Genomic DNA, 231,708 nt, shown 5'->3' with positions numbered 1-231,708 from the left:
TTTTTTCATTGCGAACATAAACTTATGACTTGCTGCAAAGATCTGTTCACAATCACTGTTACTACACTTTAGTAGGTACAATATACAACTTGATTGTGAATTGAACAAATAATATTAAATAATAATTAAAATGATTTCTATAATATATTTTATTTATATTTGGTATTTCGTAAAGAATTTCAAATTGAAGATATCGTAACAGCATTTCACAAAGTCGCAATGTTTTTAAATTTATTCAGAGTTATTCGGATACGTTGGTGGAACAACGACCAGAGAGTAATCATATTGAGTGTAATATTTTTTTGAAGTAAACGCTCAAAATACTCTCTTAAACCCCGATCATGAAAATCTGGTAAAATATATTAACATTAAAATGTAAAAATTATCGTACTAATTATGTATGAGTATTATGTAATTAATCTCAGTTAAATATATCTCATACGACTTCGTAGACTTTTTTAAAAAGCTTTTAAGTTCACATTTATTTACGTAGTATGAATAAATTGTACAGATATCTGTCAGATCCGAATTTCCTATAATTCTATCAGACATGCTCTCATGAATAACGGAATAAATAACTGACTAGCCATATTGAGTGTAATAAATTTTTTTAATAGATGCCCGAGATATTCTCGTTAGCCCCTTAACAAGGCCGATCACGAAAATCTAGTAAAATATATTAACATTAAAAAAATAAAAATTTGGCAACAAGACCTTTTTTTATCACATTTGGTACCTTTTCGTTTTTTATCTAATATTTTTTGGTTTTTCCTACAATTTTGATAATCAAAAGAATCCTAATGGAATGAAAATCTATTACAGATTATTTTTGTACATTTTTTAACTTGTGCTTTTTAATCTTTTATAATAAAAATCTCAAAGGGATTTTCTGCTACTTTTTTTTTTTTTTTTTTTTTTTGATTTCCAGAAATGTTAAATCTAGAAATATAAAATCTGATATAAAGTATCCTAACACATCAATTTATTAACCTTAGATTCTAACCCTTTGACGACCACAGGCAAATATGTGACAATTAGTCAACCGATCTTGACAACTTTATTAGCGAAACGATACATAAGACTTAGAAGTTACCTAGGAGAAGAATTTCCTTATCCTAGCTATTATGAGGCAATAGATATCGATAATCAAAGAAAAAAATTAAATTGACTAAACCAAAAAGGTTTGCTCGTCAAAGGGCTAAGACGATCTAGCCATCTGTTTGTCTGTCCGTTTGTCCGTCTGTCTGTTGAAATCAATATAGGAACTACAAGAGCGAAGCTAGACAGTTGAAATTTTCCACATATTTTCTTTACTGACAAAGCTTCAGAAATGACAGTACAAAATCGAGATTTGTAAAAACCTACAACTTCATAGTTTATTTCTAAGGAAACAATCCTTATCGGCAATGATTTGATTATTGGTGTATGTGTATATAAGATTCAGCATGGTCGAATATAACACTCTAACCATTAGTGGTGATCTGGGTCCTTAACAAATTATAAGTAGATTAAGGTCCCCTCACGAAATGATGTTTAAAATGTTCCATTAATTTTACATTTGTAAGATATTTAAGCTATTTATATCTTGAGGCTTTTCCATTTAAAAACTTGAGAAAACTTATTTTACAAATATTTGATCAATTACAAATCTATAAAAGTAGTCGGTGGAGGGTATTTAAGATTCGACACTGCCGCATATAGCACTCTAACTTTTTAATCTCTTAATATAGGATTAAAACCACATCATCCTGATTGATTTAAAATCTTTAAAAGTAATCTTTGGTAATTTTTCATTTTATAGCAGACATTTTTAAAATCTGAACTTCATTCACTTTAATCAACAAAATTAAATTCCACATTGTTTCAACACTTGAAAAGAAAAATCTGCAATTTACAACAGTCATATTAGTTAAAACAATTTTGAACTACCATCTTTTTTAATATTTCATACTTTAACGTCTTAAGTTATAAACGGAAGTTGTACATTTGCACAATTTGTAGATAATGAGAATAAAAAGTAAAAATAAAAGGAACTTGTAAACATCTATTTCCGCTATGGCGGCAAAAATTAACACATCTTAAGAGGCAATAAACTTTAAGAAGAAAGGAAATATAAGAGAGATGAATAAAATTTAAAAGACATTTATAATTTTAATAATATTGATTTTCTAAATGAATTTGTTACACTTAGAAATATTGGACCTTAATATAAATATAAAGATGAACTAAACATATCAATTGTTTGTCTGTCTGTCTGTCTGTCAGTCTGTCAGTCTGTCAGTCTGTCAGTCTGTCAGTCTGTCAGTCTGTCAGTCTGTCAGTCTGTCTGTCTGTCTGTCTGTCTTTTTTCTTAAATTGGTCTATTTAGAAAAGTATACCCCTTACTTGATTTCAATTACTTATATAATGCATTAATCTCAATGTTTTTCAATCCTTTACATAAACCTACTCAACATCAGCAAATAAATTACATCTTAAGTTCTTACTGTAGGATATTCATCAAATTCCAATTTTACAATATTTTTTTTTGTAATGATTCTTAACAAATGTCTCTTTTTTAATTTAGAGATTTCCTAACATGAAAACTAAAGCAAGAAGAAAAACTAGTAAGAGTTCTATATTCGACTGTGCCGAATGTTATATACACTTCACCATGATGTGTTAAACAAAAACTGTCAGTAGGTATTGTATTACAAACAAATTAAAAAAAATACCAGTCATAAAACAAACAAGTAAGAGTGTTTTATTCGGCTAAACCGAATTTTATATACCCACCATCAAATCATTGTCATATAAATAAACTTATTTATTAATATTTTTATACCCTACACCACTTTAGTGGGTGAGGGTATATTGGGTTTGTACTGATGTTTGTAACATACAAAAATATTCGTCCTATACACACCTTAAATTATACCAATCGTCTTAGATTAAAATCGTTTTCTGAGTTGATTAAACTATGTCCGTCTGTCCGTCTGGTTGGCTGACGGTTCATGTAAACCTTGTGCGCAATGTACAGGTCGCAATTTTCAAGAAAATTGGATGAAATTTGGAACATACTCCTTTTTTGGACAAAGCCTATTGAAAATGGATAAAATCGGTCTAGCCCCCATGCAACCGTACCCCCCGAATAGGACCTTTGGGCTATAAGTTAAATGTTCTATTATGTCAAAAAAAACTTCAGCAAAACTTAGTTTTATAGAACATTTAAAAATATTCCGGAATAAAGTTAAAAAAACAAATCAAATGCTTTTTTTAAATAATTCTAATTTTTAACATTACTGATCGTTAAAGTAATTTTCTGATGGAGACATTGTATTGGGGCTAGGCTCAATTATAGACCGATCTCCGTAAAATTTTTTAGAACGATTTTGGTTCATACAAATTATATTCATGTCGAATTTCATTTCAGTGCTATTATTTTTAAGCCAGTAATGAGTGTTAAAGTAATTTTCTAAAGGGGATCTTATATGGGGAGTAGGACCAATTGTGGTTCTCTGTCAGCCATAATTTAGTCAAAAAACAGACTTATGTGAAATTTCATGGCATTAGCTTCATGAACAACGAATTTGAGAATGAGTACATTTGTATGGGGGCTATGCGAAATCGTTTACTGATTTTGCTCATTTTCAATACCAAACATTTCTAATTATTATGCAATAGAATCTTACGAAGTCGCAGAATATGAATATATATATATATATATATATATATATATATATATTATATATATATATATATATATATATATTATATATATATATATATATATATATATATATATATATATATATATATATATATATAATATATATATATATATGGGGTCTATGAAAAATATTTCGATATGTTACATATGGAATGACAATATCAATATATACCCGCCCCCCCTCTTTTGAAAATGTTCTCGCTCTCATTTTATATGTTCACACTTCCTCCGTACTCTACATCCTTAATGTTTCTAGGTTCAATATAAAGAAAATTAATAAAATGACTTTTTGAAGAACAAAAAAATACAAAAAATCCCCTTGATAGGTTCCCTCTTACTCCGTGTTATTGTTGTTTTCTGTTAAAAACTTGGAATAGTTAAAGGATCACATATAGTAATGCTTAAACCCATTGGAATGTGGAGTCATACTACTTTCAAAATTGACAGTTCATATACATATATAAATAACATTTTACTTATTAGAAAATCCATAATTTAACATTGATGTTTATTACTTTGTAAAATGATTCCTACGGCCTTTTCAATAAAAGCGCCTTTGAGGCTTCAATATTTTTCTGATTGGCGTTATCATCCAATTTAATTTCTTCTCTTGGGTCACACAAAACATTTGTAATAAATACAAAAAAATTCAAAATTACTGAGCTAAAGGTGAATGATACGAAATAATAAATTAAAATCATAATAAAAAAAATGTAAATAAAACCAAAATTCCCATAAAAATGCGTTATTCGTACTATCGAACAGAAAATATAGAGTAGACAATGCAACAATTTTGCCATTCGTATTATTGGACATTCGTAATAAAGAGTGTACGTACTATTGGACGTCCACTGTATCTCCGTTTATAAACTGATTATTCTGATTTTAAATACCGTTCTTCTCAAACGTCTCGCTGATATCTAAAGGCTTCAGAAAACAAATTTAAACACACATTCAGACAGACAGCAAGCTAAAATAGCTAAATCGACACCGCTATCTATAAGGATCCTGAATATATATTTATATTACAGAAATTACAAACAAAATGACAAACCTATATATACCTTTCATACAAATGTAAAGTGTATAATAACAAAATTCTTTGAATGACTTTCTAAATGAATAGGTTTTTTTAGACATTTGTTATCATAAAAATTGCAGTACGTTTCATTAACTAATGGATACATGTATGTTCGTATGAATTCATAGTATGAAAACAAACAAACTTTTGTAAGATACATGTATTTTACCAAATGAAATCATTTGTATTCAAATTTGTTTAAAGTTTGATTTAATTTTCAAATATTTAAACAATTTGTTTTTATTCAATAAAGATTATTGTTTCTACCACAATAAGACACAGACAAACAGACATTTCAAATAAACATTTTTATATCTTTCTTATCCCTATATTTAAATGGGCCCATTTAAAGTTTTCTGACTGTAATAATAAAATCTGTTTTTGTATGTATTTTTACAAGTTATAAAAATAATAATGAAGTTATTTTTTCAATAAAATAAAAAATAAAGTCCACAAACTGAACAAAAATCTTCCATGATGGCAATAAACGAACAAAGTTTTGTATTTCATTTCTTTGAAAGGTTTATTTTTTTCTTTCTCATTTTTGACACTTATACTTATTTACTGCCTATCCCTTACTGATGAAGAAAAGTTTAACTTGTTTAACAAGGTCCCCATAGACATGCAATAAAATGTATTTCCTTTCTTGTTTTTGTTACCCACCACCGTCTTTTTATAAAGGCATTTTTATTTAAATGCTTAAGAGAATTTTGCATAAGTGTTTTTATTTATTTTATACACTTCACATTCGTGAGAAGGCTATATATACATAAGTTTGTTATTCGGTTTGTAATAACTAATAATAATATATTCTGAATCCATACAGATAGCGGAGCCAATTAAGCTATGACGGCCTGTCTGTGTATATTTTGTAATCAATATTTGGAAGACCCCAGATATCTTTGGGAACCAAGTCTTCAATAATTCTGTTAAATACACCTTCAAGAAGTTTCTTATTTGAAACAAGCTAAATCGGTCCATAAATAACCGATGATATGAGAAAAAATGTGAGACAACTTCTGAAAATTTTTTAAAAAATTTATATTTTCATGGCATCAAAAAATCATTTTAAAGGGATATTTTGGTATATTTTCCTTCTTCAAAATGTTCTTTCTAAATTATATACTATAAGACTAAGTGTGAAGATAGTGGCCTCCGGTATGTTAGTGATTATTACGACTGTGGTGTTGTAGTTTGGTAGATCGAAGGTAATGGATTTGATTAAGAAGCGAACAACAGTAACATTAGACGCCTAGGTGTATGTACATCCTTTTTTCACACTAACTAACTAACTAACTAACTAACTAACTAACTAACTATCTAACTAACTAACTAACTAACTAACTAACTAACTAACTAACTAACTTACTAACTAACTAACTAACTAACTAACTAACTAACTAACCAACTAACTAACTAAATAACTTTGGTAAATTTTCCTTCTTTTTATACCCACCATCAAAAAAGATGGGGGGTATATTGTTTTTGTCATTCCATTTGTAACACATTGGAATATTCATCTAAGACCCATAAAAGTATATACATTCTGGGTCCTTATAAGACGATCTAGCCATGTCTGTCCGTCTGTCTGTTGAAAACACGATAGAGTCCAAACGGAAGCAGCTAGCGAGCTGAAATTTTGCACAGTTACTTATAGTTGTTTGGTATTGAAAATGGGCAATATCGGTCCACGATTTCACCTAGCCCACATATAAGGCCCCTTTTTAGAAAATGACATTATCGCCCATAACTGACTAACAAAAGCATCAATAGCGGTGTAATTCGACACAAACATGTTTTATGGTGACATAAATCTTTTCGTATAATTTTATAATTGACCCTACCCCCCTACAAAGTCCCCTTCAGAAAATGACTTTATCGCTCACAACTGGCTAAGAGAAGCATCAATAGCGGTGTAATTCGGCACAAACATGATTTATGAGGACATAAATCTCTCCGTAAAATTCTATAAGAATCGGTCCATAATTTACCCTACCCCCATATAAAGTCCCCTTCAGAAAATTACTTTATCGCCCATAACTGGCTAAGAGAAGCATCAATAGCAGTGAAATTCGGCACAAACATGTTTTACGGGAACAAAAATCTCTTCGTACAATTTTATAAGGATCGGTCCATAATTGACCCTACCTCCATATAAAGTCGTCTTCAAATATTACTTTATTACTCATAACTGGCTAAGCTATTGATAGCGGTGAAATTCAGCACAAACATGTTTTATGGGAACGTAATTCTGTTCGTAGAATTTTATAATTGACCCTACCCCCCATACAAAATCCCCTTCATAAAATTACTTTATCGCCCATAACTGGCTGTTCGTTGAATTCTGTAAGGATCGGTCCATAATTGACCCTACCCCCATATAAAGTCCCTTTTAGAAAATTACTTTATCGCTCATAACTGGCTAAGAGAAGCATCAATAGCAGTGAAATCCAACACAAACATGTATTATGGTGACAAAAATCTCTTCGTAGAATTTTATAAGGATTGGTCTATAATTGACCCTATCTCACCTATAAGGTCCCTTCAAGAAAACGACTTTAATGCTCATATCTACCTTAAGAAGCATATATATAACAATAATATTCGACATAAAAAAGTTTTATAGCAAAAGTTTTATATCAGTTTCTTAAATTTTATAATAATGGGTCCATTATTGTCTAACCCCCCAAATAAGGTCCCCTTTAGACAATGAATTCATCGCTCATTACTACAAAATTCTACATAAACAAATTTCGTGAGATCCAAAATCAAATTTTATAAGGATCGATCCTTATTGAAAGTGAGAATATCGGTTCACGTTTTCGCCTAGACCTATTATAAGGCCCCCTTCAGAAAATAACTTTATCGCTAAGAATTGTATCAATAGCGGTGAAATTCAACATAAACATGTTTAATGAGAACTTAAATCTCTTTTTTATAAGGATAGGCCAATTATTTGTGCTACCCTCCCATATAAGGTCCCCTTGACTTTAATGCTCATATCTGCTCATAAAAAAGTTTTATAGGAACTAAAATCATTTTCTTGTATTTAATGAGGATGGTCCATAATTGACCTTATCAAGATCCCCTTCTGAAAATGACTTTAAGACTTATTACTGACTCAAAAATGTGTGTACATTAGTAAAATTCTACATAAACATGAATGATTTGATGGTGGGTATATAAGATTATATAACTATATATAACACTCTTACTTGTTCGTTCTAAGAATGGTACATTTTAGTTTGAAATAATGGACCGGTGTTAACCATTTTCAATAGGCTTCGACAATAAAATATCATGTAATAAATTTCATTGAGTTATCCTTAAAATTGCGACCTGTAGTTTACTTACAAGGTTTACATTGACGTACGGATGGACAGACCGACGGATATAGCGAAATTGACTTAGACTCAGAAAGTCGATTGGTATATTTTAAGGTGGGTGTAGGACCAATATTATAGAGTGTTAAAAACATTAGTTCAATCCCAATATATCCTTCCGACTAACATGGTTCCTCATGATACCGTATTATACAATGCATCCTCAGTAGTAATAACTTGCGGACTATTGAATGTGTGATCCTCATGACTTTATCATTCTCTCGCTACTTCCATAGAAATGTTTAGAAAATCAGAAAAAACGGGCATGTTTAGGCTATATATGTTGGAAGTGTAAATCTAATTCTACCCAACCGAATATTTTACACTATCTACTTTACCTTTTCCCATTCTAAATGATTTTAATGACGAGTTTAGGAATTTCAATCATATAAATTCTTTACACATTGCTTTAATTTATATTAAGTTAAATAAATTGTGAAATAAATTACTTCAAATTATTTTAATGGGATTTACAAAAAAACGTAACATATACACAATTGTAGCATTAAAAAAATTGTTGAACTTCGTATAAACAAATTATTTAACGTGTTAAATAAAACACGTAACAATTTTAAATGTTAAAATAAAACAAAACAAGTTAGAGTGCTATATTCGGCTGTGCCGAATCTTAAATACCCTCCACCAGCTACTTTTATGTTATTACTTTTCTAATTGATCAAATATTTGTAGAAATGAGCTTTCTCACGGTTAAAGCGTTTTAATGGCCTGGACCTAGTTTGGGAGATATGATAAACTATTGACCGATCGGAAAAACATTTCACAATATTATTTCTCTGTATATGAGCAACACTTGTGCCAAACTTTATATGGATATCTTAATTTAGTAATGAGTTATGTGCGTTTAAGTGATTTTCGGTAGGGGACCTTGTATGGGAGCTATAACCAAATATGGACCAATCCAAAAAAGTCTTTTATATCTATATCTTAATTTAGTAATTAGTTATGAGCGTTTAAGTGATTTTCGGAAGGGGACCTTGTGACCAATTATGGACCGATCCAAAAAACTTTCATGGTAATATTTCTGTATATATGAGCAATACTTGTACCAAATTGTATATGAATACCTTAATTTAGTAATGAGTTATGTGCGTTTAAGTGATTTACACAGACAGATGGACAGACCGATTTTGCTCATTTTCAATACCAACTTAGGAAAATGGAGAACATTTTGGGAGAATTTAGTTAAATTATATTGCTTCGTTTCATCGTGAACGTGTTTTACACAGACAGACGGACATAGCTAAATCGACTCAGAATTTTATAAGGACCCAGAATATATATACTTTGTTGGATCTCAGATGAATATTTCTTGGTGTTACACACGGAATGACAAAGTTATATATACCCTCTATTACCACTGATGGTGGTGGAGTGTATAAAAAACACAACATAAAAAGATAGACCAACAAACTATTAAAATAAAATATACGAAATGAAAAAAAAGCGAACTTTGTCATTTAAACTCACTTTAAAAGTCAATTTCAGTTTAAAGCACAATTAAACTTACAAGTAAATTTATTACTCACATACAAGAATTTATAAAAATAAAAGTGGATGAATATACTATTGTTTATTTGTGACAAAAGTGTACTAACTCAAAATGGAGGTTTTATGAACTAAAAACGTATTAATACTCTCTATGTAGGTATCTGTGTGCATTAGATATAATTTTTTCAATCCTAACTATGATAAAAGTGACAGTTATTAAGAAACTAGTAAAATTACTTAAAATATTCAAAGACGTTTTTCTTGAAATATATTTTTGTTTTAGAACACTCTTAAAATAATTGAGATTTATGTACATATGTATGTATGTATGTGTATTTAATATAAATTGACTATCTTTTGCTGTTATCCCAGTAAAGTAAACACAGTCACGTACTTAGGTGTGTATGTATGTGTGTATGTATATTTGTATTTAAACCTCAACATCCTTTGAAAGGAAATAACAGGTTACAGACACAAGCACACAAAATAACGCTAACATATTAACATACATAGCAACAACCACAACACAAAACGCAACAGCTACAACATCAGCAGCAAAAGAAAAAATTCAAACCAAAATGGAAATGATTGTTATGGCGCTATATTTAGCGGAAATAGATGAAAACACCCGTTAGATAGGAATTCAGGGAAATGATAAAAGTTTGTTTTTTTTTTTTTCTTTCTTTATTTTTTGTTACCCTAAATAATTGTTTTATTTCATTATTATTTCTTTTGTTTGATTTGTTTTTTATTTCAGCATATTTTTTGAAATAAAATGTAATAAAAAACTAAATGATTTATTATATTTTTTTCGCTGAATAATAACTGCAATTGTATATTTACATTAGATGTATGAACAATTTGTTCATAACAAACTATAAAACCAAATGGAAACTATTCTCTGAAATTATTATTATTTACCAATTTTGTTCTATCTGTGTTATAAACAAAGTATAACTTTTATACTTTTGTTATAAATATGAATGTTTGTATGATTGTGTTAACAATAGAATGATTGGTCATCTCCCAGCAAGCATTTTTTTAATTTTTAATTATATTCGAGTCATTGCTGATTTTCTGATCATAAATGTTACATTCGTCGGGAAAAAATGGAAGCCTACCCGCGACTCTTTCAAAAGAGTGTTTTATGATCCCCAGTTCTAATCAATTTCAGCTCATTTATCTATTTCGAGTCATTTGTAAGTCGAAATAGTACTAATTTTACAGTAATATTCGAATCATATTTTAGTCATTTTGAGCCTTTTCTGAATCATTTTAGGATTATTACAAACAAATACAATAATACAGAGAACAGTTTCTGATCTTCCGACTGAACGAAATATAATTACAGAATAAATGTATAAACAATCATATTTTATGCATCTGGATGATCTATTTATGATTGCTGTACATTAATTGGTACTTTTTATACTTAGTTTAGTAGATGATCATAAACATAAAAAATTATTATAATTAAGCATAATAAAATTTCAATTTCCTTGAAAGAAAATCAAATTAAAAACATTACATAAATTCAAATACTTATACATTTAATTTTATAAATGAAATGAGAATTATATCTACTCTTTTTGAAACGTTTTTGAGTTAATTTTAAGTAAGTGTTACAAATACACAAGGAACAATTTTAGATCTTCCAACTGCTTGAATGAAATATGACCACAAATGAAATATAACCACAAAATAAAAACATCATTTTTTTAACATCAGGATGATCAATTTATGATTGCTATACATTTTGTTATTGTTTTTCAAATATTCAGTTTTCAATCAAAAATTACTCAGTTTATTGATTAATCATCCAACAGTCTTCCAAATGCTACACTGAAAATAATCCATGCTCAACTTTACGAAAAAAAAATTTCATAACTTCTATTTTCGTAATATTTACAAAAATTTCGTGTATAATACGAAATGTTATTTAATTTCTATTTTTACGAAAGTACGAAAACCTTTGGTAAAATTTTTTTCTTAAATTTTAGCGAAATTAAATATAATGATAATAATTATATTATGATTAAATAAAACCACAACATTTTTATAAAATTTAAAAAAAAGTATAATATTATTCTCGAATTATTTTCATTAAAAAAATTGAAAATTCGTGTGGAGAATAATTTTGAACTAAAATTAGAAAATTTATTTTAAAATGAACAAAAATGTTTGAATAAATTAATATTTCGTAAATTTTACCATATTTATTCAAAATTCCTTTTTTTTTCAATTTATGTAAATTAATTTTTTCAAGAATATTTTGCATTATACTAAAATATTTCGTAGAATTTCTTATATATTACGAAAGAATTTCGTGGTACGAAACAACGAACGATTCGTACAATGTACAACATTTTTCGTATATATTAGGCATGGATTTTTTCAGTGTATGTATATTCTGAGTCCTTATCAAATTATGAGACGATTTAGATATGATTGTGACTGTCTGTATACATTATGATCATGATTAAACAAAGCTTCCGTTATAATTCCAATACCTTCACAAAATTTTAAAATTTTCAGAATAGATGGTCAGCACTCTAACTTGTTTAAATTAGTTTAATTAAACCGTACACCCGTATAGGCAGGATGGTATTATACGTTTGTGCTGATGTTTGTAACTCCCAAAAATACAAATACACCTTAAAGTATACCAATTGACACTTTCTGTATAAATTTTTGTAGTTTTATAGACATTTTGAATTGATCGGGCTTTATTTGACCCTAGCCCCCACAGAAACTGCCCTTTATAAAATTCACCAATAAACACTAATAACACGATTAAAATATACATAAATAACTTTGAAGTAGACGTAAATTCCTCATGCAAAATTTATAAGGATAGACCCATATTTACCCCTACTATGAGCACTTTTGTAGAAAATCTCTTTTTTTATCAACAATAAGTAAAATATTCCGAAATTAAGTTTAAAAACTAATTAAATGTTTTTTATTTAAAAAATAATCCACATTTTTTAATTACTGACAGGTGTATGGTATCATATGATCGGCCATGCTCGACTTTACATTCTTACTTGTTTTTCTGTTTTAAACAAAATCAAAAATACCTAAAAATGGTATAAGTTTGCAAGTACAACCCGAGGGGTTGTATTTTCATGAAATGAACATAAAAATTCGTTGCTTTTACTTACTCCCCTTATAACGCCTCCTGAAAAGAGTTGTAAAGTGAAAAACTTGTAAAGTGAAAAACCAAATGACAAGTGTATTTTAGAAACAAAAAAATCCTATTTTTTGGCTTTTTATACCCTACACCACTATAGTGGGGAGGGTATTATACGTTTGTGCTGATGTTTGTAACATACAAAAATATTGGTCCAATACCCACCTTTAAGTATACCGATCGATTCAGAATCATTTTCTGAGTCGATTAAGACATGTCCGTCCGTCCGTCTGTCAGGCTGGCTGGCTGTCCATGTAAACCTTGTGCGCAAGGTACAGGCACAAGGGAATTTGATGAAATTTGGACCAAGCATGTTTTTTGACACAGGGACGAAGCCTATTGAAAATGGTTGAAATCGGTCCTTTATTTCACCTAGCTCCCATACAACCGTACCTCCCGATTTGAACTTTTTATGCCATAATAAAGTCAAATAAATATAAATGACACTGTAGATTTTCGTAAGGATCGGCCCTTATTTGACCCTAGTCCCCATACAAACCCCCTTCAAAAAAATGTCTTAAACGTCTAAAATTGACTTGTAACCATTTGTATCGCAATGATACTCAACAAAACTAACCATTATTTAAAAATATATCATTTTCCCAAATTTACCGTGGACCGGCCCATATTTAACCTATATAAAGCCTCATTTAAAAATTTTAGTTTTTTTATCAATAAATTGCTTAAATATTTTGGAATTATGGTAATATTCAACATAAAATTTTCTTTATAAAAAAATAAAAATTTTAAAAATATACTCATGGTGTAGGGTATTATACGGTCGGCCATGCCCGACTATACTTTCCTACTTGTTTTTAATAACAATTAAAAAATATGGGGGTATATTGTTTTTTTCATTTCGTTTGTAACACGTAGAAACCCATAAAAGTATTTACTATATATTCTGGGTCTTTATTAGATTCTGAGGCTATCTAGCCGTATATCTGTTGAAATCAAGATAGGGAGTACGCAAGAAGAGCTAGATGCATAAATTTCTCTATTGATGTTGATAAGGGGACCATACAAGTGGGCCCCCGGAAAACAGTTATAACTGGTTTTAAAATACTAATATAACGATGAAATTCTACATAAATAAGTCTTATGTAAACGTAAATATCTTAACCAAATTTTATGAGTATCGGTCCATAATTGACAATTGATGTATGTAAGGTCCCCTTCAGAAAATGTCATAAACAAAATCGGCTAAAATCTCTCTACAAACTTTTGTTAGGATTAGTCAATATTTGACCATTTCCCCTGTTTAAATCTCCCTTCAGAAAATGACTTTACCGCACATTACTGGCTTAAATATACGAGAATAGCGACATAAAAAGATTTTTTACTTTTTCAAATTTTGTTGGTGTGTGTTATCTGATTTCATGCGGAAGATTTTCTATTAGAGTTTGTATATCCTTCACCTTCGTGAAAAGGGTATATATAGGATTGTCATTCCGTTTGTAATACACAACTATACAGTGGAGGGAATTATACGTTTGTGCCGATGATTAAATTAAATTATTTTTTACAATTACTCAGAAAAAATATTTTTCAAATAAATTTTTTTACGTATTAATTAATAATTTTTCTCGTTATATTTTAAATTTAAAACCTAGGAAATATTGTATTAGTTCTATAACTAGTTCTAGAACACATGATTTTAGCCTGAACTCGTTCTACTTTGGTGTTGAGACCAATGATTTTTGTTCGAAATTGTCACTTTCGGAACTGGTTCTGAGAAAGCGTTATGGAGTCGACACTCGTTCTTCAGAACGCTTCTGGAACTAGTTCTTTAATCAATGATTTTTGTTTAAATTTGTCAACCTCGAAACTAGTTCCAGGAAAGCTATAGAGAACATATAAACAAATATTTCTTTTTTAGCGTTTTTGTTTGAAATTATTAAGATTAGTAGCAATTTTTAAAAACTGTTGAAGAATTTTTACTATTAAACTAATGTTATTTACAAAACTTACATTCATATAAATTTCTTACGTAAAATTTAATATAATTCTTCCGCACCTCTAATCTTTTAAATATTTTTTGTAAGAATATATGTTACAAGCAGCTAACTTTCCCTTCTATCGGTGCTATTCAATTAGGGATCTCTTAAATATATAGTAGTTCAGTTGAATGCAAAAATATACATTTGAACACGTTTTCTATTTCGATAAAAATAAGTTTATAAATTTAAATTTTTTGACATTTTTTTCAATTGATTCTAAGAAGTTGTTTCGGAACTAGTATGCGTTCCATTGAACAAGTGCAGTAGTAATGTATAACTAGTTTCAAAGAACTAGTTCCTTGAAAACTATTTAGAAGCATTTAAGAACCACAACAATATTCTAAAGAACGGGTTCCAGAAGTAATGGCGACACTATTAGTTCCAAGGCTGTTGTTTAAGAAGTGGTTCTGTTTTCACCCGTTCTAGAACTACTAGTTTTTAGAACAAGTTTTAAAATTTTTCCTGGGAATAAATATTAAATATGAAACATTCTCATATGCAAAAATAACTTTCGAAGAGTCGTGGGTAAGGTAAAATTTTCTCCCGAGGTATGTATCATTTATGATCAGAAATTAAGCGTATATATGATCATTTTAATAGCGCAGAAGAGTCATAAATGACTCGAATGTGATCAAAAATTTCAAAAAAATGCTAGCTGGGATATTGAAGCTAGAAACATGAAATTAAGAAAACTTCTAAAAAGGGATTTCTTTGGTACTTTAGTCATTAAAAAAGTAAAGGTGAATTTTCTGTAATATTGAACCTAGAAAGATGAAATTAAGACTGTAGGTCCAGACGTATGTGTCAAGCTATAAAAGGGGATTTTTTGGTACTTTTTTGTTCTTCACATACGAAATTAATCATATAGGGACTAAAGAATATGAAAACCTTTAAAAGGAGATTTTTTGTTTGGTAGTTTTTGGTTCTTCAAGAGGTACTTTTTGATTTTTTGTATAATAATGCACTTGTAGTCTGGAGTAAGTGATAATCTATAAAAGGGAATTTTTGGACTTTTTCGTTGTTCTTCTTTTTGTATAATATTGAACCAAGAAACATAAAATATAAATATTAAAGGGGGCATTTTTTATTGAAAGTTTTCTTTTAACACATCATGGCGTAGTGTATATAAGATTCGGCACAACCGAATATAAAATTCTTACCTATCTATCTATCTATCTATCTATCTATCTATCTATCTATCCATCTATCATCTATCTATCTATCTATCTATCTATCTATCTATCTATCTAACTAACTAACTAACTAACTAACTATCTATCTATCTATCTATCTATCTATCTATCTATCTATCTATCTATCTATCTATCTATCTATCTATCTATCTATCTATCTAACTAACTATCTATCTATCTATCTATCTATCTATCTATCTATCTATCTATCTATCTATCTATCTATATATATATATATCTATCTATCTATCTATCTATCTATCTATCTATCTATCTATCTATCTATCTATCTATCTATCTATCTATCTATCTATCTATCTATCTATTTATCTATCTATTTATCTATCTATCTATCTATCTATCTATCTATCTATCTATCTATCTAACTATCTATCTATCTATCTATCTATCTATCTATCTATCTATCTATCTATCTGAATGTGTGTTTGTATGTTTGAACGTTATAGACTACTAAACGGCTCAACCGATTTTCAAATCGTATTCCTGTATATTTGGAATATGTAATAAGCTACCTTTTATAAACTAAGTATATTTAAGATAATATAACAATTAAAGTCCTCAAATTTTGACGGAGGCACTTTAGTGTCAATATGATTATATGGAATAAAAAGTGGGCGGACTAGCGTTAGGGGGCGTGGCACCTCCCATATAAATCAAATACAAAAATTCGTTTCTCTTGGAAACTATTACAGTTAGAATCTTAAATTTTTGCACGAATAACTTTAACATCCATGTAAACATTTTGGGTAATGTTTACCTGGATGGGAAGCGGCACCTTCCATATTAGTTAAATACAAAAATTCGTTTATCTTGAGATAATATAATAGTTAGAGTCCTCAAATTTTGTCGGAGGCAATATGATTATATGGGATACATATTATCTTGATATAATAGGACCTGGTTCACACTATGAAACTTTTTTCGGAAAACTTTTGATTTTTGTGTGAACCAGGTCTTAGAGTCCTCAAATTTTGTCGGGCCACTTTAGTGTTAATATGATTATTTAGGTTAAAATGTGGGAGAAATTATAACAAATTTCGATTGGGGTAGCGGAGCACACCGGGTTTTAGCTAGTATATAGATAAATTTAAATATTCCACATTATTTTCTTCAACATATTGCAAACAAATTAAAGTAAACACAAATATTAACCTGGCAATTATTAATTTGAATAAAAAAAATATTTTGAAAATGATAATTAAATGATTTGGAATTAAAATTTATATTTTCCTTTGATTTTATTTAATTTATATACAATAATAATAGTGATAGGGTTTTTTTTTTAATAATGAAATACATAGATATTAAATTTGTGGTTTGTTTTTATTGTTTATAATTTTTATTTTTCTTTCCATTAATACTAAACTAAATACACATTTTTTATTTATAATTAAAATGAGAAATAAATCACATAAAGATCAGTTAAATAAATTCAATTTTGTTTGATGCAAATTTCTTTTTTGCTTTTTTTCACATTTTTAAATCTAAAACTAAATTCATTTCATACTACTAATATATATATACTTTTTGTTTTGTCTGGACTTAAAAAGCTAAAAATTAAATTTATAATAAAAATCAATAGTTAAAATTTGTTTTTAATTTAAATAAAAGAATTCTTTTGACTGATCTTTATGTCATATACTTTTCAAAAACTTAAGTTAACTATTAAAATAAAATTTATATATATATATATTTTTTATTTTTTATTTGTGTTATTTGCATATGTTAGACATTTGCTGATATTAAAAGTAATATTTGTGTTTTAGTTAAAAATATTCATACAATTTAATTCAAAATCAAAATGCTATAAAAAAAATATATTAAAGTTAAACTAAAATTCAAAACTATGTTAAAAAAATAATAATGTAACAACAAATTTTAAAATTATAAAAAAAAACTAACGCATTTTGGTTAAATAGAAATTAACCAACTAATATTTAAAAAAAAAGGAAAAATAATCAACTTTAATAATACAGTAGTGTGTACTTTATACAACGTAAGAACTGGTGTAAATGTTTGAAATCAAAAAACCAATTTGAAAATAAACTTCAAGTAACGAAAAAAGAAGTTTGAGTTTTGCGATGTTTTTGACTGTCTATGTGTGTGTGTGTATATAATGTGTAAAAAATTTAACGATTTCATATGTTTTGTTTTTATCATTTAGATTAACATATTTGTTTTATATTTGTTTCACTTGTCTAGTTTGTTTATATATTTTTAAATATAATTTTCGTTTATATGCGTTTTTTTTTCTTTAATTTTGTTGTATGGTTGTATATTTAATTTTTTGTTTATATTTTTTTTCTAACTGCATTTAAATTTTATATAATTTTCATGTTTTTTATGTATTGTTTGTGTTTGTATTATTATTTTTTTTTTAGTTTTATTTAAGATCATGGTTTGTTTTGTTGTGTTTTTTATGTAAATTTTGAATGTGTTGGTTGTGTTAAGAATGAAATATTTTGGTGTTTTTGGTTAAGGGTAATTAGTAGTTTGTTTTGTTTTCTTTTTAATATATATATAATAATTGGTTTGATTGGTTGGTTGATGGATTAGGTAGAGAGGTGTTAATTAGGATAATTTGGGAATGGAGATTTATCATGGAATATTTACAGGGACATATTGTTACGACGCCCATTAACTTTATTAACTAAATTGCAAATTTTTAAGGCTGGTCCAAGTTTGAGACCCATATATTTCATCATCATTTCGGAGGTTAACAATAACAAGGCTTTGCCATCAATTTCCTGAAAATAAATAAATATAAATAAATTACAAAATTTAAACTTCACAACTTGTATTAGTTCTACAATTAGTTCTAGAACACATGATTTTAGCCTAAACTCTTTCCAGTTTGGCGTTGAGACCAATGATTTTTGTTCAAAATTGTCACCTTTGGAACTATTTCGTAGGAAGCGTTATGTTGTCGACACTCGTTCTTTGGAACGCTTCTGGAACTAGTTCTTTAATCAATGATTTTTATTTGAATTTGTCAACCTCTCGGAACTAGTTCCAGGGAAGCTTTAGATAACGTATAAACAAATATTTCTTTTTTTAGCGAGTTTTTGTTTGGAAATATTAATATTAGGAGCAATTTTAAGAAATTATTGAGGAATTTTTACTATTGTATCAATGTTATTTATAAAACTTACATACATATACATATCTTACGTAAAATTTAATATAATTCTTTCGCACCTCTAATCTTTTAAAATATTTTTTGTAAGAATATACGTTACAAGCAGCAAACTTCTCTTCTGTCGGTACCATTCAATTAGGGGGAGCTCTTAAATATATTGTAGTTTAGTGGAATGCAAAAATATACATTTGAACGCGCTTTCTATTTCGATAAAAATAAGTTCAATTGTCAATTGATTTCAAGAAGTTGTTTCGCAACTAGTATGCGTTGCATTGAACTACTGCAGTAGCTAGTTCCTTGAGAACTATTTAGAAGTATTTAAGAACCACAACAATATTCTAAAGAACGAGTTCCAGAAGTAATGGCGACACTACTAGTTCCAAGGCTGTTGTTTAAGAATCTGAAATGGTTCTGTTTTCACTCGTTCTAGAACTAGTAGTTTTTAGAACAAGTTCTAAATTTTTTCATAATTATGAAAAATGTTTCTCTTTTAGTAAAAATTAAAAAATAAAATTGTTGTGAAAAAATTATTTTTGGAAAAGAATGCTTTTTCGAGAAGAATAATAATAACAATAAGCATTTGTAAAAAAAACATTTTGGTAAAAAACTTTTGGAAAGAGAAAGCCTTTTGGAAAATAAAGCTTTTTGGAAAAGAAAGCTTTTTGAAGTAGATTTTTCTAAAAAAATGCCTTTTGGAAACGAAAGCTTTTTGTAGAAAAAAGCTTATTTTTAAAAATGTTTTCTGGTAAAAATCTTTTTGAAAAGAAGCTTTTTAAGAAAAAAGCTTTTTGGAGAAGAATACTTTTTAGAAAAGAAAACTTTTTGAAGAGGAAAGATTTTTGAAGAAGACAGCTTTTTGGTAAAAAAAATAGTAAAAAAGAGCTTTTCAAATAATTTTAAAAATGCCTTTTTTGATTTTTTTTAAAACACGATTTTTTTGTAAAACAAACAAATTTTAAAGAAAACAATAAACAATTTTATAAAGAAAAATTACTTTTAAGAAAAAACTATAACTATAACTATAACTTTTAAAAGTTTCTCGCAAAAAATAACGAGCTTTTACGAAAATAGCTTTTGTGAATAAGAGGTTTTAAATAAATACGAGCTTCGTACTTTTTTATACAAAGTGTGATCTTTTTGTGCAAAAAAAGAACTTTTAAGAAAAAAAGCTTTTTAAATAAACATTTTAAAAAAGAAAAAATACCTTTAAGAAAAAACTATCTTTAAAAGTTTCTTGCAAACAAAATTCAAAAATAAATACGAGCTTTTTGCGAAAAATGCCTTTAAAAATTACTAATATCTGAATAAAGAGCTTTTAAATAAATACAAGCTTTTTGTATGAATTTTAAGAAAACCCGACCACGTAACTTTTTAGACAAAGTACGATCTTTTTGTGAAAAGTAAAGAATTTTTAAGAAAAATATTTTTAAATAAATATTTTTAAAAAGTAAAATTACCTTAAAGAGTTTCTTGTAAAAAAAAAAAAAACTAAAATAAATACGAACTTTTATTGAAAAAGCGCTTTAAGGAAAAATTAGTTAGAAAATATTATAAATTTAAAAAAAAATACTTTTAAGAAAAGACGATCTTAACAAGTTTTTTGTGAAAAGGAGCTATCTAAGAGCTTTAATTTTGAAAAACGTGCTTTAAGAAAAAACTATTGGTAAAAAACATTTTTGGAAGAGAAAGCTTTTTGGAGAAGAAATCTTTTAGGGCAGGAAAGATTTTTGGAGATAGCGGCTTTTTGGTAAAAAATAGTAAAAAAGAGCTTTTCAAATATTTTTTGAAAAGTTTCTTTTAAAAACTTTTCTTAAAATAACACGAGCTTTTTGCGAAAAATACCTTAAAAATTAGCCTTTTGTGAATAAGAGCGAGATCGTACTTTTTTAGACAAAGTACGATCTTTTTGTTAAAAAAAGAACTTTTAAATAAAGAACCCTTTTAAATAAAAAACAAAAAAAAACTATCTTAACGAGTTTCTAGTAAAAAATCTAAAAAAGAGCTTCAAGGAAAATTAGTTAATTAGTTAAAAAATATAAATTTTTAAAAAGAAAAATAAATGAAAAAACTATTCTAACGATGATTTTGTAAAAAGGACCTATCTATGATAAATACGAGCTTTTTTGAAAAACGAGCTTAAAAAATAGATTTCGCCTTTTAAGTAAATACAACATATTGTAAAAATATCATTTAATATTGATTTTTAATAAAAACAAGCTTTTTGTAAAAAAATCCTTTTTAGTTTAGTTAATGCAAGCTTTTTGGGGAAAATAGCTTTAAAAAACAAGCATGATATGAAATATTATATTTTACGAAAAAGAAAACAAGCCTTTTGGGAAAAAGTAAAAGGAGCTTTTTAAGGAAAACCATATTTTTCTGAAAAAATCATGTACAAGCTTTTTGTGGAAAAACACAGCTTTAAAAATATTTTTTTGGAAAAAACAAGCTTTTTGTGAAAAACGTTTTTTTTCGTAAAAAAATAAAAATAAAATAAAAAAGGAAATAATTTTGAAAAAAATATTCTACGATAACTTACATGTTTCCTGAAGAGATCACCGTGTACAGCTAACGAACTATCATTACTTTCTATAAATTGTATAACTTCTTCAATAGACCAGTCCCCGGGATGGGATCGCAATGGCGGCAATGCCGCTGACGTCCCCACCACACCACCCACCGCACCATTTGCTGCATTCACTACATGCTGTATGGGTATAGTAACTGTGGAGGGGCCATATGTTGATGATGTGGAAGGTATAACAGCTGTGGCAGCAGCAGCTGTTGATGATGCCGATTGTGAAGCACAAAACGGCGTTGATACTGATGTAGGTAACGAAGCAGTTGATGACAATGTGGAAGGAGATTTATATGTTGTTGAGGCGGCAGCAGCAGTTGCTGCCGTTATATTAGACTGTTCTGGATGCACTTCAGCAACCAGAGGTGCTAAATATTTAAAATTCGAGTTTGAGGTAAGAGTAGAATGTTTTTGTTCATCAGAATGAGAATTTACAACCATAGTTGTGGTTGATGTTGTGCCTGTTACAGTGGAAATATTGTTGCCAATATTACCACTTAAATGATGTATACGTATTTGTCTTAAAGCCTGTACCGGTGAAGCGGTCTGAAAAACAACAATATAAAATAGTAGAATAAAACAAGTTTAAATTTCTGTTTTAAGAATCTTACCTGTATGCCATTTGTATTGTTAATATTTGGTTCAGTTTTAATGTGAACATTTGATAATATATTATTGTTGTTGATGCTATTGCTGGTAGTGCCATTCGATGTTGACATAATTGCTGTACCACTTACTGGGGTACTATTGTTGTTGTTAATACTACTACTACTACTTGTAATAATTGTATGATTTGCTTGATGTTGATGTTGCTGCTGCTGTTGTTGTTGCTGTTTAAGCGTTGACACACCAGTGTGTTGCGACTGCTGATTAATCGCATTGTTTAGATTAGCTTTTGTTGTCGATAGAGAAGATGTTAATGATGATGACGAAGACGACGATGAGAGTGATGATGAAGTTGTGGAGACCGTAGGTGTTGTTGTAGATGTTGCTTGTGTACTATTACTTGTATTGCCAAAATTATCCACACTTGTATTGGCTGTGGTCGTTGATGTCGCCACTTCTTGTTTAATGTTGATTTTCTCAGCACTAGCTGGTGTTTTACTACGTTTTTCTGGTACCGCTGCTGACGAACAATCCCCAGTTTGTGCCAATTGCCTTTTCTTAGTATTTGCACATTTTTCACAGTCCTCTGTATCAGGTGAAAGTGAAATTAGATTTGGACATGCCCTGCATGTTGTACATAATGTTTCAATAAATTGTGCCAAACTTTCATCATCTTTCATGCGTAATGGTGACGGTATTTTAACCTTTTGTAAGGAAAAGAAAAGTTAATTTAGTTTTTTTTTTAGGGAAATTCTTGTTTTTCAAATGAGATTAGTTAACAAAGGTGTAGGGGATTAACTTGACTGTTTTTAATCCATATTTCTTTATATGCAAATTAGTTTTGCCTAATGTTTTAATGTTTTGTTCCTAATTCTTACCTCTTATTAGGAAAAGTTAGTTTAGCTAGTACAATTGTTGTTGTTTTGTAGGAAATTATAAATTTACATGAACAGAACCAATTCATATTTTAAATGAAAAAATAAAAAGTATTTAGGAACCTCTATTAGTTCCTGGATTTAGTGCTAGAGATGATGTATATAGAGTCGACATTGGTTTTGGAAAAAACCTTTACTTGCTGATATTTTTTTTAAAATAGTCGTTCTTGTATCTAATTATATTTGCAAAAACGTATTAAGATTCTTGGATTTAAAAAAAAAATTGTTCTTGAACCAGTTCAAATGTTTGCCGAATATTACATTTTATTTGCCCATAAACAATGAGAATTTATTATATTAATTAAAGATCGTTATTTTAATTTACTCTGAAAAATTTATTTGTTTACACATATTCTAATTTGATTAATCATAAAAAAGATGATTCATATTAATGAGCAATCTTTTAAATGATACACAAACAGAATCTGTATTGATAGAAATTTTATCATAATTTGTGAAGTTAAAACTAAAATATGCAACTACATACAATAAAAAAATCTTAATGGCAAAATGATAATCAATTTCAAGATATTTGTATGGGGACTATTTAGGCCTGTAACTTGATCGAAAAAACATCAAGATTATATATAGGCATACGACCAATATTTTTATGTTACAAAGACAATAAAAAAGTCAACAATAAATTTAAAAACAAAATTATTAATTTTTAGTTATACCTCTCTTTACTACATTTACAACTTACCGTAAAATTTTTCCCAGCCGCTGTAACAATATGCACATCACCGTCCAGAGCAAACAATAGTTTCGATAGTTGTTGTGTATCCGTACTCGCTGCTAATACCTCTTGTAGGCATAATTTCGATAAGGTCTGATGTGTGGGACCCGTAACCATCGATGGAAGCTTTGAGCTATTGATGAACGGACCACCTTTACAATTGGTATGAAAGTGAGCTGTGACGGGTGTGGCTGGGACCATGGCATCGGTTTCTTGGACCAGAGCATAACGTTGACGTGGACTACGATGTTTACTCGAACTGGAATCCATGCGTGATTTATGACCGGGCGGTTGCATTGGATGGCAACTACGGGCACACCAACCAACTGGGAATATATCCCGAGATTTGTAGCTGCACCAATAGTCGAACGCTCCACGCCACCCATCGAATGTCACATGGATTTGGTCGTCTTTAATCGCATCAACTGTTGCACAGCAAATCAATTGAGGATTCTTTTTGTCGACCGCCTCGAGCTTTTGGCCCACCTGAAAGAGATTTTCCGGTGGATCGGCTGGTTCTGGTTGGAAAATCTCTTCCGGTGCTACCATGGCATTGTTTAAAATTTTACAGAGGTAACCGGGCCAGCTGGAGGCATTCATGCGAAAGCCAAGTGGTGGTTGCAACATGCCGCCGTTCTTTTCACAATGACCAATGGCATGAATCTCATTCGAGTCAACTAAACGCCAAAAATCATTTTGACTGTCGCTGCCATCAAGGCGCAGACGTAAACGTGAGCCAAGAACACCCACCACAGTGGCAATACATGTGGAGGTAACGTTACGCGGATCTAAAGCTTCCAATTTCATACCAATCTTAAAATCATTCATGGGAGGATTTAAAGCTTGTTTAAAACAATCAGCCGGAGCAGCTTCGCTACCAGTTTCCTTAAAAATTTTTTATAAAATAGTTTCATTTTTAATATTAAATATATATGAATAAATACCTCTAAATAAGCATCCCAATCGAAAACATGAAAACTTTCATATTGAAATGGTCCTGTGGGTGTACAGGAACCACCACCTCCCATATTCTTCCCTACATTGGCGCCATCCGTACGTGTACCATTATTGAGGGAACGGGTAGAGCCATTCTTCTTCTGATGCTTATTCATACACATCAACGAACAGAATTCCTTATTGGGAGCTCCCTCGCGTATAACATTGTCACACTGAGCACAGGCTCCTTTGCTGTAAGCCTTACGGAATTCCGCTATACAGGTTTCCGAGCAAAATTCTTTTTTACCATTTTGGGTGGGCAACACGTATTGCAACGGTTGTTTACATTCGCCACACCAGGTGCAGGTGGCCCGCTTAGCTGGACGACCCCGAGATCTTTGATTCGCTGACTGGCCGGTGGATGTGGGAGTGGTAGCCACTGCTGAGGAAGAGACACCATTACTACCACTGCTGCTGTTGGTGCCACTACTGCTAGTGGAGTCTCGTCCACCGCCGGACATTATAAATTACTTTAAACGATATTATATTGAATAATTCGTATGCAAAACAAACACGAAATTATACTTCAAATTAATTTTAACACTAAAAGTTCTAGATCTAGAACTTTACAAATCTTGTTTTCGAATGTAAACAAATGTGGTTTTTGTGTTCAAATGCACAAATAAATTATATTTTATTACAATTTTTAATTGTAATTATAATTTCATATAAATTTTCTTTTTTTTATTTTGTTTTATTTATTCACTATTATTATTTTTTCTTTTAGAAAATTTCACAAATTTTTCTGGTCACCGCAAACGTTCTTTTCTTCAATTCGTTTTCGTTGAAATGTCAATTTTTTCTTTACGCGTTATTTTTGTTGGTGTATTTTTGTCATCTCTTTCGCTCTTATGTTTGTGTTAAGAGAAATGCTTCAATAAATTGCTGTTTTTGCATTTTGCTTTTTTTCCAGTCACGTAATTATATTCACGACGTTTTTTCACCGTATTTCTTTTATATAGCGTGATTAATTGTAAATTTTTCTAAAATGACATACACTTTGTTTAATTTTTTGAAATTAAATTATTTTATTATAATATTTTAATTGATTTTTGTAAAATTTCGTGAGCATTTTCAATATGCAGCAACACAATTTTCACGCCATTTTACTTTTTTCTTCACTTATATTTCTAGGGTTGTATTCGGTGTGGTTATAGCAGCGCTTTAGGAGTAACATCTACAGAAAATCAATGTAGCGATTTTAAAGAACATATAAACATCTAACATAAACCAATATTTAATTTATATTTCTTATATTAAAAAATAATAATATAAAAGTATAACATAATTTTCACTGACATTTTAAAATAATAAGCCAAATCAAAATAATTTAACAAAATTTCCTTATAGAGTTTTCTGCTGAAAGAGAAGAGTTAACAAAACGATGATTTTATATAAGAGTTGTATTTTTTAGTAAACTGTTATTATTTGTTCAGCTACGCATCGTGAGATGGCGCCGTAACCCGTCTTTAAATACTGTAATGCGCAGTAAAGTAAATAAAAAATTTTGTAATAAACATTTCTTAATCAGTAACACAGGTCAACGAAATCAAAATTCGGAAAAACTTTAAAAATCGGATGAAGAATCCTAATTTGATATCTTACCTTTAACACCAACAACTTTCTTGGAATTCCACGTGGTTTCCCTAGTTTCTTTAAACTAATCGGGATTGCAAAAGAATCCAATCATTTTCAGAATTGACCTTTAAAGCAGGAAAAAACGAATTTTTATACGAAGTTCACACGAAGTATTGAATTCCTTAATTTGGCTTCTGAATAACAATACTAATTTTGAGTTAACATTATTATTACTAAAAGCCGTGATACACGGTTGTCAGATCTTACAACGTTGTCAGTAAAATGTTCAGAAAATGTTTAATAATCGTCTGAACTTACAAATTTTTCTTTTGCAACGTTGTCAGAAAAAACATTACCGAAAATATTGCAAGACAAAATTTGTAAGTTGACAGTGTTATTAGACATTTTCTGCACAATTTACTGCCAACGTTGTAAGATCTAACAACCGTGTATACATCATAATAGTTCTATTCATGATACCAAATGAACTTCAGTTGAGTTGGCAGTTGTTAAAATTTATTTACAGATCGCAACTAGCAAATACCAGTTAAAAAATTGGTTGCAGAAATATTTTTTAAAGCAATTGTGTGAAATTTAATAAAAAATATAATATTTAATATTATTGACTCAATAAATCTGTGTTATTTTTATTGGGGCCTTGTCATATTTAATGGGTCTGATTATCTTGTTCATGTTTACAAACACTTCACAGATTAAATGGGCATGATTTTCAGAGCTCTTTTAAAAACAAAGTCTTTTTTTAAATAATTTAATATTATTTTTCACAAATTATTTTAATTGTAAATTGTTATTAAATCCGACCTTTAAATATGGTTAATATAATTAAAGTAAATATGGTTAATATAAATAAAAGTAATACACTTTTATCAGATCTTAAAACGTTGACAGAAAATATCGATATTGCAGAACATTTTCTGCCAACTTTTCAACTTTTTGACTTTTTGCATTTAGTTAAAAGTCGATGTTTCGACTTTTTTCATTTAATTAAAAGTCGATTTTTCGACATTTAATATTTTATAAATAGTCGACTTTCCGACTTTTTTCGACTTTTTCTGACTTTTCGACTTTTTCCGACTTTTTTTTCGACTTTTCCGACTTATTGACTTTTTCCGACTATTTTCGACTTTTTCCAAAGCCAGAAGCGTAAATTTATAATGTTGCCATTTAACATTATATTATTATTATTTATTATTATTAATAAAAAAATTTTATTTATATTTTTGCTATTTGTTGCAATTTTTTGAGTTTTTTTCGACTTCTTTCTATTTTCGACTTTTTTTGACTATTTCCGATTTTTTCCGATTTTTTGCGACTTCTTTCGACTTTTTCCGTCTTTTTGACTTTTTTCGACTTTTTACGACTTTTCGACTTTTTTTTTACAAAGTCGACTTTTTTCGTAGACGATAGTCGAGTTATCTACTTTTTTGGAACAAAATAGTTGACTTCGACTTTTTTCGACAAAAAGTCGATTGTTCGAATTCGAAAGTCGATTTATAGAACCCTAATTTAAATTATTCAGTTTACAATTTATTTGAATCAGGCAACTTGAAAGTGGAATATTCTAATATTTCAGCCCATTCAGACCAAACGAAATTAAATAATCTGTTGATTTCGATCGCAATACAGTCAAAATTAATTTCCCATACATTTTGTTAATTTGAAATTTTGCTTAATTTCATTAAAATAACTTGAAACTACAATGAACCACCCTGTCTTAGTATAAAAAGTACCTATTTTTACAACCACTTACAAAGAAAAAAATAACAAATATGTCAAAACTATATAAAATCCAATAAAATTTAATTGAAATTTAAAAACTATAATTAAAATAGTAGTCATAAAAAAGTAAATTTTAAGTTGACAAGCCAATTCCGTCAAAGTATAAAAACAGCGGTTAGAACAGGTAAAATTTCATTTATAATTTCGAGCCCAAATTACTTAACTTTAATTTTAAATTGGCCTGGTATAATTATAGGTTCTGGAGTTGGTGGTGCCATCTATATTTAGGTAGTTCATATAACAAGGTGTCAAATAAAATTGTTTAAAATATATCAACATACTATTGTACAATAAAAGATAGATGGCCCTATATTGCAACAGGGTTGGTAATGCGATTATTGGTAAACTGTATATAGTGTTGTCAAAAATATTTTGACTCATGTGTTCCCCATGACAGAAAATTTTAAATCATGTCTTCAATCATAGGCTGGAAGTTTCCAAAAATCCCCTTTTTAAATTAAAATTCCAAAAAAGCATATTCATCATGTCTCAGCGAGACATATCTCACAATATCCTTCAGATGAAGGTGTTAAATTAAATTAATAAAAAGTGTACAAGCAAAAAGATAAGTGTACATTTAATTTTTAAATTAATCATAGATGGCGCAGTATAACATATTGCTTATTTGCTGCGTTAACACACAAACGTATGTTATTATCAATACTAGAAAAAATTTACAATGCAATTTTGTAGCCGCAGCAAGTTTTGCTGCGTTCATCACGCAAACATGTGCATTCGGGAGATTTTTGCTGCGATACCCCGCCTCTAAGTTATGGAATCAGGCAAGTTTTGCTGCGTTCATGTTAAAATTTTGATTTTTTTTAAATAAAGCATTTAATTTGTTTTATTGTGGAATATTTTTACTTATTGTTGACAAAAAAGAGAGATTTTCTACAAGAGGGCTCATAGGGGAGAAGGGGTAAATATGGGCCTATCCTTATAAATTTTGGTAGATGAAATTTACGTCTACTACAAAGTCATTTATGTAGATTTTAATCGTTTTATAAGTAATTATAAGTTAATTTTGACCTTCAAGTCATTTTCTGAAGGGGAGTCTGTATGGGGGCTAGGGTCAAATGAGGCCCGATCACTATAAAAATTAGTATTGTCAATTATTGTTCTATAAAACTATTTTTTGCTGATTTTCGTTGACATTATAAAACATTTAACTTATGAGCCTAAAGGCCCGATTCGGGGGGTACGGTTGTATGGGGGCTAGGAGAAATAATGGACCGATCTGAACCATTTTCAATAGCGATCGTCCTTTAACCAAAATGTGCCAAATTTCATCAAATTAAATTGAAAATTGCGACCTGTAGCGAGCGCACAAGGTTTACATGGACACACAGACAGACAGACGGACATAGCTAAATCGACTCAGAAAGTGAGGCGATTGGTATACTTTAAGGTGGGTCTAGGACCAATATTTTTGGGTGTTACAAACTTCAGCATAAACGCATAATACCCTCCCCACTATAGTGGTGTAGGGTATAAAAATTGTGTATTTTTTGTTTTTGTGTGTGTTTTTTTAATTTTTGAATAGGAATTAACCGAAAATTTTAAAAAAATAAATAATCAAAAAATTTTTTATTTTCTGATCTTTTTTCTTTTTTAAAGGAATTCAAAGTTTTAAGGACATACAAATATATAAAAATATATTTACTGAACAGTTTTAGTAAATATGGGTATCAAATGAAAGAGAAGACAAACTTTGGAATCAAATATATTTTCTTTAGGACAATTATATCCTTTGAAATCTCTTCCTTTTATATCCTTTGGAATTTCCATTATATATTTTTTTGCTTATATCTCCGTCATAAATGGACGGATTTTGCTTAAATATGAAACTTCCCGAAAGCATGTCTGAAAGAATTGTTGACGATTTGGATCCCGAAGATATAGGGTCTTTAGAGAATTGATTCAGATTTAAATGGAATGACAAACTTATATATACCTGCCCTTCTCACGTAGGTGATCAGAAAATATGCGCATATATGATCACTTTTATCGTGCAGAAGAATCATAAATGAATCGAAATTGATGAAACATTTAAAAAAATGGAAGCTGCGATGTTTGGTATAACATCTAAAATCATTGGAAATGTATATTACGCTTCTTTTTCAAATTCTTGATTAGCTTTTTCTAACAAGGCCCTCTTTATACCATACACCACTTTCGTGGGCAGGATATATTGGGTTGGTGCTGATATCAATAATATTGGGTCTATACCCACCTTAAAGTATACCAATCGGAGAATCATTTTCCGATTCGATTTAGCTATGCCAGTCCGTCCGTGTTAAAATTGTAATCAAACTACAGGTCGAAATTTTGAAGATAATATAATGAAATTTAGCACATGATCTTCTATTATCCCAGGGGTGAAGCCTGTTGAAAATGGTTAAGATCGGTTCATTATTTCACTTAGCCCCATTCAACTGAACTCCCAAATAGAGCTTGTAAACCTTGTAATTAAGCTACAGGTTGCAACTTTACAGATAAGTTAATAATATTTGGCACATGATCTTCTGTTGTCCGAGGGATGAATCCTATTGAAAATGGGTAATATCGGTGCATTATTTCACCTATCCCCCATACAACTGAACCCCCAAATAGAGCTTGTAAACCTTGTAATTAAGCTACTGGTCGCAATTTTGGAGATAATTTAAGAAAATTTGGCACACGATGGTACCGGTACTGGAGACTAAGTTTACTGAAAACTTAGTCGGTCCATTATTTCACCAAGGCCCAATACAACTGCATCCCTAAATAGGGCTTGTAAACCTTGTAATTAAAGTACAGGTTGCAATTTTGGAGATAATTTAATGAAATTTAACACATGATATTCTATGGTACCGGAGACGAAGCGAAAAGGGCTTCTTTAAAATTTGACAATGTCCACAATTCTATTCAACAATAAATGATTTATGTATATCTGAGGCAAGGTACAAATTAACTTGAATATGAAAACTAAATCACATTTTACTTTGTAACAGGTGTATGGTATTATATGGTCAACCTTGCCCGACTATAACTTCTTACATGTTTCTTCATAAGAAAATAATTATAATCAGTATGGCCATAAAATATTTGTTCGACAAAAGTGGTTTCAGATCAGAAGACATTGTTTTATAATAATTATAATAAATCTAATACCAAAAGATATTGTATTACAATTATAACCTCTTTTATGTAATGTTTATATAAAATATTTTGTTATAAATTATCAACAATTACTTTAAAATTATTTAAAAATTCAATTATACAAAACTGACATTCCTTTTCTCTCATAAATGTCAACATTCATTCATATATTTTATCATTTTTTTCCTTAATAAATTATGTATTAAAAAAAGGATACTTCTAATAACAACAAACACAAGTATCCTGTTTAATAACTTATTTCCACTTAACTCTTACTATCTGACAAAACTTTATCTTTATTTACGTCAAATTGCATGCAATCTTCTATAAGTTATGGATTAAAACTCTGTTTGCTGCCTTAAGCACAGCTACTGCGATAATTCAGTTTAGATAGTTTTTGTAACTTTTCTTTTACTTCGTTAAACTAATAAATATTCACTTTTCATTCATAAAAAAATGTTTTGGTAAAATATTTATAAAGTATGTTGATATTAAGTTTCCATTTAGTTTATATGTAGGAACTAAACTGTAAGATGTAAATAATAAAGGATACCACATTATTAAGCAAATCGAATAGAATGTGTTAACAATTTAATGCTTATTTAAAGAATACTAGCATGCATCTAATGTGAAATGAAATGAGGTTATTGTGATCTAAATTTAGATGGTTTCTTAAAGGAAATATCAATTTATAAAAAATTTTGTTTTTAAATAATAATTTTACATACTCTCAAAAAAAAAAATAAATAAATAACCCAGGAAATTTGAGAACTTGTTCTAAAAACTACTAGTTATAGAACGAGTGAAAACAGAACCACTTTAGATTCTTAAACAACAGCCTTGGAACTAGTAGTGTCGCCATTACTTCTGGAACCCGTTCTTTAGAATATTGTTGTGGTTCTTAAATACTTCTAAATAGTTGTTAAGGAACTAGTTCTTTGAAACTTGTTATACATTGCTACTACACTAGTTCAATTCCTCAACAGTTTCTCAAAATTGCTCCTAATCTTAATAATTTGAAACAAAAACGCAAAAAAAAAAGAAATATTTGTTTATACGTTCTCTACAGCTTCCCTAGAACTAGTTCCGAGGTTGACAAATTCAAACAAAAATCAGTGATTAAAGAACTAGTTCCAGAAGCGTTCCAAAGAACGAGTGTCGACTCCATAACGCTTCCTTAGAACCAGTTCCGAAGGTGACAATTTCGAACAAAAATCATTGGTCTTAACGCCAAACTAAAAGCAGTTCAGGCTAAAATCATGTGTTCTAGAACTAGTTGTAGAACTAATACAATGTTTCGTGGGAAATAAGAAATTATAGTAGGATATGGCCGAGCATAAGATATTGAAATCTAGACCCGATACTTACGATTACATGTTTTACAGTCTTATTTTTGGGATATTGAATGATATTAAAGTTATTGTTAATTGTTGTTCCCAATATTTGTAATATCAACATGAAGTTATTAGAAGATGGTTCACTCTGGGTAACCACAACTAAAATTTTCTTAAGGACATTAACTGATGAAGAAATTAAACCAGTCTCCTTTAGTATAATCCATGATCGCAAATTGAAATGGAAGAAGTTTGAATTCGGTTGAAATACTTGATTGATAAGAGGAGTGAAAATCACAGCCGAGAGGATCTTATTTTACCTTTTGTTAGTGGTGGTAAGAAACACAAATATAAAACGGGGTAACACTAACGATAGCAAGGACACAAAACTTCGTCGGAATGAAAAAAATCAAGTTTAGTAAGATGAGGTTATTGAAAGGCTGGCATTAGCAGTCATTGATCGGATAAAGATCGAAGGTCCCAACCACGCGCCAAACCATTACGCGCTTTTCATAACTACTTCGCTCATTATATCCTACATCACTTTAGTGGGGAGGGTATATTGGGTTTGTGCTGATGTTTGTAACATACAAACATATTCGTCCTATACCCACCTTCAAGTATACCAATCGGCTTGGAATCATTTTCTGAGTCGATTAAGTTATGTCCGACCGTCCGTCTGCTGGCTGGCAGTCCATGTATACCTTGTGCGCAAGGTACAGGCCGCAATTTTTAAGACAATTGGATGAAATTTGGTACACACGCTTCTTTTGGCTCATTGGAAATGGTGAAAATTCTACATAGAAAAAGACTTAACTCCCCCTACCAACATTTTTAAGGATAGGTCCATATTTTATCCTACTACCCTTTGAGCCCTCTTGTAAAAAATATCTTTTTTTGCCAAAAAAGTAAAAATATTCCGAAATAAAGTTAAATAATAAAAAAACAAACTAAATACTTTATTTTTTAAATAATACCCATTTTTAACATACATACTGACTGGTGTAGGATATCATATGGTCGGATACGCCCGACTTTTCATTCATACTTGTTTTATATTATTCAAATTGATAAATACGCATTAAATAAATAATATAAAATTTCAAAATCAGCTGACATTTTCGTGCGCCGCTTGTGACGCTCATAAAAGTATAAAAGAGGTCCACTTTAAGCATTCTAAGTGTCAAGGCAATCTACGCTTTTATGCTTGAAACTCTCAGCATACAAATACATTGATTCGACTTTTCTGACAGACACAGGAACTGTATCTAAAAGATTATGTTACTAATGATAAGATGATATTAAATATCATATGTCGTTTCTTTAGTAGTGTTTTTCCAATTTAAAGGCTCGATACCTAACCTTTCCCAGAAGATTAACATTTTTCGAAAACCAAAGACCAATGCTTTTTTAAACTGCTTTAAATATTAAATTAGATTCAGAATTTTTCCATCGTGTTAGGCCGACTTAATAAATTTTATAAACAAAAATGGCAAGTTTCAAATTTTTGGACACGATATCTAGAAAATTTCATTGATTGAAATTTAGATTCGGATCCAAAGCAGCTAACGCATTAAAATTTTATTGTCTGTCTTATCTAATATATCAGTCAAAAAGTAATTAACTATATGGTCAATTGATATTACTTGTAATGTGTAATTGCTCAATAGCCAATTGCAATTACTTGTATTGTAATTGAATTTTACCAATTACAATTACTTGTCATTGTAGTTTAGGCATTATTAATTATAAATTACATTGCAAGTAATTGTAATTGGAAATTAAATTTCAAGAAATTGTAATTGGAATTGGAAAAAACCCTTAATTACAATAACAAGTTATTGTAATTGCACAACTACAATTAAACATGTAATTGTTATTGAAAATATATACATTATTCTCCAATCCTGCTAGTAGTAGAGTTAGTTAATAGCATAGTTCATAAAGTAGTCAACTAATTAATCATTAGAATAAAATAATACAGAATCTAGTCAATAGTAAATGTTAATATGTAGTATATAAATAAGAAGTTTTATACTAGCTATACCCAGTGTGCTTCGCTACCCTCATCGTAATGGAATAAAATAAATATCATTATTGTAAATGTATATATATCAGCAATATCAAAAATTCCCCTTTTAGAGAACTCTTTAAGTTTGATTTTATGATTCTAGTCTCAATATTACAGAAAATTAAAAAAAAAGTTAAAGAACGAAAAAGTACCAGACAGTGCCTTTTTATATATTTTCATTAAATCAGGATGACGCATGTTTAATTTTCAACCAGCAACCAAAAAAATCGCAATAATAATCGAACATAAAAGTACCAAAGTATCCTTTTTCAATTTTCGTTCAATCAGGATACTGCGTGTTGTACCAGATGAAGAATGAAAAAGTACTAAAAAATATCACTTGGTACCGGAGTTTCAAATAACACCTCATTAGCATATTCAGTGTTTCTAAATCTAAAAAATTTATCTAAATTGGATCATTGTGTTTGAATAAAAACAAATTTCCCGTTTTTACCCCTTTTGGTACTTTTCTCATCTATCCATTAACGAAATAAAAATTATATTCCAAAATGTTGCAACATTGTAGTGGGAGACCGTTATTATGTATTTATATGTATAAGATAATAAACCAAAATCAATGTTTTATGAAAAAAGTACCAAAAATAGGTACAATTTTCATCCCTTAAACATCCGAATAACCAAAAAGTACTAAATTTATATTTTTATTTTTTTTTTGTCAAGTTATGAAGGAGTAAAAAATATTGTTTGAATGTTTACTGGTTTAAAAGATACATGGGGTGCAAAAAAGTACCAAAATACAGTTTTTACCCGTTTATTCCCTAAAGGGGCCGAAATTGAAAAAAGTACCAGACAACTGTCCGCTTATTTTTGAAATGAACGACTATAAGCTTTAAACTATTTTTGTATCTTTTCTAGTTTAGAAGATATGAGGTTACCGAATTCACCCGTTTTTACTCTTTTTTACCCTCTAAACATTCGAATTTCCAAAAATCCCGTCTTAGTGGATCTATTTGTTGGGAGATCAACCCCCTGTCCAAATTTCAGCTCTTTAGCTTTAACCTTTTAGGCTGTGCGATGATGAATCAGTCAGTAACGTTAGAATTTTATATATATAGATAATACAATAATGTGGGATGATTGTAATACATACTCATAGTAGTTTTTTGTTAAGTAAGTTTTACTAACTAACATATTACAGCAAAAACTTTTATTACGAAGTAAGTTGTTAAAAATGATAAAATTAACTTACACAACAGTATTTTGAGTAATTATTTAGTTAAACAAGGCGATGATGTAATTAGTTACCACGCTAGCTTATAAATAGGTAGTTTAATAAGTACTTAACACAATTAATTTGTTCTGCTTTAGCTTCACGTCTAATGTTTCACTTTTCACCCAAAAATACTACTCTATAGGCTAAACGTACATAAGTATTTAAATATACAATATTGTGGTCAATAGAAGTAATTAAGGAAGTAAGTAGTCGCAAACGTAAGAACATATCTGGATTACCACGATTAATAGCCTTCTAAGGACCCTAACCGAGAAAGGACTTAGACCTGTCTGCTATGCATACTATGTCATAATACTTTTAAATGTAAATGATCCAAATTACTTGTGTGGAAGAGCAAGAAGATACCAGTGACAGACAAAGTTAAGTACTTAGGTGTAATCTTTGACCGGAAATTAAATTGGAGATACCACATAGAGGATAAGATCAATCGGCGCTAGGCGATATGTGGGAGAACTATAGACATGAAAAGGGGTCTTAGTCGTACTATGATAAATTGGCTTAAAAAAGTGTAGACCAATTCTAGCTTATGCTTCAGTAATATGGTGGACTGCTTTAGACAAAAAGTGCAATATCAAACTATTACAGGGAGTTCAGCGTACATACTAATTGGATATAAGTGGTGCCATGTGTACTACTTCAACCAAGGCTTTGGATACGTTGCTAGATATTCCACCCATTGAAACATAAATAAGATATGAGGCGGCGCTTACAGCCGAACGGCTCTTTACTTTAGGTGAACTGTACAAAAGCGATTATAGGTCACTTCATCAATGTATACTGGACACATTGGAAGGTTATACACAATCAACGGATGTATCTGATCGAATAACAGACACAGAATATGTCGTAAACTTTGAAACGCTGATCCCAGATAGAATGTCTGATCAAGCGAAACATTATAACAAATACCATTTGAAATCTGGCTCTAAATTGGGGGATAAAATGGAGCTGGGCTTCTATATTGAAAATCCAGAAACAGAAATATACCACCGTTTACCAAATCAAAACACTACCTTCCAGGCAGTACGGAATGCGTAAATTGGATTATAATAAATATGGCGATCATAAGTCCACTCGTGGGTAGTCGGTAACGAAAGGGCGAATGTAATAGCTTTAAAGGGGAAGGAAGCTCGAGGCAGTTAACCTGACAAACGCAAAACCATTTGATGCAAGAAAAGATAAATAAGAAATATGGATGAGAGAATAAGGCCTATTGGAATAATGAAACAGTGAGTAGTACCACGGTGATCCTATATTATGAGTGGTCACACAGGATTACAAGCACATCTATGAAAATTTGGATGTACGGATTCAGATGTATGTAGAGCATGTGGAGAGGAATGTGAAACTATGGAGCACTTTCTTTGCCACCGCCAGGCATTCGTCGAAGTAAGATACGAGTATCTTGGAAGTAATGTTTTTCTTGACTAACACTGATTGGAAGATTCTGAACATTGAAATATAATTCTTTTTTCATGAAAGGAGCGCACGACATGCCAGATAGTGGCATAGGTGCATTTTTTCAGATTTGATGTAGTATACATCATCCTATCAACCTAACCTAGCCTAACCTAAGTACATGTTATTCAAGTTTTTGCTGGGATACTGTACTTTTTAAAATAAATGCATTCTTTGTACATTTAAACTGCATTGTTTCAAAAGATATAAAAATATATCCCACTCATTAAACAAAAGAATAGATCATAAACAATTGATGTCCATTTAAATGACTCCATTAACCCTAACCACCTACTTGTTGGCATTAATTTAAAAAATGTCATATGATGTAAATAACCGACAGTTTTATTTAGATAAATAAATTACATATTTAGAACAAAATTACATATTAATAACTTTTCCAAATGATTAAACAAAATTATTAAAAAAAAACAACTTGTTTAATGAAAAATGTCACATGTTTAAAATTTTACTCATCCAACAATATGTATGATTACACCGTCCAACACCATTTCTCACACACCAACCAAACCCTATACATACGAAAGCACATAATTTATATGGTATAACTGCGTACTCAGTTTTTCATTTTCTGATCGTTCGTCCTTTTAAAAGGACTTTAAAATTTGAGGTGCATACAATTTTCAAAAATTTTTATAAACTATTTTAAGCCACCCTATTATTACAATATGGGTATCAAACTAAAGAGGATAATTGCAGTATTTTTATCTTGTATTTTGTTTTATTTTTTAAGAATAAAAAGATGTAAAAAATATCCTTATAAAAGTTTATCCTTTATTATCCTTGAAATTTTATACGAAATTGTTCAACAAAAAATATTCATAATAAAGACATTAGAATGGAGTAAAAAAGTCTGAAATTTGGTCTTCATAGCTCCATTTGTTTAATTTTTATAATATTTTTTAAATATCTCAATAAATTAATTAATAAAATTTTCCATTCTAAAAATTTCAAAGTCCTTTTTTGTTAAAATATTATGTAGAAAAATTAGAAATTTGTTATTGTGGAACCGAGTTTCTTTATCTCTATGATAAAAAGTTAAAAAAGTGGAAACTTTGAAGAATATGAAAAGATAACAATCGATTAAGGATATATTGCATTTTTTATCCTTTCATGTTAAAACTCCTTTCTTGGAAATTATATTTTCATTTTTAATTTAACACAATTATTCCGAACTCTATAGTTATTCTAAATTCTATATATCTTTTAAAAATATCTTTGACATCCCAATAATGTTATCAAAGTAGTTTATTATATAGTTTTTATTAAAAATACAACAGTGCGAAGGTATATCATGTGCAATTAGTAAACCATGATATACATAAATATTTAAACAAGTTAGGAAAGTAAAGCCGGACTTGGCCGAGCATATCATACCCTACACCAGTTGTAAATTTCTTTCAAATGTGATTTATTTTAGCAAATAAAATATTTATGTTGAATTTTATTTCAATTGCGACATACTGAAGAAAAACTAATTTTCTGAATGTGGGCTAGAGTCAAATAGAGATTAAAGGACTGCACAAGACAACAATAATGCGACAATTTGTTAAACAAATATCGTGTGCGCTATCATAAGCAGGCCTTTAATACGTATATTATAAAATTAAGAGAGAGATTTATGTCTACATATATAAACGGTTTTTTATGTAGCTTTTCATCGTGATATAAATGTTTATATTAATTATATTATATTTTACATTTATATTAATATTGCGCTTATCATATTATCCTGAAGTGAATTTTAGATTTCAGAACATGCATGTTTTAATCACTAAATCGTCATAATCATACGAAAATAAAATTTTATATATTTTAAGACATATTATCTCAACCACCGGTTATGTTTAATTGGTAAATATTTTGTCTGAAAACTGTCAATTTAACGTTAGGAAAAAAAATTAACAGACATTGGGATAATGGGGGTAGGTAATTGGTATAAATAATTAATTAAATTAAACAAAATATTCTCAACAAAAATTTTTTAATTTGAATACATCTTAACTTTTAATTTTTTTACAAAGAACTGATAAAGATAAAGACATGAAATTTGGGAGTCTGCAACTCCATATTTGTAAATATAACATATATTTTTTTTCTAAAAAAACTGACTATAGAAAATAAGGATATTAAAGGATTAAAATTTAAAAGGACATTTTTTTATTTTTTTTATTCTAACATTTTAAAACTATTTTATTTGTAAAAATTCTGTTATTCTCCTCTTTCAATCGAGACCTATATTGACCTACTAGACCAAACCAAATTTAAGCTAAGTATAATTATACTTACTCTTCCTTTTAAACTTTAAAGTCCTTTTAAAGGAAGAAACGATCAGAAAATAAAAAACCAAAAATGTAGTTTAACTATATCAAGTATGTAGTTTCCAACGTATAGGATCTTGCTCATGTGTGCAACAATTTTTCCCAATTTGTTGTACGGTGTTAGATATGACAATATACATATTTTTTTGTAATTTTAATTAAAAAATATACAGATTTTTAATAAGAATTGTTTACCTTTTTATGTATGTATGTGTGCATTAAAATACTTGACCGTTCAAAAAAAAAAAAACATATTGTTGTTTAATTTATATGTCACACATATGTACATATTTATATAAAAAATATTTTTATTAATATGCAAATTTATGATAAATTATAATTAAATACAGACACAATCATTTGCTTTAAGTTGAATTTGTATGTGTGTTTGAGGAGGACGAATTTCATTCATAAATTCAGGATTTTGATTATGAAACATTAGTTGAGGAGATTTTTGTTTATCAGCATTGTTGAGATACATTCTTATTGTTTGTATATAGAGACATATGCAGCAGGATACACTTTTATTGGCACACTGATTTTGGACTACATTTGTGTTTCAAAAAAATATTTTCTTCTATCTATATAAATAAGAGAGAAATGTTTGTTCCAAAGTATAACAAGTAGTCCAACTCTCACATATAGGAAATTACTCTCTCACATCTACGAGTGCCGTGTGAATTCGACTCTCTTGTAAGAAATTAAAACTTGTCAAAACCCTCAAATTCGAAAGTACGGTTGTGCACAAAAAAATCTGGAAATTTTTTAAAAAAATTTTATCTCACTTTTCATACAAAATTTTGTTTAATGTTCTTAAACTGAAAAAATTATTTTTTTTCTAATTATTGACATTTCATTTTTGTTGTTGTTGAATTTTAATTTTCAAACAGAGTTTCAATTTTTGGTATTGAAAATTCGAACAAATTTAAAATTGTAACTTTTTTATAAAACTCTGTGTGTTTGGAATGCACCAATACATATACAATTTTGTTACTAACACATATTTAGAGTTATGTACTTTTTAACTAACACATGTTTAGAGTTAGGTACTGCTGTCAAAGAGTCGGACTACTTGTTATACTTTGGTTTGTTCATAATCGATAAACTCAGGAACTAAAGCACCTAGTAAGACAAAATTTCAAGTATATGTTGCAGGCATCATGAGGCATCGTCGCATGGCCAATCAAGGGCCTGTGACGAGGACCTGACACCCTATGTTTGCTATTCGGTAGTGAGATTTTGGTTTGTATAAAACTTTAAAGTTTTTATGGGGGATAGGTCAGTTATCAATCGATCACCATTAAATTCTTTAGAAAGATTTCAGTTCACTATTATTTCCCACCCTTCTAATCACTTTTATTTCTCGCCCCAAATAGATTTTTTCAGTGAAAACACAAAATTCTTTTTTCTCAAAAACTATGCGAGACACAGCAAAAACAAACTAAATCAATCAACTAAACTAGATCAAAGAATTAGCTAAAAAGCTAATTCTGTGATCACATCTATATCCCACCAAAAATGGATTTTTTGAGTGGAAATATAAAAGTCCGTTTTTCTCGAAAACTATAAGAGATAGAACAAAAACAAGCTAATTCTGTGATCACTTCTATACCCCCAAAATGAATTTTTTGAGAGAAAACATAAAAATCCGTTTTTCTCGAAAACTATAAGAGATAGAGCAAAATCAAGCTAAATCTTTGATCACTTTTATTTCCCACAAAAAATAGATTTTTTGAATGAAAATATAAAAGTCAGTTTTTCTCAAAAACTATAAGAGATACAGCAAAAAGATCAATTCTATTTTCCACCAAAAATTGATTTTTTTGAGTGAAAACAAGTCCATTTTTTCGAAAACTATAACATTTACAGCAAAAACAAGCAAAATCTGTGATCACTTTTATTTCCCACCAAAAATAGAATTTTTGAGTGAAAACATAAAAGTCCGTTTTTCTCGAAAAATATAAGAGATAGGACAAAACTATAAGCCATACAACAAAAACAAGCGAAATCTGTGATCAATTTTATTTTCCGCCAAAAATGGTTTTTAAGTGTAAACATAAAAGTCCATTTTTCTCAAAAACTAACTTCTAACTACTTCTAACTACTAACTTATTTCTTTTAGCATGTATAAAACGCATTTTTCCGATTATTTACAATAGACTTGGTACTCATAGGATGCAAATCTAACCTCCGTCAGATTTTTTTTACACCCCAATACGGTGTTAGTTTCAACCTTATCGCAGACTATGGTTCATTTCACTTTGTGTTGAAAATATTTTTTTATATGAAAAATTAAGTTAAGTGAGGAGAAGAACAACTGTCAGTCAATAAAAATCTATAAAATAAATACCTTTGATGATCTATTAACTATTAATATTTTTTAATTCTCACGTAACCACTGTTTACCCAATATTTCGCTTTCATACCAAAATGATGTTTTTCAACATGTTGCAACATTGTGTAACAACATTTAACTTTAAAAAAAACATGTTCTATATCATACGCAACAGGATGTTTTACTTCTATGAGTGTATTACTGTATAGTGCGATGTAAATACATATGTATGTATGTGTGCGTTTCCTTTAACACATACAATCAAGAACGCATGCTCTACAACAAACATTTGCTATTCGTTTGTGAATTCTAAGTTTTTAAAGTGTTTTTCTTCTGTTAATGTTCTTGTTGTTGTTATTGTTATTGTTGCTGCTGTTCGCATTCACAACTTTTAGTTCTTGTTGCTCTGTTGTGTTTTTCTTTTTGTTTGTATTTTGTTGTTTTTGGTTAAACATTTTACTGATTTTGAATATAAAACGTAGTCGTCGAAACATTTCAACCTGAGTTATCTTTACGTTGTCAGCCTGTTGCGTTCGTTTAACAAATACCATTCCGGCAGGATCATAAAAATAGAAAAAATAAAAGTGACCAAAAATAATAAAAAAAAAGAAAAATTTGTTATATTTTACGCGCTAAGCTTGAATATATAAAAAAACTAAACTAATTTATTAATAACGTGACCTGTATAGTGTGCGTGTTAGTGTGTGAATTGAATGTTATTTTTAAAATATTTAAAAATATAACAGTCCTATAAACAAAAAATAACACAATTTGGATTTGTTGTGTTATTTTCAATTTTTGTAGGTGGTTATACTACTTAACACCTGTCTTAAGTTAATGAAATATTTTTTAGATCCTTCAGGAATTGAGGATAAAACAGAAACAACACGAACCTTCAAATTTTGTGGTAGTCCATTGTGTAATTCTTTTGAATTTGTGCGTGTAATTTAAAAAAAAACCTTATTTCCAAATAATCTGTTTGTTGTTTTCTAATATCATTCTGTAATTTTACTGGCAGGCAATTTGTATATTTTGCTTCGTTGATTTTAACAACAAACGTGTGTGCAATTTTTTACAAACAACGAGCGAATCGAAAAAACAGACAATAAGATTTTTTGTAATTTTTTTTGTTTGGCCTGTGAATTAACATTTTGATTTATAACCTGTTTAACAACAGTTCGTAACATTTCAAGTCCTTATTTTGGCATAAGTGTCAAAAAGAATAAATAAAACCACCTACTTGAAACATCCAGGCCACAATTGAATTGCAGCCGTTTTATTTTCAACGTTTATTGGATTAATTTATAACAGCAATTTATTTGTAAGTATCGTAATTAAGATCTTCCCCTAAAGTGTTTCTTTTTTTCTTTGATATTCATTGTTGTTTGCTAATACTTGTTGGAGCATTTAATTTGATTTTAAATAAATTGAGTTTGTATATTTATCTTTGAGAATATTTTATTAAATGAATGAACAAGTGCGATTTTGATTTGAAACTATTTTGTTAATTAAAACGAAAAATATATACAACGTGACTTTTTAGGATTTTGTTTTAATTAGAATAATAACTAAATTGTTTGAATGTATTTTAGTGTAATTAGTTGTGATTAATTAGGATTCTGATAATTAAAAAGATAATGTATTCATAAAATGAAACACTCTTCTTTAGTAATGAACCAAATAATAAAGTTATTTGTAATTATTCATAACGCAGGCCAACGAAAAGAATGTTTGTAATAACTTTTGAAACTTATTCGATTATTGTACCCTCCAGTGTCGTAATAGTTTGTCATTCCGTGTGTAACACCAATAAATATTTATAACAGACCTAAAACAAAATATATATACTCCGGGTGCTTATGAAATTCTGAGTCGATTAAGCTATGTCCGTCTGTCTTCCTGCCTAAATCTCACTCAGGTTGAAAGTAATTAAAGGAAAGTCTAACAAATTTAACCAAAATATTTACTATTGTTCTAAACAGTTTGGTAGTGAAAATCAGCAAAATCGATTCGCAACGTTAAAAGTTATGAATACAAGTTTTTGACTTCTTCAAAAAAAAAAATCAAGTTTTTTTCTAATTCTCGATTCTCAAAATTTATAAATTTTGTCACAATAAAATTTATCATAAATGTCTTTAAAGTACATATAAACCAACATATTAATTTTTTCAGGTATGGTCCATAATTGGTCATAGCATCCATCTAAAGTCGACTTTCGAAAATCACATAAGATATTAAAATAATATTCAGTACCCAGGAAAAATTGTATTAGTTCTACAACTAGTTCTAGAACACATGATTTTAACTCGTTCTACTTTAGCGTTGAGACCAATGATTTTTGTTCGAAATTGTCACCTTCGGAACTGGTTCTGAGGAAGCTTTATGGAGTCGAAACTCGTTCTTCAGAACGCTTCTGGAACTAGTTCATTAATCAATGATTTTTGTTTGAATTTGTCAACCTCGGAACTAGTTCCAGGGAAGCTATAGAGAACATATAAACAAATATTTCTTTTTTAGCGTTTTTGTTTGAAATTATTAATTTACATTCATATAAATTTCTTACGTAAAATTTAATATAATTCTTCCGCACCTCTAATCTTTTTAAATATTTTTTGTAAGAATATATGTTACAAGCAGCTAACTTTCCCTTTTATCGGTGCCATTCAATTAGGGATCTTTTTAATATATTGTAGTTCAGTTGAATGCAAAAATATACATTTGAACGCGTTTTCTATTTCGATAAAAATAGGTTTAAAAATTTTAATTTTTTTGACATTTTTTTCAATTGATTCCAAGAAGTTGTTTCGGAACTAGTATGCGTTCCATTGAACTAGTGTATAACTAGTTTCTTGAAAACTATTTAGAAGTATTTAAGAACCACAACAATATTCTAAATAACGGGTTCCAGCGACACTACTAGTTCCAAGGCTGTTGTTAAAGAATCTGAAGTGGTTCTGTTTTCACTCGTTCTAGAACTACTAGTTTTTAGAACAAGTTCTTAAATTTTTCCTGGGATGTTTTGTTTATTTTATGAAAATTTGTTTGTATTAGCCAATTATTGATCATATCTGCCATTCAAGTTCCGTAAATTTGTTATGGACTTGATAAAAATTAGCTCAAAATTAAAAGATAGCACCCTCATTGCGGACATAATTTATTAAATACGATGTAAGGTAGACAAAAAAGTTAGTAATGCTGTTACTACCTTTTTTTGTCTGAAAAATGTTTAACCCATTAATGCCCAAAGTAACGCAAATTAATTCGAATTTGGACTCGAAATGCACAGAAATGGAAAATGCAAAGTTAATTTTTTCTGATGGATAGGATAACTTTACATGTTCTTAACGACTAGAAATCGAATTTGAGTAATTTTTGCCTATAGGATTGTATTTTTGGGTAATTTTGTAAAGTGTCAACGTGATAAACCTTCAAAAAGTCATATATTTTGAGGAATGAATTCTTAGTATTTTAATAACTTATAAAAAAGTAATTAAAGTTTATTTTCTAATTGTTTATAAAAATATACCACGTCCATGGGGAGATTTTTAAAGAGGATAATAAAGGATATGTAACAGTGGGCAGTTCTCAGTAATTTTTGTCCCCCTCTACATACGTTATAAATAATGAACAACTTGCTTACTTTTTTTATGAAATATGCCCCAAAAATGGTTTTTCTATCAGATGATTTAATCGGAATATAATTGCAATTATCCTTCAAAAATTAAGCATGGGTTGAAAATTATGACCATTTTCTTTGATTATAAAGGAAATTGCAAGGATTTTTGAGCCAAGGATTTTTGGTAAATGTATGCAAAATGTATAATGTTTGTCAATATATCTGTTTCTGAATTGACTTTACATAAATTACAAAATTTCACGGATTCAAATTTTATACTTTTAAATTATTTTTTATTTTTTATGAAAAAATTATCTAATACGAGCTAAAAACTTAATAATTAACCAGTTTTTTTACGATTTTTTTGTAAAAAGATTTAACTTTATCTAAAATATTAAGGGACAAAAGTTCGTAGGTAATGTCCACTGTTACGTATACGTAACATGATTAATAATTAGTTGTATTCTATAAAACTATAATATCACTTCCTAATTACATCCAAAAAAAGAACGTAAGAATTACTTCATTAGAATGAGAATCTAGAGAATTTGGAATCAAATAAAAAGAACACCCTTCCTATGACAAGCATGTGTTAAAATCATCACTTCTTTGGGTCTTTTTCGGAACTTCCATGAAGTAAATTCTACTTCTTTTTCGCTTATTGGGAAGTTACTCGCTAGTTAGCGAGTTAAGTGGGAGGTCTTGTGGCCTATTATGATACTCTTCGAATTATTTAGAATAGCTCTTAAATGACCTATTTAAATTCAGAGTATGTACTATGTGATCCTTTTCCTGTCACATGACAGGATGGTGGATTTTGAAGAACACCACTTTTAGCCTTTTGATACGTTATACAGCGTGTATACAACTTTATTTTTAAAATATTGTAAGTCATTTGAAAGTCCATTATATTAGCTTTAAAACTAAGGCATAACATCTGCTATATATCTTCTGCGTCCTTTGAGATATCTTTATACCTGAAACTTTAAAACTAATGGTTTTTGGTATATTCATAGTTTTTATTAAAATATTTGTTCAATTTTCAATCGGTGTTCTAGGTTTGTATAGTAGTATGTCGTAATTTCTTTTTTGTTTCAAAAATTTTTATTTGAAAATTAATTATGACTTACAGCGATACAACATTGAATTGAACAATTGTATTTCTAAACAACTATCTTAATTTGGTGCAAAGTTTTATCCCGAAAGGAAGACATCCCTTTACCCGAAATCCTTCAATATTTACATATATTTTATGCTTTAACTCCAACTTTAGATCAAATGTTCAAATGTTTCAAATTTTACACATTATTAAAAAATAATAACAGCACAAGCTTAACAAAAGTGTTAAAAAAGACGTCTAACAATAAAATAAAATAAAAGAAAGCCTACTACCTGCCACTAACTAATTTTTAATTAAAAATTGCCTGATTATGTAATACTTTTTATCAAATCAACAAAAAAAAAACTGTCTGTTTTATATCAAAAATCGTCATCAAAAATTATTTTTATAAACCAATTACATATTGAATAATTTAATATACGTTTATTAGTGATTGAATGAAGGTAAATAAAGGTAAAAGAATTATATGAAAAGTGTCATATTAAATTATTATTGCGTATGAGTGATATGAGTAAATAACTAAATAAATTACTTATACGTAGTAGTGATTGATTAGTTTCATTTGATTTTTCTGCACAATAAGTGATAAAAATATTCATTCACATTTGCTCAAATGCTAAAAGCACAATATAATAATGTTCTTATTATAAGTTTTATATATATTTGAGTTTCTTTTTTTACGTAGATATTTAAACAATTTGTTGGTAGATGTAATCGCGCATAAAATAAATACCTATTAAATATATTTACATTTAATTAATTAATATATATGTTTTTTTTTCCTTTGAGAGGTGGAAGACAGACAATGTATCCTGTTTCCTAAAATAAGCTTCTTTAAATAATTATATAACGTTTGTTTATAAAGTATGTGTGTGTAAAGCAGTTTATTTAATTTTAATAACATTTTTTGGTTCGATTTTTTTAATATATAATAATTCATTTTAAATTTTCTACTTGTTATACTCTACACAACTATAATGATAAGGGTATTTTGTATTTGAGATGATATTTGTAACACCCTTATATATAGGTCCTACACCTTAAGCTTTACCAATCGCGTCACACAGAATAACTTTCTGATTCGAGTTAGCTAAGTCCGTCTGTTTGTGTGTCCATGTACTCTGTGAACACGCTACAAATCGCATATTACACGCATAGTCCATAGAGCTTTTGATCTCATTATTAGGGTATCATATGGTCGGCCATGTCCGAATATTTGTTTTATTTTTTAATAAGAGTTTTACACTTCAGGGAACTTGATCTAAGTATTTTAATTTTGATATAGGAAAATGATAATCTACATATTTTTGTTTATTATTTGTATTGTAAAATATAGATTAAAGTCAGCTGTGTATTTTTTTCGAACATGAAAACGTGTTTATATTTCCAGACACTTTGTTATGTGGAATAATCCAATTAAATAGAAGGAATATATTAAATAATACTCTCAAAGTAAATGTTTTTTTTTAATATTAAAATGAACATAACATGCAATGAAAATAAAGAACATTTTTATTAACGACTACGACTGGGGGATATTTTGAATATATATTAGATTTCAATAAAATTTCTTACAATCGAAGTAAAAGTGTTTTGTAGTTTAAGTTTTAAATTAATATTGAGGAACAGATTGAAAGAAATACACCCACTATGGGAGTTTTTGTTTACCTTTAACATTGAAAAAACATTAAGTAGTGCTATCTGTGTGATTATTAAGTCGAAGTGCTTTACGTGAACACCTGCCTAGACGGCCTTTTTTTACGGTGGTCGTTTTCAACTCCTTGGTAAGTAAGACTCACCTCTGTCTCTTTGTGTATCTTACATGCACTTTGCTCAAGTACTCGAAGTATCTAATCCCTTTAAGATATGAGCCCTAATCTAGTCACGGAAGGGTTATATGTCGCCCAGCCACATTACAGAGATGGCTCTGTTGATTAGGCAACAGCACCTAGGGAACGTAATTGGTCGTCCGAAACATTGATAACACTGGTCACAACAACCTCTGCCACCACACTTATCTTTCCAAAACTCAGTTAAGCACATCAAATAAATATCAACAACAAACATAAAATAAACTTCACTACCTAATCTTCGCTTTATCAGCTCAAATACAACATTTAATAAAACAATCATGCTCTGTAATTTGTACCGCTCCTTGAATCTAGGACTCGTAGTACCAGATTATGTGATGCTTTGGTTAGACCCTTTTTCGAATCATCCAAGGTCAAGTCAGGGATTAAAATATAAACATCAGTTAATAGACCCGGCAGACTAGAGGTACTGGTAGCATATCATTACCCATGGTTTGCAAATACACCAAGATGTAGGTCTTACATCAAGAAAACATTCGTCGGGGGATGTCTGTGTGTGTATGAATGTCGAGAGTTTTAACGTGAGCACTTGCCTTTACGGCCTTATCTCACGGTGGTCTTTTTCATCCACTGGGTAGACTTGAGAACGGTCTACCATCGCCCCCGTTGTTCTTCAATGAAGAACTCAGGTGGCAATTTTTGTACATTGGCTTTGACCGATCCATGCACAAGTACTTTGCTGAAGTACTCGAGCTATCTTATCTCTGACCATTGGATGGCCTCAGTTGATTCGGCAACACCACCTAGAGACGTAACCGGTGGACTGAAGTGCGGATCCATCAAATAAGCCATCGTTCTTAAGGACAGGGACACACTGTGGTAATTCTGATATTAACAGAGTATACTCTAAATATATCTGGACAAGAAAGGAAAATTCCATGGTATCATATGTATATGATACCTTTTTTCGAGCCAGGACATAGTCCTGCGGGCAACAGGCCACCCGTAGTAACAGATTATGTGGTGACTTGGTCTGACCTCTTTCAATCTATGCAAGGACTAACAGTAGACTATAACCAATTTTTTTAGTCCCGGTCAGACTAGAGGTATTGTCCACCTCTTTATAACCCGGGATTGCAATAACACTAAGGTGTATGTTTTAATCAGTTTTTAGAAGATCCCAGATATCTGCGAAATCCAAATCTTCAATAATTCTAACAGACATTTATTTGGGACGAACGCTATTGAAAATCAGCAAAATCGGTTAACAATATTAAACCTAGAACCAAGAAATTAAACATTAAGAGTCCTTAGTTTGTAATGTATATCAATTGGCTCAAAATTTATTTAGCTATGTCTGCCCGTCTGTGTGTCCATTTAAACCTTGTGTGCATGCTACAGATTGCAATCTGCAATATCAATTGGCTCAAAATTTATTTAGCTATGTCTGTCCGTCTGTGTGTCCATTTAAACATTGTGTACATGCTACAGATTGCAATCTGCAAGATAATTTGATAATTTTTGGCACAAACAATTATTTTGACAAAGTATTTTGAAGGAAATGAAGTTAGTTAGTCAGTAAGTTAGTTAGTTAGTTAGTTAGTTAGTTAGTTAGTTAGTTAGTTTGAAATGATGATGTATTCCCATTAAATCCGAAGAAATACACCTAGGCCTCTATCGGGCCTGTTGTGCGCTCCTTAACCAGTGCTACGGGTGGGAATGAACCCACCACCTCCGGTCTACCATACTAGAACACTTACCACTAACCTACCGGTGCCCTCCGGTAGTTTAGATAAGATCGAAAAATTGTCGAACAGAAAGCGCTGGAACTGCAGTGTGTAAAGAATACACAAGACATGTACAGACGTCAGCCATATACAAAAATTGCGATCAGAAAGAGTCGTCCCCAGCTCACCCTGTTGTTAAAAAGCCCACTGTTGGTTAGGCCCTCATCATAGATACTTGCTTAAAGCATTGGAACTTTATACCGATCTCACGAAGATTAAAGATAGAAAATCAAATATGTAGACCAAATTTTTATTGCTTTCACTGATTGTCTGTAAATTTGTTTATTGCAACTAAAACTATTTGCTCCATACAATTCTTAGATTTAGAAATTTAAAAAAAGTTTTGATCCTAGTAAATACCTAGAGTTTGAGAAATTTTTTACTTTCAGGTTATTTATCTTATATGAGTAGCAACAAAAAAACTATTAATACTAACTATTTAAATCTTTAGAACAACTTAAGAAAATTATAACTTCTTAATGCCTTATTCATAACAATTTATCAAAGGTTTATTAAACAAATTTTATATGAAAAATTGTTTTATAACGCTGTAATAAATTGTTATAAATAGGACCCTTAGAATATAACAAAATAAAGTTTAGAATGCATTTTATTTTACTATAATCTAACTAAGTATTTTTTTAAAAAAGAAGTAGAAATAAACTTAATTTTCCTATTAAAATGTGCTGGTTTTTATAACAAAAGAACTTTTGTTTATATTTTTAGTTGAAAATACAAACTTTTGTTGTGGTTGACCTAATTAGAAAAAAATCTTTTTTTTTTTTTCTTAAAATATTTTGGATGCTTTTGACAGTTGCCTTAACAATGCGCCACAATGATATTTATGAAAAGAAGAAAGTATCTTTATATTAATTGGAAATGTAGTTAAACTTTGTAAAATACATTTTAAGTATATTTAAGTTCGGTAGTGGTAATGAAAAAACTTGTTTGCTTTTAAGGAAGTAAAATTCAATTTAAAAATTTGTTCAAATTATATATGTACCAACAGGTTGTTTGTGAAGACTTCTTTGTTATAACACAAACAAGCAAGTTAATGTTATGCTCAACTAAAAATTTAAGTTGGTTCGAAAAAGCAGCCTTTCTGTATAAACTAAAAAACTAAAGTTTATATTTTCCTTTTTATTAATATAATTTACAAATTTTTGTTTTAAAATATAAATTGCATTTTAATTTATTATACTTTTTTAACTTTTTTTTTGCAAAGTTTTACTAATTATTTTTAAAATTCCTCAAAAAAGATGTATAATTTCCCTTTACACCTTATTCAGGTTTTATTTAGCTATTTATGTGAAATATTTTTTCTTTAATTGCACAAAAAAACTCATTAAGTTTGTTTTTAACTTTTTTCTGAATTGCTCAAAATAACTGAAACGTCAAAATAAGCTGAAAACTATTTAAGCGTAAAAGAAAAAGTTAAAACAAAACTTTTAACACAAGTTGTAAAATAACAGTTTTTTTCTTATATGAAATGTTAAAAAAAATAAAAAAAAATCATTAAAAATATTACAGCGTTAAATTCCAAATAGTCGTCCAAACACAAATGGTAATTAGTATAGGTAAAACTTTAAAACTTGTTGACGTTTGACATGGATGTAGTCGAGGAGTAAATATTCGTTTAAATTTTCAAAATGGATCATATAAATGTTTAAGAAACTGTAATATTGTGCTCAAAATAGTTAGGGCACCTAACTTTATGCAAAACACTTTAAATGGCAAACAATTTCGAAAATTTTGATATCGAGGGGACCAAATGCATACAAACAACGTCTTTTCATTAAAAACGATGGAGGTATATTGTCATTTGGTTTGTAATACTTCGAAATATTCGTCTAGGACCCCAAAAGCATATATGTATATTTTGGGTCCTAATTAGAATCTAAGACGATCTGGTGACGTCGGTCCATCTGTCTGTTGAAAACACGAAAGAGACCATACGAGAGAAGCTAGCCAGTGAAATGAGACTACAGTGATAGAGTACGATATAGAATAATTCTGTATCAGCCAAAATCACTCTATTAACTTTTGTAAGGATCGGTTCATAATTAACCCTACCCCCATATAAGGTCGACTTCAGAAATTTACTTTAACACTAACTTACTTGCTTAGAAATGAGAGTACAACGATAAAATTCGACATAAATTAGTTTTGTATGAGCCAAAATTCATCTACTAAATCACTACTGCCTTACTGTGCTTCTTACACGCCCGTGTCAACTTACATATATATTGAATTTCCGGGTTAGTATACGTGCACTTTGGTCAAGTACTTGAGCTATCTTATCACCGCATTTGTTCTTACTCGCGCTAGCAGGAACCTTATAATCCTTCATTTATCCTGTATCATATACATTTAATTCATTCCCAACGCTTGTGGGCATCTGTAGTCATCGCAAAAGCACCGCACTTATCCCGAATTACAATTAGACTTTATAGCTCAGCAACCTTTTAACCGCATGCTTTCTAGAAATATCACATTTTAAATCTCCAAAATCTGTTCATAAATAACGAGATATGAGCAAAAATCCGAGACAACCTTTGAAAAATTAGAAAAATATATATTTTACGTGCATGCTGAGACAGAAATTATAAAAAACAATAACAAAGCAAAGAAAGAATAAAATACGTTACAAACAGCTGTGAGCTGTTATTGGCTAGAAACATGTAGAGCGCGGGGTAAATGAGAATATATTTTTGAATTTTCTAAAATATTTACCCCTAAAGCAGAGTCAGAATTTAGAGAGAACCTATAAAAGGGGACTGTTTGATATTTTTCGTTCTTCAAAAGGTACTTTTTACTATAGGGGATGGGTATTATACGTTTGTGCTGATGTTTAAAGCACACAGATATTGCACCTATAGCCAATTTAAAGTATATCTAACGATTCAGAATAATTTTTTAAGTCGATTAAGGCATGTCCGTCCGTCTGGCTGGCTGTCCATGTAAACATTGTGCGCAAGGTAAAGGCCCCAATTTTCAAGATTATTTGATGAAATTTAGACCAAGCATATTTTTTGACACAGGGAGGAAGCCTATTGAAAATGTTTGAAATCGGTCCATTTTCAATAGGCTTCGTATCATACAACCGTCCGTCCCAATTTGGGCTTGTCATAATTACGTCAAATATACTATTTTCTCTCTAAATTGGCACAAATATATTTTATATAAGTATAAATAACACTGCAGATTTTCGTTATGATCGGCCCTTATTTGACCCTAGCCCCCCATACAAACCCCCTTCTAAAAAATGTCTTAAACGTCTAAAATTGTATCGCAATGAAACTTAAAAATATATCCTTAAAAATATATCCTTTTCCCAAATTTAATGAGGAACGGCCCATGCTTGACCTATACTCCTATATAAAGCCTCGTTTAGAAAATTTTGTTTTTTATCAAATAATTGCTTAAATACTTTGGAATTAAAGTAAAATTCAACATAAAAGATTCTTTAAGAAAAATAAAAATTTTAAAAATACACTCATGGTGTAGGGTATTATATGGTCGGCCATGCAGGACTATACTTTTCTACTTGTTTAATTTTCTATAATATTGAACCTAGAAACATAAAATTAATTTTGTGAGAACCTATAAAAGGGGACTTTTTAAAATAAATATTTGCAGATCGTTCATTATTTGCATAACCGATGATACTGATACAGCAATTTTTTAAATCTATAACCGATAACAATATAAACAAGTAAGAAAGTATAGTCGGGCGTGGCCGACCATATGATACTCTACACCAGTTATGAATATTAAATGTGATTTATTTTTCATAATAAAGCATTTATCTTCAATATTCCTTTGTTCCGATACCTTTAAGCAATTTATGGATGAGAAAACTAATTTTCTGAAAGAGACTTTATATTGGGGCTAGGGGCAAATATGAACCAAGACTTATAAAATTTTGTGAATATATTTATATTTACATAATATTTTATTGTGCTGAATTTCATCGCGATATTTGTGTTTATAAGTTAATTTGGGACATTCAAATAATATTCTGAAGGGGACTTTGTACGGGTGCTAAGGTTAAATGGGGCCCGATCTTTATGAAATTTAGCAGGGTCATCTAGACTTCTATAAAACTTAGTTGTGCCGTATTTTATCGATTTATCTGTATATTAAACATAATTATGAGCCAGAAGCTCTTTTCGGGGGGTTCTGTTCTATGGAGGCTAGGTAAAATAATGGATCGATTTCAACAATTTTTAATAGGCTCCGTCCTCCGTGCATGCCAAATTTCATCCAATTATCTTGAAAATTGCGACCTGTACCTTGTGCGCAAGGTTTACATGGACAGACAGCCAGACGGACGGACGAACGGACATAGCTTAATCGACTCAGAAAATGATTCTAAGCTTATTGGAATACTTTAAGGTGGGTCTAGGACGAATATTTTTGTATGTTACAAACATCAGCACAAATCCAATATACCCTTCCCACTAAAGTGGTGTAGGGTATAAAAACTGTAAATGGAATAAATAGTAATTTGATAACATTTTAAACAGTTTAAATTAAAAAGAACTTGAGCAATGATTTCTTAGAGAAAAAACTTCAAGAATAAGCTTTTCGCTTTACATCTCCTCAAAAATATACATACATAATTCGTCTTCCGGTTAAAATGTAAACTACTCATATTTATTTGCATTAGATAAATCCACAAATATTCTTTGTAAACTCAAAGAAAACTTCATATCTTAGTATTTAAATGTACAAATTCTTGAAATATATACGTTGAAAGGGAAAAAACATATTGTAACATATTTTTTAAAGATAAGAGAATAAAAACTTTTATGTAGATTTTATTTTTTTTGAATAGAAAAAAATCTTAAATAAATAACACCCTTTAAAAAAAATTGTTCTAAAGTACGTTATACTATTAAAACGGAAAATAATATTGTTTAGAAAATAAATAAGTATGTAAGTATTTGTTTAGCTAAATAAATAGTTTTGGCAAAGATATCTGCAAACATATGTATGTATTCATAAAATACTAAAATTATTTAGAAAAGGAATGTGAACTACATATGTACATACTCTTGGCAATAAGATGCTGGTAAATACCGATATATTGTTACACTGCTTGCATTACAAAAAAGAACCTTTAAATGATCTAAAAAATTTTATAATTTTAACAAAACAGGAAACTGCTGTAGCATATAATGTGATCATTGTGATGGTAATACTTTGTATATTTCTTATTTGTATTAAAACACCTTTTAATAAATTACTTTTGGCCATCGTAAATCTTTTACTATTTTTAATACAATTTTCTATATAATTTAACATTACTCATAAAAATGTAAATAAACATTTAAAAGTTTTTAGACTTTACTTAAACCCAAAATAAACATAAAATCTAAAAATAAACTTTTACAGTAATCGAAAAAAAAGAAACCCGTTAAGTATAAAACAACCTTCATATATGTTCTTTGCTGCTTCTGGTCCATATCCGTTCCGGAAGTCATGTTTCTGCAAAGAATTGAATATTTACTTAAATATATTTTTTTCTACTTACATACTTCTACATTAATATAAATATACTAACACATGTATGCTTTTCAATGTAAAGGAATAAGGAAATATTTTTTCTATTCTATGGAAAGAAAAAAAAAAATATGTCAAAATCTTTAAAAACATACACATATAAACCAATAATCATACAAGACATTTCCAGCTGTTTTCCTCTTTTTTTTGTAGCAGTTTGTATCATCCCTTTGCGAAAAACCTTGACAATGAATTCTTTGCATTTAGTAGTATGACATATTCAGATGACACTGTTTTGTCAAATAGGAAATGAAATCATTGTCATTATTATCAGTGTTAAATTAAATTATTGTTGTTAAAAGCATAAAGTATGAGTAGTTAAATAAAACACTTGTTTTAATGATTTCCAATGAGATACGAAAGGGTGTGTTTATTTTTTGGGCGGAATAGTTAGAGTCGTCTTGTTATTTTGCTTCTTTTTAGTATTAAGCAATTTGTGCATTCAAATTAAGTTAGAAACAAGTATTATTTTAGACCGTTAACCAACCACCCCCCTCCCCGGAGCATGTTTCCTTGATGATTGACCCGAATCTTGGCGTATTGTAATTTCGTTGTATGGAGGTCCTACCAGTACCTGTAGTTTGCCGAGACTATAAACTGGCGATGTTACTTCACATACCTTGGAATGAAATGACACGGGTTTCAACCAGAGAACAAAAGAGTATGGCAGTACGTATGGCCAGTTTCTCGCAGGACTTTCAAGATCCATGTATAGGCTGTGGTTTTAAATTTAAATTCACAAGATTGAGTTGCGATGAGTGATGAACGGTGAAGTCTATATTTTGGTATAAGTTCGAAACTATTGTTGTAGAGAACAGTTACCCCACAGACTGTGGGACAGGATGAATATAGGGATACAATGCTAGCCAGTATAACTAGAGTGAGAGTATCGGATGCTGTTCTCTATAAGAGTGTCGGTTGAAAGAGAAAGGTATCTTAAACAAGTTATGTCATTGAATTTTTTTCCTTCCTTGTCCAGGTATATTCAAAGAAAACTCTGTTCTCTGCCAGACTAACCACTGTCTGTTCTCTGTGAGTAAGAACAAAGTTTTCGGCTTATTTGATGGATTTGTACTTTGATCGACCGGTTATGTCTCTATGTGCTGTTGCTTACTCAACAGAGGTCATCCCGTCTGCGTGGTTGTAAACTGATGTAAAGTTTTTCCATCTTGGAATTTAAGCAATGTGGCAGCAATGATCGAAGATTAGATAGCTCAAGTACTTAAGCAAAATGTAGATATACTGGACGAAAATTAAATTTAACGGGACATCGGGCGGTGGAGAGTTGTCACAGAAGCTCAGTGGTTGAAAAAGACTACTGTATAATAGGCCCTTCGCCATTTATTCAGATGTACCTAATCTTTATACATAATTTGTAAGAATAAAACACATTATAACGTTGTTATTATTTCCAGTTGTCAAATGTTTTGTTTCTTGCCTCCGCATGTACAACAATTCAAATTTTTTGATAACATTTGTAGAGGTTGTCTTGGTTGTTATACCCTACGCTGCTATAGTGGAGAGGATATTGTCCGATGTTTGTTCCCCCCGGGGGCATGTTACCTTGGCGAAGACCTCCGCCTTGGTGTTATTGCATTCCCGGGGTATAAAGAGGGCCCAATACCTCCAATCTGACCGGGATTGAAAAATTGGTTGTCTCAGTCTACTGCTTGGCTTAGTCCTTGCATAGATTGCCAGAGGTCTGAATAGAGCACCGCATAATCTGGTACTACGGGTGGCCAGTTGCCCGCAGGACTATGTCCTGGCTGGTCAGTTGGTTGAGGTTCCTTCGGGATCCACGTAGTGGCTGTTGGTTGAACCCAAATTCGCGGGAAGAGAATAAGTGGCGGTTAAAAGACTGATGCATGATAATAGTCAATATTTCGGGATAAGGTTCGGTGCTGTTGCCGAAAATCAACAGATACCCCACAGAGGAGTGACTGTGGGACTAAGCGTTGGAAATGAGTTGGTATCAATTGTATATGATAAAGAATGAATGTAGAGGTATACGGGACTCGTCCACCCGTATACCTAAATGAATGTGTCGTATGTTTTTCTCTATGAATGTGTCGAATGAATGAGATGTGTGCTGGGTTGAATGATTATGAATGAAAGATATCATATGCAAGAGATACCGATTAAGTTTCCTTCCTTGTCCAGATATGTTCAGAGTTTACTCTGTTCATATTCGACTTGCCACAGCGTGTCACTGTGAGTAAGAACGATGTCTACGGCTTATTGATGGATCCTGCTTCGGTCCACCGGTTACGTCTCTAGGTGCTGTTGCCGACTCAACAGAGCCATAGTAGTGTGGTTGTCTTACAACGTGTCTACTTTGGCAAGAGATTAGATAGCTCGAGTACTCCAGCAAAGTACTTGCGCATGGTACCGGTCATAGCCAATGTGCAAAAATTGCCACCTGCGTCTTCATTGAAGACAAAGGGGCGATGGTAGACCGTTCTCAAGTCTACCCAGTGGATGAAAAAGACCACCGTGAGATTAGGCCGACACGGCAGGTGCTCACGTTAAAACTATCGACAGTCTGTCTGATGTTTGTAACATACAAAAATATTGGTTCTACGTCCACCTTAAAGTAGACCAATCAGCTAAGAATCCCTTTATGGAATACATTAAGCTATGTCTGTCTGTCCGTCAGAGTGTCTATGTGAACCATGTACGAATACTGCAGAATGCAATTTTTAAGATAATTTAATAAAATTTGGCACCCTTGACCAAAAGATATAGGTTATTAAAAATGATTAAAATCGGGTTTTTATTTCGCTTAGCCCCTATACGCTGTTCCTCCCAAACAGGGCTTTTGAGCTTTTGACTTTACTCGATAAATCTTAGTTTCATATCAAATGATAATGCCTATTTTAATTTGACCTTATTTGACCTAGATTCCATACAAAGTCCGCTTCAAAAAAATGACTTTAAGATGAAAATTCACTTTAAGATATGGAAATTCACATTGAAATTCTATATATATGGATAGGACCATATTTACCTTTGTCCACCTATAACCCCTTTTTTCGATTTTTTTTGTAAAAATTTTTAAAACATTAAAGAAAAATGTGTTGTTTTTTAGAGAAATAATACAAATTTTTAACATACCCACTGGTGTAGTGTCTTATAAAGTCGGCTATACCCGATTATACATTCTTCTTCACTTTTGTAGGATATCATATGGTCGGCCATGTTTGCATATACATTCATACTTGTTTTAAAATCTCACGTTTATTTAAATTTTCATACATTCAAAACACACGTTACGTATAAGTAATATTTTTAATTTAATAATACTCATGCGACATGATGTCTATAAAGTAATATATTCAAACGAAATATTTAGAGAGCTTTAATAAATTTTAAACAAACACGTGTTTATACAATAAGAAAATTTTTAGAAAAATCTATATACATTTTTGGTCAATATTTCGAAAAAATCGAACAAGTATATAAAAAATATTGATTTCTTATTTAAATACTCCTATTTATTCTGCCCCAATGTGAAGTCGTACTGTGTGTATATGTGTATAATGAAAAACTAAAAAAACTTGAATGTCTATCCTCTTAATAATTCTCTCTAAACAGAAAATTATAATGTTCTTATCACACAATATGGTTAACATTGCCAGCCTATCTATCTCTTACCCTACTTAACCAAAATTTTGTAATAAGTACTAAAGAAGCTAATTTTTCTTGTCCAAAAATATAGTTAAAATAAGCAATTAATATTAAACGTATAACTATTTAATAACGACGTCACTATATGATTGATGACTTTTTACAATTGACTGACAATAATTCCATACAATACGTTGTGACATTTATTTCAAATATATTTGAATTTCTATTTCTACAACATTGCATTGTACATCAAACAGTTGACAAACTGTCAAGTTTTTCGCTCATAAACAATAATAAATACACAACAATTATAACAAATAAACTAAAAACCATTTAAATTTATCGTCACTTGTCATCTAAGTACTTACTTTCACTACTCGTTCTATTCTACATACAACATTTAAGCTGTAAACTAAATGATGTGTAAAAAATTTTTCTTTTAAATGGTCAATTTATAAGTCCCTTTCACTTTAGTGTCTGGCAATTGAATAATATTTTAAATTCGTTTCATTTCAAATGTCAAATTACACACACCCACACACTTTAAAGATAAAAGAGTATTTTAAAATTGTTTTAAATTAATTAATTTTTGAAATAAAGACAAAAGTAATTTAAATTTTCGAAATATGACTAAATGTCTTTATTAAAGAATTACAATTGTGCGATTTAATAAAAATATTAATTTTAAAAGGTGAATACTCTAAAAATAGCTTGAGTTTAATAATAATATTTGGATTGGTTGAAAATGTTGATTAATAAATAAATGAACATTTTATGGTTGTTAAATTAAGTAGAAATTATTGTGTTTGTTTTTACAACTTTATTAAATGAACAGATGTTTTATGATTACTGCTCATTTATCAATATTAAAACGTCAAAGAGTTTAAAATTATACAATTAAAAACTGCTAGAATGTTGTACATAAAAAATAAATTTTCAAAATTAAATTATTATATTTTTCAATAAAAAGTATTTGTAATGACTATGACGTTAACTGCATAGATGTTATAAGGCCTTTTGTAAGAAAACCATATTGTCGATTTGAGTAATTCAAGAAAATGTTTTTAGTCACGTCTGAAAAAATTTGAAAGTTATGCCAAAGATAACTAAGCCTCCCTGATAAAAGATGGGGGATATTATGATTTTATCATAACATTATTAAGTGCTTGTAGTGAATGATTACAATTCACTAGAAGCATTGTTAATATAATAGAGAAATCAGATTATGGGCGGAACTTAAAAGAACTTATATCTTATGTATGTTGTTATTGTTTTCAGCTTTTGTGAAATAAGATACAGCAACAATGTACAACAATGAAGCAAATTGTTGTTTTTTCATAGTGTTTTATGTGTAAAATTTTGATAATACTATTTTTAAAAATTTAAAGAATTGAAGAAAAAATATTTTTTTTCAAATAAATATACTCGAAAATAAGGCCTTAAATCTGCCACTAAAATCACACAATATGCTAAATTATTAGAAAAATTAGAAAAAAAATATAACAGTTTTTAACCAGAAAACAGATATAACCGCTTGTTCTTATTGATCATTATACCCTACACCACTATAGTGGGGAGAGTATTATACGTTTGTGCTGATGTTTGTAACACACAAAAATATTGGTCCAATACCCAGCTTAATGTATACCGAGCGATTCAGAATCATTTTTTGAGTCGGTTAAGACATGTCCGTCTGTCCGTCTGACCGGCTGTCCATGTAAACCTTGTGCTCAAGGTACAGGACGGAATTTTCGACATAATTTGATAATGATAAGACCAAGCATGTTTTTTGGCACAGGGAGGAAGCCTATTGAAAATGGTTGAAATCGGTCCATTATTTCACCTAGCAACCGTTCCTCCCGATATGGACTTTTTATACCATAATTACGTCAAATATTCTATTATCTCTCTAATTGGCACAAATAAATTTTATATAAGTATAAATGACACTGAAGATTTTTGTAATGATTGGCCCTCATTTGACCCAAGCCCCAATACCCCCTGTATAAAGTCTTATTAAGAAAATTTCGTTTTTTTTTATCAATAAATTGCTTAAAATTCAACATAAAAGTTTCTTTATGAAAAATAAAAATTTTAAAAATATACTTATGGTGTAGGGTATTAATTGGTCGGCCATGCCCGACTATACTTTCCTACTTGTTTTTGGTATAAATTTTTTTTATTAGTAAATAATTTGTACTGTTTTTTAAGGAAACTAGCATTCTAACAGTTTTTATATAGTTACAGATTTTTTATAATTTTTTTTGTAATACATTTTTTTTTCTGTATTTAAAGTTCGGTATAATAGTTTTTTAATATTTGAAAATTTAAGAATAACAGTTTATTTTATATTAAACTTAAGTATAACAGTGTGTTCTTCTATACATTTTTTACAAAGATTAACTTTTTTATGGAAAAAAGTTTATATTTAATAATTTTCTATAAAAAAATTTGTGTACCCTACACCACTATAGTGGGGAGGGTAAATGCGTGTGTGCTGATGTTTATAATTATTGGCCCTATACTTTAAAGTATACCAATCGGCTAAGAATTACTTTCTGATTTGATTTAGCTATGTCCGTTCGTCCGTCCGTCTATCTGTCTGTCTGTGCCTCCATGTGCTCACATAAACAACTTTGTTGTAAAGGTACATTTTTTTACCAAAATTTTAAAGCATAGGCCCATTCAAAAAATACATTTACTCTTTTCACTTCCCCCCAGGGACATGTTACCTTGATGAAAGACCATCTTGATGTTATTACAACCCCGGAGAAATACCGGGACTTTAAACTGGTGATGTAAGTTCTCTATTTGTACATTTCTTGTAATGATTTCACATGGAGTCGAACGCCAGAACCACATAATTTGGTTGCAGTTAAAAAACTGGTGCTGTTGCCGACTTAACATCTCATCTGCGTGGTCGTAAGCGGTTTGATGTTTTTGCATTTCGGAAATTTAGCAACTGGGCAGCAATGGTCAGAGATTATATAGCTTAAGTACTTGAGCAAAGTCCACATATACTGGACCAGAAATTCCCTTTACGCAATTGGCCACCGCCTTGTAAGGAACAGTGGTTGAAAAAAAAACTACCGTAAAGCACTTCGACATTCATAAACTTCTTACTAAGGTGAAGGAAAATTTATTCTAACTGTTTCTATAATGATAAATTTTACTACAACAGTTTTTTGTATATCAGTTTTTTATGTAAAAAATGGTGTGAATTTTTTTTAATTAATAATATTCAGTGTTCAATAGAAAAATTAAAGTATAACAGAAACTTTCTTTCATATAACATTTTCATTATAACAGATTGCTCTATTTAAAATTTTTAGTTTAGAAATGCTTTCTATGCTTAACGAAACTCTTTAAATACTACACTTCCTCATATTCAAATTCTCACGTTTATTTAAATTTGCATACATACATGTCATACGTTACGTATAAGTAATATTTTGAATTTAATAATACTCATGCGACATGATGAATATATAGTACATTAAATGCAATATATTCATACTAAATATTTAGAAAGTTTTAATAAATTTTAAACAAACACGTGTTCTTGTTTTTTGTTTTTTTTTTGTTGTCAATATGATAAACGAGTACTTTAGTATTAATAAATTTGTAAAATTAAGTGTAAAAACTGAAATATTTAGTTATAAAATGTTATGGTCATGAAAAAGCAATAAAAAATTTAAGAAATTTATTGCTTTTTATTAAATTTTTATTGCATTTTTAAGATGTTAGACATATGTTTTTAAAGAAATGCATAAATATTAAGTCTGGATTATGCAAAGTTTTTGTACAAAATATTTTGTTTTTGATAAAAATAATATGTATTTTTTGTGCAATTTATTAGATTTTTGTTTAAATAAAATTCTCACGTTTAAAAAAAATATAGAATTTTATTAAAATTAATAACATTTTTCATTTGTTAAGAGTTTTCAATAAAATTCCTTAACCTTATAATGATGTTTCGAAATAAATAATGATGTTTTAATCTATATCTTTACCTAATGACTATTTTTTTTTCATTTGTAAATTTAGTTGCTATTAATAGTATATTTTCTAAATGCCTTAGTGTCATAACATTGTAGTCTTAATCTCTGTAAAAAATAATTACATTTAGACAATGAATGATAATAATATAATGATACAGTAATAAAAGAAAATTATGCCTTGTCATTAAATGCCTACTTAGACTTAAGCTTATTACTGTTTTTAAATTCCAGAATACATTATAGATATTAAGGTATCAATTTTTCCAAGATATGTAATCATTATATAGTTCTAGTTTAGTTTTCATCTATTAACGTTTGAAAATATGATATGTTAATTTTAATATGTGCTGTAGACTGTAATAAGTCTAGTGAACCATTCACCACTTTTTTTGGACAAATTTTTGAATACTCTAGGCATGTTGTAGATAGTACATTTTACTTAAAAACACCAATAGTAATTGTATACATTAAAACATTACTATTGATATAACATTAATATTTTGTCCTTGTCCTCGTTATTTTTTACCAAATTATTACCTTTTAAGTTCCTTTATTGAGTGTTAACATTAATAATATCATATAAAAGGTTTTGATTCTAAAACAAAGTCAATAGCTCACTCACCTAAAATAGAAATATAAATAAAATATAATTTTAGCTTTTAAACACCTAGATTCGTTAGCTACTATTTGATGTAATGTAATTTAATTTTCAGTTATTGATATTTTATTCAATTTAAGTGTTATAAATTTATTATTCAGTTCTCTTTTCGGTTTATTTTCTTATTCTAGATGTGTACATTTACTTCGATACTTTTATCTATTTTAACAACTAAAGCTACATACACATACATATAAATAGAGCGAGAATGTTGTTAGCTTGTTTCGACAACAAAACAAAACAAAACAAAACCTAGAATAGAATATTTTATAAATATTTAATACCAACACAACCAGTAGGAAACCACAATCCTAACAGCTTGTGGTTATAGGGAGAGGGATATCGTAAAAAAGTTAGTTAAATATCTAAAAGGAAGCTACTTAACAATTCTTAAAATCAAAGTATAAATGAAGTTTGTTTGTGTGTTGTTTTCATCAGAAGTCAATATTATTTTAACAAATTTCCGTTTAATCAAATTTAAGTTTACTTTTTCTATTAAAGGTGTAAAGATTTTATGAGTGTTGGTTTGTGTAGGTCAATAGGAATAGGAATTGTTTTGTGGTTAGTAACTAAAATGTAATTAAAAGAAATTTCCCTTATAACCACAAAATTGGATAATTAATATTCATATTTAAACTTTATTAAATATTAATTATGTAGCGTTACAAAAATATATATAAAATTCATGTAGGAAATTGATATTTTCCTGAATTATAGTATGTTAAATTCTAGGAAAACATCAAAATATTTCAAGCCTAAAATATAGATTAAATTTCTCACCAATTCAGCATAATATATAGTCAAACTAATGTCTAATCCGTATTTCGTATAAACACTACCCTACAGTCCAGATTAAATAATAGTGCAGACTAAATACAGGTCAGTAGATTAACATATAGCCCAGACTATAAACAGCTTTATAAAGCAGAATTTTAACAATTCTGTTCAGACTACAGACTACAGATAATAGTTTAGAAAGCTCTATGTCTAAACTATTTAAAAGCCTAAAGTCTAAACTTTAGACTACTTTACAGTACAGATTATATACATCTCTATAACCCAGACTATAGACTACTACTACTAATTTTAGTCTGTAGACTACTCAGAGCCCATACTATAGAATATACTTTAGTAGACTATACACAACTCTGTCCAATATGTCTACATAATTGTCAAGGCTATATACTTTAGAAAATATACTATTAGGCTATTATTCTATAGTCCAGACCGTGAACTATTTTATAATCTACACGACTCTAAAGTCCAGACTATAGACTACTCTATAGTCCATACTTTACACTACTCTATAGCTCAGACTATAACACAGTGACACAAAAAAAAAAAAAAATAACCATATATGGACACCACTATATGATAAAAGACCAAAAATAAGAAGTCTTCCAGTTTTGCCCATGCACTTTTTTAGTTATAGGCCCCCATTTTTTAAAAAAAGTGAGCATTTTCTCCGTCTCATATCATACAAACCGTTCGGAATTTTGATTTACTCTCTGAGAAAATGTTGTTGATCTTATCACAAAGAACCAAAATTGTAAACATATAAAGTAAAAACGTTATCTTCATGATCAGAATCTTCAAAAATTAAATTTGTTTTACATTATTTTCCTTTTTCAGACCTATAAGTACCAAACCGTTTAAAATTTAAGAAAACAGTTAACTACAAAAATGTACCAAAGATCTCAATAAACAACTTTCTAGAACATATGAACTTCTAAGGAATGATATTTAAGTCGAAAAGTGAAATGTTTCTCTATAGTCCAGACTATAGACTTCTGTTTAATCCAGACAATAGACATCTCTATAATCCAGACTAAATACTTCGCTATAGTCCAGACTATAGACTATAGACTTCTCTATAGTCCAGACTATAGACTTCTCTACAGTCCGGACTATAGACTTTTCTACAGTCCAGACCATAGACATCTCTATAGTCCAGATTATAGTTCAGACTATAGACTTCTCTACAGTCCAGACTATAGACTTCTCTATAGTCCAGATTATAGACTTCTCTATAGTACAAACTATAGACCTTCCTATAATCTAGACTACATACTTTTCTATAGTCCAGACTATAAACGTTTCTATAGTGCAGACTATAGACATCTCTATAGTTCAGACTATATACTTCTCTATAGTCCAGATTATTCTGTAGTCCAGACTGTAAACTACACTTCTATATAGTTTAGACTGTAGACTAGTTAAGACTAAAGACTGCAGGATAAATGGTGATCAATATTCCAGTCTGTAGGCTACAGAATCGGCTATAGGTTGGGCACAATGAAGATTGTTGTTTAATTCATACCATAGACTGCAGAGCCTTCCATACTATAAATAAATTGCTCGATACTCCAGACAGCGTGAACGTGTTTTACTTTTTTAAATACATTTTAAATTTCCCAAATTCAAAATCTTCTTTAGAATAAGATAAACATTCATCTTGAAATGTATATATTTTTTATATACGTACGTTTATCCATCAAAATTGTCTATAAATATTTGTTTAATAATAATGATAATAATCATAAAACGTGGAAATACACATTATAAGTATAATAAAAGTACCAGTATTATATTGGAAATAATCCTCCTAAGATTTCTATGTTTCTCCACACACATGTTCTTTTGAGATTTTATGTACAATTTTATTGTACAATGTTCTTGTACTGTATGTATTAGTAGTCTTGTGGTTGACACTTGAAAAATCCTGTTAATACGTTGGTAAATACTTGTAATGCTCGTTGGTTTCCATGAATACTTACAACATTATCACTGCATTCTATAGAAATATTGGACAAAAAAAATTGGACTAAAAAAAAGAAATAAACAGTTTTATAGACGGGGAATAGGTATGCGAACGTGAACATACTAATGTATTTATATACATATGTATGTATGAATGAAGGTCGCAGATGTTGAGCGGTAATAGATAAAAAAGAATTTATGAAAATATATACAATAATAGATTTTTAATAATATTTTTATGATAAACAAGCTTCTTTTGTATTTAGATTTTAAGGCAAAAGATCTAAAATGTGCGTGAGGTTTTTGTAAGTAGTATTTAAATATTTTACATCATTGATTGCAGACAAATTAATTTGATGTGAAATTACCAAAAGCACCCAAAATCAAATTATATTTATAGTTAACAATATTATAATAGGAAGTATTTCAAGTAATTTGTTAGTTAGTAAAGTATCACTTCTTATGTAGATTTAAATTAGATTTGGTTTTTTAAATATTTAAAAGTCTGGTACATTTTAAGCATATAGTTCTAAACGAAATACATTTTTATTGTAAATATATTTAATTTAAATTTTAAATACAGTTTCAAAAATGTATATCTATAGCAATACATTAAAGATCAAACAATTAAGGAATGTTATAAAGTACTAGAATGACTTGTTTTATAGATCTTTAATTGATCAGTTTTCAGAGTTTTAGGGTACAATATTGAAAATGACTCAAAAGTTCCAGTTAAAGGTTTCTTTTACACGTTTTTTGGTTAAATATTACATAAAAAACTAAATTCAAAATACACCTTTAAAAAAACGAAGAAGTATCAAATATCAAAAAATTCACCTCTTTAGGATTCTCTTTTACTATGCGCTCTTCATATTTAGCTTATGTTCATAAGTTTGATATTATGGAGACTTAAAAAGCACCAGTTAAAGAACCATTTCTGATTTTGGTAACAGCACAACGATAACAAGATCACACTACAGACTACTCTAAAGTCCAGACTAAAGTCAAGACTGTAGACTGTACTATAGACTACTCTAGAGTTTATAATATAATTTATCTATCTAGTCCAGACTATAGACTACTCTATAGACCTCCGTTTAGTCCAGACTATAGACTACAGAATATAGACTACTCTATAGTACAGACTATAGCCTACTCTATAGTCCAGGCTATAGACTACTCTTAAGTTCAGACTATAGACTAACCTATAGTCTAGACTATAAACTACTCCAAAGTCTATACTATAAACTACTCCATAGTCCAGACTCTAGACTACTCCATAGTCCATACTATAGACTACTCTATAGTCCATACTATAGACTACTCTATAGTCCAGACTATAGACTACTCATTAGTCCAGACTATAGACTACTCATTAGTCCAGACTATAGACTACTCTATAGTCCAGACTATAGACTAACCTATAGTCTAGACTATAAACTACTCCAAAGTCTATACTATAAACTACTCCATAGTCCAGACTGTAGACTACTCCATAGTCCAGACTATAGAATACTCTATAGTCCATACTATAGACTACTCTATAGTCCAGACTATAGACTACTCTATAGTCCATACTATAGACTACTCTATAGTCCATACTATAGACTACTCTATAGTCCATACTATAGACTACTCTATAGTCCAGACTATAGACTACTTATTAGTCTAGGCTATAGACTACTCTATAGTCCAGACTATATACTAATCTGTAGTCCAGAGAGCAGACTATAGAATACTCTATAGTCCAGACTATAGACTACTCTGAATGTGTCTAGACTGTGGACTACTCTATAGTTCAGACTATGGACTATAAACTGCTTAATAGCCCAAACTATAGACTACCCTATAGTGCATAACATAGACTACTATATAGTCCAGAATATAGACTACTTTGTACTTAGTAGTCCAGATTGTTTAATACCCTGCATTCTAGTCCACTATTCTATAGTCCAGACTATTGATTAAACTATTCTATAATCCAGACTATTGATTAATGCTTAGTCTACACTATATAGTACTGTCTAGCAAACAATAAATACCCTACTCAGTAGTCCATTCTACAGACTACTCTATAGCCAAAAATATAATCTACTATGTAGTATATTCCACCCTTTATATTGTCCAGATAATGGATAACTCTATAGTACTACTTTGCAAACTTTTTTATATTTCTTTCGAAGTAATTTTAGCTTTTAAAATTGGAAAACATATATCGATTTTCAAATGTATTAAATATCGTTTCTAATTCAAAACCCATATTCACCATGAGAGTACACACACGTACATATATTTTATCATATAAAATTAAAATAGTAAATGATATGCAAAAAAAAAGTATCCTTCAAAATTCATCATCATCGCATATTTGACATTTTTTTTGAATGAACCCAGCAGTAGCATTTATATCATTTCCGCATCACTTGTGGCTACGCAAACATGTTGTGACAGCAAAGTAAATGCAACAATTAAAATAAAACATACACAAACGAACTCTTTTTTGAGTTTGCTGTCATTCATGTGGCAAGCAGTAGTTGGACTCAAGAACAGTAGAGTTTATTTAAATAGAACTGAAATAAATATTTTTATTTACACAGGACAAATTACATACACACAATACATACATAGTTTTATATGCAGTTTTTGTTATATTTGTATAAATATTAAAAATATATTCAATGTTTATTTACGTTAATTTTTATAAGAGAAAATATACTCTTATTTTCTCATTTTATCCTTTTTCTAGCACCATGAAAGCCGCAACGTGGCTGTGTCCAGTCTTAACACTATTGTGTGCTACAAAACTCGTTTATACCGCACAGAGAGGAAGTTACGGTGGTTATCCATTGGATGACATGGATTCGCAATTGTTACAGGTATGTTGCATGTTACTTGCTTGTCATTTGTCAAAAATATATGTATACATATATATATATATCCTTCATACATGTTAATAAATGTGTAAATAATAAAAATAAAATGTAGAGTAAATGTGAAAAAAGAGTGAACAAATTTCATATGAATAAAATTGCGGTTTTTATGGGGAATTGCGTTTTGTTTGTCGTAAAATGTTTTTCCTTTCAAAGGTATTTAACGTTTTGAATTGCAAAGAATTAAATAAATATTATAAAATGAATCATTTGATGGACTATTTGTTTTTCAAAAAAAATATATATAAACTATGTATAGTTGTTTATTATTTTATGGTTTGTAAATCATGAATATTAACTTTACGTGCTTTTGTGAACTGTAGGTTTATAAAGAAATATGGAATTTTTTCTTTGGGGCTGGTATCGATTAAGTTTATTTTTTTTTTCTATCGGAAAAAGTTTTAAGTGACGAAAACTTTTCAATATTTTATTAAGTACATAACCATGACATTCTTACCATCAGTTCGGTTACAGTTTAATTATGTCGTTAAAACGTTCAAACGTCAGTTAAAGACTCTTCCATATATTGAACTATTACACCTTGGTACAGTTTTGAAAAAAGCTTTCACATATGGAAAAGTTGATATACATGTGAAAATAAATTCCACCTATAGAAATTTTGCGTACTTCGATTTATAAAATCAGCTTTATGTCCTTTTAAAAGGACTTCAAAGTAAAATATTTTTATTTATTGTGTGATGCTAACATTGGTGTCAAATGGAAGCTGGTAATTTGTAATTTTAATCCTGATGAATTTAAGTAAATCATATTATTTTGCAGCAGAGGCTCTCAGCTTCATTTGATATTAATATTAATACCAACATGTTTATATAAAATTGGAATTCCATCTTTTGAAAATGTAAATCATTTAGACTTTAAAGTCATTTTACAGGAGCATAAGAGCTGATTATGAAAAACTATGTACACAGAGTTAATACTAATTGTCTACAGTTTCCTTTTCATACAGATTTTTTCATGTATGAAAGTAACTGTTGCACGGTGTTATATGCATATCATGGCTATATAATTTTAGCATCCTTGATGTATTTACATTTTAATGTAGTCTCTCGAAATTAATAAATTATTTTTAAATAATGGATTCAATATTCCCTTAACACCAACGCAAAGGTACTCATCCTCCGATATTATTTTATTCAAAAATATCGGCACCACCACAAAATTTAGATAATTACAAAGAAATTATATATCCAACACGGGTCATCGATCCATAATTGGTCATAGCTCTCATATAAACTCACTTTTGAAAATATCTTAAATGCACATAACTAATTGAGAAATAAAGATATTTGGAATAATAGTCGATGTGTTGCCTAATGCTATCGGGATCAGTTCATAAAAAATTACTCATGAATATGTTAAAAATAAACCACCTTGTTAAATTTTTCCTGATCGATGCATAATTGGTCATAGTTCTCCTATAAGGTCCACTTTCGAAAATCACTTACATTTTAAAGCAGCCAAGCGTAGAAAGAGAAACTGTTATTGTTGTTTCGTTTGTAACACATCGAAATACTAGTCTAAAACCATAGTAGATATATATTGTTGGTGCGTTCATCTGTCTGTTGAAAACACAATACAGTCCAAACGTGAACAGATGTTTTAAATGATGTCAAAATGTCCAATATTGGTCCACGATTTCGCCTACACCCCATATAAGGTCCCTTTTAGAAAATGACTTTAATGCTCACAAATTTCTAAAAAAAAACATCTATAGCGGTAAGATCTTAAATGAACATCTCTTTGTAAAATTTTATAAATGACCCTACTCGCCATATAAGGTTCCCTTCAGAAAATTACTTTAAACGTCCTGAAAGAATCATCTATAGCGGTGGAATTCGAATTGAACATATTTTATAGGAATCTAAATATCATTGTCAAATTTTATAAGGATCGGTACTTATTTTTACTTACTTCCTATATAAGATCTCCTTCAGAAAAAGACTTTAACACTTAGTACCGGCTATGAAAATCAACATAAATAAGTTTTTAATAAGGCAAAATCTTTTTACAAGACATTTCTTAAATACGGGCGAGGCTGACCATATAATACCCTACACTTTTTGCAAAAATAAAATGTGAGTTAGTTGTCATAATAAAATAAATAAGTTGAATTGTACTTTGCCTCAGATATGAATACTTAAGCTGTTTATTGTTGAATAAAACTATGGACATTTAAGTGAAATTGATTGGGGGCTTTTCATAGGGGTTAGGGTCATATGAGGACCTATTATTATGGAATTCGTGAAGGTCATCAAGTCTAGTATTGAACTTGGTTTTGCAGCTTTTTTGTCGAGATACGTATATATTAAGCATAATTATGAACTTAAAAGCTCTATTTCGGTTGTTCAGTTGTATGGGGGCTAGGTTAAATAATGGACCGATGTAAACCATTTTCAATAGGCTTCGTCTATGGTATCATAGAAAATTATGTGCCAAATTTCATTGAATTATATTTAAAATTGCGACCTGTAGTTTGTTTACAAAGTTTACAAGCCCTATTCGGGGATACAGTTGTATGGGGGCTAGGTGAAATAATGGACCAATCTTAACAATTTTCAATAGGCTTCGTCCCTGAGACAATAGAATATTATGTACGAAATTTAGTTAAAGTATCTTCAAAATTGCGACCTGTGGTTTGATTAAAAGGTTTACATGGACGGACAGACAGACGGGCAAAGCTAAATTGACTCTGAAAAGTAATCTGAGCCGTTTGGTATACTTTAGGACCAATATTATTATGCGTTATAAACATCAGCACAAACCCAATATACCCTCCCCTCTAAAGTGGTGTAGGGTATAAAAATCGATTTATACATAATTTAACTCTAATAGAAATGTATTAAAAACAAAGAAGTTGTTTATAGCTTATTGGGGTTTAGTTTCAGAGACATAACACTATAGTACTTCTAATGTGTGGCAGTAAATTTTAGTATAATGCATCTTTTATCCTTTACCGAGATTAAATGCAAACTAAAGGTGAAATGTTTATATTAAAAATCTTGTTATTAAAGCAACATTCGCAAAAATACATTGTTGTAATGCAAATGTTGTGAAACAAATTATGTTTAGCAACATTATATTCATGTTATAAGGTTAAAGAGGAATTATATATTGTTTTGCAGCGTTAAAGGCAAAACATATTTTTGCAATGTACTAAAGTATGTAAAGCTTAACTTTGCCCTTAAATGTTCAGCTATTTTGTGACATAATCGTAACATTAGTTAGAATTAAAAACACATATTTTTTGTGGAAAAATAAACTGTAGATTAATCTGTTTTTGTGTTTCAAAACTCTTAAGCTATATAAAAACACAACATTTCTACTTTTTCCACAACCTGTTTAAATTTTGGCTTTCGGCTTTTGGTTTTATGTTTATGTTTGTAATACAAGATGTTTCCTAAAATTTGCTAAATATATTGAAATCATTTTTGCCTTGAATTATGACTTGTATATTTAAGGATAACGATTAATCCTAAATACATTGACATTTTTCGAAAGAAGAAATATGTCAATGGAAGCTTATTTTCTCTACACACCTTAAGTCAGTATTTAAGTCATGAATACAATTTTGTGTATTTAGGGTAAAAGTAAAATGTTAGGCTGCATCAAATTAAATACTCCCAGCAAAAACCTACAGAGAAATCTAATGAATTAAAAAACTTTTAACTACATATACATTGGCATTTTCTGTCGCTGTTTTAACATGTACTCCACTTTTTATCAAGTTTGCTTACAAATAAGTACTTAAATAAGAACTTATAAATATATATATGGAGCAATTATTACTTTTCTATAATATTAGTAGCTATAAGATCTATATTATATTGCAAATTGACAAACAAGACTCATGTCAATACTTACGCAACTGTAGCAGAGAGGGTATAATGTGTTTGTGCTGATGTTTGTAACACCCAAAAATATTGGTTCTGCACTCACCTTAAAATATTCCAGTCCACTTTCGGAGTCGATTAAGCTATGTATGATTGTCTGTCGGTCTGTCTGTGTAGGGCAAAACATGTCGGCTGTAACCAACAACATCTTCCTAGTTACTACTTAACTTAATTGCCAAGTGTCCTGTTTGTACCCTACACAACTATGATGGACAGGGTATTATACGTTTGTGCTGATCTTTGTAAAACCCAAACATATTGGTTTTCTACTCACCTGGAATTATATCAATCGCCTTAAGAATCACTTTCGAAGTCGGGTAAGCTATGTCCATCCGTCCGTCTGTCTGTATGTCTGTCCGTCTGTTTGTCTGTCTGTCTGTGTATCCATATAAGGCTTGTGGGTGCGCTACAGGTCGCAATTTTCAAGATAATTTGTTTGTCTGTCTCTCTGTCTGTCTGTCTGTCTGTCTGTCTGTCTGTCTGTCTGTCTGTCCGTCTGTCTGTCTATCTGTCCGTCTGTCTGTCTGTGTATCCATATAAGGCTTGTGGGTGCGCTACAGGTCACAATTTTCAATATAATTTAATGAAATTTGGCACATATTATTTTTACTTATTACGTCTTGTAGAATGTCACAAAAATCGGCCAAGCTCCCATACAAAGTCCTCTTCACATATTGACTTGAAAGTAAAAATTTATGGAATTTTGCTGTTTAACTTTTAAATAGACATATGATCAATCATGACCGACTATACATTTCACTATACTTGTTTATTAATGATTTAATAATATTTGTTCTTCGTCTTTTCATCATTATTAATGCGTAGGCAGTTATGTATAATTAATATTCATTTTAATTAAATTTCAATTATTATCAAATTATTCTTTTATATCTCTAGACAACTTAGTTAACTAACAAATTTTCTCATTTTAAAGTTTGCAACAAATTTAAATAATAAATAATTATTACAATTAAGGGTTTTATAATTTAATCCGATTAATACTAACAGGATATTATTTTGTATTTAAAACAATTTATTTCATAATATCATTTGTTATATACAAATCAGCATACGTTTTAAATTAATTAATAAAAACACTCACACATAACTTTATTGGCTAACAAATTAATGTACATATTTATTTGCAATTTAAAATACTGAAAGTAATTTGCATAAATTTAATAATTATTTATTATTTAAATATTATTTATTAGTTTAATTATTACTCAGAATTGTTTGTGTTATATAACAACATTTATTGGAAACTAATTAAGTTATATGTTTACTTGGAATTTATTTATGTATTAAATTATTTGTTATTGTTATTTCTTTAATTTTGTTTATATGTATTAGTTTCTTTTCTGTGGAATTTTAATGTTTATTCTTATATAAAGTGAATATTTTATATTTAAATGCGTAAAGATTAAAGTAAAATCCGCAGAGAATTGATTTAATTAGTGAAATTGATTTTGTGTCACATTGATTTTTACTGCGTATTTAAAAAATTCTTAATGCAATGTTCTAGGATAGTTTTTATATCCTCCTTCACCTTTATAAGTATAAGTTTGTCATTTCATCAGTCGATTTAGCTATATCCGCCCTCTTTAAAAATTATGTAAACTCCCTGCGAAATTTGTCCCGGATCGGTTTGTAATTGGTCATAGATCCCATAAAAGGTCCTTTTCAGAAAATTACTTAAATGTACATAATTAATTATTAAATAAACATATTGGAATAAAATTCGACTCAAATATGTTTTGTATATATGTACATAAATGACCTATTTTGACCTGCGGAGCTTTAGCTTAGAGGAGAGCGGTAGATACCGGAACTAACCTCTCTGTTTTAAACAAGCTACAAGAGAATCTTTTACGATACACTAAATCTTTTACTATATCTTCGACTATCTGACACCTGCACTATCCTTCAGGCAGAATCCTGGAACTAAATCTCAAAATTCTACTATACATACATAATTTAACAACTCTTAACTGTAATGTTATTAAGTCAAAATGTATTCTCAATTGTATTTAATTTTTGGCACAACTTACACAACATCACGTTGCATTGTTATGCATTCCATGATATGAAATATCTAATGAATGTGCAATCAAATGATCGACCCTTGCGCAAAAGGATATTCACACTCTGACAACCCGATCAAAATTGATAAATTAAGGGGTTTTGAGTGAGGTGGTCAAATATAACCACTTGTAGAATATCGAGACTGCTCTGACCCACTGACAACAAATAGGACTAGGACTCTCTTGTATCTTAGTAAGAACTCAATAAGGCTTCTAACCTTTCTCACCATTCTAAGAAATGGAAATTCTAAGGGTATCACAATGGGCTACAAGGCCTCCAAGTGTACTCGTATACTAGCAAGCAACCCACAAGAACTTACCTAATCTACTAACCTTGTTGTAAATGTCATCCAAATCGATTTGGTCACGTGTCACTAAATTGCCCATATACATATATTCTGGATCCTTACCGTATATCTATTTGTATACCCTTCACCTTAGTGAGAAGCGTATATATAAGTTTGTCATTCCGTTTGTAATTTCTATAATATAATTTTCCGACCCTATAAAGTATATATATTCTGGATCCTTATAGATAGCGGAGTCGATTAAGCCATGTCCGTCTGTCTGTCTGTTGAAATAAGTTTTTAGAGGTCCCCAGATATCGGCGAGATCTGAATCTTAAATAATTCAGTTAGACATGCTTTCGAGAAGATCGCTATTTAAAATCAGCAAAATCGGTCTATAAATAACGGAGATATGAGCAAAAATCCGAGACAACCTCTGAAAATTTCATCGAAATAGCCACATTTTTTTATGCTTTGTTAAAAAGGCAACAACAACACTGTGAATTGGATAAAGATGTACATGTGCGTATTTGTAGATGTATTTGGTTTTATTCAGCTGTGTATTTTTTTGTAATATGTTGGTAATACAGCTCATATTTGTTTGAGGGTGGTAATACAGTTTGACGGTGGTATTACAGTACAACGGCTAATATTTCTTTCTGCTACAGTTAATATTTGTTTGTGTGTATGTTATGTGTGACATGTGAGCAGAGATACAGAATAAATAAAACTGTTTTTTAAAACATACTTGGTGAAGGGTATATAAGATTCGGCACAGCCGAATATAGAAATATTACTTGTTTTTATTGAAACCATCTTTAGGATATTTAGGGCTTTATTATTATTACGAAATTTAACAATATATTGATAGCTAATTGTTACAAGTTTCCTTGTTAGATGAGATCTAGTACCGGAAATTCACTCTGGTATTAATATAGATATATTTATAGTAAAATTTTATAGTATTCTCCATAGTCGCATACATATCCAGCAAAAACTTTCATTACCATACATATCCAGAAAAACTTTCATTCTCATAAAACTATAAATACACAAGATATCGAAAAAACCCATTTGCACCATGTGATTGTCTGAAATATTTTTTTATTTTTTTATTGTTTTATTTTTTTTTTAAATCAAATCTGAGCTCACATTTCACTTTTATATTTCCAAAGAAAAGTTTTTGATTTTTAATAAAATGTCCTTAAAAGATGTTTGTTTTAATACTAATTTCTAACTTATTAATGTTTTCGATTGGTCTATTTATTGCTTGTTAACTTGAAAAAAATTTTAATAAAGAATAACTAAACATATTACTTTGAGTATTAACTTAGTAAACAAAAATAATGCTATTCAAACAAATTTAAGAAAAACTTTTATATTATATTGTTAAACTTTTAGTATAATTTTTGGCAAAAATATTGACATTTTATTATTAAGTGGAAATGTGTGAAAATATTTACATATCACAAATAAGTTGTTGTTTATCTAATTAAGAGGATGTAGTCTAAGAAGTTGAGAAATCCTAATTTAATTTATTCAATTTTTGAATAAATTGTATAATATTTGAAATGTCGGTCGGTATGTTGAAAGCATACAGTTAGACTGTATATCGGTTAACTATATAAACTAGCTTTTATATAAGTGACCTGAGATTTGTTAAAATAGAAATTGGTTTAATATGTTGTTAGGGCTATATAAGATTCGGCATAACCGAATATGTATTAAATTAGTATTTAGTCTTTAATCAAGCTAGTACAGGTGTTCAGGGTTTATTATTTTCGATAACAAAAGAATTATGTTTAGTCCTTTCAATATGAAACTATTCATTACCCATCTTATTACAGTTTATAAAGCATAAAATATAACTAATGGAAATTCTATGGAAACATAATAAAGTTTAATCAAACACAACCAATATTTATTAAAGAGAATTTTAAGTGAAAACTTAAATATTCAAAGGAAGTACCACCAAAAGAATAGCATTTATCACTACTTCAAAAGTAGCACTAAGTGAATTTGTTCACCTTCTGTGGAAATGATGTTTATTGACGCCCAAAGCTGCGAAAGGACGATATATTGGAAAGGATATATTGGGTTTTTATACCAAATGGCATAGAATCGTTTTTCTGAATCGATTAAGCTATGTCCGTCCATCCATCCATCTGGCATGTAAACTTTGCGCGCAAGGTATTTGCAAGATAATTGGATGAAATTTTGTACACACTTTTTTGACCCAAGGACGAAGCGTATTGAAAATAGTTAAAATCGGTCCATGGCCGACCATATAATACCCTACACCATGAGCATATTTTTAAAATTTTTATACCCTCCACCACCATAAGTGGTGATAGAAGGTATATATAAGTTTGTCGTTCCGTGTGTAACACCAAGAAATATTCATCTGAGACCCAAAAAAGTATATATATTCTGGGTCCTTGTGAAATTCTGAGTCGATTAAGCTATGACCGTCTGTCCGTCTGTCTGTCTGTCTGTCTGTGTAAAACACGCTCACGTTAAAACTAAACCATGGAGATCAACCAAATTCATCGAAAATATTTATTATTATCCTAAGCAGTTTGGTATTGAAAATGAGCAAAATCGGTTTACATCGGGAAAAGTTATGAATCAAAATTTGAAACAACCTCGAAAAAATAAGCATTTTTTACACATTCTGATGTAATTTTCTCGAAAACTATGCGAGCTAATTCCATAAAAATCACCATACATTCGTTTCTACGCAAGGGCTTCATCTCTGCGGAAAATCGCCAGGGTTGGTCCACAATTTCATATACCTCCCATACAAGAGTACATATTCCCGGAAAATTGGTTTTTTAATAACTTCCATCGCAATGTTGGTATCTTTACAAAATATCACAGAATAAAATTTTATATCAATAGAATTCATTCAGAGCAAAAATTTTCTGGATCGGTCCATAATTAGACATAGCTCCCATACAAGGTCCCCTCCCGAAAATCACTTAAAAGCACATAATTCATTACTAAATTAAGATATCAATATAAAATTTGGTACAAGTATTGCTCTTATATAAAGAAATATTATTATGAAATTTTTTCCGATCGGTCCATAATTGGTCATAGCTCCCATACAAGGTCCCCTCCCGAAAATCACTTAAACGCCCATAATTCATTACTAAATTAAGATATCGATATAAAATTTGGTACAGGTATTGCTCTCATATAAAGAAATATTGCTGTGAAAGTTTTTTTCCGATCGGTCGACAATTGGTCATAGCTCCCATACAAGGTACCCTACCGAAAATCACTTAAACGCACTTAACTCATTACTTAATTAAGATATCGATATAAAATTCGGTATAAGTATTACTCATATGAATATAAATATTACTGTGAAAGGTTTTTTCCATAAAATTAAAAGTTTTATTGGACTGATGGACTGACGGACATCGTATACGCGTATTTGTAAATGGAACCATTCATTATGTATATAGATGCTGAAAATATGTGTGATGTAGGTTATTAACATAATTTTCTTTGTACTTTTCCATAAAATTAAACAATACAAATACAAACTTGAAAAAAAGTTTTTCTCTCTCTAATGAAGTTAAACGACAAGTGTTATTATAAAGTCTGAACAAATAAATACCATTTATACTTATTTCATGCAGCTAAACTGACAATAAGCAACAGCAAAAAACTAATATCTAAGAAACAAAAAAAAAATAATAAAATCAAAAGAAAAGAAAATATAAATGAATGACTGACTATAAGTACCGAAGTATATAAAAGTAAATAAAAAGAAAAGCAAATGACACAGGTGTCAAAGTTTTCAATATGAAGCTTATAAAAAATTATGTATTTTGTTGTGACATTAACAGTACCATCAACAGCAACACCTAGTAGTAATAGCAGCAATGACAGTAGTACTTTTAGTAATATTAGCAACATTTTCAATAGAAAATTTACTACATATACATAATGTAGGTATGTAGATATGCATGTGTATGAATGTTTATGATTACTATATGCATAAACCCTTAGTTAAATGGAAAATTTTATAAACTTTTAATTTTATCAACTACTGGCATGTCAAACAATTTTATAAGAAAATTAAATTATTAAAAAATAAAATTGATGCTTACAAAATGAAAATAAAGTGAAATTAAATATCTTGTCAATTTGTTGCAAGGTTGACAGGAAATTAAAAAAAATAGAAACATAGTTTATTTAAAATTAGTAATTTAAAATTATGTCTTGTAAATATTTTGTTATGAAATAAATAGTTGTATTTCTTTAAATATAGTATTTTAAATTATTTAGTTAAAATAAAGTCATATTTTACAGTTGGTCATATTTTACTTTTTGTAAAGTCGAACGTCTTTGTATTCTTCAGGCTAGTTAGTTAGTTTGAAATCCGAAGAAATACACCTAGGCCTCTATCGGGCCTGTTGTGCGCTCCTTAACCAGTGCCACAATTGGGAATCGAACCCACCACCTCCGGTCTACCAGACTAGATCACACATTCTTCAGGCTAACTTACTCATTGAATATTATCCCTTGCAGAGCCTGTCACTGAAAGAATATATAGTCCTAGACTTCTAATTGTTTAATACTGCCTCCCTCCCTGATCATGTTTCTATGTCGAATATATCCTCGGACTTTTCTTGGAACGATTTGTTTGGGATCGAACCATAGCACCTGTACTACGAATGGCCAGTAGCCCGCAGTATTTTATCCTGGCTGGTCAGTTGGTTGGGGTTCCTTCGGAATTCATGTAGTGGCTTTGGATTAAATCCAAATTCGCTGTAAGGGTATGCTTGGTTAACAGATTGATACACGGCGATTGTGGTTTAAGGCCCAGGAATGTACTGGGTAAGACTTTAAATGATGAGAATATTTGTAGGGACAACGCATTCCTAATAGCATCAATCTAGTATTTTCACCTGATTTTGGTTCCCCTTTATTTGGTTCTAACTCCTTTGTCGGAGTTAGATTGAGCTTGACTTATGACGTAAATGGGGTGATAAGTCCAAAGAAGCTAACCCAGTGGCTGAAAAAGCCGTTTACATAGTAAAAAAATCGATAATGGGTTGTACTTATATAACCTCTTACTTTTCAAAGACTACTACTTACCGTGTGCATTACTTTAATGTACTAAAGAAATGACTTTCCTTTCCTTAATGTTATAGGGTAGTACTTTGTTCTGGTATTCGTCACAACTTACTCAACAACTTCTTTGTAAGCAAAATTGAAAGTACGTCTTCAACTTTCTATTTGTAAGTGAGCTTGGAAATATTTGCCTCCAATTTCAATACTGTGTTAAAATGCCGAGGAATACGTTGTCAGAGAAGGTTTGGTATTCGTTTATACGTACACATATATATTCATATATTGATGAGCTATATTTAGGATCAGTGTCTCTAATTTCCCGACAATTTCTGTTTCCGGTATGCTATCAAATATGTTTGGTATTTGATAATGTGCTCCGTTATTTTGAAACCGGTCGCTTGCGAGTACCGTCCTTTACAATGTTTCCAGAGTTTTGATGGACTTGCTTATGGTACACTTTTATTTGTTCAATTCACAATCAAGTTGTATATTGTACCTACTAAAGTTTAGTAACAGTGATTGTGAACAGATCTTTGCAGCAAGTCATAAGTTTATGTTCACAATGAAAAAAACAATCAAAACAAACAATGTCAAATGATAAAAAAATCAAATAATATTAAACTAATTAAGCGAGCAAAATAAACCAAATTAATTTCTTTTTATTTAAAAATCTATTATTTTCATTATTCCACATTTTAAACTAATAAATAAACAGTTTTTAATAAAACTTTATTTTTGTTTTGACAAACAGCTGTTTGTTTGTAATTTCTGTGTTACCACTTTATCGTTTTTTATGCCAAAATCGATTGAATTTTTTATTTATATGCTGAAATAAACAATTGACAACACTGAACTTTCTTACGACATTAGAAAAACATATGAAAAATTGTCGTAAGAGTTGTATAGAGCTTTTGCATAGAAAATACCAACAACATTGTTATGACTATTGTAGCAGCTGCTGACATACAACGCTACAACATCGATTGTGAATTGAACAATTGTATTTGTCGAAAGAAAACAACCAGATTATAGAAGTGTATAAGTGCCTTACGTGAACACCTGTCGGGTTGCCTTTATCGGGCGGTGGTACTTTTACAATTGCAGAGTAAGTTTATTACTTGACTTACCACAGCCCCGGTGTGGTTCTCTACAGTACTTTGCTTAAATAATCAAATCATTGGCCATTGCTGCATCATTGCATAACTTTCGAGATGAAGAAACAACACTTTGAATTGCAACTAAGCTGATTGTTATGCAGGTTATCGGATTGTCCATTGCAACATTGTTTTCCCGCAAGTTTGAATTTAATCCAGAGCTTCCTCATGCACCCCGTAAGGGCCTTTCCAATAAACGAGAGTATTCAAGGTCCGATGATACATTTAACAGTATCAGTTTTCACATACGTTGCTGTAACATCAATATGGACAAGATCGTCAAGGTAACAGCTTTAGGAGGGAAATATAGAAGTTTGGTCTATTGGCGATATTACAAAGAAAGTGTGTTTTTGATGGACCCCATTTTAAACGTATAGTTCTTCTTCAAAGTGTCCAACAACGATGTATTTTGTTGCATAAAAAAATATATATATTTAAGCAAATCTATTGTTAATTATGAATATAAGTATATTCGGGTTGGGGATAAATCTGACATAAAAATCGATTCTTAACATTACAAATAACAAAACAAGTTTTGCGCAGAATGCTGAATTAAAAATATAATTTAATAATTTTTTATACTTTAATTAAACCTTTAATATTTATAAATGAAATTATAAAAAAATAATAAACTTATTCAACAAATGGCCAAAGGTCCATTCACCGTTAAAATCTAATACTCCACCATTTTGTAATTTAATATTTTTCTCTAAAACTTATTTTTTTTTTTTTAAATTTCACAGTTTTTATTAAATATTTTTTCGCATTCATATTTCTCTCATTTTCTTTGCAGAATGACTACTTCCGTTCGAAACGTAACAAACCATCGTTGTCAATTGTAAATCCACTGGATGTTTTGAGGCAACGTTTGTTACTGGAAATAGCTCGTAGGCAAATGAAAGAGAATTCGAGACAGGTAAGTTTCACAAAAGAAATATTTTTCTTTGCCCAAATACTAATAATAAGAAAAAACAATGTACACATTTTAGTCTTATGTTTGCAATAAAATGTATAATGTTGGTTATTTTGTGGTAAAAAAAGGAAAATTATTTAAATATTGAGCATAAATGCAAAATACTAAGAAATCGCATCAAAAGAATAACTTTTTACAGCAATATTTTTTTTATAAAAAAAACAAAACTTGCCAAACACAGTATGTAGTTGAAATAAGTTATTTTAATGAAGAATTTTTAGCATTTCTTTTTTGTGTAAATTATATTTTTTGAACATTAAATGCTTTACACAGTTTCTTTAGGTATAAATATTTTTGATATAAGAATAAATTTATCTCGAGCTATAAGGTTAAAACTTTTACATTGGAATCTGGAAAATTAAAGAAAATTATTAAGTTGTTATGCTAGCATAATATAACTAGCATAACCTGGATGCTTCGCTTCCCTACCTTAAATTAAATGCATTCAAAATTTTGTTTAGGTAGTTTAGGTTAACCATTATAAAGAATCTAAAAGGTAGCATTTGAAGAATAGAAAAAGTACCAAATAGTCCCTACTTACAGAATATTATTCAGTCAAAAGCATGTATGTTAAAAATTAATGTTCCTAGATTGAATATTTTAGAAAATTAAAAAAGGACAATTTATGTGATATATATCACAGATAAAACTCAAACGATTCAAATCTGCATTCATTTGTTCCAGAAAATTGTGCTTTCAAAAAGGTACCAAACAATTTACTCGAATTTAGTTCTATATAGACCTTAGTTCTCGAATTCCAAAATAATATACTAATAGCTTATTTTGTGTGAGTAAATAAACACATTTTGAAATTTTATAAAAATTGGATCAATAAGTTTGAATAAAATTAAATTTCCCGATTTTTCCCTTCTTGGTACTTTTTTCCCCAGTGAAATATCAAGAATACTACAAAGCTAGTCCGTAATTTAATAGGAATAATTCAATAATTCAAATAAAAATAAAGTTTTCTTAATGTGCTAAAAAAAGTACTATAAATACACTTTTCTCCCTTTCACAACCAAAAAGGACTAAATTTTAAAAAAGTACGAAACAGGTGTTTCATAATTTTGGGAGATGTATCCAAAATATTTATAAAAACTTGATTATGTTAATTATTTCAAATGTTATAAAGGTTCAAAAAGGGTACCAAAATCACCTTTCTTACACATTTTACCCCTTAAAAGTACGAAATTAAAAAAGTGCCAGACACCCATCTGTTCATTTTAAGAGTAGATACAGGTGCATTTAAAATTTTTCTTATATCACTAATATTGTGTAAGAAACCCTGTTTTACCTGTAAATGTACAAATTTCCAAAAATCCCTCCTTAGTGGATCTACATAATCAAAAACACATCTACTGTCAAAATTTCATGATTCTAGGCTCAGCCATTTGAGCTGTGCGATGATGAATCAGTCAGTCAGTAACGCTACTTTTTTATTTATATAGATTATTTGAGTTGAATTAGTTGTATTCTACAATACTACAATTTCACATTCTAATAACTTCCAAAAAATAACATAAAAATTACTTCCTAGAATGACTTCAGATGTAATCAATTTTTATTTAAATAAAAAGAATATTCCTATGATAAGCCTGTGTTAAAATCATAACTTCTTAAAGTCTTTTTAGTACTTCCAAGAAGTTAATTCTACTTTTTTTTTCGCTTCTTTGGGAGTCCTTTTTTGTTGGGAATATTTACGAATAGCATTTTATAAGTAAGAGGACATACTATTAAAGTTTTTCATTAAGTTTTAACTTATTTTAAAAATCCACCTAATGTGATTTAGATTTTGCTAAATTTAAAATATTTTTCTTAAAAAATTAAAAATTCCAAACCTCAAAAAGTTTAAGGAAACCAAGGCGTATTTTTTTTTAACAAAACCTCTTCTTAAGATATATTTTTTTTTTTGAAAAATAACTTAGAAGTGGGTTAAAAAAATGTCACATAATTATATTACAATTTATACGGGAGACAGACAATCAGCTAAAATCTTATTACCACAAGTCTGTATAATTTAATATGTTAAAACGTTTTTAACTAAATATATTTAATACACCTTTCAAACACAAAGAGCAAATCCAGCCCAATAGTTTGCCAAGAAGTCAATGTATCCCTTACACAATTTCCCCAAATGTTTAAATATTTGGATGTCTAGAATTTATATAGATTTATATTTTTGGATAATTTATCACGTACGTAGAAACTATAACTATGGTTATGGTTACTTTAAGGACAACAAAAATTTAGCCATCACTTTTGCGTCTTCAAGTAATCGTGAGTGGATAAAATATTGTAATTATCCATTTAGAGTTTATAAATTACTCTTCTTTCCATTACTTTGTGGGTTACATTCATCACGAACTGTAGGTTTATAGTAACCAATACATATATATAAAATTTATACGCAATTTAAATTTTGTGCTCGATTACTCAATCGTATAATCTCTACAAATGACAATTTGTGTGAGACATGTAAACATATACAAATGTAAGAACATACTCATGTGTGTGTTTTCCATCCAACCCAGCAGTTTAAAAAGTAGTAGTATGATATTTTTAGGCATTAATTTCTGTGTGCTTCTTTATGGGAAAAACTTCTATTGTTGAGGTTTACTATCCCTTTCACTCCCCCTTTATTATATTTATAAAAGACCTCATCTAAACTGACTAGTCTATAAACTGATAATGATTAAATGTCTACTCGGTCTTTCCTTCTTCCGGTCCTTTGGGATCCTGGTGTTAGCTTTGTTTTAAGTCCAAATTCGCTGGCAGAGAATGTTGGTTAAAAGACTGATGCACCGTAATGTCAATAATCCCAGCTAGTATTTGGAAAATTGTTGGATGATTAATCAGTAAACTGAGTCATTTTTGACTCCTAGGAAGATCTAAAATTGTTCCTTATGTTATTGTTTTTGTTTTAATGAAATAGCTAAACTTACACTTAAAAATGACTCAAAAACGATTCAAAAATGAGTCGAAACTGAGTAGAAATGGGGCTCAGAAAAGACTGTTTTGGAAGAGTTAGCAAAACAATTTGTGTGGCCTAAAATAAGTTAATATAATTCTCATTTCGTTTATAAAATAAAATGTATAAGTACTTGAATTTTTGTGATTTTTATAAAGTCGATTTTCTGTCAATGAAATTGAAATTATATTATGCTTTAATTATAATCATTTTATATGTTTAATGGTCTTCTACAGAAGATAGTTGGGCGAATTAATGTTTAAAATATGATTTATTTGAAAAAAACAATACCAAAATGTATACCAATCATAAATAGAACATACAGGTGTTTGAAATATGATTGTTTAAAAATTTAGTTTGTAGTTAAATTTCCCGCAGTCGGAAGATCAAAAACTGTTTTCTGTTGTATTGCATTTGTCTATAACAAACATAAAAATTACTCAGGAAAGACTCAAAAATTACTATAATATGATTTGAAAATAACTCAAAAACGACCAGTTATTTGGCTCATTAATGACTCAAAAAAGATTTAAAAATGAGTCATAACTGATCAGAAGTGGGGCTCATAAATGACTCATTTAGAAGAGTCGCAGGTAGGGTACCATTTTCTCCCGACGAATGTATCATTTATGATCAGAAAATGAGCGCATATATGATCATTTTAATCGTGCAGAAGAGACATAAATGACTCGAATGTGATCAAAAATTTCAAAAAATGCTAGCTGGGAATTTAATATTAGTAAGGCGTTAGTAACTAGTTGGTGGTGATACAGGTGAAACATGCACTCACGTTTAGCAAGAATGAAATGTGCAACGCCGCTGCCATTGTCGGAGATTAGAAATCTCCAGTACTTGAGTAAACTACTTGTTCACAGGACATCTTATCTCGGTTAAATTTCCGCCAACTAATTACCCAAATGTTTACATCGATATCGATGATTTATTATAAAATTCATATGGGAGGTACAACGTCCATTGATCGTATATTATCGTTCCTGATGAATCAGTTGCTTTCGGTTAAGGTTCGATGTAATAGTCTAACTAGATTTACGTGTGGTTTCTAAATAAAGTATGAGTAGTTTGAGTTTAAATTTATTTTGTATTTTGTTTTTGTTACAATAACAAAACACAAGTAAAATTTTTGCTTAAACTAATCGCTCGTGATCTAGAAACAGCACATTAAGTTGCACATAATAGATAAGAAACACAGCTTAACACGATTTTCTTCTGGAGACCTTTTGAAATTTCTACTTTCTAGTCTAAGACATAATGAATACTATCGTAGGGTATAAATACTATATGGTTCAAGACAATCACCCAGAACTACAGGGATATATACAACAAACTTATCGAAAACAATATGTGTACTTTTCACTCAGTCTATGTATGTAAAAGTATAAAAACTCAAGGCATTTTACATAAATGTGTGTGTTTGTGTAGTGGTAGAAGTAAATATAAAAACAAATCCATTCCTGTTTACAGATATTTAGTAAACATATTTTCATCACTTATTTCTTGTTTGTTTTTCAACAAAAAATTTTCCTTCATAGTACCTAAAGCATGCTGGTGTTTTATTTTCTTCAAACAACACTCCTTTACTTAAAAATGCTCAGTCAACAGCGGCAGTCTTCCTTCGGTAAACACATTTAAAGAAATTCTTTTGCAAGATTTTTTTTTAAACATTTACTACATCAATTTGGTTGTTTGCATGAAGCAAGTGACACTAACAACTTTTTACAGTATTTTCCACAATTCAACCGCATAATGTTTTTCCACATACATAAACGTATTTGAATATACACACATATACATTTACTCATTAGGATGGTGGTTAATTGTATGATGGTTAAAGTGGCTTGGAAATTAAGAATAAAATTTTCACACTAAAATGTTTTTCAGAAAGTTATGGGAAAGTTTACATCTCTATTCTAGAACATTTTTAACGACAAATTAGAAATATTTGGGACAATTATCTATCTCCTCTAGTTTGTAACACAATATGATACATGGGGAAACCAAAATTTTCACAATTTTAAGGTGAAAGAATTTGTTGAGTCTAAATATTAAATGTAATCTCTCTTGACTTAGGCTATTATGGGTTGTGGACACAAATTTACTGTATTTTTATGTCCCCACAAAGTGCACACAAAAGCTGATTATACATATATAGGATGTTAAACAGAACGTATAAAAACTCGTGTATGTAGACAAATCTTGTTGCATACACAAATTGATTTGTCGTGGTAGTTAAATGTGTTAAAGGTTTTTTATAGGTCTGCTTAAGATTCCAACAAGAAACATATCGAATATTTACACAAATGTTTATCCAAGCCATAGTTGGGTTTATAGAAAGATGTATTCTGTTTCAAATCCAAAGAGATATACCTATTTTGCGCTCCTTTATCTCATAATCCAGTATGTCTTCGATTAAATCTAATCACCAGATTGGTATATATTAACCCATGTTGGCACCTTATTTATTCTAGTCCAGGTTACACTTTCCGTTATTGCAGAGACTTTTGCCTTTGATTAGATCTTTTGTTTCTAGGATTTCAATGTAGAACTCCATGCCTGTGTTTTTTCCCAGCCATCCGTGTAGAAGTGGAAAAAAACATTGCTTGGTTTAGTATCGAATCAATGGCGATATTTACATAATTTTCCAAAGATTCAATTTTAGGTGTATTTGGATTAATTAGTTATAGAACCCTTTACAACTGAAAAGATGCATTTTGTACAAATATTCCCAGCGCTTAGCCACACAGTAATCCGTATGTCGTTTCTATCTGCGATTTTGGGTTTAAACCACCTCGATAAGAAAAATTATCAGATCATTATAAGGAAAGGGTACATCAACTGGTGATTTGTCCCGGCAGTCTAGAGACATTGATAGCTCTTCTTTACTCGGGAATATGCAATAACACTTAGATGGGGGAAGATTACAAACAAGAATTTACCAATATAAACAAGTATTTACCAAATTCCTTTAAAAATAAGTATAATCCTTAATACGATGTCCTTCCGTCTATTTTTCTTCGTGCGAAGGGTATTTAAGTTAAAGTGCTTTAAGTGAGTACCTATCACACGGTGATCTTTTTTATCTTATTTGTGTATCCTACACGCAGGCTGCAATTTACATATATGGATGGTCCCGTCAATATACGTGCACTTTGCTCACTATGATAAGTTGAGCATGTTTTAGAGTAAACTCCAACGCACTCAACCATGCCCGAAAATTGCAGATAAATTAAAGGAACGGCAATGACAACCTTGCACCACGTCTTTCATCAGTCCCTTCTTGATAGACCATAGTCTAACACATCGTTATAGCAGCACTCTTATCCATAAAATCCAAAAATTACTCCATTCTCTCTATAGAATCAGATTAGACATCAGAAAACATCAGAAAACTCCACCTTGTATACCTCGTATATTATCAGCTCAAATCCTCTGTAATTTGTTCCGCATCTAGCATCAAGGAACGAACGAAATTTATCATGAAAGTTATATTTCTCCATGTATCAGTGTTTTAACCGCGAATTTGGGTTTAATCCACAGCAACGTGGATCCCGATGGAACCCAACCAAATGACCAGCCCAGACATAGTCCTGTGGACAACTGACCCGACCCGTAGTACCAGATATAGATGGCTTTTGAATACATGCAAGATCAAGTCAAAAATTGAATTGTAAACACCAGTTTATAGTCCCGACATACTAGAGGTATTGGTAGCACTTTTTTACCAAACTTTACTTTAAAAAATAATCATTTGTTTATAAATAACAACTTAAAGGATAATATAACCCATTAGACGCTTTTAAAGATTTCAATACACCATGATGTGTAACTGTGTAATTTCTGTATTCTAGCATAGCCGAGTATTGAACTCTTACTTTTTATACCCTACACCACCTTAGTGTGGAGGGTATATTGGGTTTGTGCTTTTTTTTGTAACGCACAATAATATTGGTCCTATATCCACCTTAAAGTATACCAATCGGCTCAGAATTATTTTTTGAGTCGATTTAGCTATGTCCAACCTTCTGTCTGTTCGTCCGTCTGTCCATTTAGTAAACCTTGTAATCAAACTACAATTGTAATAATGCAATTAAATTTGGTGCATAATCTTCTATTGTCTCAAGCCTGCTGAAAATGGTTAAGATCGGTTTATTATTTAGCCTAGCCCGCATACAACTAAACCCCGAAAAGGGCTTGTAAACGTTGTAATTAAACTTTAGGTCACAATTTTGGAGATAATTCAATTAAATTTGCCACTTTTACTATGGTACCTTAAGCTTATTGAAAATATTTATTATTATTAGTCTATTATTTCACCTAGCCCCTATACAACTGAACCCGCCGAGTAGGGATTTTAACTTCATAATTATGTTTAATATACTCGTATGTCGACAAAAAGCTGCAAAAACAAGTTGTATACTAGCCTTGATGACCCTGACTAAATCTATAACTATAGATCCTTATTTGACCTTAGCATCTATAAAAAGCTCTCTTCAAAAATGTCCACAATTTTATTCGACAATAAATGTCTTAAGTATATTTGATTCAAGGTACAATTCAACTTAAATGTTTTATTATCAAAACGAAATTACATTTTACTTCTTGTAATAGGTGTATAACACCCTACACCTTGATCGGTCTCGCCCGACTATAATTTCTTACTTTATTTTAACTAAATTTAATTTAAATAATGAAATGAACAAATTTATTATGTAATACATCAATCATTGAGAAAAAAATTGCAAATGATAAAACGACAAACGTCAACTACACTGAAAATAATCCATGCTCAACTTTACGAAAAAAATGTCGTAACTTCTATTTTCGTAATATTTACAAAAATTTCGAGTATAATACGAAATATTATTTAATAAAACCCTTTTCTATTTTTACGAAAGTACGAAAACCTTTCGTAATATTTTTGTTCTTAAATTTTAGCGAAATTAAACATAATGATAATTATTATATTATGATTAAATAAAACTACAACATTTTTATAAAATTTAACAAAAAGTATAATATTATTCTCGAATTATTTTCATAAAAAAATCGAAAATTCGTGTGGAGAATAATTTTGAACTAAAATTAGAAAATTTATTTAAAAATGAACAAAAATGTTTGAATAAATTAATATTTCGTAAATTTTACCATATTTATTCAAAATTCCCTTTTTTCAATTTATTTAAATTACTTTTTTCAATAATATTTTGCATTATACTAAAATATTTCGAACAATTTCGTAAATATTACGAAAGTATTTCGTGGTGCGAAACAACGAACGATTCGTACAATGTACGACATTTTTCGTATATATTAGGCATGGTTTTTTTCAGTGTATATGTTTAACAGTAGAGTGATTTTAAAATTTAAAACTGAATAAATATCAAATTTACGTGTCTGCTTTAATGTTTAATGTTTTTTTTAGAAAAAAAAACGTTCAAAGATTATACATACATTTAAATTTGTGTTGGCATACATTTTTAGGCCAAGAAAATGAAATGTAATTTTAAAAAAAATTAAATAAAATATGATTAATGATAATGTCGTTCTTAGTACAGCTTAAAGCGAGTTGATATAACATTGCTACCATTATAGATTAATTTACAACATATGTACGTTTCGTATTCATTGTAAAAGTCAAGTTAAATTTATGTTGTTGTTATATATTACTTTGTTTATAATTAAATTGGAAAATTATTTGTTAAAAAAATAGCAACACACAGAAACTCATGTGTTGTTTAAGCCTAAGAAAATGCTGGAGATATTACGTTATATGTTGTAGGGTACTAGATGTTGTTAAAAGATCTTGTACACACTTTTATATCTATTACTTAGACATTTATGTATGTAAATACTTTTGTATGTATTATTATTATTCAGTAGCAATTTAAATGTCTAATGATACAATCAATATTACAAACAAAGAAATTTTCAATAAACATTTTGTTTGATGAATACAAAGTATTCTTAAGAAATGAAAAAAAAAAACATATAACAAACAACTGAACTGTAGCTCTAAGAAATTATGCTCAATCAAGCACATTATATATGTGGTGTTTTTTTTCGTTTTTTCACATTGTTTTTCTTAAAGAATAAATTGAAATATTTAAAACTTTTTAATTTCCCTATTGGTACAAAACTTTTATTTCACTTAATTTCTTTCTAAACATTCTTTCAATTCTTTTCTCTTCACGCCAAAGGTGGAATTGAATCGAGCCATATTGAAAAACGTGGGCAAACGTATGGCCAACAAATACTCTTCACCACTGGTTGCAGCACTCTATGATGATGTACATGAATCACAGCAGCAGCAACAGCAAATGCAACATTTGCAACCTTATGACTACGAATTAATACCCACAACATTAATTTTTGATTATCTACAACAACAACAACAGCAGCAGCAACAACGACAACAACCTTGGTTGCCATACGAATCCAGTGCAACACCATTCGATAACAATTACATTAACAATGCTTTTACATCATCATTCTTAGATGCTGCAGATGAGACTGGTGAGGAGAATGGTGAACAGGACATGATGGTTTTTAATGGGGTATTGGGCAATAATGAAAAACATTCCTTGAAACATATAAAACAATCAAATGATGGGCATTCCTCCCCCGCAAATGAGCCACGTGAAACGTTAACATTTGAAAAATCAATCAACAGTAACAGCAACAGAAACGATGATACAAAACGTTTACAATTGATTAATAATCATCAACTTCATCATCATAAGAATGATTTGAATCTAGATCTTAATGATGCAAATCCAATATCGTCAAATCCAAATGCAAATGATTTTAAAAATGAAGTCAATGATAATAATGGTGATTATCAGATACAACGTTATTTGTATCATTTGCATAAAAATCAAAATCATTTAACGAGAAAGTAAATTTATTTGAGCAAACCTTCCATACCCTCAATACACCACAACAAACGCTTTTTAACTTACCCCACTACTCCCCAATCGGTATGTTTATTTTATTGATAAAGTAAAAAAATGTTAAATTCCTCTATAAATTTATATAAATACACAACATTATTGTTAAACTCTTAAAGACAATTATTACAAGAAAAAAATTGAAAAAACAAAAAAAGTATAAAAATACCTTAATTCTAACCATGTTATAAGGCTTAATAACGAATAAACGATTAAAACAATTTTTGAGTGTATTGTATTGCTTAATGTGTTAAGTAGTAATTGTACAACAAAATGACAAAATATTATAATAAAATAACATATAAATATTTATAACTAGGGAATATATGTTTAAAAAAAAAAAAAAAACAAAAATCAAAAATATAATTAATTGCATTAAACGAAGTCAATGGTGAATGTAACTAAATAAATACTTATTAATTATGTATATTAAAAAAAAACACTAAATCAAAATTTAAAAAGAAAATTTTTAAAATGTTTTCGAAAAAACAATTATACCAATTCACAATCGGTGTTGTACGGTTGTATTGTAGTATGTCGTAACTTTATTACTATTGATTTTCTTTTGTTTTAAAAAATTTTTATTTAAAAAAATTTTTATGACATACAACGCTACAACGATACGACTTAGATTGTGAATTGGGTAAATATTCATAAAATAAACAAACTTTTTTCTTAGTAAATTAAAAAAGGCAAATTCATTTAAAAGAAAATTTACTCATAAAAGCTGCAATCGAGTTCCATCATTAAAAAACTCTATGCAACAAATTAAGGGCCATGGTCTAGCGAAATGGATTTGAAAAATGCCCAGAAGTAGTGCAAAACTTTTGGTGTTTTAGGGGTTTTATCCGTCATTGAAAGTTGCGCCCAACCCTTTAACGCAAAAAACTAAACCACTGGATATGACTTTACACACTTTATTTAAATATCATTTTTGATTAAAAACTGAAATATTCTTTTCGAAAGATATCGCAGAATATTAAACTTTTTAGAATGACTTTACAAATACTTTTAGAATTCACTTTCAAAACATTTGTTTTGATGGGATATTTTTTGGGGGGATTTTAACCCTTACATGCACAAAACTAAACGGCTGGACTTTTTATGGATTTAACTTCACCACACACTTTATTTTGACGAATATCGTTCATTCTTAATAAGAAATGGAAAAAGTGTTTTTGAAGGATATCGCAGGATATTATACTTTTTTGGCATGTTGTGACATCATTTTCCAAAAAAAAAATAACGTATTTTTCATTGGAAATAACTATTTACTGTAGCTGTGAACTCAATTCTTTTTATCAGGTCGCATTTCTGAAATATTGCGATTTCAAAGGTTTTTTCCTCGGTTTTAAAAAGTGGCCCCTGTCCAGATTCAGACTTATTTAACTTAATATTGTTTTGTATAACTTTAATTTTTAATTTTAATTTAAAGACAGATATTTCTGGGATAAGTCTATGCCTTCTAGATACCAATATATAACGCCGCTCAAATCAAGTTATTTTGAAATTTGGAACGTTTTTTCTCCCAGTGTAATTTTTTTCAAATACGTGTCAAAAGTCCACAGAACTATGTATATCGGAAGAGTACTATTTTCAACTTTTGAGCCTTCGCACTGGTGCGGATCTACTTAAAATATGGGTGAAATAAGGATAATGACACTTGATATTTTATAATGATTCATCGGCTATGGCATGAGCTAATAATATTTTAATTTATAACGTTTGAAATTGGAAAATAATTCTAACTCATTTTTATTTTCAAGAAGGATCTTCTATTAAACAAATCTAATATAGACAAGTAAGAAATTATAGTCGGGCGAGGCCGACCATATAACACCCTACACCTTTGACGAAAATATAATAAGATTTAGTTGCCATAATAAAGCATTTAAGTTGAATTGTACCTTGCCTCAGATATACATATTTAAGCTCTTTATTGTTGAATAAAATTGTGGACATTTTAGTGGTTTTGATGGGGGCTTTTCATAGGGGCTAGGGTCATATGAGGACCTATTATTATTTTGGAATTCGTGAGAGTCATCAAGTCTTGTATAGAACTTGGTTTTTGCAGCTTTTTGTCGAGATAGGAGTATTTATATAATAATTGAATTATCTTTAAAATTGCGACCTGTAGTTAAATTACAAAGTTTACATGGAGGGACGGACATAGCTAAATCGACTCTGAAAATGATTCTGAGCCGATTGATATATTTTAAGGCACAAACCCAATATATCCTCCCCACTAAAGTGGTGTAGGATATAATAATAGGAACATTTGCCAATAATATTTATTATTCTTCACCACACTCTAGATTCTTCCTAGATTATTTTCATGATATAATAACTCATTAAATTGAGACCTTATGACGTCATTAAACCTAGCAAATTTTTATGACATTTACTTATTGACTCACAAACGTCTTGAAACATGATGATGCTAAACATCTGCCTAGATGTGATTAATTAGATATTTTACAGATAGATGTTTGACTATAGAAACTACCGAATAGTTTACTCAGACGTTGCCTAATACTCGTCAAGCCCTCAATTTTATCTTATATGGAAAATAATTTTCAGTATTATCTGGAACTCCAAACACCTGGGTTGGATTTAAAGAATAGCTTTGAATCTTATAGGAGATGCAGCTATTATTATTAATTCAATTGATTCAATTTGATAAATTCATTGAAAAAGTATTTTCTCACCTATATCTCTAGAGTGATTAGTAACATTTTATCTAGAGCACTTTTCTTCTTCACAAAATCTATGTTTCATCTTTTAAATGAAATTGCCTTTTTTATATTAATTTCTATAATTACCATAACTAAATCAATAGACACAAAATACAATTTTCCGCGGGCGGATTTAAAAAAACATACACACACACTTCTTAAATAAATATTAATTAAAAGAATGCGAGCTCTATCCCAAACCCATAACTTAATTTATTTTTCTTAAAGAGAAATTGACTCTTCGTGGGCAGCTGTTAATTATTAAGACAATTTATTTAATTTTTAATAATTTTTTTTTTTGTTTTACTAGATTTTAGTTTTAAAGCAAATTTTATTTTTTTTATAATTTACCAATAATTATTATGTATATTTTATAGAAATCGCAATGAATCATGTATTTGGTCACCACTTGGATAGAAAAAAATACTCATTATATTTTTAAGATTATAAAAAATCACAGGCCGTTTCTATATACTAGCCTAACTTAGCAAAAACTTTCATTAAAAAGTAAGGGATTTAAAATGCTAATTTAATTACTTCTTAGCACGTTAAATCATTATTTTGAAACGGTGATTTAAGTGGAGTTAAATATTTAGCACACTCGCTTACAAATAGGGTGTTAGGTAAGGACTTACTACAATCGCCTGCACAAATAAAGTTAAGTACTTACCACACTCACTTACATTTATAGAGTTAGGTAAGGACTTACTACGATCGCCTGTAATTGGGTGTTAATGTATTGGATTGTTTAGAATTTGTATTGGAAAATTTGTTTAGAATTTAAGAAAGGGACACGCTTATTCCGAAAAGAATTGCTCCTAAATTTGGTGTTATTACATTTTGGATTACTTTTAAAAAGTGTCCTGTATAGATGGCCTTCGACCGGCCGCAGGTTTTCAAACTCTGTTGAATTTCGAATACCGGCTTCGCTAAAATAAGACTTTTTTGGTAAATAGACTTTTTGAAATCCATGGACTTTCTGTCGCATTGTTCTTACACATTGTGACACTTTTGAAATTGTCACTATGTCCATGGACATTATGACTAAATTTTTTGCTTGTGCCAATATTCGAATGCACTATGTTAAGGCTAAAAAGTAAGTACTTATGTAACATGTTATTTGTAAGTCATTATTAAACTCCTTCTAAGTAATGCAGAGAATATGTAGTAGATATTTAAAAGTAAGTTATTTAGTAAGTCTTTACCGTGTCTTTGCTGGATAATGATCAAAAGTAGATTTTATTAAACAAAAAAGTTAAAATTTGTTTAATTAAAACATTAACAATTTCATTAGAACTAGTTTGAAAGTAAAAATTCGTCGTTCTAGAAATTGTTACAACACATATATTTATTTCAATTTTAACGATCTTTAAGTGTGATCATTATTCGTCATTAAGTGATCCTTATTCATTAGAACTAGTTTGAAAGTAAAAATTTGTCGTTATAGAACTTGTTACAACACATATATTTATTTAAATTTTAACGATCTTCAAGTGTGATCATTATTCGTCATTAAGTGATCCTTGTTCATTAGAACAAGTTTGAAACTAATAATTTGTCGTTCTAGAACTTGTTATAGATTATATTTATTTCCATTTTAACTACCATTAAGTGTGATCCTTATTCATTAGAACAAGTATGCAAGTAATAATTCGTCGTTCAGAACTCATTATAGAACATATTCATTTCCGTTTAAATGAACATTAAGTGTGATCGTTATTCATCATTAAGTGTGATTCAAATTCATTAGAACTAGTTTGAAAGTAATAATTCCTCGTTCTAGAACTTAAAGAACATATACATTTCATGATCATTAAGTGTGATCATTATGCTTAATATAATGAGTACCAACTCTGCTAGTAAACTGTAAAAGTAAAGCATACTCTTAGGAGTTAATCTAATGGTACAAGTAAAGTATATCTTCCAATTAAAATATTTTTTTCAAATTTTATTAAAATTTTTCTTAATATCTTAAAAATTGTATTATTTTATTTTCAGTTTAAAATACTTTATAAAATTAAATTTTTTTTACAAACAAAATATAACTTCTACAGTACAAAATAATAATGACTTAAAACGAAACTATTTTCATGTAAGTATATATATTTTATTACATATTTAAAAAGACAAAACTTATGAATTTATTTTTAAAATAAATTTCAATATATTTTATTTATGTTTTACAATTAAAAAACAATTTATTGTAAATTTATGAAAAACCAAAAAAAAAAAAAAAAACAAATTAAAGAAGAAAAAATGTTCCATATTATAAAGCTGTTGTTTGTAAATGTGCAGTTAAACAAAAAAAATTAAATAAAATTATATATACATAATACAAAATAAATGTTTGTTGAAATAACGAAAAAAGATGTATTAAAAATATTTATTATAAATAAATAAAACTTATTAAACATAAACAAACGTTAAAAGTAAAATAAACAAACAAAAATACGTAGAAAAACCTAAAATAAAACATTGCAAAAGTGTATTACTAAAAATATATTTGTTTTATTTTATTTTCCAGCTTAAAATATTTTATGTGAAGTTATTTAAAACAAAAAAAATATTTCTTTATCAATAAAAGTATTTATTTAACAAGTAAAATCTTTAAACTAAATATATAAAATGTAAATATTTTATTTAAACTGAGAAAAAATACCAAAAAATACAAGAATAATATGAAACTAATTTCAAAATTCTGTACTTTCACTAAAAGACAATTATAACAATTATAAACAGAAATACTTCATCAGTATATACAAAAAGAAAAACTATAATTATAAACATATTACATATATGTATTTATTATTGATTTCCAATTATTTATTTACTTATCAATGTAAAATATTTAAAACTAAAATTACTAAATAAAAATATTAAAAAAATAAACGCTATAAAGCTATAAAAAATATTACAAATACTTAGCAATTATGTATGTGTTGTTGTGGATTTACAAATAATAATGATATGTAAGTATAAGTGATATTTAATTGTAAATATTAATCATTCGCTATGGTGTTCCCTTACACATATGTATATCATAGACTAACTTAACGGGAGTTAGAATTCGGATTTTTTAAACTTTATATGAATTAATTATATAACGCTCAATTACTCAGGAACTAGCATAACTCGAAAATGACATTTGTCCTAGATTGTTTAGTAAAATATATTTTTTACTTGCTATACCCAGTGTTATTTGCTTCCCTAAAACCAATATAAACTAAAATCTCTTTACCTTTAATATTTACATTTAATGTATGTGTATGTATGATTCGTACATCCAGTCCTTCCAGTTTTTAATTGTTTATATGTATTTCAATGTTACCTCTAATACTTACTCAGAAAATTTCTTTATTTTATGGATGTTAAAAAGGACTCTAGTTGACTCTAGTCCACTTTCAGAAAATGAATTTTTCTTCAATATGTCGCAATTGAAATAAAATTCAACATAAATATTTTATTTGTTAAAATAAATCACATTTGAAAGAAATTCACAACTGGTGTAGGGTATAATATGCTCGGCCCAGTCCGGCTATACTTTCCTAACTTGTTTAAATATTTATGTATATCGTGGTTTACTAATTGCATATGGTATACCTTCGCCATGTTGTATTTTTTAATGATATAAAGAAAAGAGATATTTTTTAATGATATAAAGAAAGGACTTTAAAATTTTCAGAGGGGAAAATCGTATTAACTAATTTATTGAGATATTTAAAAAATATTATAAAAATTAATTTCAGACTTTCTAATGTCCTTATTATGAATATATTTTGTTAAACAATTTTGTATAAAATTTCAAGGATAATAAAGGATAAACTTTTATAAGGATATTTTTTACATATTTTTACTCTTAAAAAAAACAAAATACGAGATAAAAATACTGCAATTGTCCTCTTTAGTTTGATACCCATATTTTTATAATAGGGAGGCTAAAAATATTTTATAAAAATTTTTGAAAATTAAATGTACCTCAAATTTTAAAGTCCTTTAAAAAGGACAATCGATCAGAAAATGATACCATATAAATTATGTGATTTCGTATGTATATGGTTTGGTTCGTGTGTGAAAAATGGTGTTAGACGGTGTTATAAATAGAATATTTGAATATTTATCTAAAATTCCAAGGCCTTTTTTAAGGTCATAAAATATGAACTTTCTAAGCTTTCTAAGTGTGAAAGCTTTTTTCAAAATACAGGTTGTAATATTAAACAAGCCAACGATGACAATATTTCTTAATAATTTTCGCTCACCACTTTTTCACATTTTTAGCTTTTATTTTCTTTAATTGAAAACTTGCGTCCCTAATATCAAAACCTATAATTTTACAGAAGTTGCGAATAGTGGCCCCTCTTTTCCTCTACATGGTGATGGGAAAAACAATTTAAAAATTTTTGGGAAATATTCTAATAAATCCATGTCATTACGTTAAATATATTGGTTATATATTAGCTGTACTTTCGATTTTAATTTTGAGATTTTTGGAGAAAACATTTTTTTATTATTTAAAATTCAAGATAATAGTTAACAAACATCTAAAGTTTTACTAAAAGCGAATAATGTTAAACAATAAACTGTGAGGGTAAAACTAAAACTACGATATATTGGGAAATTTTCATGAAACCATTCTGGAATATTATTTTGTTTTCAATCAATTTTTGTACCTGGCAAAAATAAATAATAAAGTTCCATAAGATGAGATGATGAGAAAAAATCTTGCCGAATTCTAATTTTGAATTTGGAACTAATGGACACAACAGAATCAGATTAAAGGATTCGTAAAATATGACACCTCGGGTATGGTAAATTTTTCAAACAATTTCAATTCTTCGTTTGTGTTACGATCATTATACAATTTAGTCTAGAGGTTTATGTTTTTATAAAATTTGTTTATGCTTTTATCTATCGTTAAAGTAATTTTTTACAAAAAAACCTTATGTGGGGAATATGATTAATTATTGAACGATCATCATGCAATTATGTATAATGATTTATTATTTTTTTTAACGCGTTTGTGTTAATTTTGCCATACAGTTGTTTTAATATTTTAAGGATAATTTAAGCAATAGGATAGATACAATTCTGGAGCAAACATTATACAACTTGTTGCAAAGATTTATGTTGCTATAAAATACTTTCTTGTAGAATTTCATTATAGTGCAGTTATTTGTAAGCAAGTAATGGGCGTTAATGTTATTTTGTGAAAGGGAACTTATATACAGGTAAAGTTAATTATTCACGTAATATCATACAAAATTTTTACTGAAATATTTTGGTTCTCAAAAAACTCGTTTATGACGAAGTTTATCGACATATAGTTTAATTAAGTTTCATGAGCATTATTTTTTGGGGGACTCTATATGGGGGTACGTTCAATTATGAAACGATCCTCCTATGAAGGTAGAGTCAATTTTAATACCATATTAGAATTAAAATTTTCTGATCAATGAAGAATATTTTTTTTGGAAAACTTCATCTTCCTAATTCTGTTTTTGGTGGACGGACATAAATATATCGCCTTAGAATCTTACGAGTACCCATAATATATATCGTCAAATGACTATACCGCCAAACATTGCCAATTGTGTTGCTTTTTATCAATAAAATCGGAGTTTTTGACAATAGAGTTCTAAAAATTTGCAACAACATGTATTTTGATGCACTTGACCATTTTCAATCCAAAAGTGAATTATATTTCTTTTTTTTTTGTTTTTTTTTTACATTTCAGATGACGATATATTTAATTGCGTCTATGACCATATACTCCATCTTGTATATGGTAGATACACAAATTTAAAAAATGTGATTTTTTGCAATATTTTTGGAAGAATTTTTCTTTTTTTTTAATTTTTTGGTTATCTGAAAAATTTCTAAGAAGAGTTACATATAAATTTGTGTGTGGCTATTATGGTCAAAAAAAAAATCATTTTTCTTTTATATTTAAAAAATTTGGGAATTAAGGTATCTGAGATAACAAAATTTAAAATTTTGTTTTCAATTTTACATTGTCAATGTAAAAATTTACATAACTATACAAATTTTTTAAAAAGTTTTCATAAATAGAAATTTTATTTAAATTTTAGTCTTTGCAAAAAAATACTAACACAAAGCTTTTTTTCCATATTTTTATAAAAGGACTTCTATGAATTTCTTAGTTGCAAAAAAATTCTAACCCATTGATATACAAAACGTTGTCTATTTTACATGTAAAATTGTGGCAGCATAAATTAAATATTACGTATACGTCACATATGCATCTTTTTCAGAAAAACACGAGAACTAATTTAAACACATTTTAACTAAATTTTCGAAACGTAGTGAAAAACTAGGTATATGCTTATTTTCATATGTAACAGAAATGTCTACATCTGTCTCTTATATAACAGAAGTTTCTTTAAAAAATATTTGTAAAAATCGTAGAAAATTAATTGTATAGATTCGTTTTTTATAAATGTATATTAAAGTTGTTCTATATAAAACTTTCAATTTAAAAACCTATTTTTTGGACAATGTTATGTCTAACTGTACAGCATTATTATTAGCTGATTTTTACAACACATTCCAAAATCTTTAAGTCACATTTCTGTTAATTTCACATAATACATTTTAAAATAATTTTTGTATAACAGACTGTTTAATTAAATAATGTTTCATTAGATTTAATTATGTTTTAATTTAAAAAAATCTATTTTTATTGTGCCATGTATGTGTGTGTATTAAACATATTTTACATAGAAACTAAATGACCTTTTCTTAAATTAAATTTGTTTAATATTGCTTTTATTCATACTAGTCTATTTTGTTTATGACAGCTATAAAAACAATTTTTGTTTAAATTTCCATTATGACACCAATTCACTTGAGTATAGGAAATAGAAAATGTCCACAGGGAGTCATATGAGATAAAAAAGAATTCTATTCATCTCAGTGAACACACATCGCTTACATACCAATTAATTCCAGTTAGCAATGTGTGGAACTATTCACAATTGTGCCTTTTACTTTTTATATAATATTATATTACCATATCGCTCAGTTATAACAAAAACTTAATCCAAAATTCATATTTTTTGAACTGGGTACTAGGAAATATATGTCATATAAAAGTATTCCACATAGTTTGGCTATTTTCAAAATGTCATTATTTTCAGTGTACCAGGCATCATTTGTTGTAAACGTCAAACTTAAACCCTGTTTTCAGTATCGCATTGTATCGAAAATTGTATTTTCAAATAAATAGTTCTTTTTTAATTTTATGAAAATACAATTTTCGTTTGAGATACTCAATGCGATGAAGAATATTCAATGTGTTGATTAGTCATGAATGATTTTTTTCAAATTCTGACTGGGATTGTATGTATGTTAAAATTGCCATACAAAAGTCATCTGTAAAAATTCTGATTTATTGTGACATAAAACAATACCAACAACAAGTATGTATTACATATTCGCCTTTGCCGAATCTTATATACTTTTCACTATATATCCCCGTTCATGGACGGATTTTGCTAATTTCGCCTAATTCTCGAAAATAATTTAACGGTCTGAATGCCGCAGATTTATCCAAAACACAAATGGACGGACAGACATATAGAGGACCTGGCTCAATCGAAAAAGCTAAGCTCAAAATTTTCATTACCATGTAAAGAGTTAAAATTTAATTACACAATAGCATTTAAAGTTATTATTTTTACACTGTGACATCATTTGAAGGCAAGAAGGATACATCTTCAAAAGCTTCACAGGCAAGAGGGCTAATGAATTAGAAAGTATTTATATAACACATTATTACTAAGAACTTATTAGGCTACTTCTATGTAGTCCATTGTAGTAGTCATTAAAAGGTATGTTATTACGAAAGTAATTACAATTGAAAAACATTACCTAGTTTTTGCTGGGTATATTGTGAAAATTACAAACGGGATGACAAACATAAATGTACCCTTCACATGAAGGTGAAGGGTATAAAAATAATACGTTTTATTCACTCAAACATAAAATAGATGTGTGAATAACATAGAGACGTCTAAATCATTATTTGAATTGATATTTTATTTTTAATAAATTGAGCTTAGCAACAGAAAAAGTTAAACAATTCAACAAGTAGGAGTTTTATAAAGGTTTTTTTTCTATTTTCCATTGCTTTTGTTTTCCAACCATACAACCGTACGCCTCGAATAGTGCGTTTGAGCTCATAAGCTCTAGTTTACAGTATAGTCTGTAGTTTAGTCTAGTCTATTCTATTCTAGTGTAGTATAGTCAAGTCTATAGTATAGTATATAGTCTGGTCTATAGTCTAGTCTATAGTTTAGTCTATAGCCTAGTATAGCCTATAGACTAGTCTAGTCTATAGTCTAGTCTATAGTCTAGTATATAGTCTAGTATATAGTCTAGTCTATAGTCTAGTCTATAGTCTAGTCTATAGTCTAGTCTATAGTCTAGTCTATAGTCTAGTCTATAGTCTAGTCTATAGTCTAGTCTATAGTCTAGTCTATAGTCTAGTCTATAGTCTAGTCTACTGTCTAGTCTATAGTATAGTCTATTGTCTAGTCTACAGTATAGTCAATAGTCTAGTCTACTTTGAAAAGAAATACAATAAAATATTAAATAATTTTTGAAATTGCTGAAATACCAGGCATTTTTTAAAGTTGCAATTTTCAAGAATTTAAAAGAACATCAATCACTATATTATTTCCACATACTTACCCATTTCTCTAGATACATATATTAGCCACTTTAATATATTTCCATATTAAATTTTTTATATGTATGCTAAAAACATGCTACTAAGTAGCACTAATATTTATTACTAAATATATACTATAAATATGTATTTATGTATGTAGGTATGTTAAAATTTACCTCCTACTACAATACCTTATCTAAGACTAATTTCATTAAAGATTTCCATAAAGATTATCAGCAACGTTAAACTTGTATCTGTAAACGGAAGCATAATTAATTTGCCTACAGGAGTTAATTTAACAAACTAGAAATTAATATAAGGATACTACTAATATATTCTAAGAATATGATAAAAGGCAAACGAAAAAGACACAGATAAATTGACAGATATACATACATACATACACTCTACTTCCAATTAGTAAAAAACAATCATAAATAAAACAGAATTTTAAATAATCTTAATATTCATCTAAACAAATACACGTTTTTCAAATAATCCCACACATTTGATAGATAGATAGATATGTATGTGTGTATAACATGTAAACTATACAGCACTGTGGGATTTACTTAATATCACACAATAAAGCAACACCACGCAGTGTCCAGTGTTTGGGATTGAAGTCGGTTTCAAAATCTATAGAACCCACATATTTCAAATCGGTACGTTGTGGTTTACGATAAATGGGACATTCATATAATTTGGGATCTTTACCAGCGGTAGTATTTATGGCATAAATATATATCACTGGCATTTGTTCGTATAAAACTTTCATTTTCGATTCGATTAATTTTCCACTGCGACGATCCAATGAAGCACCTGGAATGCAAACAAGAAAGTGTAACAAAAAAACTTATTTAGTAATATTAAGTATATCCATTAATATAATAGTTATTTATAAATAAATATAGAAATATTCTTACACGACTAAGTACTATTACTTTCTCTAAGTAATAATTTCAAAAATAAGTCAAACGTTAATAATGTGAATCATTTGTTTTTAAGGTATTTGTCCTTAATTCATTGTTTTAACGAAACTAACCTCAAAACTCGTATTCATTCATTTTACTTTTCTTTAAAACAACAACTATAAAATACAATGATTTTTAATGGAACCTTTTAGAATAATGACCATTTAGAATTTTAATAGAAATAAAAAAAACACAATACAATATATAAAAGTATTAATCTCTTAGGATACATTTATTTAATACATTTGCAAATGATACTGGAAAAAATAAAAAAGAACAGCAATTAAAATCGACAGTTAAAAAAGCATCCAATACCCACGTACACTTGTTAAGAGTTTGATATAGAAAAAAATATGAAGCAAATTTTAAATCGTTATTTTTTTATTGCGGTATACATATGCGTGTACATTGTTAAAAGTTGAAAGCTTTAACTATGAAAAAAATCAAAAATTTGTCAACACTTATAAAAAAAACACTCTGATAAAAGTTTGGACCATTATGATATCCTTAAAGCGATTTTTTTTAGTATTTGAAAGGATGTCATCAAGAAAACTAAAGAATAGTTGCATTTGATTAGTGGGTGACATCCTTAAGACATGTAAAGTTAAAACTTTACTCTACACCACTATAGGATATTATTCGTTTGTGCTGATGTTTGTAACATACAAAAATATTGGTCCTACACCCAACTTAAGGTGTCCCATTCGACTAAGAATCACTTTTTGAGACGATTAAGATATGTCCGTCTGTCCGGCTGGCTGTTCCTTGTGTGCAAGGTACTGGTCACAATTTTCAAAATAATTTGTATTATTTAAAAAATACAATGGGAATGTTGCTTTCAAAGAGTATAAAACAATTTACCCAAGTTTGATCCTATAGTTCCCTTAGTACCCGAATTCTAAAATAATATACCAATAGCTTTTTTTGTGTGAGTAAATAAACTATTTTTAAAATATTATAAAGAAATGGCTTTATGATTTTGAATAAAATTAAATTTCCCGTTTTAGCAAATATGTTTTAAAATATTACAAAATTAGTACATAATAATACGTTAATAAATGTGCTAAAAAAGTACCAAAAATACAATATTTTCCCTTTTATACCCAAAAAGGATTGGATTTAAAAAAAGTACAAAACAGGTGTCTCATAATTTTGAAAAATGTGTCCAAAAAAAAAAAACATAAAATTTGTATTATATTTATTAGTTAAGTTATAAAAGACCCCAAAAAGGTACCAAAATCACATTTGATGCACATTTTCACTCCTTAAAAGTACGAATTTCAGAAAAATACCAGACACGCCTCTGCTCATTTTAAGAGTAGAAATAGATGCAATTTTCCTGTATTGCAAATATTATGTAAGATAATTAAGAAAACCGGTTTTCCCCTTTACCCCTAAATATACAAAATCCAAAAATCCTCCTCTTTAGTGGATCTACATATCCAAAAAGATATCTTCTATCAAATTTCATGATCCTAGGGTTAGCCGTTTGGGTTAGATAAATGACACTGCAGATTCTCGTAAAAGTACATTTATTAACCGATCGTTAAAATGGCCTGTAGCCTGGTAATAAACTAGTATGTGACCAAGTCTATTTTCTATAGATTATATTAACAATTTTTATATAGAATGTGCACTAATCAGTTTATTAAAAATTCCTTAGACTATTCTATTTACTAGTTTATAGAATAATCTATTGAATATCCTATGAACGACTGAACAATGAACTAATATCTGTGGATTATTCTAGTCTCTTGAGTAGTATATGGACAAAGTTTTCAAATAGTTTATGAAATATATTATAAACTAGCCTGTGGTTTTATGTATTAACTACTCTAAGGAGTAATCTATAAACTATTTTTTTTGCCTAGATTATGGTCTATATGAACATATGTAATTTTTCGAAACTACACGAGTTTTAATTTTTCTGTCGCCTATTTGTTTTTACCAGAGGAAAATTGTTTTGGAAAAAGAAAATCTGCTTTTGTTTATTTACATTCCTTAAAAGTCTTCATATCTAGAAACTCATATCAATTCGAACAAGTAAAAGTATTTCTAATCGACCATACCAAGTCTTATATACCCTCCCTCAAATCATTGCCGAAAAGAAATGCTTGTTACATGTTATATCGATATTAATATGAATATCTGGGTAATATTTAGAAAAGGGCCTTTAATGGAGACTTAACTATAAACCGCTCACCTCCAAACTAAAAGTATTAATTGAGTAATGAACGATAAAGTCAATTTCTGAGGGATTATTGACCGATCCTCATAAAATTTGTCAGAACGATTTTGGTTCGTATAAAACTTGTTTATGTTGTATTTCATCGCCTTACTCGTATTATTAAGCCCAAGGGGGATAGGGTCAAATGTAGACCTATTCTCACAAAAGTTGGTTGAAAGCTTTTGGCTCACATAAAACTTGTTATATCCAGTTTCATCACTTTCTGAATTCTGAGCCTGTTATGAATTTTAAAGTAATTTTGAAGGGGATTTTATAAGGACCAATCATCATAAGTTTTGGAAAAAAGATTTTGGCTTAAACAAAACTTGTTTTTTTTCAATTGCATCACTGTACTCGCATTTCTGAGCCAGTAATGAGCGTTAAGTTATTTTCAGAATATATTGGAGATAGGGTCAATTATGAACTGATCCTTATAATATTTAACTGATCCTAATTTCATCGCTATAATGGCATTTTAAAACAAGTTATGACTGTTAAAACTGTTTTCCATAAGCCTTTTTTATGGGGTCTATGGGAAATGGTGGAACGATTTTTTCCATATTCATTTCCAAACAAACCTTACATATATGTAAATAATATTTGTGTAAAATTTTAACTCTATATTTCTTTTCATTTGAACCCTACCTAGATCGTCTTAGAATTTAATAATGACTCAGAATATATATATACTTTTGTGGGTCAATGTCAATATTTCGATGTGTTACAAACGAAATGAGAAGATCAATATATTCCCCAAATGTTTCACGTTAGTTACAATAGACTTATGACTTTATTTTGAGCATTTCACCCTGGATTTTGATGAAGAATTTTTTTCAGACCAGTCTTATATTAATGTTATTCTGATTCGGAGAGTGTGTTACGTCTAGAAATGCCTTCCGACTGGTCAGCCAGTCTTTGTATTGAGATCGCATCGTCATCTATTTTTGAGATGATATTGCCTTAAGACTGATATAAGGCGTTAAAATTCACAGACCTTGTAAAAGCAAGGCCAGCCATATTTTCAACTGAGATGATGTTTTGCTTAAGGGTCAATTACATCTAGCATTGGCTTCACACTAGTCTAAGAAGTTGGCCTCTTAGACCTTGACCTGTGATTTGGCTTCAACAGCCTTTTATCAGATCTTATGAATTTTTTTTTGTCAGGATAGAAAGCTCATAGTGGCTTACCCATTCGACAGGTGGCGTTTCTTAGAGTACAAAATTGTACCAAGGTATAATTGTATCATCCAAATAGGACAATGTAAAAGATATATCTTAATCCGCTATAAATGGAATTAGAAAAAAGAACAAAAATATGTATGCTTCTTTATCAAAGAATCTCTATTAATTAATATAAAAAGCTTAACACGAACTTATGGCATTAAAAAATTTAAGCTCAGAATCTTCGCAGTTAACACATTTTTATTGAAAAACTATATAACCAAACTGTTAGTTTATTAATCAGTTAAATCCACCTTAACAAAAATTCTATAAAAACTTTATGTATACTTATATATACATATACATATGTGCGAGTTAATATGTAAAAATAAATATACATATTTATTTAGTTACATACATTCGAACTTACATTATCGTTTATTTTCTTGCGACATTACAGGTCTTTAATAAAACATACACACACATGCATACAAAACAAAAACATACATTAGAAATCACACTCTTTAATGTAGGTTCTTTGTGTGGGTGTCATTTTAATACATAAAAACATTTAGTATGGTTTTATAAACACACATACACATATAAGTGTCTATATTAGACTAGCATAAAGAAAAACCAATATAAATTTCTATAAATTCCTAACAGAAAACAAGTGTTTTAATATATTCTTAAAAGATAATCACAGTTTTTAAACTCGAACTTTTATCAGAGCTCTAAACGTATTTTCAAATTGTATGACATAACTCTTTGTACCAGTCTATGATATTTATATCGAATTATACATTTCATGTGTTTTTACATGAAATACACGGTTTTTATTTCTATTCATTTATTGATACACCTGTTGATAAATTTGAATATATTTAAGTAGTTTTGTATTATTTTCTCTTCTCGGCCAATGAGTTGAACATTTATTTTTATTTGCACTTTTTATACTCAGTAACATAAATATGGTCATATTCATTATATCCTACAACCTTATAGTGGAAATGGTATAATGCGTTTGTGCTGATGTTTGTAATACCCACAAATATTAGTCCTACAGCCACCTTAAATTATACCAATCGGCTCAAAGTCGATGTGCGTCAATCAATCTGTCCATGTAAAGCTTATATAAAACAGACTATTGTTACGACCTAAAGACAAAGGAAACCGATCTATTATTTCGCTTAACACCCATACAACAGTATCCTCTAAACAGAGGTTTTAAGCTTATAATTTTATTAAATTATTTAGTATCTCAGCAAAAATCAAGAAAATTTTGTTTTTAAAAAGTTTTGTATTGTTGTGATTTAATGTTTAATATAACACTAGACAACACTGAAAATGCCTTTTAAATTAAAATAGCCGATTCCTATATATTTCCACTAGTTGAGTTCCAAAACTGTTTCAAAAATTTCCGATTAGCTCCAGTTTTCGAGATATTGTTGTTTTTGTAAAAATTTTATTTAACACATTTTTTGATATTTTTTACTAAATTTCTTAGCACCGGACCAATATTTATAGAGTTATTTAACAATCTATGTAAAATTTATCATTAGAGTGTAATCATGCTGGCAGTTATTGGCTATTCTGCATCGATGTTTAAATTGTATTGCTTTATCCTTATAACTTTAATCTAAGGTAATCGAGTTTGATACCTTTTTACAATATAGTACCAAAACATAACAATAACAACATTTTTAAATAATAATTGGACATTCGCTAAAAATTTTGTACATTTTTCCAATTCACTGTCGGTATCGTATTGTTGTATCATCATATGATATTATTGTTTCGCAAACAATTTTTTTTTTATACAAAATAAAAGAATACCGAAAACTTATGACATACAACTTTACGGCGCCGATTGTGAATTGTATAATATTTTGAATTGATGAGTATGTAAAAATTACAAACAAAGGTGTATTTAATCAGAAATATTTCACTGCGTTTAACGAATTTCCTATTTGAACCGAATCTAGTTGTATTGCATTATAGGTGTATTGCAAGAACTGTTATCATGTTGTTAAAAAATGAAATATACTTGCAATATTTTTAAAAGCTAATTGAAAATTTTAAACTGGGCACCAATCGGCTTAGATTCGTTTTCTGTCCATGTAAACCTTGCGCGCAAGGTACAGGTTGCAATTTTCAAGATAATTGGATGCAATTTAGCATATACTCTTATTTGGTTGAAGGATGAAGCCTACACTTACCCACCGAATAGGACCTTTGGGCTTATAATTAAGTTTAATGTTCTATTATACCAACAAAAGACGAAAAAACATTGTTTTATAGAACTTTTAATGACATTATGATCGAGCCTCATTTTACCCTAGCCCCCATACAAACTCCCTCCACTAATTGACTTGAAGGTCAAAATTCACCTATAAACACTAACACTTTTAAATTCTACATAAATAACTTTGAAGTAGACGTGAATTTCTCTAACAACATTTGTAAGGATATGTCCATATTTTTCCCCACTCCCATTTGATCCCTCTTGTAAAATATCTCTTTTTTGCCAAAAATAAGTAAAAATATTCCGGAGTAAAGTTAAAAAACAAATTAAATGGTTTTTTAAATAATCCCCATTTTTAACATACTGACTGGTGTAGGGTATGGTCGGCTATGCCCGAATATACACTCATACTTGTTCAGTCTGTTTTCATGTAATGGCATGTGTATATGAAGTGGGCGTTAGCATGATATAGCCACCCCTTTTTTTGGTAGAACCCTTTCCCCCAGGGGTATATTACCTTGATGAAAGATCCTATCTTGGTGTGATTGTAATTCCGGAGAAAAGAGGTGCTACCAATACTTCTGTGGTTTAAACTGAAATTCGAGGGAAGAGTAACTGGCGGTTAGAAGACTGATGAACGATGCCGAATGACAACAGATACCCCACCGAGTGGTGACAGTGGGATTAAGCGTTGGAAATGGGTTGTTGTTAAATATATACGATACAGGATGAATTTAGGATAATACGGATCTCATTCGCCCGTATATTTAGAGAAAACTCTCTGCATTCTTGATTTATTACAGTGTGTTCTCTTTGAGTAAGACCAAAGTCTCGACTTATTTGATGGATTCGTGCTTCGATCTATCGGTAACGTCTTTGCAAGATTACAAACGGAGGTAAAGTTTCTGCATCTTGTAAGTGAAGCAACGGGACGGCAATGGTTAGAGATTAGATAGCTCAAGCACTTGAGTGCACGTATGCTGAACCGGAAATTTCATATAAATATGCCATCTGCGTGTAAGATACACCATGGGCTTTGGTGAGTTATCACAGAAGCTTACCCAGTGTTAGAAAAAGACCACCGTGAAAGATCAAGTTCATACTCATACACTTAATATATAGTCTATACTTCTTTACCCCGGGGGCATGTTACCTTGGCGAGACCTTCGCCTTGGTGTTATAGCAATCCCGGGGTATAAAGAGGTGGCCAATACCTCCAATCTGACTTGGACTAAAAAATTGGTTACAGTCTACTTCTTGGCTTATTCCTTGCATAAATTTGAAAGAGGCCAGACCAGAACACCTCATAATCTGAGTGCCTAGTTTCCCACAGGACTATGTCCTGGCTGGTCAGCTGGATGAGGTTCCTTCGGGATCCACGTAGTGGTTTAAACCCAAATACCCGGGGAGAGTAAGTGGCGGTTAAAAGACTGATGCATGATACAGTCAATATTTCGGGATATGTTCGGTGCTGTTGCCGAAAACAACCGATACCCCACAGAGGAGTGACCGTGGGACTAAGCGTTGGAAATTGTATATGGTACGGGATGAATGTGAGGTTCGGCTGGCCTTACTCCACCCTTCTACCTAATGAATGTGTCTTATGTTTTTTCTCTTATGAATGTGTCGTATAAATGAGATGTATTCTGGGTTGAATGATGATGGATGAATGGTTGCTTGTCCAGATATGTTCAGAGTATACTCTGTGTGTCACTATGAGTAAGAACAATGTCTATGGCTTATTGATTGTGCGTACTTCGGTCCACCGGTTACGTCTCTAGGTGCTGTTGCCGAATCAACAGAGGCCATCCAATGGTCAGAGATTAAATAGCTCGAGTACTCCAGCAAAGTACTTGTGCATGGACCGGTCAAAGCCAATGTACAAAAATTGCCACCTGAGTTCTTCATTGAAGATGGTAGACCGTCTACCCAGTGGATGAAAAAGACCACCGTGATACAAGGCCGTCAAGGCAGGTGCTCACGTTAAAACTCCCGACAGTCTATACTTCTAAAATAACTCTTTTGTCGTATCAAATTATAAAAAATTTGAATTGGAAACAAGAGAGCTAGTTTATTAGTTATACATTATATCATAGAGGTAGAAATCGAACCCACACACCCTCAACTAAAAGGCTAGAAAATTAGCAACTTGTCAACTCTCAAAAAAGATTTTTTCCTACAATTGATATGTAGCATGTTGCACAACTCTCATTACGGAACCATTTATACTTGTTGCTGCCTTAATGTGGTCAATTAATTCTTAGGAGACATTTAATAAATATTTCCCTTTAATAAAATATTCTACAAATAAAGAAATTTAAGCACAAATCAAAAGGTTCTAAATGTGTTTGAATTGTGTTTTTATTATACACACTGATTTTTCTCTCTTTCTTTCTTTTATTGTGCAAAAAAAGAGCAATGGCTGTTAATTAAGTTGGTAAATGTGTTTTAGATTATTATTTTCATAATAACCATTTCTTTAGCACATTGTGGTTTAATATGATTTTAACATAATTTTGCGGTTAATTACATTTTTGGTAAAAATATTATTTTATAAATTAATGCAAATTTAAAGCACAAAGGGTGAAAAAGTTAAAATTATTTAAATTATATAATTTATTTTGGTTTTATTACAAATAAAGAATTTCTTCGAATTTTTTACCCCTTAATAATTCATTTAAATGTGTATTTTATTGTTAAAGGAAACAAGGTCGTTTTTTTCAAATTAACATAACAGCTGTATTGTGCAATGACATTTATATAATAAAAGGAATATTTAAAATATATTTATTATATAAGTAATTAAACAAATTCGAATAAAAACACCAAAACCTGGCTGATATAAAACAGAGTTATTGTTAAGAATTTAAATCTTATAGCGAAAAGCAAACACCAGGATTGCAATATCATATTAAAATATTATTAATTATTTACTGCGAATATTTTAATTTTTTTGCATTTCATTTAAATTATAAATTTTCTTAAAATTTTTCATAATCAATTTAAATTGTAGACAATTTGTTTACAAAAAAAAGTAAATGCAAAACATTAAATTCTACAAAATAAATAATATAGTATAATGGTAAAGTATCTATAAAAGAACCTGTACTAATAAGATATGAAAAATGATAGCTTTAAGACCACAATAGAACAGTAGCAACTGGAAAAGCATCAATAATAAACTACATACATACATATATATGGTGGCAGTAAATAAGCAACAAAACATCAAACACTTTGGTAGTTTACATCATATTCATATGAACACATGTCAGCTAGCAAGAAGATGTATGAAGATAAAGAAACCAACAATTTTCTTTATAGATATTTTTTTCCAGAAAATAAGTTGTAAAATTTCACACATTTATAGTTGATACAATAACAACAATGAAAACATGTAAGAATGTATAGTCGGTCGTGGTCGATCATATGATAACCTATACAAGTGAGTAGTGTGAAAAAAATTTGATTTATTTTGAAAAAGAATCCATGCCTAATATATACGAAAAATGTCGTACATTGTACGAATCGTTCGTTGTTTCGCACCACGAAATTCTTTCGTAGTATATACGAATTAATTTACATAAATTAAAAAAAAAGGAATTTTTAATAAATATGTTAAAATTTACAAAATATTAATTTATTCAAACATTTTTGTACATTTTAAAATAAATTTTCTAATTTTAGTTCAAAATTATTCTCCACACGAATTTTAAATTTTTTTTTTATGAAAATAATTCGAGAAAAATATTATACTTTTTCTTAAATTTTATAAAAATGTTGTAGTTTTATTTAATCATAATATAATTTATATTATTATGTTTAATTTCGCTAAAATTTAAGAAAAAAATATTACGAAAGGTTTTCGTACTTTCGTAAAAATAGAAAAGGGTTTTATTAAGTAAATAATATTTCGTATCATAGATGAAATTTTTGTAAATATAACGAAAATAGAAGTTACGAAATTTTTTTTTCGTAAAGATGGGCATGGATTATTTTCAGTGTGGAAGTACTCAACACCCGTTTTACGCGGCAACGCTTTATAGGCTTCTGCCCAAAAAAAAGTTGAAATAGTTTATTTTCATTCAACAACTTTCAGCTTTTGATGCATCGGCAGCTGATCAGGGTTGTATTTTGTTTTGTAACTTGAAGCTTGTAAAGCGCAAAAAGTGAACGCGTTCTGCCCCATGGCATGTTTCCTTAATGACAGATCGTATCTTAGTGCATTGCAATCCGGGGGTATAGAGATGCTACCTCTAGTCTGCCGGGACTTTAAATTGGTGGTCTAAGCAGAGAACCACACAATCTGATACTACGGGTGGCCTGTTGCCCGCAGAACTATGTGCTGGCTGGGCAGTTGGTTGATGTTCCTTCGGGATCCACGTAGTGGCTATGGTTTAAACCCAAATTCGCGGGAAGAGTAAATGGCGGTTAATGGACCGATATAAGCTAAAGTCAATATTTCGGGATAAGTTCGGTGTTGTTGTCGAGGACAACAGATACCCCACAGAGAAGTGACTGTGGGTCTGTTCATTGAAAATGAGTTGGTGTCAATTGCATATGATACGGGATGGATGTAGAGGTATGCGGGACTCACCACACCCGTATACTTAAATGATTGTGTCGTTTGTTTTTCTTTTATGAGTGTGTCGGATAAATGAGAAGTATGCTGGGTTGAATAATTATGGATTACCACAGTGTGTCCCTGTGATAAAGAACAAAGTCTCGGCTTATTTGACGGATTCGTACTTTGGTCTACCGGATACGTCTCTAGGTGGTGTTGCCGACTTAACAGATGCCATCCCGTTTGCGTGGTTGTAAACGGAGGTGATATTTTACATTTCGGAAGTTAAGCAACGGGGCAGCAATGGGCAGAGATTAGATATCTCAAATACTTAAGAAAAGTGCTTGTACATAGACCACACCATCCATGTACATAAATTACGGCCTGCGTGTAAGATTCACAGGGTTGAGATTGGGCTACTTGCCAGGAACTCTCGTAAAGTCTTCGACTACATGCCTTAACGCGTGTTGTATACATCCACAAGAAGAAAAAAAATATATTTTATTTGAGTGATCCTCAGTCTCCTACTAGCGATTGAAATTAAAAATGACCTTAGTGTAATTATTGGAAAATAAAAAATATTTTAGATTTTTTCGAAATGGATCTTAAAAATTCTGTAATTTGTAGATGATTACGACAAAAATAATTTTAAAATTTTTGTAGAATATTTTTGATACACAATATGATTTTTAGTAGTTAGGAGAGAAATATTATTTTCACTTTTTTTATCGAAATGAGTGTCAAAATTGTCGTAATTTTTAGCTTATACAGAAAAATATTTAAAAAATTCTTTTGGCATTTGGTTTAGTCCATTTTAGAATGTTTTTCGATTTTTTAAAAATTATGGACTCATTATAATACAATAAAAGTCGTTTTGCGGAACTGAGGATATTTTCAAAAATATTGTTTTTTTAATTTTTCTCGTATTTAGTACATTAAAACGAATCGTTTTAGAGGTATTGCTTCCAAAAAAAAAAATGGTCCACGTTACACCCTAACGCACACATACGGATGGATGGATTCAACCCTAAATCGGTTTGAACACATAATATTAGAAAAAAATATCTGATTTCTATGAATGTTTTCCAAACTGGGCCATATATAGATATATGGTGAGTCCCTAATCCGAAAATACCTTCAGATAAAGTTATTTGTTTTATATTTTTAAAATATAACGTTTAAATATGAAACTTTAGTTTATTTTACCGTAGTTTTATTGATCTAATCGAACTTAGACTTATAGTTTAATTAATTTCATTGTTTAAGTTTATATGGATGAAATTACTCAAACATTTCCAAAAGTTGTCATTAGCCAATACTTTATGGTTGATGTTATGCGTTACAAAAAACATTATAAACTACCAATCAACTGCGATTGTGGGTAGGGTACAAAAACATGAAAAATGCATATACAAAGAAAATAACTATGTATGTTTATACCTTTATACAAAATAATGATTATAAATAAGTGCAAAAATAGGTTTTTTTATGCCGTTAAGAGAATGGTTTCATAATTCGACACCAGTTTTGTCTTGTTGATGGAAAAAAAATCAAAATATTGCAAATTCATCTTAAATAAAAAACTTTAGCATTTTTAAAGAAATGGAACAACAGTTGATAATAAATCACAAATCCCAAAAAAAAAATCGAAAAATTCCAAAAATAGAATATTTTTAATTTGTGGCTGTAGAAACTATGCCAAGGTAGGAATGAGTTATCGATAAGCTTTATAAAGTAATGAAGAACACATTAGGTCATCTAAAATGTGTTATTATAATTTGATAGCACTTATGTGATTTTAGAAAGTTGTATTTTATATAAAAACAGGTATAGTCAAACATGACCGACCGTATAAAAAACAAGTAACAGTGCTATATTCGGCTGTGCCGAATCTTATATACCCTTTACCATAGTGTATTTTAAACATCTTTTATAAATTTTAAATTTCTTCCCGACTACATTATTATTACATCAAAAGCTAAACTGGGGTCCTCTAAAAACTGATTTCAACAGACAGACAGACAGACAGACAGACGGACATGGCTTAAACGACTCCGCTATCTATAAGGATCCAGAATATATATACATTATAGGGTCGGAAAATTATATTATAGAAAACTGATTTCAACAGACAGACAGACAGACGGACATGGCTTAAACAACTCCGCTATCTATAAGGATACAGAATATATATACTTTATAGGGTCGGAAAATTATATTATAGAAATTACAAACGAAATGACAAACTTATATATACCATTCTCACGAAGATGAAGGGTATAATAAATCATTTTTCCCTAATTCAGAAATATTTTAGCAACTTGTTACCAAAAAATGTGATTTATTAAAAAAGAGGTTATATTGGGGCGAAGATAAATATGGTCCTATACTTATAAAGTTTGGTATAGCGATTGCAAACTGTAGTGTGAGCACAAGGTTGTATATGGACACTCAGACGGACGGATACGAATATAGCTAAATCCACTAAGAAATTAATTTGGATTGTTTGGGAGGATAGGAAATATATATTTGGGTGTTACAAACATCAGTACAAACGCATAATAACATCCACATTATAGCGGTGTAGGGTACACATACTTATATATTTTTTTAACGCACCTGGTCCGCTCGGTATCAACGTCTTTGAAAATGTTTTTCATTCAAAATATTTCATGCGAAAAGTATAAATTCGACATCTTCCTTTAATTAACTTAAATGAAATTTCGTGTCAAGTGACCCGAATTAAAAAAATCGATTTGCATGTAACATGCTCCAAGGAAAGATTGGAGATAAAGCTATATAAAATACTTGAAACTATTTTTTCTAGGACCAATAGATGAAAATTTACACTCATTTGAAAAAATCCCCTGTATGACCAAATAGGGTCATGTCATTAACTCGTTAGCTGAAAATTTTCTCTGGCCTATTGTCCAATACCATTAACATTGATTCCAGTTTCATCCAAATTGGCATTTTAAGCTGGTAAACTAAATATAAAATTTCCCAATACTTTGACCCCTTTTTATCAAACAAAGAAATTAGATCATTTTAAACATTTTTGTATAACCGAGGTGTCTCACTTTGCGGACTTTTACAGAACGAATTCAAAATTTTTGTTTAGAAGTTACACAATTATTACCCTCTTTTTTTTATTTCTACACCATTGTGGGCCGATATAGGAATTGATATTTAGAAAATATTAATGGGCAAATCTTTAATAATGATTGTGTTTTCAATCAAGGTTCAAAAACAAAGTTTCCTGCAAGTAGTTATTCGAAATCCTACCTTCCATCAAACCTCTAAGGAGGTTTCTCGTCCTTCTATCCATAGTAAAATTCCATAGTATATTTGCAGCTATACTCAACGTTTTGATAAACCTCGTTCGACCGTTATTTTTTTTTTTTTGTTAACTTTTCAAACTGCTCACTTTTAAGGAAATTTCTATTAACTAAGTAAAAATATGCATAACTTTTACTAAAACTATAAAACATACATACGGCTTCTTTGAAAATAGAAACTTCTAACGGAAATAGTTACAGTATTGTAAGAAACTTCAAAGGTAAAATTCTAACTAATAAGATACGTACATATGTATTTAAGTACTGCCTATTTTCAAGACCTTTATAATCCAAGCTTAGAAACAAACAAGATGAATCTTTTTAAAAATTCCTGATTTTCATTTCTGGCATTTCAAATCTTAAAGTTGTTTCCATTACTTTTATTCACACTATTTATCTATAGGTTATATACAAAAATATATTTGTTATTCATTCACTTACCTTCTAGAAACAATCCATGCACATAGACACCTTCAGTTGGATACTCTGTTATGTCCTCTTTATTATAGCGTGTTATTTGATTTTGCAATACTACAGAGTCAAGAGCCCAACCTTTGTGGGCTCGTGTTACTTCCTGCAGACACATGAGACAACAATGTCAGTGCCATAACAAATTCCCACAAATATTCATATATATACACACACACGTACGCAAACACGTATATTTATTCCAAAAAAGTAGTTATAAAGTAAAAAATAGTTATAGTAGGACCATCACAAATACACATGCATAAAAAAATAGTTGTGAAAGTATGGGAATTTATGTTGTTTTCGTTAGTTGTGGCGTCCATGTGTTCCATCCACAGAGATATAATTTCCCATCAGATAAGGAGTAGGCCAAAATAAAGAAACAAAGTAGAAAAAATATATAGAAAAATAAAATTGTTTAGTAAATAAAAGGGAATAAGAAATTGTTTTTATAATATACGAGCAAATTTTCACACGTTTATCAAATGTCCTTATACGCACATACATACGTAACAATGTTTAAAGATACAATGTATTTCTTTTTATTTATTTCTTTTTTTGTTGCGTCCAACCTACACAAATAAATTCCATTATGAAATACGTTATTTGTTACGAAATGAAGTGTCAAAGTACTAAATGTGTATGTGTTTTGTATTAAAAATAGTACGAGTGTAGCGTTTCAAATGGGGTTGTCAATTATTCGAGTTAATTTTTGATCAAATAAAATGTTCATGACTTTTACTTTAACACTTTAGTTAAATGTGTTGAAATTCTAAGAATATTTTTGTAACAATAATAGTGAGGTTAAATATAATGACTTCATCTAAATCGATTAAAGTCTTAGTAAGGCGAACAGGACGGAATTAATGAACATAGGATTCCATCGGGACTGGCATAGATTGGATTGTGACTTAAGTCGATGTATCTTGAACGTCTTCGGAAAAGAGGTCATATAGTTGGCGCTTTTTCTCTGTCACACCTCTAATTTATTCCCTAGTAGATAAATAGAATCCATTTTCTTCACGGGGTACTGATGGCGGGGTCTCCTTTGATCTCTCTCATGAGCTAAGAAGTGTTATGTGAAGAAAAGCTGATCAAACACCTGAACAGCTATCTATCCATCTATCTATCTATCTATCTATCTATCTATCTATCTATCTATCTATCTATCTATATCTATATATCTATCTATCTATCTATCTATCTATCTATCTATCTATCTATCTATATCTATCTATCTATCTATCTATCTATCTATCTATCTATTTATCTATCTACCTATCTATCTATCTATCTATCTATCTATCTATCTATCTATCTATCTATCTATCTATCTATCTATCTATCTATCTATCTATATATCTATATATCTATCTATCTATCTATCTATCTATCTATCTATCTATCTATCTATCTATCTATCTATCTATCTATCTATCTATCTATCTATCTATCTATCTATCTATCTATCTATCTATCTATCTATCTATCTATCTATCTATCTATCTACCTATCTATCTACCTATCTATCTATCTACCTATCTATCTATCTATCTATCTATCTATCTATCTATCTATCTATCTATCTATCTATCTATCTATCTATCTATCTATCTATCTATTTATCTATCTATCTATCTATCTATCTATCTATCTATCTATCTATCTATCTATCTATCTATCTATCTATCTATCTAACTATGACTGACGAAAAATATTTTTATATTACTCTGACCTCGACATCGAACATTTTAGGAAATGAACAACAAAAAAAATCAAAACTCTAAAATTTCCTGGCCATGCCTATTACAGTTACAGGACATTCTCAAAATTTCGGATTTGTACAATTGCAATTTGAAATTTTGCAATGGATAATTTGTTGCTTAAACTATAGTACATCTTTCAGCAAATGTATTTTATTCAAATATCTTATCTAGGCGTGATAAAAGTTACAATTCCAGGAAATAATATTCTACATATTCAAACTTTTAATTAAAACATATCCATGATCTATCATTAAATCTTAAATTCAAATAAAAGTTGTGACATTTAAATGTTAGAACAAACAAAACCACAAATACATAATAAATAAGAGAATAGACGAACTTATCAAAGTCTTAAATACTATTAACACACTTTTCTTTTGTTCAAAAGAAAACAAAATTATTTACTTTCTTTCAAACAACAATAATAAGTCCGTCGTCGTTCAGGTGTCGTCTGAATTTTGCAACTCAACTGTCTAACATTCTATTCATAATTATTTGGTTAAGTAAAAGTATGTTTGCATATAATGTTGGTGAATTTATTTATTTGACCTGACTTATTTGTGTGTTAAGCAAATGAAATGTTTATACAACATTTACGCCATTACAAAATATCTACACGTTTTGTTCGTTATTTGTGATTTATAACTTTTTATCATAGAGAAACTTATGAAGATGATTTATATTAGAAATACTTGATGTATTGTGTTTTTAAGGAATGTATTTATCTGAGTTTCCTTAACGATAAGATAAACTTTAATTAAAATAAATCAACTAGTATTTAATTTGTAAACGTAGTTTTGTCTTTTGTAATTAGTTTGTTTTTAAAATTGGTTTAACAAATATATTGCTTTTAAACTGGATTTTCTAAAATAATATTTAAAATTAAAATAAGGAAATCTATTTTAATTTTAATTATGGTGATGCTATACAACTTATGGAAAAATTCTACTCTTTTTAGTTATTCTTATTGTCAAAATTATTAATATTCTTAATTACCTGCAAGAATATTAACTAAATTAAATGATAAAATATACAATTTATTTAGAAAATCATTAAGTACGTTCATAACATAATTCAATGACTATTAAAATGTTAAAGAAAACATTTTCGACATTAAAAAAAACTTCAATCAAATACTTCATCTGTAAGTGACCACTAATCAAACGTATATATGATATTTAATTGGAAAATTATATAACTCATACGTTATGTTTTAATAGCATGGCTATTGTTTATGAAATTAACATATACAGCTGTATAGTGTTAATAGAACCAAAATGGGTATATATGATCACAGAAAATCTTTACCGAATATAGTTGATTATTTGAAAGCAAGTATTGGTATGAACTATTTTTAGCATTAGTACCACATGTTAAAAGAATAAATTAATGTTATTTATAAAATAGATATTAGAAAGTTTCGTCTTTAAATCTGGATGCTTGACAGATTCGCAACGTTTTTTCATACGAAGTATTGTAGATTGGAAATCTTGTTTAAACAACATTCTCAATTTCAAAATTTTTAAAATATAACATTTCAAATATGGACTACATACAGAGAAATCCCGGTATAACGAATCTCACTTCAACGAAAATCCGATATTTATACTCGATATATAGAAGTCGTTCATATTCCTAATTTTAGTTATTCTGCATATCTGTCTTATCGAACAAATGTCATACACTTAAATCTAAAAAGCCTAAATCCGTTAGATGTGAATAGATTAAATAATAACTTTATTTTGAATAAACTTTAAACCGGATACAATTATTTCGAGGGAGAAGAAGATATCCTAACATGCCACTATTATTCCAGGGTATTGATATTATCAACATAAGACTCATTTATCGATTCTCAAGTTCAGTTTTTTTAAGAGTTTAATTTTATCTTTTACATTAATAAACAATCCTGAAGAAAATGAAGCAATAATTGTCTTAATGCCACTAGTACTATTGCTAGAATAACAGACACTAGTACAAATTGGGTTAGAGTTTATATGGAAAAATACTAATACTAGCAGTAGTTGAATGGCGCCAATTGTAGACAAATTTTTGTTTGACATGTGTTGGAAAAAATTAATTTTTTAAATTATTAAAATATAATTTTGAAACATTTTGCATAAAAACGATATTTTCAAATATATCCCTTCAAATGAGAGAATAAATAGTGCATGCAAATTAAGGTCTAGTTGCAGATCATTCATCATTATGTAAGTACGTCTATTAAATATAAAAATTGCAATAAGTTGAATATTTGTTTTATTATACAGCAAATGTTTTTATAACGAAATGGAGATATGTAATTGAATGGAATTTTTGGACACAATAAAATCAGATAGAACCAGAATTTTTACAAACTTTCATATTGAATTGTTACGTAAATGTATGTGCAACATTTTTTAAAGCTTTTTTATCTTGAAACATAAAACCGAATAATAAAATTGTTGTGAAGTAAATTTCACTTAGAATTAAGCAGAAGGATCGTAAAAGAGCAAAACCACCAATTATGGCGACTTTTTATGAATATTAGAACTAGTATCAAACTGTTTCCAAAGAACCCAATTGGGTCCAAGTGTAGAACTAATGGTACTAGTAATTCTTCAAACACATTCAATGTTAATTTGAGCATTATGATGGTATAGAAAAGTTTACAGTTGGGAACTAGTACTGGTTATTTTGGTACTAGTTAAATACTAGATTGGTACAAGTTCCATTTCCTGCAGGGAAAATTTATTCACAAACAAAAATTTTATTTTATAAACGGTTTATATATTAGATTTTTGTTTAATAAACCTTTTACAAAATAAAAATGTTGTTTGTGAATAAGGGGGTAAATTTATATCTCACAAATAAAATTAAGTTAAGGAAATTAATTGGATAGAAAATAAAAATTAATCAGCAAATTTTTCTAACTGTCTGTAAGTTCAATATGGAAAAACGTATGCGTTTTTCTTAGTTTCGTTTTAATGAAAAGGCCTGACATTATATCATTCGTTATACTGGGATTTGCCTGTATCTTTTTATGATGAGTATTATGAAATACAAACATAATTCAATATTAATCATACGTACGTTGATTATGAATATGTACTTCAAACTTTTATACGTATGAGTACTATTAAACAGAAATAAAATTAAATATCAATCATACGTACTATTATTTTGAATATATCACGAAATAACACTGCAGTATCACGAAATAACATAACAGTTTAGCAAAAAAAATATTGCATACAATTAGGAGGTACCCTATTAAAATTCATCTGTCATATAAAGAAAATACTTTATTTATTCAAATTAAAATTTTTATATAAATAATTTAATAAAAATTTAACCTGATTTAATAAATATTATTGTGTAAACTATTATTTACACAAATAACGACAAATTTAAATAATAATTATTATTTATAAAAACCTATAAGTATATTAAACCATTTGAAAGCACTTTATGAGTTAAAAATAAAACCATATTTATATTTTAAATAAATCTTTTTTTAATTAAAGCATAACGTTTGTCATAAACAAACTACATGTCATTTTAATGAGATTTTAAAGACTTTTTTATTTACAGTAAATAAAATCAAAATGATTGAGCTTAAAATTACAAACTACAACATAAAAAATAATATCATTCACATAAATAATTATGTAATTCATTTACCAGGTTTGCACTCAATTTTAAAATATTCAAAAAAGACAAATATTACATACCTGACGCATAGCTGTTAAAAAACCTTGAGGATTAAAGAAACCTGTCATCCAAAATACCTTTAAAATAAAAAAATATGAAATATAATTAAATCTGCGAAATAGCTACGGTAAAAAAGATTAAAGATATCAAATAAGCGATGTGTCTCATTGCTAGATTTTCTTTTTACAACTGAAATTAAATATGCCAGCAGAGAAGGAAATTTATCAAAAAAAAAGAGGAACCACAAACTTGATGAACACTAAGTAATTAAGACTTTTTTGTGGTTGCAGTGCTCTTTTTAGTTTTTCTTTTGAAATGTTCAGTTCAAAAACATTTTCTTTTTATTAAGATTTTAATTTGTTCTATTTATATATGCATCTTACTTTTGGCCGGTCAGTTGAAATCCAAGTACGAAATTGTGCATTGCGTTCTAACAGTTCCGTATACCAGAATCCCAGTGTTGTTGATTCCCATGATATCTGCAAATGACATAATCAGTGGAGTATTAATAATAAGCTAAACATACATTTTTTTCACCATTAAATACTACATAGTATTTTGTCTATAATTTTAAACTAGAAAATGTTGAGTGATTTCTTTTACAATTCTTTTAAATTGCTGATTATAAATTATTTAAGATTTTAAAAATAATAAAGAAATATTGCATAGAAACCACTTTTCTAACAACTACGCAAGTAAGAAATGCACCCATACCAGCGGAGCAGAATGGATATGATTTTTAATTAAACATGTGATATCTTAATGATTAGCTTCATCACGAAAAAAATTGACATGGGCGTAGCTAAGAAGCATTTGAATTTAATTTTTAAAAGAGACCTTACAAATGCTCCCATAGCGTTGGGTGCCAAAAATTAGCTAACTTCAAAACTCGTTTCCCATTCCCAGAAGTGCAGTTCTAGTTCAGTTTTTGTTCAGTTCTAGTTAAGTTCTAGTTCAGTTCTAGTTCAGTTCTAGTTCAGTTCTAGTTCAGTTCTAGTTCAGTTCTAGTTCAGTTCTAGTTCAGTTCTAGTTCAGTTCTAGTTCAGTTCTAGTTCAGTTCTAGTTCAGTTCTAGTTCAGTTCTAGTTCAGTTCTAGTTCAGTTCTAGTTCAGTTCTAGTTCAGTTCTAGTTCAGTTCTAGTTCAGTTCTAGTTCAGTTCTAGTTCAGTTCTAGTTCTATGATTAATCAAATATAAGTTTACATACATAAAAATTAGACTTAAACACAATTCCAATATGCCCTGCAACCACATATAAGTATGTAAACAAAAATCCAAATACTATTCGACAATTAATTTTAATTTATCCATTTATAACCAACATACAAAACATTTACAAGCTTCCTTGCCATATTAAACCATTAAAGATCTATAAAGTAATATAAACGTTTAATAAAAATATACATTTCCTGTTAACTTTATATTTTTGTTGTTATTTAACCCTTACATCCCAGTTATATTAAAGTTGCCAGAAAAAAATGAGAAAACAATTTTGTGATAAATAAATTCAGCTTAAGGAAAGCGTTTAATGTACCAGTTAATAGAGGCAGAAAAAAAGTTTTTTACTATGATAAAAAGGATTTTAACCAATTTTTTTCATCGCCATTTTATTTTGCTTTGTCTATTTTACACGTATCAAATACCTTTTTTCCCCGTTCACGAACAAAAGATGTATGCACACTAAAAGCCAAATATATCCTTTTTTTGTATTGAAACTAAAATGTTTTGATTTTTTTTTCCTATTTTCTTAGGTTCTTTGTAGCCTAAAGCTTTTTGTTCCCTTTTTTGCGCTTAATAAAAAATCAAAAATGTTTTCTTTGATTTTGTTTCATTCCTCAAACATTAAAATATTCTAAAAATTTAAATTCTTTAAATTGTTGTTATTTTTATGCTGTTTTTTGGTATTGTGTGGGCTGTTTTCGTTATTGATTTGGGTCGTCCAAAAATTTAATCTCTATTATTTATGCATAATCTTGTTCGTTTTTCTTAGATTCGTCAAATTGAGTAGAAAATTTTGATAATTACATAGAGGCAGTTTAAAGACAAAATGTTTTTTCAAATGTTTTATTATAGTGCGAAGTTTTTAATGAAGACTTGTAGTGAAATTTTATTATATTTTTCTGTAAACAAAATAGTAAAGAAACTGTAACAATGAATGATAATTAATTTAAAAATGTAAAGAAATTGTTATCGGTTTAATAGAGATAAATGGAATAATGCAATAATTTTCCAATATTGTCTTTAATATAATAGAACATCATGTACCAAATTTAATTCCAATTTCTTCAAAGGTTGGAATGGACGGAATGACAGAAAAGCCAACAGAATGACGTAAAGAGCTTAATCGACTCAGAAAGCGATTTTCTAATGCTATATTGCTCTTTCATACATTATTAAGACCAAAAATGTTATGAAAATCATCCTTTAAATAACAAATTTATTTATATACATAATCTTAAAGTCATTTTAAACTAACTATTATAATCTTATTGATTTTCTTTAAATAATATTTATTAAAAAAAATTGCCTGCCCTTTATATATCATTTGTACACGGAGGAAAAAAACAGGTAGAAAAATCTATATAAATAAAAATCAATTGTCGTTTGTTGGTAATTGCATCAGTTGAGACGGCTAGACCGATTTGGACAATTTTTTTACTGAAATGTTCGTCATAGACCAACTTAGGTTTTTACGGAAATTGACCACGCTCACTTTTACGTCCACTTTTTTCAATTTATCTAAAATCGGAAAACGGCTGCACCGATATGGCTAATCTTTTATTTAAATGATCGTAGTAATCTAATTTAAGTTTTTTCTGAAAGAAAAATTTACCACGCCCACTTTTACGCCCAATTTTACGCCCACTTTTTTCGATTTATCTAAAATCGGAAAACGGCTGCACCGATTTGCAAAAATTTTTTAAAACATGTTCGTAGTAATCAAATTTTACTGAAAGAATAATTGACCACGCCCACTTTTTTCGATTTATCTAAAATCTGGGAACGTTTGGACGGATTTGTCTTTTTTTTAATGTTCTCAATAGTTTACAAAAGTTACTTACAGAAAGAAAAATTGTCCACGCCCACTGATACTCCCACTTATTCGCCCACTTTTATTAAATCGTCGGGTTGTCATTGCGTGTTTGCGGCATTAACCTTGAAAATCCATGCTTCTCGCATGGTCAATTGTATGTCGCCTGTTCCCGTGTCGGAACACTGTCAGCATTATTTATTTACGCGCCAGGCAACAAAACTAAAAATGTCGTGTATCATAAAGCATTGCAATGAAGGAAACTACGATATCACTGCAAAGCAACAGAAATAAGTATTTCTTTTTTTTAATTGGTTCCTGAACATCGATCTTTCAATCAAAATGTAAATATAACACCATATATTGTACATATTTTTCAAATCAAATGTAATTTAAACACACCTCAAACCTACATAGATAAAAATTATCATTTAAAAGTACGTTGTTTGTCTCTTTTTACTATTTTTTCATAATTCAAACAGCTTCTCATAAATTCACAAATCAAACACAAACATTTTTTCTAATATGGACAGGACAACGTCTGTCGGGTCAGCTAGTAACGAAATAAATACAAACCGTTGTCAAAAGTGAGCTCACTACGTTTGTTAATATTAAGACAACGCATGGTCCAGTTTTAGCAACGCATTGTTATCATTTCTAATACGCTTCATATCATGTCAACGCATCGCTGTGATTTCAACAGTGAATCGTTGTCATTTCGACAACGCAATGTTCAGTTTGACAACATATTTATTATTTTGTGTTTAATTGATAACTGTATGTATGGTGTATAATTTTGTTGTTGATTTGACATCTAACCGTACATACTTCAAAAACGAATGTTTTTGAAAAATTATATACACTTTGATGTCAATTTGATACCAAGCGTGTACAATTTTCTTTTTCCTCTGTGTACCCCCAAAAAATTTAATTTCTTTACAAAGAACAAGAAAAATCTTTCCAAAATTTTTATTTCATGTTCATATGTATGTATATTTGATGTTCCTTGTTTCAAACCTATTTCAGCTGTCTACTTACCACTACTCTTAACCAAATATACACACTATAATAGGGCAACATGTTAACATTATATTTAGCAACATTTATTGACAACATTACTTGTAGCATGAGGATACTTGTTACAATGTATATCAACAGGTTCTCATACGTCTGTGACCATTGTTTGTCATGTAAAATAAATACATACAAATCATTTGTTGTAACCTATAGGCTTTAAAATATTCATTAATCAAAAGTATGATAACAATGAATTTGCTTAAGGTTTTTTTTTATACCATAAATATTGTTATATTGAAAACATTTTTATTAAAGCTGTATTGTTGTGTGACAAAAAAAAAGATCAATAAATATTTTTAGTATGAATATAAAGACCAAGAAGTGTAAATCTAAAATGAAACATAACACGTGCAAATAAAGCATTTTTTTGACATTTCAGTTTATTTAAACGCTTTAAAATTGTATTTTAATAAATTTCTTTTAATTCATGAAAAATTTAATATTTTTAATGAATAGACCCTTTTAGGAACAATTCTTCCGATAGGTTAATATTAAAACTTTTTATGTTATGTTTTTATATATGAAAAGACAAAGAATAATCGCTTTTGAAAATAATTAAAAGTATATTGGTAAGACTATTGTCAGCATTAATGCATAATTATTCATAAGACTTTAGTAACGATGATGACAAAATAATAATATTAAATTTAAACTTCATTCGAAAAAATACTCAATTTATAATGTTTTATAATAAAACTAGCTATACCCAATGTACTTCGCTACTTTACATGATATGTTTCTCTCAGTGAAACCAACAGACTTATAATAAAGAAAAGTTAGTTTGTTTTTGTTTGTCGATTATCTTATCTGATATATGTACATACCCAGAAAAAACTTACATTGAAAAGTAACGAGTTAAAAATCCGCTTTTCACTACTTCTTCATTAGCATTTTAAGTCATTATTTTAACACGGTCATGTTATTGGAGGCAAGTACTTCTACGCTCGCTTACAAATAGGGAATCAAAGAAGTACTTACCACGCTCGCATACAAATAAGGACTTTAAGAAGTTATTATAAACAGGGATTTCATGAAGTCATTATAAATAGGGATTTCAAAAAATCATTATAAATAGTGACTTCAAGAAGTCATTACAAATAGGGACTGTAATAGCGTGGAACCAAAAATATGTTCTGTTTCTGATTAAACGAATGCACAAAAATCCCGAATTAATACGAATTTTTAACAACTCTTTAAACAATATTTTATTGTTATTTGTTCTATTTTATTTATTTTTCGAAATTTTGCAACAAATTTTGGATTTCAGAAAATTTGGGTTTTCTGTGATATGAAACACGATCCATCAATATTACATTCAATACATCGCAATACAGGAAATATCTTTATAAAAATTGAACTTGTTAGACTGCCCTTATAGTTAAAGGTTCCTTCATATTATTTTATCATATTCCTGTGTCAGCTGCATGGGAGTTAGGTAAAATTATGAATAGTTTTTAATGTCCTAACTCTAACTGGCGGGGCCCCACTGCGCTTTGAATAGACAGACGGACAAGGCTAAACTAAAATTTTCAATAATCCCGTTATCAAAGTTTATACAAAGTTTTCAACAATTCGTTGTCATGGTAAGCTCACTATTGACAACAATCCGTGAGCTTACCACGTTTGTTAACATTTAGATAACGGATGTGTATATATTTATAGTTCGACAAAGATTTGTAAAAATATTGACAACGTTGCTCTTTCAACATTACATTGAGGTACGTATGTACAATACTTTGACAACGGATGTTATTGAAAAATTATAAACATATTGGTGTCTATTTGTATGTATGTGTGTGTATATTTTTTCCCTTTGTGTGGAATCAATTATTGACTGATCCCCATAAAATTTGATAAAAAAATTTTTGGTTCTTACAAAACTTGTTATGTTAAATTTTATCGCTGTACTCAGAAATAAAAAATAAAGTAATTTTCTAAAGGGAAATTTATACGGGAATTAGTACATTAGTATATAGACTTTGGTTGAGTTTCGTTGCCGTAATTGTATTTTTAAGACAATAATGAGCATTAAAGTAATTTTCTGTAGGATGCCTTATACGATGTGTAAATGTATTGGGGATATGCGAAAACGTGAACCAATATTGCTTATTTCAATACCAAAGAAATCTTATCAATAGAGAATATTTATGTAAAATTTCTTAGTATCCTTTAAGTAATCCCTTTAAGTAAGCACCCCATGTATCATTTAAACATACAAACAATATTTTTGGCTTATTCATAACCTAACGAAAAAATAGAAATACGTATTTAGTACTTTTTGGATATTCGATCTCTTAAGGGGTGAAAAATGTACTTACTTTTGATACTTTTTGCATAAAAAGTGACTTTTTTGTACGTTTTTGTACTTTTTGTATAATATTGAACCTAGAAACATGAAATTAAGCATGTAAGGACCCATAAAAGGGCACATTTCGATAATTTTTCGTTCCTCAAAAAGTACTTTTTGAAATTTGTATAATATTGAACCTAGAAGCATGAAAAAATTATTTTTAGATTTTTTGCATAATATTGAACCTAGAAATGTGAAATTAAACATGTATTGCCCTTCATAAGATACTTTTTGAAATTTTTATAATATTAAACCTGAGAAGCCATAATATGGGACTTTTTGGTACTTTATCGTTCTTCAAAAGGTACTTTTTGATATATTAAACCTAGAAACATGAAATTAAACGTGTATGGCCCGGATTAAGTAAGAACCCATAAAAGGGGACTCTTTGGTACTTTTTTGTTCTTTAAAAGGTACTTATTTTAATTTCTTTAATATTAAACATAGAAACATGAAATTAAACATGTATGGCCGGGATAAAGTGAGAACTGCAAATGGAGAACATTTTAGTACTTTTCGTTCTTCAAAAGGTACGTTTTGAAATTTCTAAAATATTACGAGAGAACCCATAAAGGGTAATTTTTGGCACTTTATCGTTCTTCAAAAGGTATTTTTTGAAATTTCTATAATACTAAACCTAGAAACATGAAATTAAAGTGAGACCCAATAGGAGGGGACTTTTTGGTATTTTATCGTTCTTCAAAAGGTACGTTTTGAAATTTTTAAAATATCGGTAGTACAACATTTAGAAATAGAGAGGTTACCACAATTTTACAATGTCTATAAAACGGCTCAAAAAAATACCATTTGAAAAACGCAAAAGTACCAACACATCATACTTAATAGATTATCAGTAACTTGGGGCTGTACGTTCAATGTTTTAGAAAGCTTTAAAAGTACCAGTTGAAGTAACGAAATGTACCAAATCAATTATTTTAGAGGGATTTTTTTATGATTAATTGCAATTTATTTTATTTCGATAATTTTTTATTGTTTAATTGTGTTATAAACATGTTTCAAAATACATTTTTTACACGATTACTAATTCAAAAGAAATATTTTCAGGAAATATAGTTTTTCCTTGTTAACATTTTGAAATTTCAACTTTTCTTTAGATTTTGTGTTAACAAATCACTCAGTAGCGTCTATATATGTATATTTACGTATATATAAACTTATATAGACAGATATGTAATTAAATTAATTGCATTTACAGCATCAATTGTTTCCAAACAATTTATTATAACAAAAAGTAGTTCAACTATTAAACGCATAGAAATTATTCAAAATTATTTGAAATAAACCACATAAGCACTCCTCTTATAAAATTCCAATTAAACAGTAGGGTAAATCGAACAATATATTTTGACTAGAATTAATTTCTAATAGTAACAACAATCATTATTTTCTAAATCTGATTTTGCGAATGTGTGTGCACTATCCGTCTGTCCATCGGTTTATCTACTAAATATTCAAACTAAGCCCAAAATTCTGAATATAATTTAATCTAATAACCAAAAGATCAAAACCTCTTCATTCATAATCAAGTTTATCTCACTTTAAATAACTTTCCCCTAGCACCAGTCTAATATTTATAAAATCTAAATCTATTACTAACCCATATGCCTCGTAACTAACCAAATGTATTGTTTAAAAATTTTATAATTTTGCAATTATAAATTTTCGAAAATTATTAACAAAATACATACACATATTTGACATTGAAAACTACTACAAACTATTTTAATATCAAATAATTTTTACATAATCTGTGATAAAACTTTACAACAATAACACGAAACGACAATAATAGACATGTAATTATATGCATAAATTGATTTATTTTTTGTTGTTGTTCGTTGTCAAATGTCGTTGCTTATATTGGTATAAAAATGGAAAGCAAAAAACACACAATCCCACATTTTCGTTTGAATAAAAACTTTTACAAACATACGTACTATGCAATCACCACAACGAAAAAAAAATTAACTGAAAAATGACAGGAAATGTATTCTATATTTGCACTTGTATTGGAAATAACAATAAATGTGTAAAAAAATCATATTTACAAAATCTGCATTCCAAGCGTAATATTCAAATACAATGGCGTATTAAATTTAAAGGATTAAAATCATGTTTTGAATTAAGTTAAAGTATAAATATAAATGAGACTAAGAAAATTGGGAAAAAATAATTTACGAATGTTAATTATCGAAATCTAAAGTTACTTTGAATCACTTTCACTAAATGAAATTAAATTACAGGAAGAAAAAATATTAGATTTTTTACTCCACTACTAAACTATTGCCATTATGAATTATAACTTTTCGCAAAAGAAATCATTCCTTTAATTATATTCCCACTATTATAAAAATTGGCTTATAAGTACATATGTATGAGTGTGTTTTTTTATATTTTATAAATATTTTAAATGTGTTGAATATTATTATTCAATACCTAAGAATTATTTTTTATCTCTGCTGCAAACAGACAGGTGTATAAAGTGCATGTATTTATATGTTATATATAGATACAAAAGAACTACATCTGCACATTTATAGTCGTGAAAAAAACTGACAATCCACATATGTTGGTATGTAAAATTACTATTATAATAGTATATAATTTTATGTAAATCATATGTGTGCAATCTGGAAACCATCAGCACTACTTCACATGAATATACAACAATTACAACATAGTATCTTAAGATTGGGAAGATACTGTGGAAACTAAATATGGAGGAGTAGAAAAACTACCGAATTTTGATTTCTCTGTACAGAATTCTTTAAGGATTTCTGATCAACATCGACGATTAGTATTCAACTCAGAAATTTTGTTAAAAGGTTTATTTTTTAACGGATTTCCGAAATAAAATATATCCATCTGTCTATCTATCTATCTATCTATCTATCTATCTATCTATCTATCTATCTATCTATCTATCTATCTATCTATCTATCTATCTATCTATCTATCTATCTATTTATCTATCTATCTATCTATCTATCTATCTATCTATCTATCTATCTATCTATCTATCTATCTATCTATCTATCTATCTATCTATCTATCTATCTATCTATCTATCTATCTATCTATCTATATATCTATCTATATATCTATCTACCTATCTATCTATCTATCTATCTATCTATCTATCTATCTATCTTTTCTAAGAAAAATCACTTCAAAGTAATCATTTGAAATCTATGTTTTTGGGAAGCGCTACAAAAAAGGCATCAAATCGAATTTTGAATACTTTAGTTCCCATGAATGGCCCTCTTCTGATAATTACACTTATATTATATAAATGTGACACTTATTGTAGAGATATATAAAAATTACATAAATATCATTCCTATTTTAAGTTCTTTGAAACTACTGTAAACTTCTCAACTACAATATTTAAATTATATACTTTCTACTTAATATAACACAAACATCACTTTTTATATAAAATATGTATGTATAAATATTTTTCCATTTGCTTATTTGTAAATATCTATGTATGTGTAAAAAAACAAATTATGAATATACAATTGACATACCTTCATCCATGATTCTGGTATACGAGCATCATACATGGCATCTAGAGATTCTTTTAATGCAGGACTCATTACAATCGTGCCATCAATTGCCAATTTCAGATCACACAAACAATTGTACACTCTTTTTATTACCTTTTGCATGCGATCAATTTCTTGTCTAGAAAATGGATAAATAATAAAAAAAAATAGAAAATAAACAAGTAAGAGTTCTATATTCGGCTGTGCCGAATCTTATATACCCTTCACCAAGTATGTTTAAAAAAAACAGTTTTTATTTATTTTGTATCTCTGCACACATGTCACACATAACATACACACAAACAAATATAAAATGTAGCAGAAAGAAATATTAACCGTTGTACTGTAATACCACCGTCAAACTGTATTACCACCCTCAAACAAATATGAGCTGTATTACCAACATATTACTGCTTTATCTCCTTGTTCTTGTTATACCCTTCACCTTCGTTAGAACAGAACAGCAACCAAACATACAAAAAAATACACAGCTGAATAAAACCAAATACATCTCCACACGCACATGTACATCTTTATCCAATTCACAGTGTTGTTGTTGCTTTTTTAACAAAGCATGAAAAAATTTTGGCTTTTTTGATGAAATTTTCAGAGGTTGTCTCGGATTTTTGCTCATATCTCCGTTATTTATAGACCGATTTTGCTGATTTTAAATAGCGATCTTCTCGAAAGAATGTCTAACTGAATTATTGAAGATTCGGATCTCGCCGATATCTGGGGACCTCTAAAAACTGATTTCAACAGACGGACATGGCTTAATCGACTCCGCTATCTATAAGGATCCAGAATATATATACTTTATAGGGTCGAAAATTATATTATAGAAATTACAAACGGAATGACAAACTTATATATGCCCTTTTCACGAAGGTGAAGGGTATAAAAAATGAATCAAATAGAATTAACACATTTGTTAATAAAAATAAGAAAAACATGTAATATATTCTAGCATTAATGCATAATATGCATGACACTCAATTATTAATTTGCCTCAATAGAATGTTAATTACTATTATAATCATTATAATGATAATGGTGTCTAATGAAAACATGCACATTATACTCGATAGCATCATTAAATGTTATACTTAAGATATTAAATATGTTTTGTTATAATATTTACCTTAGAAATATATTCATTGGTAACAGTATACCCATTCGTATTAAATTCTCACGAACTTCGTATGCATTATATTGAGGTGGTAATTTCCTTAACATATCATCAGCCAATTGATAGACAATACTTTCTCTAGTTTCACCACCTCCACCGCCACCTTCCTTGGGCTGTACACTGAGTATTGTATCCAATATTCCTGAGGATATATAAGAACATTAAAATATACAAATTGTTGCGTATAAATGTACATACAGATGTATATACATTTGTTCATAGTACTATATGTATATAGACAGATGAATTCAATTAGTCTGATATATTGATTTTGTTAATTTATTTCTCCTTAGTAGATAGTCTTATCAGTGCTATTCGCTAATATAATTTTGTATGTCTGTCTGTGGGTATTAATAGACATATTTAATATGCTTTTAATTGACCTTGTCATAGCATTTTCATTCAGTTTCATTAATGTCTTAATTATTATTTAACCAAATTGTACTTAGAACTTAATTAATGTATGGCCAAATCTTTAGAATATATCATGGGTAAAGCCAATTAGTGATAAGATTTCAAAATGTAACATTAAAAGGTTTGTTATATAGGAAAAGCTTATTTTTAGTCATGATGTCGTATTGAATATTCAAAATATAAAGAAATGCAACGAAAATATATTCGAAAAATTATATATATCAAACTTTCAAGAGTTTATAAGATATATTTTTAAAATAAAATTTGAATTTTGCATTTTGAATGCACGTTAAGAGTTGTGTTGACTTTAAAACTCATAACTAGATAAAGCATGCGTCTATAGCAGTAATATTCAGCACAAACATGCCTTATAAGAAGCTTAATCTGTTTGTAAAAATTTAATGTTAAATTTTTATGTTAATTTTTTTATATTCGACTATGCCGAATCTTGTATAACCACCATCAAAACGTATCAATTAATTAGAATGTTCTCCTATAAAGATCATATTGATAGGAGGATGTATAGTACGTCAAATCCGAAGAAATACACCATAATACTAAACATTAGGTTGATTTTATTGTGAGATTTTGGTTTGTGTATCGAATATCATAGCTAAAGCATTTCTAAGTCATTAATGTGCGTTAAAGACAATTTCTGAAGGGGGTCTTATATGAGGGTAGGAATGTCAAGAGTTTTACGTAAGCACCTGCCTTGACGGCCCTATCCCACGGGGGTCTTTTTCAACCACTGGGTAGACTTGAGAACGGTATACCATCGCTACTTTGTTCTTCAATGAAGAACGCCGGTGGCAATTTTTGTACATTGGTTCTGACCGGCCCATGTACAAGTACTTTGCTGGAGTACTCGAGCTATCTAATCTCTTGACCATTGAATGGCCTCTATTGATTCGGCAACAGCACCTAGAGACGTAACCGGTAGACCGAAGTACAATCATCAATAAGCCGTAGTCTTTGTTATTACTCACAGGGACACACTCTGGTAATTCTGATATGAACAGAGTAAACCCTGAACATATCTGGACAAGGAAGGAAAATTTGATGGTATCAAATGTATATGATACTTTTCATCCATCATCATTCAACCCAGCACACATCTCATTCATACGACACATTCATAAGAGAAAAACATACGACACATTCATTAGATAGACGGGTGAGGTAAGATCCGCCGAACCTCACTTTCATCCCGTACCATATGCAATTAATACCAACTCATTTCTTAGTCCCACAGTCACTCGACTGCGGGGTGTCTGTTGTTCTCGGCAACAGCACCGAACTTACCCGAAATATTGACTATTATCATTAGTCTTTTAACCGCCACTTACTCTCCGCGCGAATTTGGGTTTAAACCACTACGTGGAACCCGAAGGATCCTCCACCAACTGACCAGTCAGGACATAGTCCTGCGGGCCAAGCAGTAGAATGTTACCAATTTTTCAATCCCGGTCAGATTGAAGGTATTGGCCACCTCTTTATACCCCGGGCTTGCAATAACACTAAGGCGGAGGTCTCGCCAAGGTAACATGCCCCCGGGGGATATGAGGGTAGGGTCAAGACTTATTTATGTATAATTTGAACTTTTAAAACAGTTATGACTGTTAATGCTGTTTTTCGAGGGGGGCGGAGGTTATACGAAAACGCCGGTACTGCTATTTTTCAATACCAAACAAACCTTAGATATAGGAAATACTTGTATAAAATGTAAACTCTCTAACAGACAGATAGACGGACGGATAAACATGTGTAGATCGTCTTAGAATTTAATAAGGACCCAGAGTATATACACACAGAATGAGAAAATCAAAAAAATCCCATCTTTTTTGTGGTGGGTAAACATAGAACAACACTTTATTGATCATTTATAACTTAAGTTTAATTGGCAAATAACACTCAGTTAAACTAAGGTAATAAGTAAAGTTATTGTTTACTGAAAAACACAAAAAATATATTAAACTAGGATTAAATAAAGAATATAGATTATCTTAATCTGAAAAACTTGTATATTTTTATGTAGGGTTCTATAGTTGAAACAAAAAGTCGACTTTTTCCATTTTTCATTTTGTTAAAAGTCGACTTTAAGATTTTTAGTATTTTATAAATAGCCGACTTTTCGACTTTTTCCGATTTTTATCGACTTTTTTCGACTTTTACTATTTTATAAATAGTCGACTTTTCGACTTTTTCCAAATTTTTTTCGAATTTTTTCGAATTTTTTCGACTAAATTCTACTATTTTCGAGTTTTCGACTTTTCCCGACTATTTAAGAGTTTTTGACTTTTTCCACTTTTTTAAAATTTTCGACTTTTTTCTACTATTTTTGAGTTTTCGACTTTAACCGACTTTTTCCAGCTTATTACGACTTTTTTCGATTTTTTCGACTTTATCCTGCATTTCTTTACAAATTCGACTTTTTCCGACTTTTATTTACAAATTCGACTTTTCGACTTTTTTCATAGACGATAGTCGAGTTATCGACTTTTTTGGAACAAAATAATCGACTTCGACCTTTCGACTTTTTTCGACAAATAGTCGATTGTTCTATTATTCGAAAGTCGATTTATAGAACCCAACTTTTAAGTGCATGAAAATCCTTGCCTTAGTAGTAACTACACTAGTTTTTCAATTACCTAATATTATAGTATTTAAAAAAGTATTCATTAAAGTATAACGAACTAAAAACACAAATAGTACATTATTGTGGGAAGATATTTTTAGGATGTGTAGGCTATAAACATGGATTGACATTGTATATTATAAAAAATCTTGTCAACAAATAATATTTGTGAAAAGTTAAATTCTACGACCACTGCCATCAGCGACCTATCAGCTTTTAACATAATAGACCGATGGACAGACGGACATATGTAGCACTGGAAATAAATAACAATTTGTATTTTTTTTATTATACAATACTAACAAAAATTTTTAAAACTGTTCACTTTTAAAATAAAATAAAATTAATTTTATTTTTCATCATTATCTAACTCCAGGCTAATCAATATACATAAGTATTAGTTAGTGTTCATGTGACACAAACTAAACGACAAAGTGTAGCAAAATTTCAAAACATATTTAACTTAATATTTGACAATGTTGTGATTACTTATTCTTATTATATCATTTTAACACGTAAATTCCTTACAAATTTTAACAAATTTGTTTATTTATTTTTTTTTTGTTGTATGTGCAAAAGCATTCCATTTCGACAAATATGAGAATTCTTATAATGTCAAAATTAATCTTTTCAAAGCTTATTTATAGTCAGTCCCTAAGGCCAAACCCCGGCATATGCAAACACTTAAGTTTTACAATGTCAATAAACTTTACACTTCTTACACTGTGTAAACAAAACAAAAATATTCATATGAAATTAAACTACCAAACCAGAAAGAATGAAACAGTAACAATTACACATACATATGTAAAATAAACTTAACTGGAATACAGACAGAAAAAAAGTGTCACAACACAAATTATTGATTTATACGGTTTATCCTTTGGAAAATACATAATAACAAAATCTACATACACACCTTCTTAATGAAGTTCTTTTTACAAAAAAAAATAAATGAATAACATATTTACGTATGCATGTATTTATACATACACAACACAAAGTACATACAGACATATGTATCTGCACTCTACTCACTCACCTTTGGCAGAATTAATTTGATACGTGATGTCAGCATTCGAATGTAAACCAAATACTTCAGGTGTATCGTATGCCGGTAAATTATTAATGTAATCAATAAAAGTTTGCAAATTCTTCGTATTGGGCACTTTGTAACCCTTATAAAATTCAAACGATGGACTTAACAGGCCTTCACAAAACCATACCGCTGTAAAGGTGGTCAACAGACGTTTGTCAAAATCATCTGTTACTCGACCACCGTACTGTACCTCACCAATCATATAGACAAGTGTTTGCCAAGAGACACCTTTCTTCGGATCCATTTCATCCAAATGATTCTGTACGAACTGTACACTGGCTGCAAAGTCGGCAGCATTAAATTCATATGGTACATTCCAGCCCAGAGGGCCAAATTTACGTCTTTCTTGTACAATGGTATGTAGAAATGCCACTGTATACAGTAGAGTGGGCCATTGAGGTGCTGCCGTATAATCTAAGAAATCTTGTGTGAAAGCCTGGATAAGGAAATTTTTAAAAATTAATCACATAATCTTTGCGTAGTATAAGTGCAACAATATTCATACCTGATAACTTCTCTTTAAACTAGCACGTATACCTTGCGGAGGTTCGTTAGTAAATTTAATTGCCATTTGCAGTAGACCAATAGGAAAGTCTGAATGGGGTTCGGTAGTCACCCACATACGAAATGAATTATCAATATGTTCCGTTTCAACCAACATATCAATTACTTCTGTGCAAAATGGTAAAGATAAGTGTACGTTTTGTAATAATACCCAACCACCGTTCGCCATTGAATCCATAATCATTTTACGTGCATGAAATTCTTGTCCCTGACCCATAGAGACTGATTTGAGTGCTATTTAGGGGATATGCAAAATAAGTTTTCTTTTCAACTTCATTTTTAATAAAAAAATTTGCACAACATACGTATTCCTTTTTGTTTGGCTAAAGCAGCTATCTGTGTTGTTGGATCCGAGCCAATTGAGAGTAAACATACAAAGGGAGTCCTAGGCTCTGACTCGGACCATGTGAGTTCTAAATCTAAAATTTGCATTTCACTATATTCGGGTCCCAGTGATTCTAGAAAAATTTTAAATTATTTATTTTCATAATTTATTTTAAGCGATTTATAAATTGTTTACCTTCTATATATTTCTTAGCTTGTGAAATAGTGCGATCTGGACACCATGATCGTATTAGTAGTAGTTTACGAAAACCATCCAATGATGTTTGATAGCCACAGGGTATTTCTTCATTTTCAGGCTTTTCAGATTCATACCAAGTTCGCCATTCACGTTCATTAAGTTCAATCTGTTCAAATGTAATGAAATATTTATCTATTTTATATATTTTAGAAGAAGACTAATTATGGCAGCTATGACCAAGTATAACCTGTTTATTACGTAATTCAGAGGAAAACTTTATCATGATATACGTTTGAAGCCATTGGAGGAGTCTCGATATCAAACGAGGTCGAGAGAAATACGTGTACCAAATTTTAGACTAGAATTTCGATTAGTGTATAGACAGAACTTCAAACTAATCTAGCTGAAAGTATAACATATGAACTAGTCGAAATATTGGTACACAGACAAGTCGAGAGTCATGTCTACTGACAGACTAGTCGAAAGTCAAGTGTAGAATATCTGGATTATAGAATAGACGAAATACTGGTTAAGTATATGAATTAGTCAGACGGCTACTCTATAGTCTATTGACTAGTATAAAGTCAAATCAATAGGAAGTTAAAGTCGAAAGTCCAGTCTGTGTAATATAAACACGTTAAAAATTTATTCTTTTAAATAGTAAATAAACTGGTTAAATGTCTATTCTATAGAAAAGCCTATAGACAACAATTCTTTTATATAAACAATATTGAAGTATACATTCTTCTTGTAACTCAAGTATTTAAACTTGTCGAAAGTCAAGTATATAGAGTTATTGAAAGTCAGGTCTATTGACAAGTCGATTGTCTATTCTTAGCTCTATTATAATAACGAAGATATAGACTATTTATATAATATTTAAAATCACAGAGAATAAACTGTGGACTATTTAAAAGTAAAATATATATTCGATAGTCAGGTCTATTAACAAGTCGTCTAACTAGACTATAGTCTAGTCTATAGTCTAGTCTATAGTCTAGTCTATAGTCTAGTCTATAGTCTAGTCTATAGTCTAGTCTATAGTCTAGTCTATAGTCTAGTCTATAGTCTAGTCTATAGTCTAGTCTATAGTCTAGTCTATAGTCTAGTCATAGTCTAGTCTATAGTCTAGTCTATAGTCTAGTCTATAGTCTATATTTTGGACTATATTCTAGATGAACATTTCTATACAAAGCTAGATTCTTGGACAAAAATATTATTAAATTACTTTCAAAATTCAAGCAACATTTGGATTCAAATAATTAGGCGAATGTGTTCTCATTTAGACATTTTGGACTGATTTATCATTTTAAATTGATTCTAAGAATATGAAGTTTGTTTTAGATATGCAAATTTATATTTTAATTTACATAAGTATATATGTGGGTTGATTTGGTCTTTTATATAAATACTAATAAATAAATTTGCAAAACAAATTTTAGTTGAAAATATTAAAAATATATTTATAAAGCATAAATATTTTATTTTATGCAAAATAGTTTAAATGTGGGTGACACAACGAACAAAAAATAATATAACTTCATAATCGATATTTTTTGATGGATTTAAAAACCACAATAATTGACATAACTACACTTATTGTACATAATAAAAATGTGCAATTTGCAAATAGAACTTGGTAAATTTATTATATATGACCACAGTTCAATAAGAGGTTTAAGAACATTTTCAGTATATTTTTCTTTTTTGTTTTTTTTTTGGCTAATAAAATTTAATGTCATTTTAGAAAAATAATATTTTTGAGTAAATTTTCAAATTGCTTAGGAATTTACTAATTTATAATATAAAACATGTTATTTGGTAAATAAGTAAAGTCTAAAATTGTTTAGTAAATAAAAACATAATATCAACAATACATTAATAAATGATTGTTTGTTAAATACTGTTCAAAAGACATTTATGGATATAACCCATTTGACAACTGAAATATTCATAAATAGAAAATTTCAAAACCAATAGAATAACACACTATAATCTGTTGAAATATTTCTAGCTTAATCATTTATTCATAGAAAATTCTAATGTACAATACATGAATGTACATGTATACGTATGAGTAATATAAATTCTTCATTACTCATGTTGATACGCAAAAACTCTAGTAAACAGTATGCAAATTTCATAAACGCAAATACTAATACATACATAAATAACAAAACTTACCAATTCCAAAACATTAACAAACGTTTCCAATTTACTTATTTCGACTAAATTCAACCAAGTGATGTCTAAAATCCAACGGAATGGTTTTGGTTGTACAGCATTTAAATCCAATGATGCACCACCCTTAATAAAAGCCATGAATTCCTCATGACTTATATTTCCCTTGTGATAGTCTATTTTAATGGCTAACATCAAAGTGAACAGTTGTTTGTGGCGCTCGTATAGACTACGGTTGGTGAACTTATAGACTTCGTAAGTTAAGTAGCGTAAAATAATGTTAATACGTTCTTCGGTGACATTTGATTTGGTTGATTTAGTGATGGAATTATTGAAAATAACCAGAAATTGTTTAAGCGAATTCTGGTACATGACATTGACATTGCTCATTTCTACGATCAGAAAATAAAGTATAGAACCTCGAGCGGCCACAGCTCTAAATTCTTCTCTAGCTTTCATAATTTTACGTTCGGTTACCTCGGCTATTTTGAGTTTTTCATTTACTTCTTCAGCAGTAGTTTTTGTTACCCTCAATACTTCAATAAGGGCTTCATCATCAACCAAAGAACCCTGTGAGGAACTTAAACGATATAGTAAATTAGCCTCCAGTTCTTTCATATTCCTTTGATTTTGCATAACAGTTTCGAAGAGAGCCACTCTTTCAGCTTCTAAATCGGATTTCTCCATTAATATAACTCTGCCCAGCAGTTGATCTTCCAAACCTCTCATGGTTACGGTAAAATCTATAATAGAAGTCTTGGCGCTTACTTCCGGACTAAACGGTGGATTGGGTAGTTTGGTGGTAATGTACAACATAAAACCCGGCATAACATCACATTCTTTATCACCCACCAATACCTTTTCTATACTGCCTGATTTAATGAAATTCTTTTCTAAAACATTATCAATAACTGGATCCAATTCTACACCCACATCCTCTATCAATAAAGGTCTACCCAACGAAAGAGCATCTTCTAAGTGCGTTCTAAAATATTTATGATTTAGTGAAGTGATTTGCAGCTCATTTTGCTCTTCTTTAGACTTAATCCATAGTTTGCCCTGTGTTTGTGGATCTATTAGCAAAGGATAGCTACTGGACTTGGTGGCTATTAAAGCATTTTGCACAGACAATTCATCATTGGGCAGACCCTGTAAAGTCCATTCGGAAACCATAGATGAGTCCACCAACATATTTATAATATTAAGACCCGTAGTGAAGGGTATAGTTTTTTGTTTTAGTATACCCATCCAGGTTCTTATTAAGTTTGCACGAAACTCTTGATTATAGGGACCACAATAGGAGAGAAAACCTGTGGCTAATAGTACATCTCCCACTAGTTTGCCAAGCTGTATTTTAAACTCTTTACTTTGATTAGTCCATCTAACTTTCTCATCCGACAGACCATTTATGAGAGCTGTAGCAGCAGTCATTTTACGAAGACAAGCATTGGCCGCATCGGTGAGTCGCTGCTTTTCGCCTACAGCTTTGTCATACTGATTTTTAACCGCCTGTAGGGCTTCTTCACGTTCACGTAATTGATCTTCAGCACCAGCAAGATCGTCCATAGCGAGCTAATGGAAAAGAAAACAAAATTTTGTTAAAATCAGGAGTTTTGAATATAAATCTTCGTCTAAATCGACAAAGCAAAAAAATAAGTCTAGTCTATAGTCTAGTTTATAGTCTAGTCTATAGTCTAGTCTATAGTCTAGTCCATAGTCTAGTCTATAGTCTAGTCTATAGTCTAGTCTATAGTCTAGTCTATAGTCTAGTCTATAGTCTAGTCTATAGTCTAGTCTATAGTCTAGTCTATAGTCTGTTCTTTAGTCTAGTGTACAGTCTAGTTCATAGTCTAACCTATAATTAATTCTTATTTACTGATTTATAAATTTAATAAATAATAAGTTTCAATTATGGATTCAACTCCACAGAATTTTTGCAGAATCGTATCTTATGTTGGACCGATCTCACGAAGTAAATAGATATATTTAAGTTTAGTAAATTTTTTTAATTACGAACAATAAGGACACTTTCTGGGGGTTAGGGTCGAATATGGCGCAATTTTCCAGCTTTATTTGGGGATATTGAAATGTCATACTTAATACTTAGCATTTGTGTGTAAGTATCGTAAGATAATCTCAAAATCATCATCAGATTACTGGTGTTTTATCGAAAAAACATCAAAACTTGCCAAAGACATTTTTATTTTACAGTCTCCTCCTTCAGTTTCTTAAAAACGTCAATACATCAATCAAAATGAAACGCTCTACAATCCTAATCCAATTATTGTCATAACATCTTATTCCATTTGCATTCTTCCAGTTTTAATTATTCTTCTTGACACTACGGATACACGCACACACTGACACACATAGTACACGTACCTTCAGTCTAGCTTCCTGCATTGTCAAATTGGCTTTCAATGGCAGCACTTCTTTATTGACACTATGAAAGAAACCCATTGCCTTTGTCCAAGACAATAGACCAGCAACATCACCACAAACCCTACGTGCCATATCCATATTATAGTCTTCCATGCGAAAGTATGGTTGTAATAAATCAATCATTTCATCGTTTATTGTATCCTTAGGATAGTTCTGTAGCTGTAACAGGAATGTTGCACTAGCCATCATCTAAAAGAAATATGTAAAAATAAGAAATCCATAAATATTGACATAAAATTATGTAAGAATTCTTGTAGCTGGTTTACCTTTAATGATTCTTGCCATGATGGTTTTGGACATGGTGTTCCAGAGTCTGGTATACATGGATGTAGTTTACGTTTGAAGAGTATTAGTACACAGTCCATAATGCGCATAATAAGATGAGGTGGTCTACCCAATTTACGTACTGTTGCTATATGAGCTGGTTTGATGGTATTTAAAGCATTCTCTGCTTCTTCCAGAGCCGGTTTGGCTGCCTCAAGTTTTTCTTCAGCCAAAGCCTTTTCATTGGCTATACATGCCACCAATGCTTCAGCCTTATCCTTAACTATCAAAACCTGATTTTTTACAATTTCTGCTTGCATCGCACGCTCAGTTACTTCCACCAAGACAGACTCGGCTTTTTTAGATGCTTCTACCAGCTCTTCTTCCATTACCACCAATTCCTTTTTAAGTATTTCCACTGACGCTGAAGCTTCCTTTAATTTCTCTAAGCCGGTATCCATTTTCTCTACACCATCTCCCAATTCCTTTTGCTTCTGCTGATAGATATTCTTGTAGCCTGCTATAAAATTGAGATACGACTTTGGTGTTACATGAGTAGCACGGCGAAAACGTTGAAAATATTCTTGAGAAGTTTCTGCTACTACATCTTGTATTGAACCCAAAGCATTAACAAGTTCTTCTTTCACTTCCGGTGTACACTCTATTTCAAAGTCACTCAGAAAGTGTCGAGAAACCGAGACGAGAGCATCCTTAGGCCAAGGTTGAAACCAATCAATGGTACAGCCCGATACTAAAGCCGGAAAACGTTGTACCCGTGCTCGGAAAGTCTCTCCCACAGGTGAAAAGCAAAAAGCCACATGAAGATTTGCACAGGTACGAGCCAAAAAGAACTCCATCACACTCTCAGGGGTGGCGGTCTTTCGTTGATTTTCTCTTTTCATAATGGGTGTCAATTCCTGAACAATTTCTGCCTGTTCATCTCGGGAGAATAGATTTGATATAACACCCGAAGAAAGAATATTATTAAGGTATTCTAAGAAGCCTTCCTCTTTTATATCCATATCAGTGAAAAGGAAGGTGGTACCCTTTCCTTGGACACCACAAGTACGATATAGCAGTTTAAGATCCTCCAAAAAGTTGGCCACATTATACGAACGTGTTAGTGCTATTTGGAATGTTTTATAACCAGCTATAAATGAAGCCAATTTCGTAAGCGATTGTTTGCCAGAACCACCGACCCCCACCAGCATGACATTTCCACGAGGATGCCTTATAATACGAGAAATCTTTACCAAATGCAACATGGCATCAGGAAAGAAAACTAAATCCATCCCGGAACCTCGCACCATTTCATTAAATTGGGCAAGAAACATAACCAGACGCTCACGGAGTACTTCGTGAGAGGTCACCGGTTCATAGACTTTGGGCAATTCCATATCAGCATCTTCTCCCTCTTCGCCTGTAGGTTCAGGAGCGTCACGCATAAAATCAACAAACACTGGATTCGGTAAAATCATTTGCACATGATTTTCACCCAATTCCGAACGCACCAGACACGACAATTCCGAACTAAACCATTCCTTATCGGGGAAATTGGTAAATCGGTCAGCAAATACCCGTGTACATTCATGTTTCCACAAAGACATTAACACACTTTCAGAAGTGATAACAGTTGATAAAGTGCCCACCATACCCTGCCATATGCGCGACAAATCTCTTAAACTGAATACATAATGAAATTTGGCCGGTGTAGGCAGTAATTTTTCTCTAGTGCGTTGCCATAAATAGCGTGTAATAACTATCAATTTCTTAACCAAATTTCTTACATCCGGTATGAAACCTCTTTTGGCATTGTAATGACCTTCGCCTATAACACGAAATATTTTATCTATGGAATCATTATCGGGTATATTGCAGTTGAAAACACAAAATTGTCTTTTCAATCGAGAAGGTATATCATTGCGACCACCTCCCGGCAAACCCATGGCAGCCACATATTGCACATCAACCACGGTGGTAAAATCACCCGGTTTCTCCAAACTATAGAAACCTTTCATATCCATCGATTGTCTAACAATCTCATTGGTCACCTGATCACCCCATTCGTTTATTTCGGGTAAATTAATATCATCGATGAAAACAATCAATTTACGGCCACCCGGAGGACCAAAAGTTACACCCACTCTCTTTTCGACATAACTTTCAATAGTCCTTTGAAATTGATATGGACTTGTGGCCGATGAGAAGTTAAATGAACGTCCCATATAAGTTTCCACATTCATCTTTTTCATGAAATTCTTCATAATCACTGTCTTGCCGGTACCCTGCTCACCAATCAACATCACAGCCTTCTCTTGATTGGCTATACAACCGATCAAATAATCCATGCGTACATTATCCACAATGGGTACTAAGATGCTCAAATAATCTGGCGTAGAAACTTCTGGATACATATAGGGCGTAACTAAAGTCTTCCATGATTGCCAAGAGCCTGTGGCCGAAACAAAAAAATCGAATATACTATTTTCACTAGTAGTGCCTTTGGCAAAATCTAAATCGGGAAAAGTTTCCTTAACAAATTGATTCATTTTAACACGATCCACTGTATTAAGATAAGCTCCCAAACCCCAGGCTAAAGCAAAGATATACAAACGATGTAAATGCTCTGGTGTGCAAGTATCTTCTTTTTCCTCTACCAAAGTTTCTTCAGCGGCTTCTTCTACGGATACAGAAAAGAATAGCAAACATAGTTATTACAGGCAAAAATTTACTATTTAATTTTAAGGATGCAAATTGAAGGAGTTAGTTAATTTTGTTAGACGAGACCACATAGTAGATAGTAGTTAGTATACACAAACAATTTCACAGACACAAATTATTCAAAATTTTAAATGCAATAAAAAGAAGTTATTATAAATGATAGAGAAATAAATAGTTTATAAATTTTGTAGGACGAAGAACCACTTTATGTTAGTATTAGACATAATTTTTTGACAGGCACAGACAATTTAATAGAATTATATAGAAAGTTTCAAATACAATGATTCGATTAATACAATTAATGTTTGAAACCTCTGATCATTAAATCGATTTAACATCTTCGATTGACTATGTTAAATAGATTTAATGATCAGAGGTTTCAAGCATTTATTAGAGATATTCTCACTTAAACTGTTAATGCATAAGATGTTTAAGTTTCTACTAAGGAACCTAGTTTAAATGACATCCCATGAATTGAAATGTTAAAATCCTTACAATAAGATAAAAAGGAAGTATAAAAGAGATTTCATTGACTAAAAGTACTCGTTTTTCCCTAAGAGTTATCACCTGATAGTCTCTATCTGATAATTCAGTCCGTTTGCGGTTTTGAACAACTTTGCCTGTTTTTCCTAAAGGATGGTCATCATCGTGACTAGTATGTTATGTATACAAGGTAGTCAGATCTTCCAACGTTGGCAGTAAAATGTAAAGAAAATGTCTAATAACAGTGTAAACTTACAAATTTTGTCTTACAATATTGTCAGTAATGCTTTTCCTGACAACGTTGCATAAGAAAAAATTGTAAGTTCAAACTATTTCTAGACATTTTCTGAACATTTTGCTGACAACATTGTAAGATCTGACAACCGTGTACAAAGGCTTTTAGAAACATTCCACTATCATTAAAAATAAATTTCTGACAGTACAGTCCGTCCTTTAGCCATCTACCGATGTATTGCGCCTTAGTGCTTTTCAAACTACTGAAATGCAAAATTTTTCAGAAATGTGAAAAAGAAGGAAAATGCTCCGAGTATATCACCCACAGACTTATTATATGCCAAGCGTTGTAACTCAGATTAGTTTCGCAGTAACTACGTTAATAAAACCGGACATTTAACTTAAAAGTCGGATGCAAATAAAATAACATAAATATCTGTCTCGGCTCATGTTTGGGGCATACTAAAACCTTAGATATTCGGGTGTGAACATAGTGCCAGTTATCTTCTAGGAAAAACTTGAAAACAAGATTTCGAGGTTTCAAAAATGACCAAATATACAAGCATAAAAATTCACACCTACAAAAAGCTTTTCTGCAAAATTGTACAGCAGCCCAAATCATTCAGCGCTTACTACTAAAACTAACTGAATTGTTTACCGAAGATCAACTAAGTTAATGTCAACTGGAAGAATCACCCTTACGTTTTATAAAAGGTCATGTTCACGATCTGTGAGAAAAATCATCACTCAGTGAAGAGCAACTAAAGAAGGTCAAAAAGTCTTAATCAAACCGGACATTTAAGTTAAAAGTTGTATGCAACTAATATAACAGAGAGACAGATGTTTGTCTCTGCTTATGTTGCCAATGAGCAACCATACTAAGGTCCTAGATTGTCAGGAAGTGATCATAGTTCCAGTTATGTTCAAGTAAACTTGCAAACAGGATTTCGAGACTTCAAACTTGACTCAATAGACAAGCTTTTCAGCTTTAACAGAAAAGCTTTCAGTTCTTACTATGAAAACTTACTGAATTGTTTACCGAAGATCAACAGAGTTAATCTCAACTAAGCTGGAGAAATCACTCTTACGTTTTGTAAAAGCTCATGTTTACGATCGGAGAGTAAAAATCATCACTCCTAAGGAGCGACTAAAGAGAGGTCAGCCAATCTAGAGACATTTTTCCGCTTATGTTCAAGCGATCTGTAGAGGCTCATATTCACGAACAGCAGTCGCGAACATAAGCCAATGAGCAATCTGTTTTGCTATTGAAGAAGAAAACCACGACAGTTGTAATAAGTTTCGCATATTACGAATGCGGGTTGACTAACAACAGATGGAAAGTTTTTTGAATTTCGAAACATTATAAATTTTTAGAAGGTTCATAGTACAGAGAAAAACAAATAAGTCAATGCCAACAAGAAACTGCAACACCAATATGATTCCCTTTAGATCAGACTGTTGAAAAGATTTGTTAGATAGTTTCTTTAAATGAATGGATGCAGACCAGGAAAACCTTAACATCGCAGAGTTTTCCGCGTTGATTCTGCATATGGGTATTAAAAAGTAAGCTAAAAACCCTAGATACACCACGAAGCTACCAGTGGTAATCTCAAGATACATTGAAACTAAACTTCACAATAAACTTCAGTCCGAAGTATATGCTAGAGTAACTAGACTATTATAAACATATTAATCGAATCATTGCTTCAAATGCTTAAAGAAATTAAAGTGCTTTAAGAAATAGCTTTTAGTCACATTACTTATAAGCTTCATAAGAAAATTATGTACATAGAGATGTTAGAAGAAATCTGAAATTAGGTTAAAAAAAAATAAACGAAATTCAAATACATTACCATCATCTTCTTCGGCTAAGGAATTACGACGTTCTTCTTTAACAACAACTTTAACTGAAAACGTTGAAAATTATTTAAGTAAAATAAATGAAATACAATTATGTATGTAGGAACTAATGAAAGACCCAATGATGAAACCTTTAGCGTGAAGTATAGAAAACAAGATATTGAAATAACTTACCATCTTGACTATCTTTGCTAGACATACTAACAGCTTGTTCATCTTCCTTTTTTACCGGCACTAAACCCTCCAAAATGAGTAACATTTGACGTACAACGTTACATTGTAGGACGGGCATTAGTAGTTTTAGATTCTGTGTACCCCAAGAAAATACGGGAACAAAAGTACGTTCAAATAAATCGGAGAATACTGTTTTCTCACCAGGAGCACGATTTTTAAGCCAGGCCTGGACAACTGTTAAACAAAATAAAAAATATGTTGTACTAAAATAATTAAACAAAAACTTACTGGGTCTTGAATCCAAACCAGAAGAACTCATATACACCATGCCATTGCGTGAAACAGTGGCCGGTGAAGCATTGTCTATATTATGAGGTTCGAAAATAATTTTCACTGTAGGAGCCATGGTTAAGCGATCGCCATTGGCTAATGTTAAAGTTTTATTATCATCGAGCACAGAGTTTAAATTTTCAATCCATATACTATCCACGGGGCCATCTAAAACCAACCAAACATGTTCACCGCTCTTTATTTTTAAAGTTTTACGCCAAAGTGCTGAAAATATGCCATCAGTCCAATCATTGGTGGCCACATCTAAACGACCAAACATTTGAGCTGCAGTTATGGCCTTTGGATTCATGCGCATCTCACGATGATAATCACCCATTTGTGTTAGAGCCTTCATTAAAGTGTGTATACAGGTGGTTTTGCCCGCACCGCTAGGACCCAAAGTCATAATTCCATGACGTACATTTTGGGTCTCATACAGTTGTATAAGCTTAAGAACCCAAGGAGGATGGTAGACCAAATTAGCTTCTTCGGCCTGCTGGGCTATGGCAGCCTCTAGTTCAGGGTAATTGGTCTTTTCAAGGGTCTGAAAATGTAAGGAAAATTTTAGGATCCAATTTTAAGATCCACAGTTTTTCTATATATTTTACCTGATTGGGAAACAAATCCGATACCAGTGATATAAACAATGGTTCATCATCATCTATTAATTTCGATAGATTCATATCACGTAGGACTCGCATCACAATCGTACTCTCGCTATCCTTTGAGTTCCTTCGCTTAGCTGCACCCAATGTCCTCAATACCGAAAGTATGTTACGTAAACCAAAATCGTAATGAACTTGTTTTGTCAATTGTTCTTCACACAACTTGTAGAGAGTGTAGAATTTACGTGCAAGTGTTATATTTTCTAAGAAACCACAGGAGGCCAATTTAACGCGTATGATTATTTGACGATCGGGCACCATCATGGCTACAGTACGAAATTGTATTTTTAAATTTTCGGGCAACTCTTTGCGGCCAGCGTAACCGGGATTCTGTAAAAGGAAATTATATAAATTGGTTATAAAATGATGGTTAATATTTTGTCTGATCTAGTACTCAATTAAAGATTTTGGCGATTTTCACTGTTTCGAGCCTAACGTATATAGTTTCCGAGAACAATTTATATTCTTCAAGAAATTGAATTTAGTTTGGAAATGGTTTCATTTATATTTTAGATATTTTTATATAAATCTCGTACTTAATTCTAAATAGATTGTTCTACTGGAATAAAGTTTATATTTTAGCTAATATCGGCCATAATGGACCAAATTTATTCAAATTTTTATTAATTTCTGTAAAAATTTTTCAAGAACAGGAGCGTGCAACAGGCCCGATAGCAGACGTTTCTTACGTGATTTCGAAATAACCAAATAAGTTTTTTATTAATCATCAAAAAAGATGGGTGTCTATTGATTTTTTCATCGAAATATCGATCATAGATCCACAAGAATATATATATTCTGGGTCTATAATTAACCCGGCACCTCATATATGGTCCCTTCCAAAATTCGTGTAGCGCTAAAAATCGATATAAGTTAGTTTCTTACCACAAAAGTCTATTTACCGAATTAAATGAGGATTGGTCCATAATTAACCGTACAATGTTATGAAGTGTTCTAGTTCGGTTGCGGTAGGTTGGACACCCACTTGAAGCACTGGTAAAAGAGTACAACAGAAGGAAAGATAGAAGCATTTATAATTATAAGAATTTGATGTATCTAACTAACTAACTATCTAACTAACTAACTAACTAACTAACTAACTAACTAACTAACTAACTAACTAACTAACTAATCTATCTTTCTAACTATCTATCTATCTATCTATCTATCTATCTATCTATCTATCTATCTATCTATCTATCTATCTATCTATCTATCTATCTATCTATCTATCTATCTATCTATCTATCTATCTATCTATCTATCTATCTATCTATCTATCTATCTATCTAACCATCTATCCAACAATCTATCTATCTAACTGACTAACCTCATAATTTCGCAGATTTTCTGCTAATTTTTCGGATATTATGAGATTTTGTTTAAAAAGACAACGTAGTTTTTACGAATTATCTGAAAAATTCTATTACGATATCTAAGCAATAACCATCCTATTGTTAAGACATTGCGAATTATGACTTAATCGAAAAAATATGAAAGTTAAAATAATGATATTTAAAAAACAATAAAATCTAATAATATAATTTATAGCTTTTGTATTACTTTTCACAGATTTAAATAAATCCTTTGTATTATTTAAAACATTTTAAGTGTTTTCTTCCTTTTTATGCGACAATAAGTATTTTGTAAAGAAAATTTCCAAAGCCTTTAGTATCCTTTATTTTTTGAACAGCAATAAAACAAACATTTGAAAATGTGATTTTTTTATATTCGTCTACAATCGAATATATAACAAATCATAAATATACTTTTTTACAGCCTCTTTTTATTGTTTAGATATCGTAAAGAAAATTCAAGACTTTATATAAAAACTAGCTTGTCTTTAACAATTTATTCCTGATATTTGATATGATATTAAAAATACTCCCACTTAGAGTTGGAATTACGTATAAATTGATGTATTTTAGTGGGTTGTCACAACACATGTTGTAAAAACATTTCCATGTGTTGTGTAAATAATTCAGTTAAATCTATATTTCAATAATTTGATTTAAATTGAATAAAAAAAGAGAAAAACGTTTAAAGGAAAATTTGTTTATTTTTACAGAGAAATACTCTGCTAACTATTTATAACTGAAACATTTAGAATGTATGTCAAGACGTTTGTTTAAGTCGTTGGAAACGTTTCTCACGTGTTTACTTTTAATATTTAATCAGATAATGTTGGAATATTTTATGGATTTACTTTTAAAACGCTATAATATTTTTAAATATAGGAAGAAGACTTAAAAGTTGTTTACATAAAGAGATTTATTGAAAAGGGTTATATATGTATAATGTATAGGATATACATTTTTTTAATGTCGATTTTCAGCGCAGGTTTTGGTTCGTAAAAAACCAACATATACTGAGTTTCATAGGTACACCCGAATTTTTAGGCCAGAAGTGAGTGTTAAAGTTATTTTTTGAAGGGGACCTTATATGGGAAGTAGGGTGATTTATGGGCCGACCCTAAAAAAAATTGGTCAAAAGGTTTTGGTTCGTAAGAAACTTACTTATACTGAATTTCATCGCTTTATTAGCATTTTTTAGAAAGTAATGAGTGTTAAAGTCATTTTTTGAAGTGGACCTTATATGGGGGGTAGGGTCACTTTTAGGCCGATCCTAAAAAAATTGTTTAAAAGGTTTTGGTTCGTAAGAAACTTACTTATACTGAGTTTCATCGGTATAATCGAATTTTGAGGCCAGAAGTGAGTGTTAAAGTAATTTTTTTAAGGGGACCTTATATGGGAAGTAGGGTGATTTATGGGCCGACCCTAAAAAAAATTAGTCAAAAGGTTTTTGTTCGTATGAAACTTATTTATACCGAATTTCATCGCTATACTCGCATTTTTGGGTCAGTAATGAGTATTAAAGTCATTTTTTGAAGGGGACCTTATATGGGAGTAGGGTCAATTATGGTCTGATCCTCAAAAAATTTGGTAGATTTTGGCTCATATTAAACTTATTTATGTCGAATTTCATCGCTATACTCGTTATTAGTTATGCCCGTTAAAGCTGTTTTCAGGAGGTCCACTTGTATGGGGGCTATCCAAAAAAATTGGCCGATGTGGCCCATTTTCAATTAGTAATAGGGAATATTTATCACCAAAATTGAATTGTTTTATGTTTGTTACTTAGAAGAGACCCAGGAAAAGCAAATTATATTGATATATTTTAACATTTTTTTGAACATTGGCAGAAAAAAGGATGATAAACTAAATTTCATCACCCAATAATCGAAAAAATGGTCCCTGGTACATGGAACAAAGAGAGTATTCCAGAATTTCTTTAAAAGTTTGTTAGATAAATTTTTCGTTTTTCGTAGCAAAAAAATTTGGATGACAAAAATGTTGATGGATCTTAAACGTCAATGTACAGACAAAATTCATAAAACATTGGTCCAACAACCACCTTAAAGTATACAAAATTCCTAAGAATCACCAATATGTCTGTCTGTCCGTCCCCCTTTGTGTCTTTAAGTTTTGTGCGCACGCTATATTTCGCAAGATAATTTGATGAAATGTGGTACATAGTCCCTACAACTGTAAACACAAACTTTTATTATAAAAAATAATCAATATACTCACTGGTGTAGTATATCATATGGTCGACCATGCCCGACTATACATTCTTACTTGTTATAACTTTGATTAATATGTTTTGCTCTTAGTGAAAATATTTAAATACATAAATCAATGCAGCCCGTTTGTCAATTAGTTTTGTATGAAAAGTAACACGCCCATCCAATAAAATCCGCCCATTTTTGGCATAAGATCGCACTAAGAGTTATAACTTTTTTGTGATAAATTTGTCATCTGTACCAAATATTGGTTAATTATAAGTTTTAAATGTTTAATGGAAAGTTTCATCTTGAGATTTTAGATCTAGCAGTAATGATATGATAGTAAAATCATATCTTAACTGAGAACTATCATATCTTTCTGAGAACTAGTTTTAGAAGTAATAATTTACTAGTTTTAAAAATGCTATTCAACAATGGATTTTTTTTAATAATTTTAAAATTAATAATTTAATTTAAATAAAAAATAAATATTTTATATTAAAAACAAGTAGGAAAGTATAGTCGGGCATGGCGGACCATATTACCCTACGCCATTAGTAGATTTTTAAAATTTTTTACTTTTTATAAAGAAACTTTTATGTTGAATATTATTCCAAAATATTTAATCAATTTATTGATAAAAAAAAAACCAAAATTTGTAAATGAGGCTTTATATAGGTCAAATATGGCCGATCCTCGGCAAATTTGGGAAAAGGATATATTTTTAAATAACAGTTAGTTTTGTTGAGTTTCATTGCGATACAAATGGTTACAAGTCAATTTTAGACGTTTAAGACATTTTTGAAGGGGGGTTTGTATGGGGGCTAGGATCAAAGTGTCATTTATACTTATATAAAACTTATTTGTACCAATTTTTAGAGAGATAATAGAATATTTGACGTAATTATGGCATAAAAAGTTCAAATCCTGAGGTACGGTATGGGGGCTAAGTGAAATAATGGACCGATTTTAACCATTTTCAACAGGCTTCGTCCCTGTGCTTAAAAACATGCTTGGTCAAAATTTCATCAAATTATCTTGAAAATTGCGGCCTGTACCTTGCGTACAAAGTTTACATGGACAGCCAGCCGGACAGACGGACGAACATATCTTAATCGACTCAAAAAAATGATTCTGAATCGATCGGTATACTTTAAGGTGGGTATTGGACCAATATTTTTGTATGTTATAAACATCATCACAAACGTATAATACCCTCCCCACTATAGTGGTGTAGGGTATAATTAATTCCTGTCAAGTAATTCTTATGTCCAGAATTTTCACTTAGGTGTATATTCTTAATAGGGTTTAAACAAACTTAAAGTGATTTATCATAAAACACCATAGCAAAACTTTATTATAACATTTGTCTTAACCAAAATTTTGACACCATAAAAAAACCTAAAACATCCTGTCATGCCGTGAATTTTAATCAAATATGTATAAAGAAAAAAACTTTGTCGTCTTTTTAATTTGTGTAACAACAAACTTAAATTCCCTTTACACTTAATGAAAATAATAATTTTCAAATAAAAAATACAACCCAAAAAAAATAAAGAACTAGAAGGTAAACCTAAACCATAAATGACTGTTTTAGTTTAATTGGACCATGGAGAGATGGTTTGTTCTTATTGTGCAACAACAACAACAAAAGCGTTACAAAGGACAGACTAAGTTGGTTTATTGTTAAAAAAGAAAACCTTTTATATAAGTGTAACTGTGTCTGTGTTTTGCATAAATTTTAACAACTATCAGAGGACCATTTAACAAGCTCTAAAGTGTAGATAATGAAGTGATTAATAGACTCAATAAGTAGATACGAAGCTACAGAGTATGCTGTGCGCTTACTTTTATTTGAAGAAATTAAATTCAACTTTATACAATATTTCAAAGGTCAATTATGTGTATTCAAGTGTAAGACAGTCAAAATGAAACTGAAAAAGTTTTTCATTTTTTTCTAATGAAAAATACATATTTACCTAAATTTTTGCTAAATAAATTTTAATTGAATGACAAGCTGTGAAATGAATGTAATGGGAAAAAAGCATTTTAGCATTTTGCAAAAGAATTTTAGTAGAAATTTTATTTGTGTTCTTACACTTGTCTCGAAATGAAAGTACAAACAGACAATGGAAATTTTAAAATTAAATACTCAAGTATTTATTTAGCCATTGAAAATCGTGCTTAACCTGGAATTCTTTGTTTTTCGTTTTATAAAAGACCAACGGTAAAATTTAATGAAGTTAAAGAGCTGAGATGCATTTTTACACTCAGAATACAGTTTCAAATCCTTTCAGTTTTGTTGTATGTATGTATGTATGTATGTATGTCAAAGGGATCATAACATGGACCCAAGTGTGCCCCTAATGCGAACTGCAAGGGACAGCCTGCTAACCTAACCTAACCTAACCTATGTATGTATGTATGTATGTATGTATGTATGTATGTATGTATGTATGTATGTATGTATGTATGTATGTATGTATGTATGTATGTATGTATCTATCTATTATCTATCTATCTATCTATCTATCTACCTACCTATCTATCTATCTATCTATCTATCTATCTATCTATCTATCTATCTATCTATCTATCTATCTATCTATCTATCTATCTATCTATATATCTATCTATCTATCTATCTATCTATCTATCTATCTATCTATCTATCTATCTCTCTCTCTATTTGTAAATCATTTTAATTTATACACTTTCTATTCTTTCAGAGTAAAACCAACGAAAAATACTTGATTAAATATTTGTAACAATTAAATTTATTTGCTACTAAATTTTAAATTACTAACATAACATTTTTACGCGCATGTTAAACAAAATGTAAAAAAATAAATATTTCTCTATTTGGAAGCAACACAAGTTACGACTACATTCATTGATTACTTACCATCGTTATAAATATACCAAATTCAGGATTCATTTCGATGGTATCACCATCCGTAAATATAAAAGATTTCTTCTTTTCCTTTTTGGCCGTTAAGACAACAGCAACTTGTTGCGCTGCCACCGATAAGACTGGCAATTCAATGCGATTGAATTCATCGAAACAGCCCCATGAACCGGATTGAGCTAAACCTTTGTAAATACGACCCAAGCCTCTGTAATATAAAACGTGTAATGAATTATATTTTATAACTAATTTTAAAATAACTGCTAGGAAAAACATACATACATATGTATGTTCATTAAGAAGTCTACTAAGTATTAAGTATTTCGTTATGGTATGCGTATCTAGTAAGTAGTTATGTGTACGAAGTCAACATTCTTATAATTCGGTTACAGTAAACTGATATAAAATTTTAATTAAAATTCAATATTAAATAAGTAAATACTGTATACTTAGTACACCTGCTTATGTTGTGTGCTGCTTTAAAACTTTTCATCACATATGGGTATTTTGATAGAAATTTTATTTTGGACGAGAATTTAGGTTGAAGTATTTTACCAATTTTACGAGTTACTCATTAAAAAAATATTTTAAGAAAAATGTTTTACAAAAATAAAAACACAAAAATTATAATTTCAACTCCCATGTAGAACTACCTATATGTATATATGTTTACTTCCTCAATGTGTGTTTTTTATGTTTAGATTGATAATCTAAATAACCTTTAAATAATGAATTCTACTCCATAAATTTACATAGTCTATATATCGGAGTATATCTAAAGGATAAAATTTCCAATATCCCATAAAAAACTATAAGCGAATATAATGTAATAAGGAGAAATTGCTTACAAAGGATACATGTGAGGGTTTTTGGTCATGTATGTTAAGGTGTTCCCTTGGAATATTGCTATTGCGGAAAATATATTAACAATTGTATTAAGTTCTCAATCTCCAACTGAAAGAGAATTATAAAAGAGAGTAGATGCATTTATTTTATCATTATGTTTGTAACAAGTCGCTCTTTAACTACCCAGCATATAAAGAACTTCCGAAGAAGAGAAAAAGAAGTAGAATTTACTTCATAATAGTACAAAAGGCCTAAAGAAGTTATATTTTTAGCACAGACTTGTCATAGATGGGATGTCCTTTTTATTTGATTTCAAATGCACTACATCTGAAGTCATTCTCGGTAAGTTATTCTTATGTTCTTCTTTTGGAAGTTATTTTGAAGAGAAATTACTAAATTGAATTCTTTCGCTTCTTTGAATGTTAATAAATATCACTTCCACAGAAGGTAAAAGTTTTTAGTTTTACTATGAAATTTCAAGTGCCACGCCTTATAAAGACTAAAAGTTATAAATCTTGGAAACTTATACTACTATAATCCTCAAATTTTGTATGGACAACTTTCTAGGCGTACTGGCTCCAGTGCGTGTAGAATACCCCATATAAAAAACATGTAAGAAATCGGGCGAGGCCAACCTTATAACAAACTACACCTGTTATAAATATAAAATGTGATTAAGCTTTCATAATAAAGCATCTAAGTTGAATTGTACCATGTCTCAGGACACAACTAAATCGACTCAGAAATTGATTGAGCCGATTGTTATACTTTAATGTGGGTATGGGACCAATATTATTGTGCGTTGCAACATAAACCCAATATACCTTCCCCACTAAAGTGGTGTAGGGTATAATTTACGTAATATATTCGTGAAAATTTTGCATTTAGAGATCTGTACGTTTTTCAGAGCTACTTTACTATCATTGTGAATATTTAAGTCAAAAATGGCCGGCCTATTGAAGAGGGCGTGGCACCTAAAATTTTGATAACCAATTAGGAAGAACAACTTGTGTAGCAAAGTGCTAGTTGATATGTATATAAATTTCGATCAATAATCTTAAAAATACAATTGTAGAGTATCTTATGGTCGGATATTATTTATATGCTATTCATTTAAACCACATAACAACATAACCAGTTACACATACATTTCACTCACCTGTAATCCATTTGATCGGAACAATTAAATACAACCACATATTTAGCTAACGTTTTACCCATGTCCTTTACTGTTTCCGTCTTTCCTGTCCCAGCTGGACCACATGGTGCACCACCCATACTCAATGTTAATGCTTGAGCTAATGTTATGTAGCAGCTAAACGAGAAAAATTGAGAAGAAGAAAAAAAACATTTAAATAAATAAATTAAAACTTAATACAAAACTAAAAAATGTTTAGTAAACTATTTTTTTTTTCTTTATTGCAAAAGAAATAACGAATACGAGTGGTAGAATGATTAAATAAGTTTAGTACATATTTAGATGTGGGAAGTAAAACGAAATTGTTTTATGGTTAAAATGAAATTAAAGATATTTTTAAATTAAATGAGATGTTGTAATAAAAGAGGAAAGAAAATTAAAATCAGCAACAGATTTAGAAAAAAATGAGAAATTTTAAACAAAACTTAAATTCACAGTACTTTATCATTAACTATATTCATAAAAAAACAACATTGAAATTCTTTGTTTTATAAACATCAGATCAATAATTACACCTACCGATCGGTTAATGGTGTTATGACCAATCTATCAGTACAACCTAAATACTCATTCTGATAAGTAAACGTAACATCGGTAACGGATATCCAAGTTTTATCTAAATCTTCTTTAAAATAAAAACGACACTGTTTTAACCATTCAAAGTCATTAGCCGATTTTATATTCATACGACACTGAAAAAAAATACATCATAAATAATTTGACATCCCTAAAACTCACATCCAATAACTCACCAATATATCAAATATATCCCTCTGATGAACATGAATCGTTATCAATGTTTCAAAATTAGTTCGCTCCATTTTAGTCAAATTCCTGGTCGTCTGATCGATTAATGTATTGAGAATATCCAAAAATTTATTATTTGTTTCGGACATGACTTTCCTCTCATGCCTGGCCTGCATCAGAGCCATTTCCGCATCGCGTGTCCAAATCATTTGTATGCCCAATAGGCCAACTTGGGCCGGTACCTTCTCTAGAAAGCCTAATAGAGTGAAATTTGGATCATTGATTGTGGCATAGGCGGTACGTATAATGGAATGTAATGACTGCTGTGCTGTGACCAGTAATTGAGTTAGCCATGTCTCAACAGAACCCTCCGCTCGTATGGCACGATCTAGTTGTATCATTTCACCTTCACTCGAAATAATCGCCATCATTTTATTGTATTCTATATCATGGAATTTAACTTTACGCGTATTATCGAATATGGAGAGTAAATGGTTTTGTATGGTATGCGAATCGGAAGCTTGTCCCAAAATCTCCAATAAAGCAGGATCGGAGACAAAAAAGAATCTGGGAAACATCATACGTTTACGCTCCAAATAGCCACTTAAAGATTTTTGACATATTTCCAATTGTTCTTGAAGATGTGGCAGCAATTGTTTCAACAAATCATCGCCCACACAACAGGCTACTACACCCGGGGTCTCATGAGCTCTTTGCATAATCTTTTGCCAGGATTTATCGATTTTGGAAAATCTTTTAGCTTCTTTTGGCAGTTGCTTGGCAATGTCACCGCCCACAAATACAGCTTCCAAATAAACCCACATATTCTGCACCAAAAGCCACCTTTCCAAGATCTCATTAGAATTTGAAAGATCATAGACCCATTGCTGAATTTGCTTGCGAAATGGGGCATTATAACGATTGGAGAGCAAAGAACCCAAAATCATTAAACTATCTTCCAGTTGACCTATGGTTTCTGCTGTAGTATCACCTCTTAGCAGTAGTTCGCCTCGATTGTTGAAACTCATAAATTGTAGTTCATGCACAGACCACTCATTGGTCACTTGTTTCAATTTCGCTTCTATATCTTTCTCTTTCATGGCACTTATACAAATATCCTCAATATCTTCTTTATGTTTCAATAGGGGAGCTTCCAATATATTCTTTAAGGAAAAACCTTCAGAATCAAATTCAAAAATATAATTACTAACATCCATAATTCTTTGCCAATGTCTAGGTTTCATGGCCTTATTAGCCATTAGCTCAAGCAAAGGACACATATCGTTAAAGTCATCTATGGTTTTCTTTAAAGCATGAAAAGCCGGCCATTCCTTTAAGCCTTTGGGTAGCTTACGACAACGATTTTGAAATTCCATTAGTTCATTATTAATCTCCTCTATGTCCACCTCATTCCAGGGTATATCATAATAACTGCTAACTCGATCTATAACATCATTATATAGTTTATATAATTTCTGTAAAAGATTCAATTCCTTTCGAATTTGACCCAATTCGGGGTAGTCAGTTTGTGGTAAACCAAATAATTCTTCACCACTCTGATAGGTCTGTAATCTACGCCACATTCCCTCAAAACGATTTTGAAAAAGTATTAAACGATCCGAAGCTTCTCGTGGAGTTAATCCTGGCTGCATGGGTCCTGCTGTGCGATATTCATTGACATATGTGATTTTATCCTGTTTGAAATTATCCAAATTAGTTTTTAAATCATCCTGAAATGAGGGTTGCATTTCTAGTAATTTAACTTGAGCCTGCAGAGCACAAGCTAATAGATTCTGGAAAGTTGATCTTAAATTGTCGACCAAATCGAATTGCTCTCTTTCAACTTGTACCTCGTAACGTGTAAGAACATTAAAGGCTTCCTGAAAAGGAGAAAGAGAAATATTCGATTAAAATCGGAAATTGGGGAGTTAAATTTAAAAGCGCACTTTAAATTGAGACGAGAAATTTTACCTCAATTGGATCAATACGTAATTCCATATCCACTTCTTGTTCTCTTATCTTACTCAGTGTCTCCATAATCATGCGTACATCATCCAAGTCTCTAATAGGACGATCTAATTTACGATCCATTTCATTGATCACAGCATATACATAATCCATTTCTTTTTTATATTTTTTCTTCATAGCTTGTCCAATTTTATGATTGCAAGCTGGAATTAAAACAATTTCAATTTTATCTGAAAATAATCCTTAAAGTAAATTAATTACTCACATTTAATTTCTATAGCTAAACCATATTTCAATCTTTCATTATAAACCGCTATAGACTGACCAAATACTTCCATATCGGGTTCTATCAAAAGATTAGCATCCAATTCCGCTAGACATCTTAGGGTAGATTCAAATTCTTGTAAACCAAATTCCATAAGTTGTCTGGTAGTACGATCATTTTTCCAAAGAAAATGATAAGGTTTCCAACGTTTTATATAAGTTTGTATTTCGGGTTTAATATTTTTAGTGCAATTCGATAAAAGATTTAAAGCCTTGGCCACTTCTTTATTGTCCATAATGGCCGAGTAGAAAGACTTGAGCATATGCGGCATTTGTGGACGTTCCTCTGAGGCTAAGGTATATAGTTTACGACGTTTGGTATTATGATTACGTCCTACACGAGGCTGAGGTGTTATAGAGACTTGCTGCAGAGAATTGTCGATAAAATTATCCACTATTATTAAAAATCTATTATATTAATTTCCACTTACTGGATTTTCTTTACCACTAGTCCACTGGGCCACTCCCTTCGCTATGCCAGTTATATTTTTACCCGCTGTTATCAATATTTCTTGTAATTCCTCCAGATTAGGTTTGATCACTACATTGGGTATTTGTAGTTGGGCATATAAAGCAAATACTGGTTTCTTTATAGCAGTATCATCATCATCGGCTATGAAACGTCGTCGTATAGTATCTAAAGCGGCTCTAATAACTTTTATTAAAACATCTATAACTTTGCGGCTATAGTAGCGTCTCATTTCCACTACAGCATTACAAACCATGTCCTAAACAAACAATGCAGGAATTAGCATTTATTTTAACCCTTATTACTTATAAAAATATAAACGAACCTGCATGCCTTTAGGCAAACTTTCCGAAGTGGCCAACAAAGTTAGAGGATTATCAAAACAAGACCATAAAATACTCCAATCTTGTTGTTGGCCACCAGAGGCGCCCCCTCCACCAGCATTGGAAGTAGAAGCACCACCAGCTGCTGCACTAGTACCGGCTCCTGCAGTATCTCCACCTTTTCTAGCTGAAGCAGTTTGATCCTTAGCTGAAACTATAAAAAATATATTATAAATATTTTTTAATTTTCAGACCACGGTGATTATCTCATTACACCCTCTATAGTGAAGTCAATCGGGGAAACCAAAAAAAATCTATATTTATAATATTGTTATAATTCAACTTACCATCAAATAATGTCACAACATCATCTCCAGCAATTTCCTTAAAAGTTTCCGTAGCCTTATCTACCAAATTTAAAACTTCTTCTACAGCTTCTGAAACCATTTGACTTTTACGATTTAGTTCTATAGCCGCTTTACGGCAAGACTCTTCACTCTTTTCTAAAAACTCATCAACAGTCCAGATTTCATCGTCTGAAATGTTATATTATTTAGATGTCATTAGATAAAAATATTATTTTTCTATAAACTCACCTCCGGGAAGGACTTGTAATGATATCTCCTGCATACACATTAACACATGCAATATACGATTGGAGTAAATATCATGTATTCTTGCTACCAGTACTTCAAACGTTTCAATAGCTTGTTTACAGCGTTCATAGAATTTATGCCAGTTTTGGTTGGTCCACTGAAATTAAATGAAAGTAGTAAGTCCGGATATAAAAAACAGTATTTTGGAAGTACACTTAATGTCGAAGTTATGAAAGCGTTACAACAAAAACTGAACTAGAACTGAACTAGAAATTTACTAGAATTGAATCGCGCATAAATTGTTTTTTGCCTAATATGCATTTTTAATTTTCTTACCTTCTTTATAGAATCGGCCTAATGTGTTTAATTTTGTACGTATGTGTAATATTAAATTAATTATAATTAAATATTACGTATTGGTAAAATGAACTAGAACTGACCTAGAACTAAACTAGAACTGAACTAGATCTGAACTAGAACTGAACTAGAACTGAACTAGAACTGAACTAGAACTGAACTAGAACTGAACTAGAACTGAACTAGAACTGAACTAGAACTGAACTAGAACTGAACTAGAACTGAACTAGAACTGAACTAGAACTGAACTAGAACTGAACTAGAACTGAACTAGAACTGAACTAGAACTGAACTAGAACTGAACTATAACTGAACTAGAACTGAACTAGAACTGAACTAGAACTGAACTAGAACTGAACTAGAACTGAACTAGAACTGAACTAGAACTGAACTAGAACTGAACTAGAACTGAACTAGAACTGAACTAGAACTGAACTAGAACTGAACTAGAACTGAACTAGAACTGAACTAGAACTGAACTAGAACTGAACTAGAACTGAACTAGATCTGAACTAGAACTGAACTAGAACTGAACTAGAACTGAACTAGAACTGAACTAGAACTGAACTAGAACTGAACTAGAACTGAACTAGAACTGAACTAGAACTGAACTAGAACTGAACTAGAACTGAACTAGAACTGAACTAGAACTGAACTAGAACTGAACTAGAACTGAACTAGAACTGAACTAGAACTGAACTAGAACTGAACTCGAACTGAACTAGAACTGAACTAGAACCGAACTAGAACTGAATTAGAACTGAATTAGAACTGAACTAGAACTGAACTAGAACTGAACTAGAACTGAACTAGAACTGAACTAGAACTGAACTAGAACTGAACTAGAACTAGAACTGAACTAGAACTGAACTAGAACTAGAACTGAACTAGAACTAGAACTGAACTAGAACTGAACTAGAACTGAACTAGAACTGAACTAGAACTGAACTAGAACTGAACTAGAACTGAACTAGAACTGAACTAGAACTGAACTAGAACTGAACTAGAACTGAACTAGAACTGAACTAGAACTGAACTAGAACTGAACTAGAACTGAACTAGAACTGAACTAGAACTGAACTAGAACTGAACTAGAACTGAACTAGAACTGAACTAGAACTGAACTAGAACTGAACTAGAACTGAACTAGAACTGAACTAGAACTGAACTAGAACTGAACTAGAACTGAACTAGAACTGAACTAGAACTGAACTAGAACTGAACTAGAACTGAACTAGAACTGAACTAGAACTGAACTAGAACTGAACTAGAACTGAACAAGAACTGAACTAGAACTGAACTAGAACTGAACTAGAACTAGAACTAGAACTGAACTAGAACTGAACTAGAACTGAACTAGAACTGATCTAGAACTGAACTAAAACTGAACTAGAACTGAACTAGAACTGAACTAGAACTGAACTAGAACTGAACTAGAACTGAACTAGAACTGAACTAGAACTAAACTAGAACTGAACTAGATAGAACTAAAACTTGAGCAGCGCTAGAATTGGGAAAGATGCTAGAGTAGCTGTTATGTATGTGAAAAAATAGAGTGGTACGAAAGGCTTCGTCTAGCTTACTAAAATTTATAGTAATAATACTTACATTAATTGTAGTCAAACCCGGTTTAAGCATCGCCGTTAAACGCACAAGTTGTGGTAAAAACAAAGGTCTCACTTCCAATTTTACGGCTCTCACAGTACTCAAAAACATTTTTATAAGATGCTGAAAATAAAAATTTTACAAATTTCAAATCACAAACAGTTCCCTCCCACTACTTACATTTAAAGAATCCTGTATGGTAATAAAATAATCCTGACGACTCATCAGTGTAGCCGCCACTATAGGCAACTCAATATTTAGTTTAGCCAAAAGTTTTGCCTCTCTTATTAACAGTGGTATTGTTGGATGTAAATTAACAAAAATGCGATCACCTTGCAGAGACAACAAAGGCTGCAGCAGACAAGCATCTGCCACACTAACATCCTGATCCAACCATATGGCAATTATTTCGTCTTCATACTCATGCAGTACGGTCATAACATGATTGAAACGATGCTCCAAATCACGACAGGGTGGTAAACTACCCAAAACTGGATGTTCACATACAGCATCTACCAGTTCGCTGATATGACAATCTAAGGAACGGGTCCAATAGACACGACCTGCCATAGGTGGAAAATTTCGGCTAACCGGTGGATCATCTCTTTGCTTACGAAAGAGTTTTAAAACTCTCTCCACCTCTTTATCCACATAACGTATAATACGCAAATATTTTTCATCCATTTTAGTTAAAGGTATTTTCTCGCTAACCTTTTCGAAACGCACTAGAAATCTTATACACTGTGGCGTTTCCCAGACAGTATCAAAATTCGTTTCTATCAAAGTAGCTATAGTATCTTTCAAAGTATCCGTTTTAGTAATAAATTTATCATAATCATCATTGAAGTCAGCATTACGATGATCTAGGTAATCATATTTCTTCGATAAAATATCCTTTTTGGCTTCCTCGAAAAGATTTGAAGCCTCCTCCAAAGCTTCACCCAATAATAAACCCTCCAATCTTCTTTCAAAAAGATGATTATAGTCATCGATTAGATTAAACATCGAAGTAATTTTCGATAAACGTTCACAAAAGGTGTCGAATTTTCCGAAAACGAAATTTTCCGAAAATCCAAATGGTGTTTGATTAGGTAAAAACGGTTGCTCTCTAATGGTGTAGTAGGTCTCGTGATAAATGTGATTTAATTTGATGCAATTACTAAGTTTAGTGCGTACTAAATTACGGTCCTGAGACCAAATTGTTTCCTTGCAGCGACAAGTTATATAAGATTTGCAGGTTTCTATCATTTGATTGGTGATCTGTAAAGAGAACGCAGGAAATATTTAAATCACATTAAAGAAGTAAGCAAATATATAATTGAAATATAATTTGGACTTACCTTAACCATAAGTGCTGAAGTTCTTTCAGAAGTGTTGTAAAATTGTGAAACACTATAAATTAATCGGACTGTTTGTAACAGGCTTAAAATAGATTCCTTCATGCAGACCTTTAATTATAGAAAGTAGTTAGTTAGTAAGTTAATTAGTTAGTAAGTTAGTTAGCTAGTTAGCTAGTTAGTTAGTTAGTTAGTTAGTTAGTTAGTTAGTAAGTTAGTAAGTTAGTTAGTAAGTAAGTAAGTAAGTAAGTAAGTAAGTAAGTAAGTAAGTAAGTAAGTAAGTAAGTAAGTAAGTAAGTAAGTAAGTAAGTAAGTAAGTAAGTAAGTAAGTAAGTAAGTAAGTAAGTAAGTAAGTAAGTAAGTTAGTAAGTTAGTAAGTTAGTTAGTTAATTGGTTTGTTAGTTAGTTAGTTAGTTAGTTAGTTAGTTAGTTAGTTAGTTAGTTAGTTAGTTAGTTAGTTAGTTAGTTAGTTAGTTAGTTAGTTAGTTAGTTAGTTAGTTAGTTAGTAAGTTAGTTAGTTAGTTAGTTATCTAGCTAGTTAGTTATTTAGTTCGTTAGTTAGTTAGTTAGTTAGTTAGTTAGTTAGTTAGTTAGTTAGTTAGTTAGTTAGTTAATTAATTAGTTAGTTAGTTAGTTAGTTAGTTAGTTAGTTAGTTAGTTAGTTAGTTAGTTAGTTAGTTAGTTAGTTAGTTAGTTAGTTAGTTAGTTAGTTAGTTAGTTAGTTAGTTAGTTAGTTAGTTAGTTAGTTAGTTAGTTAGTTAGTTAGTTAGTTAGTTAGTTAGTTAGTTAGTTAGTTAGTTAGTTAGCACTGTACTGATAACCAATATATTGAAGTCTCCAACTTATCTTCTGTACTTTTGCACGATTTTTCACTTCCTCAAATACTTGATCTTAAACACGATCAGTAAGATGGATAAAGTATTGCCTTGGTACTAACATCGTGCTAAGAAAAACTAAATAAAAAAAAACGCTCATCCCTATCCACTTACCGGATCATCCAAATACAACGAATGACAACAATGTTCCATTGCCTGAATAAACTTCGAATTATCCCTGGCCTCATTGTAGCAGAAAGTTATTTTGCGATCAGTTTCCTTCCAATCACGCATCACTTTCGAATTAGCCAAATACAAACAGTGCAAAGTAAACTGAACTTCTTTCTCTTGTAAGTGAGCTAAAAGTTGAGAGAATTGTGCACCACGTTTCTTCCAATACTCCAACTCATCTTGAGGTCCACTGTGATCATTCTCCTTGCGCAATTGTTCACTTTCACCCAATATCTTCATAATGCCCTTAATCCAGTTGGTTACGCGCTCTTCTAGTTGATTACAAAATTCTTGATTTTTTGACAGGTCTTTGACCTCTTCGATTTGATCGATTTTCTCAAACATATCACAGCCATCATTAAAGACATTATAATGATCACAAACTTGTTCACACACACGTAAAGCACTACAAAATGAACGTAATCCTGGCAGAAGTTGACCCTTGATAAGGCCACAACTAACATCTTCTTCATCGCCTTCAAGGCTGGGAAAAGCCAAGGCCTGCATGAAAACATACTCAACAATACGTTCGATGGAGGTAACCAAACCAATATTTTTGGCATCAATAATGCCACAGAATCTAAAAGAAATATACAAATTTATTTAAAATTAAATTCCCAAAAAGGTTTGTTTAACAATTTGTTAATCGATGTTTTGTCTTGCTCAATATTTATCTTAATAAATTTTAAAAAAGGGAAATATTTATTTTTATAAACAAGTATTTATTTTTCTTTAATTTTTTTCATTCAACTTACAAATCCTTTTGAAAACCCTCCTCAGGCAATTGTTTGGTTACATTTATGCGAAATATATAAATACAAATGCCGGTAAAAGCACATGTCCAGCCATCAGTTAGAAATAATTTTTTCTGCTTTGCGGGTGCCGAACCACCTGGTGATGTTCCCCCACCTCCAGGACAACAACAAAAAGAAAAAAGAGTTAAATGATATGTGTTATAAAAATTATGGTTAGAATATGAATTCATGCATGCATTGATATGAATTCACAAATGGAAAATAAATATTGTTAGAATCTAAAGTTTTTTATTCAACAATTTTTATTCATTCATAAATAAAGAATTAGTTTTTGTTAAAATTTAAAATGTGGGTATAACAATAAATTTTTGAGATATCAAATATATTGTTCGCAATCGTTTAGAATGTTATGAATCCTTCAGAAGATATATAATTTTGATCAGGCATAGAAAATTTAAATTTTAAAGGTTTTTAAGCATTTAACAAATTTTCCGATTAGACTATAGACAAGACCATAGACTAGACTATAGACCTGACTATAGACTAGACTATAGACCTGACTATAGACTAGACTATAGACTAGACTATAGACTAGACTATAGACTAGACTATAGACTAGACTATAGACTAGACTATAGACTAGACTATAGAATAGACTATAGACTTGACTATAGACTAGACTATAGACTAGACTATAGACTAGACTATAGACTAGACTATAGACTAGACTATAGACTAGACTATAGGCTAAACTAGACTATAGACTAGACTATAGACTAGACTATATACTGGACTATTTACGGGACTATAGACTGTACTATATACTAGACTAAATACTGGACTATAAACTAGACTATAGACTAGACTATACACTTGACTTTACTCTACTAGACTATAGAGTAGAATATCTCAACTTCTATGTCTTATATCCGATATAATATCAATAAATTCATTGCTTACCTTGTGGCGTTTTTGAGCTACTCGATGCCATAGCCGAACGTGATGTACTAGGCTTATTTGGATCCATCACAGGTTGCGGTTCCGGTTCATCGACTTCTTGGTAAAACCATAATAGTTTATTTTTCATATTAGGTAAAAATAACTGATTGATTTCATCCAGCTTAAGAAAAGTGTACTTTTGACCTTCAAACAAATCACACAGAATTCGTATTATTTAATACTAACCATATCGCCCTCAAATATATAATCCATTAACTGATGCCGCGGCAATTGCGTAGCATCTATTAACAACTGAAATGTGAATTCCAAACGGGGATCCATTTCCCCACGCCTTGCTTTACGTTCACATTCTTCACGTCTTCGCTGTGCTTCATCAGCGTCAGTGGCCATTTTGTTTTAAGAATGGTTTGTTTTCGTAATCCCACACCAATAATGGTTCAGAAAAAATCAACATATATTGTGTTTAAGACAAAAAGTTTTGGAAGTGCACATTGTAAAAAACGAGGCGGAAAGATGTCGTTTCAAAAATAATGGCAAGTACCAAAAAACAAAATCAAAGAGGACAAAAATTTTAAAAATGTGTTGCTTGTGTAGAGTAGAAAAGTTTTAAAAAAACTATTACAAAATTCAAAAAGTATTGAAAAAAAAATTGTTTATATTAAAAATATGTTATTAAAAAATATATTATTTAATTATAAAGACATACTTAATTATTAAAAATGTATTCAATATTTTAATTAAAGCGTTAAAAATTCAAAAATTGTGCAAAAGAGTAAAATTTAGCTTTTTTAAAAATTATATAAAATTAATTTTAATTTCAATTTGTTAATGCATCAATGATCGGATATGTTTGAGACTTTTTTATACTCATCTACCAACATATCTCAAGCCTTAAAAAATTATTTATGATAAACTTTAGGCAAACACATTTCTATGACCCCATTTTTAAAGCATTACTACTATTGGAATTTAAATATTTTGTTTCTCATACAATTTTAAATACTCTGAAAAGCCTTGTCTTAATGTCCTTATCCTTCTCGTTACTGTACTCGAAATTCGAGTCTCGACTATAGAATTCGAGCACTGTTGTACTTCAATTGTTGCTGATTCTATAGATCGAAAGGTTATTCATGACACACCGAACTAATTTAATCCCATTTCTTATTTTCCCACTTTAAATGTTAAGGTGGTTGGTAACAGTGCAAAGAACTTAAATGGTTGCTAATAGCTTTCCATGAATACCATGTTAGTGCATGGATAGTTCTAAACTAACTTAATTTTGAGAGTGGAATGTAATCTAAATCCAAGAGAAAGATTCATAAAGAATTCCTATTAGTTATCTAATATTACTCATTCTAGACAAGAATGCAGCCAATATTACTTCTCATAATGGAAAAGATCGCGTTTAGTATAAAACTATCACTAGAAGGTTCCAATATATGTTTATTAAATGTTAGTAAGTTAGTTTGAAGAAAGTTACCAGACTACAACACTAACCATTAACCTACCATGTCATGTTTATTTATAAAACTCTATTTTTGCTGTCTAGGAGAACCCATGGACTAATGATATCCATATTCATACCCCCACCTATTATCAACATCACGCCGAAATTTAAATCGAAAACGTTGCTATAAAATGTAATCCATACAAATCTCCAGACGCACAGTGGTATAGGAAAAAAAAAAGAGGGAAATAATTCGGTAACTTCTAAACGGTTAATCCGATTTTAATGAAATTTGGTATGCACAAAGAGGAGGTGTTGTCGAGTTTAGGTTTTGAATTTGGACCTTATAGGCCAACCAGGGGCCCGGCGGGGGGTCCTCAAATTAGGACACCTCGGCTATGTTAAATTTTTAAAACGATCCTATTTCTTCATTTGAGTTCCGATTTAAAAAAAATTTCGTATATAGAATCTCCTCATCGAGCACTATAAAAAATGTCATCATAGCAGTAAATTATCTCTTATAGTTTAGGAGATATTCGCATTTGAAAATTAAAATTTTAAAATTTTTACCGTTCTTACTTTAGTTTTTTGATAATAGCGGGTCCAAATATTCCCGATTTTCGCCATTTCTTTTTTTATTCGCTTAACAACAAGTTTATATATCAAGCAGTGAAAGAATTATGTAAAAATCATGACTGAGTCCAAAGTTATAGGCATTTTAATTTAAAAAATTAAAAAAAGGCGATTTTTTGCCATTTTTTTTGGGAAAAAGTATCTTTTTCTTTTTAAGTTATCTAAAAAGTTTCTAAGAAGATGTATATAGAAATTTATACTTTTTGAAAAGCTGACTTTACATAAAATACGATAAATGAAACAAAACCTAAAAATTTTTAATACCGAGGGGACCAGGTCCATCCAAAAAAACCCTATTTTTTTATAGAAAATTCAATTTTGAGCAAAAATTCTCAAATCGCATAGTCGATATCAAATTATAGTGACCTGTTTTATATGACCCAATATGTTCTTAATCATTTTGTAACGGGTTTCGATAACCCCGCCCCTGGTATGGATATAATAGGCAAAAAAACAAAAAAATCCCATTTTTGGGATTTTTAAAAACTTTTTTGGGAATTCCGGGATTTCTAATAAGAAAATTCGAACTTTTTATTTAATTTTAGATTTTGAGTAAAAAAATCTACCTAACTGTAAAATTTCATCAAAAAAATATTCATAAATAAAATTTTTATTGCAATTTGAAAATTTGTATCTTCGCAAAAACTGAATAAAAAACATTTTTTAATTTTTTTAAAAAAAAAGTATTCCGCGAATTTTTTAATTTTCAAAAATTATATACAGTTTTGAAAAATAGACAAAATTACCTTTCCATTGATATATAACATGCCTACCTAATGTTTTTTAAGTGACAAATTAATTAGGGAAAACTCAACATCTTTTAGAAAATTTACCTAGCACTATTATTTTCATCCATAACGTTAACTCTTAAATTTGTTACATATATTAAAAAATTTTCAGGTATTATTTTTTAAACTGTAATGATTTTTACCCCTATAGGTCACTTTAATAGGTAGCTTATTAAAGTGACCTATTGAGGAAAAATTCATTACATAAGGATACGTTAGACATATTAGGTAGAATATCATAACCCTTTAAAAAATAATTTAATTTAAGTACCTGTAATTAATATATAAGACAGGTTTATATCTGTTTGTAATTATTTGTAATTTTCTAACCATGGCGATCGTACTAAAAAAAAAATGATATGTGCTCCATTTTATTTGAACACTCTTCAGCTCCTTTTCAAGATAAAGTGAACTTCTTATTGAAATATATTGAAACTGCACATAAAAAATAAAGTGGATAAATCTGATATATGTAAAATTGAAAATTTTATAAAATCAGTTGATATAAAACTGAAGAGTGTTCGGTATTCCATTGCTAAATTTCGATCGAAATTTTCTGATTGGCTGGATGAATGTGTAGAAGTTGCTATTTGCGTATCAACTGTTGGTGCTCCCTGTAAGCAGTATGAGGATTTGAGCTCAAAATCTAAGAGGAAAAGGTTATCAACTTTACTAGAAACCTATCTACTAACGAAGAAGTTTCGGACACTTTTAAAGCAATGTTAAGAAAAGAAAAACAGCCTTTGGATGCCATAAAAATTGCAAATATTCTTCCAACCGCATCACCAAGACGACTGAAAAGAATTGTAAAGAGTATACCCACACCATCATCTGATACAACGTTCACTGAGGAAGAAGCTATTGCGCTTATGTTGCAGCTGGGATTAAGTCGTGATAACTACATAACGTTAAGAAAGGCGCTATCTGAAAAAGGAGTGGATGTTTTACCATCATATGACAAAATAAATGAAAAGAAGAAAAGCATTATACCACCTCCTATTGAAATAACTGATCGGAAGGCTGTTATTGGACTCGGCGCTCTACTCGAAAATACTGCTTTAAGGATTGCTTCTGACTTTTCTTCAGACCAACTAAAAAAAATAAATTCTTGTGATCTTCAACTCATTTGTAAGTGGGGATGTGATGGATTATCATCTACTTGGTACTGCTACATATGTGGTGATAAAAAATCAGAATTTTCGAATATTTCCAAGCAAAGATCAATAAATGAGGAAACATTACAATTTGGAATATCCCCCCTACATGCTCGCATACGATTTCTGGAACATTTTCTACATTTAGCATATGATTTAAAGTACAGAAGCATACCGGAAAATGCAAACAAAAGTGCAAATAACAATAAGGAGTTAATGGAAATGAGAGCCAGTGAGAAACGAAGAATTCAAGAGGAATTTAAAAAGCGGATGGGATTAAATATTGATAAACCACTCACAGGATATGGAAGCACAAACGATGGTAATACCGCTAGACGTTTTTTTAAACATTTTGAAACTACTTCCGAAATAACCGGAATTAGTATGGATTTACTGCAAAAGGTCAATATTATTCTAATGGCGATAAATAGCAAGCATAAAGTGAACGCAACAAAATTTGGAGAGTATTCTACAAAAGTTTCTAAATTACTTTTGGAATTATATCCCTGGGAAAGAAATGACACCTACAGTTCACAAGATATTATGTCATGGAAAGGTCATCATAAAACATAATATTCTGCCTTTAGGAGAGCTTACAGAAGAACCCCAAGAATCGAGGAATAGAGACTTTAAGCATATTCATCAGTTTAGCTCAAGGAAGTGTTCTAGGCAGTCTCAAAATGAAGATATTTTTAATAATCTGATTCTATCTTCTGATCCTGTTTTATCTACTATAAGGAAACGTTGGATTTGCTACAAAACGTTAGCATTTGAAAATATTCATGAATTTAAAGATTTACTTTATCTTTTAGATATGGACTACTGTGATATACCGATTATTTTGCAAAATTATATTAATTTATAAAAAAATAAATAAAGACTATTTTTATATAAAATAAATACTTGTTAATTTTTTTAGGGATAAAGAATAAAAGATTAATCGTAAAAAGTGGCTGTAAAAAATTCATAAAAATTTAGGTAGTAAAACATGCCTAACAAATGTATGGATGAAAATAATAGTACTAGGTAAATTCTCTAAAAGATGTTGAGTTTTCCCTAATTAATTTGTCACTTAAAAAAACATTAGGTAGGCATGTTATATATCAATGGAAAGGTAATTTTGTCTATTTTTCAAAACTGTATATAATTTTTTGAAAATTAAAAAATTCGAGGAATACTTTTTTAAAAAAAATTAAAAAATGTTTTTTATTCAGTTTTTGCGAAGATACAAATTTTTCAAATTGCAATAAAAATTTTATTTATGAATATTTTTGATGAAATTTTACAGTTAGGTAGATTTTTTTTACTCAAAATCCAAAATTAAATAAAAATTTTGAATTTTCTTATTAGAAATCCCGGAATTCCCAAAAAAGTTTTAAAAAATCCCAAAAATGGGATTTTTTGGGTTTTTTGCCTATTATATCCATACCAGGGGCGGGGTTATCGAAACCCGTTACAAAATGATTAAGAACATATTGGGTCATATAAAACAGGTCACTATAATTTGATATCGACTATGCGATTTGAGAATTTTTGCTCAAAATTGAATTTTATATAAAAAATAGGGTTTTTTTGGATGGATCTGGTCCCCTCGGTATCAAAAATTTTTAGGTTTTGTTTCATTTATCGTATTTTATGTAAAGTCAGCTTTTCAAAAAGTATAAATTCTATATACATCTTCTTAGAAACTTTTTAGATAACTTAAAAAGAAAAAGATACTTTTTTCCCAAAAAAATGGCAAAAAATCGCCTTTTTTTAATTTTTTTAAATTAAAATGCCTATAACTTTGGACTCAGTCATGATTTTTACATAATTCTTTCACTGCTTGATATATAAACTTGTTGTTAAGCGAAGAACAGTAAAAATTTTAAAATTTTAATTTTCAAATGCGAATATCTCCTAAACTATAAGAGATAATTTACTGCTATGACGACATTTTTTATAGTGCTCGATGAGGAGATTCTATATACGAAATTTTTTTTAAATCGGAACTCAAATGAAGAAATAGGATCGTTTTAAAAATTTAACATAGCCGAGGTGTCCTAATTTGAGGACCCCCCGCCGGGCCCCTGGTTGGCCTATAAGGTCCAAATTCAAAACCTAAACTCGACAACACCTCCTCTTTGTGCATACCAAATTTCATTAAAATCGGATTAACCGTTTAGAAGTTACCGAATTATTTCCCTCTATTTTTTTTCCTATACCACTGTGAGACGCTGATCCACAATACAACATGTGTATAGTCACCTTGATTTATCGAGACTGTCTTAAAATGTCCTATTAACCAGAGCAATGTGTTAGTTGCATATTAACGTTCATCCCAAAAAGTGAAAAGTCACATAAACCAAGGAAAAAGACAAAGGAAAGAATCATAGATGCCGTCTATACAAGCATCCTCCGATATCGTATACACCAATGGTAAATCGGCTGAAACCTAGTTGGACATACCTAGAATTCAAAGATTACACGATAGTCGCCTCTCTAAACCTATAAAAATGTAAAATCTGCTTGAATATCGGTTTATATGTGCCAACACCACAAGCGCTCTCACGACAATTGGATCTTAGCTCCGGTACGACTGGAGTCATACTCGGTCTAAGATTTTCAATCGATAGTTTTTTCTTTAAGAAAAAAACTACAGTCAGCAACAAGCGAGCTGTTACAACAACAACAAGCAGGTATTATCTTTCCACTTTTGTGGAATGTTGCCATAAACGGTTTGCTCAAAATGGCAAGATCTACCAAAGCCATAACGGCAATACATTTGCAAGAATTCTATAGGAGCTTAACGGCAGAAAATTTCGATGTTGGATTTTTGAAGCGTTTATCAAATCAGTTATGTTTTATGGAGGTATTGTTTGAAGGCGCTTAACATAAACTTCTTTACAAAGTTCTGAGAAGAATGTCAATCCTAATAAGTAAATATAAATATTTAAGTTCATGCTTTGATAAATAAGCAACAAAAACAGTGGCTATTCATCATTGCATTGTGTATTTTGTTTTTATACCCTTATGTGCTGATGTTTGTACCGCTATAATATTGATCCTATACCCACCTTAAAGTATACCAATCGGCTCAGAATCATTTTCTGTCTGCCCTTGTAATCAAACTACAGGTCGCAATTTTGAAGATAATTCAATAAAATTTGGTACATGATTTTCTATTGTACCAGAAACGAAGCCTGTTATACAGGTTGCAATTTTGGATATAATTCAATGAAATTTGGCGCATGATCTTTAAATGGTACCGTAGACGAAGCCTATTGAAAATCGTTAATGTCTGCCTATTATTTCAACTAGCACCCATACAACTGAATTCGCCGAATAGGTTTTTAAGTTCATAATTATGTTTAATATACTCGTATCTCGACAAAAAGCTGCAAAACCAAGTTCTATACTAGCCTTGATGACTATCATGAACTCTATAATTATAGGGTCTCATTTGACCCTAGCACCTATACAATGCCCCCTTCAAAATTTGACTTAAATGTTTTATTCAACAATAATTGGCTTAAGTATATCTGATGCAAGGTTCAATTAAACGTAAATGTTTTATTATAAAAACTAAATCACATTTTTTTGGAAAAGGTGTAGGGTATTATATGGTCGGCCTTGCCCGACTATAATTTCTTTCTTGTTTGGTATTTCTTTTCGTATTTTTTGGATGTCTGTGGATTTCCTTGCCTTATGTACAATCAAACTATATATTTACAAGAAAAAACACTATTGAGATACACTGTGGTGAAGGGTATATAAGATTCGGTACAGCCGAATAAAGTACTCTTGCTTGTTTGGATATACATAGTATTTAAATAAATTATTTTTTTTTATAATTATTAGTTAGTAAGACATATTTTAAATACTTTTGATACTTCTTCTTAAGTTACAAAAAATATTTTTTTCAAAATTAATATTTGCACAATGGGTCAAAGGTTTTTTGTTAGTTTATTTAAAAAAATATGCTTCCAATTCAAAAATTTAGGCATGTGCAGAGCTTTACATACAAAAGGTGGCAAAATATTAAAAAATAATAAAAAAATCAGGATATCTGCAAAAAAAAATAGAATAAAGAAAAAAATTGTTCTTTAGAGAAACTATAATTTTGTAATGATTTACAACAATAATTTGTTTTGCATGTCAATTTGGAATAGTAGAAAACCCAATAGGAAAGTATTTGAATAATATGCTAACGATATTAAGCCATAAAATAAATATTTATTTAATATATTTTATATGTATTAGTTTTACCACTTGCGTGTTAACATGAATTGAATTTTAAAGGACCAATGGAACTTTTATAAACTACACAAAATTTGCCATACACTAAGTAATTTTTGGCAAAATATTTCCAACTAGGTCTCCGATAAAAATTCAATATCGATTAAACACTTATTTTTTCACTTATTTATATGGCAACCACTGAAAAAGATTAAGATTATATAATTCTGTACAATTTTGGAAATTTGTTAAAAACTAAATAAAATAACAAAATTTTTAATAAAAATTATAATTAAAACTTTTTGTTAATTCATCTTTTTTTCATTTCACCTGTAGTATATCGCCCTCTTCTTCTTCCTCTTCGGAACTAGTATCGCCACGTATTTGGGCAGCATGTTGTGCAAAATGTGCTCTGGTATTTTTGTGCACAAACATCCTTCCTGTGTAGATGTAATTTTAAGAGATTTTTTCAAAATTCAAAAATTCTACACTTTAAATTATTTATTTAAAAATTTTGCAAACTAATTATTTAATTTTTACTATTATTTTAAATATTTTCACAGAGAGCAGTAGTTTCCTGCTGCAATCTCTAGACTTTTGAAAATTTGTTCTGAGAAAAATATTGATTAAATATTGAAATGTAACTCTTAGTAACTGGTTGCTAGGAGACCTAGATGTTAATTTTTTTATTGATTTAACAGGACCTGTTGCTGTTCGGTATCAACAAGTTTAATGTGGAAAACCTGTTGGTAATAAAATTTAAGTTGACAATATTTTTATGCATTGATATTGTATTTATTTGTTGATAAACCTGTTGCTTTGAGTTTTATAAACCTTGACTTAGAGAATAATTTTCTATTCTCGTGGTCAAATGCAACTCTTAGTAACTGGTTGTTAGGAGACCCAGTTATTGATTTAACATGACATGTTGCTGTTCGGTATCAACAAGTTCATTTGCAAAATTTGTTGGAGTTAAAATTTCAGTTGTTTATATTTATATGGATTGATAAAACTGTTGTTGCCTTGAGTTTAATAAACTTTGACCTTGAGAATAATATTCAAAGGGATTGTTTTTGTATTTATTTGTTTAAAAATCTGTTGCATGAGTTTAATAAACTTTGACCTAGAGTTTAAATTTCGAAAGTTATTTACATAGAAACCAGTTGTTAGGAAGTCCATAAAAGGACTAGATTACTTCGTTAGTTCTAAAATTTGGCTTCACTATTGCTGAATACAAAAAAAGTTTCCATCTGTTATGTTGATCAGTTGTTAGAAGAGTCACTTTTCGAAATTTTTTGAGTCAAGCTCTACATCATAATTTCTTAAAATAAAAATACTTTTTGTAGAGTTTATATAAAGCCATTTTTCGAATGGGGGTTAATATGGACCGATTTGCGGCACATTTAACAGTATAATTTTAATACTTACTTCTTTTTAAGCAATATCTCTTTTCACTTTTAATAGTACTAGATCTAGGACCTAAGACCCATTTTCCATACCAAACAAAAATGACTTGGAAGAACATGATCCACAGTTTACTCTAAGTAGTCTCTTTATTTGCGAAACTTATTGGAGTTACAATTTGAGTTGTCAATATTTTTTAATGGACTGTGTTATTAAAACAATGTTTATCTCTTGTTGAATATAAAATCATTTCAACCTGTTGTGTTGACCGGTTCTCCTGCTTTTTCATGTGAACCAATCTCTATAGTGTAATTTCTTGAAAATGGGTGCATAACTGACCTACTATTTTTTTAGGTTTTCATAGGATTTGCAAAGTGTGTGTGTTCTGCATCGGTTGAAATGCAGAGATTTTTTCGTCCGATTTATGAAATCCGGAAATCCGAAATCCGGATCTGACCTCAGAATCTCTACATTACATCAGATTTTAATGATATATCTATATATATAAAAGAGTAGCGTTACTGACTGACTGATTCATCATCGCACAGCCCAAACGGCTGAGCCAAGAATCTTGAAATTTTGACAATAGATATGTTTTTGATTATGTAGATCCACTAAGGAGGGATTTTTGGAATTTTGTACATTTACGGATAAAGAGGGGAAAAACGGGTAAAACTGGTTTTCTTAATTATCTTACTCAATATTAATGATACAAGAAAAAATTTTAAAGGCACCTGTATCTATTCTTAAAATGAGTAGATGGGTGTCTGGCACTTTTTCGAAATTCGTACTTTTAGGGGTTAAAAAGTGTAACAAAGGTGAGTTTGGTACCTTTTTTGGCCCTAACTTTTGAAATAATTAAATTTTTATAAATATTTTGGATACATCTCCCATAATTATGAGACACCTATTTCGTACTTTTTTAAAATTCAGTCCTTTTTGGGTGTAAAAGGGAGAAAACTTTATTTATGGTACTTTTTTTAGCACATTAAGAAAACTTTATCGGTTTATTGAATTATTGCTATTAAATTACGGACTAACTCTGTAATATTTATTATAATAAAATTTTTGCTATTTCACTGGGGAAAAAAGTAGCAAAAAGGGAAAAATGGGAAATTTAATTTTATTCAAACTCATTGAGCCAATTTTTGTAAAATTTCAAAAAGTAATTTATTTACTCACACAAAATAAGCTATTGGTATATTATTTAGGAATTCGAGTACTAAGGCCTCTATATAGCACCAAATTCGAGTAAATTGTTTGGTACCTTTTTTAAAGCACAATTTTTCTGGAATAAATGAATGTAGATTTGAATCGTTTGAGTTTTATCTGTGATATATATGTAGATTTAAATACCGAACATTTTGTAAACTTAATTCTCGAAAAAGTATACTTCTAAGCGAAAAGGGGAAACATTGTACTCTTTTTATTAGTACTTTCCACATAGGTAAACTTTATTCCACTTTTGGTACTTTTTCTTCCTTCAAATGATACTGAACTGAAAACACATGATTATTAAACATACACGGTCCTCATTGAATAAGATTCTTTAAGAGACAACTTTTTAGCACTTTTTATTTCATAAATTGTACTTTTTTGGTCTTGACTGAATAATATTCTGGGAACTATTTGGTACTTTTCTATTCTTCAAATGGATTCTTTATAATGGTTAACCGGAACACACGGTCCTTTTATTATTTTTATAGTACTTTTTGATAGTTTTACGATATTGAACATAGTTAGGGTAGCAAAGCACCCAGGATATGCCAGTTTTCTATAAAAGTAAACAAAATTTTGAATGAATTTAATTTAAGTTAGGATAGCGAAGCACCCAGGGTATGCTAGTAGTATATTAAAGACGAAATGGAGTAGAAATTTTGGTTTTATAAGTTAATAGTTGTTCCAAGCCCTAATGATAAAAAGTTAAACCTTTATTTTTTAAGTCGACATCTGATCTTTCAAATGATATAGAATTTTTTTCTATGAAGTTTATAACGACTCAAATATAGCTAAAAATTGAAATTTTTCAGTTTTATGGCACGATATCTCAAAGGCCTTTGATAGAGTAGAATAGAAGGAGTATCATTCGGCATAGGGGCACATTTATCAATGAGAATAACTTGAAGACCGAGTAATCGATTTTATCACATTTACAAATTTTGTTTTCGTTTATCGATTATCTATCATTGCTAAAAGTTTAATTAACTTTACATATGATGGAAGGCAGGCGTGATTTATTGTTTTTCAAAGGACCGTGAAAATATTTCACTGTGTGTATTTTTGTGCTAATTTTTTTTAGTTTTTGTGATAGAAAAAGTATATTTGTTGGTGATTAATGTCAATAATACTGAACCATACATACTTTTTTTCGATAACATAGTTGGAAGCCCGATAAAACTTTAACTAAACTGTCCCTGGGGCACATTCGCCAAATATATGTAATGCTTGTGATGTAAGTTATGTGAAATAAACAACACTTTGTGCTTTGTGTGATAAATTAATATATAAAACAGCAAAACATGTTTTAATTTTTGTAATTTTTTATGTTATTTTACTAATGACAAATATACCCCATCCCCTTGGCATATTTACCCCATGGATGGGGCGGTATTGCCGTTTTTATACATATGTACATGTATGTATTGGTGACATTTGGGTGATTTCTGAGCTTCATATACTATATATTACGCATCGATTTATCATAATGAATCTATTTTTTATTACAAGTAACAATTTGGTAAAACTTATCTTATATTATTTCGTTCCAGTAGCATTTCGGCCAGGCAAAATAATATATTAAAGTTTTCGGTTTTCTTTGGACCCAATGAATACTGCTGCTCGCAAACATTTGAAAATTGCTGCTTGATGCAATTGCTTTGGTTGAGTTTAACAAAAATCCTCATGGAGTAATAAGCTTCAAAATCTTTTAAATGTACTGGTCGATCTTTGAATTCCGTATCAAAATCACTACTTCTGAACCGCTACTACTGAAAAACATGTTACTTAGACACTGTTTACCTTTGTACATACCCAGCAGTTCGACAGGACAGTCCCGAACTGACCACTTAACCTACCACTTGTGGTGGCCCCTAGCCACCTGACTATCCAGGTGACCGACCATTTTAACATGGGCTTGTCCTACGAGAAAGTCGATCGTCACTCTACACCCTACAAAGAGACAGTAAAGAGACGATTGCCTCCGCTCTCGCTTACAAAGGGGACTCTAAAGTCACGACTGCCTTCATTCTCGTTTACAAAGAGTTTATTTGTGACGAAAGACCAAAAACATACGAATTTGGAGTCAGCCAGGTGGTAAGATATTAATGAAACTAATATTTAAAAATTTCAAGTGACTACTCTCTAGAATACTATGGGACAATAATGTGACGATTGGCCCGAAAGATATAAATTTGAGTCCACCAGATGGTAGCATATTAGTAGAAAGTAATAATCATTTCTCCAAAAGATGGATAAAATAACTACTTTCGGAAGTACAAAAAAAAACAACTTTTAGGAGTATAATCTCTAGGTTACTTGAGGACAGTAAAAAGACGACTGTCTTGACAATAAAGAGACGACTATCTTCCTTCTCTATTACAAAGGGCACATTCGTGACGAATGGCCCAAAACATACGAATTACTGGGAAGTTTTCTACAATTCTGGTAATATGTTCTTAGAACTACCATTATACTAAGAAATTTTATTATAAATGAATTATCAACTGTCATATACTTCAAAATGATCTACTTACAGTAAAAATTCTATCAACAAATACAGAGAATTAAAGAATAATAAATATTATTTTTTTTTTGTTTATTTAAGTTGATATGGTGAAAAAACAGAAAAAAACACTAACAAATTCTTATACATATGTACATTTCAACTTACAAAAACAAATAAACTATTAATAGTTAAAACGTATATTTTAATCAGATAGTTTAGTATACACTATACATATTTTTTATGACACCTTTAAAAGTGATATTATTTGGACGTTTTACGTTTTTTTTTTTTTTAACTTACTTGTGTTATTTCTACCACTTCATTTCATTAAAAATGAACAAAAATAAATAATCTTATAAAGAAAACAACACTGAGGTGGGTAATAATAAGTATGAAGATAAAGTGTTACGTACTTTTATGATCAACTTGATATTCATTCTTATTATTTTTATTTTTTTTTTTAATAATTTTACTATACACAAATACTTGTACATTACTACAACTATACTTAATCTAACAGAGTGTGATAATAACAATTTACTCGTACTTTCCCAAACGACAAATAGCCAGCCAGCACAGTTTGTCATCCATCCACTTAAACGATTTAATGGAAAAATTGTCCAAATTGCTTTAACTTAAAGTCAGTAAGTTTAAAGAGTGTGTAAAGTGAACAGTGTAGTTAAGAGTTAAATACAACGGATACTTGTATTTTTAAAAATATATTTATTTTTTTATATATTTTTTTTATAAATAAGTAGTTGTTAATAAAATGCATGAAATAGGTGAGATGAAATGCAAATTAGTGGGTCTTTGAGTATATCCGTTTTAAAAATGCATATATACACTAAAAAAAATCCATGCCTAATATATACGAAAAATGTCGTACATTGTACGAATCGTTCGTTGTTTCGCACCACGACATTCTTTCGTAGTATATACGAAATTGTACGAAATATTTTAGTATAATGCAAAATATTCTTGAAAAAATTAATTTACATAAATTGAAAAAAGGGAATTTTGAATAAAAATGGTAAAATTTACGAAACATTTTTGTTCATTTTAAAATAAATTTTCTAATTTTAGTTCAAAATTATTCTCCACACGAATTTTCATTATTTTTTTATGAAAATAATTCGTGAATAATATTATACTTTTTCTTAAATTTTATAAAAATGTTGTAGTTTTATTTAATCATAATATAATTAATATTCATTCATTTTAAAATAAATTTTCTAATTTTAGTTCAAAATTATTCTCCACACGAATTTTCATTATTTTTTTATGAAAATAATTCGTAAATAATATTATACTTTTTCTTAAATTTTATAAAAATGTTGTAGTTTTATTTAATCATAATATAATTAATATCATTATGTTTAATTTCGCTAAAATTTAAGAAAAAAAATATTACGAAAGGTTTTCGTTCTATCGTAAAAATAGAAAAGGGTTTTATTAAATAATATTTCGTATTATACACGAAATTTTTGTAAATATTACGAAAATAGAAGTTACGAAATTTTTTTCGTTAAGTTGAGCATGGATTATTTTCAGTGTATATACATACATACGCTCCTCTATCATCAGAGGTGATAGAGGTTTTGTATCTGGGATCCAACAAAGCTTTCAAATTCGATATAGCTTTGTCCATCAAAATTTGATCGTAAATTTGTTTCGTAAATCTCTATCTATCTATGAAAGATTTGAATTATTTAACAGTTTTCAAGATATAGGAAATTTTATATTTAATTCATATATATGGTGCCAAGTCCGCCCCTTATACCCTAAATATTCACCTGAATGTCAAAGTTCTTCATGAAAAATGTTAAAATTCAGGCTCTAATAGTTTTTTCGATATTCAAATTTTTATATTTATTTCATGTGGGGGCTTCAAGCTCCCCAGATGAAAGTCCATCCATTCCATCCATTCCTCTATAATTTCAGATGAATTTTAAAGTAATTTAAACAATACTTGAAGAATCTAGTTTTATAAGTTTAACAGTTAAACGAAATTTTCTAATTAATTAATTAACAAAGTACCCCATTGGAAGTCTGTCCGTAATACTCTAAATGTTCAGATGACTGTGAAAGTCCTTCAATAGTTTCTCAGATATACGATTTTTTATATTATACTCATATGGGGGCTTCAAGCCCCCCAGATAGAAGTCCGCTATTTTTTCTTAAAAATGTTCAGATGAATATTAAAGTTCTTCGTGCAAAATTTTAAGAATTTAGTTCTATTAGTTTCCCAAATAAACGAATTTTTATACCCTCCACCTTAGTGAGAAGTATATATATTCTAAATAGATAGCGGAGTCGATTAAGCTATGTCCGTCTGTCTGTCTATTGAAATCAATTTTCTGAAGACTCCAGATATCTTCGAGATCCAAATCTTCAATAATTCTGTCAGACATGCTTTCGAGAAGTTTCCTATTGAAAGTCAGCAAAATCGGTCCATAAATAACTGAGATATGGGTAAAAACTGAGACTACCTCTGAAAATTTCCTCAACAAATTAAAAATAAAAGCATAAAAACAACAAGGAAATAAAGCAGTAATATGTTGGTAATACAGCTCATATTTGTTTGAGGGCGGCAATACAGTTTGACGGTGGTAGTACAGTACAAGTTAATATTTCTTTCTGCTATAGTTTATATTTGTTTGCGTGTATGTTATGTGTGACATGTGTGCAGAGATACAAATTAAATAAAAACTGTTTTTAAAACATACTTGGTAAAGGGTATATAAAATTCGGCACAATCGAATATAGAAATCTGACTTGTTGTATTTAATACTCTTGTCATGGGTAGTCCGCCATCTTATTACCCAAATTGTTCACATGGACTTTAAAGTTATTCGTGCAAATTTTTAAGATTCCAACTGTAATCGTTTCCAAGATAAACGAATTTTTCTATTTAATTTATATGGGAGGTGCCACGCCCTCTAATGCTAGTTGGTCCACTTTTTATTCTAAATAATAATATGGACACTAAAGTGGTTCCGACAAAATTTGAGGACTCTTATAGAAATCGTTCTCAATAAGGGGCTTGGGTTAAACTCTACATTTACATATGAATTTAATAATAAGTACTAAAGGGTGCAAATATGGACCGATTCTGATAAAATTAATTAAAGTATTACCAGGGATGGGAGGTAATGATTACACAAAAGTCACCAAGATTTTATGATATACATATACTATTTTGAAATAACCTATCACTCAAATCTATACCTCGTATCTTTTCTTATCGTGCTACGTTAGTCAACATTCCAAATGTTATTCTGTATTTTTCACGATGCTATGTTAACAAAAAAACAAAATTTTTACTGACAGCTGATGTATTTATATCTATTAATTTGACATGTGTAAATGATAAAGTAGACAAATATGTTTTCATTAAAAAGCCTTTAAGAATGTTTAAAACTTTATTTTTTTTAAATTCAAAGACAAGGAAACAGTAGAGATATGCATATACGGCTACACCCGCCATCAAAATATGCATCGTAATTGAAACAAAAATTTCGCAATATATTCCATTTTGGGAACTTTACCAGAAATTTGGCCTTGAACGTTAATAATATGGATTTGGGATAACGAGAACAAAATGTGCAAACAATCTACCAGAAATTTGGCCTTGAACGTTAATAATCTGGATTTGGGATAGCGAGAACAAAATGCACAAATGTGCAAACAATCTACCAGAAATTTGGCCTTGAACGTTAATAATCTGGATTTGGGATAACGAGAACAAAATGCACAAAATGTGCAAACAATCTAGAATCTTATATCTTACTAATCAGTTAAACTAGGCTTTACTTTTAGATTAAATTTGAAATAAAACAAGTAATATTTCTATATTTCCTTCACCAAGTATGTTTTAAAAAACAGTTTTTATTTATTTTGTATCTCTGCACACATGTCACACATAACATACACACAAAAAAATATAAACTGTAGCAGAAAGAAATATTAACCGTTGTACTGTAATACCACCGTCAAACTGTATTACCACCCTCAAACAAATATGAGCTGTATTACCAACAGATTACTGTTTTATATCCTTGTTCTTGTTATACACTTCACCTTCGTGAGAACAGAACAGCATCTAAACATACAAAAAAATACACAGCTGAATAAAACCAAATACATCTCCACACGCACATGTACATCTTTATCCAAATCACAGTATTGTTGTTGCTTTTTTAACAAAGCATGAAAAAAATATGGCTTTTTTGATGAAATTTTCAGAGGTTGTCTCGGATTTTTGCTCATATCGCCGTTATTTATAGACCGATTTTGCTGATTTTAAATAGCGATCTTCTCGAAAGCATGTCTAACTGAATTATTGAAGATTCGGATCTCGCCGATATCTGGGGACCTCTAAAAACTGATTTCAACAGACGGACATGGCTTAATCGACTCCGCTATCTATAAGGATCTTGAATATATATACTTTATAGGGTCGGAAAATTATATTATAGAAATTACAAACAGAATGACAAACTTATATATACCCTTCTCACGAAGGTGAAGGGTATAATTAGGCGGACTTTAACAGATGATTGTTTTTTTGAGGACGGGTTTCTTACTACTCAGTTAAGCTAGGTTCAACTTTTAACTTAAACTCGGAACAAACTTAGGCAGACTTTAACCGATGTATTTTTCAGTAATGGATGTAGGATCAGTTAACTTAGTATATAACAATGACATAAACAATGAATAGTTGTTTTTTGCAAATATCACTTTTATAAAATGTAAAATTTTAGAAAAAATATAAATAAACATTAAAAACAGTAATAATATCGATAAAAGAAATCAGACAATTACAATTTACTTAAAATATTAAGATTATTGTCTTCCGAATTCATTATTGTATTGTTTTTGTTGACCGACCATTTTAACATGGGCTTGTCCTACGAGAAAGTCAATCGTCACTCTACACCCTACAAAGAGACAGTAAAGAGACGATTGCCACCGCTTAGTATAAAGTAGTAATCATTTCTCCAATAGATGGGTAAAATAACTACTTTCGGAAGCACAACAAAAAAAAAAAAACTTTTAAGAGTATAATCTCTAGGTTACTTGAGGACAGTAAAGAGATGACTGTCTCCGCTCCCGCTTGCAGAGAGGACACTAAAGTAACGACTGTCTTCATTCTCGATTACAAAGGGTACATTCGTGACGAATGACCCAAAACATACGAATTACGATCATCCAGGTGGTTAACTATTGGAGGAAATTACTTTTTTTTCGTATGCATTCACTCTTTGTCGAATTGCTGGGTTAGGTTTAATTGGCCAAGTACACTCAGTTAAACTAAGATAATAAGTGAGGTTACTGTTTACTGAAAAACATAAATCATATATTAAACTTGGTTTAAACAAAGAATGTAGATAATCTTTATCTGAAAACCCTGCCCTTAGTTATAAATAGATGTAGCAGTTAAATTTGTTACTATTGCCAACTTTTTAGTAAAAAAGACGCAATAACAAACTTTACTGATTACTGAAAAATACAAAACATAGATTAATCTAGGTTTAAACAAAAATTGCAGATTATCTTTATCAGACTTTACTGACTTTCTTAAATTGTGGATAGATTAATAAAATACACTTTAAAAAGTATTTTTATAAATATAAACTTGCATAAATTCAACTGATTTTAATTAAGTTTAAGTTATTGTATTTTCTAACATCCGGGTATCTACTGCTAAACGTATTGACATATTTATAATGTAGTCCCAAACACGAATTCGTGTTTTATTTTTTGTGTTTATTAAATAAATTTTTGTGAGTTAAACTTCTATAACTATTGCGGTTATTTGAGCTTAATATTAATGAATTTAATTAATACAACTATATGCTTACATATCTTTATATTAAAAAACAAGTAAGAAAGTATAGTCGGGCATGGCCGACCATATAATACCCTACACCATGAGTATATTTTCAAAATTTTTACTTTTTATAAAGAAACTTTTATGCTGAATATTATTCCAAAATATTCAAGCAATTTATTGATAAAAAAACTAAAATTTCTAAATGAGGCTTTATATAGGTCAAATATGTTCCGATCCTCGGTAAATTTGGGAAAAGGATATATTTTTAAATAACAGTTAGTTTTGTTGAGTTTCATTGCGATACAAATGGTTACAAGTCAATTTTAGACGTTTAAGACATTTTTTGAAGGGAGTTTGTATGGGGGGTCAAATAAGGGCCGATCCTTACGAAAATCTGCAGTGTCATTTATACTTATGTAAAACTTATTTGTGCCAATTTTTAGAGAGATAATAGAATATTTGACGTCGGGAGGTACGGTTGTATGGGGGCTAGGTGAAATAATGGACCGATTTCAACCATTTTCAATAGGCTTCGTCCCTGTGCCAAAAAACATCCTTGGGTGGGTATTGGACCAATATTTTTGTATGTTATAAACATCAGCACAAACGTATAATACCCTCCCCACTATAGTGGTGTAGGGTATAATTAAGAAAATATTGTGAAGTGAGATAATACCCTACAGCAATCTAAAATAATTTTAGAAATTGGTTTAAAGATATATATTTTATATTTTCAAAAAGTTTCTTATACCAAAATGGGGAAAATAAAAAATAAGTTTATTCTAAGATGCCATTTTAACTAAAAATTAGTTCCCTCATATTTTGTGAGTTGGATCAAACGATTAAAAACCCCTTTTTCAATATTTTTTAACTAGAAAATCCGGCGCCTGTATCTGCACGAAAGCTAGAGTAGTGAAACCATTTCGTATTGAAATATGTTCTCTTTATTCCCCTCGACTTTAAAATACCTAAAAGTTTTATTTAAGGTATGGCCATATGTACATACCTATGTATATGGCGTCGAATCAGAATCATTTTCTGATTCGATTTAGCTTGTAAGGGCTTGTAAGTTTATAATTATGTTTCATATACTCGTATATCGACAAAAAGCTGCAAAACCAAGTTCTATTCTAGCCTTGATGACCCTCATAAACTCTACAATTATAGGGCTTCATTTGACCCTAGCAGCAACAATAATTGGCATAAATATATCTGAGGCAAGGTAGAATTCAACTTAAATGTTTTATTATGAAAACCTAATCACATTTTACTTTTAGTAACAAGTGTAGGGTATTATATGGTCGGCCTCGCCCGACTATAATTTCTTACTTGTTTTGATATTATATTTCTTTAATTCACAATCGACGTCGTTGTAAGTCATAAAAAAATTTCAAATAATTTTTTTCAAAACAAAAACAATAATAAAAACATTACGACATACCACAATACAACCATACAACAACGATTGTGAATTGGACAATTATAAATAGTCTTGTGTAAACTATTTATTTTAAAATCTAACTTACCTCTTCTACTTATCTCACTTGATTTAATTAAATTTTATAATACCTTTATAAAATGTTTGATAAGTGTTAACAATGCTATCTTAAGTTGTTATCGCTTTCATATATATTTCATTAAAATAACAGTCTTATTATTTTCTTCTACGTTCAACATTCTTACAGTTAAATCGAGATCAACAACACCTCATTGCGAATATGGAAAAACAGCTGTTACGGAAACGCTTCAGTTACTACAGAAATGGAATCTATTGGAATTACAAAATAAATTTAAAGGTAAATAAATGAGTATAGTATTTTAAAGAATATAATCTTTAAAATACCAAATTCTTTATTTTAAATTCACAAATATCCGTATATTAGTCGAACACGTAGAAACTCTGTATATCAATGGGAGATATCATTCTTTTGATATACATCTGTCTATCTAACACAGCGAAGAATTTTAATCAAGTTTGGAATTGAATTTTGACCATGTCACCGTTATTTATAGACCAATTTTTCTTGTTTCTAAAACAATTTTTAAAAGCACATCTGATAACAAGTAATATTTCTATATTCGCCTGTTCCGAATCTTATATACCCTTCACCAAGTACATTTTAAAAAGCAGATTTTATAAACAAATATAAACTGTAGCAGAAAGAAATATTAACCGTTGTACTGTAATACCACCGTCAAACTGTATTACCACTCTCAAACAAATATGAGTTCTTGTTATACCCACTTACCTTCGTGAGAACAGAACAGCATGCAAACATACAAAAAAAAATACACAGCTGAATTAAACCAAATACATCTCCACACGCACATGTACATCTTTATCCAATTCACAGTGTTGTTTTTGCTTTTTTAACAAAGCATGAAAAAAATGTGGCTTTTTTGATGAAATTTTCAGAGGTTGTCTCGGATTTTTGCTCATATCGCCGTTATTTATAGACCGATTTTGCTGATTTTAAATAGCGATCTTCTCGAAAGCATGTCTAACTGAATTATTGAAGATTCGGATCTCGCCGATATCTGGGAACCTCTAAAAACTGATTTCAACAGACAGACAGACGGACATGACTTAATCGACTCCGCTATCTATAAGGATCCAGAATATATATACTTTATAGGGTCGGAAAAATATATTATAGAAATTACAAACGGAATGACAAACTTATATATACCCTTCTCACGAAGGGTATAAAAAAGGACAGGACTTTGCTAATTTTAATGACTCTCTCATTACTGTTTTTCAGAACACGAAGTCACATTACGTTCCCTAATCTATCTCACCGATGAGGAAATTTCTGAACTTATACCAAAAATTGGCATACGAACCATATTTCGGGCCATGTTAAAGGAATGGAGACAAACGTACGATGCTATAGCATATCCCACAGCATCCACGGCATCAATAGGAGATGTGGATAGTGATTCATATTTAGATCAAATAGAGCTGAAAACAGAATGTAATTCCGAAGATTTTGATATGCAAAATTGTTCAACAGGTAAAGGGAAAACTCAATAATACTATAAGAGAAATAAATAATAAAAAAATTTCATTACAGAAGAAACTGATTTTCAACAGGAGTCCATGAAAGAACCACAAGAAAATGAACAAAAATTAGATAAAAATAACAATGAAACAGTACCTTTACCAGATCCAGTAATGGCTAGGAAAATAAGAAATCAATTCAGCTATAAAGGAGAACCATTTGTAGGTTTATAAAAAATTTTGAAAAATATGAGAATACTAAGGTCCTGTTTAATTTCAGAATGTTTTCGATATACTTAACAGCTGTTCAGATGGTCAAACTGTTATGGAATTTTATAAAATTCATAATTTTTTAGATATTAAAAATCGCAAACGTGTTGTTAATCTTTTAATACGTAATGTAGTGGAGCGTAAAGTCGAAAAATATACAGCAATATTTCACGATATGACGAGACAATTGTTAGAGTTGTTTCCATCCGAAAAATATGTAAGTTTTTTTTTGGGGGTTCTTGAGATTGATCTACTTCTAAATGTTATTTTAACACAACTTTCTTTTTGTTTACCTTAGGAAACCTATTTTGTGCCCCATAATGGACCCAACTCAGCACGTGGTGCTTTATACTATAGATACTCAAATTATACCCGACAATTGCGTAAAGAAGGCTTGTTGGCCTATAAAAAGCATAAACCAAAAGTTTATACAAAATAAAAAATGTTTAAAAATAATTATTTTGTAATTTGTTTTTAGTAAATGTCCTAAAGTATGATTTATTATACCCTACACCACTTTAGTCTGGAGGGTATATTGAGTTTGTGCTGATGTTTGTAACGCAGAATAATGTTAGTCCTATACCCACCTTAAGGTATACCAATCGTTCATCTGTTTATTCCTCCGTCCATATAAACCTTATAATCAAACTACAGGTCACAATTTTGAAGATAATTTAATGATCTTCCATTGTTCCAAGGACAAAGCCTATTAAAAATGGTTAAGATCGATCCGTTTTTTCATCTAGCCCCCATACAACTGAACCCCCGAATAGGGCTTGTAAACCTTGTAATCATACTACAGGTCACTATTTTGGAGATAAATGGTGTAGGGTATTAGATGGTCGGCCTCGCCCGACTATAATTTCTTACTTGTTATGTTTAATGTACTCGTATCTCGACAACAAGCTGCAAACAAAAGTTCTAAACTAGCCTTGATGACCCTCATGAACTCCATAATTGTTGGGCCTCATTTGGCCCTAGCCCCTATAAAAAGCCCCTTTCAAAATTTGACTCAAATGTCCACAGGTTTATTCAACAAAAAATGACTTAAGTATATGTGGGACAAGATACAATTCAACTGAAATGTTTCAATATGAAAACTATTTTACTTTTCGTAACATGGTATTATATGGTCGACCTCGCCCGACTATAATTACTTACATGTTTTCAATTCGAATAACCTCATTCTAAACGCAACCGTAGAATAATCCATACCTATCTATAGAATCTATACAATAATATTGAACATACCCCGTCCATATACTAGTTCAAAGACTAGTTTATAGAATAGTATATACGCTAGTTCATAGAATAGTGCATAGATTAATCTATAGATTAGTCCTTAAAGTAGTTCAAAGAGTAATATATGGAATAGTCCATAGACTAGTCGACAAACTAGTTGATCAGTCTGAAGTCTAAACCATAAACTAATCTGCAGAATAAACTATAGACTTGTATATAGACATTAGCCTGTGTGCGGACTTTGGACTAGTCCATGTATTGTACACTATAGACTAGTCTAATGATTAGCCCATAGAGATAATAATGTAAAACTTTTCCTATTTATAAACAATAACAACGACCGACATCAACAAAGAATTATCTATGTAATAGTTCATAGTAGGGTTCTATAAATCGACTTTCGATTAATCGAACAATCGACTTTTTGTCGAAAAAAGTCGAAAAGTCGAAGTCGACTATTTTGTTCCAAAAAAGACGATAACTCGACTATCGTCTGTGAAAAAAGTCGACTTTGTGAATAAAAGTCGAAAAAAACCGAAAAGTCTGAAAGTCGAAAAAAGTCGATAAGTCGAATAAAGTCGAAAAAAGTCGAAGAAAGTCGAAAAAGTCGGAAAAAATCGAAAAGTCGGAAAAAGTCGAAAAATCGAAAATTGTAGAAACAAGTCAAAAATTTAAAAAAAGTCAAAAACTCTAAAATAGTCGAAAAAAGTCAAAAAATAGTCGGAAAAAAGTAGAAAGAAGTCGAAAATAGTCAAAAAGTGGAAAAAATCGAAAAGTCGAAAAAAGTCGAAAAGTCGCAAAAAGTCGAAAAGTCGACTATTTATAAAATACTTATAGTCGAAAAGTCTAAAAGTCGACTTTTATTTAAATGAAAAAAGTTGAAAAATCGACTTTTCATAAAATGCAAAAAGTCGAAAAGTCGACTTTTAACTAAACGAAAAAAGTCGAAAAGTCAACTTTTCGTTTCAACTGTAGAACCCTAGTTCATAGGCTAACTAATAGAGTAATCTACAATATAGTACATAGATCAGTCTGCAGACTCAACCATAGACTTATATTTAGAATACCAATATACACAAGAATAAGTATGGACTATGGTCCATATATTGTAGACTATAGACTAGTCTATTGATTAGCCCATAGAAATAAATTCAGTAATATAAAAACTTGTTGTGTTCTTACAAGTTTTGTTCTAAGAGATAATCATACCCCGCCATTTAATGTTAAACTTTTCTTATTTATAAACAACAACAACGACCGACATCAACAAAACCATTCTGTATTTCACCTGTTAATTTGTTTACATACGACTATAATAATAAGTAGCATTAAGTACAATTAAATGAATTGAAAAAAAAGATGTGGAAAAAGTAAAAGATTGTTTAAACTGTTGCGCTAAATTGTTGACAAACTATCAACAAGATAATCTGAATAGCACAACATTATTCGCACCTGTTTAACAATAATCGTTGTCATGGTGATTTTTTTTATATCGAAAAAGACATTGTGGCGCGGCTCTGTACTATGTCCTTCGCAAAGGCCATTGGCATCAAACAAACACACAACAGAATTTTGAAAAGTTCATTGACATGTTTGGCAAAATGTAATTATAGGTGAATGAAAAAATGGATGAATGAACAAAATGCAACAGTTGATTAGTAAATAAAGTTTATATGTAGATAATGCTGACATATTAAAATACATATACACATTTGTTTATGGCAGCTAGTTAAAGTAAAACTATTATAGAATTTCATGTGTGGCAAAAAAGTTCAAGGACATTAGAAGATTTCCTTGTTCCAGTGTTATTGTTATGATAGCAACAGAAAATGGTTGTTAATAACCTAAACAAAAAACAAACAAAAAAATAGTTCTAAACAAGTAATATTTCTATATTCGGTTGTGCCGATTCTTATATACCCTTCACCAAGTATGTTTTAAAAAAACAGTTTTTATATATTTTGTATCTCTGCACACATGTCACACATAACATACACACAAACAAATATAAACTGTAGCAGAAAAAAATATAAATCGTTGTACTGTAATACCACCGTCAAACTGTATTACCACCCTCAAACAAATATGAGCTGTATTACCAACAGATAACTGCTTTATATCCTTGTTCTTGTTATACACTTCACCTTCGTGAGAACAGAACAGCATCTAAACATACAAAAAAATACACAGCTGAATAAAACCAAATACATCTCTACACGCACATGTACATCTTTATCCAATTCACAGTGTTATTGTTGCTTTTTTAACAAAGCATGAAAAAATGTGGCTTTTTTGATGAAATTTTCAGAGGTTGTCTCGGATTTTTGCTCATATCTCCGTTATTTATAGACCGATTTTGCTGATTTTAAATAGCGATCTTCTCGAAAGCATGTCTAACTTAATTATTGAAGATTCGGATCTCGCCGATATCTGGGGACCTCTAAAAACTGATTTCACCAGACAGACAGACAGACAAACAGTCGGACATGGCTTAATCGACTCCGCTATCTATAAGGATCCAGAATATATATACTTTATAGGGTCGGAAAATTATATTATAGAAATTACAAACGGAATGACAAACTTATATATACCCTTCTCACTAAGGTGAAGGGTATAAAAACATATTGGCTTCAGTTTAAAAAAAAAAACTGTAAAATTAGTTTCCAATTTAACTAATCTACAATCGTTTTTTAGTTTTTGAGACCAAATGTACTCTCAAAAGCAGAGCCATACCTTTCTTAAACGAGTTTCCCGTTAAATTCCTATTAGTGAGGGAGACAGAGCCAATATAACACCTTTTTTATACCCTTTAATTATAAAATAACCCAGAAATATTAGCAGCTAATTAATAACTATTTTAGATTATTTTCCTTTATTCAAGCGTCAAGGATTATTGTATTTTTGTATAAACATTGTTCTTTTCCTTCTCTTTATGTATAAAGCTTTTCAAAAGAAAACATTTAAACATTTAACATTTTTTAAAAGTTTTATTCAAATAAAACAATTAAAAACGGAAACAAAATAATTTACTCTGGCAATACCCTGACTGAAAATAATACAACCCTGTCTTTAAAAGAAAACATAGATAAACAATCGATTTTTGAATGACAGCTATTGTCATAACTGTCATCTCTAATAAAGTGAAAATTTGTGAAAATTTTGTATATTTTTTTTTCATTTCCTAACAAAACTTCTTATTTCACTGCTAATTCAATGCTTGAAAAAATCACAAAATGTCCGATGATGATAGTATGTCTCTAGGACAATATAAAATTAAGGCTTCCACCGTGTGGACCCAACGAAAACGTACACAACAGGGTCGAGAAGTAAACAACAGTGAATACGATGAAATGTTTGGAGAGCATATGGAAAACTATAGTGTGGAAACGACGGCACTGCATCGTAAGTTACAAAGTAAAATGGAGGCTTTACGTATACTACGCAAAGAATTGGAAAAGTTTCGCACAGAACGAGATCAATTCAAATTAATGGCCGAAACATTGCAATTGCGTTATGCAGCCTTGAGACGCAATAGTCTATCGGATATGGGTGGTTTTACGAGCGATACCAGTGGAGTGCCGGGCAGTAATAGTAAAACTAGTGTGGCAAAGATTTTACACGAAAGCAGAGAACGTAATCTTAAACTTACTACAGAAGTTGAGACTTTAAAACAAAAACTTGCCGAGGTTCAGGGTGATATTGAAGTACTGAGAGGTTGTCAAAAACCTTTACCCGATGAGACTAAAAAATCTCATAAAACAAAAGTTTCAATTAAGGAGGATCCATCTATGGATGTTTGTACTAAAGAAATGTTTTTACAGTGGAAACAAGAACGCTCAAATTTTATTTGTCACTTGGAACAATTAAAGAAAAAGGTAAGTGTGTGTTTTCAAAAAAAATTAAGATTGCATGTTTATGTTTTTTTGTTTTCTAATTGATTCAATATTGATTTTATTTTTGTAGAATGCTCAATTAGCTTTTGACTTGAAAGCGGTTATCGATGAAAAAGAAGAATTAACTAATGAACGTGATGCATATAAATGTAAGGCGCATCGTTTAAATCATGAATTGCTGGTGGCTCTAAAGGCCAAGGAAACTCATCCCAAGGTAATGAAATTATAAATAAAAACCAATATTTTGGAATAATAACACTATTAGCTTTAACTCTTTTATAAAAATTGCTAAAATTTGGACTTTCTTTTAATTCAGTTCCTTGATATTGACAGTATCATTTTGGAGAATAAGTACCTGAATGAACGTTTAAAAAACATCGAAAATGAAGTGGAAATAACTAAACATTCATTAAGCAAATACAAGGTAAGAGTAATTGTAACTCTATTAAACTGCCCTGCTTAAAGTTCTAGTTAATACTGATAAATCGTTATCGAATTATGTTTACTAACTTAATATACATGTTCCCTTTCACTTAAAATGCTTACTAAACTAAAGACAATGTTGGAAACAAAACGTAAAAAAGGTATTATGAAATTAGGTGCTCAAACACCCATCAATTTCGATGAAAATATATTATCACATAAACAAGGTAAAGAATTATTAAACGCATTAATATTGATGTTGTGTTCTTCTTTTTGAGTTTTTACGTTTTTTGTTTGATACTTAAATTTATAAATCTTGTCAAGGACATGTTAAAACAAATAAAAATTATAATTTTGAAATTTTCTTTTACAATTTTAAATATTTCTTTTTTGAAACTATTAGTTTTATATTTAAAAAGTCATGTTATTTATTTTTTAGTTAAAAACCTTTTGGAAAGTGGCATTGATTTACCTACAAAAACTGAAACTATACAAGATTTGAAAACACTGTGTTTAACTCTATTGGATAATCTAAATGATAAAAATTTGGCTCTTAACCATCAAAAGAAAACCAATAAGTAAGTAAATGCTAAACTACAATAAAAAATTTTATTTAATTTCATTTTTTTTTTCATTCTTCCCAGAATATTGGCCACTAAAATAGCTGAATTAGAGCAAAGAATGAAATCTTTGGCCGGCATAGAAACAAGTAACGATGATCAAGGTTTCTCAGCATCTGAATTTCTCTTAAGAGGCTATTGTCCCTCACTGGTCGATACTAATTCAAATTCTGGTCAAGAAGAGCAAAAGAAAACAACAAAAACTAGAATAACTTCAGCCACTACAAACAACACGTTTAAAAGTACTACATCATGTGGTGAAAGTCAAGTAACCGAAGATTCTGGTACAATGTCATCGGAAAATGATGAATCCATAAAAATAACCAATGCAGGCAACTCCGACGATGCAATGTCTTCATTATCAACTGAATCTGGACGTAGTATACAATCATCTGAATATGATTTAACTAATCAAGATATGATGATGACACCTTTAAATTTAAATGACTTCACTGATGCCGCTCTCTTTACGTATAAAACACCCTCTACCACCTCTGGTTCGGCAGGTGGTAAAACTCAACGACAAGATTCTTCTAGATCCTTAATACTACCTAATGCCATAGTGCGTGAAAGAAATGATGATTTAAAAGATTTGCCACCAGAATTAGCTGCCTTGGTGCAAAAAGCTTTACATGAATTGGATTTAAGAGATTTTGATGAAGTTGTAGGTGGCATTTGTGAAGATGTGGCTGTAGAGGCCAAAGAAGAGGTGATTTCCTCTAATATAGAGCAAAAAAATAATGATATTTTAGAAGAAGAATTAAATAGTGAAGATGGTGCCATTGGTGGTGTCTGTTCAAATTTAATTGAAGCTAATTAATTGATTAATTTTAAAAAAATATTTTAAGTCCTTTAAACTAATCTCCCACATTCTCATTCAAATATATATTTTTATTTTCTTTACCTTAAACCATATCAGCTATAAACTAACTCTTCATTTAAACACAAACAACTTTGGCCTAAAGTAAACTCAAATACTGTTGAAATCGTTAATATTTTGACAAAATAACCCTTCCCCTCTCTCTATACATACTTAACAAACAATTATATATTTTCTAGTCAATGTTTTAAGAAAAAAAGAAAACTACAAAACAAAAAACAAATTAATAAATTAAATCTAAACAATATTTAACTGCCGCCCTCATATTTATACTCTATACAAATAAATTAAACAAAATACATGAAATTGTACCTTTTTAACTTAACAAAAATAAACCAAAGAAAAAATCACAAAATATTCAAATATTAAATCGCAATACAATACTTAAATAAACTCTTACACACTACATACACATTGTTATTTATAAATACAAATATCTACACTTAACAATTTGTTATTATCATGGATCCGTACAGTTATAATGAACAAAAAAACAAAGCTTAAAACACTTAAATATTATAATAGTAAATTTAAAAGAATGGCTTAAAATATTCGTATTTGTATTGATATACATATATTGTTAAATTAAATGAATAATAAAAAGAAAGACTAACTAAAATAAAGCTATATAAACGTTAAATTAAAAGTATGTTTTAATTATATTTTGCTCTTACAAAAAATATTTTCATTTAAAAATTTCAAAAGTTTAATAACTAAAGATTTCCATCAACTTGCAACCGTTGAAATGGATCAGTCATCGTCTGTAGCTGATGCCGGAAACAAGAGTAATTTCAGCACTAACTAATATTTGGTTGCAGCAATAGCTTTATTGCTTTTTGATCACGCATAGACCTTGACAACATGCTGACCCCAACTCTCCGGGGCATTTTTCCTTGATGACATATTCCATCTTGGTGTATTGCAATCCGGAGGGAAAAGAGACGCTACCAGTACTATACTGTACTATAAACTTATGATGTCACTTCACTCCACTGCTTGTCCTTGGTATGATTTGGTAAACCGCACAATCTGGTACCATAGACATTCAACTGCCCGCAGGACTATGTCCTGGCTGGTCAGTTCGTTAAAGTTTCTTCGGGTCAAACCCAAATTCGCGGGAAGAGTAAGTGGTAGTATTTCGGGATAAGTTCGGTGCTGTTGCCGAAGACAACAGATACCCCACAGAGGAATGACTGTGGGGCTAAGCATTGGAAATGGTTTGGTATCAATTTTATATTACACGGGATGAAGTAATATACAATCATGTTGAATTACGCAGTATTTACAGAGATATTATTCAAAAATAAAAACGCGCGTCCTTTCACATAAGATTAATTTTATTAATAGATACATAAAATATAAATGTCAAATATTTACAGAGTTGTTATATAATGAATAATAATAAAAGTTGCCAGATAGTTTAGAAATTCATTTTCATATTCCAACAAATCAGAGTAAACTCTATGCATACCAAAATTACCACAGTGTGTCTCTGTGAGAACAAAGTCTCGACAGAAGACGTAAACGGAAGTGATGTTTTATATCTCGGAAGTTAAGTAACGGGACAGCAATGATCAGAGATTAGATAGCTCAACTATTTGAGCAAAGTGCTTGTACATGGACCGCCTCATCCATGTACAAAAATTGCAACCTGCGTGTAAGATACACAAAGGAGCAGTGTTGAGTTGTTTATTATACTCAGCCAGTGGTTATAAAAGTACCTCCGTGAGATAGGGCTACGCGTCAGGTTCTCACGTAAAGCACTTTGACTTAAATGTCAAGGTGCTCATAACATCTACCACATATTCAACTGCTCAGTCAATCCTACTTACCTTTGTCCAATGGATTTATGGGTATATCCATATTATATGTACATATATTGATGAAGAACCCCCAACTAGATAATTCTATAGTTTTACCTCTTACAACAACTACAACTACGCAATTTTCCAAAAATATACTCACTAAACTACATATTCTCAAATGTGTTCCAAAACATAACGAAATTTTGTATGAGCGATGGTATACAAAATTTTGTCCACGAAACTACTACGGTAATGAACAGGCAGATGATCTTGCAAGAACGGGATCTGCTCTTGATATCTCCAAAGCCGTTCCAGTAAGCTCCGTTAAGTTATATCAAGAGCAATATCCTCAGATTCTTTCTTCAAAAAGCTGAAAATAGGTGGAATAACCTAGACACATGTAAAGGGGCCAAGTTATTGTGGCCCTCCTTCAATGAGAAACGCACAAGACAGCTTATAAACCGAAGTAGGCGGGACATATCGAGTCTGATAACAGTAATAACAGGACACTGGGTAATAGGCAGACACGCAAGTTGGCTTGGGCTCCCTTTCAATGATCACTGTCGCAGTTGCAAAGACAGAGAAAAGGAAGTAACGGTCTTCCATCTCCTCTGTGAATGCCCTGCTCTGGCCGTAAAGAGAAATCGCTTCCTTGGCAATTACTTCATATCTAACCTTGGCGAGAAATCTGTGTTTAGGCTTAATGATATTCTCACAGCTACGGGCTGGATCTAATACTACAAATACAACATCTGACGAGTGGAGTGGTCCGGTCAAAACGGAGTCTCTTCGATTCTACTTGACAGTTCGCATGCAGTGAACTACCACGTAAACCAACCAACCATATCTTTTCGAATTTGACATAATATACACTTTCCTTTCAATCTATCTAGCAATCATACAATTTCCAAATCTTTTAAGTCAATTAAATCCATATTTCTGTTATTATATTTATTTTAAATAAGTCTTATTTTTTAGTTTTTATATGGAAAAATTAAGTCTTAAGAATACTTAAATATAATAGTTAATAAATATAAGTGTATATACAGTGTATTTCATAAGTATTCGAATTTAGGTATACTATGAAAAGAAACCAAATTTAATAAATAAATAAATTTGTTATATTATCTAAACAGTCCTTAGGTTTCATATCACACTTTTTAAAATTTTAAAAAATTACATTTAATTAAATTAATTAAGCTTTTTTAAAAAGAACTCCATAAAATTACCTCACAAAAGTATTCGAATTTTTCCTGTATTTCACACTTCATCATATTATACGAAACATAAAGTTAGAATCAAATGTTTTTTTGCTTAAAATTGTTTAAGGGGTTACTATCAATCGAAGGGATATATTTTTGGCCCATTTGGGCCACAATTTTGGAAGATAGTACCATCTTTTTATTTAATATCTTTAAAATGGCAATATTTGTAATTTTTCTACTTTTTTCCAGAGATAAAACCAAAATTCGATATTGGGACTTAATGAACCCCTTGGCATATCTAAAAATAATATTTTTTGTTACAAGAATCTGTATTTAAAAGTTCCAAGATATATGCATGTTTTGGAGTTGTATTCCGCTACAATGTCGGGGAAATTGAAAATATATATGTGCTAATATCTACATGAATATATACTAGCCAACTTTGTCGGAAAATATCGATCCTAATGGAACGAAAAGGAGCTTAAGATCCAGATAATTCAATTGGAAACAGTAGAACGATCCCAAAAATACATCATGGAACGTTTAAGTACAGATCCTTACAACAAAATATATTACTTTTAGATACCTCAAGGAGTCTAATAAATCTCAATTTAAAATTTTGGATTTATCTCTGGAAAAAAGGGAAAAATAAATGAAAATGTGGTCAAAATCCGCCATTTTAATGATATTACTTATAAAGATGGTAAAATCGCCCCAAAATTGTGGCCCAAATGGGCCAAAAATATATCCCTTCGATTGATAGTAACCCCTTAAACAATTTTAAGCAAAAAAAAAAACATTCGATTCAAACTTTATGTTTCGTATAATATGATGTAATGTAAAATACAGGAAAAATTCGAATACTTTTCTGAAGTAATTTTATTGACTTCCTTTAAAAAAAGCTTAATTAATTTAAGTAAATGAATATTTTTCAAGTTATAAAAATTATGATATGAAACCTAAGGACTGCCTAGATAATATAACAAATGTATTAATTTATTTTGCACACAAAAATATTATTAAATTTGGTTTCTTTCCATAGAATACCTAAACTCGAATACTTATGAGAGACACTGTATGTTTCATTGGCATATTTCAAATTGCATTGTAATGAATTGTAATAATACATCTTTTTAACCCAAAGATCAAAGTTAACTTTTCTAAAGGATTGAATCTGGCTTCAGAATTTTTACATAACGTCAGCATTTTGAGATATCATGCCCTAATTATTAACTCGTTGACGCTTACTGAAAAACTGATATATCTATCCAGATGCACACAAAATTTTAGTACATACTTCGGTAAATTCCAAGAATACGGCGCGAATATAAATTTAAATGAAAAATGTTGTTGACATAATAAAACTATATTATTTTATTTTTAAAACAATATCGAAAGATTTAAAAAAAATATATATATATTATAAACCGATTTATAGTACAAAATCCCAGCAAAAAAAAGCTTGAAATTATACTTTACAAACAACATCTTAATCACATCTAAAAATGCGATTAAATACTATTCACTTTTATAAACTAAATATTTTCTTACCCAACAAAAAATAATAGATGTCATACTTTACAAACGACATCTTAATCACATCTAAAAATGCGATTATATATTTTTCGCTTTTATAAACCAACTATTTTCTACAAATGAAAACTTAGTTAAAAGTGAGGAAAGAGATGTAGAAATGTAACTACAAATAACATATTGGAAGTACATCAAACATTGGTGAAAAACCAATGAAATTAACATAAGCATATCATTGATAAAATTTGGTTTATTTTTGACATCCAAATATCGGATTTTTATTGCATCTATTAATAAGTTTAGATGTAGTTCATAGTTGTCAAAATTTAAGAACATCTCTCCAATGACACGCTAATGTAAAATTCATAGGTTTTTCACCAAAATTGGAAGTACTTCAAGTATGTTATTTGTGGTGAAAATTCAACTTCTTTTTCCTCATTTTTTTGCTGGGAAGTTATTTCACTTTAGTCAATGAAACGATGTTATTTTTTCAATCTTTAGAACAAAATATCTCAAAATTCTCATGTGATGCAGAAAATAGTTTTGTTAGTTTCGAAATTTGTTCAAATTTATCCTTTGGAAATGTATATTTTGGTCTCTGGGTTCGAATTTTCTTTTTTGTTGGACCGTGTAAACAAAATCAGTTAGCAAATTTTGTAAAAAGTGAACCAGCACTTTAAAAAAATATTTAACTTTTGTCGATATACTTAAAACTGAAAATTTCAAAAATAATATTCAGATTCGAGTGTGTATTTGTGTGTGTATTTTACAATATAACACTTAAACATAAATAGATGTATATAAAAGTTCTAACGTCATCCCAACATAAATATTGCACTTAATCTGTAATTAAACAAAAAGAATAAAGAAATTAAACAGGAAAAGGTGTTGTTTAGTAAAATTTTTGATTAACGATCATCTATGATTGACGAGAATGATTAAAGAGAAAAGAGAAAGAAAATTTAGCATGATAAAACTTGTGCAATTTTGAATTGAACTAAAACAGTTTTTGTTTTTAATTTTTGTAATTATCACATAATTTTATTAAATTTATTTAAGACTAAAGCATTAGTTTGTTTAATTTGTATAAAATATTTTAATTAGTATTTAGCTGTTGTGTGTTATGTATTAATTTGGTTTTAAGGAACAGTTATTAATAATTTACAATAGTTTGTATGTATTCATTGTATGTATGGTATGTTAGTAATATATTTTCATTATTTTATGTATAAATAAACATATAAATTTGTCTACCAATTAGTTAGCATTTAAATATTTAATTAATTTTAAAATGTTTTCTAAATAATAAAACAAAAACTATTAACAGTTTTAAAGTATGATTGCTAGAGAACACAGCCAAATTTTATTTTCTATAATAAATTTATCGAAAATATTAGTTTACAGAAAATACTCACTGACTTTAGCGTGAAACAGTTACAATTTAAATATTTTGTTTTTTTTTTTATTAAACTTTTAAAATACTTATCTTATTGTTTTATTATAGTGAGTATCGATCTTAAAATATATATTGCAAACTTACTTAAAATAACTTTGTTTTATTGTTTAAAGTATAGCATTTTGATGAGTTCTTTTAATATTTAACGCTTTCCTGTATGTTTATTAATTCGTTATAGTTTTCTTGCCTTTTACATAAAAATTTATCAAAGGTTTATAAAACATATCATTAAACAAAATTCATCTTATAAACCTTTGATAAATATTTATGAATTATTTTAAATGTATACAAAATCTTAGAAAAACAGGAGATCTAATTATGTATTTCTTATAATTTGTATTAGAGAATATTTATTTTAAACCTAAAGGATGATTTTTTTGTTTGCAAACATGAAGAACATTATAAATAAGTTTCGGTTTTTTGACCATTGCATCTTATTTAAATAAGTTGTTAAAATTAACATTTTAAAACACAGGCCGCAAAATTTAAAAAAGTTGAAACTCTGAGAAAAAGTTATATCTTTGCAAAAGATTGGGCAGCGCTGAATCCAAATCTCGAAGATTTGACAGATGTTAAGGCTTTATTTTATAGCTGACAGAATGGGCTTTCAGATGGCATATAAAATGTTTTACATAAAGTTGTCTTGACGCTGTTATAACATCTGAATAAGGGACAAAAAATTGAATTTTTTCAAACTTCAGTACACGACCCAGCAAAAAACAAGTAGAAAAGTATAGTCGGGCATGGCCGACCATACAACACCATACACCATGAGTATATTTTTAAAAATTTTATTTTTTATAAAGAAATTTTTATGTTGAATATTACCATAATTCCAACCAACATATTTAAGCAATTTATTGATAAAAAATTAAAATTTCGTAATGAGGCTTTATATGTATGGGGGCTAGGGTCAAATAAGGGCCGATCCTTACGATCGGCCAATTTTTAAAGAGATAGTAGAATATTTGACGTAATTATGGCATAAAAAGTTCAAATCGGGAGGTACGGTTGTATGAGGGCTAGGTGAAATAATGAACTGATTTCAACCATTTTCAATAGGCTTCGTCCCTGTGCCAAAAAAAACATGCTAGGTCCAAATTTCATCAAATTATCTTGAAAATTGCGGCCTGTACCTTGCGCACAAGGTTTACATGGGCAGCCAGCCAGCCGGACAGACGGACATGTCTTAATCTAATCAAAAAATTATTCTGAATCGATCGGTATACTTAAAGGTGGGTATTGGACCAATATTTTTGTATGTTACAAACATCAGCAAAAAAGTATAATACCCTCCCCACTATAGTGGTGTAGGGTATAAAAAGTGTGGAAAAAGATATAGTATTTTCATCAGAACTAGTAACTTGAAATGCTTCAAATTCCGGTGAAAAACCTATGAAATTTACATTAGTGTGTCATTGTTGTTGTAACAGCTCGACTGTGGCTTTCTTTTGGCCGAGTATGACTCAGGTCGTTCCGAAGCGAAGATCCAATTGTCATGGGAACGAGTGTGTCATTGGAGGGATGTTGTTCATTTTTGAGAACTCTGAACAACATCTAATCTTAGTTTAAGAAGCAGTTGTAAATCCGATATTTGGACGTTAACAATAAAACACATTCTCTTAAAGACACTCTTATGAAAATTTCACCAAAACTTAATGTACTTCAAATATGTTATTTGTAATGACTTTTCTACATCTCTTTTGTAAAGTATTACATCAATTATTTTTTGCTGGAGATATCTCGAATTCCATATGTAATGAGATATGGATTCTGCGCTGCTTAAACCAAAGTACTCTTTAGTCTATGGATGTAAAATTTGTCGTCCTGTGTAATTTTTATTTTAAATCTCCAATTTTTTCTTACAGCAATCTGTTTAAACGTTTAGACGATTAATTAAAAAACAAATACAAAAATATTAAAAACATATACATATACTAGAGTATCAGAGTTCGATTCCAGCAACAGACTTTTTTTCTCTTACTATAACTTGTCTTTCTCTAAAACTATTGTGTTGAAAATATAAAAGCATAAAGCATATTAAAACAGTTTTTAAAAGCTTTTTTTCAAAATAAATAAAAAAAAGTTATGTAAATCTTTCCACAAATATTGTAATATTGTATTAAAAAATAACTAGAATTTTTTTTAAATCTCACAAAGAAATTTGAAATTTTTAATTTCGAAGCATAAAACTGGATTTTAAAGCTTGTTTAAATATAAACATGCAAAACTTATTAAAACATTTCACAAAAAAAATATTTTTATATTTGCATTAAAAACCATTTTCGAAGATACTCTCTAATATTGTATTGAAATTAGAATTTATTTAATTAATCTTAAATGTTTCACTAAAACTTAATTAAGACATGGTACATCAAACATAAAGTTTATTTCTAAATTAAAATGTTAAATGATTTATAGATTTTATAACTAAATTACAAATTTAATATGTTTTATGATAAATAATTTATAAATTTATTAAATTTAGTGTTTTTATATTTAAATTTTTTTGTTTTAATATTAAGTAAAGAATATGTAGATTTGAAATGAACTATTATTAAACTTTTGTATTTCTAGTATGAAAATTGGCAAAAACTCTTAAGAACGACACAATAAAACCATTATCATTTAAATGATTAATCACACTACGCCACATAATTAAAGCCATAGAAGAGAATGATGAAAATGTTGTGGGTAAAATAGAAGATTTTAAATGTTTAATAGGAACCATAAATGAAGATGGGTGAGTTGTTAATGTCGTTGTTTGTAGTGCAGTAGGTAGAGTGTTATGTTTTGGCAGTATGTTAATGGTTTTAAAGCGTCGTTTTAGTAAATATCAGTTGATGAATGACATGTAGTTAGTAAAAATTACATAATTCTCTACTAACCGCGCACAAAGCTCTTGACGCACGGTGGCGGTAAATTTATTGGCCACCACTAAAGCAGTGGTAGAGCCGAATACCAAATTGTATAGTAGAACGATTTGGAAATTGCCCAACCATTCGATGGCACCAAAATCACCCAATAAATCGAAATTAGTAATGCCTTGAAAAAAAATTAAATAAACTTATTTAAATTTCTTATAAAATTTTAACTTAATAACAACTCACCTATAATACGGCTTAGTAATGGCAGGGCAGAACTTAAAATCAGCACTAAAGCACAATTAAGTATCAATTGTGATAGTGAAGTTTTGCGCCTTTGTGGTCTTACATTACGCATAAAGGGCATGGTGTAGAAACCCACTGCTGAAGTGGCTCCCAAATAAAATATCAGACACACCTCTAGGCCGGCACCAAAGGGACCTAACTTCGATAAGGAAGTTATGCCCAAAGTAAATTGCTACAAAACAATTAATAAATTAAAAACTTAATTTTCGTATTAAATTTTGTTCAACTAAACTTACCCGTGTACTTAAAGGTAGTGCCTTAATGCCAATCAATAACTCCAGTGTATTCTGCACCACCAGCAAAATAGTAATACCCGTAAAGAACAGTAACAACAACATAGCCAAAGGATATACGAAATTTCTTTGAAATGCTGAAGATTTCTTAAGTTTCTCCAATTCTTTACGCTCAGTTTCCAACTCTCTCAGTCTTTCGTTTAATTTAGCTTGATGATCATGTATCTCACCATTCATGGGTTTTCTTTGTATTAAATGTGATAATGATGTACGTGATGATAGATTATTATAATAATAACTAAAATTATTTCTATTTTGCTGATGCGGTGAATGATGATGACCATTTAGCATGTTGTGTAGAATATAGCTGCCAGATGGTGTATCGTATGTTGTGTTATTGGATGAAAATGTACCATTAAGAGATTCGTTAATGCTAACATTTTGTAGCTCTAAATTAGCTAATTTACGCTTAACACTGGCTTCTTCCATGTGAAAAGCAATGTACTCTTCGTTGACATCACGCAAGAGATGTGGCTTAACCAGAACTTGGCCGACAACACCAAAGAGACGTACAAAGCCAAATGGTGTGCAAACTGGAAAGAAATAATAAATCAATAGATTAAAAAATATATAGTAAATATGCATTGAGTCTATAGCCTATAGTCTAGACTATAGTATTTTCTTTAATCTGGTCTAGAGTATAGTCTATAGTATAGGCTCTAGTATAGTCTCTGGTCTAGTCTATAGTATAGTCTCTAGTATAGTTTATAGTCTAGTCTATAGTCTAGTATATAGTCTAGTCTATAGTCTAGTCTATAGTCTAGTCTATAGTCTAGTCTATAGTCTAGTCTATAGTCTAGTCTATAGTCTAGTCTATAGTCTAGTCTATAGTCTAGTCTATAGTCTAGTCTATAGTATAGTCTATAGTCTAGTCTATAGTCTAGTCTATAGTCTAGTCTATAGTCTAGTCTATAGTCTAGTCTATAGTCTAGTCTACAGTCTGGTCTATAGTCTAGTCTATATTCTAGTCTATATTCTAGTCTATAGTCTAGTCTATAGTCTAGTCTATAGTCTAGTCTATAGTGTAGACTAGTACATAGTATAGACTAGTATATAGTCTAGACTAGCCCATAGTCTAGTCTATAGTCTAGTCTATAGTCTAGTCCATAGTCTAGTTTATAGTATAGCCTATAGTATAGTCTTGTCTACAATCTAGTTCATAGTTATATATACCCTTAGTTCGTTTGCGAATGATCCCGCTAGTTGTCAGATAAAACATATTCCTTGACAACTTCTTACCATGGATTCGTCTTACAAAAACTGTTTCTAAATTAAGGTTACTATGACAATGGAAAAAACAAAATATCTGGCAACCATTTTTGTTTATTCTATTACCAAAAGAAAATTTTCTACAGAAGCTAAAAATCAATTGAATACAATAGTTTTTGAAAAAAAACTAAAATTTGTCAATAAATAACATTTAACAATGAATACTCCTGGATTAGATGAAGATTTTTTGGAATTTGAATCAAAAGTTAATCAAGTTATGAAACTGCTGGAAGACATAAGCAATGCCAATAAAAAGGAGGGAGAAGAAGGAGCAACCAAGAAATCTGCGTAAGTATAAGATAAAAAGAAAAGAAATAAACTTTTTATTTCTAACATCACTAATTTTAGAACCAAAAATATTATGGATGAAATAAACGAAAATGATTTTATTATTACGGTCAAAGAAGATCGCACATCAATTAATAAGAAATCTACAACAAAAATAGAAGATACCGATAAGAAGGATGTAGCTGAAATGGATAAATTTACGTTTATGAAACAGCTGGAACAAGATGCCGAAGAAAGAGCAAAAAATAAAAGGGAACGTGAAAGAATAGCGCAAAATTTTAGAAGGTTTGTGAAGAAGTAAACTTAATAAAACTATGTTGATAAGAGTATGAAACAATTTATTTTCAATTTAGTTTGGGCAATGAAGCCTTCCGTAAACAAAACTATGAAAAGGCCATAAACATGTATACCAAGGCGATAGATCATGTTAAGGATAGTCCTATATTGTATAATAATCGAGCTTTATCCTATATGAAGTAAGTAAAACTTCAACAATTTAAATTTTAAAGTTTTATTTGAAGTTTTTGTCAAATCGTCTAAATATTGGAGCAAAGCAATATTGCATTTTTAATTATTATAATTCTATTCAAGCATAAGGTTAATAACTTTTTCTTTATCTTTTACGTGTAGATTGAAAAACTATAAACGTGCCATTATGGATTGTGATTATGTTTTGAATAAATTGGAAGAGAAAAATCTACGGAGTTGGCTATATCGCGCTGCTGCTTATAAACGTTGTGGTGATGAAAAGAACTTCGAAACTAGTATTAAGTTGGCACGAAAAAGTAATCCAAAGAAAACTGATTTTATTGATGATTTTTTAGATAAATTTGCCAGAGAATCAATTTAAATAATATTTAAATTTATTAAAAAATAAAATATATATGTATAATTCTACTTAAAAAATATGTATCTATATTTTTGGTTGTATACCTCATATCTTCCGGTTAGTCTAGTCTATAGTCTAGTCTATAGTGTAGTCTATAGTCTGGTCTAGTCTATAGTCTAGTCTATAGTCTAGTCTATAGTCTAGTCTATAGACTATAGTCTAGTCTATAGTCTAGTCTATAGACTATAGTCTAGTCTATAGTCTAGTCTATAGACTATAGTCTAGTCTATAGTCTAGTCTATAGACTATAGTCTAGTCTATAGTCTAGTCTATAGTCTAGTCTATAGTCTAGTCTATAGTCTAGTCTATAGTCTAGTCTATAGTCTAGTCTATAGTCTAGTCTATAGTCTAGTCTATAGTCTAGTCTATAGTCTAGTCTATAGTCTATAGTCTAGTCTATAGTCTAGTCTATAGTCTAGTCTATAGTCTAGTCTATAGTCTTATCTATAGTCTAGTCTATAGTCTAGTCTATAGTCAAGTCTATAGTCTAGTCTATAGTCTAGTGTTGAAATAAGTTTTCAATCGCAGTAGATTTTGATTTTAAGTTTTTCATGCTATTGAAAAATTTTGTTATTCTGAAAAATTATTTTAAACGAATAAACGTTTTATTAATTTCAGATGTATATTCCCCAAATCGATTTCCATTAATTTTCTCGCCGTATTACCGTCATTTGTACTACCGCAACTTGGAAGTGGTTTGTCGATGTTTAATCCCATCTGAACTTTAAATTCTTCTTGGATTCTGCTTTTTTCCGCAGCTCTCAGTTCTTTCAATTCTTCATTATTTTTTGTTGATTTAGTAAGATTCTCTGTCACACTTCTATATTTAAGGTCGTATGCTATGTGTAAAAAGTAATCCAAAAATCGTATTCTGGCATGAAGTGGTGAAATTCCGAAAGACAGGACTTCTTCATTAATACTTCTGCTTTTGTTTTATAATTGCAACTTTTTTTCATTAATATTGAGCATCTCCAGAAGGAAGAAGTTTCTGTTATGGCATTGCTGACTTTCCATCAATTATTGTTAAGCTTAGCTGATATCATACGTTAATAGAGAATTCCTTTATTTTTATGCAAATGGGCTCCAGTGCATTTATTTCATCTTTTAAATATTCCCCTAAATCTTTTGTTGTTTTCTTTGACTCCTTTATATATTCAAATCCAATTTTGAACCCGGATTAGGGGAATATGAACGAATTTGTAATGGCACTAATGATGACATAAATACACTTTTTGTAGTCTGCTAATGTTCGACTTCCACAAGCTTGGTTTGTATTCTGGAAGTGCTGATAAACCGTCACATCCCCACTTACACATTAAAGACAACATCACAGTTATGAATTTTCCTTAGTTGGTATTCTGAAAAGTCTGACACAATTCTTGATGCTGTGTTTTCGAGCAAAGATGATATATCAATACAGCTTCCACATCATTAACAGCAATAGGTCTATAGTCTAGTCTATAGTCTAGTCTATAGTCTAGTTTATAGTCTAGTCTATAGTCTAGTCTATAGTCTAGTCTATAGTCTAGTCTATAGTCTAGTCTATAGTCTAGTCTTATAGTTAATCTTTAGTCTATTTTATAATTCAAAATGCGAAGTACGGGAACACGTCTTATACTTGTTTTACACAATTTTCCTCTGTTTTAAATATTCATTATATTCAACATTAAAGTCAAATTTAAATAACTGCGTACATTGTAAATTTTCCGACAATTTCCAAAATGCAATTATTTACAGGTGTATAGAAAACAAATGAGAAAATCTCACATTGCAACAACATTAATAGATATTTATAAACAAAAAAAATAAACTTACCAAGTAGCAGTAGCACACCCAAAAAAGATACACATGAATATAAAAATGGCAAATGAACGCTACCCAAATCTATAAATAAACATAAGAAAAGAGAAAAAAAAGAAATAATTAATGACAATATCAGATAAGGTGGTAGTTAATATGACTAGGAAGGTATTACAATAATACACTGCACCCAGATAAATGATTTAAAATTACAAGCGTAAAATTTACAATAAATTTCCGCTATAAATTTTATATTCACTTATTTCTTTTCACAGCAGCTACGAATGAAGAATGAAATTAAAACTTACTTAATAGCGATAAAAATCCAATCTTTTCTGGATCCATAACGGCGGATAAAACATACGTGAGACCCAATACAACAAATGCCAACAGGCTAAATACTGTAAATGTTTCATAGACACGGGGTATAATGCCTTTTTTATTGCCAGAAAACCCGGTCGATTCGGTAAATAGATAAGCGAATGGCAGGAACACAAACAGGGAGAGATTGGAGAACAAAAATACATGATTCCAAAGTCCTAAGTAGAAAATGTAAAAATTAGAAAACAATTATATAAAAAAACTTACAAATACAATAAACTTTATATGTTTACAAACAAACTAACCCACCTTGGATCAATGAACTATTTAGCCATTTAACGTAGTAACTATTTGGATAAAGCAATAACACTTCATTGCTAGCTATGGATACGGGTAATAACAGTGCTGCTCCAACTGCTATTGCCATTGAAAATGTACAAAGCCATGAGCTGTAAAATGATAAATTAATTAAAAATAAATAAATAAATAACAATAAATTCCAATAAAAATGCTATAGTTTTGTTTCGTATTTTCTTTCAATACATTTATCGTTGTTGTGGCTAACGTGACTAATATTTACTATTATTGGTCATTTTATTTTACTCTTACCTTATGCGATAAACTAATAATTCATCTTCATCATTGGAAAATAAATCATCACGATCTTTGCGTCGAAAACGTGAAATTAACACATATGATGCAAAATATAATATAATCAAGAGGAGAAGAAATATCTGGAACGAAATGAAGAAGATAAAATTTAATAAATGTGTTATTGGATTTTTTTTATGATTTCAAGACTACAATTTACTATTACTTTGAAAACTTTTTCACTTCAATGGAGTTGTCTAAAGACTAGTCCCCAATCTTATTGATAAACTTGTTTAGATTACTTATTAAATTAGTACTAGTGTATAGACTAGTCAATACAATAGACTAATCCTTAAAAGACTAATCCCTAAACTAGTGAAAGAGACTAGTATAAAGCAAACTTGGGAGTTAATGATTGTATTTTAAGTTTCAATTACATTAAAAGTAATTGTAATTAAAGCATTACCAATTACAATCACTTGTAGTTGTAATCGAAGTTTTGTCAATTAATATTAGAAGTAATTGTAATTAAAAAAACTTTTAATAAAATTACATGTAATTGTAATTGGTTATTGCTAAATTACACATTACAAGTAATTGTAATTAACCATGTAATGAATTACTTTATGTAAAAATTACCCATGCTTAGTATATACATAGTTTAATCCATAGTGTAGTCTATAGAGCAGTTCATAGCCTAGTCAACTAATCCTTAGACTAATCAATAGAACAGTCCATAGATTTGTGAGTAGACTAGTCCATAGTCTAGTTCATACAGTAGTCCATAATCTAGTCAATCGGCCAGTCAATAATCCTGTCAATAGACTAGCTAATAGACTTCTCCTTAGACTAATCAATAGAGTAGTCAAATGACTAGACAATAGACTAGCTAACAGAATAATCAATAGACTAGATCAGAGAGTAGTCAATAGATTAACGCAGAGAAAACTAGTTCATTAATATAACAGGAGATTAGTCAATGGACTTATCCCAAAGCTAGATAATATACTATACAAGTCTATAGACTTATTAGTAGGCATGTCCACACAATAGTCAAGAGAGTAGTGAAATTACTAGATAATTAACTAGTCAATAGACTAGATCAGAGATCAATTACACATTACAAGTAATTGTAATTAGTCATATAATGATTTACTTTATGTAATCATTGTTCCATGCTTGGTATAGAGTTTAGTCCATTGTATAGTCTATAGAGTAGTCCATAGCCTATTTAATACACCAGTTCATAGCTTAGTCAATAGACTAGTAGTCAATAGAGTAGATCAGAGAGTAGTGAACAGACGAGATCAAAGAGTTGTCTATTGACTAACGCAGATAGTAGTCATTAAACTAGATCATTTATATTACAAGAGACTAGTCAATGGACTTTTCCCAAAGTTGGGCAATATACTAAACTAGTTTATAGCCTTATTTGTAGGCAAGTCCATACAATAGTTAATAGAGTCAAACTAGATAATTGACTAGCCAATAGACCAGATTAAAGAGAAGTCAATAGACATAAACCAATAGTAGTTTATAAATAAAATAGTAAATGGACTTGTACTGAAGCTAGTCAATACACTTGCCTACAGAGTAGCAGTAGCCAATAGGATTATTCAATAAAACTGTATTTCATTGATAAAAAAAGTTGTTTATATTTATAAAAACTTTTGCTGTAGCCCTCGTGTGGCACAAGTTACCAATATTAATAAATAATTCTAATCTAATGCTGGTTGTTTCATTATTGACGCTCATTTACTGATTACTAAACTGATTAGCCCGAATTTTGATATCGAAACAAAAGCAAATAAAACTTTATCGACATATAAAATCCAACATTATAACTACAACTACAAAATGGCCAATGTTTAGGGAAAAAACAATATTTAAAAAATATTCCTTTAAAATATTTTTTAAAACTATTAAAAGTTATTAATTCTTTTTTAAACATTTCAAGTTTAAAATATTAAAACAAAGTTCCATAATCGCATTTATTGTATTATTCATATCTTGAAAGCACACAGAATAGAACACACAAGAGGTCTTATAATCATTATCTCTAACAAAAGTTAATAATAAATCTATTTTTATAATAAAACAATAGTGAAACCGACAAATTGAAATCAATATCAGTAATAAACAAATAAAAAAAAATAAACATTAAATAAATAAAATAAAATATGTAGTAAAACGTCCCCACAGCCAAATGGACTTTGTAATGGGAAAATATCTTTTAGTTGACTAAAGACAAAAAAATAGAAATTTAAGTAAATTGTAGAAAAAAAAAACAATTAGCAAAATAAATACAACAAGAGGTGGACAATAGTCAACTTGAAATTAAATAAAGAAAACACACTTGTTGATAATAATTGAAAAGAAAAGTTGTTTCTCAGATGCGAAACAAAAACAAAATACATTCAAATCAACAAGATATTGAAATCCAACTAAATTAAGTGAAATATTTCTTAGCGCCAATTTAAACGAACTGGTTGCTGCTTTTCATTATTGTTTTTATTTTTATTTTTTTTTTCTTAATAAAATCAAAACAAAAATATATCGGATTTGTTTTGTGTTTACAGTGTAACAAATAATATATTAAACAAAAACAAAAAGTATCTCATTATATATTTAAGATTCAATAAAGTTACTTTCACAACTATCAAATATTTGCGGAAAATGACGTAAACACTATATTTTGTAAAATTATGTCGTCAGAGATATATTATTAAATAAACATTAAAAAGAAATCAGACAATTACAATTTACTTAAAATATTAAGATTTTCTTCTTCCGAATTCATTATTTTATTGTTTTTGTTGATTGTGTGTTCTCACTAATAACTTCCCAACAGTTCGACGGGACAGTCCCGAACTGACCACTTAACCTACCACTTGTGGTGGCCCCTAGCCACCTGACTACCTAGGTGACCAACCATTTTAACATGGGCTTGTCCTACGAGGAAGTCAATTGTCACTCTACACCCTACAAAAAGACAGTAAAGAGACGATTGCCTCCGCTCTCGCTTACAAAGGGTACACTAAAGTGACGACTGTCTTCATTCTCGTTTACAAATAGTTTATTTGTAACGAAAGACCAAAAACATACGAATTGGAGTCAGCCAGGTGGTAAGATATTAATGGAACTAAAATTTAAAAATTTCAAGTGTCTACTCTCTAGAATACTATGGGACAATAATGTGACTATTGACCCAAAAGATATAAATTTAAGTAAACCAGATGGTGGCATATTCGTAGAAAGTAATAATCATTTCTCCAAAAGATGGGTAAAATAACTACTTTCGAAAGTACAACTAAAAAATAAATACTACTTTTAAGAGTATAATCTCTAGGTTACTTGAGGACAGTAAAGAGACGACTGTCTCCGCTCCCGCTTACAAAGAGGACACTAAAATGACGACTGTCTTCATTCTCGATTACAAAGGGTACATTCGTGATGAATGTCCCAAAACATACGAATTACGATCATCCAGGTTGTTAACTATTAGTGTAAATTACTGTCTTTTTCGTATGCATTGACTCTTTGTCGAACTGCTGGGTTCTTACTAAATTTATTTTTTACCACCGCCATTAAACTGGTTAATTTAAATTATATTCATTTTGATATCTCTTGTGAGAGAAATTAAAAAAATAATATATATAAATATTGCTCATGAAGTGAACATAAAAAATTAAGAGTTTACAAAAAAAATAGATCTCGCGAGATTAAATATAAATCTCGTAAAACTGAGTTGTAAAACGAGAGAAATAAATAAAATTATATTCACGAGTGCAAAAAATGCCTACTCTGATTTTCGACAAATATTTGATAGGTGTGAATGTAGCTTAAGGAATACGATAGAACATAAAATGGATTTTATAATTTAAACATATTTTTAAAAAAGTGGAATACTATATCGATTTTTTATGATAAATGTTTAATATATTATTTCGTTTTAAATCTTTTGCGATCTGAGATCTCAAAACAAAACTATTTTTAGTAGTTGTAGGTTAAACTTTTTGTTTCTCTGTATATTTCACATACATATAGTTCTGTTATGATCGCTGTCTTTCAAGAAAAATAAAACATTGAAATCAAGCAAAAAAATATGAACAGATTTTATTTTTAAAATGAAAGTCTACATATTTATAAGTGTAAGGCAAATTGTATAAACAAAACTAGCAGATATTATATATAGGCTTTTTAAAAACAATCGTTTTATTACGGCAATATTGTTATTAATAATAATTTATTTTATTTACACAAATGTTTGCAGCAAAAACACTGATATTGAATTACAAATTTTATTATGACACAATTTAATTATTTGTTTATATGTAAACTGCAATATTGTAAAAATTTATTTAAAATATATAAAGACTAACCCATGAGCATGTTAATGTATTTTTTTTTTTTTTGTTTTTTTTTTTTTTTTTTGGACCAACACTCAAGGGATGACCCCTACTAATGCAGTGCATTGTGTTAGAATTAGGAAAATATGTTGTGGGAGGAAGGATAGAGGGAGTAGTGTTTGTAGACAGTTGATTTAAACCTTTTCACATCAAAAGTGGCGGGAAATACTTCTGCAGGAAGTTTGTTCCACATCTGAACCTCAGGAATGAATTTTTCCCTGTAATGTGTTGTGTGGTCCACTGGTCAATCGGCCACAAATGGGTGTATTCTTGAAAACAGTCGTGTTCTACTTAAAAATATAGGGTATCAGGAACGAGTTTCCTAATTTCAGAGGAACACATTCCATTACAGTATCGATAGAACAGTGAAATACACCCCACATTGCGACGGTGCTCCAATGAATCAATATAGTTGGATACCCTTCTGTCACCATTAATACCTTCCCCTTTCTTGTACGCGTTCGAGTAGCTCCAAAATAATATCAGATGGAGTGAAGTATGTCTTACACCGTTTCAAAAAACCGAGACACTTGAATACTTCTTTCGACATTTGGACAGTTGGACATCCCAATGCATTTTCATGCCAAGAACATCAAGAGTTTCTGATTCCTTAATATTTACACCACCCAAAAATATAGATGGAATAACATTATCTGCCATACGCTTATATGTTAAAAAACAACATAGAGTCTTGCGGGCGTTAAAATCGACTCTATTTTCACGACCACATTCAGAGATTTTTATCAAGTTGTGATTCATTCATATTTTTAGAGGGCTTGGCCTATATTTGAATGAATAGGAATGGCAGATATTGCTATCATCGGCAAAAGAGTAGATAGAGTTGGAAGTTTGACATTTATGAAGATAAGAAATAGGGTAGGAGAAAGAACAGAGCCTTGCGGTACCCCTGAATTAATCTTGAACTCGTCTCAACTAATTAATCTGAATTAATCTTTAACTCGTTTGATCAGATCCCATCTATAACAACTCGTATAGTACGATTACTGAGAAAGTTCGAAATGAATCGAGTGAAATTATTACCGACACTAAATACAAGAAGTTTTTAGAAAAATAAGTCAATGTAAATCGTGTAAAAGCTTCTATAACTTAACGCAGAAGCTTACAAATGCATTTGAAAGTATTTATATAACACATTATGGAAGTACTTCTCTTTATTTTTGCTGGGAGATAGCGAGAATACGAACTGGGGACTTTGGTTTGTTAGTCAAATGTTCTACGCACTGCACTACTGGTTAGCTATTAATTGCACGTCAAATAATGGTGAAACACACAAATTTAAAAACAATTTAAAACACAATTTTTAGCACGCAATTAAATTGAATATGCAAACAAAATGATTAAGCCCACAATAAAGTACTTCTATATCAGATTAAAACAAGGTCATTATTATAGTACTTAAAAGTATTACTATAGTACTTGAAAGGTAACTAGTAGTTATTAAAATGTAAGTGGTTATGTAAGCGCTACCAATTTTTGCTAGTATATATTTCTTTATGTGAAGTAAAGCAAGTTAATCTCTGATATTTTTATTACCAACATTTGAAAAATCCCATTCAAACTACTGTGCAGAATTTAATTAATATGCAAATAAAACAAAAAGTATTTTGCAATGACAAATTTTGTAAATAGAATGAAAAACGAAAAAAAATAAAGAATTTAAAAAAAAGATAAACAATTTTAAAATCTTAAAAAATCATAAATACTATATACACACGAAATGGGAATTGTGTGAATATGTTAATTTTACACATAATTAATAATAAAGCAAAAAAAATTAAACAATGTTTAAAAAATTTGGAATGGGGGCAGCGACATTTCATTCAATAATTGAGAATATATGTACAAAATATCTCTATGTACAAACTGGTAAATTTGTAGGTTTTCGCATCGTTCATTCACTTTTCAACAAATACACTAGATGTGAACAAGTTATGATATGAATGACAGGTAGGTATTTAAAAAGTAAAAGTGATTTTTGTTTATAATTTGTATAATTTCTTACATAAATATAGAAATTATATAAAGATTTGTATTTGCAAACTTAAAAGTACACACAGAGAAAAAATGTGGTTGTGGTAACTATAATCTAGATGACATCATATTATGGTTAGAAATATGGTGAAAGTTAAAACATATTATGATCTTAATTAGTATCAACAAATATTATAGTATGATCATTATTAGTATAATAAGTTAATTTAATAATGATTACATATAGCTCTAATATTTCATTATAATATTGTTCTATTTTTCATAATGATCTCATGACCCAATAGGATTACAGCATTTAAAGTAACCATTTTTAATGTCTCAAGTAACCCAATGAGATTACAGCATTTAAAGTAACCATTTATATGGTCTCGTGTAACAATATTATGAACTCAAGTAAACAAATTATGATTTTAAGAAACCATATTATGGTTTCAAAAACCCATATTATTCATATTGTTTAAATAACCATATTATGATTTCAAGTAGCTATATTATAGTTTTAGGTAATAATATTATGGTTTCCTTTAACCATATTATATTAATGAACGTTATAAAGGCTTTGCAATTAAAAATAAATACAATTTTTTATATTTTAAATACAGACTATATCAAGAATGTCTGGCAAACTTGATGATAACCATAACAGATACATATCTTAATAATGGACTTATTATAGTGGAATATTGTTTAATAAATTTATAGCATTTTAATACATTTTCTGACATAATTTTTAAATTTTGCGTTGAAGAGTTATCTACCATAAAATATAGTAAAGAGAAATTGACAAAAAAGGAAAGTTGATATTCGATAAAATTAATCGATTTCCTTAAAAATCAATGGTTTTAGTGCCAAAAAAAACATTACAAATGACAAAAATCATTACAAAGTTTACACAGATAGACGGACGGACATGACTTAATCAACTTAGGGCGATGTATATCTAATAATTTCTATGTTACTATCATCAACACATACACATAATAGTCTCTCCACTATAGTGGCGTGGAATATAAAAATAACAATGAGGACTGGACGATTTTTTAAGGAATAGTTGCTATTCGAAAAAATGAATCGATCTCCTTAGAAATCAATGGTGTTCGTCGTTCTAATTCCAGAAAACTATTTCAAAAAAATTCAATCTGTAGTTTGTAACTTATATTAACAGACTAAGGGTCGTGGCTTAATCATCTCAGAAAGTATAAGTCATTTACTCAGCACAATATTTACATGGACAGACGTTTGTTACAAACATCAGCATAAACGCATAATACCCCCATTACAGAGGTGAGGGATAAAAGAATAACCAACTATTTAAAACAAAATATCAAAATTCTTAGTTAGTGCTCACAAATGAGCAATATGTATTATCTATTCGTTTTATACATTAACAAGTTAGAGTGCTATATTCGGCTGTGCCGAATCTTAGATACCCTCCACCAGCTACTTTTATGTTATTACTTTTCTAATTAATCAAATATTTGTAGAAATAAGTTTTCTCATGTCTTTAATGGAAAAAATCCCAAAAGTTAAATTTATTAAAATTCCAAGATTTATTGAATATTATAAATTTAGTAATTTGCATGTATGTATATGTGTGAAAGATTTAAATACGGTTAAAGCGCTTTTAGGGGCAGGACCTAATATAGGAGAAATATAAGTATACAAAACTAATATTTTTGCCAAATTATGTATCAATAGCTTAATTTGGTAATAAGTAATGTGTGTTTAAGAGATTTTCGTAAAAGGACTTTGTATGGGAGCTATGTCCAATTATGTATATAAAGATTCAGAATTCTGTATCTATATCATTACTTGGTAATAAATATTGTGAATTTAAGTGATTTTCTGGACCTAGTATGAGAGCTATGACCAAATATGGACCGATCGTAAAACAATTTTATAGTGAATTTATGTATACAAGAGCAATATTTTTGATAAATGTATGGATATCAATATTTGGTTATGAGTTATGTGCGTTTTTTTTCTGATTTCCATAAGAGAATTTTGTATGTGTGTTTTTCTAAGAGGGATCTTGTGTGGGAGCTATGATCAATTATGGACCGATCAGAAAAACATTTCATAATATTATTTTTCTGTATATGAGCAACACTTGTGCCAAACTTTATATGGATATTTTAATTTAGTAATGAGTTATGTGCGTTTTAGTTATTTTAGGGAGAAGATCTTGTATGGGAGCTATGACCAGTTATAGACCGATGGAAAAAATTTCTTAGTAATATTTTTTGTATATGATCAATACTTGTACCAAATTTTATATGGATATCTTAATTAAGTAATGATTTGTACGTGTTTAAGTGTTTTTCGGAAGGGGAACTAATATGGGAGCTATGACCAATTATGGACCGATCGGAAAAAGGTTTGGTGGTAGTATTCCTTTATGTGAGAACAATCCTTACAACAAATTTTATATGGATATCTTAATTTACTAATGAATTATATGCGTTTAGGTGATTTTCGGGAGGGGACCTTGTATGGGAGCTATGACCAATTATGGACCGATCCAAATAAACTTTCATGGTTATATTTCTGTATATAAGAGCAATACTAGTACCAAATTTTATATGGATACCTTAATTAAGAAATGAGTTATGTGCGTTTTAGTTACTTTCGGGAGGTGACCTTGTATGGGAGCTATGACCAATTATGGACCGATCCAAAAAATCTTTCATTGTAATATTTCTGTATATAAAATTAATACTAGTACCAAATTTTATATCGATATCTTGATTTACTAATGAGTTATGCGGGTTTAACTGATTTTCAGGAGGGGACCTTGTATGGGAGCTATGACCAATTATGGACCGATCCAAATAAACTTTCATGGTTATATTTCTGTATATAAGAGCAATACTTGTACCAAATTTTATATGGATACCTTAATTAAGAAATGAGTTATGTGCGTTTCAGTTACTTTCGGGAGGGGACCTTGTATGGGAGCTATGACCAATTATGGACCGATCCAAAAAAGCTTTCATTGTAATATTCCTGTATATAAGATAAATATTTGGACCAAACTTTATATCGATATCTTAATTTGGTAATGAGTTATGCGGGTTTAACTGATTTTCGGGAGGGGACCTTGTATGGGAGCTATGATCAATTATGGACCGATCCAAAAAAGCTTTCATTGTAATATTTCTGTATATAAGAGCAATACTTGCACCAAATTTTATATCGATATCTTAATTAAGTAATGAGTTATGCTCGTTTAAGTGATTTTCGGGAGGGGACCTTGTATGGGAGCTATGACCAAATATGGACCGATCCAAAAAAAATCTTTCATTGTAATATTTCTGTATATAAAAGCAATACTAGTACCAACTTTTATATCGATATCTTGATTTACTAATGAGTTATGCGGGTTTAACTGATTTTCGGGAGGGGACCTTGTATGGGAGCTATAGCCAAATATGGACCGATCCAAAAAATCTTTCATTGTAATATTTCTGTATATAAAAGCAATACTAGTACCAAATTTTATATCGATATCTTGATTTACTAATGAGTTATGCGGGTTTAACTGATTTTCGGGAGGGGACCTTGTATGGGAGCTATGACCAATTATGGACCCATTCAAAAAAAATTTCCTTTGTATAAATTCTATTGTCATAAAATTTTAATTTCTAAAATTTTGTGAAGATATCGACATTACGACGGAAGTTATTAACAAAAAACCAAATTTCCGGGAATTTGTACTTTTGTATGGGAGGTATATGAAATTGTGGACCGATTCTAGCGATTTTACGCAGAGATTAAGCTCTTGTGTGGAAACGAATGTATGCCGATTTTTATGGAATTATCTTGCATAGTTTTCGAGAAAATTACATCAGAATGTGTAAAAAATGCTTATTTTTTTCGAGGTTGTTTCAAATTTTGATTCATAACTTTTCCCGATGTGAACCGATTTTGCCCATTTTCAATACCAAACAACTTAGGAAAACGAAGAACATTTTGGGTGAATTTGGTTAAATTCTATTGCTTCGTTTTAACGTGAGCGTGTTTTACACAGACAGACGGACAGACGGACATAGCTAGATCGACTCAGAATTTGATAAGGACCCAGAATATATATACTTTGTTGGGTCTTAGATGAATATTTCTTGGTGTTACACACGGAATGACAAAGTTATATATACCCTCTATCACCACTGATGGTGGTGGAGGGTATAAAAAAAACAACAAAATAAAAGTTGTTTATTTTGTTTTTATTTTTCCCTTACAACTGCATTTAGAGTTGGAAAACAACCAGCCAAGTGTAGAATGGAATGTAAGAAAAAATAAACTCACTGTTATTGTTGTGTTTTGTCAAAACTATATGTTTTGTGAAAGATGCGTTTTGAATTCTTATTGAGTTTAAAATAATTCTTTCATAAGACATTTCTTGTTTTCCTAAAATATTGGGAAAGGTTTCCTGATGAGCTGGCTTAAGCAACCGGCGAAATGCGCATAGGAACTAGCTTCCCCACCATCAATACATTACAGTGAATTTATTTAAAAATTGGGGTTGAAAGCACGATAAGAAACTCTTTAACTTATTTGAAAAAATAATAAAAAAAAAAACCCGAAATCAATTTTTAAATTAAATTTGCAAGTGCCCGTGCATTTAAAACTGAATACCCTATTCTGTTGTTTAAAAAAAAAAAACAAAATAGAAGTTGTTTATTTTGTTTTTATTTTTTCCCTTACAACTGCATTTAGAGTTGGAAACAACCAGCCAAGTGTAGAAAGGAATGTAAGAAAAAAAAACTCACTGTTATTGTTGGTGTTTTGTCAAACTTTAATGTTTTGTGAATTTGCAAGTGCCCGTGCATTTAAAACTGAATACCCTATTCTGTTGTTTAAAAAAAAAACAACAAAATAGAAGTTGTTTATTTTGTTTTTATTTTTTCCCTTACAACTGCATTTAGAGTTGGAAAACAACCAGCCAAGTGTAGAAAGGAATGTAAGAAAAAATAAACTCACTGTTATTGTTGGTGTTTTGTCAAAACTTTAATGTTTTGTGAAAGATGCGTTTTGAATTCTTATTGAGTTTAAAATAATTCTTTCATAAGACATTTCTAGTTTTCCTAAAATATTGGGAAAGGTTTCCTGATGAGCTGGCTTAAGCAACCGGCGAAATGCGCATAGGAACTAGCTTCCCCACCATCAATACATTACAGTGAATTTATTTAAAAATTGGGGTTGAAAGCACGATAAGAAACTCTTTAACTTATTTGAAAAAATAATAAAAAAAAATCCCGAAATCAATTTTTAAATTAAATTTGCAAGTGCCCGTGCAATTAAAACTGAATTCCCTATTCTGTTGTTTAAAAAAAAAAAAAAAAAACAACAAAATAGAAGTTGTTTATTTTGTTTTTAATTTTTCCCTTACAACTGCATTTAGAGTTGGAAAACAACCAGCCAAGTGTAGAAAGGAATGTAAGAAAAAATAAACTCATTGTTATTGTTGGTGTTTTGTCAAAACTTTATTGTTTTGTGAAAGATGCGTTTTGAATTCTTATTGAGTTTAAAATAATTCTTTCATAAGACATTTCTAGTTTTCCTAAAATATTGGGAAAGGTTTCCTGATGAGCTGGCTTAAGCACCCGGCGAAATGCGCATAGGAACTAGCTTCCCCACCATCAATACATTATAGTGAATTTATTTAAAAATTGGGGTTGAAAGCATAATAATAATAAAAATACCGAAATGTACATTATCAATTAAGTACAAACGTATTTCGGCATACTGTATAATTTGGTACAAACTTTATTGTCCAAATTGTCTTTTTGGAAATTAACATTATATATTAGTTTTTCAGAGTGTTTAAAATTTAGAATTTTATCAACTTTTGATGATTTTTTATTTTTTATGAATCTACATTTTTTCTTAAGAAAAAAGTATAATATTTACGTTTGGAAATAATTTGACATTTATGTGTTTGGACATGTTTCAACAATTGGCTAGTTTTTGTACATTTTATGATTTTAGACATAGTTATTTTTACACAATTATCTTTTTTTATTTTTTATGAAAAGTATGGTTCAGAAAATAAACAAAATAACTTATTTAAATTAAGAAAAAGTAAAGATGAAGTTAAAAAACTTGTTGTGGAATTTACAATTTTTAATTTAATGAATATATCTTTGATATTTTTCAATTAAAAATTATAGAAAACAATTGCTTGTTTTTGTACATTTTTGGGTTTTAAACATAGTTAACTCCCCACAATAATTGATTTTTATTTCTTTCTTAAGAAAAAAACTACTATGTCGGTTGCTTATATCACGTAGCAGTTGTATATTTAGCATACCGATATTACAGTTTTAATCAAATTATACAATCGTTTGATAACATTAGCTTTAATATTTTCACAAAAACTTTATATTGTGAAATTAAACGACTTAAATACTCGTTGAAATTATATTTGAAAATGTACAATTTTTAATTTACTGAGACTTTGATATTTTTCGATTTTTTGTGAAAATTACGCAAAACATAAATGTCAAATGTTTTCCAAAAATTTTCAAATTAAACATGTTACTTCAAATAAATGAATCTGCTTTGTCAAGTTAACTAATTTTTGCAATTAATTGATTTTAATTTTATTTTGGCAATTTATATATAATGCCATTTTTTGTTTATTTTTTTATTTGAAAATAAAAATTAATTTACTAAATAAAGATTTCCAAAAAAATACAATCTGTAAAAAATTTTCGATTTTTTTTCGATAAAGATGTTAAACCCCAAAAATGTACAAGAACTATATGTATTTAAACTAAGCGATTGCATAATTATATTCAGTAATGCCACAACAAACGTTTTTTTCTAACCAAAATCCGAATAAAGGATAACCAAATTATGAAAAAAGTAAACAAAATTATTTTTATTTGTTTACATTTGGACATTAAAATAACAAATTTATTTATTAAATTTCGCCGCTAAATTGCTATTATGAAGACAGTTATGAGCGTTAAAGTAACTTTCTGTAGGAGATATTATAAGAGACATATAGTCAATGATGGACTAATTCTCATAAAATCTGACAGAGATATTTTAGTTCCTTTAAAACTTGATTATGTTGAATTTTGTTGCTACATTACAGTACACTGTGAGCTGTAAAGTCATTTTCTGAGGAGACTTTTTATGAGGGATAGAGTCAATTATATACCCGATCTCATAAACTTAGACTATAGACTAGACTATAGACTAGACTATAGACTAGACTATAGACTAGACTATAGACTAGACTATAGACTAGACTATATACTAGACTATAGACTAGACTATAGATTCAGATATTACAATATTGTGTGTTTGAAACCTTTTATTATTTCGGTTAGCGATAGGTATCGCATGTTTATATATTTTTAGTTAAATTAATAAAAATATATATACCAGCAATAAATTAGCAACATTTTTGTATTTTTTAACATCCCTTGCGTCTTTCTTATCATATTAAAGAAAAATAGACAATACTTCTAACAAAGAAAAAAATATTTTTTATTAGCGTTAAATTGTTAGTGAAAGTTTTATTTACGTTTAAATACATTTTGTTGTTACCTATATGATTCATATGTGCTACTTGTCAATATTTGATTTAACACTCAATAATTATTTAAAGTTTTGACAATAACGGTAGAATTCAAATAAACTGAAAGAAGGCACATTGAGTACTTCCGTAGGAAAGTAATAATGCATTTTCAAAGAAGGAAGAATACTGAAAACTCAAATCATTTCCAAAAATCTAATTCAAAAAATTCATTGACTTACATTTTACTATTAAGATAACTAAATATGTTCGTCGTAGGTATTGTATGTTAGAAACAGTTTAATATTATAGTGTGCTAATTAGTTGAGACGTTCAGTAAATTCCGATTAAATTGTTTTATTACAATATATGATTAAATATTTACAAAAAATTGTCACGAATTGTGGGTTAGTGTATCAGAAACAGCTTATGTTTGTTGAAATTTACATATGACATTTAATATGTATGTTTTTTTTTTTAAACTGGGGAATTTTAAAACCCCAGCACACATATATCACGTAGACGCCCAATTGACATTTTTATTTAAAAGCAAAAAATTTTATTTGTTTCAATTAGAATTTGTAAACTGCAATACCGGAAATCAGAATTTTAATTTAAAAACAAAAAACCATTGTTTTTAAGTAAAGCAAAAAAATAAAACAAAAATAATGTAAATAAATAAAAGTAAAACATAATATTTACTTTAATATTAGTTTTGAATACAATTGTCTACATTTTAATTTATTTTGTTTTGTTTATTTTTATACCCTCCACCACCATCAGTGGTGATAGAGGGTATATATAACTTTGTCATTCCGTGTGTAACACCAAGAAATATTCATCTAAGACCCAAATATATATTCTGGGTCCTTATCAAATTCTGAGTCGATCTAGCTATGTCCGTCTGTCCGTCTGTCTGTGTAAAACACGCTCACGATAACACGAAGCAATAGAAGTTAACCAAATTCACCCAAAATGTTCTTCGTTTTCCTAAGTTGTTTGGTATTGAAAATGGGCAAAATCGGTTCACATCGGGAAAAGTTACGAATCAAAATTTGAAACAACCTCGAAAAAATAGGCATTTTTTACACATTCTGATGTATTATTCTCGAAAACTATGCAAGATAATTCCATAAAAATCGGCACGCATTCGTTTCCACACAAGAGCTTTATCTCTGCGTAAAATCGCCAGAATCGGTCCACAATTTCATATACCTCCCATACAAAA

At 29.8% G+C, this 231,708-nt stretch overlaps 7 protein-coding genes across 10 annotated transcripts in view; 4 read left to right on the top strand and 3 right to left on the bottom strand.

Moving 5' to 3' along the window:
- Positions 1-18,446: 18,446 nt before the first annotated feature.
- LOC111678060 (polycomb protein Scm) lies at positions 18,447-26,209 on the bottom strand. The gene is made up of 5 exons (XM_023439296.2): positions 25,025-26,209; positions 24,048-24,965; positions 22,415-23,113; positions 21,765-22,349; positions 18,447-18,836 (listed from the first exon to the last, which is right to left on the bottom strand). Exons 1-5 carry the CDS (start codon positions 25,535-25,537, stop codon positions 18,699-18,701), a joined length of 2,853 nt encoding a protein of 950 aa, XP_023295064.2. The 5' UTR covers positions 25,538-26,209; the 3' UTR covers positions 18,447-18,698.
- Positions 26,210-42,907: 16,698 nt separating this feature from the next.
- On the top strand, positions 42,908-94,198 carry LOC111678072 (probable serine/threonine-protein kinase dyrk1). Of its 2 annotated transcripts, none has more exons than XM_046949390.1 (4): positions 42,908-43,711; positions 70,088-70,217; positions 83,592-83,714; positions 92,955-94,198. In XM_046949390.1, exons 2-4 carry the CDS (start codon positions 70,092-70,094, stop codon positions 93,654-93,656), a joined length of 951 nt encoding a protein of 316 aa, XP_046805346.1. In that variant the 5' UTR covers positions 42,908-43,711; positions 70,088-70,091; the 3' UTR covers positions 93,657-94,198. The 2 variants fall into 2 exon arrangements, with proteins under 2 accessions (XP_046805346.1, XP_046805347.1); XM_046949391.1 differs by having other exon boundaries at positions 70,047-70,217.
- An 11,094-nt stretch (positions 94,199-105,292) lies between these two features.
- Positions 105,293-172,761, bottom strand: LOC111678073 (dynein axonemal heavy chain 5). Its single transcript, XM_046947919.1, is given in 32 exon segments — positions 105,293-105,950; positions 120,079-120,211; positions 125,585-125,641; positions 125,948-126,043; positions 135,572-135,728; positions 136,731-136,920; positions 140,870-141,362; positions 141,432-141,724; positions 141,796-141,948; positions 142,011-142,179; positions 144,198-145,766; positions 146,577-146,825; positions 146,903-149,580; positions 152,373-152,606; positions 152,661-153,246; positions 153,311-153,697; positions 159,838-160,048; positions 161,846-162,001; positions 162,404-162,576; positions 162,637-164,511; positions 164,603-164,802; positions 164,865-165,651; positions 165,718-165,929; positions 166,063-166,251; positions 166,312-166,468; positions 168,277-168,396; positions 168,454-169,533; positions 169,614-169,721; positions 170,600-171,236; positions 171,412-171,565; positions 172,372-172,531; positions 172,597-172,761. Coding segments are annotated over 32 exon segments (14,082 nt in total). The 3' UTR covers positions 105,293-105,696.
- A 13,615-nt stretch (positions 172,762-186,376) lies between these two features.
- LOC111678071 lies at positions 186,377-195,291 on the top strand. Of its 2 annotated transcripts, none has more exons than XM_023439307.2 (6): positions 186,377-186,521; positions 193,261-193,371; positions 194,338-194,589; positions 194,653-194,798; positions 194,857-195,063; positions 195,145-195,291. In XM_023439307.2, the coding sequence occupies exons 1-6, from the start codon at positions 186,509-186,511 to the stop codon at positions 195,283-195,285; spliced, it is 870 nt and encodes a 289-aa protein (XP_023295075.2). In that variant the 5' UTR covers positions 186,377-186,508; the 3' UTR covers positions 195,286-195,291. The 2 variants fall into 2 exon arrangements, with proteins under 2 accessions (XP_023295075.2, XP_046805619.1); XM_046949663.1 differs by having other exon boundaries at positions 194,650-194,798.
- A 3,926-nt stretch (positions 195,292-199,217) lies between these two features.
- On the top strand, positions 199,218-202,536 carry LOC111678066 (coiled-coil domain-containing protein 149). The gene is made up of 6 exons (XM_023439301.2): positions 199,218-199,966; positions 200,055-200,198; positions 200,301-200,408; positions 200,541-200,634; positions 200,847-200,985; positions 201,052-202,536. Exons 1-6 carry the CDS (start codon positions 199,325-199,327, stop codon positions 201,845-201,847), a joined length of 1,923 nt encoding a protein of 640 aa, XP_023295069.2. The 5' UTR covers positions 199,218-199,324; the 3' UTR covers positions 201,848-202,536.
- Positions 202,537-206,888: 4,352 nt separating this feature from the next.
- Positions 206,889-231,708, bottom strand: part of LOC111678076 (protein Lilipod) — a 41,755-nt gene continuing 16,935 nt past the window's right edge. Inside the window, exons 2-9 of one of the 2 annotated variants that reach the window (XM_023439312.2) lie at positions 216,546-216,670; positions 216,246-216,385; positions 215,924-216,154; positions 215,631-215,699; positions 211,313-211,902; positions 211,017-211,248; positions 210,795-210,951; positions 206,889-207,293 (exon numbers count right to left, since the gene is read on the bottom strand). In XM_023439312.2, coding sequence (XP_023295080.1) covers positions 207,266-207,293; positions 210,795-210,951; positions 211,017-211,248; positions 211,313-211,902; positions 215,631-215,699; positions 215,924-216,154; positions 216,246-216,385; positions 216,546-216,670 — 1,572 coding nt within the window. In that variant the 3' untranslated portion in view covers positions 206,889-207,265. Of the gene's footprint in view, positions 207,294-210,210; positions 210,952-211,016; positions 211,249-211,312; positions 211,903-215,630; positions 215,700-215,923; positions 216,155-216,245; positions 216,386-216,545; positions 216,671-231,708 lie in introns of those variants that run through there. The other variant, XM_023439311.2, reaches the window with a different exon arrangement.
- LOC111678077 (tetratricopeptide repeat protein 12) lies at positions 212,729-213,826 on the top strand. The gene is made up of 4 exons (XM_023439314.2): positions 212,729-212,926; positions 212,987-213,211; positions 213,280-213,402; positions 213,557-213,826. The coding sequence occupies exons 1-4, from the start codon at positions 212,796-212,798 to the stop codon at positions 213,774-213,776; spliced, it is 699 nt and encodes a 232-aa protein (XP_023295082.2). The 5' UTR covers positions 212,729-212,795; the 3' UTR covers positions 213,777-213,826.

Source organism: Lucilia cuprina, chromosome 4, assembly GCF_022045245.1.
Source record: "Lucilia cuprina isolate Lc7/37 chromosome 4, ASM2204524v1, whole genome shotgun sequence".
NCBI lineage: Eukaryota > Metazoa > Arthropoda > Insecta > Diptera > Calliphoridae > Lucilia > Lucilia cuprina.
The sequence above is the reverse complement of the archived record's forward strand: the minus strand, read 5'-3'. Positions and strand labels throughout refer to the sequence as shown.

Bases quoted from the DNA above. Each gene is read 5' to 3' on its own strand.
- LOC111678077 (XM_023439314.2), top strand. From the start codon at position 212,796: ATGAATACTCCTGGATTAGATGAAGATTTTTTGGAATTTGAATCAAAA. The intron at 212,927-212,986 runs GTAAGTATAAGA...CACTAATTTTAG, and splicing joins GGAGCAACCAAGAAATCTGC to AACCAAAAATATTATGGATG. The intron at 213,212-213,279 runs GTTTGTGAAGAA...TTTTCAATTTAG, and splicing joins ATAGCGCAAAATTTTAGAAG to TTTGGGCAATGAAGCCTTCC.
- LOC111678072 (XM_046949390.1), top strand. From the start codon at position 70,092: ATGAAAGCCGCAACGTGGCTGTGTCCAGTCTTAACACTATTGTGTGCT. The intron at 70,218-83,591 runs GTATGTTGCATG...TTTTCTTTGCAG, and splicing joins TGGATTCGCAATTGTTACAG to AATGACTACTTCCGTTCGAA. The intron at 83,715-92,954 runs GTAAGTTTCACA...TTCACGCCAAAG, and splicing joins TGAAAGAGAATTCGAGACAG to GTGGAATTGAATCGAGCCAT.
- LOC111678071 (XM_046949663.1), top strand. The intron at 193,372-194,337 runs GTAAATAAATGA...ACTGTTTTTCAG, and splicing joins ATTACAAAATAAATTTAAAG to AACACGAAGTCACATTACGT. The intron at 194,799-194,856 runs GTAGGTTTATAA...GTTTAATTTCAG, and splicing joins GCTATAAAGGAGAACCATTT to AATGTTTTCGATATACTTAA.
- LOC111678066 (XM_023439301.2), top strand. From the start codon at position 199,325: ATGTCCGATGATGATAGTATGTCTCTAGGACAATATAAAATTAAGGCT. The intron at 199,967-200,054 runs GTAAGTGTGTGT...TTATTTTTGTAG, and splicing joins TGGAACAATTAAAGAAAAAG to AATGCTCAATTAGCTTTTGA. The intron at 200,986-201,051 runs GTAAGTAAATGC...CATTCTTCCCAG, and splicing joins CATCAAAAGAAAACCAATAA to AATATTGGCCACTAAAATAG.
- LOC111678060 (XM_023439296.2), bottom strand. From the start codon at position 25,537: ATGTCCGGCGGTGGACGAGACTCCACTAGCAGTAGTGGCACCAACAGC. The intron at 23,114-24,047 runs GTAAGTTGTAAA...TCCTTACAAAAG, and splicing joins CGGCTGGGAAAAATTTTACG to GTTAAAATACCGTCACCATT. The intron at 22,350-22,414 runs GTAAGATTCTTA...GTTGTTTTTCAG, and splicing joins ACAATACAAATGGCATACAG to ACCGCTTCACCGGTACAGGC.